Source organism: Cavia porcellus, unplaced genomic scaffold (assembly GCF_034190915.1).
Source record: "Cavia porcellus strain 051 isolate PalLab524CR breed Dunkin Hartley unplaced genomic scaffold, mCavPor4.1 scaffold_31, whole genome shotgun sequence".
Taxonomy (NCBI): Eukaryota; Metazoa; Chordata; class Mammalia; order Rodentia; family Caviidae; genus Cavia; species Cavia porcellus.
The window spans coordinates 21,259,493-21,516,343 of NW_026947514.1; the positions used below are offsets into that span (position 1 = coordinate 21,259,493).

The window sequence follows — 256,851 nt, forward strand, 5'->3', positions numbered from 1 at the left end:
GCACAGACTTGTGGGTTTTGGCCTTGAATTATTGTACTGAGACTTTTGGGCCACAGGGCAGTCTCTGGCAAAATGGCCTGTCTGATCACATTTAAAGCATTTGCCATTATTTGTTTTCCTCCTTGCTTGTGTGAGAGGAAAATTTCTTTTACAGCTGTAGCCATAGCTAAGCCTTGATGGTAAGCGGGGCCTATGTCAGCACACAAGCGAATATAGCCCGAAAGGTCCTCTTTTTTTCTATAGGGTTTGATAGCAGCCTGGCAGGCAGGAAGAGCATTTTCATAAGCCAGTTGCCTAACAAGGCCAGTGTTATCTTCGGTGGTACCGAAGAGACACTCAGTTGCCTGTAAGAGGCGATCAACAAAATCAGAGAAGTGTTCCTCAGGTTTTTGTTTTATTTTTGTCAGGGAAGAAGCAGCTCCACCAGAGGGGAGCCTTTGCCATGCTCTGCTTGCTGCCAGGGTGATCTGAGCAAAAAGACCTGCCTCATATCGCATTTGGGCTTGTTGTATGGCATATCAGCCTGTTCCCATCAGCATGAGAAGGGTGTAATGATTTTTCCTGTTAGTATTGTCTTTAGCTAAAAGTTCACATTGATCTTGGAATTCTACCTTCCAGAGCAGATAGTTGCCCCCTGAAAGTGTAGCTCTGGCTAAATCTCTCCAATCATTAGGCATAATCCAGCCTTGGGTTAAGGAATCTAAGACCGCAAGGGTGAAGGCCGCCATGGGACCATATTGAGATACTGCTTTTTTAAATTCTTTTAGGGCAGATACTGGGAATGGTGCATGGGCCCTATTGGCTCTCAGTGCTAGGGCCGGTTGGTCTGTGTCTGTATCACTGCTATGTGAGTCAGAGTCATTTTCTTCCTCACTATTATCAGTTTCTATATCTTGTTTCTGTAGACGTGGTGGCTTGTCTTTTTTTATTTCCCCTTGTTGTGGTAGTGGCCTGTATTTTATCTCTTTCATGTTCCTGACTTGAGGATTGAGTCCCGCGTCTAGTTCACCTCCTTTGTCTCCCCCTTTCCCTAATTGATTTAATGTCGCCCTCTTGTGGACTGGCACTACCTTGGGTGGGTAGAGTTGTCTCCCCACCATTGTGTAAGTTATCGCCACTCGCGCCAGGTTGGGCAACTTCTGTTACAGGAAACAATAAGGGATGTGTTACTCTCAAGGCCTCTGTTTTGGGAGGGCAGGCAGTCTCTGTAACCGGGAACATCATTGTGGGCAGTCCACCTGGTGACCCTGAGATAGGCGCTATCTTAGGGAGTGGCAGGCCGGTGACGGCCGTCATTCTAGGGGGGTTTGCATGCAATGTTTGGAGCTCTAAGGAAAGCCTTTGTATCCTTAGTCAGTTGAACCTGCTGTTGTAAATCATGAAATTGTTCCTCTAATGAGAGAAGGGCAGAAGACGGGCCGGGCAGTCGCTGAAGACTGGGGAGTAGTTCTGCAGCAGCAGGAGCCATAACCCGGGGGGAATGGTATTGGGCTGCCTCTTCTGCTAATTGTGACCAATCAACTTTCTGGCCATTGGAAAGGTCAGGGTAAATAGGGCGGTATGGAGGAGGGACTGTGGCAGCGCCATTTTGAGGACCCTCGTGGTCTCCAGACAAAGGGAGTGTCGGCACATCACCATCTTGAACAGGCTCTGGTATCTCAAGGACAACAGAGCTGGGAGGGCTGGGTGCCTTAGATAAGACCGGTGGTGGCGGAGTACAATTGTGGGAGGCAGCTAACGCAGCCTCACCCTGGGCAAGCGTCTCTGCGACCTGGGGATCTGCGTGACATTGTGCCAGCAGCTCAGAGATTAAAGTCCAATATGAAAAAGCAGTTACAGGAATCTTTTTTGGACCAAAAACTTCATAATAGTCTTTAAGAGCATCTCCTACTCTATTGCACCTGTTTAAATTAATGGTACCCTCTAGGGGGAACCATGGACACAGTGAATGTATAAACTGAAAGTACTTTATTAGTTCCTTTGTCTTAACCTTAATCCCTCTAGTCTTGAGTGCCTCCCTGAGGCCAGTCACGAACAATTCGTGCGCACTGAGTGCTTGTCCCATGCTAATGCCGTTCACCTACCGTGATTCAGGCGAGACGTAAGGTAGCCGTCTGCACGGATCACAGGAACAAAGTCCTTGAATCAGTCATGCTGGCCAGCGCTTTACTCCTGTGAACGGTCCTGCGTTGTTATCCCTCGTGCCAGGTGGAGTCCCTTCGTGGTCGCCACTTGATCCGGCCCGCGGATCAATCCATGGGTCTCACCTGGAGAGGGGATCGGGGATGGGGGCAGGGCAAGAGAAAAGAGAGACTGAGACTTGGCGGGATTCCATTCAAGTCTTGTTTATTTTTAAAATGGCTACAACTTATATAGGGTGGAGGCGGGCCAAAGGCAGGAAGAAGGTTTAATCTGATAGGTCATCATCACATCCAGTTATATGAAATAAGCAGGAGAGGATTATGGGTAACATAGGCAGGCTGAAACAGGAAGTTTGCTTGTCATGTGCATTGCAGGCAAGGGGAGGATCATGGGAAATGTAGGCTGACACACAAAATGCCCTCAGGCAGGAGGGGCAGGGCAGCAGCAGCTATTCAAAGCTGCTCCCTACATGCCATACCTTCTGTGAACATTTTTGTATGAATCATTTATGATATTTCTTTTCATCTCTCTTAAACAAATATTTAAGAATGAAAATTGTGGTATATAGGGTAAAAATACAACTAAATTTACAAGAAATACTGCCAAACAATTTTACCATATAGATTTAGCTTTGTATTGCCTTACCAGTTGTATATGCAAGTTCTACTTACTTAATCTTTGTCAATATTTGATAGTCAAGGATTTTTAATTTTAGACATTCTAGTGGGAATAAGCAATATTTTAATGTGATTTCAACTTGCTTTTTCCTGATAGCTAATAATGTTAAATATCTATTGATATTTCTATTTGCAAATTTTCTTGAAAGGTATCTGTTCTATAGGTTTCATTTTAAATTTTTTTACTTTTATTATTGAGGGTTTTATACATGTACATGTAATAACCTATGTTTATATTATTTAATTCATCTTTCTTTTGCCTTATTCTACATATTTATATTTCTTGTAGTTTATTAATTTTTCATGTATTTTGGACACAAGTTCTCTCTGAAATATATATAAATATTTTCTCTGCACCTCATTCATTCATTTCCTCAGAGATTTTTTGTTGTTGTTGTTTGTTTGTTTGTTTTGTCTTTTTCATTTTTATCGGTACCAGGGATCAAACTTACGACTGCCTGCTTGCAAGGCAGGTGCTTATGCCGTTGAGCTAAATCCCCAGCCCCTTTCCTCAGAGATTTTAAAATAATTATTTTATACATATCCATCTAATTTCTAGCTAACCAATGAACTTCCTCTGAACAGACATTTAAATAAAACTGTTCTGATTGCACCTAGGATATAGCTCAGTGGTATAAGCACCTACCTGGCAAGCACAAGGTCTTGAGTTCAATCACTGATACCAAAAAAAGAAAAAAGAAAAAAAAAAGCTGTTTTAACTGATCATATTAACACTATATACAAACAGTCAATAAAATAATGCGTTTAATAAATTTCATCATTCCTCAGCAGGAAAAAGATTTCTAGACAAGCCAAATTGCCACTCTCAAAGACATCAAAAGGACCAATCTACTTGTCCCTTAAATTGGCCTAGAGTGCCTAAACTGTCAGTTCCACACACTGCTTCTGATGTCATTGCTGTTCTGACTCTCTGACCTCATCTTGCTAACCCTTCCTTACCTACTTATGCAACTACAGAGTTCCCTGCAGCTCATACAACACAGCTGATATACCCTTGCCTGTATACAAACTGCTCTCTATTCCTGGAAATTTCTTCATCCTTGTTATGGTTTGCATCTAGATGTCCACCTAAAGCCTCATGCAGTAATGGAGGTGGGCCCAAGCCAGCTATGAACTCAAACCTCTATAAACTGTGAGCTAAAAAACCTTTCCTCCTTTAACCTTGGGTGTTGGGTATTTTGTCTCCAGCAATGAGAGAATAATAACTAAGACAATCTTATATCATCATGTCTCATTCTTTGGTTACCTTTGCATAAATCTGAGCTTTACAGGGATGACTAACTGGCCTCCTTATTTTAGATTTTAAGTACTTTCCTCCAATACTCTTTTTCCTCTTCTCTCCTTTATTTCTCTTTCCTCCATAGCACTCTCATCTTCTAATATATTAAATGTATTGTTCACTTTGTTCTTGCTCTCTCCTATTTAACATTTAAGCACCACAGTTTTGTCTATTTTATTTACTGCTGGCTCCCCAGCATCAAAATCTAGGCATATGACACACAAATGCTAAAGAAGAAAAACAAACAGCAATCTCTTAACATTCAGAAGCTGCTCTTAGTCATGAGGCGACTACCTTAGTCTCACATAAAACTTAAAGCTAACAGGACACCAAGCAGAGACAGGTTACTCTGACATGAGAATGTGATGAGACACAGCAGGACCACTGAATAAATTTTTCTAAGCACAAAGAAAAGCAAGGTCCCTGTGCCACCACAAAATGCCGAACATCTCACAGATCAGAATGAATGGTTACTAATTCTTTGTCAATTATATCATTATCCCCATTCTAATTTCCCTTCCTTTAGACTTACTGATTTGTTTCTACCAAATAATAGACAAATAGTAGCACTTCTAATAGCATCCAACCTAGGGCAAACTTACCTTCCTTAGACCCTCTGCAAATCACCCAACCAAATTCTGAATTCTGTTATAGTTTCTTTCTGATGCCCTCTCCCTGATATACCCCAGGGCATGTGTTCTTCCACACAGCATTAAGTAATGAGGCCATTGTGTTCAACTACAGGTATATTCCTAGTGCTCTTTGCTGAAGGGCATTGACAGTCCTTAAAAACTATTTATGGAAGAGAAGAAAGGAGGGAGGGAAGGAAGGATTGCGTACTCTACAAATACTAAGTTCCTAATGTGATGTCCACTAGTTAAATTACTTACTCAAGTGTTAAGTATTGTAAATTTAATGGGAACTCCAAGGTATTTACCTCCATCTTATAAAGTTTGCCTAAGCAAATTACTACGAAAATTTAGTTTTAAGCTAAGTCTTTCTCCAGAACTAAGAGTTAGCAAATCTATAAAAAGATTGTACCCCCAAAATTCCCATCCAGTTACTCATAATATAAAAGTATCCTGGCTCTCCCTTTATCTGCCATGACTCAACACTGTTCAGAAAAAAGAAGTAAATTTCCTTTCAAGATGAAACTTCGTAAACAGGCTGAGGTCCTCTCCTTCCCTCCTCTCACTTTCTTTCCACTTTAGCTGAGTGGAAACTCTCCTCTGAATTCTGTGACCTACACTTTGAACTTTATGACCATTAATTGTAATCATAGCATGTAATATGGCTGTCCAAAGGTTATTTATTTTAATTACTTATTGTATGTTTGCTGTACACTAACCTGAGTGATGTGAATTATGAGAGATACAATGAGATGTAAAGCCATTATCCATTTACTCCAGAAACTCAGACTATAAGTGAATAGACACCCTCATATCTCACTATATAGAATGCAAGGATTTGTATTTTATTTGTGCATTAAAAAGAAATGACTTTAATTCACATTATCTATATCAAACAATACACTCTTTCCTAAACCCTAGGGGGGAAATACCCTGCCTCTCTCACCTTCAACCTGCCCTGGTCCATACCTTGATACAGAAGCTGGCAGCCTGTATGTATTACCAACTCAGACAGATCCCTAAGAACAGCAATGGAAAGAAATAGGTCCCTCCCCACCCTGAATTAGTGACAATCACTGTTCTCAGGAAAAGTCTCTGGGAGTTTTTTCACCAACCTTAAGTGGAAGCCTTAAGCAGGCTGGCTTCATGTGCTCAACTTTCAGGAGGGCTTCAACATTTGTTGCTTGCTTGATTTACCTCAACGAAACCAAGTCACATGAATGTTATCTGCATAAAATGCAGCATTACCTCCCTCCATCAGGGCCTATGCTGTGCTGGAATGGAGAGCTAACAGGTTTTCCACTATTTGCAAATCTTTGAGAATGACCTAAAACACTGCTGTGGACACAGGTAATAGAGCCAATGCAGCTGAGCAAATATTAAAGGCTACGGATTAATAAATAATAACAGTAACATTTTGTACCTGCAGGGTACATAATCTTAACTGGGTGGGTTGGCAAGGAACTTTCAAGAGTATATGCTCAGACTAGCTAAGGCCATGGAGAATTCACAATCTTTCTTTCTAGTTAAACATCACTTGGCGTAGCGGGCTAATCAAATAAACCTGATGTTCTTATACCATATTTTGAACCTGCTTTGGAGATTTGAAGTGTCAGCCAGGAAACAAGGGTCCGGTGAGGATTCTCAGAGGACATCAGTCACTTACTGCTAATTACAAAATCTCTAACAGTTGTAAGCTGTTTCTAACTAAAGAAATAAAACTGATTTCTATCCTTTAAAAGCAATCAATAAAAAATATCTGTAAACACTCCGCAATGCAGAAAGTGCTTTTTCCCCGAATGTCTCTTTTGAAAATTACAATAGGCAATAAGGTAGATCTGTCAGTGAACAATAATTAGCTAGGGCTTAATGGATAGCAATGTCAGTGCTCTATCATAGAATCATATCACTGCTTCCCGCCTTGCTAAATGTACAAACTGTCTAAAAGGCAAGATTGTAAATGTCGCGTAGATACAAAGAAATAAAAATTAATGAGGACAGGAGGAGTTGGAGAAGTCTTAGCCAAAAAGAAATTCAAGTGAACTTGGGAAGAATGCCAGGGCTGTGGCAAAGGAGTAAGAGTGGTTGGGAGAGGGCAGGGGAGACCATGGGCAGCAAGATTGTGCTACTGTGGAAATCTGTAAGCAGCTAAAAAGAAGTGGAATACAGTCTGGGTATCACCCAGCACAGGCCCTTATAGAAGACAAAGTTGAAAGAAGTTAAGCCTTAACTAAGTGGAGTACTTCCAATCTTACTAATCCCATAATTACTGCTTCTTGCCTGAAAGGGAACTGCTAACATGCATTTCTGTTTCGTAAGTAGAGGAAGTTCTAATATTATTTATCCTGTGAATATAAGGTCCCTGAAAACTCTTGGGTAAGCATTATAAAGGAGTGTTCAAGGCCAATTAATATGACCATGGTGTGCAATTTAGGTCAGAGTGAAAGAATGGCATCAGTGAATAGAACTAGTAGAATTCAGGTGCATCATTCAAGGAAGGGAAAAATGAAGGTTACAAAGCAAGAGGGTAAAATGGTAAATAATACAAGAAAAATTTAAGAAATAATTATATGGTTTGAATTCATAGGAACTGATGATTAATTAGCTTAAAAAGAAAGGGAAATAAACAAGATTTTACTTACTGATTTAAATTTAGAGAAACTTTGAGGAAACACTGTTAATGGCACAAATGGAGATAACAGCTAAGGTGGGTATAGTGCCAAAGAGAACTTTTTTAAAGATATTATCTCTGCTGGGGATTTAGCTCAGCAGCATAAGTGCCTGTCTGGCAAGCACAAGGTTGTTAGGTTCGACACGCATACCAAAGATATTATCTTTCTTTCATCTTCTGTGATGTAAATGAAAAACAGCAGTCAGGTGTTTGCCCTATTTTTTAAAAAAAAAAGTCTGTCTCTCAAAGAAAATGAAAGACAAATGCCAAAGGTGTCAAAACATCAAGTCCACAGAGACAAGGTGGGCCTTTCCTGAAGGAAGCTTGGCTGGGATCCAGATGTAACAGCTGATTGTGGGTGTACACTAGGGAAAACAGAATGACACAATTTGATGAAAGAAGTCATTACCTCGTCGCCCTGCGGGTATATGCCAGAACTGGTGCTTATCACAGAAAGCATCTCTGTTTCTCCAGTGCCATGGCTGTCACCTGTACCTCTACAAACACACACTAGCCTTCCAACTCTGGTCAAGGAAGAAGACAATAGTGCAATTGACAAGGCAAGAAGTATGAGGACAAGTGTTTGAAAGGGTTTTCTAAAACCCGTTGCCACATTTTCCAGATAATTACTATCTGATGACTTTAATTAAAAATGAACACCAACAGTGAGATCATTGAGACTGGATGCAATTTTTTTTAATCCTTTTGTTTTTGATGGGGAACAAAGGACAAGTAGTGCCAAAGGACAAGTAGTTGGTTGCACAAGTAGTTGGTTGCACATTACTGTTTCAGAGAAGTTATTTTAAAATATCTAAATATTTTAAGTCTAAGTTAAAATACTGGAAAATTTCAGGCAACCTTGCAGTTTCTTAGTGCTTACATCATTATATTCAATTCAAATTTGCTGAATAAAACAAGTAGGAAAAAATACTGAACATATTACTAGTTCTTAAGCTTACAATATTTGCTCTTTGATACTTATTTTGGCTCAAGAGCAAAACAAAAATGTCCTGTGAGTTCACAGCTTTCACTTGTAGTCCAGGTGTTGATTATATTCTCTTCATCTACACTCTCCTACAACTATAAAGCTTGCTTCACCATGCACTACGATTCCCAAAAGCAAATGCACAGTGAATTATATGAAGTGCATTGCGGGAATTGTAGTTCTTAGTGAGACTCCTTTCGCCCAGCCCTTGAATCGCGGTTCTGATTCAGGCGCTACCAATTATCAGGGGCCATGTCGGTGAGGTCGTGGTCCAACCGGAAAAGCGGGTGTGGGAACCTCGCACAATGATTGGCCCATTGTCAACATCGGGGTGGGACAAGGGAGTGGGCGGGACAACCACGACGATTGGGCGAGGAGCCCACGACGGCGGGCGAGGATTGGCTGCTCTCTGAATCAGGGAGGCCTGGGAAGGGGCGGAGAGAGGAAAGTGGAGCAGGAAGAGCGGCTGTAAGGCGGCGGCGGCGGCTGCGACAGACAGTTCCAGCGGGTGGCAGCTGGCCGCGAGAACAGGATGCAGGTCCGGGTCGGGCTGACGCTATTGCTGTGTGCGGTGCTACTGAGCTCGGGCTCGGCGTCCTCCGGTCAGTATCAGCCCCCACGGGCCGAAGGCCCCGAGCCGTCGCCCCCCGGCCTCCATCTGCCTACGGGGCGACCCGGGCTGGGGCTGTGCTCGCCCTTCACGCCGCGCTCTGGCCTGTCACTTGCCCTTTTCTTGGGCTTCTGCTGTCCTGGATCAGTGGGGCTGTTTGGTGAGCTGGAGGGGGAGGGGGAGAAGGGACAGCCCACCCCCGTCCACACCTCTCTCCCACGTTCCAAACTTTACGCGACTTCTTGGGGACGAGCTATGGACTACGTGGGCTTCACCCCACCAGCTGACTTAGACCTGCCACGACCCTTGACTCCGACTCGTGCTTCCTCGACCCTCGTACAAATTGTGTGCTGCTTCAGTTGTGAAGCTCTGGGTTTGGGGTTTGTAATCAGCACATCTGAAGCTGTCACTGTAGGCAGAGCAGGTCCCATCGAGGCTAAGATAAGTGGCTCCGTGGGTTTGCTTAACACCTGAGCTGCTCCTTGACTTAATTGTCTGTTTAGAAACAAAGACGTCTCCCGTTTTAAAAACTTCTTGAAAGAGAAGTGATCTCTTTCACACAGTTTCTGACTTGCCCGTGTGTGTTGACAGTGGCTTTAAGACTTACGAGAAAGACTACTTGGTTCTTACAAAGTAAATAACAAGCGTTCGCCTTTTTATGTAGATACAAAAAATTATATGCTTTTGAATTCATTTTTTGACTAGCTACTTTTTACTGTTTCTAAAATTTTTTTATGTTTTGGTTTGCTTACATCAGAAAACTTCTGTTCGAAGTGTTAATTTTAAAAATACTTAGTATTGCTAGCAGTGAATAAACAGTACAGTAAAGCTTTGAAATGCTAGCAGTGAATAAACAGTACAGTAAAGCTTTGAAATTTTAATCAGCTTCAGTTAACAAGACAGCTGTTCTGTAGCTTTAAATTTTGGGGAACAAGGCAGAGTATAAATGTCACTTTCTTTCAACAGAAAATTTCCCAGATGGTTATTTCAATTCCCAAATTATCTGTCCTAGTTGTAAATCAATGCCATAACGTCATCCTGCTTCTAAATTAAGAGGCCTAAACCAAATTTCTGTTTGCAATGTGGTTGGAGATAGCATTTGGAAAGCAAGAAGCATGTGCTAATTACTGCCAACATCACGCAGTGAGGTCCATTTCACTCCCTTTGTAGTGATAATTTTGTGTTTATAACCAAATCTTTAGAGACTGTTTAGTATATAACTCTTGAAGCACTTTTGACAATTGATCAGAAGAAGTGTGAAATGAAGCTGCTGACTGTAGTGGGTTAATTCGCTGGTGAATGGGGGAGGGGGAGAGAATGTCCCACCTGCCACAGAATTCTTCTTAAAGAGTTTGTTAAAAACTCAGTTTTAGGTCCAGAGTAGGTCAGGTATCTGTATATGAACAAGGTCTGTAAGTCGTTCTTCACATTAAAGTTTGAAAGCTACAATAACTAAGAACATATTGAACTGCCAACATATTTCATTGGAATTCAGTTGTAGAGTTTAAGTCTACAAATTTTCGTACGTCTTCCTTTGATGATTTCATAAACTTAAAACTCCATGTAAACAGATGATTCTTGAAGATCTACAGTTAGGTTTGTCAGGATGTTATAATACAAAGCTGTTCATGCCTAAGTTAAATCTTGTTGGTGTGTTGTTATAAGAAGAAGACCACGTTCAGGAAATATTTGCTCTGATTTGTATCATGGTGAAAGGTATCCCGAAGCATTTCCCTAGTAAGTGCAAAAACTTAGCCAGAGCTAAAAGAAGATAGATTTGCATGCTGAAAGATAATGAAGGTCAGTTGGTCTTTCTATTTTGTAAGTCATACAAGTGGATTCAACCATCTGACGATAGAAAATACTCAGAGGAAAAAATAGTTTGTGCTGATTATGTTTTTTTCTTGTTATTTCCTAAGCAGTACAAATAACAGCTACTTTCATAGCATTATATTGTATTAGGTATTACAAGTAATTAGGTTATATGTAAACTACTCAATTGTATAGCAGAAACTGGCATCCACCAGGTTTGGCAGCCTGGGGATGGAGGGTAGAGAATCCTAAAACCAGTCCTCTGACAACTATACTAAAGTTACCTGAAGTTCACAAGTGATATAAAGTTCTATAAATTAAATGCTTATGTTTTTCAGTTGAGTTTTTCATTCAGTACAGTTCTTATTTACACAGGATCCCAGTCTCATTTGAAAAATTTAAAGCTTTGCTTCTATGTAAAAATCAAATTTTTGTGGTAATTTTTTGTGTCAATGTTAATGGTTACCCAGGGCAAGTTGCATTTGTAACTGGGTAGAATATGTTTAACCAACAAAGAAGGTACTGATCCTGTTGCTGTGAGTAGCTGTTATCCAATACCCTGTATATCAGCAAGGTCTGTAAGTGGGACAGTTACATTAGAAATGTTTTTATCCTCTGTAAGTTTCAAGGAGATTAAAAAGATATTTCTCTTTTTTTAATAATGAAAAGGCAGTAATTTTTCTCACTTTAAAATATATGCTTTCTTAGGGTTGAGGATATAACTCAGTGGCAGAGCATGCACTACACCTGCAGGAACCCTGGGTCCATTCTCTACACCTAAATGAGACCAGTAAGAGCTTTATTGCTTTGGGCAGAAAGAAGTAAAGAGTTTATTTGTTTTCCTTTGTGCTAAACAGTATTCTGCTATTTAATAAGACCCATTACCAGGCATTTCAGGTAATAGTTACACTAATAATGTAAATTCAGAGAGTAGTTTTTAGCCTGCAGAGGATTGTAACTTCACCGTTTAAGTTGTTCCTTATATCATTGGGAACCAGCAGCACAGATGGCGTTATTCCTTTTTGACAGACTGAGAAAATGAAGGCTGAGCAAGTTTTCAATATTGAACTACAAGTGTTTGAATTAATCTGTGGGGAAGCCAGGTCTCAAACTCCGCTCCCCAGGCCTCAGATTTGAGTAACTTAACTTCAGTACTGCCATAGGGCCTGCATAGATCCTAAACAGAATGGCAGTACACAAGGCAGGATATCTCGTCCCTTTTCATCAAACTATTGACATAGTGTGTTTGAAAGTGAATCAGTCTGTGTAATTTAAATGACAGGTGGTAAAAATGCACTTGTCATAACTCTTTGTCCTTGAAAAAAGGTCCCTAGTGTGTTGTGGTTTTGTCACCTGCTGTAATACAAATAGAAATTGATGTTTTTCAAGGAAACTGTACAGTTAATAAAGTAGTATGGATAATTATATATTAGGTGTGATACCGATGAGTGAGAAGTCTGTAGTGAATCCCTTTGCATTCTTGTTGCTCAATGTCTGTGTTCTGATGAAAGCACTACTGTTTACTTTTTCTTTATGTATAACTTCAGTGTCTCTAATCTTTACCAAAATACTACATGTCTAAACTGCTTTGGTCATAAGCAACCCTTTAAAAAGTATTATGTGAATGTGCATGTCGGTCTGAAAGAGAAAAAAGCTTGTGCTTTAAGACTGCCATCTGGAGTAGGTTTTCCCAGTTTAGTAACTGAAAAAGAATGCTTGTTTTACCAGTAACCTTAGTACATACTCCTAGTTTGTTAAAGAAAAAAAGCATGATGCAATTCACATGAAATAATCCTGATGTCACAAATCACGCTTCCTGGAGTTCAGAAATACATTTGCCTCTCCTGTGCTTTACAGCTTATAGTGTTGCAAATATGATGTCTTTAAATTTATATATTTTCTGTGTTATTTTCCTGTTAGCTACCAGGTGTTGAAATACTAGATTTAGTGATTAGTGACTAGAGGCTCAGCTACTCCAAAGTTCAGTGTTTGGGGATCTGTCACATACAGCTGCACAGTTAAGAGTCTGCTCTTGCTGTATTAGCTAGTGAAAATTATGATTAGTGAGCTATATGTGAACAACTTTGCTGCATAATGAGATGAATTTTTCCTTTGTCCAAAATTTTCTGAAAAAGGAACTTGAACCATCTATTAGAACTTGAGTTTTGGGTAATATTTGTGCAGACATTACTGGACAGGATGAATACTATTGACAACATTACTTATATATTACAGTTACTATGGGGCCAACACATGAACTATTCTTCTCATACCAAAAAAAAAAAAAAAAAAAAACATGCTTTGAAGGTAGTCTAAAAGTATGTGAATATGAGCAGTAGCTTTAACTTAAATTTTCCTTAAATTGACACCTCCTTCATATATGGCAAAACTTCACTGATAGATTTTTCTCAGATATCAAACAATTTTGTGGAATCTGAGCATATTTTGTGCATGAGTTGATTGTATTTCTTGGTTTAATACTGTAATAACAAATTCCAAAACATACTTTTATTGTAAATAGCTCCAAGTTCTAAATAATAGTATATTATTTAGTATATAACCATACCTGTGCAAAGCAAGACAATGCTACCTTTTCCAGTAAAAATGAAAAAGTCTTACAGCATTTTATCTACTGGTTGATAGAGTTGACAGAGCAGGCAGAATTGAAACTTGCTCCTGTGTAAACTCAGGTAATTTTAAGAGCAAGAAGGAAACATGGAGATAATCTCAGTTTGTTTGGCTTTTTTTTTTTTTTTTAAGCTGGCAGTGAATACAAAGATCAAACATTTGTGACTGGATATTGAGTTGGTGGGTATGTTTATATAAAGAGCAGAAAAAATAATAAAAAGTCAGGATAGTAGTAATAGCCAGAAAATATGGAAAGGATAATAAAAGAAAAATTGCATAATGTAACAAAACCAAAGCAAACTGTATGAATTTGGATGAAGGATATAATTAGTAGCTAGCTAGATTCATCATTTAACATGAACTGTTCATCTCTCAATAAATAGCCTTCATATGAGTGAAAACATGATAGTATGATGCTACTCTTTACCTATATCTGGTTATCTCTTTAGTAAAGTAGGATACAAATCCTAAGTATAGTTGCCTGGTAAGTCAGCTGACAAATAGTAATAGTTACTATATTATATTAATTAATAGTAGTATTACATAGTAAAATGCTAATTAGCTATAAGATTAACTAATGTCACTCTAGATCCTGACCAAAAGAACAGAATAGATAGAAGCAGAAATATGAAATTAAAAGTTTATTTTTATGAACTTAGTAACTCATTGTCAGTAATAGACTAAGTGTATACAGAAAAGTTGGCTGAAATCCAAATGTCTTTAGTAGGGAGTAGGGGTAATTGGTCTTCCTATCTGGAGAAATTTTACCACCTGAACTCATTTTTTTCCACATAATCTTTTGTGTAAATAGTTGCTGAATACAACCAATTTTTAAGTTATCCTAGGCTTAGTATCTTATTTGTTGTTGTGCATATCAGATACCTTCTTTTAATAACATTTGTAATTTCCCAATAAAAAGATGACTAAACAATCTTAAAATTTCTTTGCAGATGAAGAAGACAACCAGGAAGAATCTTCAGATTCCAAGGTATGTATTAAAATTTGCAGTGGATGGTATTTGCTACCCAATTTAAAAGCAAAGAATATTAGATTATTAGAATATTAGGAATATTATTTCATAACCTTAGGGTATGAAATCTGCATCTTTTGAGTAACAATTAATTTTTTAAAAAAATGGTTATCAGTATTAGTTCTGATTCTTCTGGGGTAAAATAAAAACAAATCACTGACCTATAAGAGAAAATGGCAAGTATTCCCATTGGGAATGTTGGCTCATTCAGTGAGGGCCTGAGTTCAGTCTCCAACTTTTGAAGACTGCCATTTGTTTCTGTTACATAAATTTTCAAAAAGAATTCTAAGGATAAGTATAATGCACCTACTGGTTGAATGAATAAGGCTGATTGTGCCAGGAGATTGCTTAGTTACAAGCTATAATCTCTAGATTAGCAGGAATATAGATAAAGACAAGACATAATAACAGAGTTATCATATGGCTTGCATCACGTAGAGGGAGAAACTAACCCAGACACTGAGGATTAAGAAAGACTTCTGGTGAAAGTAACATCTGAGTTGAAATTCAAAGAGAGTTCAACAGGTGATAAAGATGTGGGTTACATGAGCTAAATCCTATAGAGATGAGGAAGTACAGCTTTTCAAGGAGCGGAAGGAGACATTTGGCTTAGTAAAAGGAATGGTCAAATTGGATTGGAAGGAATCTTGGTGTTGTTGATAACTAAAAATACATTATATTCTCAGAGTTCTTTGCCACCAGATGAATCAGTAAAGGACCACACCATCACGGGCAAAGTAGTTGCTGGTCAGATATTTGTTGATTCAGAAGAATCAGAACTGGAATCACCCATTCACGAAGAGAAAGACAGCTTCAAGAGCCAGGAAGGGGAAGGTGCCACTGAAGAAATCAGCTTTCTAGAATCTCCAGATTCAGAAAAGGATTATGAAGAACCAAAGAAAGTACGGAAACCAGGTATGTGGACGTTTTCTTTTCTTTTCCCTGATGTAGGAGGAGAATACTAAAATTTGAGAATTAGTGAGTATAAAAGAAGACTCCTGAATGTGTTGAAGAAGACCGACCTTACTGATTATTAACTACATGTATTTGTATAAAATGTAGTTGTATGGGTTTTCCTATATTTTAATATTTACCTCAAATTTGACCCACATTATATGAATGAGATGGATAGATACAAATTAGATAAGATTGTACATAGGTCTCACATTTCTTTTTGGATACCAGTATATCAGTTTTTTTCCAAGAAATTGTTTTAAAAAATTTGTCAGTGTGGCCCCCAAAATAGAAGCACAGAAGGAATTTCCTAACGTGCCTTTGGATGTTTTCAGAATTACATTAGGATTTTTACCACAATAACTTGTTTAATCATCACTGTAATTTGGTTTACTTGTTTTATTCGTTTCCATTTGAAACATGCAAACATACAAACTTCAATCCTTTTGTAACTTTCACCTTCTTGACATTCTCTTAAATTTGGAAGTTGGTCTTTGTCACAATAGTGTACCAAAGGGCTACCCTTTTAGAGACGTGTTAGTGTATCTGTTCTTCCTTTTCCTGCTGCCCTGCTGCCCTTCAGTTTATTACTTCAGAGGTATCACTGTGGCTGCTTTCAGTTTCATTACTGACAACACAGAAATTGATCCAGACTCTAATGTTTACATCTTCAAAGTTTTTACAGCAAGTGTACCATACTTGTGCATAGAAAAACCATCTTTAAAAAAATTAAAAGTAATTTAATCTCATCAACTAAAAATAATAACTATAGCATCATGAAGAATACTCTTACAAGCTTTTTGCTAGATATATGACTAATTTGAAGAAAACTAGTTTTGGTTAGGCACTAGGTGTACACCCATAATCCCAGGACTCCAGGAGACTGATGCAAGAGGATTGTACATTCAAGCTCTGCCAAACCAGTTTAGTGACTTAGCGAAACCCTGTCTCAAATTAAAAATATACACCTGACAGCCAGGTGGGAATGGCACGCACTTGTAATCCCAGCACTCAGGAGGCTGAGGCAGGAAGATTGGCTTATATTTGAGGCAGCCTGAGTCCACAGAGGGAGTTCAGAGCCAGCCTGAACTATATAGCGGGACTTCTCAAAAAACAAAACTGTATGTATGCATAGATGTGTGTGTGTGTATATTTATATGTATATGTACATCTGTCTGGGAATGTAGTTAAGTACAAAGGCCCTAGATCAATCCTTAATACTATATGAAAAGAAAAAAGGGAAGAAAAAAAAAGAAACCTGAATTGGGCCAAAACAGACATATATACTATTTTACCTCCTACGTTTTGCACTTAACAATTTACTATGTTATTTTCCTTTTACAGTTTAGTGGTTAATGGCTGTAAAAAAGTTGTGTCAATTTGCCATAACTTAGTCATGGACTGTTTATAGTGTTTTCCTGGCAAGTATTAAATGTAGCTTCATGTACATCTTTGAAAATTTTCGTAGACTTCCTAAGTTTTCTGGAATGAATGTAAATTTTTGAAAAACATTTGGTACATATTATTGCATCATTCTCCAGAAAAATAATTCTGTTTACTTTCTTTGAGACTGTCGTATACCTTGGCCCACTGTGCATTAACTATTTAAAAATATTTCTAAGTCTTTTAGTTTAATCCATTCATTTTTATTTTTTAATGAGGATTTTTAAACACTCATAGTAGTAGAAGATATCTCAACCACCCAACTTTAGCAGCTGTCAGCATTCTGCTGTTTTTGTTTCATGTTTACTGCTCCACAGAATTTTATCCTTTTTTCCTCTCATTTTAAAGCACATTCTGCATGTTCTTTGACCAGAATTTTTCAACAGAATCATAAAAAATTAGCTTTTATTCTCTTATCACTTAATACCCAAGCTGTCCAGTTTTCCCACCTGTCCCAGGTATTTTTTTAATAATGATTTATTTAATTCAGTATCCAAGCTATGATCTTCAGTTTCTCTTAATCTACAGTAGTTTTCCTGCCCTTTTAAGTGTCATTTTATTTGTGAAGAAAATAGTGATCTTTTGACTGTACATCTTCCCACGTTTTAAGTCTAGCTAATTGTGGTCTTTTTCGTTTACTCCACTATTTGCTGTATCCTCTATAAATGGGAAGTTAGCTCTAAAAGCGTGGGGGAAATTTGGTCCTATCTTTTAATTGAGAATTACTTCCTAGATGTTGTTGTATCCTTCTTGTTGCATATACACTAGGAGGCATATAGTATCTGATTGTCCCACTTTTAGTGACATTAACATTTTTTTCAGTGAAATCAGGTGATGTCAGCGCAATTCAATCATTCCAGAGTTGGTCATTGACCTAGTGCCTAGCAGTTTGGGGAACTGTTGATGTTTATCTTCTAGATCCTTTATGTTTGCAAAGTGGTGACTTTGCAACTCTACCATTTCGCCTGTATTTATTGCCTGAAGCTCTTTTCTAAAGAACTCAAAGGTAACTGAAGAATTTCCTAAACCTGAGAACTTCCCGTTTGGCCTCTCCATTTTTAGTCTTTTTCATTCTTTTCAGCTGCAACAAGGCCTAACTCTTCCTCCCTTCTGCTTAGAAGCCTTCTGTGGCTTCATGAGAATCCAAACGTTTTACCTTTCCTGACAAGGCCTTATGTGATCAGGCCCTGTCTCTCTCCACCCTCACCTTCTGCCACTCTATTTTCATGACTTCATCCATACTTTCCTTCTTTCTTTTTGTTGAATATTTTGTACTTATTCCAAACTGTGTTAGAGATCCCCAACCAGGACCACAGTCTCAGTTTCAGTCATTTGCTGGGAAGACTCAGAGGACTCAGTATGTGGTTGCATTCATAACTATGATTTATTACAGTAAAAGAATACGAAGCAAAATCACTAAAGGAAAGGGTGTCAGGGATGAAGTCTGGAACCAGATATAAGATTCCAAGGGTCCTCTCATGGGGACTCAGAAAGGACATGTTTATTTTCCAAAGCAACAGTTTACAGCAATACACGTCACAGTCTTCTCCAGAAAAGCTTACCAGAGATCCATACTTGGGAATTTTAGTGGTGGCCGGTTAAGTTGGCACCCTCTGCCTGACACTACCCAAATTGCTGTCTCTGAGAAGGAAAGCAGGTGTTCAGCATAAACCAGTTGTTTCGTGAACCACTGTTATCAGGACTGTGGGAAATCAGCAGAAATGTAATTTCACAGATGCCAGCAAAGGGCAGTCTTGCAGGCTGGCCTTTTCCGGGACAGAAATTTAGGCTTGCTGTGTTAACTCTTCACCACACAGTCTCCCCTTTATCATTGACCAAGGCATTATCAACAAGACCCAAGAGTAATGAGGCCAAACCGCCATATTGGTTTCAGTTGGACCCTATAGCAGTCCTGTACTTAGTGCAGTTAAAGCAAATCCTCTTAATCATAATAGATCTATCTTAGAAAGCCACGTGGCTTTCTCCTTAAGTATTCTGCCCAAAGTGTGAATTCAGGTGTAACATCCCTGTGGTCACGAAGTTGAGACTGACTCGCAAACCTTCCAAGACTGAGACAGTGTCATGAGAGTACCATTCCAGAAAGCACACAGTAGTTCTGAAAAGGAAGAGGACTTGCATTAGCTGGGACGTGTGGCCTCCTGCCATGAGCAGCGTTTTCTTTCCTTTCTAGTCCAAATAATTTAGTCTAGTTCTTGGCTTCAGAGGGACTGTTTGCTGTCCGTGCCCTGTACATGTACCTCATGAGTTTTAACCTCCCCAGGTTTCTGCGTGGAAAGTGGAGGGGCTGGGCCACTTCGTGCCCGGGCATAGTTAGCCCTGTCAGGTGATCACACAGTCAGCAATGTGAATTCAGCCATTCTCAGCAGCTTGCAAAGGCTTACTCAGAGGTTTCTTTTAGGAAGCTTCCAAAAACAGTTTTGAAAAACAAAGATCACTGAGGCCCTCTCTGCTTCCTCTTCCCCACATGCAGAAGCTTCAGTTTCTTTTCATGTGTCACAAAAATCAGTGTTTCCATTCCAAACTTACAACTTCACATTTTTTGATCATCCCCTTATCTGATGGGGAGGGGTATCATTGACAAAAGGGGCAGAACATCTTCAAGAAAAGCATTTGTATATAACTCCACCAGAAAGACATCATATTGAGAAATCGATCAAAACAAAACCCTCGATTTTCAGAAGCTTTCAAAATAGCATTTGCATATCCTGCAACCCATTTCACCTTGATCGTTTATCCAGTGAGCAGCCTAGAAGAGACCAGTCCCTTTCTAGGGAAAGCAAGTCGTAACCAGATTTCACTGAGGTTCATGGATCCTAAGAAAAGCCAAGTTGGGTTGTCAGTCCATTATTGCAACAGCAACAAATTGAAGGAGCAAATATAAGGGTCAACTCCAGAGGGAACCAGGTCAGTCTGTCTCAAGTAGGCAGAGGATCACAGCCCCTGAGATGTGCCTTCGGCCAATCTGCAGCGTTTGGCAGTGCATAATCACAAGTTTAGTCACTGTCAGAAATAGTCTGCCAGTCAGCAGCTGGATTTCAGGTGGCCTACCACAGAACAGCATGCAGTCGCTGCTTTCACTGTCGAGGGCTCCAGGCAGAGTTGTCCCACATGTGTGAGACTGCAGAGTAACAGTTCTGTTCTTTGAACTGGGGTGTTCGTTCAGCTCAGCACAGGTCACACTGAGACTGAAAGCTGTACAGTTACGGAAAATGGACTAAGCACAGGAAGAAATATCACCCAAGAGGTGTGGGAGGCACTTTATCACACCATTGGGCTTGACTGGGATCTCTCCCAAAGTGTCGGCCCTGCCTGGCTGGGTTTTGGGTGTTTTATAGGCAGCACAAGCATGCAGTACAAAGGCAGATACAGTACGTTATGATTGGAGGGTTAGGTGACATCACAAATTGCGGAGAGAGTTTAAATAGTTGAAGTTACATTGCAGGGCCATCAGTTAAGCATGGGTTCCATTAAAAAAAAGACTGCTCTGTTAACAAGGTTGTCTGAACATGTCTGTCTGGTCTTGGTGAGCATCCTCAGCAGGCTTTTATTTAATGTTAATGTCCCTTTCAGCAGTATTGCGTTCTAGCTTAGACTCAGATCCAGGAATTATGCTCAGGATTCAAAAAAGCAAAAGGCTTTCTTCAGCAGCAACAGAAATAAAATACGAGGCCAGAAAGTCTAAGTACTGAGAAAGGTCTTTGTAAGTTCTTCTTGTCTTAGAGTCTTTCTTGACCCCCACTCAAAAATGGGCTCAAGTTGGAAAATCATTGTCCTTTAAGGACCTCAACTCTCACAAGAATTCATTAGCAAAACTAAAATCAGTTTTTTAAAACTCCAAAAACATGTCTCCATCTATAGATCACCTGTTTTCCTGATTGTCTCCCTTTTTCCCAAGGCTCCAATACAAGAAAATCTACGTCTTCCGTAGCTAAAGTCATCAACTACAGCGCCCTTCTTGGTTCAAGTTCCACCTGCCTCCTGGTAGTGTCCCACTAGCACATTTCTTTTTTTAGCAGCTTCCCTGAATCATGACAGTTTCTCTAGCATTTATAAAATCAAAAGGACTTAACATTTTGTATTAGTTTTTTCAGATACTCAGATGTAGTAGCCACAAAATACAGAACTCTCCCCCCCCCCCCCCGGCAGTAAGTAAATCACAGCAGTAAATTCAGCACGTGCTCTGTTACCATCAGGGCTGCCAGGGGAGATCGAGACCGGAATGCAGTGCAGGAGGCAAGGAGGCGGCTGGAGCAGCAGCAGAGGCTGCCAGGCTGAGAAAGGCTGTGGACGGTTAACGTCCTCCCACCTTTTTTTTAATAATTCTATAAATTTTTCCTCCAGCCTTGGAACTGATTCAACTTTTCTCCCTAACTTGGAGGAAAGAGCAGTGCAAAAAACATTTTTGGCATCCCCTGGGGAATTTTAGGACCCATTGGAGGAGAAAACAGAAATCAAAGACCTCACATACCACCTGGGCTGCTGTTTCCCTGTCACTTTAGCCAGTGTGCCTGAAGGCAGCCAGGGAACCCAGCAAGCCTGCTCTCCTGGCGCTGGATACTTCATTCTTCAGTTCTGCTTTTACCTCTCATAACAGACAACAGGTCAGCCGATATGGTAACTCCATAACCCTAAAAACATCCCTGCCCTGTCCCTTGTCCTTCCTCTTACAAAATAGTGCTTTTCCTCATGTCAGTGAATGAGAGTCCAAACTTCACTTCTGATGCCGCCTGTATCAGGGATACCTAAGACCATCTAAAGGTGTGATAATTTGCCAGAAGAAATTACAAGACTTGGCTGTGATTTATTGCAGTGAAAGTATACAGTGCAAATTCAGTAGAATGTAAAGATCCTTGGGGCAAAGTCTGGAAGAAGCAAGGCACAAGCTTCCAAACAAGGGTCCTCTACCAGGGCAGTCACACAGGAAATACTCTTCCCCCAGCAGCCAAGAGTGATAACACATGTGAGAAGCTGCCCACCAGGGAAGCTTATTGGAGACAGTGCCTGGTGGCTTAACTGGGGGCCAAATCATGTAACCGTTCTGCTTAGCGTGTACCAAAATTGTACTCCCAGAAGGAAAGCAAGTGTTAAACATGAGTTACATTTTTATATGAGTAGTTTAGGGAAAGCAAGTCACCTTTATAAGTTAGCATGCCGGGAACTCCCAAAAGCTCGTTTCTTAACACTCACCAAGACCCTAGTTTATAAGGCCTTTCAAAGAATAAAAGGCTTGATGAGTTGCCTTTTTTCATACCATCTCAGTTAACACTTGTTGAAAATGAGTGAATGAATGGCCATAGGATGATTTACAATCTTGTGTTCCCTGTTACACAATACTTACAGTCATTTGCAGAGGAGCACATTTGGTTGCAAATAACAAAGTCCATGAAGCAGAGGCAGAAATCAAAGTTTCTTTGGCTGACACAGCTAGGCCTCTGTGCATAGGCAGTTCAGGCCCTGTCTGCAGTAGCTTCAGCTCGCTCTTTCCTGTTTCACCTCCTCAGTAGAGCAGCTTCATACTCAGTGTCTGTCCCACAAACCCAGAGGTGGCTGTCCTAATCAGAAGTACCTACTGAGGAAGAGTAGAAGCTGCCCAGAAGGTGCTACTGGAATGCTGCCATCATGCCCTCTCAGCCTATGTCAGTGATGTGTTAAATGAAAGTGACATTGCAAAATAATTCACGTATACTGTGTTAGAGCTGTCTTGAGAAACAGAAACAAAGGCACTCTGTTTAGCAGAATATCTTCTTGTTCAGGGTGTTTGCTCTGTTTAGGACTTTAAATGATTAGACGAGATCCACCTACCTTATGAAGAGTAATTTGCTTTGCTTAAAGTTCACAAATATAAGTGTTAATCGTATCTAAAAATCACCTTCCAGAAACATGCAGAATGATGACCACTTTGGACACTTTGGCACGGCCAGATTGATACACAGAATTAATCATATAGATCAACTGGGTGATGGGGGTCATGTTTGCAAATGAAAGGAAAAAGGTCCAAACCTTCTTTTCTGCTAACAAGCATTACCTCTGGAGGCAGAATTTGAGGTGTTGGGTTACAGTGACCATGGCTCTTCCTTAATTTTGTATGTTTTCCTATTGTTTGAATTATCTTGTGCAATAAAGACATCCATATTGTTTTAAAAAGAAAAATAAAAATTAAATAGAATAATCAGCATCTTGATCTGTCACAAATAACACAAAAGAAATTAAGTTTAAACTTCCGAAGTCAGGTTCCAAAGGAAGCAGATTGATTAGCAGCCCGGTGTCCCTCTTCTCCCTTACTCCTGTGGGCGGCAGGGAAAGAGGGCCCCCACCTGGTGAGCAGAATAAACAGAAGGTGGAGCAGGAAAGAAAGCCTAGGCAGCAGCTGCAGCTGCTTCTGACTTTAGTGGAAAGCTGGTTTGGGTTTTGGTTTGCCATTGTTGATACTGCTTTTTCTTTGGTTCTACAAGAAATTATTTGTGCAAGAAAACTCTTTCAGGGCCCCATCCCTGTAGAGAAGTACCGTACCCACCCCACCATCCTCTAAAGTGCAAAAGAGCTTCCTTTAAAGCCATCATGTTCAGAAACTTCAGTAGAGAGCAGTTTTCCTCGGTAGGTTGCACTCTTGTGGTAACTCTGTGGTTTTTGACAGTGTCACCTGATTGTCATAAACATTGTCACTTTGTATTGGACCTATAGACCAGTATTTTCTTTTGTTTCTACTTTTAAATGATTAATTACTTCTCAGAGAAAGCTGAACTTTACGTGAACTCTCTTACATTTTGCTCATTCTTCTTGTGATATCTCTTTTTTCCTGATAAAAAGATTTTAATCTGTAAACGAAATGCCTTTAGTCACAGATGTAGTTCCTCAGCTGTATTTATCACTTCTCAACTTTTGGTAAAAGCAGTCCACTTGTAGAAAATTACGTAACATGGTATTTTTCCCAAAAAAAGTTACTGTGGCATGTTCCCGGACAACAATAAATTTCTTTTAACCATTTATATTATTTTCATTTATTTGTTCTTTGTTTCTGAATATGGATTTGCTGACATTGTTTTGAAGGCCGTATTGGAAATCAGGTCCCCAGCCTTGCACAAAAGCTAGGAACAGAGACTCTTAGAATTTAAAATATTGGAAAGACTTTGGTTTTCTCAGTTCTTAAATAATAGGATTAGGACAAGTGATTGCTGAAGCCAAGTTAAGCGTTTTCTCCATCTGTCGCATTCTAACTGCTAGCTACGTGGTCCACTCTTCATTGTCATCTTCGTGAAACCTCACCAGGATTTGTTCCTGTCTCTAAACATGCTTTTGACTCTCAAATGCTGCTTCCTCTGTGTCTTCCGGATAGAATTGCTGCAAATTGGAGGCTAGTCTGGATTACATAGTGAACCCATGGCCAGCCTAAACTACATAGCAAGACTATGACTCAAAAAGAAAAAAAAAATGTTTAAGATTCTAGAATCTTAGAATTAGAATTTTAAATTCTAAGAATTTTTTGCACAAATATTGATATTAAGAATCACTTGTTTTTTGTTATGTACGTTTTGAAATACATAGTGCTAAATGTCTCTTTGAGAAGTCATACTAATTTACACTGCTGCTAGCAATATGAAAATGCACATTTACCTCTACACTTGACAGCTCTATTTTCAGGTGGAGGTTCTTTGTTATTATTTTTTATTTTTTCTAGCTTTCTTAAATAATTTTAATCTACTTTGCAAGAGCACATTTCTACTAAATACACAGAGGTCTATTCATTATTATTGTAAATTTTCATGTACCATAAGGTATACTTTGACATGTAAATAGATTATGATGTCATTATTATAGAACTAAACTGTGATTCCTTATCTAAAAAATGTGAAGTTTTACATGAAGTTGCATACTTAACTTAATGACACATTTTTCCCTTTCATTTTAAGTGTCATGTTTGATTACTGGTTATCATTAATTAAAATTGCATACTCAGTCAACTTTGTTATACCAAAAGAGAAGTTACCTTATTTTTAAAATTGGTACTATCGGGGCTAGGGATTTAGCTCAGCAGCATAAGCACCTGCCTTGCAAGCAGGCAGTTGTGGGTTCGATCCCTGGTACCGATAAAAAGGAAAAAGACAAAAAAAAATAAATAAATAAATAAAATAAAATTGGTACTATCAGGCCAAAGGTTTAGCTCAGTGGTACAAGTGCCTGCCTGACAAGCTTGAGATTGTGAGTTCAATCTCTAGTACCAAAAAAATAAAATAAATGCCATCTTATAGAGATTTTTAAAAGGTACTTCTGAAATTGTTGCAGGTCTCCATGGAAAAAAATTAATAATGAAATTAACACTATTTTGAAGAATTTCTACCTCAGATAAATGACCTGAAGCTAGAAAGTCCCAGTCAGTAACTTTTAAATATTTTAAAGAAGTTTAAAAATGTAGTAACAATTTCCAGATTGTGATTTTACTTGGAGAGGATAATTAAAATTCTTTTTTATTATTATTATTTAAAGAGAAGGAAACAAAAAAGATACATGGAGATAAAAAAAAAAGGGTAGTAATAATACAGAATTACAGAAAAATAAATGGTAAGAAATCACCAGTTGATAAGTTACATATTGTCATCTTAGAAATAGTTTTTCAGGTTACAAAACTAAAGTATGTAAAGTGACATTCAAATAGTGACACTGCCAACAGTTCTGTTCAATGATCTAACAAAAACTTAGTAAATATGTTTATCAGTCCTACACACTTGTTTTTTATCTTGAAGAGGGTAAGATTGAACATATCAAAACAGAACAAAACAGTTCAAAAAGAAACAATTTAAAGAAATACAGATTTCAAACCAAGTCCACTGGAGATCTTCACTGTTTATCTAATTGTCTCTAGTTTCTTCCAAATAGTTGTCCCCATCTTCACACACATTAAATAGATACTGCATATTATAGATACTGCATATTATAATAATCAGATAATAGATACTGCATATTATATTAATCAGCTCATTACAGGATGATGAAGGCTTGGAGAAGATAATTGAGAGATGCAAAATTTCTTTTCTAGTAACTCGCTGATAAAGACATTATTTTGACAGATTTCAGTTTTGACTGAATTGGTGAAGTGGGTGCATCCAGGGATTCTTCCTGCTTAAGTTAGTACTGAATCTGCAGGAGATTAAAACCTTCCATTGCCAAAATCCTTTTGGTTCTGTCCAGGTTTTTTTTCTGGTGTACTATTCTATCATATGAAAAGATAATTATTTTGTATTACAGTGTACTTTTTGATGAACTAGGATTTCAATAATAAGCTACTTGCTTTTGAGACATTTCTTTTATCATCGAAAAATTTAATATTCTCTTAAGCTATCACTGCAAACTTCATGTGTTAATCAGGTTTAGGAGCTGAAATTCTGTACTTTCCAAAGCAAATTTGGATCAAGCAGCAATGCATAGGGCTGCCTTTTTCAAAGTCTTTAATACTCCTCAGAGGTTATTGCTAATAGTTACTTTGTATATTTCATGAAAGATAATTTCTTCAAAACATGGGTATATTAAAGGTGAAGAAGTACCTTACCTCTGTTCATTGATTACTACCGTGATAAATGACATCTACGTGGTGGTAGGCCATTTGAAATTCATTTTTTTTTTCATAATTTACTGAAAACCGTTTTTTTTAACACTGAGAACGAAAAGATACTTTATAGCCTTTCAGAGTACATGTGCCACTAACAATAATACCCACTGTTATCTTTTGAACCCTTATTACCTGATAGACAGGCACTCTAAAAAATTTAAAGTCCCTTGGAGTATGGTTTTAAAAAAAAAAAATCACTTTAGTATTTGTATGGTAAGTACTGTCATAAAATACTGTGGGACCACAGAGGACCTTGTGAGTCCTTAGCTCTGCCTAGGACTAGCATTTTGCCAGAATAACTTCATCTTACTCAAGAAGTTGCTTTACGTACTGGGCGGGGAGCGGGGGGTGTTTACACTGAGCAATGGAATTGATTCCGATGTACAATGTATTTTGCTTTATTTTTTGTTCATTGGTTAAGCAGGAGTTTTAACTTTCTAAAATTGTATCTCTACTTTTTTTTTTTAAAACCGGGGATTGAATTCACTGCCGTGCTTGCAGGGCAGGCACGTAAGCCACTGAGCTAAACCCCTGGCTATCTCTACAATTTCAAATGTCTAAGCCTGATAATAGATCTGAGTAGTCATCCTGTTAGTTTAACCTTAAGTCCTCCCTAATCAAAATGAGGACCAGCCCTTTTATGTCCCCCATGACAGAGCGTATATCATTTTATTTTTGCCTGTGGATTTTTTTTTTTTCTTGTCCCAGGGATCAAACATATGACCATGCACTTGCAAGACAGGCACCTATGCCACTGAGCTAAATCCCCACCCTTTCCTGTAGATTCTAACAGCTGAAATTGACTGCAGTGAATCCCTGGATGCCAGAGGAGTTGTGGTGTTTACATTTTTATTTCTTGTCTTTCCAGTCTTGACTGCCATTGAAGGCACAGCGCATGGGGAGCCCTGCCACTTCCCTTTTCTTTTCCTGGACAAGGAATATGATGAATGTACTTCCGATGGGAGGGAAGACGGCAGACTGTGGTGTGCTACAACCTACGACTACAAAACTGATGAGAAGTGGGGCTTCTGTGAAAGTAAGCCTTGTGCACTAGACGCACGCGCATGTGGCTTGTGTGTGAGGCCTTCCTGTGAAGGCCGTTCTCTGTCCGTGCTTTTCCACCTTGGTCAGACATAGCCACGTTGATGTGCTTATAGCTGTAAAGAATAAACGGGAGGCTGGAAGGAAGTACAGTTACTTTCAGGCTGCCAGACAGCTTAGCACACTCTTGTCTTACTTAAAAGGTTTTGCGCAGGTGATTCGTAAACCCTTCAGGCAAGCTGCTAGAATAGTTAATAAAACATATTTAGCAATACAGAAAACAGACTCTTATGATAAAAGTTAATAGTAATTAAAAGAAAAATACCTTTGTAAAATACTTTGAATGAGATATGCTGTTCTAATGTAACATTTGACAAATGTAGTATAATCAACTATGCTAAGTGTAAATGTCAATATAAATAAAGAGGCACAATTCTACAGGCCAACTGTGTTTCCAGGGAAACTTTGAATGTAAGTAGGCCAGTATGACTGAGAAGTTTAGATTTTTCTATACTACAGGAAGAATTCACTTCTATTTCTACACATACTGGTCTTAATGAAATACATGCATTTTGTTGAGTCTTGTATTTCTATTTAAAATGTCTCATTATAGCAAAATAATTTTGAAAAATCATTAAAAATGTTTATGATTTTCAGAGTTCTAATTAGTGAATGTGAGAAATTAGTATGAGAAAATCAATGAACTTAAATGCTAAGTCTACGTATATTTAGGGGGGAAAAAAACTGTTTTGAGAGAAGGTCTCTTTGTATAGTCCAGGCTGGCCTTGAACTCACTGTGTAGCCCATTCTCTCACTCTCAGGGATCTTCCTGCCTCAGTTTCCCAGGTGCTGGGATTATAAGCATGTACCACCACCTCATCTTTAATTTTTATTATGTAATTACTTTTTCCTTATAAAATACACATTTCAGAGCTAAAATATTTTTTGATTACAACAGTATTTTTCTGAACACTGTTTACTAATATTTTTCTTTTCTTATTTTAACTAACCTGAATGTATAATCCCAAATTTTAGTTGAATTATCTAAAAATATTAGAAAAAGTACCCTCCAAAAGGAGTTGATAGTGTTTTCTTTAAAAGAAAGTAATTTCAGGGCTGGAGATGTAGCTTAGCAGTGGAGTACTAGCCTACTATGTTTAAGGTCCTAGGTTGAGTCCTCAGCACTAAAAGAAAAAAGAAAGTAATTTCAATAAATTTTATATGTTTTGAAAGTCTCAGCTTGTATCAGTAAAGGCCACATTTAAGCTATTTTTAGAGTCATTTGGAAATAATGGTATATCGTTCATAGTGTTTATGTGACTTTCTAAAAAAATAAATCCTGATGTTTGATAAATAATCAGTGTAGACTTACAATCCATTTAAATGTATGCGACGTATTTTTTAGCTGAAGAAGAGGCTGCTAAGAGACGGCAGATGCAGGAAGCAGAAATGCTGTATCAGACTGGAATGAAAATCCTCAACGGAAGCAACAAGAAAAGCCAGATAAGAGAGTAGGTACCGCTGTCAACTCCATTCTGGCCCCTAGACAAGTCTTTTACTAAAATAAATAGCCAAGAACTTCCTTTTTTAAAAACTGCTGCCAGGTACACAGATTTCTTAAGTCCACTTCAGGAAAACGTAGTATAATTAGCAGCATTACTTTTAACTTACTGTAACTTGTTAGCATAAAAAGATGATAGATATTGATCAAAATGATCAGTAAGAAAAGTAAAAGTAATTTACTAAAATTCTCATAGTTATTAAGAACCAAGAATACATATATATTCTTGGTTTTAACAAAAGAAATTATCATTAAGTGTAGTTTTTAGTTTTGCTTTTAAATTTTCAACTGGAATTTAAGAATTTTCACATGGAAAGATTATAAAACAAGTGATCATATTCTAACATTTTGGGCCTGTTTGTTTCAGCCTACTTTTGATACATTCTGTGCAAAGAATTAAAAAGAAATTAGAGTAGTTATCAGATTACGTACTGGAGTTCATCATATTACAGTCCTCTTACTGCAAAGCTTTAGATGTTTTTAGGGTTACCACTAGTGTAATTAGAGTATTCCCCGGTACTGGAATAACCCGGAGAACTGGCACCTTAGATTTCTACATGTGTAACTAAGCTGAATTATATTGTAAAAATAATATCAGCAAGTTTCTTACTTAAAATAAGGACATTATTTAAACAGCATTTTGATAGATCTTGAAAAAACTTGTAAAGGCAGTACCAAAACACTGCTAATTGTTTTTAATTGCTTGCATTTAAAGAGCATATCGATATCTTCAAAAGGCAGCAAGCATGAACCATACCAAGGCTCTGGAGAGAGTGTCCTATGCGCTTCTGTTTGGATATTACCTGCCACAGAATATCCAGGCAGCCAAAGAGATGTTTGAGAAGCTGACTGAGGAAGGCTCCCCCAAAGGGCAGACTGTAAGTGCGCTTTCAGTGAAGAAGTGTGTCTGCGTGCAGCACCTGTTCATTTCAGCAGCAGTGTATTCTTTATGCCCTGAGGTCTTTTAATAACTAAGACTGAAAGATAGCGTATCTTTAAATATTATCTTGGCAGGCCACTTTATCTTTCTCCCTTGATATTCTTTTTCTTTGGTCTGAGAACATTCATAGTTAATGAAGGCAATTTTTTCATTTGCTTCTTGCCACAGTTGTAGTTTTTCTAAATTATGTCTATAAAGAGTGAAATACACAAATAATTGTCTTCTACCTGAAATTACTCACCATTGCATTTTTTCCACGTTCATATGCTGTAGCCCTTGTTAATATTAATGTCTTTTTAAAACTTGTTAAGAAGCAATACATATCCATGATAGGGAACTAGACATACAAACTAGCAATATCATCTGTGTACCATCCATTTCTGAGCAGTGATAACTGTAATGTATTCATACCCTTAGAATTTTCTCTTTATGCGTCTTTACAGGTGAATTTTTACTAAAAGGATGTGCCACTGTTTACTGTTCCATAACTTGTTTTTTTTAGTCAAGGCCTACACCTGTCCATTCCAGCATTTTTTTTTTTTTTCGATCTTTTTCCTTTTTATCGGTACCAGGGATCAAACTCACGACTGCCTGCTTGCAAAGCAGACGCTTATGCTGTTGAGCTAAATCCCCAGCCCCTTCCAGCATATTTTTACGTTGTATTTGTGTTGTGTTAAGCCAAAAATTTTTTTGTTTTGTCCAGTGAAGTACCTAGTCCTGTAGTGCACTGTATATTTGGTTGTAATTTCCAACATAGTCCCATGCCTTTTTTTTTTTTTTTCGTGTGTTAAAAGATATGGCCAGATTTTCTGCAGAATATTCTACCATTATTTATTTGCATCTTCATACTGCTTTTTGTTTTATTTCTCCATCACTTTTATTTCCTGTAAATAGATGTCACAGCTAAAGCTTGATGAACCCAAGTAAAATATTTTTGGCTACCCTACCTTATATGCGGTGTTCTGTATTCACATTTTACTGTGTGTTTTCTTGTGTTTTGCAGTACTTGGGATTGAAACAGTCTTCATACTGCGCTGTATCCCCGGCCCTTCTTTTACTTTTTTATTTAGAGTCAGGTCTCGTTGATACATAGACTGGGCTCAGACTCGCATTCCTCCTTTCTTGTTCATGCCACATTTGCACACGGCTCTCCTGCTTGCAACTCCTTTGAAATGACAACTCCTAATCACAAGCCACTTCCAACATGTAGCTTCACCTTGGAACAGCCTTCCAAGCCATCGTGAAGAGAAAAGAGAGCGCTGAAGAAAGCCCTGGGTTGTATAGAAAGCCCAGGCTTGAAAGTGGCTTACATCAGTCACTTCCATCCACATCGTAGACACATGGGCCTCTTACCTAATTACAGGAACTGGGAAATTTCAGGGAGCTCATGGATTTTGATGAGCTCTAGCATTGCCTGCTTCTCTGGCCTGGCCTTCGTAGCCTTCATCAAGAACCTCGCCAGTGCATTGTTTGTTCCCTGCTGTTTTTTAGAAAACAGTATGTACTCCAGCACAGCAAAGTGGCATTTCACCCTTAACCCCTTGCTGCCTCTTTTTACTCCTAAAATAGTTTGTCATATTAATCTTGTTCTTTTTCAGAGTATATTCCACTCCGCATAGGTAGAAAAGTACGGCAGTGTACAGCATGAGAGTTGTTTTGTCTTCACGATAGCTGTTCATAAAACTGAAGTACAAGTCACGTTTAAGGGTGTTTTGCTTTTGTTTTCTAGTTACTATGTGTCTTAGTCACTTTTTACTCGTTGCTGAGACAAAATACCTGAAGCCCAAAGTTGAGAAGGAAAGGTTTATTTCTTAAAGTTTTTGGAGGTTTGAGTCCACACTCAGTTGGCTCCAAGGCAGGCGAGCATGGCTGGGCCACAGTTCATGGCGGCTGCAAACAGCAACTCGGAACCAGCAAAGAGCAAGACACACCTTCTTCCTGCCATTACATCACATCCTGGCTCCACCCCTTTGTGGGTGGAGCACTGACACCATCAATCCAAGCACTAGACAATGCAAATGCACAAATGCACAATGCAAATTCATGAGGCCTGGGGGACACAGACATAAACCATGACACTATTTCACTACATTTTCTTTAAGGTAAACTTTTCATTTGTTTAAAGTTATGAGGGCTGGGGATTTAGCTCATTGGCACAGAGCCTGCCTACCAAGCACAAAGTCCCGAGTTTGATTACTGGTACAAAAAAAAAAAAGTTGTGCACATTTCTGAGGCTATTGCATTCAAATCTTTTAGCATTTAAAGGATTTTACGTCTTTTCATAGTGCTTAAAACTCTGTCTATCTTGCGTAAACTTTTACCAGAGAAAGAATTCTTACTTTTACCATTTTATTTCAGGCTCTCGGCTTTCTCTATGCCTCTGGACTCGGTGTTAATTCAAGTCAGGCAAAGGTAACACTATTAAAACATTATTGTATGTTATAATTTGAATTGAATAAATAGGTCCCTGTGTTCAAGTAAACATCTTTTGTTGTTTTACAGGCTCTTGTGTATTATACTTTTGGAGCTCTTGGAGGTAATCTAATAGCCCACATGGTTTTGGTAAGTATATATAACCTCAATAGAAGACCAACAATTTTAAGTGCAGAAAAATCAATACTGGCTACAACTTTTCCAATGTTCATGATTGAGATCTGCTTAAGATCAAATATTTTTTACATGTATTGCCATAGGTTTTACTTTTGGGGGGGTAGGGGACGGTCTCACTATGTAATCAAGACTAGCCTCCAACTCAAGGCCATTCTCATGCCACAGCCTCCCAAGTGCTGGGATTACAAGCATGCACCACCAAGCCCAGCTAAATTTTACATTTAAATTGATGGGAGGCTTACTGTATCCTGTAAAGAACATTTAAGGGTATCGCTATATGTTACCTGATAGGGTTGGTCACTTAAATAACTTAACGGTAAATATAGAATCTTTCCACCAAATTGTTTTTGCTGCTAAAACCATTACTGCCTTCTGGTGTATAAACCCACTTTGGGTTGGTCACGTGACCGCTGGTGCATATTGCTGTGCTTCAAGTGAACATTTAGTCCATTAGTAATGTGAAGAGTGAGCTGAGTAGAAATATGACTGAAAGCAGAGAAATGATCTATAGGCTTGCTCATTGACAGAATATGAGACAGTTAAAAAGAAAAATGCATTTTCTGGCTAACTGGATAGATCCTAGATCAGTTTACCGATATGTATTCAAAAATATTTAACTGTGAGTATTTATCATTGAGATTCCAAAGATAAATAGTATACTTATGCTCAACAAGAAAGGGAGACAGATTCTGTTACGGAATTTGGAAAAGGAGCTATGGTTGAGGAAAGAAATAGCAAAGGGGTTTTTTTGAAGGATAAATAGTAGCAAATGAATAGAAGCAGCAGAAAGGTACCCAGACCCCACAGCAGTAACGGCAGAGAGGCAGCGTTAAGAGGGAAAGTAGTGTTCGCAGGAAAATACAAGCACTTTACGGTGGCTGAAGAGTAGAGCTCCCAGCAGGTGATTAGCTGGCTGGAAGTTGAGACTCAAGTAAAAAGGCTGTAAGTGATGCTTATGAGCTTGAAAATTGACCTGGTACATCCTGCACCATGGAAGAAGTTAATGCACATGAAAAATCAAATTTTCCCTCAGACTCTCAGAAACATCCCTCATTAATTTCAATGTTGTTTCCACTTATTTGTCTAATCTGTCATAACAGTTATTCCTCACACAGAAACTGAAATTTTCAGGTGAATTTTCAAGAAATATGAAACTTACTTTTATATGGCAAATGTGACAGTAAATATTTTTGTACAATTGCCTTTCAAATTATGTTTACTAATCTTCTATTAGTGACTCCAGATTTGGAACATTGAATTTTATGCATGTGATCATCCAGTAATGCCCTAAAGATTATTATTAGTCTACAGACATTTGTGCAGCGATTCCAGAGAGTTCTACTGTTTTCTGTACTTTTTATAAATTAATAATCATACTTTTTTATTTATTATTAGTATTTTCAATATATTGTAACCTCTCCTTTTCCTACCCTGTCTTCCTACTTAATTCTGAAATCAGTTATTGCTAGTGTTACTGTGGATGCTTCTAATAGTCTCACTTTTCCTACTTTACTAATTTTTTATTTGCTTGTTTGGAAAATGAATGCATTTGGATGAGGATTGTGTCTAAAGGGCTGGAGATATAGCTCAGGGGCACAGCACCTGCCTGGCCAGCTCAGGATCCTGAGTTTGATTCTTAGTACCCAAAAAGAAAAAAAAAAATTGTGTCTAAAGTAAGATTAAAATTGGCTCTAAGTGTAATTAACTCAGTAATTTTCTCTTGAGTAAAATGCACACACTTAATATATAAAGTTCATGGCACTTCTTTTCATTTCTGTAGAAATTTTATTTCCTAGTTTTTAGCTGTAGGCTGTTGAAGTTGCCAGATTACCTCAGAACTTAAAACTCGGGGTAAATGAGATGTTCATTTACTTGGGTCATAGGACAGCAGAATTACACTTGCGTATGGCTAGCTTGATTTAGTCCAAGAATGCTGCCGCTGGCCTGTGAAACTGCCTTCTTCTCACCCGAAGGTGTCTTTCAGGGGTACCGGTACTGGGCTGGCATCGGAGTCCTCCAGAGCTGTGAATCTGCACTGACCCATTATCGTCTTGTTGCCAATCATGGTAGCTATTTTTTTTTTTTATCCCTTTCACCTTCCAGGAAAAAAATAGAATTACTTTTAAATACATCTGTTTTTGTTATAGTATTGGAGGTTCTAATTACAAAGTATATTTGTTAAAATTTTTGAATTCTGCATCTTAAATATTTTGTGGAAAAAGTCTAATTTTCTCATAGCGTCCTCTTCTATTATCCTTAGACTGCTGTAGAAACCATTTCCTTCAGCATCTTGTCTGAACATTTAGCAGCTGGGCTTGCACCTCTCAGGGAAACAGTCTCCTCACTTTCCTTTGACCGCTTTGTCTCCTGTTTCAGTTGCTAGCGATATCTCGCTAACGGGCGGCTCAGTGGTGCAGAGAATACGACTGCCTGATGAAGTAGAAAACCCAGGAATGAACAGTGGCATGCTAGAAGAAGATTTGATTCAGTATTACCAGTTCCTAGCTGAAAAGGGCGATGTACAAGCACAAGTACGTGTTCAAACATCTCGGAATTTCTTACTGTTTTATGTACTTCGACACAGAGGGAAGAGAAGCATTCCCTTCTGTAGGTAATCTTTTCATGGCTCTGTGCAGCTTTGTGCTACATACTAGGGTCACCTGCAGCGCATTAAAAGAAATACCACGAGTTCCACATGCTCAGATTTCATCTGGGTTACCTCGAGTGAGGACTCGGCCCTGAGAGTTCCTGAATGCTGGTTATGTGACTCTTCCCCAATCCCGCAGCTAAAAGTCACAGCCTGAACGGAGCAGCACTGACCCTGATTGAAGGCTTCCATCAGGGTCAGCAAAAATGAAGCTGTCACTTTCTCTAAACATGATGCTGGGACTTTTGGAATATCAGCTGCTCTTCAGAGCTGTTAACCGTTTGTGTTTCTCATGCTCATCTTAGATCATGATTACATTAATTAAGATCAAGTATAGAAGTAGGTTGGTTCAAATTGTATGATGTTCGTCCATCAAATAATATAAATGTGCGAGTGTGTGTTTCATGATTTATTTTGATATAGTACAATAAAAAGAGCTTCATTTTTTCCCATTGTAATTGTAGTTCTTCTGATTTAGATGTATAGAAAGAAGTAATAGATACTTATGAAAAATTAATTGAAGGCTAGCAGAAGGAAGTTATTTTAAAAAGCCTATAAAGGGGGCTGGGGATTTAGCTCAGCAGCATAAGCACCTACCTTGCAAGTGTGTGGTCGTGAGTTCGAGCCCCAGTACCGATAAAAAAAGAAAAAGACAAAATAAATAAATAAATGAAATGAAAAGTAAAAAAGCCTGTAGTGAAAAGTGAAACCAAATCTTAGCTCTTGGAAACTAATTATGACTAAATTATCTTGTCTCATTAAACATCTTTTATATTAATGGTTATTTTGGTTTAAGTTTTCTGTCCTGCTTTCCACGTACCCTTATCTCTGCTGTGTGCTCCTCCCTCTGTGCTTCTGGCTGCTGCATCTCCTCCCTCTGTCAATATGATCACTGGACAGCCTTTCACGGCTCTCGCAGTGGTTGTGTAGAGATTGCAGCAGGCTTCTTTATGAAAGGCTGGTGTGGAAGAGCACTTTTGCCATTTCCAGGATAATACAACATGTACTACTATATGTTTTCAGGTCACTCGCGCTCTCTCTCTCCCTTCCTCCATCCCTCCCTCTTTCCCTCTCCCTCCCTCCCTGCTCCCCCTCCTTTCCTTCTTTTTTCTCATGGTATTGAGTAATGAACTCACAGCCTTCAAACTGACCTTCATATTCAGCCCTTTTAAATGTCACCTCCGACCCCAGCTCTTACTAAGTTACCCAGACTGGGCTTAAACTTGTGATCCTTTTACCTCAGCCTTCCAGAGTGCTGGAATTACAGCCATGTGCCATTTGAGTTCCCTATATTTTTTGAACCACACAAAAAATTATTTCATACATAGGTATCTGTTTAAATTTACTCACCTATTTATCTTTATATCACTTTTTTTTTCCTTACTGCCTCTTGAAGTCTCTCAGATACTTTTGCCTCTTGCCTGAACAGCACCTTTAAGAATTTCCTTTAGAGCAGGTTCACAGAGGACAAATTCAGTTTTAATTTTGAAAATGCCTGTATTGCACTCCCATTTCAAAAGGACACTTTATAGTTTAAAGCATACTTTTTTAATTCTTAGAAATTTTAGAATAATTAATTTGAGAATTTAAGATTAAATGTCATATTAGCCAGGCATGGTGGTGCACACCTATAATCCCAGCACTTGGGAGGCGGAGGCAGGAGGATCATTGTGAGTTCGAGACCAGAGTGGGCTACAAAGTGAGCTCAAGGCCAGCCTGAACTGCATAGTAAGATCCTGTCTCAAAAAGACAAAAAAAAGTGATTTTCGAGTCATGAACAGAAGCCTTTAATGACTAACTGGTTTCTTGTGGGTCTAGTGTTAATGTATGCGAGACACTTACCTCTTGCTTTTGTCTTGTGTCTGCTGCTTTTCAGGTTGGTCTGGGACAACTGCACCTGCACGGTGGCCGTGGAGTAGAGCAGAATCACCAGGTAACTCCCCGGTGCCTGGGCTTCGACTCTCACGTGGGAATAAGAAACCAGGCCTCACTTGTGTCTTTTGCGAGGTAGTGCCAGTGTCCAGCTGGTGTCCTTTCAGCACTCATCACACAGGAGCTTCCAGGATCTGCCTAACCCTAAGGAAGCTACAGGGCAGAAGCGTGACTGTAGCTCAAAGCAGTTGGGATGGATTCATGCAAAACTAATTCCCCGTGCTGCCCAGAAAATACATGTAGAGGTCTTGATTTTCTGTAACTGTATGCTAGAAACAGGTCTTAAAACTTTGGGAAACGTTTTACGGAACTGAGAAAAAAGTGGATCATTTGTAAAAAAAATTAAGAGTATATAACTGTAATCTAGTAACTGAGTTCTTTTCTCCTACATTAAATATATCTCGTTTCTTCCCTTCTCCCATCATTATACCCAGCTCTTGTGTGAATCATCTGCCGTGTGATCCTTTCCCAAGTCTCTATAAACTGCGTACTTGGGTCTGTGGTTTAAACCTCTTGAGTGCTATGATTTCCAGTGGTTTAAAATCCACGATCTTCATCATGCCCTCCAAGGCTTTGTGCCAGTTTGTTTCTCTTAGCAGCCTTTTATTCTCTGAGTCACAGAGCCAAAGACTCTTTCAAAAATGTTAGATCGTATTACGATCCTCTCTGCCTCACACCTTCCGAGACACAGACACCTCTCTCTGCAATGACTGTTCCCCTGTTTTCTTCATGTAGCTAATCCCTGCCCATCCTCCCGAACTCAGCACCAATCTGTAATATATCTGCCCTGAAGCCCAGCTTCCAACCAGGAATAGGTCATACACCAAAAAGAATATCTGAAAATCTGTAGCCCTCATGGCTCTTGTTCATTTGAAATCAGTTATATAACTTGTGTCCCCACGTAAAACATAAGTCCAAAAGAGCATAAACCTTGTCTAGTTTGCCACCTCATTCCCAGCCCCCAACACAGTCTAGCATATTAAGTTCTCAATAAGTGTTTATCACACTAATAAAACTGTTTTCTACCATGCCAATTAAGCATACTAATTAAGGTTTTCTGTATACTTTTATCCCTTTTAAGAATAAAATGATGGGGCTGGGGATTTAGCTCAGCGGCATAAGCACCTGCCTTGCAAGCAGGCAGTCGTGAGTTCGATCCCCGGTACCGATAAAAAAGGAAAAAGACAAAAAAAAAGAATAAAATGGTAACAAAGTATACTTCTCATTGAAACTGTAATTTTTCAAGTATCTGTAGATTTGCTTCTGTTCATACAGCTTTTGGCAACTTTCAGTGTTTTGGTCACTAGGATGCATTTCTTGAGCCAGTGAAGCATCAAAAGCTAGTTAATAAAAGCATTAGGTAAATGAGTTTGGTGCATAACTTTCACAGAACAATTTTGCCTATATTGCACAATATTCTTGTGTTATATAGTACCTGTGTATAAAGTAACTACAAAATAATTATCACAAAAGAAGTGAGTAACTAGTACCTAGCTGCCTTAGTTCAGCCAATATTTCAGTCTATACTGTGTGTCAATCACTGCTAGATATTCAGGATACAGTACTAAACAGAAAAGCTTTGGTCTCTGCCCTCACAGAGCTTCAGGTTCTGTAGAGTCGGTAGATAGTTTTCAAGTGGTCACACCAAAAAACAAAGAAAAGGATACAGTAATTGGCTGTTAGATGGGAGGAACCATTCATTCATTAGGGAAGCCTTTTCTGAGACAGATGATGTTTCATTTGACAGCAGAAGTAGCATCATCCCAGGCCAAAAAGAGCAGAATATGCGTAGGTCCCAGAACAGGAAGGCACAGGGCTGATACACTGAAGTGCAGAGAGTTTGATTCATGGTGCAGTGCTGAGATAAGCAGTCTTTAATCATATCAGTATATCCTGCAAGCTTCAAGGTATTACAGCTTCAAGGGCTAACAGTCTAAAATTTCAAAACATTGGTTTTGGCTGCTGTGTAGAGAATGAATTGGAAAACAATAGTTCAGAAGTTCATGTGAGAGAAAATGTAGGCAATGGAAAGAAAATGGAAGATACTGGACAGATTGAAGGTGTCTGGTGGTCACCAAGACATAGTGATACACTGAATATGCGCAAAGGAGGCAGGTACCTTGAGCATCCAGTAGGTGCCATATTGCCTAGCTATGCAGAGATCCTGGGGGGGGGGGGGACAAGTTGAGGTCAAAGGGAAATCAGAGATCTGGCCAAGCTTTGGACATTCATGGGTAGTTAAATAGACTAGAGAAAAACTAAAATTTAGAAGTTGCAGTCATCACAATAGAATGTGAAGCCATGGGAGTAGAAATAAGATTACTTATAGAATGTAACCTGAAGTCTTTTAATAATGTAGAATTGAGCAGCAGAATACAAATAAGCAAAGGATGCTGAGATGATACATGTAAAGGACGAACCCAGGAGAGTGACACCTTGTGTGCCAAGCCAAAAGTATTTCAAGAAAGAGAGTGTGATGGACTGTCTGTATGCTGTAGAAAGGTGGAGTGAGACGACAGACAGATTTTACTGGCAATATGAAAGTCATTGGTATGGGGCTGGAGGTTTAGCTCAGCAGCATAAGCACCTGCCTTGCAAGCAGGCAGTCGTGAGTTCAATCCCTGGTACCGATAAAAAGGAAAAAAGACAAAAAAAAAAAAAAGAAAGTCATTGGCGGCTTGATCAGCTTTCTTCCTGAAGCAGTATGGATAGAAACCAGTTTAGATTAATTGTAGGACACACTGAAGTGCCTAGAGACAACTTACTTGAGAAAATTATCTGTGAAGGAAAGCAGCTAACAGGTGACAGTCATCACTGGAGAAAAACTGCAAATCTAAAGCAAAGATGCAGGAATCCATTTTTAGTGGGAAAGGACCAAAAAGGAGAGGAAGTTAACTCCGCCAGGCAAAGAAGTCATTGATGGTACAAGGTCCTCAACAAAGATGGGCAGTGCAGTCGAGGATGGTGGTAATGAATTCTGTGATGCCGGATTGCTCAGTTATATGGTTTTTAAGTAGAATCCAAAATCTGTTCTAAATAAAGCAGAAGTAAGTAGTATTTCTTTACAGAACAATGGAGCGTGTCCCATGGCTTGTAAGGACTTCGTAGTTTTTCCTTTCTCTTGTGTTACTGACAGTAAGGTAGTCAGAAGAGGTTGCATTGCTATTAGATGTCCTTAAGCAGCCTGAATCCTGCTCAGATTGCTTGTAAATAACACAAGTCTTCTTGGCTTACATTTAGGGCATGCAAAAAATTTCTTTGTAGCTATAACTATGAAATGACTTAAAGATACATAGTTCTCTGATGTAGGTAGTGGATAAAATAAAACTTCTAGATGTATAGATTTCTATTTTTAAATCTTGATGACTGGATATTGCTGTAGTATAAAAAGATTTCTTCAGTGTTTCTGAAATAATTACCTCTGCTAACATAGGTTCTTTTAAAAACTAATGATTTTCATAAATTCTTTTCTCACAGAGAGCGTTTGACTACTTCAACTTAGCAGCTAATGCTGGCAATTCACATGCTATGGCCTTCTTAGGAAAGGTATTGTACTTCCTGTGAATCTGTTATGCAAATAATAAAAGACATTTTCATAATGAGCATGTGTTATATTCAGAAGGTACAGTATACCAAAAATAAGTGGGAAATAAAATTTCCATTTCAGGGACTGGGGATTTAGCTCAGCTGCATAAGCGCCTGCCTTACAAGCAGGCAGTCGTGAGTTCCATCCCCAGTACCAATAAAAAGAAAAAGACAAAACAAAACAAAAAAGTTTCCAGTTCAAGGTTGTCATATCTTGTCTTCAGATAAGTGCTATTCTGAAGTTGTTTTTAGGCAACCTAAAAACAACAATTTGTTCCATTGCTATGTTAGTCCTCTGTTATCAGTCTCTGAGTTCTTGCTTTGTATTTTATGCTAATGAAGAGTTTGCACTTTATGCTGTACAGTTTTTTTGGTACGATTGCCACAATTGCATATTTCCTATCATGCTGAATGGAGATGGAGTTCATTGAAATCTGAAGAACTTTTAATTGTTTAAATATGACAATTTAAATATCTACCTCTCGGTGCAGTTCTTTTTTAAGCCAGAAAACATACATCTAAAGACTTAATGAACAGATCCCAGAGGGGAAGCTCAAACTTTTTCATTATTTGAAAACTAATGTCATGTAAACCAATAATTGTTTTTATGTATAGCCAAATGCTGAAATAAAGAAGTTCAGATAGACTGTGTCTCAGAGGTTTTTACAAATAGGAAAGTTTCAGTGTTTTGTGATCACAGCTAGTTAACTGAGGGCTGATTACCACATTTAAACATCCTGGCATCACAGCATGGAAATTGGTATTTCCCCTATCTATTTTTGATAAGTATTTTTTTAAATTTTTTTGGTCCTTGCTCTGAATTATTAATACCTCAGAACAGAACTCTGTTAATTCTTTAATGCGTACATGGGTAGTTAGTGGCACTGGCCATTCTGTTGTCTTCTTTCTTGGTCCCTTGTCATGGTCCATACCTGATTATGTAATATTTTAAACCTTTTAAACAATCTTTAATAATTTTTGTCCTAATTTAAGACCTCCCATTTACCTTACCCTGGGAGAAGCAGGGCAGGGGCTGGGGAGGTGAATTCCACTGATGATCTCCCTGCCCTCCAGTCACCCTCCCAAGGATGCCAGGCAGATTATTAGCCATTGACTTCCCTGAGGCACGCTGTGACAGGTGTATCTGCAGGTGAAAGGTTTCTTATTTTGAGGTGGATCTGTAAGCTGATTTTATATATTTGCATTTATTCATAAATCGTAAGTTTGATGTGACATGAAATATATTTTTGCTTTTAATTCTAAATATTGTGTGGGGAATGCTCAACTTTGGTAAGATGTCATGAAACATAATAAAAATCAAAATGAAATAAGATTTTTTAAAATGTAATTGGAAAGAGTTACTGCACTGAATGAAACTGGGGTCTGTTTTCTAGATGTATTCAGAAGGAAGTGATATTGTACCTCAAAGCAATGAAACAGCGCTACACTACTTTAAAAAAGCTGCTGACATGGTAAGCTTTCCTGACTCAATGTGTCACTAATATTTAGTAAATTTATTGAAAGATTAATCGTGTTATTGAAGGTATGTATGTAAATATGACTCGTGAAAATATTGACTAACCCTAACCCTAAATAAGCAGGAAAATTTTTTTAGGAACTAGATTGTCAAATATTAAGTCTCTGTTTAAATTTCTTTGAGAAGTATCCTAATCTTCGAAACACTGATCTTAGCAGTAGAATTGGGAGTTATATAACTTCCCTTATTTGGACAGCAACTTGAATTTTAAAGGCCTAATAATTGAGTTTTTCTTAATACATAATTTGGACTTTCTTTGACTCAGAGAAAACTGCATGCATGTGGTGACACTGTGTCCCTCTATTGTGTCCACTTCTATACCAACCACATGTCTCCATTCTCCAGATGTTGCTTAAGTGCTCCCCAGGCAGAGGGGTGCTGTGGCCCCTTGGTTAAGATGTCTTCTGTTGTGTCAGCTTTGGCGCACTCTAGATTTCTCTCTTTTGAATCTCAAAACAACTGTTATTATTTGAGTACCCTTGCTCCATGCCACTGTACTACTCTTTAAGTGTATCTTTGCTAGCTGACAGTGGCACTGCTGTTATTATTACGTGACTGTTGGCTCTACACCACAGTCGGGAAGGAAGACATCATGGAATGGAATCAGCAGTTATGTGACATCTTTTTTTATGAAATAAGTTATTCATGTTTTACATCATAAATTCATGGTATACATAACTATTCTGTAAGTTGCTGAAATTTAATTCTAAATGAATTATTGCTTATTCTTTGTAAGCATATCACTGATAGCTCCCCAAATATGTGAAACATAGTGTTCGTTTCACCTGATAAGAAGGGGAAAGTTGTGAATTTAACACTATTAAAACATTTTTGGATGTAGTTGTAAATGATTACTTTTGTAGCCATTTATTCTTGTCCACTCTGTAATGAATTCTTTTCACTCTTGCCTAATTTCTTTGGTTTTCAGGGCAACCCCGTTGGACAGAGTGGGCTAGGAATGGCCTACCTCTACGGGCGAGGAGTTCAAGTTGTAAGTGTTCAGCTTAGCACTCAGGGGAATGCCAGCCAGCTGAGGAGGCTGGGAGGTGCTCTTCAGCTAGCGTCTGGTCAGCCCAGAGCAGTCATTCTGTGGTTTCCCTCTTGTCTCTGAGTCTGCCTCCCTGCTCTCCCACCCTGCACCTCTGTCTTGCTGTCTTCAGTTGACCTTTTGAACTGGGCAGAGCCGTTCAGTGCTGTCTCTGCTCTTTGCCCTGTGCACTCTTCCCATTTCTCTGTGACATGGACACCTCCCTTGTCTGCTGCTCACGCCTCCTGGTTAGAAAGGGAAAGCTTCCCAGCCTGGCCTTGGCCCCTTCCAGCTACACCTCTCTTCCCTCCAGCCCTCAACACAAAGCCAAGTTTCTCCAAATAATGAACTTAGTGTTACGCCACTGTCATTCGCCCTTTAGTTTTTAGCAGCACCGTCCTCTCTGTCCTGATGACCAGTAACCTCTAAAACGTTGGTGCATGGGACTTTTTGGCCCTGCTTCGTTTGGCTTTCTCTTCCTTGGGGCTCTGGCTGCAGGCTTTTGGTTCTCATTGGCTATTGCCTCTTCATGTTAGGTGTCACTAGATTCGTGATATGTTCTGTATGATCTCTCCAAGCAGTATTTTCTTTTAATTTTGGGCCTGAAAGTAAGCTCTAGATATAAGAATGTGATCTATAGTCATTCCCTAACCCAAAACACAGCAGTGGGGCTAACTGGGACTCCTCCTCGTCATTCCAGGATACTAAAGTTCAGAGCCTTCTTTAACTTTTCTCTGTGATAACTGTGCATCCAGTAATCAGAGTATCTGTTAAGGTGCACAAAGCAGGGACAGTTAAGGGGAGAAAATATTTTCTTTATTCAGTATTAGAAACACTGGTTTAAAAGAATTAGTTGGTTGATAGAAAAGTGTCATGATTTCTTAACTTCTGATCTTGGGTTCTAGCATTTATGCTGAGATTTTGCTTTTATAAAGCAAATTGCTTTTATAAAACTTTGTTTTTTTCTCAGTCTTAAATATTTAGCCCTTTACAAATTTAAACCTATTAATATCTATGTAAATAATTATAAGGCAGTTCTTTAACTCTTGAAAATACTTTATTTTGTTCATTCTTTTTATTATATAGATCTTCAAACTTTGAAGTGTGTCAGCTTTTTAAGCTTTTTCATCATTTGATGTCTTTTTTCTATAGAATTATGATCTGGCCCTGAAATATTTCCAGAAAGCTGCTGAGCAAGGCTGGGTGGATGGACAGCTGCAGCTTGGCTCTATGTACTACAGTGAGTGGCATTGGAATTAACCCGTTGATGGCAAAGGCTGCGAGTGTTGTGTGAAATTCATACGTGTCACCTAGAAAAGCTCAAGGAACAAGAGTTTGAAGAAAAAATTTTATTAGGTTCCATTGTTATGTTTCATTGTTTTTTTATTATGTTCCAAAAAATAGAATGCTATACATAAAAGGATTAGCGATGGAGGTAGCAAGCTCTGAACTAAACTTTTCCACTAGGTGGCACTATGATACGGAAATAGGGCTGTCCCATTGTGGCTTTAATGTGGTGTTCTCCAACTTGTTTATTTGTGCATCTTGCTTTTCACTGTAAATTATTTTAATCGATATTAATATGTTAATCTTATTTACTATGAATTCTAACATTCCTAATAGTTTTGTTCTTCAAAGGGAAATCTAATCTGATGCTTAACCATATCTTAAATTAAGACTCATACAGACCTTTTATGTGACTTTATTTTCTTATAGATGGCATTGGAGTCAAGAGAGATTATAAACAGGCCTTGAAGTATTTTAATTTAGCTTCTCAAGGAGGCCATATCCTGGCTTTCTATAACCTGGCACAGATGCACGCCAGCGGCACAGGTGTGATGCGGTCCTGTCACACCGCGGTGGAGGTGAGCCATTTCTCCAGCCTGCACGCGGGAAGTGAACTTGCCCAACAGGAGGCTGGCTTTGCATCATTCTGGCTTTCCTTGCATGATTTCTTCTACTGTAGAGGAAGACTTAGGTTTCTTACCATTATTGGACTGAGGGGAGACCTGAAGGTCTGTGTAAGAAAACAGAGCAGATGTTGGTATGTGCTGAGCCTTGGACAGTATCTGGTACATAGTACTATAGAGAAAGACTTAGCTTTCTTATCATTACTGGACTGAGGGGAGACCCGGGGGTCTGTGTCACTATTGTACTTGTTTAGTCTGTCTCTCTACAGAGCAGATGTTGGTGTGTGCTGAGCCTTGGACAGTATCTGGTACATAGTTAACACCAAAGAAAAGAAATGTGCTGACTGAGTGTTCCAAAGGGAATGCTCATAGCTCCTAAGGGGAAATCTTCTCTTTGGCTCCTTCAGACCTGACAAATTAGAATGACATTGATAAATTGTTGGCAAAGTTTCTAAATCTCTGTGTTTCAGTATTTTCAGTTGTAAAATAGGGCTATTAAAGGACCTCGTAGGAGGGCCCCTCATGAACCTCTTGGGGAGGATTAAGTGTGTTAATATCCATAATATACATAAATCACTGGGATTGTACCTGGCGAGAGTAAATGGTATACAATTGTTTGCAATTTTAGGGTTTTTTTAGAAATGTTGATCTTTTTTCCTTCTGAGATAAGCTTTCACTATGCAGTTCAGGCTGCCCTTGAGTGCACTTTGTAGCCAGGGCTGTTCACGAGCTCACAGCAATCCTGCCTCGACCTCCTGAGTGCTAGGATTACAGAATATGCCTAGCCGTATTGACTTCGAAAGAGTAAATGAAAGTGTCTGGGGACGTAGCTCAGTGGCACAGAACCTGCCTGGCAAGTGTGAGGTCCTGAGTTTGATTCCTGGTACCAAAAAAACAAAACTTAAACAACTTTTAATTTTAAAAAAAAAGAAGAAAATAGTAAATAAAAGCAAGCTCTTAGGGATTCAAAGAGCAACCTTAGCAATCACTTTCAGCCTAGGTTCAAAAGTTAGTTGTGGCACGTCTTTACTTTTTGCCCTCTCTCCGTAGTTATTTAAGAATGTGTGTGAGCGAGGCCGCTGGTCCGAGAGGCTGATGTCTGCCTATAACAGCTACAAAGATGGCGACTACAATGCTGCCGTGATCCAGTACCTCCTGCTGGCAGAGCAGGGCTATGAAGTGGCACAGAGCAACGCAGCCTTCATTCTTGATCAGAGTAAGGCTCATTTGAGTTGAACTTATGTTTAACCACATTCATTAACCATTTCTCAAAATACAGTGGTTATGTGGTACCAGTTTTCCAATCTTGAATCCCTAGAAGTGGCTTAGTGATTAGTCTCATTATGGTACAGTGGACAAAGCCGTTTTCAGGCAGTGGACCATCCAGTGACTCCCTTGAGGTCAGTCTTTCATTCCAATACTTGTTTGATTTTAGTAATTGTTTAATACTCTTTGTGCCACATATCCACACTAGTTTGCCAATGAAGCCAAAATTCCAGTGCCTTTCCTTGAATGCCTGATTTGTGCTGTATTTCTTTTTCTATAGGAGAAGCAACCATTGTTGGTGAGAATGAAACTTACCCCAGAGCTTTGCTACACTGGAACAGGGCCGCCTCTCAAGGTGCGTAGCTAATGCTAGGATAAAAGTTTGATCCAGAGACCTCTGTATCAATTTTTATCTACTGAACATTGTCTTGTCACTCATCACCTTAAAATTAAGCAAAGATACTGTTGCTTAACTCGATTACATCTTAGCATTTATTCTAAAATGATAATTCTGGCACCACAATTTCTAAATTGAATTGCACTGTCTTTGTACTGGATATTTCCATCTTATTGTGGTTCATTTTTGGTGTAGTTGAGGCCAATTTATTATATAAAATGTGACTTTAGTAGAGTGCATAACAGAATATTAACCTAAAAGCCAAAAGGACTCTTCTCTTCTCATTGCTAGAGCAAAATACCCAATACCACCCACGAGTTAATGGAGAAAAGGTTTATTTTAGCTCACAGTTTATAGGGGTTTCAGCCCATAGTTGCCTGGCAGCATGGCAGAGGGACACAGAAGAGGAGAAACAGTCCAGGCATGCCAAACGGGAAGCAATAGACTTCATTTCTCCATCTAGGCTGCAAGGCTATTAGTCGGTGCCATCCATACGCAGGGTGGGTCTTCCCTTCTCAATAAGTCCACCAGACCCTCCTATGCTGAACCAGTCAGTGGACTAACCTAGTATCACACTCGTGATTCAGTGTCATACACTGGTGATCCAGCCACTCCTAAAAGCCCCACCTGTGGGTGCATGAGGCTTTGGGGGGGACATCTGGTACAAACCATGACACACTCTAGCCTTATCCTTGTCTTTTTCTTTTGAATGTTTCTTTGCTCAACATTGTCTTCCTGTCCATTCTCCAAGACTAAGCAGTGGTCAAACTTTTTTAAGATGTGAACGGTGTGATAAAGTAGATCGTGGTTATTTAAGAAGAATATTTAGTACAATAGTGAGTGCTACCACTTTGTTTTATTTTCCCTATTTATGAGGAATTCTGCAAAAGAGGTATTCTTCTAATTTAAATCTTCTCTGACCTTATGGTTGAGACAAGGTTTGTGCTACAAAGTTTGTGTACTGTGCATTAAAGTTCTTTGTTTTATATAACCATGTTAAGGGAGTTGATGAGTTTGGTCTGTTTTAAGCATACTTTATTTATTGGCAGTTTTGCATTTGACTTTTTTAAGGCTATACTGTGGCTAGAATCAAGCTTGGAGACTACCATTTCTATGGATTTGGCACTGATGTAGATTACGAGACTGCCTTCATCCATTATCGTCTTGCTTCTGAGCAGCAGCACAGCGCGCAGGCTATGTTTAACCTGGGGTACATGCATGAGAAGGGGCTAGGCATTAAACAGGTGAGTGTGGCCCACGGCACGCGTTTCAGTACTGGACCGGGGATGGGGGATGCCGGCCTTTGTATGGAAAACAAGCTTGCTTTGGAATTACATCCGATTTTAGGCCACCAACTTAGGAGACTGAGTTCCATTATTTCAGAAGACTGCCCGTGAGTCTTTTGTCTTCCAGCGCGCACACACACTAAAATCCACACCGTTAGAGTGAGGGTATAAATGAAAGACAGACTCAGGAGACGAATGCAGTGTGCATCTGTTGACTGCTCCTTGTTTAAGGAAATATCGCTCCCCCTTCACCAGATTCTGTGTTATTCCTAAATTGTTTTATAATGAATGAAAATTTTTTCTGAACTTATTTCTGATTCTTACACCTCTCTAATAAAGTACATTCTCTAGACCCATGACGTTAGACTTTTGCCCAAATAGCCTCAAACGAATTTTGAATATTTGTGTATTTCTTTCACCTTTTTAAGTTGACATGTAATATTTTCTTACTTTAGAAAAAGATCTAAATTCCAGCTAAGCCAAGCATGGTAGCACATAACTATAATGTCAGCACTTGAGAGGCTAACAGAAGCATCACAAGTTCAAGGCCAGCCTGGACTACATAGTCAGACCCTGTCTCACTAGTCAACAGACTCCAGCCATTTTAAATGTCAACATTTTTAAATGAAATTATTAAATTGCTTTTAAAATATAAACTGAAATCTAAATATCAGAATAATTCAGTCTTTGATTCTGTATACAAAGCAGTTCTTTAATTGAAAATTATATCTTTAACTTTTCTCAAGTTTATATTTTCAACCACTGCTTCCTCATAAAATTATAATCCAGTATTAATATTTTTAATGATTGGGTGTTTAACTGGTCATTCTGTCATACTTACCTGAAACAGTTATATAAATTTATTTTGAGCTTTATTTTCTATGAGCTAGACATAAAAAGATTAATATTAAGAAAAATTCAAGTGACTAGTCAAGGTTGGCCAGTAATTAATGAATTGTTACTCAAATCAAACAATACACTTTTGAGGAAAAAAACTATCTTTTAAAAAATAAGTTTCTGTATACTTTATGGGCTTAGCACTAATTCTGCTGTTTTTATAAATGTCTGACTGAAACCTTGTTCACGTGGATAAGTCGGTAGGAATGGCGGAGTTCATTACCGCAGTCATTCGGCTCTTCCAGCTGCTTTGTCATGTACCGGTGGTCAGTGATGTCATTAAGACGTCGTCTGTAAGTGCGCCATCCCCTGACCTGATCCGTGACATGAAAGCACTGGAAACCAGAGACTGCAGGACGAGCTGTGCCCTGACCCGCGGGCCCCTCATTCACATGCCTCTGTGCAGAGCACAGGAAAAGCTCCCGCGGCTTCCAGTGCGGCTGTTTGCTGTACCCCTCAGGCTGCCAGACCAGCCGGGGTGGAGAGAAATTTGTTGATTTCATTCTGCTAATATACTGTATTTTGGCAAGTTGCATTTTCTAAAAAATTGTTATTTTACTTCAGTATGTAAATTTTTATATTTTATAATATTAATTATTACTCTCAGATACTTCAGTGCAGTTTTATCAAAACTCTGGGGTTGCAGACTCAGTGTGTTCAGTTTCGAGAAAGATGTCTGATGTGTCACATTTTTAATGGAGCCTCTCTCCATTGTCAGCCCAGCAAGACTAATTTATCAGACTTTTAATTTATCAGTTTTTAATTTATTTGTTTTATATCTAAAGATCACATATAAATTATAGCACTTAAGGATATATTTAGGATGTATAACTCTAATAATCTGTTCAAATAATAGATTATAAAACAAGAAAATTAATGTGTACTCATAAATTGCTTTCTAATCTAATCAAATATAAATAGTATACATATTTGTGACTAAAAAAGGTGTGGTAGTATTTTGATGAGCATAGTGGGAAGGAACTTGAGTTCATCTTTTGAGAATAAATATTCCTGGCCAAATACAATAATTCCTTTACTTTTTATAGCACATCATGATTACCTTTTCCCAGTTTTTCCTATTTTTAAATGAAAGAAATATTCATAGTGCTGCATACTAATGTTCTTCATCTAGGGTAGCTAGACAGCTACAAAGTGTTAAGATGAGGACAGCTGGAAACAGGATGGGTTAGTTTTAATCACTATTGAATCATACATAGTTTGTGTTATCACATAGTTTGAACTCATGATTTTGAGAAATAGAGCAGTCCAAAAGAGGTCTCAAGTTTTGTTACTTTTGTTTTGTTTTGTTTTGTTTTGTTTTGTTTTGTTTTGTTTTGTTTTGTTTCTGTGAGGGATGGACCCCAGGGCCTTGGACACTCTAAGGGGGTGCATGAGCTGCATGCCACCCGGATTTTTAAAAATCAGAGACACTATGCTGCTGACGTTATTTGAAGATGCCTTTCTTTTTAACTAATGACATACCAAGGATTGGCTGAAATAACTGTATTTAAATATGTAGGGGAAAAGTCATTTTTAGCTCTTTTTGTTTCTCATGGAATTCTTTCGGGGTAGAACAGGGGGGATTTTTAAGTGAAAATGGTCACAGTTCTCACTGTTCCGTTCATTCTAGCATTATCCAAATTTCCAACACTCCATCCTAAACCAAAATTAATGACTCATTTATTCCTTTATAGAAATGCATCGAAGACCAGATGGCCTATAATAGGTTTTCAATTAGTCAGTACAGGACCCTTCTCCAAAACCAGTGTTGTAGGGTGTTTGTTTATGCGGTGATCCCTGAGGTCCCTGCATGCCCAGGCAGTGGACCTGAGACCGGACTGCTGGCAAGCGCGGTGCCTCTCTGCATGGAGTAGGGTCTCTCTGCACCCAGGCCTGATCTCGGGTGCCGCCTCCTCAGAAGAAGGCCTGTGTGGATGTTGAGGAGATGTGACCCCTTAACACTGGCCAAAATGAGAGCCTCTTGGGAAATCTTGAGGGACCTAAGGATTTAAACTAAACCAAAATGTCTTATACCGAGTGAAATATAGAAAAAATCAGCTTAAAACTTGCAACGTGCCACTGGACTTCAGTTAACAGTAGACAGTTCCTGCATCCAGCATATCTGCATAAGCAAACAGGATGTTACATTGGAGAGAAATGAGCTTGGTGTTCTAATTTTTTATTTAATTTATCAAAATTTTGCAGTTAGATAATTAAATCAGAAAACTTGAGGTTTTGTTTGGTGGTTTTAGGTGAGGGAAATCCATCTTAAAAAGAAAAGTTGAAAGGTAAATCAAATTTTCCAAATATAAAAACTGAAAAGTATTCGTACCTGCTGTGACAAGGAATGAATTTTTGTCTCTTTACTTTTATTACAGGATATTCATCTTGCAAAACGCTTTTATGACATGGCAGCAGAAGCCAGCCCAGATGCACAAGTCCCGGTCTTCCTAGCACTCTGCAAATTGGGCGTTGTGTACTTCTTACAGTACATAAGGGAAACAAATGTAAGTGGTCTGTGCATTTTTTCATTAAATCCAGGTGATTCCCTGTCCCAGGCCTGGGAGTTCGTGTCTTAATAGTTCTTGGGCATAGAGAGGAATACGCTATGAGCGTCAGATCTCACCCTTCCTCTGCCCGCGTGAAGCACCGAAAGACCTCACCAGGTGAGGGTTGAGTGTAGACACAAAACTGTTTGCACAACACAGAGGCAACATTGTGAAGTCCTGTCGCTCCTAGTGCTGAAGCACTTGCATTGGTGCGTATGTTTTCTGGTTTAGGGAAAACCAAGATTAACTCATGACAGTGGAAACAGGAGTTAACACAGCAAACATAAAGTCAGGTGATTACCAGGCAGTCTCTTCAAAAAGGAAGAAGAAGAACCTAAGACACTGCCAAGGCTGTTGGCCTTCATATTCCTCTGTTAATAGAGCTTGGGTTATAATTGCCACCAGAATTTCCTTCTCTAAAAATAGCTGGAGTTGTTTAAATTAAACAAGTTAATAGTAGAACCGACATAGGGTATGGATTACCTGTTCTCTTCAAAACCACTAACTTCATCTAATACTTACAGGTAGGTGCTATCATGTTCTTCCAGTTCTATACTTTCCTCACAGTACCTAGAGTTGACCCTAAAATGTTCAGAGCTCTTGTTTAAAAAAAAAAAAAAAAAAAAAAAGGCCGTGTAACGTTAGTTCATGCAGAACTAGGCAAGGATGGTGGACGGTGTTTCAGCCTCTGTTAAAGTCTTTCAGAACGGGTTGGTGTGCTCTTCAGCGTTAGCCCCAGGTCAGGCCTTCATTTTCAGTGCTACACACATACAAATACAGTCCACGTGCTCCACCATCAGTAAAGAGAACAGGACTTCTCTCTGCCACTCGAGCCCGGGCTCCAGGTCGCTGGACACTGCAGCACGAGCTGCCAGTTGCCACTTGGAACGACAAGTGCTGTCACACTGGGCAGCATGAGCCGTGGTGTGCTGTGCCCTCTGCCACTGAAATAGTCTTACTCCTCTAGTGACAAAGCTAGCAGTGCGCCAGCTCCCTGACCCGCTGTCAGGGCCCCTTCAGACCTTTGTCCCCCACAACTTCACTCACCATCGGTCATCTGGGACAGTGGTGGCCAGGCTGTGATACATGTGTTGTTTTTCTTTGAAGACAAAAGATGTTAATGTTTTGAGTTGTTTTTTCTAAACCAAAACCTCAGTGTCTGGGTTTAATTGCAGTGCTGGCGCCTGGTGATAAATGAGCAGGTTTGGGGTTGCAGTGTGAGCACACGTCTCTAAAAGGTTTGCCTTCACTGGCCTAGCATTTGATGCTGCAAAATACACCATACTGAATAGATTGTAAATTTGCTTTTTTAAAATATGGAAATATAAAAGCAACATAATCTTATGACTCAGATATTCCAACTTTTTAAAAAATGTGAGAGTACTAAGTGTTGATGGTAAGAAAATCAGGCAGTACGAAAAGCACAAAACCTTCCATCTCAGATACCTGCTCCAGAAACTTAGGCAGTAGTTTGCAATGTTTCCAGAAAAACTTAGCCACTAGACTTACAAATATGTGTTATGAGGACCTTTTCAGACGTAATATTATTTAAAGAAATATCCTATATTTACAGTTTTGGGAAAAACAGAAAATGCTGGTCATTTTCAAAAGTGACAATAAATCAGAGTCTCATAGATGATGGGCATAACTTTTAAGTTCAACTTCACATTAATGCAGTTTTAATTAAAACCTAGCAAAAAAGCATTGTTCAGTCATCTGTTCAACATACAATTTTTAATTACGTGAGAGAAGTAGTGGCCCAGGGCAGCTGTCATTAGAAGTGACCCTTGCAGCCATTGTTCCGTCACTTCGGATGGATGACAGGTGTCCCGAGATGCTCTCTGTCTTCCCTCATTCCTTCATTGCCCTGTGTTCCTTTCAAAGATTCGCTGTGAAAAATGGTTGACAGTCGGTACATTATACTACTGATGGAAAGAACCCTATTACACGTTTTTAAGTTCTGTCTTTGTCTGTAATTTGTGACGCAGCTTGCACAGTCCCTTGTCTGACACTGAAGTAGTAACGATTTTTACATTATTTTCATAAAGATTCGAGATCTGTTCACTCAGCTTGACCTGGACCAGCTTCTGGGACCCGAGTGGGACCTTTACCTCATGACCATCATTGCGCTGCTTCTGGGGACAGTCATAGCCTACAGACAGAGACAGCACCAGGAGCTGCCCATGCCCAGGCCTCCGGGGCCACGGCCAGCCCCACCCCAGCCAGAGGGGCCACCTGAGCAGCAGCTGCCCCAGCCCGGCCTCGATCAGTAACAACATGGAACTTGTTTGCTTCGGACTTGCATCTGACTTAATTAAGACTCTGGATTGGTGGCACCTCCTGGAAGAGGCACAAGGAAGCGTTGAATTCCTAAAGCTGCTTAGAATCTGATGCCTTTATTTTCAGGGATAAGTAACTCTTACCTAAACTAAGCTGAATGTTTGTTTCAGTGCCATATGAAATAACAACTCTCAGTGGCTCTCCTTTTTTTGGGGGGGAGGGTGGTGTCTGGAAACAGGTAAGACACTCAGAATAATGTCTGCCGTACCCCGCTATCCCTTTCTTGGGTCCTTTCCATCATTCGCCCAATGTGCTGAAGTTCTCATAGGTCTCGTGCATCAACACTAAGAACTGATTGATGTAAAAGGAAAACCCAGTCAGTTGCAACTTTAACCATAAACATGTTTAAAAGTTTGAAAGTAAAAAACAAAACCAAAAAAAAAATATGTATCTTCAAAGTGTTTGGAACTGATAATGAGAAACGTGTACCATCCACATGCAAGTACTCATATGCAGCATTTTTCTTTTTTTATCTGAAAAGGGAAAATGGGGAGGTTTCTTCTTACAGGCAGTTGTCACGCTTCAGACCATCCTTCCCTTCAAAGACTGAAAGAAAGGCTTTGTTGAAAGAGTTCTGTGGGGACTGCACCTCATTGTCCTGGAATACATGTAGGATCCTGTGCACAGATTTCTTTGCTAACATGAACCTGCCCCGCCTACTCCATGTAATCTGCTTGTTTATTTTGAGTATACAGAGCCTTGATCCAGAAGCCAGAGGATGGACTAAGTGGACGAAGTTAAAAGCATACTAAAGAACTTCGCGTGGGATACCGACATCATAAACACACTTTCCTAAAGGTTGAAGCATTTGCTCCCAGATTTTGTTTTACTTTGCATTTCTTACTACACAGAGAACCAGTCACTCTCCTGAGCCCTTCAGACATGAAATAGCATTTTCAGTGTACGGCCCACAGTATCTGCTGTAGCTGAGAGCATTGAAGGTGGGTTAAACTTGGTGACCGATGAAAAGCCAGGCCTGTTTGTACCGTTGTGTGTGCCTGGGTAGCTTTTCATTTCTGACACTTTGATGTTACAGGAGGAAGTCAGCTGCTTGCTTCTTGATCATGCTCACCATCCTCCCACTGTGTTACTAACTTAGGAAATTCAGGGCTGCTGCACCATAGAATCACCTGGTTAGATAAGCAAAAAACAACCAAAAAGAAAATTGACAGCTTCGCATAATCACTCAAATGAAAGAACTAACACATAAGCTGACTTTGGATTTCTTCATGCCATCAAATGGTGGGGGCTGACCTGAGACTCATTAGTGAATGAGCTATCTGTGGACACATTGTGAACCCCTCTACTGGAAAACTTGAAGAGTTCGTTACTTGTAGAGTTTTAATGCTATGGATTTTGAAGTCAGGGTTGTTTTTAGAACTAGATTTAGTCAGTCTACAGGGAACATGAAGGCTTTAAATGTGAACTTGTATGCTTTTTTGTGTGTGTTTAGAGTCTTATGGGAAACCTGGTAAGCAAACTTTCCTCCCAGATATCTGCTTCCACATTTGAAGAAGTCACAGAGAGGACCATCCGTACAAAAGCGTATCTGTGAGAGAGAGGAAATCTGCCCTCAAAAGTGTGACATTGCTTTGGGCAGCCCTTGTAAATATGGAGACTGTCAGTCTCCTACATTTATAGTGGACTGCGGGTGGTACAGTATGTTGACATTCTCACAGGTGCCTCTGCTCCACCCCTTCAGAGCAGGTGTAACCCAGGGGGGTAGCCACACTTTATTTAGAAAGCACTGTGTTAATTATTCAGAATTGAAGGCCCCAGCCACTTGGAAGGGTGAGGCAAGAGGATCATGTGACCCCATGATTTGAAACCAGCCTGAGCCGCACAGGAAGACCCTGCCTCAAAAAGTGAAAATGCTTGTAAGAGATGACTACAGAATTCCACTTTTCCTTCCCTAGCGTCTACCCACTTTCTCCTTGCGCAGCATTTCTGTATCAAGCTTTGCTCCCTCGCCTGGTACTTGGAGAAAACACTGCTTAAATTGGCGTGCACTACCTAAGGCCAGATGGGCAAGTGTGGTCTGGTTCTTCCCTGCTAACAGGCTTCCCGTCACTGTCCCCTTGTCCTGTCCATTTTTGTTATTAATAATGCTGCAGATAGCCTTTCCTTGGCGTGTCTCTACCTCCTGTTTTCCCCTGGGCCTTTTGCTTCCAAAAGTTTAGATGGTATGTTTAAAATAACTCAGCCCTTACAGCTTCTTTTAAAAGACTGTCTCAAAATACTTGGTTCCCTGTATCTTTTGGTTCATGATACGTGGTACCTAAGCAAATAGGAATTGGGTTTGGTTTTTCTCCTAAAAATAATGCACAGTACTTACTTATCTAATCAAATGGCATCCATTTGAATAAAATAACAATAACTCAAGCTAGTTAATGTCAGTGACATTAAACTAACTCCAGGGCTCAGGAGTCGTAGTGTTAGGGTGTAGACTTGCCAGTGGAGCTGCAGCCCATCTCCTGGCACCTCTGTGTTCTCAGCTGTCAGAGCTGCCCGGACAGTTCAGTTTCAGTTCTCGTGCTTTGCTTTGTTGGCCAGCCAGAAGTTTCAGAATCTTAAAACCACCTGTTTTGCTTCTATCTTATTTTACCAGGGTGACATAGGTGTGTGTGTGTGTGGGTGTGTGTATTTTGGTTTTTTGGGGAGGGTTGTTCATTTGTTGTTGTTTTTCTTTTTGTGCTTAAAATTTTTGTTTCTGTTTTATAGGTGAGACTTGTCTTACTTTTGGTTAATAGTCAGTGGCACAGAAAACGTAAATGAAGGGCTGGGGATTTAGCTCAGCGGCATAAGCACCTGCCTTGCAAGCAGGTGGTCGTGAGTTCGATCCCCGGTACCGATAAAAAAGAAAAAGACCAAAAAAGAAAGAAAAGGTAAATGAAAGGTGGTTTTTTTCCAAAATTGACTGTTTAGAATTTAAATCAGATTATGAACTATTAATGTTGATTCTAGAGGTTTTGCTGCTCTTCTGTGTTTAAGGGTAATTTCTGAGAGTTTTACCACCAAACTGTTTTGTCTCTGTACCACTGGCGAAGCTTAGAGAGCCACCAGCAGTCTGGTAATGATCTGATGATTAAACCTTCTAGAAACACACACACAGACACACGTGTAGCATTTTTTTCTTTTATTTTTTCCTTCACCTTGCTCCTTACGTTGTTCTTCAAACCAGTGTTTTGGAAGTTTGCATGCAGACCTTTAAATGAAAACCATAGTTGTTCTTGTGTGTAGCATGTGTACTAATGTCTGTTTCAAGACAAGGTCTCGCTAAGTTGCCCAGCCTGGGCTCAAACTTGGGATCTTCCTGCCTCGGCCACCTCAGCCTTTCAGAGTGCTGGGATTACTGGTGTGTGCCACCACACCTTACACTAAGTCTGACTGTATCTGCAAAAACTTCCTTGACAGAGGCTTGGGCTAACAGATCACATGCACATTTCAAAACAAGAAGTGTCAGGTTTTTACCTGGCAAAAAGAACAGGGCTATATTTGTTCCAGTGACAGCCAGCATTTGTTTTTAAAGTGAACTTAATATATTATTCAATATTGTGACTAGAAATATGCAAGAAATGATAGAACAAAAAAAAAAAACTTTTTTATGTGTATGTTCTCATCATTCGTTACTCAAATAGTGAAAATGTAAAATTTCTGAATGGTATATTGTCTGAGGGGTTACCTGGTTTTTAAATGTTTTGTCATTGAGAAACTAAATTTTTCCATCCAGCTGGTATTTGAAGAAAATTTAAAATCCCCCAAGTACAGTAATTTGTATCTGAAAGGGACTGCTTACACAAGTAGAAATCTAATATTTGTTAACATGAGAAGGGTCCTGTTTATATGCAGGGTGCCCTCTCACGTGTCCTGTGTTTACTCCTTGGATTGACACACCAGCTAACACTATTTCTCTCTCATTGAACAATGTTGATATGATCAAAGTAACCACTATGAATATTTAGGAGAGGAAGTTTTAAAAGACCCTAAGCTGGCATTGTAAAGGAACACCACGGTAGATTCTTTTTGTAAATTGATTTTGTATTTAATGAAATACAGTATACAGGCTGGCGAAGTGTAATATAATTGTGTAAACAAACCCTGTTAATAGAGAGATGTACAGATTCGTTTTGTACTGTATCTTGAACCTTGTGAAATAAAGATTCCACCTCTGGGTGTCTGTGTTGTGTAGTGTACCACAACCAAGCGCATTCCTGATCACATCTCTTATGCTGAATGACTCACCTTCTTAAGGAACATTTTTGGAAATTCATAAACTTCTGGAAAACACTCATTTGGAGCAGTTTGAATCCACACATGAAATTCAGACTCCTGTAAGTCCAGTATTGCTCCAGGGAAAAGATAAATCTGCTAAGGAATGTTCAGTCCCTGACACATGAGACCCAAGGGGCCTGTGTCACTATAGTACACTCACTCTCCCCGATTTAGAGTCAGTGTGTTAGTGCGGTCTCTTGTTTCAGGAAGTTTTTAGCAATCCTTGCAGAGACACACATGTGCAATAATGCCTGTTAAAGTGAGGCCGGAGAGGAAATGGAAAATACTCAGCCAAGAGCCCTTCAGTGCACGCCAGGGCTAGGGACGTCTCGGGGGTAAAGCCCTTGCCTGGCCCCGGTGAAGCCCCTTCAGTTCCCAGAAGCAGCACCTGACAGCAGTGTGAGGCAGAAGTGGCCTCCAGTCTGGCCCTCCGCATCCTTGCAGCCAACTCAAAGGGGCAACAGAGACAAAAAGCTGAGGCTTAGAAGGATAGGGTGCGTGGGGAAGTCTGGATAGGGAGAGCATGTTGGGGGAGACGTCAGCTCACAGCGCTGCAGGGAGCAGTCGTCACCCCACAAGACCTTGGCTGAAATAATTGTGGGCTCGGTGGGTCTCAGAGCCACATCAGTCATCAGGTCGCCGGCTCAGCCTGGAGCTGGGGTGAGGCCCCTTCCTGACAAGGTGTTAAGACGAAGCCCTCAGCCTTCGGGATGGATTGGAGCTGCTTTCCTTCTTTTATGATCCTGATTCAGATTGGTTTTACCAGTTTTGAAATTTACTTTGACTGGGGCTGGGGATTTAGCTCAGTGGCATAAGCGCCTGCCTTGCAAGCAGGCAGTCGTGAGTTTGATCCCTGGTACCGATAAAAAGGAAAAAGACAAAAAAAAAAAAAAAAAAGAAATTTACTTTGGCTAAGTTGCTGCATATATCTGAATTTCATGTAAGTAAAAATTAGAAATAGCCACGAACGAAGGGGAACACTTACTAAGTTCAAGACCAGCCTGGACTATGGAGTGAGTTCCAGGACGGCCTGAAATCCAAAACAAAGTGTCACAGGAACTGAAAAAAGCAGAAGGAAAGTTTTACCTTCTAGATATTTATCACAGGTAATTAAATGAAAATAAAATTAGCATTCAAAATAAAAGCGAGTACTCTAATGCTTTAAAGCAAGAGAGCTTTAGAACTCAAAAAGAAATATCACTGCATTCTGGACCTTGCACACTTCTGTGTTTCCGCTATTTAGAAGCCATCAGGCTGAACAAGCTTATAACCGGATCCTGACACATTAATAGTATACTGACTATCAGTCTGGTAGAACTTTTAGGCTGATAGTATTTTACTATTAATGTTACGTTTTGGGCAAAGTTGATTTTCCTGAAGATTAAGTTATTTTTTGCTAGATTAAGTTCTTATAAACAAGACCTAGGGTTAATGCTGAATTATATGTGTGAAATCCCATTTCTATACACCTTACATGTTTTTCTCCCATGTAAACTGAGTATTCTGTGGCTGGGTGTGATGGCACAGCCCTGTAATCCCAGCACTAGGGAGGCAGAGTCAGGAGAATGAAAGTTTGAGGTCCACCTCGGATACACAGTGAGTTCAAGGCCAGCCTGAACTGCATAGCGAGACCCTGTTTAAACAAAGGAGGTGGGGGGGGGGGTAGCTCAGTGGTGTAAGTGTCTGCTTGGCAAACTTGAGTTTGATCACGTGAGTTTGATCCCTAGCGCAAAGAAAAGTTAGAGGGGTGGGGTAGATTGTGGTCAGTCAGCTCACTGACGAGCATCCATGTAAGAATTTGCTGTTCAATAAGTATTTGCTCTTCAATCCGGTTTCTTTTGCCTGCTCCTTCCTTCCAAGTGAATTGCATTGACTTTAACCCTCAGGGTTGAAAAGAGTTCCTCTTGTCTTGCACATACTAGGACATTTAAGATGTCATCGGTTTCACATGATGCAGAACTAAAACGGGAACAGAAATCTCCATTCTTGGAGACATTTATTTCAGAGTGTGGCCACACAGCTGTGGGTTTCAGGGTTTGAGCATCTGGGTTCCCCCACTCTCGTAGCCTCACCCCTAGCGTGCTTTTCTTAGAAAAATTTAATTGAGTTGAGTGAAATCTGAAACTCACGGAGATGAGTCACTCTATGTGGCATGAGCAGCAGAAGGGTGTTTCCCTTAGCGCCCTCGTACAAAACTGACTTCTTTTTTTCCAACCTGCACTACGTGGACAGCGTGGACAGCGCTCTTTGGCTGGTAGCGTCCAACGAAATGCTCACACATTTACTTAGTTGCAGACACATTTTCCCTGTGGCCCTATTTTGATTGAAACACGTACCATAAGTGGAACTGTCTGCACCGGAGCTGGAGACAGAAGCCTTTTATTCTTTTTCTTTTTTTTCTTCCCAAGGCAAACACAAAAGGAATTGAAGATTCACAAGTCTATTTCATTGGCATCTGTGTCTCATTGCCCATTTGAGACTTAACAGTAAATACACTTTCACAGCTAAATTGATATTTTGTGGTTTTGGGTTAGTTTAACTGAGGAATAATGTGTTAGGTGTCACCAGACAGCAAGGTAAATTAGGGTAGGACATTTAATCTGTAGAGTAATAAAATAGAAGATTGTGAATAGAGATGAAACCCTAATCTTGTTTTGTTTTGTCTTGCCTTTGGTTTTTACGCAGGCTGTCGCTTTATAACTTAGGCTGGCCTTGAGCTCTCAGTGGCCTTCCTGTCTCAGCTTCCTGAGTGCTGGTATTACACCTGGCTGAACGTAAACCAATCTTAACATTATAAAAACTAAATTGCATCCCATTAGATGTGTTACCACTGTGAAAAGGGACTTTTTAGCTGTGTCCCCACCCCAGGCTAAGTCATCATGACAAATGGGGCAGATGCTTCAGGGTGGGCTGCAGACACGAAGGTCATGGAGTCTCCTGGAGCGGATTCCTTTTTTTGTTTTTGTTTTTGGTACCAGGATCGAAATGGCAACTTCATATTTACCAAGCAGGCACTTATGACATTGGGCTAAATCCCCAGCCCTGCAGATTCCGTGTTTCCAACTGCTCCTTCTGTCATCCTGAGTTTCCTGATCCTTTCATAAAAAGGACTAATGGTCAATGCTAAATGCAAAGAGGGAGGAAATAGGTGCCGTGGAATCCTACCCTGAGCGGCCAGTTGCCCCTGTGAGCCCCTCACCTCCCATGGTGTCCACAGACCAGCTTGCCCTGCGTGCTCATGAGGACCCTGTCCAGCCACTAGGACTAAAATGTGAGAAGTAATTGAAGTAACTTTTTCACCAACACCAGATTCTTACGGGGCTTCGAGGTAGAAATAACACATTCCAGTGGCCTAAAACAATTGGCTCCTAATATACAGGCAATATATGTTTCAAAAGTCAATCTTAAAATTTGTTACCTAACATTTTGTGCTCTGTTCACCAATCTTTACTCTAGGATCTGTGTTCCATGTATTAAATGTAAAATGAATTTTAAGATGAGTATGAACCAGGCATCCTGGTGCACATCTATGATCCCAGTACCCCAGAAGGCTGAGGCAGGATAATCACAAATTCGAGCTCAGCTTGAATAACTTAGCAAGACTCTATGTCAAAAGGAGGAGAGGGTTTTAAAGGGCATGGTGTAAAGGCCCTGAGTTCGATCTCCACTACTGAAAGAGAGTTGCAGGGAGAAAACACAAAAGAATGGATTTAAAGCAGTTTTATCCTCTATGAGCCATCTTTGCAATTGACTGACTGACTGAACAGAACGTGTGACCGTCACTAAGCACACTTAGGCGCTGGAGTTGATCACTCCATGACACTGGGACTCTTTACTCCCACTTAACAGATAAAGATGCAAACTTGGAGAGGCCAAGCAACTTGCTTTCAGACCACTCTGCTAGTGTTGGTCTCGAAATCCCAAGCTCTCCACTGTGAACTCTGCTGTGCAGAATGTTCAGCGCAGCTCGCAAGTTTCATAACAGAGACATAAACCAGGGCCATGGGGAACAGGAAAGAGCAACACCTGTCTCTTTCATACATCAGCCTTGTCCGCACTGGCGCTCGGTCTGTTTTTAGCTTGAGCTACTACAGGGCTTGCAGGCATCAGTGCTGTGCTACAGGGCTAAAACCAAAGCGCATCTGGGGCACTCAGGTAGCTCATTCTGCTCCACCACGTCCAGGCTGGGAGGAGGTGGCACAAATGGCTTCAGGAGCTCTGTGGTTGGGATCTGAACCATGTGACGTCTACTGGGACTGGTATATCCAAAACAGCTCCTACATTGCCATGCCTGGCACCAGGAACTGCCCAGGGCCTCCCTTTACATGCAGAGAGGTTTTGGAGTAGCAGAAATCCCTCCAGCCACCATCCTGAGAGCCCAGGCGATGCTGCAGGGCTCCTTCGGATTGGCTTCAGGGATCTTAAATAGAGCCCAGAGTCAAGGGTGTGCATGTGAGGGAACAGGCTCTGCTTCCCAGGGGAAGACTTCCTGGGAGACAGAAGAGAAGGAATCTTGGAGCCGAGCTTGCTGCAATCACAGATTCCCCGTTCTCTGTGGCACCAGCAACCTTGATAGTGCGTAAATCAGTTACGGAAAACACCAGTGTTTGACTTGCTTCAGGATAACTTTTCTGCATGAAACTCGTGGGAACACAAGAACAATAATAAATCACACAGCTCCAGCCTCAAAATTGTGCTACACTGTGGCCCTTAGGAGCTTTTCAAAGCCAAAACTGTGTCCCCATCTTCAGGGTCCAGGAGCTTCTCAGGTAACTGCTACCAACCCAGATCTAGCACTAGACTTCCCGTGTCCACTTTCCTGAAGTAGTTCGAGCTAGTGGAAAAGCCCAGTGGGGCCAGTGGAGACGTGTGTGTGTGTGTGTGTGTGTGTGTGTGTGTGTGTGTGTGTGTGCAATGTTAATCTCTTTTGTTTTCAATTCTTTGAGCTGCTCCCCCCCCCCCACTTCGTCCTGCCTCTCTGCCCTTCCTCCTGCTGGCCAGATGCACCATTGCCTGTGCTCTCAGGAAATCGGGTCCATCTGTCCCATGCCCCGCTGGGTTTTCCCTTTACAGCCCTTCTTACTGTTGATTACAGCGTGGTTTAATCTCCACCTCCCTGTTAAATCTCCAGAGCACAGGCACCAGCCCATCCTGCTCACCAGTGTGTGTCCACAGCAAGGCACAGTGCCCAATGCAAATTAGTGCAATTACTGTCTGGATTAGCAGACGGGCTTTCTGGTAGAAATACCGTTATAGAGGATGACAAAGATCTCCAGAGAACCCGCAGCGAAAGTGTACTTGAAGGGTTTATGTGTGTGACTTAGCCGCTTTCCTGCCTGATGGTCTCAGTTCCCAAGCAAGCAGGAGAAATCCCTTCTGGGGAGACAGTGCAGCAGACAGAGAGGAAAACAAAAAGGGTGCTGTCAAGTGACTTCAGGGCCCAGGCCTGACGGCTGCCACCCCACTCAGGAAAGGCTGTGCTCCCCAAGTGGGGACAGAGGGCCCTGCACTAAATGTGGCCTTTTGAAGTCATAAGGCCCTTTGCAAAGGGAAAAGCATGAACCCCTGAGTACCTACATCACTGCAGAAAGACGCCCGCTGCGCTCCTAGCCACAGTGTGGGGATCTCACAGCACCCAAACGCTCGCTCTGGGTGCTCTGGGCTGGGAGGGAGGAGACCTAAGCAAAGCTGCAGGCTAAAGGGACAGCGCACAGACGACACAGGGCACAGCCTTGCACGCAGTGTCTTTCTTTACCTCCCAGGTGAAAGACACTGGAAACTTGCAAGGAATAGGAGCAGCTTAGGCACCCTCGAAAGTCTTCTATAATGGCAGTCTAGCGAAAGCACTGATTTGGTTTGGTTTGGTTTTTAGCCCTATTAAAAGCTGAAAACTAAGGCGTGCTTATCATCTATTCTTTATGGGAAGTGCCTCAATCTGTGACTAGAGAAGATGCCCAGCCATTTCATTCTGTTCTCCTTCCTCGACGTGATGTGTTTATGTGACCACAGGCAGCGAGCTAGGTCCTCGAATAGATTCATCATGCACACGGGCTCCTCTCTCCAGCTAGAACTGCTGCTTTCGGGGTGAACAATAAACTGCAGCAGGTTGTCCTATAAACTCTCCCAACTCCGTGTGTGCGTGTGTGTGCGTGTGTGTGTGCCGACTTCCAACCTTGTTATTAATTTAAAACCTGCAAAAAACACATCAGCTCCTCTAAAAAGGGTGACTGTAGTTACCAAAATTTCCACTAGAGGGAACCAAAGGGCTACTTCGGAAAGAAAGTTGGGCAGGGAAAACCTGTCATAACTTTTTCAGAAGTCTTTCCTGAGAATAGATGAAATCTGAGGGGTGTGCGCCCCCAGCTTCCCACAACCAGATCACTAGCTGCTAGAAGCACCGCGTGGGCCTCTCTGCGGTGTCACCGATGCTGCCGCGCTGCACCTCTCTTGATCTTTTGTATGAGACTGCTGAGGTGGTGGAGGACAGATGTTGGCTGACATCGTCTACCCGGTGCTGGGGGGAGCGCCCAGAGAAACAGAGCTCCTGACGCTTTGCCCCACTGCACGTGACCGCCACAGGCGGCTTCCAGCTTCATGCTGAGAGAGGAGCAGAGCCAGCAGGTACCCAGTACTGGACAAGGTGTCGAAGGAGGATTCCAGCTCCAACGAACTCAGAGACAGGCACCCAGGAGACGGTGACCCCCACCCCATCTCCCAGTGAGAATGTGAGGTCGGATTTCTTGGTGCACACATGTAATCCCTGCACTCAGGAGGCTGAGGCAGAAGAATCCCTGGGAGTTTGAGGCCAATCAGGGCTATGTAGTGAGTTCAAAGATAGCCCAAACTACATAATAAGCCCTTGTCTCAAAAATAAAATATACATATATAAATATATTTTTTTTTAAATAAGAATTTGCTAAATGTTCTTGGTGGTTTGCTGTTTGCTTGTTAGTTAGTTAGTTTGTTTGTTTGTTTCAGTACTGGAGACTGAACCCAGGGCCTTTGCATGAACTTCATTTCCTTTTTTAGGTCACTAAGTTGTCTGGGCTGGACAAACTTGCTATTTTCCTGCCTCGGCCTTTCAGATGCTGACCTTACAGGTGGGATCACACCTGGATATTTTGCATTTCTTTTGCTCAAAGCCTGGATGATCTTTCCTGTTCTAGAAAATGATACGCATTTCTTTTCCTGCAAACTGTTAATCGTGTTGCTTGCTTTTCCCATTAGACTATCGATCCTCATTGATTTCTGCGAGCTTTTATGTTCAGGAATTGAACCTCTTGCTGGAAAGTGAACTGCCAGTGATTTCTCCCTTTAAATATGCTTTTGTTCACTTTGATGGTATGTGTTTGACACGCACACTTTTTTGTTACATAAGCAAATGCCTCAAACTTTTTCTTTATGGCTTCAGGATCTGCGTGATCACCAAAGAACATCTATCTTTTTTCAAATGTTCCAACAAGTAGAAAAAGGCATCTTTAAAAATCGGTACACTGATTAGGGCTGGACCTGAGTGGGCCAGTGAAAGACACATTCCAAATTAATGTTCTTTAAATATTACTGAAGCTTATTCAGAATCTAGGGAAGAGGACTGGGGAGATTGCTCAGACAGCAGCTGGCAGCTCTGGGGTTGAGGAGCCCCAGCCTGGCTCCCAATGCCCACCCCGTACAGCCCCTGCCAGGGTCTCCCTAGAGAGCAGCTCATCTCGGAGCTCTCTCCTGGCTGTGCTGGGCACACTGCGGACCTTCTCCCTCCTCTTCTGCCCTGAGCCCGCCAGCTGTTCCGAGTGAGCAGAGATTGCCCTCTCCGGGCAGGTGCAGGAAGCTGGTTCAGCCGCAGAAGGCTGCCCACGGTTCTGGAGGAAGAACCAAACTTGATGGGCTGTGACTGGAAGCAGACGGCTGTGGGGGGACAGGGTTTCCTCATCTCGGTGTGAGAAGTTTCTGAAAGACCTGGACGGGTGTGTGCTCCTGCATAGACAGCCCCAGCAAATGAAGTGCATGTGAGTCACAGCCCTCAACTAGAGAAGGACCTGAAAACTCTCGAACAGCCTTAGTTGCCTTTACCCCTTGGTTTCTCTTTTTGTCCTATCATGCAAATTATGCTCTCTCTCTCTCTCTCTCTCTCTCTCTCTCTCTCTCTCTCTCTTTATCTCTCTCTCTCTCTCTCTCTCTCTCACACACACACACACACACACACACACACACACAGAGGAGGTGAAGAGGCATTCTCAGCTCTTACCAGCACTAAAGGAGAGTGTGGGTGGCCAAAGAGTGTTAAACCATTACTGAGAGGAAACATATATAAGGATATTTTAAAATCTAGAAACACTGAGCTGAGAAAAAAGGATAAGCCTGACTCAACACGTTCTGAGCAAGTCAAGAAAGAAGCAGTGGACTTCTTGGAGAGCTACATTGCCTCACTCATGCCGTGGTCTGCTCCTCACACCTGCAGCAGAGGCCGAAAGCCAATCCCGGGGAGTGCCTGGGCCATGGCCGGGTGTCCCTCCCTAGATGCTGCACTAGACAGTTCCTGGAAGAGCTCCAGCCACCACCCCGATTACTCCTTGCTATCAGCCTCCCAGCTGTCCTCCCACTTCAAGAGTACAGGTCCTGGGGTCAGTAGGCCAGGTCGGACCCAGTGGGGTCAGCAATTCTACACCAGGCCGCTCACTGAGCACTGGACAAGGGGTGTTTCTCAGCTCCCTTGGCTGTCAGCGTCTTGACAAAACATTGCAAGCTTTCCCCTAATTGCTGCTCCTTCCCCAGGAAATTTTCATACCACAAGTGTCCTGCATGACTGCATAACATAACCTGTTATGTAATATATGCACATCTTGTGTGTTATATATAGAAAAATGTCCTTATGCCAGCCAAGAATTCATTGTCACCTTTTGGAGGTCATTATGGCCTCCAATATATCACGCACTGTTGGTAAAAACAAGAGATGAGAAATAAATGCCCATCCAAAGGACTGATTACATACAGCAGGCTACATGCAAGGAATAAGACACTACGTAGCCACAAGAAGGAAGGAGTCTTCTCTGTAGCACTAGGATAAATGCTCCAAAATATACCCAGAGGAGGAAAATACCCCAAACTGGACATTGTTTACAGCACGGTGCCCTTTTGTCAAATGGAAAGAAAGAATAGCTGTGCCTAAACGATCCCCGGAATATACACGCAGGGTATGATCGACACTGGTGTCCTCAGAGGGAGGAAGACTGGGTAGCAATAAGACAGAAATGGGAGAGAAAATTCTGACTGTGTCCTCTTAGCCGTGGGGTTGTGTTAAAAGGTAAAAATCTAATTTACTATTAGCGCTGGTATTTTCTAGTGCATCTCATTCAAACACTAGTATGGCAAAACCAGCAGCCTTCCCTGATATCTGCAGTTGGAGGACTCTACCATTCACTGGATTTTTTTTTTTTAAGAGCAGAATATATTTATTGAGAGAAAAAAAAGCTTCTGTCTGAGAGAGAGAGAGAGAAGGGGTCCTGAGTGGATTTCCAAAGATTCTGTCTTTTCTAGGGACTTTTGTAGAGCACAACCACAAAGTGAGGCAGGTCTAAGGTGGGGAAAACCTCACAAGGTGGGCATGAAGCGGGACAGAACTGTGGCCACCCAGTGAGATTCACGCTCAGGTAAAATAGATTAAATCCGGGACAAATGGGGAAGTGAGCCACATAGAAAGCAGGCATGCATAAAGAGCAGTGAATCCTCCTAAAGGGGGTTGGGATAGCTTCCTCAGGGTGATGGAGACCTACTTAGAATACCAATCCCTGATGCCTAGCCTTAGGAAGCACACAGGTGTATTTATTTTATCTCTTGTCTTGAGGTCTGGCCCACAGCACATCCCTTGGACCTAAGGACAGGACACACAGGTCTTTTTGCCTCTAGTATCCATTTCGACCACCTTCAAGTAAGGTTTTGTCACCTCGGGGTTTTCCACTACACCTCCACAGCTAAACTATTTTGCTGAGCCTGGAAATGGAATTTCCCTGACTCCCCTTCCGCTCACCCACACAGTTAATTAATTCCCATATAGCCACGGATTGATCGTGACATTATAATATACAGTGACTACCCACACCTGCCACAGGAACTTTGTCCTTGGACACAAAGGTCACTGCCTGATTTGGTGAATATTCTGAAGCCAAAATTTTCCACCAAATACTCCTGCCTTTAAGGACTCATGCGAACATGCAAAACCCTAAACTAATGAGGAGCGCTTCATGCGTTCGATTTGCTGGGTCTTTCCCCTTCGTGTTGTTAAGGTTGCTTAGGAGAGGCCCTTGCTGCTGGGTGTCAGGGGCTTGTGGCAGGACAGGAGTGCGGGGCTGTTAAGGAAGGCAGGTCACAGTGGGCAGGGGAACTGAGGTTGAAGGAAAAGGGTTAATTCACCAAGAGCTGTCCTGGGTGGAGGATTCAGTGTGTCTAGTGGATCTGATGTGGTCACTGTAAGTACTCGGTGGCTGTCACTCATTGGCTGTCGCTGTAATAAATAACTCAGGGGCTGTATGTAGGGCAGGAGGCTGGCGTCCGGTCTTCTGGTTTGGACAGGTGCTGTTTAAAGCTGTTTCACTTTCTTCAAAAATCAGCTAGTCACTCTAGCTGATATCTGTACCCTTAGAGGTTAGCAAATTACAATCTAAGATCTTCCAAGTGTTACAGGCAACTGAGTTGGATAAAAAAATATTATAGGTAGTCAGACAGGGCTAGGTCCTCGAAGGAGCCAGTGCAGAAGCCCAGATACCTTGTAACTGTGTGGGAGACAGGCACCTCCTGCTGTGGGCCAGGCCTCAAACAAAAGATCAAACAAATGCATCCACATCCTAAGGATTGACATTCTAAACAGCTCCAGTCACCCTGAGGAAGCCAGGAGTTACCATCCCATCCCGACCCTCTAGGGAAGAGTCACTGCTCTCTAAGCATGCCCGCTTGCTACTACTGGTCGCTTATTTGTCCCTGATTTAATCAATTTTATCTGAGCGTTAATCTGATTGGTTAACCACAGTTCTGTTCCACCTTATGCCACCTGGCAAGTTCTCATGCCCCACCCCACCCCACCCCGCCTCACCTTGTGGTTTTGCTCATTAAAATTCCCCAGAAAAGACAGGTCCTTGCAACCCACTCAGGATCCCTTCTGTTTCTCTCCCAGACAGAAGCTTTCTTTCTCTCAGTAAATATATTCTGCTCTTAACCTCTGCTGTTCCTAAAATTCATGCTTCAATTTTTAAAAACACAAACTCATATGGGACATATAGTTGGTTTAGAGTTTCGTTACCCTCTATCACAAGAACAATTTTTAAAAATCAAACTATAGTCACATGTTACTGAAGATTGGACTCTGTCCCCAGAAAGAGGTCACTGAGCGGTTTTGTAGCTGAGCAAACTCAGAGAGTAAACTGACACAAACCTGACGGCATACATCACTCAGCCCGGCCTTCAGATGTAATCAAAAGTACTCATTCTGTAAGTCCATTGAAAGGATCTGTGTGGTGCTTATATGGTTTGATCAGTTGTTGTATGCCTATATCTGGTAATCTGGAGCCACTATTTTGAAGATAACAATATGCAATACAATGCTCACCACTAATTTCTTCTTATTAGCTTGTTTTGAAATTCTGTATCTTTTTTAAATTTTCTTTTAAAAAAACGTGGAAAAGTGACGCCTGTTTCAAAATAAAAAATAAAGAAGGGCTGGGAATGTAGCCCTCTGTTTAATCCCTAGTACTGCAGAAAAGAAGTGGGGGAGGAAGAATGGAAGGAGAAGAGAAATAAGAAAGAGGTGTACAATGCGCAGGCTATGGTATAATATGGCACGGCGTTTTACAGCAAACATTTTTTCCCACAAGTAGAAAGAATACACTAAAATAATGATAAAAGCACAGTATAGCAGGCTACATATACAACTCAGTCAGTCGTACAGCGTCTGCCCGGCAAGTGCAAGGTCCTGAATTCGATCTCCAGTACCAAAAACAAACAAAAGTGCGGTATGGCAAATACTTAAATCAGCAATACAGTCACTTATGATCAAGTATTACCTGCCCTACATAATCACATTGCTGTGCTGAGCTAAACAGAGAGTGCAGTCGGTCTGTCCACCATAAGATTATACAGAGCAGAAAGACCTCAGGGCTGTGTACCTCAGCACCACCACAAAAGCGAACAATGCTTTATGAGACAGCTACGGCATCACTAAGCAACAGAGATTTTTCTTTTCTGGTAATCAAACTCAGGACCTCACGCTTGCAAGGCAGGCGCTGTGCCGCTGAACTACAACCCAGCCCTGAGCTCTTTCTGCTCGGTGTAATCTTCTGGGACCGAGAGCCACCGTTAGCTGTAACCTTACACAGTGCGGGACTGCAGTTGCTAGCTGCCAGTTTCAACTTCAGAGAAGTAGATAGAGCCTTTTGCACATTTCACAATTGGAAGTCTTCCCTTTCTTTGATGTTTATGGAAAACATGTTTAAATTGCCAAATTGGAGCGGCTTTAAGTAAAAATAAATGTGCGATGCTAACATTTAGATTTACTCTAGACATAGTGAAAACACAATTTATCAGTAAAGTGAGGGTGTAGGTCTCAGGTCACACAAAGGGTCGCCGAGTCAGTCAGCAGACGGCCCTAACGCTCGATGGAGCCAGCATGGTTCGCCCAAAAGGGGGCGCCAAAGCAGCGCTTCTCACCCATGCTTGATGGTCAACTCTCCAGGCCCCGCCCCCAAGCAGGGGAGGGCGGGGCGCAGGATTGACAGCCTATCTAAACCTGCGCGATTGGGGTAGGGGCGAAGAATCTGTGGGCCAAAGTGCAAAGGAAGAGCTGGGAATTCTGAGCAGGCCCAACCCATAGATTCTGCTTCAAACGCCAGGTTTATTTTGAGCTTTTACCATACTGCTCGGAGAAGCAGTAATACTCTTTTCCAAACCTAGAGTGTCCTGAGCGTTCAGTGAGAGGGTTCAAGTCTTTCCCTGGAGGAGGTGATACCCTAACAAACTCGCATGCAAACCTGGAAACTGAGGGACAGCCAAATGTGCCTGAGTACACTTGTCAAACCCATATAGAACTGAAGTTAAACCTGCAACGAAGATCGCTTCGTTGTGATCTTCCGACAGTCTGTTGCTAGGGTTCTCAGTTTTCTCTGACGAGGGTACTTGTTTAATTCCAAAGACTGTCAGAATAATAGTTATAATTTTATAGAGTGACTTTATGAGCTAGGAAGGACCCCAAAGGTATTTGCCCTCCCCTTGCAATAACCGTGATGTCCAGCAGGGGACCTCAGTGCACGCGTTTTTCAGCAGGAGTCTTGCATCCCAGTGCTCCATTTGAAGGTGAGATTTCTAATGATTCTCTTAACCTGTTGCCAAGTCTCCCTGCATCACTAATGTAAAGGGACTTCAAATAACCATCCATGGGCTTGAAGGGAAGCGCAGGCTCTGGGATCTGAATCTGGGTCCAGTCCTTTTCGGTGTGTTGTTGAGTAATCGTGACTCAAGTCATGGACCTCAAATCCCCGTAATGGTCACAGTCATTACCATGCCTGCCTCCCTAACGCTGTCTCTTCAGTCTTCAAAGAAGCTGCTTTACTCTCCCTACCTGGCCCAACTCACCCACTCCTCCTGCAGGTCACACAGGGCTGGAGAACCCAGAGGTTCTGGGGACAGGGACCCCGGGCAGCAGTGCCCAGGGCAGGTGAGGCAGCTCCTTAGCAAGCAGTTTACAATATGAATTATTAATACCTGTTCGGGAACAAGCACATCATAGGTGTCCCACAGTAGTGTGTGCCTTCTCCTGCAAACCCTCCAAGTACAATTCAGATCTTCACAGTCCAGCACAAGCGTCGGTTGGCCCACATGGCCACCGGAGCTACAGGCTGATTCCACGGAGGCAGGAGCCTGGTGTGCCGTTCTTACTACTGAAAAACACATGTTGAGTATTATTTTGGTCCATTCCACCTGCTGTTGCCAACCACCCTACACAGGGTGGCTGAGATGCAGCAAAAATTTATTTCTCACATTCCTGGAAGCTGAGAAGCCCAAGATCACAGCCCTGGAAGATTGTGTGTATGGTCAACAAATGTGTCTTGTCTCTGCCTCCTCATGTGGCAAAGGAGCAAGGTGGCCCTCCTGGGGCTTTTTTTTTATTTCTTTCTTTTTCTTTTTTCTTTTTTTTATTTTTTGGAGACAGGGTCTCTTTATACAGTTCAAGGCTGACCTCAAACTCAGAGCAATCTTCCTGCCTCAGCCTCCCAAATGCTGGGATTACAGGCATGTACCCCCATGCCCTGTTTCTTGGGATATATATATATGTATATATATGAGCACTAATCCCATTCATGAGGGCCACACCCACTGACCCATTCATGTCCCCAAATCCCATCTTCAGTATCGACCATCACCAGTAACACACACACACACACACACACACGCACACGCACACGCACACGCACACGCACACAGAGCATCCATATATGGGATATGTATAATGGTTGAAAAGGTCAAGCATTTCATTGCAAGAATCATCTGAGACACTTAAGGAACACACCAAGATGAAAAGACTTCCTAAGCTGGTCCCTAAGAAATTGTCACTCAGTAGGTCTGGGCTAAGACCTGTCAATCTTTATGCTTCAAAAATGCTCTCAAGAGATTCCGAGCTGGGCACTTGCCAATAATCCTAATACGCAGGAGGCTACGTAGTGAGTTCAAGACCAGCCTAAACTACAGAGCAAGACCCTGTCTCAACCAAGAGAGGGAGAGAGATTCTGATTTCCAAATAAGTTTGAGAGGTATTAAATAATTTATAAATATATGTAACGTCACCAAAATGCTATTGAAAATAGTAATAATTTCCACAATGCACTTTTGTTTATAAAACAAGATTTCATATGTATGGGTCTGCTTACAACTAAATGTATTCATACATAGAAAAAAGTTTGGAAGGATGGACCCAGCTTCGGGAGAGGTGGCTGCCTTTGGAAGCACGGGGGAACAGAAGGGTTTTCCCTTCTTCCCTGCGTACAGGAGTGCTTGTACATCATGTTAAGCAAGGACCTCATAGGTTCTGAGCATTAGGGAAGGATGAGCAGGGCGGAAGTCAGAGTGATGCTATTTGTTCTGCGCCCAGCACTGCAGCGGGGTGGTCCCTCCAGGGTCTCAGGCTGGCCTAGAACTCACAGCGACCCTTCGTCAGACCCTTCCCCTGGAGCCTGGAATGAGATCAACCTGGCCCGCACCCTGCAGGCTCCTCCCCAGCTGAGACGCCTTTCCCTCCTCACCTCTGTGCCAAGGGAGTCCAGACTTGGATGGGAAAAGGGCCTTACAGATCACTGCTTGGCCTGCCGCAGGGCCCAGCAATGAGGTCACCCTGCACAGCTGCAAACTATTTCAAGGAAACAGGTGGCGGCCCAGGCCTCTTCCAGGCTGGGCATTTGCTTGGAGAGGCCTCTTTCAAGGGCGTCTTCGAAGCCCAGCCACAGAGACCTCTGCAGCTGGGGAAGGGGAGAACAGGACAGCAAGGTGCCCTCAGGAACCAGCAGACAGTGCCTCTCTTCACCACCCCAGGTCTCAGCCTGGGCTGCATGTTCATCCAGAGAGCTGGCACCAGAGCTGCTTCCCAGACCGAGAAAATCAAACTCTTTCAGATGGGGCCCAGCATCAGCCTTCTGAGCCGGCCGGGTTACTCTACTGTGCAGATTAGGTTGTGCCCTTGAATCTAACCTTTGCAGCTGAAGTCCCTGGAAGCTTGTTGGAAATGCATACTCTCAGGCCCGGAGATCACAACCCTGAGAAATCAGAATCTGCAGTCTACCAATACCCTCAAAAAAGTAGATGTATTTCAGCATTTGGATGCCCTGCAGCTGTTCTCAGGGGGCTTGGGAAATAGGACACAGGCTCTGAGGACACCCAGAGAGGGGGAAAGCCCAGCTAAGTCCCTGACTTCACTGAGGTACAGTCACCTCACTGGTAAACGGAAATAATAAAACATTCATCCTGGATGGTCCCTGATGGTGAAGCCTGGCAAAGCTCGGAGAACACCTGGTCCCTAGCACTTAGTAAATTTGAGCTCTTGTTTCATTAGGATCATAACTGTTTCCAGTCTCAAACAACCTGCTGGGTTGGCCAGCCTGGTATGAGCAGGATCTGGCCACGATTCTGGTCCAGCTCAGTCCCCATCCTGCCAGAGTCCAGTGTTTTTTTCTCAGACATGAGGACCAGAAAGTCCACGGCTCAGTGCACACACTCTCCAATTCCAACAGAGTTGTTTTCCCTGCTGAAATCATGTGATTGCTCCATCGTTAGGAAAAGCAAAACAATAAAAGGGTGTAGGTTCTTGTAATAGCTGTAGAAGCTGGATTGGGGAGCTTCTGTGCCAGCTGGAGAGGAGAAGGGCTTGGAGGAGGAGTTTGCCAAGTCCAGGCCTCCCAGGAGAGCTGGTTACCATTCAGTTCTGGATCACGGGCTGGAGGACGCGTGTGGAGGCAGCCCGGATAGCAATGAACAGGGGATGCCACTAAGAGATAGAATGTGCTCAAGGGTATCGTAGCTTCTTCCAAGATGGTATTTTTTACTTACATCTTTTTAAATGTTGTTTTAAAATTTTTTATTATTTGTTTGTTTTGAGACAGGGTCTTGCTATGTAGTTCAGGCTGGCTTTGAACTCACTGGGTAGCCCAGGCTGTTCTCAAACTGGAGGTGCTCCTCCTGCCTCTGTGCACCCCTACACCTAGCTTGATAATGGTACTTTTTGGGTGGCACGCACACCTCTTATCCTAGCACTCCTGAGGCAGAAGCAAGAGAATCACCATGTGTTCATTTTACAGGCAAAAAACAACAGATTCAGAGATGTTTAGGTCTAGGGTTAAACCACTATGGAAGGGCAAAACGGGGACTCACACAGAGGGTGTCCTGGGGCCACTCTGGGCCACTGTCCTACAGCCTCTCCTCAGTCCACAGAGTATGGCACTGAGGCTGAGACCTTTCCAAATAAGATTGGACTGCTGGTTAGGTGTTTGTTCCTGTTTGTGTCCAGAGAGGCCCCCGGCTATCACTCTGTCCATTCCTTAATCCCTCCAGAGGGGGCACTGCGGTCCACCGTCAACTACAGTTTGTGTTTGTAAATGACAAGAGTTTAAAATTATTTCCCATTCTCTTTCTCACCTTTCAAAAAAAACACTATTGGAGATGTTAGGAAGTATATAGTTAAGGCAAAAGGAGAGGTGGATCTTTTTTTGAGGAACAGGAGTTCGACAGAATGAATCCTAACTGCTGGGGTGATTGGGAGAGGAAAAATACTTGGTGATTTTGCTGTCAAAAAGAAGACATTTCAGGCAAAATGAATAGCAGAAGTAAAGGCTCAAAGACAGCGAGTGTAGCTCTGTGCTTATTCTGTTTGTTTTCGATCACTGCAATGTAGGTCCCTTGACCTGGAAATGGAACTCAGGACCTCACACTTGCCAGGCAGACGCTATTGCTCTGAGCTATATCCCTGATCTCCCTTGAAATATTTGACTGGGATTTCAAGGGCAAATGATTCTGAATTTTAAACGATTTTTAAGTCATTGTAATAGTGTCTACAAATTCTTATCACAATGCACCATGCATGCTCCCGAACACTTGATATACTCCAGCCTGCAAAGTGCTACCTGTCTCATGGGCCCCACACTGAGCTCTGGGCTGCTGAGGGACTGTCTTTCATTTTTCTTATCCATAGCACCTAGGAACGTTTTAAGGCACATTCTTAAATATTTATGTAACAAACAAATCTTGGCACTGGAAGAACAATTAGTCATCACACTCTATAGACCTGATTTCAAGTTCATTGCATGTTCATAGAAGTTGTCTTTGTTACTTTTCTCTTGTTGAGACAAAATACCTATGCCCAAGGTTAAGGGGGAAAGGTGTAATTTAGCTCACAGTGTGTGGAGGTTTCACTTCATAATCAGCTGGCTCCAGACAGCAAAAGCAACAAGTAGGAGAGACAAATTCCTCATATTGTATGCAGTCTTCTGGGATTACGACAGTGCCAGTCCAATCAGTGGAAGGACCCACCAATCACCCACCATTAACTCCAGCACGCTTAATCCTAGCATCTTACCATGAATCAGTGAGTGTTTGGGGACATAGATAGATACAAACGTAACAGAATAGAAAGATAACCATCAACCAGAGAGGTATCGGAGGACTTAAAGAGGATACAAAGCTTGGCTTGGAAACAAGAAGTCTAAATAAAGATTCTTCAACACCACTTCAGCATTTTAACAGCAAGAGCTCCCACTTACAAGAATGTTGGTTGGGGAGGGTAGTACAGGGAAGGAGAGGAGAAACAAGGTCCTCATATGAGATTTCTTTTGTTCACATTTTCTCAGCCTTAAGGTTGGAATCTGGAAGACAGTGTCTATAACCTTTCCTGTTCCTAGCATGTTCCACAAAGTGACAGGGCCATGCATACTGGTGGAATGGAAATGCTTTATCAAAAAGACAAAACCAAACCTGGGTAATGGACAGACACCAATTAAGAATTCAGAGAGGCTGGGCATGGTGACTCTTGCCTGTAATCCCAACATTCTGTGGAGGCTGAGGCAAGAGGTTCACAAATTTAAACTCAGTCTGGGCAACTTAGCAAGACCTTGCCTCAAAATACAAGATAATAAAAAGGCTGGGGTATAGCTCATTCTGAAAGCCATGGGTTCACCAGCTCATCAGTCCTGGAAAAACAAAGACTTTGTAGAACAGAGCTCTAAAAGCAATGGGGTCTTACTGTAGAATTTTTAATGGCTACAGGTTTAAATGGAGCTGTGGGACAAAAAGGCACAAACTGTCCCACTCCTATGTCCCTTTGCATTCTCCAAAACTGCCCCTTAAAATGGTCCTAGTACGAAACCAGCAAAAGCTACACTACCGTGTTGGTAGCGCTTAGCTATATTCAAATTACAATACAATTTAAAATTCAGTGTTTCTAACTGCAACTAACCACATTCCAAGAGTCTAACGGCTGCATGGACTGGTGGCTGCTTTACTGAACAGCTCAGCTAAAGAACTTCTCTGTCATCATACAATGTTTAATTGGACCGTGCAGAGCTAAGGAGTAAATCCTGCTGGGTTGCAGGAGTGTGAGGGTTAACTGAACTCTTTCACAGGCTTTTCACAGGTTCAAAAGAGTTCCTCCACACTTTGACACTTTTAGCTACTACATCTTAAGATTTAATTAACATTGCCCTTATTAACAGTTTCTGCACTCAGGATATTTGCTGTGTACTTTGATTTTTACAATTCAGTGTTGTTGTTTTTCTTTAGTATGTTCACAAAGTCGTGTAACCATAACCCCTATCTAATTATAGAGCTTTTTCATCTCTCCAAAAGGAAACCTCATTTTCATCAAGCAATCTCTCCCTGATTTCTCCTTCTCCTTAAAAATCACTAATCTACCTCCTGTCTCTACAGATTCCCCTATTCTACATATTTCACAGGGATAAAGTCATACATCATGTGACTTTATTTTAATTTCTTATTTTTTAGTACCGGGAGTTGAACTCATGACCTTGAACTTGTCAGGCAGGTGCTTATACCACTGAGCTAACTCCTCAGTTCATTATGTGACCTTTTCCTTTCCTTTGCATGTTTTGAAGATTCATTCATTGTATTGTGTATTAGTGCTTCATTTGTATAGCTGAATAATATTCTGTCATATGAATAGATTACATTTTGTTTATCTGTCATCTGCTGATGGGTGTTTGGGCTTTTTCTACTTTTCAGCTGTTATGAATAACGATGTACAAATGATTGTGCATGAATATTAATGTACAAATTTGTGTGTGGGCAAATGTTTTCAGTTTTTCTGGATAAATAACAGGTATGAAATTACTGGGTGATATGTTAATGCTAATTTTTGAGGAACTGCCAAACTATTTTCTAAATCAGTTGTACCATCTTGTCTCAAATACATTTTTAAAAAGCCAAACATTTATTTTTCTCTTTCCTAACAGCACTGGGTGTACCGGAACTACCTATTTGAAGCTGACTGAATGGATGGTCACTCTCACTCACTCCAAATGTCCATCCACCCTGGAACTGGAAGATGGCCTTCTGGAGTCCCAGGAGCGAGGTGCGGCTCCAGGCTCCTCAAGGGCTGCATGCCAGCCTGTCAATAATGCTCACCTGTCAATTCAGGCTTATTGAGTAGCTACTATGTTTCACATCCTGAGCCAGACAGAGGGGCCCATAGCTAAGTGATGCACAGTCCTCTAATGGAAAAGATGGTCAACTAAACAGGTCATTAGGACGCTGTTGCTTCATGCCTGGCAGTTAGTGAAGATCTCACAGAGGAACAGATGTTTTATTTGAGACTTGATAGCTCTGAAGAAGTCACTGAAGAAATAAGATGCAAGAAGCAGAATTAAATAAGACATTGTTTTAGTTACTTTTTACTCGTTGCTGAAGCAAAATACCTGAAGCCCAAGTTAGGAAAGGAAAGGTTTATTTTTTATAGTTTTTGGAGGTTTAGTCTACACTTAGTTGGCTTCCAGGCAGGTGGGTATGGCTGGGCCTCAGTTCATGGCACCTGCAAACAGCAAGGCAGAAACCGGCAGAGAGCAAGACACACCTTCTTCCTGCCATTACATCACATCCTGGCTCCACCCCTAGGTGGATGTAGCACTGACACCATCAATCCAAGCACTAAACAATGAACCAATCACAAATGCACAATGCAAACTCTTGAGGCCTGGGGGCCACAGACATAAACCATGACAGACATTTTTCTAGATGAGACAGGAGAAGCTCTTGCCATCAAGAAGATTCTAATGTGCTTGGGTGGGATCCAGATTCTCCTTTCCCTTGTCCCCCTTTCTGTGCATGTCACAATGTCACTTTTCATCCTTGGACTGATCTTCCTTTGATGCAACCAAGATTTACCCATTTTACTCATTGGCTGGGCCAGCTTTGTCCTCTGGCTGACATAACTCTCTAAAGTGAATACATGACAATTCTGACAGAACTTCAGCATTGGCAAAAGCCACAGCTATAGCCAGGCGTGGTGGCTCACACCAGCAATTCCAGCACTCAGGAGGCTGAGGCAGAAGGATCCTTGCAAGTTTGAGACAAGCCTGGGCTACATAGTGAGCTCAAGGCCAGCCTGAACTGCATAGTGAGACCCTGCTTAGAAAGACCAAAAAAAAAAAAAAAGCCACAGCTATAAAAAATGAACTAGAAATACAAGGAACAGCCATGTAAGTGCTGTCCTCCGATGGCTTCCACCTGCTACTACACCTGATGTTTTAATCAGAGGAGGCTCAACCCATGGGCCAGTTCAGCTTTTCAACATGGCAGGAACTTGTTGTTTGTCTATTAATATAAATATAAACTCTGGTGGACTAGAGATAACAGAGCTAATTTCCTTTTAGGGACTTGGTCTCTTTAAGTGCATGACGTTAAACTCATCCTACAATAGGAACAAACTTTTCAAGAGCTGCTTAAGATGGTTTTTCACTTAGATCTTGAAGTATTTGCCTATCAAGCCAGATTTCTCACTCAAGGATTCTGTCAGCAAGGGAAGAATAGAACAGGAAGAAATACCTTGTAGAAAAATGGACACGAATGTCGTATTATTTACTTATACACACTGCCTATCTTGGTGTGCAGAGGGAATGCTTTTAAGAGTGATAAAACAGGAGTCCTGTAGCACCTGGTTTTATAGTAGCTGGTTTATTTTTTTACTTTTAGAAAGACATATTGCAAGCCAATGTGGTGGCACCTGCTTGTAATCCCAGCATTCTGGGAGGCTGAGGTGGGATCATAAATTCGAGCCTAGTCTGGGCAATTTAGTGAGACCCTGTCTCAAAAAAAATTCTTTATTTAAAGTGCAGATGGTTTGAAATGTTGGGCAATTATTATTCAGCCTCATCTCCTTAGCTTGGTATTACATTCCTTGGAAATAATGAATGATCTCTCCTTGGTGCCCTTTTTCTCCGGGTAGCACAGTTGTTGCGCCACTGAGACCCAGGACAAGTCGCTTCACCTTTGTGACCCCCTCAGGGTGTGCAGCCTCCAGCTACAATCCACGTTATTTAGCGCCTACAGCTCATAAGCTACTGCTCTGAGCCCTGTGCTTCTAGTGCAGTGAAAAGTGTAAAAATAAAGTCAGGAGACTGACAGAAGAGAGGCCAGGGCGAGACGGCGCTGGCACCTCGAAGGTCCCCAGCCAGCTCCAAGGGGATCTCCATTCTCCCCCACCCACTCTTGCTTTCCTGGAAGCGACACTTTCTGCTCCGCTCGGTGCTGCACGGGGGTTCTCATTGTTGCAACGGGGACAGGAGACATGGTAAGGGGCCAGGCGACCCCAGCACTGGCGCGGGGGGAAGCTGGCTGCAGTTCGTGAGGGTCTGGACTCAGGTCCCCTGGGCGCCCGGCCCGGCCCCGCCTCGCTCCGCGGCGGCCCAATCAGCGTGCGGCTCCGGCGGAGTCGCGGCCAATCAGGAGCGGCGGGAGCGGCGCCCGGAGCCGGCGGGGCCGAGCGAGCCCGGAGTCCGGAGCCGGGCGCCGGCGGTGGCGCTGCGGATCGGAGATCGCGAATCGAGAGCGGCGCGACCGGACCGGATCTCCGGGCCACGCGACCCACGGCTGGGACCCCGCGGACAGACGGCGTCGCGGTAACGGAGCACTACGCCGGCCGGGTGGGGGTTGGGGCCGCGGGGAGGGGGCCGCGCAGGTGGAGCGGACAGGGGCTGCGCAGCAGGGTCCTAGCGCCGCCTGTGTCGGGGCTCGGCAGAGCCTGGGGCTGCACGTGCGCACCCGCCGCGTCCTGCGCGGGGGACCTCGGCCCGGGGCGGGCTGGAGACATCGACGACCCGCAGCGCTCCTGCCCCCGGCGTCCAGGTCTTCCAGGAGTAGAGAGGCGACAACAGGTGTCGTCGGGAAGGTGCGTCTCCAGCACCCGCCCCAGGAACCCTGGGGTCCAGATGGGACCCCGGATCGGCCTGCAGGCGCCGAGCCCGTTGGACAGCGCCCGGGGGCGCCTGGCGGACGGAGCTGGGCTCAGAGCTTCCTGCGCGCGTTGCCAAGCAATGGACCCCGCCTCTCGCTGGAGAGAGAGGAGTTGAAGATGAGACTCAAGAGTGCATGTGAGTGTGCGTGTGTGTGCATGTGTGAGAGTTGTGTGTGTATGCGTGTGAGTGTGCATGCGTGTGCATGTGCACGCGTGTGTTAAGGAGCAGCCCGCAGGCTGCGAACGCCTCATCAACCCGCCTGCTCCCCCGCAGCTCTCCCTCTCCCTCCTCAGTTCCCTTGCGGTCGGGGAAGCTGCAGTAACCAGGGCCCTGTAGTTTTGAAGATTGGAGGAGCCAATGCCTGAAAGACATCAAACAGCGCTGAGCACTCATGGAGGCTGGTTTTTATTATTACGTGAAGTGCATGGTCGCTGTTAAAGAGTAAGTCAGACGTGTCCAAACTGGCCCAACAAGCATTTGGAGCTCTGTGCAGCTTTCTCCACTTGGAGGAAATTGCTGTTGTTAATGTTACTGAGGGTACCTTTTAAAGGTGATACATGCTTTGGGGGAGGGTACAAAAGCCTGCTCCTTTGGGAAGGTGGGAGAGAAATGGGTGCTAGCTGGTAACCAGTTTTGTAACCCTTGGAAAAATTAGTATGAGTAGTATGTTAAGGGAATGTGGTAGTACTTTGTTGAATGCTTCTTTTTCACTAGTATAGTGAATTGTGGTGGTGAAAAATTTTTAGGTTTTTATACAAACAAGTAAAATTTAAAAGAAAAAGCAAAACAGGAAGGAAGTTGAGGGAACAAACCTATGACATTTAGAGGCAGTTGGCCATCTGTCCCTTCTGCTCTCATGGTATTGACCAAGGTCAATCATTTGGCCAAACCTGATGTCAGAGGTATGGAGAAGTATAACCTACTGGGGTGTCTTTTCTAGGTGTGTTAGAATTAACACATCCAAAACCACATGTTAATATGTACCAGTTCCCCAATATGAATGTAGCTATTATGTATTGTGAACATACACTTATAAAAATGTGAATTAAAGACAGAATAAATACATCCATTTAGAGAAAATATCTTTTCAGAGGGTTAGAAACCCACTTTCAGATGCAAATCTTGCAAGTGTCACAGGAATGTGGCAATCCTTCCAGTGTTGAAGATGAGGAATCTCCAGGCTCCACTGGGGAGATCTTGCTGCTGTGCAGGAAGAGACTTGTAGTGCAGGTTGAAGACTCCGAGAGCCAAACCTCACCTGTGATTGAGGCTGTGACTGAGGCAGGAAAATTGGACCAGCTTCTCTCCTCTCTGAGCCAGTCTCCTGTTCTGTAAGATGGGGACTTAAGTTTATAATTGTTTTAGTGGGATTCTAAGAATTATGTCAAAGAATGGGAAGCCACTAACACCATAGTTCCAGGGACACAGTTATAGATCTGTAGCATTTGGAAGGGGTTATAAAGGTGAGGGCGATCAGACATACCTGGGAAGGATAAAGACCTGAGTAAGCATAACGGTTGAGCTGAGTGTAAAATGCTGAGAGATCTCTTGTGTGGCCAGTAGTAAGGTGGAATTTGAAAGAATAGAGGGGAGAAGATATTCCAGGCAACGAGGAATGGTCAGAAGGGTTTTCATTGTCAGGTTGTACTAACAGTAACTAACCCCCAAACCTGTGATTTATAACAACATGGGTTCCTTTACCGCTGATACTGCATGTTGAGGTGGATCATATATAGTCCAACCTGTTCATCTGTCTTCATTTCCAGTTCCACTGAGTTTAAGAAATAGGGACAGAGCTAATCTCATTTGTGGCAAAGGGAAAGAGAACTTGAGGGAACAAACCTATGACATTTAGAGGCAGTTGGCCATCTGTCCCTTCCGCTCTCATGGTATTGACCAAGGTCAATCATTTGGCCAAACCTGATGTCAGAGTTATGGAGAAGTATAAATTTCCTGCAGATGCTGAAATGTGTCTGGGGAGGTAGGAAGCTACAGAAGGAAACAAGGTCAGAGAAGTGGCCCAGAGGCTGGTAATAGAGGACCTTGGGTTAGATGCCTGCAGCTTAGGACTTTATTCTGTGGTAGGGAGCAACCTACTGGGGTTTGATAGGATCAGAATCTAGTAGCAATGGGGAGAGAAGACTCAAATAGCTGAGCCAAATGAAGACAGTAGCCTTGACTCTCTCGGTGTCTTTCACCTGACTTGAAATTTCACTACTGGAAAATGATTCGTCCGGCACTTGACTGAGTTGTCTGCTTTCTAAGTCCTCTGCTAAAATGCACATGCTCTCACCTCTTAAAGTGCTTGTGTTGAAATATCATGTAAAGCATTGGTTCTTAAACCGTGCACATCAGAGTCACCTGAATACTTGAGAAAAACAGATTGCTGGCCCTACCTTGAGCCCAGAATTTCAAAATCAGTCTGGAGTGAAGCCGAGTATTAGTATTTCTGACCAGTGTTCAAGTGGTGATGCTGCTCCAAAGACTGTACTTTCAAAACAACAGAACCAAAAGGGAAAAATGAAGACGTGTTTGAGAGAAAGACCTGAATACAAAGGCCCTGAAGGAGGAGGAGAAAGACTGGAAGGTTGTAGAATTCTCCCTGTGGCAGTTTTGCTAAAGGCTAACTCTAGCCTTGAGCATTGGGGTCTGTAAAGTGACTGCATCTTTAATTTTGCATTAAATTGTCGTAATTCTTAGAGTGAGGAAATGAAAAAAGTTCAGATTCAGAAAAGAAGTGAACAAGTGCTGCTTTGTGCCCTCCCTTTGTAATTCTGCACAGCCTCCCCATCCTGCCATTGAGCACACACCCTTGAGTCTGGCTGCAGACCTTTCACTAAGGCCTACCCACAGATTCCAATCCTAGCCCCTCAAACTGCTTGTCCTTCCCATCGAAATTTCTTCTGGAACTGAGCTTACCCACTGGGTGGACACTTGGCTGAATTTTAATATAATCAGACTCAAAACATTGCTCATTTCACTTGAGGTCAACTCAGTGAATAAGCAGCTGTTCCCATGTGGTCATGCAGATCACAGTCCATTCTCCCAGCCTCCTGCATAAATAATCCTTTGAGAATCCGAGATCAACCAACCCTAGATGGTTTGGTTTATTCTAATAAGGTGGAGGAAGTCATGACAATTCCCCCAACCGACTCATCACTCTTACAGTGAGAGAGCATTTTAAAAATGCTTGTGAAGGAGGAAATACATTGGGGTGTACATGACACAGGAAATAAAAGTACAACATGTTTTTATTTTTCTTTTTGACTATATAGATTTTTTTTTTTGTCTTTTTCGTTTTTATCTGTACCAGGGATCGAACTCATGACTGCCTGCTTGCAAGGCAGGCGCTTATGCCGCTAAGCTAAATCCCCAGCCCCAGACTATATATTTAAAAAATGTGAATATGAGGAAAGTTTGAACTCTCCCTGTGATGCATATGAGGCAGTGGTGTTCCTGCCCAACAGACAGCACAAGAATGCCTGAAATTCTTCCAGAGTCAATGTTTCCAGTGCTGGCAAGCAGGTTAAAGTAATCTGTTTCAAGGTAATATAAAGTAAATCACCAGGATGTGTATGGAAAATTCTAGAAACTATGCATATTAATTTTGTGTAAAATAAAAAATAGCGGGGCTGGGGGTTTAGCTCAGTGACATAAACGTCTGCCTTGCAAGTGTGTAGTCATGAGTTCGATCCCAGGTACCAACAAAAAGGGAAAAGACACACACAAAAAAGAAATAGCATTAATGAGCCCCAGCTATAAAATGAAGTGAGATTTGAAAAGCCTGTTGTCCTAGCTGAGACTTTCCCAAGATTCTGAGTATGTCCAGTGGCTGAGCAAGCTTAGGAGGTCTGAGGCCCACTGTTTTCCTCTCCAGGTGATTCTGAGAAGCTGAGTTACTCCTCTTCTTCTGCAGGCTTGACCTCAGTATTGCCTAGCCTTAGTGAGCTCTGCAGGGGCCCACAGCAGTGCCCTCAATCTCTACTTTCCAGAAACTAACTTGAAGTTTCAAAGGGTGTAGCAAAATTAAACTCTAGACCCAAGAGTGCAAATCAGAAGAGAAACTAGCCAGGAGGAATTTAAAACAATGAACATATACGTTAGAAAGTGTTACTGTCCCCGTTGAATACCATTTATCCAGCAACTGATATTTTTAACCATTAAGCATAAAATCACTAGATAAATAATATCCTCTGTATATGTATCTATTGAACAAATTCACATATATGTATTTGTATATATGCATACACACATAGAGTTTGCCTAAAAATGTACACACATTATTTCAGGGAAAAAAATAGTATGATTTTTTTCAACAGATGGTATTACCTTCTATGTGAGGGACCGTAGAGGCTGTCCTGTATCACAGAAAACTCACTACACTGCCAGCCCTTAGAGAAGAAATTTAAAATGCATACGCAGCAATCTCCATGCCAAGGTTACCCAAGCAGCAGTTTGCTGTACTAATAAGTGTCTGGAAGCTCATGGCCACAATTTTGGCACTTCTTGTAATTGTGGAGGCCAAAGATAACATGTATTAATCTCATGATGGCTCAGTAAATTTAGTATTAAATAGTTACACAAATTTTTCTTTTCCTGAAGTAGTGTGCATACTTTGCTTTGGAATTTATGAGGTAGGTTTTATTGTGGGTAGGTTTATAGTGTTATTGATGTCTTCCTAAAATGTAGTAACTAAGGTAAAAATAGCTAAGCGAAATTCCATAGATAATAGACAGGATTGAAAACCCACAGTCCTTCTAATTTTTGTTTTCACTGTGTACACCTCTGTTACCTCAGCTGGCCTTGTACTAATTTGGACTTGTTACCTGCAGTGACCTCAGTCCATGCAGTAGGATCGATGTTGCCATGACGGTTAGTCCCAGTGAGAGGTTTTGTAGATTAAGGACCCAGGATATCCTTTGGAAGGTGGCTCATGCTAGTGGCACTGACCAGCCTCTGAGTACAGTACTCTAAGGAAGAAATTAGGAGGAATTCAGAGAAGTTTTTATGTTTAGTCTTCTGACATGGCCTCTATTCTGAGAAAGAAATTATGTAATATTTATACAAAATCATTGACAATAAACATCTAGCCCAAGATTAGGCAGATATGAAAGAGAACAGTAACTGCTATGAGTTCTGGCAGGGAGTCACGGAGGCCGTGTGGAGCTACGCGGTGGAGGGAGAGGCTGTGCCTTAGGCTGTATGTAGTAGTGAGATTCAAAGCACTGGGTTTGTTGAGAATGAACCTAAGTGAACTGTGTCTCTGTGTTGATAACAGTCCTAGTTCAAGTTCACTGGCAGATTGTTGTATCTGTCACCGAAGAGTCAAGTAAGGAAAGGAGGCGAGTTTGAGCTGCGTGACTTCTTAAAGTCTTCCTTTTTGGATTGCATGTGACCAGCTGCTATGAATGTTCTTGCATTTGACAGTTTTCATAACCTTCTCATTAGTAGGCAGTAATCCTGGGTTCTGACGTGCACTTCTTGTTTTTCTTTGCTTTTTGAGGCAGGGTTGATAGGTGGCCCCAACTAGCCTCAAATTTGTGGCAGTCCTACGTCAGCCTCCTGGTTACTGGGATTGCAGGTGTGCACCACCATACCCCACATGAACTTCTGAACAAGTTCATTTTATTAATAGGACAGTACTTTGGAGCTGAGGATGTCAAACCTCTTTATAAATATAATCTAATCCTACCATAAACTGTGCAAACCGGCACTTGTACACTTCCAAAATGACCTGGAAAGGTCAAGAGCCCTTTTGAAAGTCATGCAGGAATGCTTTGGCACTTTCATGTTAACTGAGCTGGCCTCCCCTGACACTTGGCGGTGTTTAGTTTAAATTGCTTCACAGATCTCCGTGAGGATGGTGACACTGGGAATTTAGGGCCCTGTCATCTTGTTAGGATTTCTCCAGCTGGCATTGTACCCCATGGAGGAACTGTAACCCCAAAAGTCCTCCTTGATTTTAAACTGACAGTGAGATAATGATACGCTTCTCTTTGAGGCTTAACCCTGGCTCATTGAAAGGAGGTACCGATTCTAGTGCTGTTGGTCTGCAAAAAGACACAATCAGTATGAACAGGCGTGAAGTATTCTTCATAATGCATGCCTACCAGTATGGCACTTCTGTTCATTGCTTTCAATCTGCTTGGACTTTAAAGTGAGACACCAGACCCTTCTAAACTTGATAGAATTCCTTCACTGACTGCCTTTTGAAGTTAGCCAATTGCTTCAAAATAAATAAATAAAAAGTGAGATGCTTTAAATGAAAACAGATTTTATTTCACTATTTGCTTTGGAAACCAAGTATGTTTATCTGCCTTTTTAGACTTAAGTTTTTAAAGGAGAAGAATTACAATGCCATGATTAAATGGCGAAGACTTGGGTGATCTGTGGAAGAGTGAATTTATTAGCTTATATGTTGTTTAAATGTCATCTATGATGCAAAACCAGAGCTGTCAAACCTACAGCTTGTGTGTTCCTCCACCCTTGCCAAATGTGTTAATTTCTTTTCTATACTACTCTCTGTCTCTACATTTTCTTCCCCTTCAGACTGAACAGTTGAAGGATGTGAAAAACTGGTTATTCAAATTATCAAAATCACTGTATGTATCTGTCATTCATTGAGTTTTCCTAGATTTCAGGTCCCCTGCAACATACGATCTCGCTGTATTTATACCTCAGTGATGCAAGGTGAGGAGGAAGAGAAAAAGACGGGGAGGAGCTGCTTATCTCACCGATGAGAGAGTCTGGGTTTAAGTAATTTGTCAGAGGTTTGAGTGGAGCTGGCTTTGAATCTATCTCCTTTAATCTCTGTCTGGAAGCTATGCTCTTAGTCACTATGATGATGTCTAGAAGCAAGAGGAAAAATGCTCTAATGAGTTAACAAGGGCTGTCTGTTCACTCTCTCCACATCTTTGGATCATGATGGGAAGTAAACCACCCTTATTTTTGCACGTCAATTCACAGTTCATGCTGCCTGCAGACCTGTTGAAGCACACTTACACTTCTGTCTCCCGTTCTTAATATTCTTGTTATAAAGTAATCGCTAAAAAACAGGTTAGCTGCAGAGTGGGATCAATTACAGCGTGTCTCCCAGTCACTCAGGCCTGTGGTACGGTCTGCAGCAGCGGCTAAGCCCTGTGTTTGCTGACCTCTCCAGCTGTGCCGTCCATCACACTCAGGGCCTGGAACTCACATGCGCTGCTCTTGGTTGCTGTCAAGTTCCTGATCCCTGAGAACGTCTTGGGGATGCTGTACTAGGGGGTCAGTCGTCTGCTTCACATCTCAGATTCCAGTCTGGAGGACCTGGCAGCTCTCAGTGCAGTGCTCTTGGGACCAGGGCCTTTGGCCTCTGGTCATCGGGTTACTGTTTTCTAATAAAGAGAGCAGAGAAGGATATCAAGGAGATATTGCAGTTAATTCTGCGCACATCAGTTACAGATGTTTCCTCTGTAATTGAAACATGACATCCAAAGACTGTCTGTCCTGTGTGTGTGTGGCAATTAATACCTAAATGAAAGATGCACTTGCAGCCAGATATCTGAAAGCCGAGACAGAAAAAGAGAGTTATCTTGGGCCTAACCTTTTTAATATTATTCACACTAACTGTATCCTTTCTTTTTACATAATGAACCAGGTACAAAGGTGCTTAGTTTCCTCTAAAATAGTGGCTGATCTTCTTTACTGTTTTATTTTATTGTTTATTTATTTATTGGTATTGGGGATTGAACTCACAACCTTGCACTTGCCAGGCAGGCACCTGTGCCACTGAGCTGTATCCCCATCCCTATTTGTTTTTTTGGAGACAAGGTTTTACTATGCAGTTCAGGCTGGCCTTGAACTCTCTTTGTAACCCAAGCTGGCCTCAAACTTAACAGCCATCCTCTTGTCTTGGCCTCCCAAGTGTTGGCCTTACTGGAATGCACTGCCACACCTGGCTTCCGTACTGTTTTAAATTGAAATTTGATGGTGGGTTGGAAGGTACAACTAAAGCAAATTATTTCATTCAGCAAATGATATTATTCTGAGTCTGTTTTTTAAGATGTCTCACACTTTAGAATAAATAAGAATCCTCAGATAAGGAGAATCACATTCTAAAGTCTTGTCCCTTCATCCTCTAGTATGTTTGCTGTGTTTGCATTTATGGTTTACATGCTTTGAATTTGTGGCTTTTCTGTTTTGCAAGAGTTACTGTCAGTGAGACGTTAACAGAAGAAATACTATTATTAGTGGTGGCTGGACCAAATCTATGTAATGGCATGGTTTGTTTTTATAAATCCCTAGTAGGGTTTTAGAGAAAACTTTTCCAGATGGGTTTGAGTGATGTGAGGACTGAAAGGAAAACATTAGAAACATCAAAGTAGAAAAATTAGTAAGAAAGAGCTTCCAGTGATTAAATTTTTCTTTCTGGTCTTTCAGGTTGAGGAAGTAAAGGGAACAGGCATAAATGGTGGGAAGTTCCCATCAACTTGAGAAAAAACAATAGAAGAAATAATTCTTAGCCACTGGGTACAACGAAGTCACAAGGTCAGAGGATCTTGTCCCATTTGTCTGTGGTGACAGCCTCCCCTCCCCCCAAGGAACATTTTACCCTTAAACAATAGAAGTGTCCCTGGGAAGCTGAAGAACATGTGAATGGAGTGTTTATCAATGACATTCTAGGAGTATACCTGTGGCTATGCTTTCCTACTTTTTCAAAACTTTTACTAAGACTTCCTTTTTATAATAAAAACACAGAAATTAGAAAAATAAATGAAAAGTGTGGGAATGCCTGGGTCTTCACCACTTAAAGGCACCCTATTGCTCACATTTTATAATGTGAGAATTCTTTTGTCCTGTAAGCTGTGACATTTCCTAACATGTGTGCTCTTTAAATGTAGTTTACATAGAAAAGTGGGATGTTAGTAATGCATTTCACATATCAAAACCCTAGTCCCTGCTCTGCAAGGCGGAGCTGGCACTCTGTCCACAGATATTTATTCAGCTCTCAGCTGGTGCCAAGCCCACCCGGTGTGTCCCAGTTCATCCTGTCTGACCCTGGCAGTTGGAAACACCCGTGTGTGCCCCTGCCTTTAGTCAGCAGATGTGAACTTGGGGTGGATCTTGTTTGTGAGAGGCCTGGTTCTCCAGGATAATATAGCAGTCAGCCCCCCGGGCCCCTGTGCAGCTGTAGCCCCCGGGGACCATGGCTGCAAGCGTGAGGTTTAGTGTTTGGCTGAGTTGTTTTGGTCTCATGCCTGTGTGTCTGGTTTTCTGGGGGAGGAGGAAGGGAATGGATTCTCAGAAAAAGGAAGGAGCTATTCACTATATTACTGAGAATGGGAATAAAGAATTATCAGTTCATGGTCAGCAGAATCCATAGCGCCTAGTCTTTTTTGGTGGTGGTGGTGGTGGGGGTTACAGGGAATCAAAGTCAATGACCTTGAGCTTTCCAGTGCCAAGCTTTTATGCTGCTCTCAAGTTGTTTTGTTTTTCAAGGCCAGAAATGACTTGTGCTTTAGATAAGTTCTTCTGGGGCAGGAGCTTTAGGCAGGGAGTCCAGACAACCCTCGAGCATTCATGGATGGACTTTGGAAAGGCTGTCTGTGAAGCCAAACAAATAACGTTGCGTGTGTTTTTTTCCACAGACAAGAGTCTTTGGCTTAAATTGTGACTCAGAGACATGCAGAGAATCATTTTTTTAAAAAAGGTTATGAGCCAGCTCTAGGAAGAGGTTTTCAAGTTTGAGTTGTGCATTTCAGCCTTGGCCCTAACCAGAGAACTCGTCCTGATGATGGACAATGCATACAGCAGAAATATAGGTGCAGCTGTGTGGAACACCTGTCCATCCTGTAGAAAGATGAGGAGGTTCCACTTCTTCCAGTGCAGAAGAAGTAAAAATCCTGAAATCTGTGACTTTTGCAGTTCTTTGCTTATTTATGCTTCCTGCTTGCTCCTCTGCCCTTCTGGAACCCACACAAGCCTCCTTTAACTCTGTATTACCTGAACACTATGCTAGTTGGAGTGAGCATTAGTAATACCTTATTGTAAACCGAAATATCGAGTTCAGTCATCCAAGTATTGTAATCTTTTTTCTAGTTTTCCTCATAATTCAGAAGGTTATATAATCCCATTGAGATGTCATTGGAATCCTAGCAACATAATTCCAATCTACCACCACCAATACAACCCAAGTTAAGGACAGCCAAGGGGTCCTAAATCCAATCCCTGTGAGGACATGCGGACAAAGGCCTTGGTCCTAGACCTCTCCCAGAATTTATTATCTTGTGAAGAAGTGTGTGGTTCAGGGATAGTGGCAGGAATTAGTAACTTGAACTGGTTGGCCAGGTGCAAGATTGGCATCTATGTAAATTGTAGAGATAAAGATCTGCAGAAGGATCAATTTACATAATCCAATTAAGGTAGCAATAGAATTGTTTTGGGGGGACTATTGTTTCAGTTTCTGATATGCAGACTCTTAGTGCCCTGGAGAGTCATAGCCTCTTATCTCCAGGCTCTACCCAGTTGACATTCCTGAGCTGTTTGCTCTAACGTCTCCCGTGGGAGGAAACAGGACTGTCTGATGGCTATAAATTTTGCATATTAGCACCTCCACTAGCCTTATTTGCAATGCTCAGAGCCAGTGGAAGAGAGAAGGGAATACCCTAGCCAGCCTTTCACATATCAGTATAAGGAAATGAGTCTCCAAGAAATCAAAGTCACAGTAATTGTTTTGGATTCAAAGGGAGTCACTGGAGTTGTCTCCCACAATATCTCTTGTATCCGATCTTCCCCTGGGTTGCTTGATTTTCCCTGCAGTGGGAAGTTGAATTTGACCCAGGCCTCCATGGTAGTGACAAGAAATGATAAGCTCCCAAAATGGCTGCTTATTCTGGGCCTAACACATAAATCTTTTCTGAATCTTTTCTAGGGTTCCAGTGTTAGTTCTTGTTTCTCCCCACACTATTCTCGTTGAGTCATCTAATCCAGATCCTCTTCTTCCACTCATCTCTCAGTCTCCTTTAGCAGCCTTCAGGGCTTCTTCTGAGCTCTGGCGCTACCTGTTTAACCGGCCTCACAGAGAACCGCTTCAGTGGTTGTCTCACAGGCCCGTCAAACTCACCGGGTCTATCCTTGAGTTCATTGTATCCCTACCATTCCTCGACTGTTCTTCCTGCTGAAGTCTTTGTCTTGGTGAACAGTACAGAAATTGGCCTAGTCTTCTAAGAGTCTTTTTCATATGTCACGTAACTACTACTTAAATCTAAATGAGTCCCAAAGATTTCTCCCCATGGCTTAAGGATCTTACATTCTCAGTGGTGGCACAAACATCCTTCTCCCTGTCCCTAATCTTGCAGTGTCTGATCACTGTAATTACTGCCTTCTCTTCCCACCTTATTGTCTATCTTTGCATTGCTTCCAGAACAGTCTCTCAATAATTCAAATCAAGTTGTGTTATTTACATCTACTTAAATTGTTGCTTGATCGCCAGTGCCTTCGTGATAAAACCCAGCCTTTTTGGGCTGATCTACAAGGCTGTAACTGACTCCTGGTATTTTAGTGTCCTGTTTTACTACTATCCTGGCTTACTGCTTCATCAAGCTGAATTAATTGTCAGTCAGATAACAATGTGCTTTCATTTATCTCCAAAGCATACTACATTTTAGTGCAGCGATTTTGAGTGGGAATCTAACAAAAAACTGTTACACTTCAAATTTCTAAACCATCTATATAAAACAGACACCTTCAAGCTATCTCTGTGCATCCCCACATCCCACCCAGTGCTCCATTCCTAAATTAACCTGGAGTCTCAGGGCCTTAACCTCATTTCAAACCCCAGCTTCCATGAATACTGTGCCTCACCCTTATTTCCAGGTCCTGCCCTGTCTGTGGTACTCCAGGGGTTAAGGTCAGGGCTAGGTGATGTTTAACTAGGGGGTTAGACACGGTGAGGTCAAGGGTTGAATGTAAAGTTGAGATGTCTGTTTTTGGTTTTGCGTGTTATATGTTCATTTAACATGCCTGAGTAAAAATCATGTCCTCTAATTGACCATATTGTAAGGCTTCATTATAGTCGATGCCATACTATAAGCCTGGGTGCCCTTTCACCAAAGTGCACCAATGTGCACTGCCCCCTCTGCCCAATATCTGTTCATCTTTTAGGTGAGCTTCAGTTTAGAACAATAAAAGGAGATTTCTGGGCATAGTTGGATGTACCTATAAATCCTTTATGTTGATGACTACAATCTTGAAAGAGGGTGAGATTATGTAGACTCAGAGCAAATCCACCTTGCTTTAGACATTACATATATATATATACAGAACTCAGAGGGGTTTCACTCAAAATTTTAAGTAACAAAGGAAACAACGACCAGCCTTTTATTGTCTGTCTGCAGGTCCAAGTGAAGAGTCATTATTATCTTCTTTCTTGCTTTCTTTCTTTCTTTCTTTCTTTTTTCTCCAGTAACAAAAACTACTTTTACAACCCAGACTGCCTTCAAAAACAAAAAAAGAAAACTCCCCATAAATCATGCTTTTAATGAGTAATAGATTGAGGGCATAGGAGTTAGATTGTCCTCTGTTCCAGGAGTGGTCTCTGACAATGTCATTAGGTTATTCCTTTTATCTTCTGTATACTGAGAGAATATTTTTTTCCTTTTTTTTTTTTTTTTTTTTTTTGGTACTGGGAATCGAACTTATGATTGTGCTTGCCAAGCAGGTGCTTGCGCTGTTGAGCTAAATCCCTGGTCCTAGATTTTTAAAACGTAATGGGTATTTAAATTTTTTAAAAAAATTCATTATAGAGTAAAAGACCCTTTGCTATTAATTCTCCTCCAAGTACTCTCCCACACTTCAAACACACTTTGTTTCCCCTATTTTTTGAAGCAGTTCTAAAAGTCCTCTTTCATGAGTGTCTTTTTGTGGCTATCTTGATATCCTAATTTGGTTTTAGTCATTTACACCAGTTTAGTTTTTAGCATGAAATTTTTAAAATATAAGCTGAGAATGATAGTGTCAGTCCCTGTAACTATAGAAAAAAAATTTTAAGAAAGATTTTGTTGTCCTTAGAGGTTTATGGGGATTTCAAGAGGGACTTTGTTGGTCTGGGTTTTCTTCCTTAGGACTGAAAATCATAGGTCCAGTTTGAATCTCGCTGAAACAGGTGGGAAGGCTATCAGGATAAAAGCTTGCAGGGAAACAGTGTTGACCTCCTAGATATTTTGAGTGTATTTTCCTTCTTTTGCAAACAAATCTATAGTACCCTCCAATTAATAATCTGTAGGAAAGTTTTACAGTTTCTCTGTGCTCATTCAGAGAATTTGTAGCTGAAAAGATGCCAGGAAATACCCTCTTGCCCCTATGTCAGGTAGATTTCAGTATGTGCCAGGTACATAGAAAAGTGCTTCCTCTATAGAAGCTTGTAATAAGGGTTAATAATGTGTTCACTGGTGATGTTTGGCTTTCTTTTTACAAAGCTGTTAAACTTTAAATGGTAATCATGGCTTATTATTAACACTTTGCAACTGAGCTTCCAGTGCAGTTGTTCAACTTTATTTTGCAGTGGTTATTGCTTTTCTTCTGTGTGACCAATGCTGAGTACTGTAGGGAGCTGTGAGGAAGAAGGGCACCACCCACCCCTCACCAAGCTACAACTCCAGCAAACCCCTGTAAGAATCATTAGTAACCATCTAAGCCCCTTTATGTCCTTCTGTAGGACTTTCTAGAAAAATCTACTTACTTCTGGAAAATTCTCTCTTGCCCCCTTGACCCCGGAAACCTCTGGTTTTTCTCCATCTTCCTGTCTCACTCTGTCAGTAGAGGCCTTGTCTTCTTTTCCTGCCTCACTCCCTTGTGCAGATGTGTCTCAAAAGTCAGCCGGCATTTTCTCCCTGTGGCTTTACTTCCTGTAATGATAACCTGCTTTCCCCTTGGCTTCCTGTATCATCTTCCTTGAATGACTAAAATAACGATTTACTTCTAATTTTTCTCTATGTGCCTGTTAGGGTTTGAGTCTAGATGTGCCCCCAAGCCTCATGTGGTCATAGGCAGGAATTTTTAAGAGATGGCTGGATCTAGAGTGTGTAATTGATTCATGGTGTAAAGCTAAGATCAAGACGGTGGGATTAAGGATATGAGTGCTACCCGCCCTGAGTTGCCTGGGTAAGATATAAGGGATAGAAAGGGCTGTGGTCATGTCTAGCTTGTTTTGCTGCCTTTTGCTACCATGGACTGTTTCTCCTCTGTGACACTGCTCTGCCATGCCACCCTGCCTTAGAGCTAGCCGATTATGGACTGAAACCTCCACAAATTGTGAGCCGAATAAACCTTTCCTCCTTTAACATTGGGTGTTGGATGTTTTGTCTCAACAAGAAAAGTGAATAAGATAGTGTCAAGTCGACATTTCTCTAGCCATTTTTTTATTTCACAGACCTCAAATCTTAATATGTCCCAGATAAAACTCATTTCTCACCTTCAGCTCTGATGAGTTGCATTCTTTACCAGACAACTGATTTCCTTAGGATATGTCCTGGGACCTTCTCTGACCTCATTCAGCTACTGATGGCACTACCATGTTCCTAATCACCAAAGCCGAGAGGCTGTTTACTTCAGGTTTTCTGCTGAACATTCACCATCATCCTGCTTTTCCTAGTGTGCACCTCTGGTGTGGACAGAGGGCGTGTGCTGTGGGTGGCTGTGAAGTTACACATTCCTGGAGAGTGTTCAGATACGGGGGCATGGTGCATGTCACATCAGTGTGGATGCTGCCTTCTGGAGTTGTGTGTCAAAGGATGGAGTATGGAGCGTTAGCGAGGTCCTGTGATGCTGGAGACTTGGGTGAGAGAGAAATTTCCTTTCTATTAAAAAAGGAAGATTAGGGACTTTTTTCTCTGTCATTTATTTGGAGGAATAAAACTGTTTTTTCTAGACAAGTCTGCAGTCGACTAACTTAATCGTCCAGTCAGCCACCATGTTTGGGAGTTGTGGCTTGGGGCTCTGTTTTTCTCTGATCCCTGTTACTCTTGATATAATGTTGCTGGGAGCTCCTAAAAGGAAGGTCCCACGATAAATCAGGATAATCCTGCACTCCTATGACACGGCGGGACTTCTTCGCATATGGTTTCCACTGCCCCAAAGAAGTTGGTGATCCCGTATCTGGTAACATTGCTGCTTCTGTTGACTGGAATGGGTGATAGGGACATGCCAGCAATGGGATGCCTTGACTGGTGCCTGCTGTTCTGGGATCCTTGCAGCCCCCGTCCAGCCAGGGTGCCCCAGGTCTGCACAGCTGTGAGGCGCACACTCTGTGGGTACTGCTCACATTGGTGACTGTGTGAACAGTGGCTGACCCCAGCCTCCATGTCTTCTCTCACGGATCTTTCGCAGGCCAGCCTGTGCCTCTCAATGGGCTCGCTGGCTGTTTCCTGTCTCCGGATGAATCTTACACCTCTACTTCCTTTTTTCCCCAAATTTCTAAGGTCTCCCCTTCCCTTCGACTTTCACTTCCTGAATGCTATCACCACAGGAATGAAATCTTCAAGTTTTTACCCTCTTTTCTGACCAACACTAACTCCCACGTATGTTTTATTAGCAGAAGTAGCAGTGCTAATAGCATTGATTGAGCACTTTTTATTCATTATGCTAAAAGTCTTCCGTGCAAGGTTACTTTTCAGCTTACAAGAATCTATCTCTGCAGTAGATACTCTCAAATGAAACTTGGGTTAAAGACATTTTCCAATAGTATGAAGATCTTGGCCACTTGATCTTTAGGGAATCTGTATTATTTGTATTATTTATTTATTTATTTTTAATCAGTACCGGGTATCGAACTCATGACTGCCTGCTTTTGCAAGGCAGGTGCTTATGCCGCTGAGCTAAATCCCCAGCCCCATTATTTATTTCTTTATCACTGACATGTATCATAACATCAGAGCTTGGCACATTAGAGGTTTTTAATCTATTGGGTTGAAAGCATGAGTCCATTAATTATCTGGGAATAACTTTAGAAGTCAAAAACATTTTAAGTTACAATCCTAGCAGTATCATTTACTGCACTCAACTTGAGCAAGTTGCTTGACCTCGCTCCCTACCTCCTGTGGTTGCCAGAAATAACAGAGGAGATAGCACAGCTCGTCTGTGGTCTAGCAAAGGGGACCTGCGTGCAAGTAGTGCTTAGGTCTAGGTGGGAGTGGTGGGAGACACGGCGCAGCCCCCCAGTGAGACAGGAGACGCTCTTGTGGGCAACAGTTAACTGCTGCTTTATTTACGCGGGCTCTGGTTTATATATTTGGCCGTGACCAATCACAGGCTGCCACGAGGAAGCAGGGCGGGAATGGGACGCAGGCTCTGGCTACTATATCCAGCTGTGGCCAATCAGGGGTTGCCACAGAGTCGGCACGGGGCGAATACGGAGTGAGCACGAGGTGCGCATGAGTTGGCTAATTTAGAGAGGGACGTAGTCCTTAGTCCCGGGTGGGGTATGGTATGTTGAGCGCCTGCGCCCAACAGGCATGGATGTCATTACCAATAAAGCTTCCCTTCCCTTTGCATTTGCTTCCTGGACAGCCACAGAGGAGGACTGGTGGCCCCAGGCAAGTCTGCAGAGCACCTGATTTGTTCTCAGGGACAAAGCCCCTATCCACAGTCTGCCACTTGATGGACAACAATGGATAGACTTTACTTTTTAAATAATGCACTACCATCTGTCAACCATTCTCATCCACATTACGTCATTTCATAATTGCTCAGAATTTTTAAATTGCCTATAGGTTGAGGAAATGTTATAACATGCCTGGCATCTGCCCCTTTTGTCATGGCAGAGTCATCACCAAGAATATTTTGTCCTGCATTTATTGTGGACTTTAACAGTACTTTCATTTTTCTCAATTCTTGGGTTTGAGAAGTCTCATGGAGAAAAGCCCCTTTTTAATCTCTTCTGTTTCCATGTGGCCAAATGGAGAATGGTCTGAGATCTCGGACTCCTGCATGCCTTTGTATCAAAGAGCGGGGCACAGCACACCCCTCCTGGGGCTTCCTTCTCTTTCCATCCGTTTGGTGTCACAGGGTTCTAGGACTTGGATGAAGCTCCACAGGGCTGCATTCACACTGTTCCCAGCACCGGAAAGCTTTGGCCACTCTCTGTTTTGCTACAGGCTCTCCTTAGATAACCTGATTGATTCTTTAAGGTAAAGACCTCCCAATTTATATCTCTATCTCTGAGCTCCAAACTCACACATCCCTCTCTCCTGCTCCAAGATACTGGTATATTCTTGGTTTCCTCGTATTCAAAGAGAGAGTAACCAAAATTGTTCCATAACGTTTTGTGTTAGAAGTGATCACTTGACTGTCCTTGCTGCGGATCTCTGAAAAGGCAGACTAATTTTCTACAACCTAAATAAATGAGGCAAGAAATAGAAATCTAACTTTTATTAGTTTTTTTGTTTTGTTTTTGGTGCCAAAACTCAAACTTATGACTTTGTGCTTGCTGGGCAGGCGTTGTGCCACCACTGAGCTATATCCCCAGCCCTGAAATCTAACTCCTGAGAGAGAGAATACTCATTTAATATATTCCGATATGTTATGTATAATTTTGTGTTTTCTACATTTTATATTATATTTGGCTTATGCCTCACTATGATAATGGTTGGTTTTAGTTAATATCTAGTTCCTTATTCATATTGGGAAGTTATTTAAAGAAGGCTCTATCTTCCTGATTTTGAACTCTAGAGTAAATATCCCTTCTTTCTTATAAACTCTTTTTCTCACTAATTGCAAATCAGAAATTTCCTGGATGTCATATTTGTTTTCTAATGCTGCATGACAAATGACCATAGGATAGGTATTTAAAGGACACCTGTTTATCACCTCACAAGTTTTTCGGTCCCAGATCTGCACAGCATGGGCGGGTTCTCTATGCACAGTATGGCAGCAGAAATCAAGTGCTGAGGACAGTATTCTTGCTGGAACTCACGGTCTCCTGTTAGGAACAAAATTCAGTTCTTTTGTAGTTGTAGAATTGTACTATTCATTCAAAGGGCACATTAATTAGATTAGGCTCACCTAGGTAATCTCTCCTTCTTAAGGTCAACTAAATACCAACTTTAATTACATCTGTAAAATCCATGTTTTTATCCTGTAATAAGAAGCACCACTAATCACAGGAGTAGCACTAGGGTAGGAAGATCATGGAATCGTCTGAGAACTCTGCCTGTCACAATTTATTTCTCCCATGTTTTGATTAGAGTTGCGTTCGTCACCACATATCAGGACACATAATTGCAATAGCTTAGACAAAAGGATATATGTTTTCACATAGCCAGAAATAGATGAATAATTAAAGATTCTGGGCACAATGGCTCATTGTCATCAGGGCCAGTGACTGTGGTTTTCTTGCGCTGAGCTTCGTAGGATTGTTGTGGCTCCTGCTGTTGTGACTCACATGCAAGACCTGGGAAAAGTGGAAGTGAACGTGATGGTCACATCAGGGACATTTGTCTTCTTCATTGGGCAAGCTAAACAAACAAAGATAAGAAAAATACTTCTTGAGGCTCTGTTCCTTACTGTATCTTCATCTATGTCTAATTAACCAAGTTACCTACTACCAGTAGGTACCAGGAGTGGGGAAGCAGGAAAAGGAGGTGTGACAGACGTGAACTGACAGTGACTCACCCTCAGTGCTGGATGGTGAGGGGAAGTGCGCACTGGGGATGCAGCTAGTGCTGCTCTGTTTCCTGCAGGTAGAATGTGTTGTAGCAGAAAGAGTGCAGAAATAAAAGCCAGAAGATTCATAACCTTGCCACAACTCTGTCCTGGTAGCTCTGTGAGCTTGAACTGGTCACATAACATCTCTAAGTCAGTTCCTGTTATATCAAGCGAGGAAAATGTCTATTTTAGTCTCTCAGGGTTATAGTAAAAGTAAATTGAAATAATCCATGGAATTCTTGGCTTTCTGAAAGTATATACTAATGATTTTTAAACAACTATTTGATACAAAAACAAGACTGTATTTCATCAGTTTTTGAAATATGTATGTATATTTAATGTCTGTGTCACATGTATTTTATAATTATGGCATTTTGACATCCATGAACAGTAGTAGTGATATTTTGTCAAGCTTCTTGGAAAGCCTTACGATTATGCCCAGGAAATATGCCCATCACAGGAGCCCAGAAAACTCCCAGGAACTGAGGGTCCATAGGGTATAGGTTCATAGCCCTAAAACACACGTGAGAGAAATTACCCACACCAACTTTCTAGCTTCATGTGGACAAAATATTAGTATCTTTGCCTCAAAAATATGAAATTGAGATAAACCATGATGAATTTGGCAAGATGCAGTCAGATAATACTTTCTAAGGCTTTAAGGGACAAGAAAGTATTCTTGGACTTTAAAGTTTGACCTGCTATCTGGGTCACTCACTGATATGACATCCTGTTCAGGTACGTGGGATGTCACTCAAGGTCATTGCCTCAGGAATGCACCAAAGACCAGATGCAATGTCTAACTGTTGTTAAAAGCAGGCATGACTTTGATTCTTGATTCTGAATATAGTAGGGTAATGGAATTATTGGATAGTACAACCAGGATTATTTTGAAGAAAAATCACACAGTAGAATATGTTGTAATTATAACCCTGGGATATACGTATATATGCATGCATATATATGTGTGTGTGTGTGTGTGTGTGTGTGTGTGTGTGTGTGTGTGTGTGTGTGTGTATACATGTATATGCTCCCCCACCATACATAAAAATGTTGTGAATTTAGAAAGAAAATAACACCTCCCCATTTTTCCTTCCTAATTTTTTTTTGACCTTTCAATATTTGGACTATCAGGGAAAACAAAACAAAACTGCTTCCTAACTTGTAGGTTTAGAATTGTCACCAGGATCCAGCTTAATGTATCTGCATAAACTCTAAACAGATGACTGAATAGTGTTTACCAATAGACTAAAATCTAACAAGCAGTTATGATTTTTCAAGGAAACCATCTAGTTGAATACATATAAAAAAGAGGCCCAAGGGGAAGATGGCCAAAGATATAAAGATCTTCTCTGGATCACTAAGCAAGCAGGGGAGTAATGTTTTTGTATAATATAGTGTGGCTGACCTAATAAAAAATGTTGTCTCAGCACTGAAGGAACATCATTAATCCATATGACTGTATGAAATTCTGCTTTAATTCTCATGATCTATAAAAGTTCTGTAACATTTCAAATTAATATCCAGGGCACCAGTATAAAAATCACTTTTATTTAGATTATCTAAACCGATCTCTTTTTTAAAAAGTGAACATGCATCAGATGGGAATGTTTCGGGGGAGGACTTACAAGGCTGCCTGTAACTGATAACAGACTGACCTTTCACAGTAAACAACCACAAAGTGACAACATGTATGAGACAACTGTTTTCAGGAGCTGGTCAACAGGCAGCACAAAATATCCAGCTCAAAGGAGGGAAAACTCTCGAGATGAGCTTGGTCAGGCTGGCCTTGGCTCTCTTCCAGCGGAGTTTCCTGATTGCAGTGTAGTCAGCTTGAGTCTGAGCTGAGCACAGCAGTCCTGCTGAGCTGAGGAAGCAGAGATCAAGGTTCAGGGCAGCTGAAGCAGCTGGAATCCATAGGCTGGGGACAACTTTCTCTGTTCCGTGTTGCTATGAGAAAATGCCTCATTCAAGATGAAGTATAATGAAGTTTGTCTCCTACTGCTGCTGGTGGTCAAATAGCATGGTGTTCCTTGGTTCTTGGTAAGGGATACAACCTGGCAGAAAAGCAAAAGGAAGCCAGTAAGGTGCATAGGGTCAAACCATGGGAACCTTGTCTTTGTAACAGCTTGCTCTTGTGAGATTACATTAATCCATTCATGCGCTGTGTTCCACTAGGATCCATTTCTTTCTTTCTTTCTTTTTTTTTTTTTTTTCAACACTGGGGCTTGAACCCAGAGCCTTCTCCCTGAATTCTATCACCATCTGTTTTTTAATCTGTATTTTGAGTCGAGTTCTTGTTTAAGTCACTGGGTTGCCGCGGCTGAGCTTAAATCTGTGATCTCCTGCCTTGGCCTCTGGTATTATAGGCCTGTGCCATCCCACCAGGGTTAGAGTCTACCTCTTGAAAGTTCTACCTTCTCAACATTACTGTTCTGGGGACCAGGCTTCCAGCATATGTTCCTTTAGGGGTCAAACCATATCCAAACAAAAGCAGGGCACCAGAGAAGAGAAAGCTGCGGGGAAGTGTGCGTATATTCAGAGAGTCCTTGCTTAGAGTAGAGTAATCATTTACAGCCTGCAGCTTACTAAAGGCTGTTCCAGGATTGAGATACTCTAAGTCAGGCAGTCCTGAGGGACATTGGTGGTCCAGCTAGGCCACAGCAGAAGGTCCTTGTTAACACCTTATTAACAACCCAAGCAGCCAACCAAGATGTAGAAAGTCTAAGTCTTAGAATTAAGGACCTCAGCAGGGTTTGTAGATTTTTCTCCAAAGAGGCAGTAGTAATTACTGTTATTTTTTTTTAATTTTTTTTTTTGTCTTTTTCTTTTTTATCAGTACCAGGGATCGAACTCATGACTGCCTGTTTGCAAGGCGGGTGCTTATGCCACTGAGCTAAATCCCCAACCCGTAATTACCGTTATTAACCAGTAATTATTTTAGTCACTGGGAGCCATACAGCATCTGTCATAATTGTTCCAACTCTGCTACTGTACAGCAAAAGCAGTATAGACAGTATGTCTATACATATATGTCCATTAGCATAAATTTACTTACAAAAAAGGCAAAGGGCCAGACATACTCTGTGGCTGTAATTTGTCAACCACTGTTGTAGAGTAAGGCTTCACCTTTTCCCCCCGTAACAAATCCTAGAGTCAAATCCTATTGAGAATTGCAGAGGTGATAGTTTGAAGGTTGAGTCTTATAGCAATTAGAGGGGCTTAACACACAGCTTCATCCAAAAACATGAGAGACCAGGTCTATGCAAGCTTAAGGGAGAGCAACCAGTAGTCGAAACTGCCTGCTAGAATAAAAATCAGTACTCTGTAGAGGAGAATCCAGTCCAGCATTCAGCAACACTTACTAGGAATACAACAAAATAAAAGTATATTATTCTGGTTCAGGAGAAGAAGTCAATAGAAGTCAACTAAATGACCCAGATGTTAGATTTAGCAGACTGTTTTAGAAGCAACTGTTTAAAAATATGGTCAAAGTATTGTCATAATGAGTGAATATATAGCAGAATGTCATCTCAGCAGAGAAGTAGAAATTATAAAAATGAAATGAAAATTCTAAAATGGAAAAGGTTGAGTAAGACAAAAACTTTCATAAGATGCCTTAACAGGACAATCGGGATGACAGAGGAGTCGGCAAAATTGACAGATCAAGAGCATAAATGAAAAAGGGCAAAACTCATATCTGAGGAAGTAGTGACTGAATTTTTTCAAATTTATGAAAAAATCTGATACATAGATCAAAGAACCTTAACAAACTTCAAGTAAGATATGTTCTACAAAAAGCATATGTGGGTTCCCCCTGGGCAATTGCTGAGACCTAATGATAAAGAGAAAATCTTGAAAGCAGTTAGAGAAAAAAAAAATATTTCAAATGCATGAGACATTGCAAGCAACTCCTCACTGCAAACATTCAGACCAAAAGATAAAGTACTAGGCCGGGGATTTAGCTCAGCAGTATAAGTGCCTTCCTAGCAAGCCCAAGGTCGTGAGTTTGATCCCCGTACAAAAAAAAAAAAAAAAAAAAGGATGAAGTATTGAGGAAAAAATTCTATGTCTAGTGAAAAAAGCCTTCAAAAATAAGGATGATATGAAGACTACCAGCACATCATGGATTAGTGGTCACTGTGACGGTTGCCATTGAGTACCCCATACAGTTTGTATAGCAGGCTAGAGGGAGAGGTGTTTAAGATGTGCAGATGGGGAGGAAACGGGTAGCTGTCTGCACAAGAGCTGATGAGGGGCTCAGTGAAGGCATTCTCCATGGGTCTAGAGAGGAGAGTTTCAAGAATTCCTCCAACTCATTTTGAAATTCAGGGTTGTCAATGTTCCAGCCCCTCCTTTCCCCGTGCACCGGACATGGCGCCCACCCCTTTCAGATACATGGAGTGTAACTCACTCTGGATAGCATGCCATTCCTGTGCTTTTTCCTAAAATACCTCTGCCTCTACATTTTGGCTCAGTTCTTTCCAGTGCAGCTCAAGGCCTCACTGTCTGAATGCTCTTATTCTCTGTTATTGCAATTTTGGTAGATAAGCCATCAGAATGGTTCGATTCTTTTTTTTTTTTTTTTTTTTTTTGTCTTTTTCCTTTTTTTTAATCGGTACCAGGGATCGAACTCACGACTGCCTGCTTGCAAGGCAGGTGCTTATGCCGCTGAGCTAAATCCCCAGCCCCAAGCCATCAGAATGTTAGAGAATTGAGGTCATTGCTTTATGTCACTACAATACATCCCTGCAGTGGAGTGTAAGCTACTTAAAGGCAGCAATGCTTGCTTCCTTGTCTCCTTAGAATCCAGAAAGGGTCTTGGACCCTTTCTGTGTGTGTGTGTGTGTTCCTGAATGACAATAGTCCCTGACTTTGTGGAGCACATCCTCAGTCCTGTGTGCCTTTTAACTTTGTGTCCCTCCTCAGTTTCTGCTCATCAGTGTCTGAAGTGTGCATTTTTGAGCCACTTTACTCCTAAATCTTTAGTATCGTCTCATTCCCCATTGAATCTTCTTAGCTTTTAAGGTTTGTCAGTCCTGAAACCAAGGGCACCACAGTCCTCACCAAGCTGACCCAGAGACAGACCTTCTTAGGGTCTGAGCATTAATCTTCACTCGTGTTGATCTTCTGCCTCCATCATTATTCATCCCTCCCTGCAGCCCAGAACCAAGAACATCTTTGAAACCCAGGAAACCTGCTTAGCCCTTGGTGATTCCAGCCTCCAAAGGCCTTCCTACTGGCACAGTACTCACAGTGCGTCACTTAGCAGGACCTTTGTTAATTCTGTGCATTCATCTTCCCAGCTAAATTGTGAGCAGCTTGAGGGTCACCACATCTAAGGGTACCTGGTACCTTTCCAGACACACAGCGCTTATGAATACATTAGAGGACTGACAGGACACATCACACTGTGGTTCCCTCTTATTGGACAATTGCATTGCAGTGCCTTCACCCAACTTTAGGGTGGAAGGGATGCTGTGAAAGAGTTATCTGACAAGTGATTCTTGGCCAGCCTTGCTACTGATTCTGAGTCATCACTCATTTGTGGTGACTCTTAAGCCGTCTTTGTGATTCATATTCTAAAAATGGGGTGAGGTTTTTAACTAAGGAACTAATTTCAGGCTGAACTTAGCCTCACAATTACTGGGTTCTTTTGTAGGTTTCAGGCTGCTCCCATGGTACTTCTCAAAGTCTGGTATCTTATGGCTTGCTGGATGTAGTTCTGCCATGACAAATACTTATTAGAGTCCATTTCAGAAGATTGCAAGGCAAAGTTCTGTAATGGATGTTCCACCAGCTTTTCTTGGGGCTACTTATTGTTTGCAACTGCCTGTGTTTGATCTGGGATGGATAAATTAAGGATGATAGATCAGTCTTTAGATAATCTCTCTGTTTCTGTCTCTCTTTTTCACCTTCTTTCGTTTTCTTTCTTCCCTCTTTCCTTCCTTCCTTTCTCCCCAACCTCCTCTTCCTCCAGCATTGAAATTTAAACTTAGAGCCTTTGGAGTGAGCCACACCTTCAGCTTTATTTATTTATTTATTATTTTGAGACAGAATCTTTTTTTTTATTATTATTATCGGTACCGGGGATCGAACTGACGCTCGCCTACTTGCTTGAGGCAAGTGCTTATGCTGCTGAGCTAAATCCCCATCCCCGAGACAGAGTCTTACTAAGTCACTAAACTGCCTAGACAAGGCTCTAATGTGCAATCCATATACCTCTTCAGGAGTACCGGGATTATAGACGTATGCCTAGATTCTTTCATACTTTTCTTTTTTGTTTTTTGAGACAAAGTCTCACTCTGTAATCTGAATTGGCCATGAACTCATTTGTAGCCCAGGCTTGTCTCAAACTTGTACCGATCCTCCTGCCTCAGTCTCTTGAGTGCTGGGTTTACGTGTGTGCACCACTGTGCCCAACTCCTTTCATACTTTTCTGATCCGTCTTGGATCCTCATCTAGAATATGCTTGTATCTGTAAAAAGAGGGGGTATGTTATATCTCATGTCTAAATTTCCCCGCCAAACCTCGTGCAGTCTTAGATGGGGCTTTTACAGAGGTAGCTGAATCTAGACTTTGCTCTGCTAGGATTAGGGTATATGATTAGTAAATCAGTCCAATGATTGGTTTGGCACTGCCCTAATACTAGTAACCTAGATGCAGTTAAATAAAAGGGGCAGAAAGACACTATTAAGGTTCCTTATTGCTTTTGCTGTCTCCTGTTGCTACAAACAGTTGCTTATCTGCCATGTGTCACCCTGCCGTGGAACCAAACAATTACGGACTGAAACATCTACTAACTGCAAGCTAACTAAACCTTCCTCCTTTAACTTCGGTTCTCTGGTATTTTGTCTCAGCAATGAGAAAAGGAACCAACACAGGGTATTTCTAAATTGGCCTTGTAAGTCCTGTAACTGAGCACTACCTAGCTTCTAGGTGACCTTCTTTACCAATGACTGAAAACAAATATGTGTAAACAACATAAATGGGGTGACTCTGTAAAATCTGCATTCTACTTCTAAGCCTTCTACAACCTTAGGTGAACTATTCAGCAAAGCAGCCATGGTGACAGTGGCTACACTTACAAGGAAGTTAGAATGAGACCTGGTGCAGTGAGCTTCATAGCTCATGTGCCATTATTTATCACTGTTATTGTCACAGAGGGTTTATTATACTCAGCCCTGAGCACCTGCCATACATGATCTCATTTAATCTGAAGAATTATAAGGTGACTTATTATTCTTGTTGGGCAGGGGTGAACTGAGGCTTTCAGAGGTTGAATTATGCATCCAAGACCGTACAAGATTCTAGTCTCAACACTATCTTCTAAGTCCATGTTCTTAGGTTCTGTTGCTGTGCTTGATTTCCTCAGACCTCAGATTTATCATTAGCAAAGCTTAAGAGCTGCCCTATTCATCTTTAAAACACTCGCATTCTAAAATTTCTATAGATCTTCCCAACCCCTTTACAGTTCCCTTTTTCCGCCGCTCCCCTCCCCTCCCCCACCACTTACTATGGATTTTGCTGGCTTCATCACGGGAGCAGCAGGATGTTTTCCCACTGAGTTATGACGCTGCATGTGTCAGCACATGGACTTTACTGTGGCTTTCGTTTTGAGAGGTCAAAGTGGGGAGTGTGGGTTTACATGCGTGCACTGCTGTTGAGAGAAGAGGAATCTGACTCTTCAGTTTTTTTGTGTTATCTTGGCCTCCAGCCATAACCACACGGAGTGACACAGAGTGTGACAGGGTTTGGAAAGGCTCTAGAGGCAGAAGCTCCTGGAATCAGCTCTCAGAGTGTGCGGGCCCCGCGTTGTTCTCTGGTAAGATCTGGGTTAGGACACCTGCACTCCGCAGGCTGTTTGAACATGTCCTGTCCTGTGGTTACTAAGGATTGCAGGAGAGAGCCTTGACAGGAGAGCTTTCCTGATGTTTCATCCTCTGTATAAAAAGAGTATCTGGTAGATTTCCACATGGGAGGTTTCCCAGGGCATTTCGTTGAAGTTTCGTTGTGATTGATGTTTATAAAGCATTTGTCTAACTGTCTATCTATCTTCCTATCCTGTAGTACTTTTTCATAGTTGGACCCAAGAGTTAGAATATTCTGGTATCGACAGAACAGGCTTCAGGGATTTAGTCACTTCCTAACTTGTACCTAGCACGCTTGCTTATTGTGGCTTCTATTTGATCAATCTTTATGTGGGATTTTTTATTACGGAAAAAAAGGTCAGTGTGTTGCTGCTCTGAGATGTGTGTGTTCTTCCACTTAGCCTGTGGACAGCATTTTTTTTTTAGCAGTCCGAGGGCACCAAATAATCTTGTGGCATCACTTAATGTCTCTCTGCTCAAATTCTTTTCCACCTAGTAAATAATGATAGTACCACCAGAACTTCTCATCTCAAATGGATATTGAATCAAATGAAAGGTGGTATGAAAATATTTCTGAAAATTATGAATTTTCTATAAATGTTGTTTTTAGGAACTACAGAACAAATGTATTTCCTTTAATCACCAAGAAAGGTAATAGCTGTTATATGCTGATATATGTTTTCTCGGTATGTGCTATGCACTGAAGATAATGTGCTGATGTGCTGTTTTTCTTGTAATTGTGTGCTAAGTGGGAGAGTAAGAGTTAATCATTTTAGAAACTATCTGAATATTGAGTATTCAGCTACTAAGCGCTGGTATTGCCCAAGGCACTTAGTGGCTCTTTTATGAAAGCACATTAAGTTTGCATTAATTCTGATTTTATTAATTTATTACAAGCTCAAGAGCTCAATTCAAGTTGTAAAAAAGACATTAATAACATAAACAAAGTTATAAACCAAATAAGAACTCTTCTGTATGCATAGAACATGATCATAATATAAGTAAAGATTTGACATGCATATACTAATTCTAATTGGCCTAAATTGAAATGTATTTCTTTAATTCACATACTACATTAAAAAAAACCTCCCCTATCCTCTTATTCTAAATGAACGAGATGAATCCATTTCTATTTCTCTTGATTGGTAAACCAAGCTTGGAGACACCATCTGTAGATGGTTGGGATTCTGCCAAAGATTTAAATCAGGCTTACAAAAAGTTACCTGCCTAAGGCAAGAAACTGCACCGATTTAACGGAAAAGACCACACTTCTATTTCACCATCTGGTAAAAGAGAAGGAAAATACTTAGAAAAATTTTAGTTTTTGCTTCACAGTGATAGTACTGTATTATACAGATAACAGTATTTCAAAATATAATTGTTGAGGAAATTAGGTAATGTAATTGCTGGAATTTGGGTGATTAATTACAAGTCTGATAGGAAGGCTTATCCCAACATCTTGGTGCTGGAGGCAAATGTTTCAGGATAAAAAGGAGCCATTAGACGAGAGCAGACAGAAATGTGCCAAGTTGAAAACCAATTCAGCCTTCTTCGTGGGCAGCACTGAAAGCCTTAGACCTGTGTGGACTTGGTATAATGTGATAGTAATCCTTTTTAACTTTTTAAACATATTTTCGCTTGGCAGAGTAATCAAGTGCAAGAAGAACTCATCTGTCTGCATTCTGAGTCCTGCCCTGCGCAAGCCCCTGTAACGCTGACCGCCGCCTCTACCCCAGACATTGTTCTGGGGCCCGTATGAGGTCAGCAGTGTGAAGATGACCAGTGCCTTCTTAGCATGACGACCTTGGACCATGTGATCGCTACCCATCAGTCAGAGTGGGTCTCCTTCAACGAAGAGCCACTCTTTCCTGTCCTTTCTGAGGGTAAGGAGTGCTTTTTTTTCTTAAAGTGACAAGACCTATGAATCTTGACTGTTTGTTATTATGGATTCTGCTTGGTCATTCTTCGAATAGAATCTTAATAAGGAAAAAGGTCCAGTGTGATCATGTTCCTGACATTTATGAATTCTTCCATTTAGAAACCTAGGGGAAGCATCTTAGTAACCTTAGGGCTCTACAAAGGGCCTGGAAACACCAAAGTCTTGGGTCTTTCCCTCCAATATAGCAGTATTCAAGAAGTATTTTAGTGGCAACCTTTCTTATGGTTACATCCTACTAGCAACTTGAACTTTTTGTTTTTAAAATGTATCGTTACAGTGGCAGGCTCTGGAGTCATATTGCTTGAGCTCAAACCCTGACCTTATCACAGATAAAAGGTGTGCTCTTGGAAAAATTACTATTTCCTCTCTCTGCACATCATTGCATTATCTGTACAGTCATCATAGTACCTATTTCAGGAGTCTTTGTGTGGGTTAAATGAATTAACATATATCAAGTACTTAGAACAGTGCCTGACCCATGGAAAGAACTCACAATTGTCCTCCTTGGTCACAGTGAAGGTGCTTAGGGAACAAAGGTTCAGGAAGGATGATGGTAAAGGGAGAGTCTGGGAGATCTGCAGAGCTGTGTGATTTTATTCTGTTCTACCTCAGCTGCCAGCTCCATGTGAAATCAACCCACCTTTACTTGCAGCACTTGGGAAGTATGAGTCTGCAGAAGTGCCATGCAGTACAGTGTCTGTATGACCAGCGATCCCTTGAAATACAGCAAATTTGAATTAAGAACTGCTAAAAGTGAAATGTATTTATGCTGAATTTCTAAGACCTAACTAATTAAGAAGCTTAAATATCTTACCAGTTTTTATTTTTGTTGCATGTTGAAATGATAAATTTATAGCATACTGGTTGGAAACGCATATTATTAGAAATAATTTCTGATCCTGGAGATACAGCTCAGTGGTAAGTATGTATGCTAGGCTCCTGGTTCCATCCTCTCAACCCCTAAAAAAAGTGCCAGATGAGGAAATGCACACCTGTAATCCCAGCTGTTCTGAAGGCTGATACAGGAGGATCACAATTTGGATGCCGTTTTAGGCCACAGAGCAAAATCCTGCCCCCCCAAAAAAGATAAGGGTGAAGCACTTGCCTAGGATGCACCAGGCCCTGGGTTCAGTCTGAAATACCACCACCAAAAAAAATAATAAATAAAGTAAAATAAAATAAACTTTCCAGTCATTTTTACTTTTTCATAGGTGGCTATTAGAAAATTTAAAATTGTATGTATGGGTCACTTTTTATTTCTGTTAGACAGTAGTCTAAAGGTTTTGATTACATACAGGTCTCCAGTTTCTTTGGCTTGAGGTAGGAAAAAAGACTTTCGATTTTAAAAATTTTCGCATAGCAAAATTGACTTTGTGTAGTATATATTTCATGAATTTTAACACATGTATAGGTTTTTTTTTTTTTTTTTTTTTTGTCTTTTTCATTTTTACTGGTACCAGGGATCGAACTCACGACTGCCTGCTTGCAAGGCAGGCACTTATGCTGCTGAGCTAAACCCCCGGCCCCTACATGTATAGATTTTTAACACATGTAAGATATTTAAACTTCTTAATTAGTTAGGTCTTAGAAATTCAGCATAAACACATTTCACTTTTAGCAGTTCTTAATTCAAATTTGCTGTATTTCAAGGGATCGCTGGTCATACAGAATACCACCGTATTCTGTAGATCTTTCACTTTCAAAAATTTTTTCCAAGTATGAAATGTCTCAGGAAAATCCTTTATATCACTGAATTGGTCATTAGTGCAGAGTTTGGTGTTTGCAGACTCCAGTGCAGTCTGGATGGTAGAGTTGGTTTTTTTGTTTGTTTGTACTTTGTTTTGTTTTCTTTGGTACAGGGTATCCAACTAGGACCTTGTACTTGCCAGGCAGGCACATATACTGCTCAGCTCCTCGCCCTGGAGTTTTAAATTTGAATTCTGTGCATTTACAGCCTCTGTAGTCTCTGTTGCCTTTATTTGTCCCACTCAGCAGAGGTTTATCTCTTGTTGGAGCTCTGCACACATTTTTCATTTGTGTTGCCCAAGCACTGGAGTAGATGCTGAGATTCAAAGAGTAACTGAGCTTGGTGTGATGGCACACAACTGTAATCCCAGTACTCTGAGAGACTGAGGCAGGAGAATTGCAAGTTAGAGTCCAGGCTAGGCAATTTAGCAACTTAGCGAGATCTTGTCATAAAGTGAAAAGTGTAGCTCAGTGTGAAAATCCCACATTCAATCCCTAGTACCATTAAAAAAAATTTTTTTTTGGTACCAGGGATCCAACTCAAGACCTTGTGCTTATCAGGCAGGTGCTTATCTTGCTTAGCGAAATCCACAGCCCCATTAAACAAATTTTTAAAAAGTGATCAAGGCTCCTTTCTCAGCCTGCCCAGATACTGACTGGGGCATGTTGGGGTCATAGGTTTCACATGTAATGAGGGGAACAGTCCTTCACCATAGAGATGGATCAGCCATCCAGTCCCGTGATAATAGCAAGTGCTGAAGTCACCTGTTGCTTTTGCCTCTCAGAGATAGTTGGACGAATGCCCTTCTTCATGTGATGGTGGTGTCTGCTGTCTGTTTCAGGGGATGCTGAGGAGCACCTCCCGGGACTGTCATCTTCCTCAGACCAGTCTGAGAGCTCCTCTGTGGGGAACCAGGCAGTGGATGGAGGCACTCGGGACCTTTCCCCCTCTGAGCAGGATGACTCCTCTGAAAAGCTGGGCCTCATCTCTGAAGCGGCCTCTCCTCCTGGGAGCCCTGAGCAGCCCCCTCCTGACCTGGCCTCAGCCATCAGCAACTGGGTTCAGTTTGAAGACGACACACCCTGGGCCAGCACCTCACCACCTCATCAGGAAACAGGTGGGAAGGCAGAGGCTTGCCACCTGCCTCGCAGAGTGCTTTCCATGAGAGCTCTAAGGTGGCCAGGGTTCTGTTTTACCTGCTCCGAGCCTGGAAGCACCTGCCACACAGGAAAGAACAGCTAGAAATATCATCTACTTTCTAATAATTCTGTAACTAGTTTTTGTCAACATAAGCATCCACAAGACTTTACACATTCTTTACACATCCTTTACACATATTTTCATCTTCTGCCTTTGTCTTTGGAAAGATGCCTGCATTTTTATCTTGGAGCTACATTTACTTAGCATCTAAATTGTAAGCGTCTTACACAAGATGTTGCTCAAAGCATGGCTCACTGGGTGTCTCTAACAGAGTTCCCAGTGAGCCTAGTTAAACATGGGCTTTCTCATGCCTTCAACATTCAGAGTCTAGATCTTCAGGGATAGAGATGGTCATAAATGATAAAGCTCTTACTTTATGGCAATGAAATGGCCAGTAGCTGCTCTGGGAACCTCAAAGTAGCCAGGGAGCTATTAGTGTCCACCCTAGTGATCTGGCTACTTAATGTGTTGGGCCCTGAAGTGTGCCAAGGGGATTAGATACCCTTTGGAACTGTGTTAATTTTTTACCTGCTGCTGTCATGAATTGCCAGAAACTTAGTGACTTATGTAAGTTTATCCTCTTACAAGTTTATCCTGTGTTTCTCAGCAATTCACATGGATGTGATTGGACTAAAATCAAGGAGTTACAGGGCTGCAGTCATTTCTGGAGGCTGTAGAAAACCTGTTTTATGGCCTCTTATGGCTTATGCAGGCAGTCCATATTCTTTCAGGTGGACCTTTTTTCTGTCATTAAAGCTAGGAGTGTAGCATATTCTGAAGTGGCATCGTTCTCTAACTTGTGGTTCCCTCTTCCATTTTTAAGGACCCTTGTGATGACATTGGGCCATGAGGATAAGGTCCTCATCTCAAGTTCTTTACATAATCATATAGACAAAGTCCCCTTTGCCATGTGAGGTCCATATCCACAGCTTCTGGGGATTGGAATGTGGATGTCTTGCAGGGTTGGGAGTATATTTTTCTCTCTTCTACAAGATCTATTAGCAAAAAGCAGGGTTGCTATGTTTTTTCTGTTGGTTGTTTAAATGTTTTGCCAGTTATAACTAATTGCAAATAATTCCTTGGTTTTCAAACATGTTTTCCAAAACAATAAAAATCAATTTAAGTAAATATAAAGCATGATGTAAAAACATAATAAACATTTCAGTATTTATGTAATAATTTACATATTTATGTATACTTCTGCATTTAAGCATCAGATTTTCAGTAAATTGTTGGTGAGAGAACCATAACAAAGCAACACGGATGAGTGACAAGTTCAGACAGGCTTCCATTCTGGCAGACGAGGGCAGAAGTGACCTTACTGACCACCTAACACTGGCATGACTTTGTGATAAGTTATACATGGAGGGAGAAGTCACTGAATGCTGGTGTTATGTTTCTCAGAAGTTTGTGTTGAAATCTAATCTTAAATGTGTTGGTAATAAGAAGCGGAGCTTTCGGGAAGGGACCAGGACATGAAAGTAGAGCCTTTGTGAATGGGACCAGTGCCTTTGTAAAAGGGATTGAGTGAAACCCCATTTGATAATACAGCGTTTGTCCCCTTTGTCATGTGAGGGCACAGCTAGAAGATGCCACCCAAGGAATAGCCTAGACCAGAGACCAAATAACGTGTTGGTTCCTTGCTCCTGGACTTCACAGTCTCCAGACTGTACACGAGTTCCTGTTGTTTATAATTTATCATGTCTAAAATATTGTGTTTATTTTTTGTTTTTGCTACTGGGAATCAAACTCATGACCTTATGCTTGTCAGACCGGTGCTGTGCCACTGAGCTGTATCCCTTGCCCCTTAAGATTGTAGCAACAGGGACAGACTAAGCAAATAGCAGTGAATTAATATATTGGTTGTTTTGTTTTGTTTTGTTTTGTTTTGTTTTTGTACTGGGAATTGGACTCAGGACCTTGCAATGCCAGGCAGGTATTTGTGCCACTGAGCTATATCCCCAGACCAATGAGTTGATGTAGCAGTATTTTTAAAATAATTTTTAATAGGATAGGTTTATTGAATACTAACTCAGACACATTCTTCAGTGTTTTCCCTATATTATGTCATGTAGTCTTTAGAATAATTGTACAAAGAAAGTATTAATAGTCTATTTATTTTTCTGTGAGGAAACTGCGGCAGGTATTGGTTTAGGAATTTCCCCAAAGCTGTCGTACGCTAGGAAGTGACAAGAGAGGGCTTCTGCCCTGGCGTGGGAGCTTGGGTGGCCCAGCGTGTGCCATCTTTATGTTTGCATCTCTGTTTTTGCTGCAGTTGCTGCTCCACACTCTCGGCCCATTACACAGGTGGTAAGGGAGGCCGTGCTGGGAGGTAAGGGGCGGGTAGAGTGATGTTTCTCTCCCCATTTGCCCCCAAATGGCCATGCATTCAGCTCAGTTATATTCATGGCCTTCGAATTCTTTCACACCTACACCTGTCCCTTAGCCTGGAAGACATTTCGAGTATTTTAAAACTATTTATTTATTTATTTATTTGTTAGTTAGTTTTTGTTTTGTTTTTAAGGCAGAGTTTCACTATGCAGTTTAGGCTGGCCTTGAACACACTTTGTAGCCCAGGCTGGCTCGAACTCATAGCAAGCCTCCCAAATTCTGGGATTACAGGTATGCACCACCATACCCAGCAGTTCAGAACTGTTTATAAGGCCAGAGATTTAGCTCAGCGGCATAAGCACCTGCCTGACAGGCATGAGGTCGTGAGTTCGATCAAACTGTTTATAAGACAGATGGTTCAGTTTCCTTCACCTCTTCACCACTTATTTTTGTAAAACTAATTTTGGGGTCGGTTCTGATCATGTTTCCTTGGTCTAGCCAAGATGTCTTGTTATTTGCCATGTTTTGATGTACTATTGGAACTTTATTCTTTAAGGCAATGGTTATCTAATTTTGATCCATATGCTCCTGGGTTTCCCCAAAGGATTTGTGGGATAAAAATTATTTTCATAATAATTCTAAGATGTTTTTGCCTTTTTCACTGCAGTGGCATTTGTACCAATGGTGCAGAAGTAATGGAAAGTTAAATTTCTTGCCATTACTTCTACAAGGAGAAAAGGTTATACTGAAAAAATTGAGTTTAAAGTAATTTTAATTAATATAATCGATTTACAAATCAAAATAATCTTTGATGAACAAAAAGTATAAGACATGATCCAACTAACACTACATGACTCTTCCTCATTACAGGGTCCCACTTCTGGCTCTAGTTCCAATAAAATTTTATTTCTAGGGGCCAGGGATTTAGCTTAGCAGCGTAAGCGCCTGCCTTGCCAGTGTGTGGTCTTGAGTTAGATCCCCAGTACCAAAAAAAAAAAAAAAATTATTTGTGAAGTCAAGTGGTCAATCTAATTTTGCTACTTTGATTTGACATTTTCAAAATATTCATTAAAATGTTAATTTGATAACTGAAGTTTTGGACACTGCCTCAATTTTGCAGCCAAGACAAGTGTATCATTTAATTTACCCATATTCTAAGCCTGTGCTGTTCTGAAAATGGAGTCAGTGGTATTACTAGAAAACAGGGCCAGAAATAACTTTCAAATATGCAGAAACATAATGTTGGCTTGAAAACTGTGCAGACATTAGTAATCCCGTCTGTTGCCGTGTTCGAAAATTTCACTCACCCTGTGGCTGGCACTGTTTGCCTTGGGGGGAGCTGGTAGAAAGATTTACCAGCAGACTTGATGCCTGAAGAGTAGGCAGGAAGCAGACAGCCTGCTCTGTCCTCAGGTAGTGTTGGTAATATGGGCACCTGTGAGCCGTGAGGACTCTGTAGAGTATTAGGGTGTTTTAACTTTGTTGGGGGAGAGCTGGAGATTTAGCTCAGTGGCATAAGTGCCTGCCTTGGAAGCAGGCAGTCGTGAGTTCAATCCCCAGTACCGATAAAAAGGAAAAAGGCCAAAAAAAGAAAATTTAAAAAAAACTTTGCTGGGGGGAAGGTTTATCTATGTACTTCATGCTGGCCTTGAACACCCTTATGTTGCCCAGGCTGGCCTCAGACTTGCAGTGATCCTCCTGCCTCATGATCCCAAGTACTGGGATTATAGGCGCACACCTCCATGCCTTGCTTTAAAAAAAAGTATTTTTGAATAACAAGTAAAAAGGCAATAGATCCCAAAACCAAATCCCAAGTCTGCTGATGCCCAACTTGACCCATCAATAAATCTACTGAAGAAAAGGTGGTGCAGTGCATTCTTATTATCCAAAGTAACCTTTCCAACATGGGCTCACCATGTTGGATTTCTTCCCTTGAACTGTGATTAACAATAAGAAAAAGTGATTTGTAAAACTAAACTCAAGTGATTAAAAGAGAAACTAGGCCTTTAGTCCACTCAGCATGGACAGTGTAGACATTCCTCAGTTTTGATCGTTGTTCTATTCTGGTGGCTGTTGGCAACTCAGATTCTAATTTGCATCTAAAATGTTTGAATACAGGTCCTGTGTTACTAGCACCAAATAGGCAATGGCAGGCCTTACACAGAAAAAACAGATATGTGCAACAAGGTTCCTCACAGTGCCTGAGACATTGTGAGACTTGTACTCTCTAGTGTCTACTCAGTTCTTGGTACTTTTTTTTTTTTTTTTTTTATCGTTTTCCTTTTTATCGGTAGGGGGGATCGAACTCACGACTGCCTGCTTGCAAGGTAGGTGCTTATGCCGCTGAGCTAAACCTCCAGCCCCTCGTTCTTGGTAATTCTAAGTATGGTGGTGTAATGGTTGGCACATTGTGTCAATTTGAGAAGTTTATAAGTTTAACTAAGCCACTCAGTAGGGAACCAGGGTCTGTTCTTTGTAAAAGTCCTCAGCCTGTGCAAGAGGGGATCAGAGAGGGTGTGAGTGCTGCGCTCACCCTGGGGGTGGTTGCCTGCTTGCAATATAAGGGTAGAAAAGAAGCTTGTCCTCCTCCCTCCTTTTTTTGCTCTTTCTGCTTTTGCTGTCTTCTGCTGCCTTGAAGTGTTGTCCCTCTGCCATGCCACCCTGCCGTGGAGCCAGCTGATTATGGATAAAACCTCCACAAACTGTGAGCTAAGTAAGCTTTTTCCTTAATTTTGAGTGGAGGGTAGTTTGTCTCAGCAATGAGAGAAAAGTAACTTAGACAAATGGTATAGTAGGCTGCATAATTTGAAACCTGTAAATGTTATCTTTAGAGATGGGGAGATAATCCTGGGTTACCTATGTGGGCTTTAAATGCAGTCTCATGCATTCTGGGTTATCTGTGTGAGTGTGTGGGCTGACATTCAGTTACCTGCCTTGCTAGAGGGTGGCAGGGGGGAAGACAAAGACTTGACAGTGCTGTCTTTAAAGATTAGACAGTTGAAGCCACACCCAAACAAGGCAAGGAGCCACCAAAAACCTGAGAGGCAAGGAACAGATTGAAGCCTCTGTGTGTGTGTGTGTGTGTGTGTGTGTGTGTGTGTGTGTGTGTGTGACAGTGCTGACATCCTGACCTCAGCAAGGGATTTTGATTTCAGACTTCTGACCTCTAGAACCATGAGAGAATAAGTTTCCATTCTTTTAAGCTCCCAAGTTCCTGGTCTTTGATAAAATGTCCACAGGAAACTAATGCACTAAGAGTCTAAATTCTTAACATGGGAGCATTTGCTTAGGGTTGAGGATGAGGTGGCCTGTTGGCTTGATCTGGTGAGCATGTGTTTGAGAAGCACCTGTGCATGCCACCGTGCTTTACCCCCAAAGCTCACTGCTCTTTAGAATGTGCTCACTGTGTAACTGGATAGTTATTAAGCATTTTATCTCCTTAGGTCTGTTAGGTGTGGATATTCAAAGATACCGTAGAGTGATCAGACTTTAATGGAAATCCATTGAGCTTCTCCCGGGGTGCTATAGCGAGAAACCAGAGCCAACGTGTGCCCCTGCTTATAGTTGATGTCAACTGCATGTCTTCCTGGGCATGCTTTTCAACTAATGCCTCTGTGCTGTCATTGTTGTTAATGTTTTCCATTTCATCGTAGCTGAAATTTTGGAACTGGCTCGAAAAAAGCAGTGAGTATGATGGGAAATGTTTGCTTCAGAGGTTTAATTTACAGCCAGGTTGATTTACTGTCTCTTTCTCTGAAGGATTAAGTCAGGATTCAAAATATCCTCCTGGCTAGTTATCAGTTACTTCTGGGGTCTCCCCGGAGGTCTCACATAGTTTCACATTGACCTGGCAATCTGGAAATGATTTGTTCATCAATACTCCCTTCTCCACTCTAAACAAAGGTGTTTGTTTGTTGTTTTTAGTCTCTTAGCATCTACCAGTCAGATCTTGCATCTGTTTTGGGCGCTACCTTCACCCGTGTATATCAAAGAGACTTCTTTAGTATGGATAACACATGAAGAAAATGGAATTGGGACAAAGAGATGACTGACATATATATAGATAGATAGATATAGATATGCAAACATTTGGACTCAGCTGTAAGTCTGATGCATCCACATGCAAGTGAAGTGAATGGAATGCAAGTAAAGTTTAATCAGAACAAGTAATTCTTTACTTTAACCATTTTCCCAGTCACATCAGTATCACCTGAGCAAACGGACTCTTTCCTGTAATATATGGTTGCAGTGTTACATTCTTCCCATTTTATTCCCTTATTTTATTGGCTTCTATTAAATGCCCAGACTTTAAGTTAGATATCTTTGAATCAGGTGAGAGGGAAAAATACTTATGCCGGTCCCTGTACCATTCAGCGTCCCTGGATTTCCTTCTATGAGAAGGTCTTGGCGTAACAGAAATAGGGGAGATAAAGAAAAGAAGTGGGGCGGAGGACATTTTTTCTAGTCTTGATTTCTGGAAGACTAAGTGAAGCGTTGTTTAGCCAGCTGGCCCGTACCTGAACACCCTGATTTACAAAAAAAGTAGAAAACAAAAGATAGCACACATATAACACCAGGAAGAGCCAGGCAGAGAAATCTATGTGGGATACCCCTTTCCCTTCTCAGTTTCCTTTCCTCCACTCTTTGAAGTCTGTCTGACAGATAGCAAAAAGCAAAAAAACCAAACAAAACCAAAAAACCATCTTTTAAGCGGTTCCCCCTAAGAATAAAGCCAAGGGAGCGTTGGATTTCCGCCGGGAATGAGAATGCCCTAATTAAAATGCTAAGAGGCTGTAGGCCCAGTGGAGGGAGGGACAAAGGGACTGTCAGTGGCAGATCTCTTATTTTTATGGCATTTAAATAGCTAGAAGCTGCACTGGGAAGCTTGAACAAGCCAAAGGGTTGTTAGTCCCCACCCTGGTGGCCTGGCTGTTTATTTTATGTGCACTGAAGCATACCAAGAGTGATTGGATAACCAGGAGCAACAGTTGGTGGGGAAAACAACTTTAGAAATGCTCAAGTCCACCAAGGGAACAGCTTTCTTCTGGACTTTAACTAGGGCAAGATTTGAGTGAGTAAGGACCATCATGGTTGCTCTGGGAAGAGAGAAGAAATACGTGATCTCCCTGAGAAAAATATGATTAAAGCAAGAACAACAAAAGCCTTTTTCTAACTCTGTCTATGGGAAAGAGAGTAGGATCTGAGGATACTGGGAATGAGGAACAGATAACGTCATTCCTCTTGAATCTTTCATGAAAACTGTGCTCCATTAAAACTCCCGAAATGGGGTGAAGGCCAATGTGAGATTCTTCTCTGATTTAGTAAGTTTGGACTATGTTGGTAAATGTTAATCCTTGGAAAGATTTTTATTAAAGAACTTTACATATTAAATACTTAAAGTTAAGAGTTGGATTAGCCACAAGAACCCTATTCCCATCTCAGTATGATGGTGCCACAGGATCTAAGGTCACCTGGTTAAGAAGTATAACATATAAGTAATAGGAAACGTGTTTACTGAGCTAAGGACCTAATGTAAGAACAAACAACAGTGAAAGTCTTCAAATTTCTAGCAATTCTATTCAAATCTAAGTCAGATCTTCACATTGTTCTATAAAGAAATACTTCTGATAATGAGCCTCCTCCCTGCTGGAGTTTTATCCACACTTGGTCCAAGAACAATACTGTTCTTATCTTTTCCTCACTGTAAAGTTTGACGAACATACATAAGATCTCATGCTTTCAAATTCTACTGCAAGCCAGGAAAGATATAGCGATCAGCTCACCTGTCACCTCAAATCTTTATGAAGGTTTTTTCCCAGCAAACACTGACTGTAAGCATGTGCATTTTACAAGTGTGCAATTGCTTAGAGTATGTTTGCTAATGCTTGCAAATTGACTGAAAGAGCAAAGTTCATTCAAAAAATTAAAAGAAAAAATTAAGGCACTATTATCAGCATAGGCTTCCTATTCACTTGTGATTTTATGTGCTGACCCTTCCTCTATGGGCATGGCAATTTTCAACAAGGCCAGAGCTGAATTGGACCCATTATGCAGATACTGCAGGATGCGCATAATTACAAACAAAAAAAACTTTCATTTCTGGAACATTTGTCCCACAGCCCAAGTGAAGCACTAATATTCCCTTGTGCTTCAAATGTCTTCCCTAAAATCTTGGGCTAAGGCTTTCCCATTATGTTTGGGGTTGCTAATTATCTGGGCCGAGAGAAAGAAGCACTTGTCTGGGGGAGGATCAGCGATGACGCCAGCCTTGTAAAAGGCTGACAGCTGAGAGATGTCATCCTCAAGACCAGCTCAACAGTCCATTTCTGTTATGCTGTTTATTCTGGCTACAGGGGTGGGGATGTGGAAAAAGATCTCAACTCTCCAGGCCCATTGCATTAGCATGCATATGTATTTCCCTTCTCAACAGAGCCAGTCTTATTTTCTTTTAATACCTTGAATTGTTCTTCTGTGCTTCCAAATGTAATTTATGACCTTCCGGAGCACGTATGCAGGAAAAAATTTCAGCTGAGCCCTTCCTCTCCCCTGGCCTCCTCTCTGGTCTCACTGTTCCAACTCTCCCGGTGCTTCAGAGGTCGTTGCTGCTCTTGATGTTTGTTCTGCTCTGAGGGTTTCTTCCTCCACGTTTTCGCTCAGAATCCTGCTCAAGTGTGGCCGCCTCAGGGAGACTCAGAAAACTCCATGCCCCACCTCTAGTTTTGCCTGCCTTAAATTTCTTCACAGCCTGCATCTCTACCCAAATGAGGTCATATGCTTGTTAGATAGCTTGTTTATTATCTCTCTACCCATAGAAGAAAGCAGTTTTCCTGTCTGATTTACTCTCTACCCCCGAATATGGTGCTTGGAACATAGTAGGTGCTTACTTAGAATCAGTACCTGTTGGGTTTCTGCATGAAAAGCATATATGAAACCTAGTGCAGATATCTTGTTGGGCAGACCGTGAAGGATGGCTTCTTAATGAAGTCAGCTTTTTACAAACAAAACAAGCAAGAAAACTAGGTCGGCCTGTTACTCATCACAACCTTCGCTTATTAACTATTATTACAAGTTTATAATTTCCCTTTGTCATGTACTCCATACATATACACATATATACTCACATACATTTGCATACACACATCACACACATATATACTGGGACATACACATATGTACACGGCATATATGCTTACACATATACATAATCACATGCATAATGTGCACTTAACCTGGCATACAAGGAGTGATCACAGTACTTAGTGAATATTTAAGTTTGAAAAACTTATTACATTGCCATTAATCCCCCTCACAGCATTCCACCTCATTTTGAATATATTTATCCCATCTTTCTAACACTTTCTGAAGCATTTCTGTAAGTCCTCGCTAGTAAGAACATCGCAGTGTTTTCGTGCACCTTCTTCACTGTGGCACTGGGCCACCTCTGATTCTTCTTCCAAGTAAAAATGCCTATGAAAGGACGTGGTTTGCATCGTCTAGACATGGAGACAGCCACAACAGCACAACTAAATACACAAAAGACAACCTCCAGAACTGCTTCAGAAAGTGGTAAGAGTGACGGGTAAATGTGTTTGAAGGGAGGAGGAGTTCACAACGGCAATTAATGACAATGTGTGTTTTACTATAGTGCACTTTTAAAAATTTCATGTTCATCAGATTTTTTAAATTTTTATTTTATGAAAAAATAAAAGAATATTTCATAACAAAATAAGAGTGATGATATTTAATACACTGCCCAGTGTTATTTTCAAAGTAGATCCCTGTAGTACAAAATAAGGACAAAAAAAGATTGTCATATTTTTCATCACACCTCATATACTTCCAAATACATATACAGGCATACATAGCCACAAACATAGATCCCCCCCCGGGGGGGCCTGCCTTTATAAAAGTACACATAAAAGTGTCTGCTATATTTTTGTTGTATTTAAAGGTACTATCATGCCATGTGGGACATGAGTTCCCAAAGGTGAATTTTTCCTGTTCTCTAAGAAGAACCTTAAAATATTAAAACTGTTTTCTTCCTCCTCCGGAGAATATGCTAGCTCATCCAGGGAGGATTTGCAGCCTATCTTCTCCTCATTGTGAAAGCACAAAACACAGTAAGCCACCCAAGCCTGCATCAATTAGTGAGTGCTTTCATGCAAAAAATATTTAGGTGCTGGGAATACAATTAGGAGGAAACTGGAATTAATCCCTGCTCTCCCAGAGTTGAGATTACCTAACAGCTGGGCAATCTACTACTAATGGAACCTTCTAGGAGTAAACAAGCACTCTTCTAAACCAGTCGTCATGACAGTTGCTTCATGTTGCCAGCTGTGAAACAGCGAGAGAGCTACAGATGAAGAGCTGAGCGACATACATTTCGTGTTCATCAGTGGACACCTTCACAACATTGGGAAAAAAATCGTATAGCCCTAGTGATTGGATACCCACGTATCAAAATAAACACTTAGCATTTTAATCTATCCAAGATGCCAGAGGACAAAAAGAGAGAAAAAGATGGTATTCACTGTGTTAGTTGTATTAGCTGCTAATGTAAATCCGCAGTGTTGCTTTGAGCCGGCGCTGTGTGCCCATTGCTGCTCACTCTAAGCTCGGGGGACAGAGCAGATTGTTCTGTCCCCACCGAGCACACATTCTACAGGGAAGCCACACCAGAAACAAGATAAAGAAGCACTTACAGCATGTCAGGAAATGGGGCTAAGTGGAAAGGAGAGAAAAATGGGGCAAAAGAAGAGAATGTGGTGAGGAGGCTGTGAAATCTTTATAAAATCAAGAGATACTTCGAGAAATAGGTAAGCAAAGACAGAGAGAAGTGAGCCTGGTGGGATGCGGGAGGACCTTCAAGTGGAAAGGATGCCGGTGAAATACCCCAGGGCGGCCTGGTTCATGCTGTGTGACAGCAGCACAGTGAATGCGGGAGAAGACACATGAGACAGGAAGGCGATGATGCCTCGAAGGGCGGAGGGCATGTTAAGCATTTGGACTGCTGATGGAGATGAAGTGGAAGCCACGGCAGGGTTTTGAACAGAGCTGCGGTTTTACAGAGTGACTGTGTTCAGCTGTGTGGCTCACCAGCGAGTGGTAGAGAGAGGCGTTGCTGAGAATGGACTGACAGGAAGAAGCCAGTGATGGACTAGGGAGGCCGTGTGGGAGGTGGGAGGCCACTGTGTTGGTCTAGGCAAGAGAAGATGAGGACTTGGTCCAGAGTGGTAGCTTGCAGGGGGCTGGAAGTGAGCGGATTCCAGATGCATTTTGAAAGCACGACTAACAGACCTTGTAATGGACCAGATGTGAGAAAAAACTGAGGATTAAGTAAAATTTGAACTTTTTTTTTTTTTTTTTTTTTTTTTGTCTTTTTTGAGACGGGGTCTCACTATGCAGTTCAGGTTGGCCTTGAGCTCACTTTGCAGCCCAGGCTGGTCTCGAACTAGCAATGATCCTCCCACCTCAGCCTCCCAAGTGCTGGGATTGCTGGGATTACAGGCGTGAGCCACCACGCCCGGCCTAAATTTGAACTCTTAAGTAGAGACTTAGGGCGGATTGAGACATGAGGATGTATCTGGAGGTGATGACTGCCATCACTTAACCAACTCTTTTTCCAAGTGCTTTATAATACCAACCTAATCCCCCAGTGAGGTTTGCATTCTTTTTAGCTCCATTGTACGGGTAAGAAAGTGGAGGGGCTGATGGGTTAAGTCACTGCCCCCAGGCAACAAGGCTCCGCTCCAGCCTGTGCACCAGGCAGTATGGATTTAGGGCCTTTGTCCTTAACCTCAGGGAAAGAAGAGGGGATTTTGATCTTTCTTTCATTTGATCCTTTGCTGGGTGGATGGGGCTGTGAAGCATCCTGATGGCCACGGCCCACTTCTGTCTGGCCCAGGCATCAAAGGTCTGGCTGTACGTCCTCCCTCATCTCAGCTAAGCGTGTGGCCTGAGGACATCCACCCAAGAACTAAACAGAGTAACTCCTAGGATTTGGGAGCTGATAAATAAGTGACGGTGGATGAGACCACAGGGGAACAGTAGAGAAGCTACAAGGACTTTGCATCTCCCAGCTGCCTTCTTCTTCATTTCTCTTTTAAGGGAAATGTTGGTGTATTATCTAACAAATGTAAAAAACGAAAGTGTGAAAACACAATTAAATTGCTGGCTTCCTGAGTCTTTTTGTGATATGTAGTTTTAATAAGTTTGATTCACTATTGAATATATACGAAGGATCATCATTATAATATAAAGGACAATAGTACAACCCATCACTCGGTTTAATGAGTAGAATGTTGTCATCTAGAGCCCTGTGACGCCCTGCTGATCACATCCTCCTCCTTTATCACATCCCTTCCTTCTTCCCTGTACTGTCACCTGCCTGAGCCTCGTGATAATAACTTCTTTGCTTCTCTTAATGCTTTTCTTGACAGCTTTTCTACCTACACATGCTTCGGGAATGATATCTTTTAGCTTAGCCTGGATTGGAACTTTGTATCAGTGGAACAGTTCTGGAGATATTATTTCATTACTTGCTCTTTTTCCATATTATTTGTGAGATTTACACAAATCATTTCCTGTAGTTATAATTCCTTTAGTTCTTATTGATCTATATTCCATGACAGTTAGAGTGATACACCTCAGTTTATTTATCCATTCTGATACTGACACACATTTGGGTTGTTTGTACTTATTTATTTATTGGCATATAAGAATGGGCTTGGATGGATTTTGTTTTGTTTTGTTTTCTGTGAATGTCCTTAACTCCTATCTGTGTGAACCTGTCCAAGTGGTTTTCTCGTGTACTCCTTTTTACAAGGAGGGGAGTGGCTGTACCACAGAGATATGTGCATCCTCAAATCGATGGGGTGACCTCAAGCCATTCTCTAAAGTGGTTCCTATTTGTTCTCTTACTGTTTGGTGGGAAAAGAAGGAGAAGGAGGAAGAGTAACAGTATCTGGTGCTGTTTTAATTGGCAATTCCTGTGGGAAACAACCCCAACCAGGGAGGATGAGCATCGCTCTGTGTGTGTGTGTGCACACACGCACGATGTTTAGAATTTTTCTTTTCATAAAATGCCTATTTGAGTGTATGCCTGTGAGCTGTCTGCATTTCTATGGCAGTTTTCCAGGAGGTCCTGGTGGAGACAGTGTGTGTAGATATTATCTCCTACCCTATGGATCGTTTTCTCACTTTCTTTGTGTTGCTTTTTGATGGACAAGACATTCTGTCCTTTTTTTTTTTTTCATGATCTAAATTTTGGGTTTTTTTTCTTTTATGTGAAGTGCTTTCCCTGTCTTGGTAAAGAAAATCTAACCTTTATTTACTGCAAAATCATAAGGATATTTGCTGTATTATTCTCTGTAGTACTTCTGCAGGGTTTCACAATTTGATACTCCATCGCCCTGTAATTAATCTTTCCCTACAGCATTAAGTACAGGTTTTCCTCACATAAATATCCAGTCTTCCCTATATCTTTTATTTTATTCAATTCAACATATATACTTATATCATTAAAAACTCCACTACATTCCTTTAAGTCGTGTGATTCTTCTTGTTACATGAAGAAAAACATACTAAGTTTTTCATTGAGATTGCAGTTAATCTTTAAACTAATTTGGGGAAACTGATAACTTTACAACATTTATTCTTTCAATCCATATGTATAAATATCCATTTATTTAGACCTTTTTTATGGTCTGCTAATAAACTTTCGGAGTATTTCCTCTGAGGCTTTTTGCACATCTTTTGTTGTGATTATTACTACATGTGCTTTATATTTTTTTGTTACTATTATAAATGCTATCTCACTTTAAATATTTCCTTTCTACATATATCTTGCTGGTTTCAGAAATGCAGTTCATTTTTGTATGCAGATTTTTCTAAATCACAAGTACCTGGCTGAAATTATTAATTTGATAGTCAACTGAGTTTTCCAATTTTATATATACAAAAATATCATCCAAAAATTATGAGAAATTTTTTTTATTTCTTTTTGTTTCCTGCTTTACCATATAGACTTTGATCATAAATATAATGCTGAATATTAGGGGTTAATAAGACATTTTAATACAAACCTCCAAGGGAAAACTTTTGTACTTTGCATGACATCTGCTATGATGTTTGGGGGTTATCTCTACTAGGTTTAGGGGATCTCTTGTCTCTAGTTAGCCAAAAAATTACTACTTGCATAGATGCTAGAATTTGTTAATGCCTTTTCTGTATTATGACAACAATATAATTTTTATACTTTAAAATATTATTGCCCTGAATTACATTAATTGATGGAGGTGCTGGGGATTAATTTCAGGGATACTCTGTCATTGAATCACCTAAATGTTAAATGTTCACCAGTGTAGGGGCTGGGGATTTAGCTCAGCGGCATAAGTGCCTGCCTCGCAAGTAGGCAGTTGTGAGTTCGATTCCCGGTAACGATAAAAAGGAAAAAAGACCAAAAAAAAAAAAAAAATGTTAACCAGTGTATTCACAACAGTGCAGTAGTAGCTCTAGGATGGCTAAAAATAGTTCGTGAGCGACAAACACAAAAAACTTCAATCTTTTTGTGTATGTGCAGCATAGCTGTACATAAAGTATATAAATATACCTGTAGCTTATCTAGCATTAAAGTTTCAAGAGTTGCTAAACTGGATTTCATAAAAATTAAAACCTTCAAGCACAAGGTTCTGAGTCCAATCCCCGGTACAAAAAAAAAAAAAAAAACAAACAAACAAACAAAAAAAAAACATTAAGATCTTCTGCTTTGCAAAAGATCCTCCTAAAAGAATGAAGAGACAAGTCACTAAAGTAAAATATTTGCAAGCTGCATAGTCAACTAGTGCCTAATACCTAGAATATATAAAGACTCTCAAAATTGACAGTAGACAATTAAATTAAAAATAGGTAAAAGACACAAGGCATGGTGGCACATCCCTGCAATCTTGGCACACAGGAGGCTGAGGCAAGGGAATAGCTGCAAGTTCAAGGTCGCCCGCACTACATAGCAAGACCTCGTCAACTTTTTCCCTTAAACAGGCGAAAGACATAGACATGTATCTCAGCAAGGAGGATATGGAGATAGCAAATCAGCACATGAAGATATGTTCAGTATCATTAACCATTAGGGCAATGCAATTTAAAATAATCTATCACTACTTATCTGTAAAGTAAAAATAGTGGTGACATCAAATGGTATTAAGGATGCAAAGAAATTGGATCACTCGTGCATTACTAGTAGAAATCTACAGTGGTACAACCACTTGGGAAAACAGTTTGGCCATTACTTATAAAATACACATGCAATTACCCAGATGGCCCGGCAGTTGCACTCAAACCATTTATCCCGCAGAAGGGGAGACCTATGCTCATACGAAAACCCCAAACACAAATGCTCATAGCAGTTTTGTTTATAAAAGTGCAGGATGGAAAGTAATGGATGCTCTTTGATGGATAGAAGTCCTTTGATGATGGGCAAATGGCTAACAACTGGTGATCCTTCCTAGAGAATTCTGCTCAGCAATAAATAAGTGTGACCTACTAATATTTGCAGTGACTTAGATGAATCTCAAAGAGATTTTGCTCATAATGAAAGCTTACCCTAAACTGTTACTGACTATATGGTTCCATTTACATAGCATTCTTCTTTTTGGTATCAGGGATCGAATTTAGGACCTATAGCTCAGCTGTCTCCCCATCCTTATGTACGTTCTTAAAATGACAAAACTATGAAAATGAGAAATGAAGCCAATGCAGGAGGGAAATTGCCATGGCTATACAAGGGCAACGTGGGAATCTTTCCAGTGATGATGCTCTTTGTTCTGTATTTTGACCATGGTAGTGCATGCATGAATCTCTGCATACTGTTCACATGGACGTGTGTGTGCACACTAGAACTAAATATGCACACACACACGTCCATGTGAACTGGGGCAATCTGAATAAGACGGATTGATTATGTTAATGTCCCTTCCTAGTTATTTATTTATTTTTTAAATCGGTACTGGGGATCGAACTCACCACTGCCTGCTTAAAAGGCAGGTGCTTATGCCGCTGAGCTAAATCCCCAGCTCTCCCTTCCTAGTTATAATAATTATTTTTGCATTAATAATTTTGAGACTATTAAATATATGCAAGTTTAGAATTATTTTTTGTCATTTTGTGGTAAAGTCTGTAGTTGTTAATACAACTATATCAGTTTTATTTTCATTTATTTTGTTTTAGTGTGCCTTTCTCATCCCTCCATCGCTGACGGTTCTTTATAGTTTAGATATGTTATGCACAACATACTGAATTTCATCTTATTCAGCCTGACTTTCCCTTTTAACCAGACCGGTTAGTTCATTTATGTTTATTATTAAATAATGATGCAGTTTTATTTGTATCCTCTTACGTTTTTCTCGTCTTTCTTTCCTACTTTTAGATTGTCATCTTTGTCGGTCTGTCTTTACTTGCCCTCATTCTGTGAAGCTGTTTTCCGTGGGAGACAGTTCTAACTTGATAGCTGTTTTCTGTCCACAGAGTGAAGTCTCCCTGGCTTTTCTCTCTGTTGAGGAGCTGGAAGTCAGTCTACTCATCCTTTTGATAGTAAACTGTATTTTTTCTTTAGTGGCTGTTAAGATTTCTCCTTGGTTTTATGTAATTTTGGTATCTACAGTGTATTTCTTTTTAGTTATTCTGCTTGACGTGCATTGGGAATTTCTAATCTGACAAGTCATATCTTCACAAATTCTAAGAAATTCTCAGCCAGCGTTTTAAAAAGCTGGTGGCATTTTCTCTTCTTTTTAGGAACTCAGATGTAAACAAGACCTTCTTATTATGTCTTCTGTTTGTTTTTACCTGTTTTCACTTTTTGTCTCTGTTGTCCTTTCAGTTTTGTATTTATGATTTTTTCCTTTTCCAGAAATTTACTTTGTCCTTTTTCAGTTCTACCTGTTCATTTCTCATATTGTCAGTTTCTTCTTTCCTGCAATAAGAAATATTTTGTGTTGAATGGTTTTAGAGTCTGAATTCTTTGCAGGTCTGATTGTGTCAGCTCTTCTCAGTGCCGTGCTTGTTCTTGTTGATTGTCATTTGGCTTACGTATCTTGTGATTTTATTATTATCATTGTTGTTGTTATTGTTATAGTTGTTGTTGTTGTTACTGAACACACATCAATACAGTTTGCCTAAGGGCTGGTTTGAAGGTATCTTTCTCCAGAAAGTAATATCCGCCAGTATCGGAGGCCATGACTAACCTGAAAATACTTCAACTAGAATCTTGGGCTGGAGGTTTTTCGGATGGCACAAATGTACATGCAAACCCTTATGTTACACAGTATATCAGGTGGCACATCATTTCCTTCAACCCTGTACCCAAACCGAAGGCATACATCGCTTTGCTATTGCTCTTCAGGGTGGGGGTTATTCCTAATTTACCCATTCAGGGTAAATTGGAATCCTCATTTGTGTATCAGAGTTACGTTAGCTTTCTCATCCTGCGTTGGCCTTAGAGTTTCTTTTTCTTTGTGTTCATGATACAAGGCTTAAATACCCAGTTTCTGTGGTTGGCTCACAGTGCTCAGGGTATGAAAGTCAGGTTGTATGCTTTGCTTATGTTTCTGGATTTCATTCTTGTTTTCATTTTGTTTTTTCAATTTTTTTTTTCTGGATGGAGAGAGGAAGGACAAGTGGCAATATGTATATAGACCAATTCCCAGAGGGGGATGTAATTGTAATGTGTCAAAAACATAGGTCATGGGCTGGGGATTTAGCTCAGCGGCATAAGCGCCTGCCTTGCAAGCAGGCAGTCGTGAGTTCGATCCCTGGTAGTGATAAAACAAAACAAAACAAAAAAAACATAGGTGAGTGAAAATTTTATTTTTCTTCTTTTTTAGTGTTTCACTTTTATCTGTGTTTATGCGAAGGTTGTATAGCTGCCTGTTTAGTTTTAACAATCTATATTTTAACACAGACTATTATAGATTGATTTTTAGTACTTCTGACTAACATAACCAACAAATATTGATTGAGTGCTTGTCATACAGCAGGCAGTATCTTAGGAATGAGGGAGGGAGAAGTGAACAAACCAGGTGAGAATCCCTGTCTCTAAGGAGCTTCAATCTGGTATAGAAGATACAGACATGTAGGTATCAGATAGTGATGCTAAAAAAAGGTAGAGATGGGGAATAACTCAGGAATCATTTACAAATGGATAACGGTTTTTTAAAATTTATTTTTCCAAATCCATTTTACTTCAAGGAGAAAAAGAAAAAACAAGAAGAAAAAAAAGCTAAAACAAAATTTCAAAACATGTTAATTGGGGCAACAGTGCATTGCCTTTCCTAAATCATTCATCCAGAGCACAAGACATATGCATTCAACTGTCCGAATACCGGCACAAATCTTTCTCTTCAGTGAACTCAAAGAAATCAGTAGTATGACTACTTTTTAATATAAATACATACATATACACATTGTTTTTCTGTGCGTCTCACACTAATGAGACAATACAATGTTTATACATGTGTGTCTTATTTATTTCACTGAGTATAGTTTCAAGTTGTATCCATCTACCTATAAAAGTCTCCAATCTTTTTTATCCATTCCTCAGTCAAAAGGCATTTAGGTGGTTTGCAAGATCTGGCTATTGCAAATTCTGCTGCTATAAATATGGGTGCACATACATCGCTGTGGTGTGATGTTTTAGTTCTTTTGTGAAGATACTCAGAAGAGGAATAGCTGGGTTGAATGGGACCTCTAGTTCTAGTTTTTGGGGGAATCTCTACACTGATTTCCACAGTGGCTGCACCAATCTGCATTCCCACCAATAGTGGAGAAAGATTCCTTTCTCCCCACAGCCCCTCCAGCATGTCTTATTGCTTGATTTCTTGATAACAGCCACTCTTTCTGAGGTGGGGTGGAATCTCAGTTTTGTCTTAATTTGCACCACTTGAATGATCAGTGAGGTTGAACATTTTTCCACATATTTATTTGTTGTTTGTATTTCTTCATCTGAGAAGTGTGTATTCATCTCAGATGTCCACTTTTAGATTGGGTCTTTAAATCTGGGAGGACTGATTTTTTTTTTTTTTTAGCTCTTTATATGTTCTCAGTAGTAATCCTTTGTCTGAGATACAGCTGGAAAACATTTTTTCCTACATTGTGGGTTGTCTTTTTACTGTACTGGTGGTTTCTCTTGCTGTGCAAAAGCTTTTCAATAGGGTGAGATCTCAGGTGTTGATTCTTTGTGATAGTTCTTGTGCAATTGGGGTTTTGTTCATAAATCTTTGCCTACACCAATGTCTTCAAGAGCTTTATTACTCTATCTTCCAGCAGAGTTAATGTTTCTATTTTTTCTATTGTTTTCTATTTTTTTCTATTGTTTTTGCCTGTTTTCTATTGTTTTCTATTTTTTTCTATTGTTTTCTATTTTCTAATGTTTCTATTATTTCTAATGTTTACTATTAAGATCTTTGATCCATTCTGATTTTAACAGTATATGGTGAAAGAGATGAGTCTGGTTTTAATCTTTGGCATGTGTAGAGCCAATTTTTCTAGCACCATTTATTAAAAGAGGGTATCATTCTTCCAATGAATGTTGCTTGGCACCTTTGTCAAAGATAAGGTGGTTTAGTGTGTCTGGAGTTGTTTCTGCATCTTCTAATCTGTTCCATTGATCTTTGGGTCTGTTTATTTGCCAGTACCATACTGTTTTTATCAGAGTAGCTTTATAGTATAATTTCAATCAGGGATTGTGATGCTACTGTCTTGTCTTTGTTGCCCAGGACTGCCTTTGCTATTCAAGGTCTCTTCTGGTTCCAGATGAATTTTAGGATTGTTTTCTCTAATTCTGTGAGACATGCTATTGGAATTTTGATTGGTATTGCATTGAATCTGTATAACAGTTTTGGAAGTATGGCCATTTTCACTATATTGGTTTTTCCTACCTAAGAGCATAGGATAGCTCTCTCTTTTCTATTATCCTCTTCAATTTCCTTTTTCAGAGTAGTTTTTCAATGTGGAGGTCTTTTATATCCTTTGTTAGATTGATTCCTAGGTATTTCATTTGGAGGGATGCTATTATAAAAGGTATTGTTTCCCTGATTTCTCTCTCAGTGAGTTTGTTATTTATGTATAGGAAAGCTATTGATTTTTGAGTGTTGATTTTTGTAACCAGCTACATTATCGAATTGACTTATTAAATCTAGTAGTACTTTGGTGGGGTTTTGGCGTCTTCTAAGTAGAATATCATCTGCAAATAATGGTAGTTTAGTATCTTTAATTTCTATCTTTATTTCTTTCTCTTGTCTAATTACTCCAGCTAAAGTTTCCAGGACTAGGTTGAATTAAGAGTGGAGACAGTGGTCCGGTGTGGTGGTGCACACCTGTAACCCCAGCACTCCGGAAGCTGAGGCAGGAGGATTGTTGAGAGCTCAAGAGCAGTCTGGGCTACAAAGTAAGCTCAAGTCCAGCCTGAGCTGCAGAGTGAAACCCTGTCACAAAAAAGACAAAGAAAAAAAAAAAGCGGAGACAGTGGACATCCTTATCGTGTTCCTGATTTTAGAGAGAAAGCTTTCAATTTTTGTCCATTTAGTATGAGGTTGGCTGTGGCTTTGTCATAGATGGCTTTATATCAGATTAAGATAAAGACCATCTATTTCAATTTTCTATAATGTTTTTATCATGAATGGGTGCTAGACTTTGTCAAAAGTTTTTCTATATCTATTGAGATGATATGATCCTTGGCTCTGTTAATATGGTATATTAAATTTGAGATGTATATTAAGTTTTAAATTTATGGATTTATGAACATTAAACCATCCCTGCATCCATGGGATGAGCCCCACTTAATCATGGTGTACAATCTTCTTGATGATTTGTTGCAGTCTGTTTTCCAGTATCTTATTGAGCATTTTTGCATCAATGTTCATTAGGATAATTGGCCTCTAATTCTCTTTCTTAGTTGAGTCCTTCTTTGATTTCGGTATCAGGGTAATGCTTGCTTCCAGGAATGAATTTGGGAGTATTGCTTCCCTTTAAATTTCATTAAAGAGTTTGAGAAGTAGAGGTATTAGGTCTTCTCTGAATTTCTTGTAGAATTCAGCAATGAATCCGTCAGGGCCTAGGCTTTTTTTGTTGTTGTTGTTTTTGATAGGTTTTTTAGTTACATCTTCTATTTCATTGATTGACATTGGGTTGTTTAGGATTTTTTATGTCTTGATTCAGCTTGGGCAATTCATATGCATCTAGGAATCTGTCCATTTCTTCCGTTTTCCATCATATTAGAATAAAACTGTTCAAAGTAGGAATAGATGATTTTCTGGATTTCTGCAAGGTCTGTTTGTGATTTCACCCTTTTCATTCCTAACTGCATGGATTTGAGTTTTTTCTGATAAGGTTGGCTAAGAGTATGTCAGTTTTATTTAATCTTTCAAAAAACCAAGTGTTCAATTCATTGGTTCCATATATATATATATATATATATATATATATATATATATGTATTAGTCTCCAGTATGTTAATTTCTGCTCTGATCTTTATAATTTCCTCCCTTGTATGAGCTTTTGGCTTAGCCTGCTCAACTTTTTCTAGAAGTTTGCGGTTCAACATTAAGTTGTTTATATGTGCTTTCTCTGTCTTCTTGATAGGGGATTTACTGTTATAAATTTCCCTCTTTTTTTGGTACCAGGAATCGAACTCATGACTTCGCACTGGCCAGGCAAGCACTTGTGCCACTGAGCTAAATCCCCAGCCCTTAACTTTCCTCTTAAGCCTGCTTTCATTGTGTCCCACAAGTTCTGGTATGTTGTATTGTCATTATCATTCAAATGTAAAAACTGTCTCATTTCTTCTTTAATTTCATCTGTGACCCATTGGTTGTTCAGAAGAGTGCTATTTGATTTCCACGTGTTTATAAAGTTCTTGTTTCCTTTGGCATGGATTTCCAATTTCATTGCACTGTGGTCTGATAGTATGCATGGAATAATTTTAGTTCCTTTATGTTTACTTGAACATGTTCTGTGAGCCAGTGTATGGTCTGTTTTGGAGAATGTCCCATGTGCAGCTGAAAAGAATGTGTATTCTTATGTTGTGGAGTGGAACACTCTATAGACATCTACTAAGTCCATTTGTTCAGAAGTTTGATTTAGTTCTGATATTTCATTATTGACTTTTTGTATAGTTGATCTGTCTTTTTGTGATGGAGTATTGAGATCTCCCAATAAGAATAGTATTAGGGCTTATTTGATTTTTCATGTCTATTAGTAGGGTACAATGGTATTTGTTGCATATATGTTTATAATTGTTATCTCTTCCTCTTGGATTGTTCCGTTTACAAGAATGTAGTGACTTTATCTCTCTAAATCAGTCTTGGCTTGAAATCACATTGTCTGCAAATAGAATAGCTACCCCTGCTTTTTTCTGAGTTCCTGTCGCATGGAATATTGTTTTCCATCCTTTGACTTTCAGTCTATGAATTTCTTTTTGAATTAAATGTGTTTCTTGTATGCAGCATATTGTTAGATCTTGCTTCTTGATCCATTCTGCCAGTTTGTGTCTTTTGATTGGTGAATATTAACATTGATGGTTATAACTAATATGTATTGACTTATCATTGTCATATTATTTTCCTGTTGTTGGCTCCCCCCACCCTTAATTATTTACCTTCCTTAGTGGATTTCTTCTGTCGGGGTTCGTGGAGCTATATTGTCTCTTTCTAGAAAATGTTCTTCAAAACATTTTAGAGTGCTGGTTTGGTAGTCATGAATTTCCTCAGATGTTCTTTACCATGGAAGTATCTTATTTCTCCATCAATTTTGAGAGATAGTTTTGTGCGGTACCCCAGTCTGGATTGAAAGTTGTTTTCCTTTAGAACTTGGAGTACTTCACTCTAAGCTCTGCTTGACTTCAGAATTTGTGCTGAGAAACAGCTGTTATTCTGATAGGCTTTCCTTTATAGGTGATTTGTTTCTTGTTTGGGAGGGGTTGTTTGTTTGTTTTGTTTTGTTTTTCCTCTAACAGCTTTTAGAATTCTATTCTTGTGTTGAATTTCTGGAGTCTTAACTATAATGTGCCTGGCTACAGATTTTTTTGATCATTGCTAATTGGAGTTCTATATGCCTCATTTATCTGTTTATCAAATTCTTTTTCTCTACCAGGAAGATTTTTTGTCATGATGTCTGCAAACAGTTTTTAATGTTATTTGTGGTATCTCCTGTTTGTTCATTGACTTCAGTTAACCTTAAATTATTCTTCTTTGTCTCATCTAGCAGCTGCTGGATTGATTTCTCATAGTCCCTTGCTAGCTTTGAAAAATCCTTCTTTCCTGATTGCTAACTGCAAGCCTGTCTTCAATATCTGAGATCCTGTCTTCACATTAGCCATCTGCTTCAAACACTTTCAATGGAGTTTTTATTCTCCTGGACACCTGCTTTATGAATTTCTTTCCTATGCTGATCTCCCATAATTTTCTTAAGCTCATCTATTTTTTTTTTCTGTATCTGCTCTAACATCACTAAGCATGGTGTATATTTTAGTAATCACTATAGCTATCTTAGAGATTATTTATGATTTCATTTTTTTCCAGGGCCTCATTCAATTGCTTTGTTGTAACTACTTCAGAGAGACCTGGTGGGGCATTTTGGATTGTCCCATTTCATTTCCCCTGGATGTGCCCTTGGTGAGCTGGATGTCTGGAGTTCATTTTGCTTAGGTGTCTTCTCATTTTATTTTCTCTTGGTTTAATTCCTGGTATGATGCTTGTAAGTTGCCTATGGTGGGTGGCCTTGTTGGTAGTATTTAGAATCTTTAAGTGATGATTACTTTTCTGAGATATCTTCCAGATGTAGCTGGTTTTTGGGTTTTGAGTCTGTTAGAAGATCTTACCTCTTCAGTTTGTTGGAGATGAGAAGTTGTTGATTGTTTGGCACTGTGCCACCGTATTTTCTGTAATCCATAGTTAGTCTTAGTCATGGAATACTGGGACCAACAGGTGTTTAGAATATTATGTCAGTTTTGACTATAGCGGTACCAATAACATCAAACACAGCCTAGAAAATGACAAACTGAGCTAGCCTTAATTTGCAGCTTTTAACCGTATGAACTAGATTTGTGATTATATAAGAAAATGTAAAACAAACCAGATAATTATATGCAATATGTAAGTCTAAAATGTGTCAATTTTGCCCTTGAGAGTTAAAATTTAACATGGATTAAGGAGAAAATAGAAAAGTAGAAGAGAAATTAGAAGTAAGGTTGGAGGACAAAGAAGGATGATGCTAACTTGGGGAAACGGGTGCAGAAGACTGAAGGAAAAGAGAGATGGAAGAGATAAAAGGAAAAACAGAGTAAAACCATTCCCACAAAGAGGTTAGGAACCACTTTCACACTCATAGATAAACAATGAAGGAGAGAGGCTGAGGCAGGACGATTGTTGTGAGTTCAAGACCAGCCTGGGCTACAAAGGTGAACTCAAGGCCAGCCTGATCTGGAGAGTGCAACCCTGTTTCCAAAAAAAAAAAAAAAAAAAAAAAAAAGGAAAAAAAGGTAGACGACAGACAGAAAGAAAGAAAGAAAGCAAAGAAATAATCCACTTCCAGGATTCTCTCTGGTTTCACTGTGGAGACACTTCTGAATCTTGCCAATAGATCCCAGCAAGTCAGCAGTTGCTGTTACGGTGGAGTAGTGGATAATCTCAGCAGGCCTGCCCTGAGACCAGACTCACTGGGCTCGCAATTTCTGTGGGCCTGAGTCCCGCAGGGATCTGTGAGGTGGAGCTGGCAGCAGTGCTAGGTTCTGAACTCAACTGACCCATCTCCAAAATGCCTGGCTAGTCACTCTGCCCCGCGGGAGGACTAAGTCCTCTGCACTCACTGCCGGCCAGTGCAGCCCCTCGGATCTGCTGCTTCCCTCCACGCTGTGTCTCTCTGCAGAGGTCACTAGCCATCACCATGACCGTGTGTCCCCAGGTTCAAACAGTTACACGCAGTGAGTTCCATCCCAGGGTGAAGGTGCCACTGGCTACTGGCTTCTTTGTTGAAGTTTTTCTTTTCACTCTCTCTGTGGGCTTCAGTGTGCACTTCAGATTCTCCCTGGGTCCAGGGGACCCACTTCCTGCCTTCTTGTCTTCCTAACAATGCTGTACTCCAGGGTCTGGACGGTGATTCTCAGAGAGGCTGTTTTCTCTGCTGCTTACCGCTCTGCCATCTTCCCGGAAGTCCCTGGACTAACACTTTCAAAGAAAAGCTATGAGCAGGCTGGGGATTTAGCTCAGTGGCATAAGCGCCTGCCTTGCAAGCAGGTAGTCGTGAGTTCAATCCCTGGTACTGATAAAAACGAAAAAGACAAAAAAAAGCTATTGAGTCCGCCAAAGAAAAGACATGAATGTTTTATAAATGGCTAACAAAAGTAAGAACTGTATTGTGAATATCACCATTTATTCTATCTTTCCTGTTAAATCTCAACTTTCTTTCTTCAAAGATCTAACATGTAGAATATGTATGAATATATATTAGAATACATAAAGGATTTTTAAAAATTAGACCCATCAAATATAAAGAATCATTTAAAAAATGGCCATCTGAAATGAATAGATATGTCTCAGATAAAGAAATGCAAATGATCAATAATACATGCAAAAATGTTCAGCATCCAAAGCGTTATTCTAGATTAGAATGGGCACTGTTGATTGGTGGCCAGAATTAGTCAGTGTGGCTAAAATTGACACATAGGTCACACTTCCATCACAGTAAACATGTATAGTGATAACAACAAGACCTGTAACATTTTGCCTAATAATGAAAAATGTTGACTTTCAATATTATAAATGAATAGTTAAGGAATAATATAGAATCTAGATCATGTGACAAAATATCAGTACTTGTACAATTCAGATTCTGACTCCTACAATATAAATTGCCCAAAGAAATTTGGATAATAATAAGATCCCAGGAGTTTTAAAGTTGTCGTTATCCATAGTTCAAGTGGAGAGAAGAGAATTGTGACAAGTCAGATGGAATAACTGGATTAAACATCAATTCCTTTTTAGAAGGGCTGTCTTAAAGACAACCTCATTAAAGTGACCTTGATGAGTATTAAAGAAATCACATGTGAAATTCCTTAAATAAAAATTTAATTATAAAAAAAAGTTCGGCATTACTGGTCATTCAAGAAATGCATATTAAGGTGATTTAGCTGAGTGGGAGGTAAGTGCCTGCCTGGCAAGCGTGAGGTCATGAGTTTGATCCCCAGTACCAAAAAAACAAAACAAAACAAAAAAGAAATACAAATTAAAACAACACTAAGAGTCCATCTCATTCCAGAAAGAATGGCTGTCATCAAGAAATAAACAACAACAGCAGGTACTGAGGTGGGGGGAAAAAGGAACTCTTCTGCATTGGAGTATAAAATGACATAATCTCTATGGAAATCACTATGGAGACTTCTCAAGAAACTAAGAGTAGGGCTGGGGATTTAGCTCAGCAACGTAAACTCCTACTTGGCAAATGTGAGGTCGTGAATTCGATCCCTGGTACCAAAAAGAACAAAAAACAAAAACAAACAAACTAACTAAAAATAGAAATGCTGTTTGACCCAGCTAGTCCTCTTGAAGGTATCTTCCCAAAAGAGCTAAGACATCATACCACAGTCATAGACATACCCGCATTTATAGCAGTGCAGCTGAAAATAGTCAAATCTTGGCAAGCACCTATGTGTTCATCAATAGATGAGTGGACAAAAAATATATTTATACACAATGGAGTGCTACTCTGCCACAGCAAGGGTAAACTTGAGTCCTTTATATTAAAATTTCTACTTTTAGTTTCTTAAGAAATCTTCATACTAGTTTCTCTTTCTTTCTTCCTTCCTTTCTTTTTTTTTTTTTTTTTTTTTTTTGGTACCAGGAATCGAACTCACTGCCTCACACTTGCCAGGCAGGTGCTATGCCACTGAGCTGTATCCATAATGATTTCTGTAGAGAGTGTGTCCGTTTACAGTTCCACCAACAATGAAGAAGGGTTTCTTTCCTCACACATGCTCACCTTGATCACAGAATGTTAAGCGAAGTAACTCAGACATCCAAGCTTAAATATTGTCTGGTTTGTCTTATATTAAAAACTCACTCTCTCTCTCTCTCTCTCTCTGTCTCTCTCTCTATCTATACACACACACACACACACACACACACACACACACACACAATAAAAGATAGATAATAGGAAGGTATTATAATCCAGCACAGACAGTGTATCTAAAAGTGTACCTTGTGCGGGGTGGGGTGGCACATGCCTATAATCCCAGCACTTGGGAGGCTGAGGCAAGAGGATCACAGGGAGTTTTAGGCCAGCCTGGGCTACGTAGTGAGTTCAAGGCCAGCCTGACCAACATAGTGAGAGAAAGCCTGTCTAAAACAAAGTATACCTTGAGAGTCTTACATGTTTTATGTGTTCTTTGACCCATTAGTCTGGTCTTTAAGCTGTATATATAATTAACTGTATAAGATCTTATAAAATGAATGAGTCTGATGGTGGAAAACTAAAAGAGAAGTAAAGAAAAGGGGAAGAGAAGGGAATTAAAATGGTTATGTACATGTACCCATTCCCTATAGTGAACATAATCATTATATGCTACAAACACGCAGTGTATAATGAAAGTAAAAAAAAAAAAATCTTGATAACAAAGATTCTCAGTTTTCTGTACTTCTTTACCTAAGTACAGTTTTGGATCTTTAGCCAGGAAAACTGACTGTGACCGTGACAAGTTTCTTACCCCATTTTCCCTCTATAAAGTAAGACTACTGCCTGTTTCTCTGAATTGATGGGTAAAACAAAGTAACTTTTGTAATAGTGTTTGACCTTTGAATGGGTATTCAATATAGGGTAGTTTGTTTTTTATTACTTCCCCGTCCATACTCTTCAGCACTTGACCTTAAATGATGATTTTTACACACCACGGTGGCAAAATCCTTAACCCTTAGTTAAGCAACTAAGAACCCTTAGTTAAGCAACTAAGAACAAAAGAAGAGTATTAGAAATTCTGGCATAGGGCTGGGGATGTAGCTCAGCAGCATAAGCACCTGCCTTGCAAGCAGGCAGTCGTGAGTTCGATCCCCAGTACCAATAAAAAAAAAAAAAAAAAAAAAGAAATTCTGGCATACAAAGAAAAGAAAAAACACTTTCTGAAGTGGTTGTAAAAGATAAAGCCAAGGCCTGTGCATTTTCTCCCTAAGGATATTTTTCATCGTGTTGCATGGAGGCCAGCAACCCCAGCAAAACTCCCATTTGTGTATGGAACGTTTTGCAGAGTCTTCAATTCTTGTCAAACTCAACCAAGCAGAGGCGCATCACATGCAGTACCTACAGAGTCATGTGCCTGCCAAACTGGGTCTAATTCCACAGTGTCAGTTGGTGAATTTTCTTGGATTATCAGTGTGCCATTAAAAGCGAAGGAAATAGAAGGGCCAAGGTGCATTTGCAAGATGCATGTAGTTTGGGTTTGGATTAAGCTGAAATGCTAAATTCAGACATCAAATTAGGCCCTAAAGAAAATCCTGTTCCCTTAACAAGATTTCGTTTTACTTGAGGGTCCTGAGATGTCCCTGTGGGGTCTCCATCAGTTTCCCGTGTTTGTATCACAAGCCATTGTTTCTGTATTTCGTTGCTTTTCTATGGCTGTTGCAATTATATAAGATCTGAGTGACATCAAAGTAAGACAAGAACTAAGGATAAACAAAAGACAGTATTTACATTACAGTCTCTTGGATTTCTCTCTGCCCCCAGCGCTCACATTGACCATGCCCTGCTGGACGTGCCCCTCCTTTGGCTCCCTGAGGAGATGCCCTCTGACCTCGGAGAGCAGCTGGACCACCCATTCTGAGGACACCAGCAGTCCTAGCATTGGCCCTTCATACACAGATCTGCAGCTCACCAACGCAGAGGAGCAGACAAGCGGCAGGGCTTCGGGGGCTGACTCAACTGGTAAGCTAAACTCAGGGCCAGCGCCCTTTGCAAAGCACTTGTAAAATTTCCAGATCCTCCTCAATCCCCGTTGTCAGCTTTTTTTGTGGAATGAGTTCAGGTGTAGTTACCCAGTCAAAAAACAAGCATGCAGAGTGGTTTGAAATTGCACTGGGGAAGATGCAGCACACTAGCTGATTGGTTGACTGATTATTCATACTGGGAAACCATTTGACGGTATTCCTTAATGTGTTACTTTCTGACTGTTTGGTACGCGTACCATTCCCTGCCAATTTATTTTCTCCTTGAGTTACTGAATTGTGTGTAATATGCACAGAGCTGGATCTTTCCTCATCCCTCCCACTCGTTTTGCCTCTTCAGCAGGAGGGAGGTGGATTTAAGCAGAGGGAAAGTAAATGTTATGTGTAGCAGAGTGAGAATCAGGATCCAGCCACTGGGTCCAGACTATATATCATTTTGCAGTTCAAGGCTTATTGAGATGTTCCTTGACTGAGTTTCATGCTGGCCTGTGGTGTCCCACTGTGTGCTCTGTTAAACTTTCCAGTAGTCATGGGCTGCAATGCTGTCTTTTCCAGTAAGCACTGTGTTGGGGGAGACTTGGGTGTCACTGGGAAGAAGTATGTCCTTGGTTCTTTGATTCTTCAGCCCAACTTTTCCTCTGAAAATGACAGTGTTAATGCTGGTTTCACTGTGGATGAAATTATCCTGTGTGTCTACATTTAATCTTTTACTCAAAAATATTGTGTAGAATTTGTCTCTAGATCATTTTTCCTGTTTGGATAGCATTCGCCCTCATGCTTTATGCTACTGGATTCTAGTATGAGTACAGATAGGATTTGGTTTGGTGTTTGATAATATTGCAGGGTATCTTTGTTTGTTTGTTTTTAAAGACAAACCAGGGGTCTCACTGCATGATTCAGGCTGCCCTTGGTCACATCAAACTCAGGGCAGTCTTCCTGCCTTAGCCTCCTGCGTGCTGGGATGACAGCTGTGTTCCACCACACCTCGGTTCACAAACCATAGTTCTTGTTTGTTTGTTTTAATAGCATTTTGTTTCACAAACACTCCTTCAGTTTCATTAGTATCTGTGAGATGCTGGCTGGGATGATATATGCCCCCAACCCCCTTCCACATGGGGATCAGCAGGCATGGGATGGCACCCACAGCTGCTGAGGCTTTTAGGAAGAGAGGCTTACTCACCCCCTCACCCCTTCTTACCCTCATTTCCAGGCCTTGCTGGAGGCATGTGGTCTTTGTGCTGGTTGGGAGTGACCTGACGTCAGGGTTAGACCGCTCACATTCGAATCCAAGTTCTGCCGTATGCTAACTGTGTGACATTAGGCAGATCCTTACTTGTTTGTTTTGTTTCTTGGTGCTGGGGATCACTGAGCAACGTCCCTAGCTACATCCCCACTCCAAGGTCCTTTGTATTTTAAACTGCACTGGGGAGTGGACTCAGCCTTCACATTGTACACATTCTCTAGCCGTTTTTGTTTTTTATTTTCAGACAGGGTCTCAGTCACTAAGATGCGCAGTCTCAGTCCAAACTTTTGCTCCTCCTGCCTTAGCCTCTCAGAGTCTTGAGATTACTGATATGCACCACCACGCCCAGCTGACCCTACTATCTGGATGTCTCAGTTTCCTCATCTGACAAATGGGGGTAATAGCATGTATCTCACTAAGTTATCATCAGCTCCAAGTGAGTTGACTTATGTAGAACAATTTCACATGTTGCCTGACACAGAGCAAGTGACATCAGGGACTCATTTCTTCCCTTTCCTGCTTCAGGGTTCTTACTGATTAGGGGAGATAGAAATTGGGTCCTCACTCAAGGAAAAGTGAGACTGTTAATTTAGTGGCCTCCAGACTTCCTAACTAGGTGAAAGTGGTTTTAATTCTCGCAGGTTATAATGAAAATCAGAGTCCTACTCCAAATGAGACATAATCATTGTTATTTTGTTTTGTGCTTTGCACTGCCGGGGAGAGAGCCAAGGGCCTTGCACATGCAGGAGTTACATCCCTGGCCTCTGAGATGGATGTTATTCATCTATCTCCAAAGTTTCTCATTGTCTTTGGTGTCTCCCTTTTCTAAAGGCATTCTAACAATGTCATATTTCATACCACCAAGACCTCCTTCCCCGTTGTTTGGTCAGGATTCTGGCAGAAAGCACATGATGCCCTGGAAGGCTTTCCTTGGACAGAGTTTACCAGAAGGACTGGTAAGAAGGAGCAAAGCTCGAGTCACAGAAGAGCTGAGGTGCTCCCCAACCAGACTGCGAGGACAGGGGCTGGGCGGACGCTCCATGAAGAGAGGGGTTATGGTGCCCTGGGCCTGGGCCATTTCCCTCGGCCCACCACCCAGTGGCGGGCTGCAGCCTCCATGCAGGAGCTCTGCAGGGACCTGAGAGCCCCCCAGGACAGCCTGCTTCCCAGCCTCACTGTGCAGCGGAAGACTGTGATCAGCCCACACTTTCTTCCCATGTTCTCACCAAGGGGGTTGTTAGAGGAGGAAGGCAAAAAAATCCACTCACCTTGGTTGGATTCCAGGGTTTGTGGCAGAGTGTTTGCACCGGGGTTCAACTCTCCAGAGTAAATGGCAGCAAAGTTAGGAATAAGCAAGATTCCAAATAACACTTGCTTTTTTCTTGTCCCTCCGTCTCCACGGGAGCCTCCTTTGCCCAGGCAAGACTCTTACTGTCTTCACAGGCAGAGTGGCTGGGTAGTGTCGCTGACTTTATATGAGTTCATAAACCGTAAGAGAATTTAGGGAGCAAAAACCTGTCTCTGTCTTTGAAGTCCATTCTGCCTAAGAAAGTAGAACACGCGTCAGTGACAGCAATAGCACCAGGGCTGCTGGGTGGTGGCCTTCAGTTTTGGTTTTCTTTTGCATACCAAACAGAGTATAGATTTAAGTGTAGGATTCAATGCACGGATATATGCAAAGTGAGGAATGTCCAGAGGGATGAGGTGTGCGCGAACCATGGAACAGATGCGTAACAGTTAACTGAAAGGATCCTCAGATGAATGGTGTGAGAGGTAGGCAGAAGAATCAGCTGTGTCTCAGACTTTTTGACCTGAGTCCAGTAGCTCTTTTTTTTTTTTTTTTTTTTGTCTTTTTTGTTTTTACCGGTACCGGGGATTGAACTCACGACTGCCTGCTTTCAAGGCAGGCACTTATGACGCTGAGCTAAATCCCCAGCCCCCAGTAGTTCTTAAAGTGTCCCCTGTAGCAGCCTAAGAAAATGAGTCAGTTTACGAACGTCTTCAAGGAGTCCTGCAACTATATGTACCGTGTGTTTCTCTTATGTAGCTATAAATAAATAGTAAATAAATAGTTTTTCCACTAACCTATATGTCTACTTGGGCAGGACTCAGTAAGTTGGCAAATTTTATTTGAAAGTATACACCTTCAGTAAAACGTTGGAAAATCAGAGAACCCAGAAATATTTTGATGAACTTGCTTGGATTAATTACCTTTATAAAGTTAGCTCTGCTTTGTCTCGTTTTCTGTTAAGGTTCTTCACTGACCTTTTAAATTTTCTTTAAAAAAAAATTCTAGGTCCAGAAAGTAAAAATGATTAAGATGTGAAATGTACATGTACCAATATAAAATAAATGGAATTATGTGTATAAATGTAAGTGTATTCTGTATCACATATAAAAATAAATTAATTTAAGAAGAAAAATATTCTAGGTTTAGAAAACCTAATGCTGCATTTTGCCAAAGCTTTGTGTATCAGTCCTCATGGGCTCACAACAAACTTACGCCCAAAGTTCTCCTTCATTTGCATTTAATTGATCGCAGTGAAATTCTGTCACCAAAGTAGGACGTCCCTAGAAATCTGGTGCTAGATTTTTTTTTTTCCTCAAAAATAAGCATTTATGCGAGGTAAAAAGATTGGATTATAGGAAATTTTTATTATTCTTAAGACACGTCTGTATTCTATTTTTTTAGATCATAAATAAATATGTTTTGCTTAGAAAACAAAAATAAGGGCCAGGGATGTAGCTCAGCAACACAGAACCTCCTGGCAAGCACAAGGTTGTGAGTTCGATCCCCAGTACAAAAAAAAAGTTAATTTTTAAAAATTCTTCCTTCTGGCTTTAAACTTCCAGTATATTTATATTTTTTTCCATACAGTAGTTTCTTGGTCACCAAAGTGAATGAACAACAGAGGTGGGGTTTTTTGTTCAGTTGGTTGCTTTTTGAAACAAGGTCTTACTGTGCAATACCAACTGGTCTTGATCTGACTGTGTAGCCCAGGCTGGCCCCGAACTCACAGTGTTCCTTACCTGCCTCAGTCTCCTGAGTGCTGGGCACCCAGCACAACAGAGTATTTTTAGAAATAAATTACATCTTTTTTCTCTTTTATGAATAAATACAGAGTTGATCTTATTTCTATTCCTGTTTCTTCTTGTGTCTGATAGTTGTGCACTTGAGACTTTAATCTTGCTTTAAAAGCAAGAAAACTCTGATCATCGCTTTCTTTGAAAGTCTCTCTAGAGAAAAGTTTCTTAGAACACAAATGTTTATTGAGTTTACTGGTCACTGAGAATGCAAAAAAAGGAGCTATGTAATATTTTCCCATAAAGAGCTGATTATCTATAAACAGATGCCACTAAAAGGATTTTAATAATTGTTTCTGCTTCTAGGACAGCTGCTGTGTGCCAGGAGTATGCTACATTATACATAATTATTTAACCTTCATTTTTTTTTTTTATTTTGAGACAGGGTCTTGCTAAGTGGCCCAGGATGGCCTTGAATTTGAGACCCACCTCACTCAACCTTCTAGGTAGTTGGCATCACAGGTGTGTCCCACCACGCCCAGCTACAGGCTCTTAAAATGTGTATTACTATCCCATTTTATAGATGCAGAAATAACAACTAAAAACATTACATGACTTGACCAGAGTCACACAGCTGAAAAGGGTAGAGTTGGGATTCAAGCTGAGTCCTCTCCTCAGCTCCCCCTGCCCTGTGCCCTGTGGTGGTGTTGACAGCTGGTGTTTATGGACACAGCAGGCTGTGAGAAGCAGTGGTTAGAGAACGTTTCTCAGACCTGTGCCTCCTCAGCATCTCCCAGGGCTGTTGCTATGGATTGTGTCTGGATGTCCCCCCACAGCCTCATGCCATCACACGTGGGGCTTTTTCAGAGTGGTTCGATCTACAGTATGTGACACTGGGATCAATTCATGGTGCAATGCTAGAATCAGGGGTGCTAGGATTAAGAGTGTCAGTGCTGCCTTCCCTGAGTAGCCTGGATAAAATACAAGGGACAGAAAGAGCTGGCTGTCCCTTGCTTGTTTTGCTACCTCCTGTTGCCGTGAACTGTTTCTCCTCTGCAAAACCACCCTTGCCTTAGAGCCTGGTGCTTGTGGAATGAAACCTCTGCAAAACTGTGAGCTAAATAAACTTTTCCCCTTTAACTTCGGATGTTGGGTATTTTGTCTCAGCAACTAGAAAAGTAACTAAGACAGGTGTATACAAACCTTCCTGTGTGCACAAATTTCACTGAAGACCCTTGCTAGTTTAGGAGCCTCCTCTCGCCGCCACTAAGAAACAAGTCCATTTTGCAGCCCCAGCATGCTGCCTGTTAAATAGAGATTACACGGAGGATATTCGTGTGATAAACTGACTTCCTGATAGTCTTCATTCCCTAACCTGTTTTCCAAAGACCTAGGCTTAAGTGTGCCATTGAAATGTAATTTCATGACTGGAAGAATTATCTTTAAAAGATGATTTTATTATATGGGTGCATGTGAGTATAGAGAGAAGAAAGTCTCTAAGTTTGGATATCTTAGAATCTAACTGTCCTGTATATTATTTGACCAAAACAGCCACGTTTTGCAAGTTCCTTTTAGAATTGCGCATGTACTAATCCTGTTGTGTTTGATTGGTTACCTTCTGTGGTGTTCTTTATGCTGCAGTTCTTATTTTATGGATGAAGATGCCAATGTCCAGAGTCTCACGTTAGTTAAGAAACAAAATTAAACCTGTGCACACACCTATAACCCAGCTACTTGGAAGGCTGAGGCAGGAGGATCACAAGTTCTAGCCCAGCCTGGGCAATTTAAGGAGACCCTGTTTCAAAATAAAATTTTAAAAAGGGCTGGGGAGTAACTCAGTGGTAGAATGTTTGCCTTGCACAAGTAAGGTCCTGGGTTTAACCCTCAGCGCTGCAAAACAAAACAAAGTGCCAAGATTAGGATGCATACCCAGACTCAGATGCAGCTCTGCCACCCTATGGTGGGGCTTCCTACTCGGCCGCCACTCTGGGCCAGTTCCACATGGCCAAATTTCAGGTGCTGTGATTTTTCAATTCTAAGCAAGTAGTCAAAACTAATTCTTTGGAACTACTGAAAATGCAGAAGGCCTGTGGACTTGAATGATTGACATCTTCATTGTCTCCACCTCTAGGGAGGTTAGTGAGGTGAGAATTTGATATAGTAATGAGTTATGGATGTGGGCAACAAACCACAGTGTCTCAGCAGAACCTGTCTCTCTTCACCAGCAGGGTACCACAGCTGCTTCCATAGCACATTACAGTAGGACAGTTATCTCAAAATTAGCATTTGTCTTTTTTTTTTTTTTTTTTTTTGGTGCTAGGGATCAAACCGAAATCCAAACCCAGCTATTGGCACATGCTAGGCAAGTGCTAAAACACTGAATTGCATCCCTATCCCTTTAAATTTTTTTTGTTTTGTTTTGTTTGTTTCTTTTTTGAGATAGGTCTCACTAAGTCACCCAGGTTGGTCTTGAACTTGCAATTTTTATTGCCTTAGCATCCTGAGTAAGGAGGATTCAAAATAGCATCTATCTTTTATTTGTCATTGCCACTTGTGCATGATGGTTTTTATAGGCTCTACTAATGGTTGCATTAATGGTACTACTAACAGTGTATTACTAATGTGTTAATAAAGAAGTATGGGTATTACTATATCAAAAATTTAAGAAATTTTTTTAATGCTTAGTAAATATTTCAATATAGACAGTTTCTATGTCCTTGTTCATCACCCTCCTAAGGAGTCCATTGGTTTTATAGATTGACAAAGACTCTGTGTCACAGAATACAGCTAAGAACCCTGTATTTGTGAGATTCTAATGCCTGTACATGAAGCACAGACTGATTTTATACTCACTGACTCATTCATTCCACAAATGAGGAATAATTTATTTTGGCTTATGATTTCAGAGATTTTAGTCCCTGGTTAATTGACTTGGGCCAGACTGAACATTGTGGCAAGGACCACATAGTACAGCAGAGCTGTTTACCTCATACACTCAGAAAGCAGGAGAGAGAGCCTGAGAGAATGGGACAATATATGTGGTTTCCAAGGTCACACTCCCATGACTCACTCTCTTTAAGTAGGCTCCGCCTCCTGAGTTTCCATCACCTCTCAGTAATGCCATGAAATTATTAATCTGTCAATGGATTAAACCCACTGATAAGGTTAGAGTCCTCATGATCCAGTCACCTTCACAAAGCACCATCTCTGAGCATTGCTGCATTGGGGACCAAGCCTTTCAGGTGATTTTTATGGGACATTTGAGATCCAACCCATAACACTCAGGAAGGCTCTTGGGCAAACTGTTCAACAATCAGAAATTCAGTCTTCAAAGAAAATTGTATACTGTGATATTTTCAAGTAATAAAATGTTAAAGTATTTGGCTGGTGCAGAGTATCTCCTCGTGCTTATTAGTGCTTGATTAGCCCGGAAGCCTCACCGGACATGTAGCTGTCTTATTTGGCATTAGGATCATAGCGATTGGTGGCTTCTTTTCCTTCTTCCTCTTTTTCTGATGCTGGAGACTGAATCCAGGGCCTCATGCGTGACAAGTATGTGCTGTACACTGGGAGCTACACTCCCAGCCCCTATTTGGTTTCTTCAAGTATCTCAGACCTTTAAGTAAAGGTAAAAGAAACTTAAAAGAGATTATTAAATTTTTCACACTTTCTGGGTGAGAAAACCGTGGCCCAGGAGCAAAACTTGGCTGTATAATTTCTTGTCCCCATTCATTATATGAAGCACATAAAAGCCTTAAAGAGGGGCTGGGGCTTTAGCTCAGCCGTGTAAGCACCTGCCTGGCATGTACAAGGTCATGAGTTCTATCCCTGATATCAAAAAACAAAACAAAACAAAGAAAGCATAAGAGATTGGCCAGGCACAACTGGTTATTTTTCATTTCATTCCTCTCTAAAAGTTTCCTTTTTAATTTTCCTGAATTAAATAATCAACCATCTTCCTTAAGGGTTTCAGTTCACCCAGACAGAAAATTAAAAGCAAATAATAAAAATGGAAAACTTCAGATACCAGAAAACATCTTTTTTTTTTTTTTAGCATAAGCAAATATGCTACCATATTGACACCATAGTGAGATTTAGCACTAGGAAATTTCATGACTCCTAGGTTAATGACTCAGGTCTTAAAGACAAACAGATTTCCCTTAGATGAGTGTTAGGACACATGCTTGTAATCCCAAGCACTTCAGTTGTCACAGCTAAGGCAGTCCGCACACATGACAGCGCACTCCATGGACACTCATCGCTTATGCTGACAGCGCATGTCTTTGGCTTTCTTGGGCTTCCTGTGGGACATATCTGACATCTCAGTGGTCAGCTGTCTTGTCAGGAGGTTCTTATATTGTACAGTGTGTGGTTAACAGGAACATAAGCTACTGATGAATTATGAAATTCTTAATATGTATTATGCACTTAAAATAGACCTCAGTATTTTCATATTAGCTTTGTATTTGCTTACAAAACCTAAAATACAACATCAAAAATAAAGACCTCTGTGAACTACAGTGTAGACACAAATGAAAGTCTGCCACAAAAACAAACTTTCTTTCAACTGTCACAGCCAAAACAGTCTTCACACATGACAACTGCATGTTCCAGATACCAGTGTCACTTACACTGATAACACCTATGTTTTGTTTTCCTGTACTTTCTTGTAGGGCACAATTGACATCTTTTTGATTTTCCTGTTGTAGCAGGTCTTTGTGATGCTACACCTGCTTGTTTACCTGTGAGCTCACCAGAGTGCTTCACAAGTTTTTGTGTCACTCTCTGGGATTTTTCCTCTGCTGTAAATGACCTCTTTGAGCTCCAGTCCTAATCCTCTAAAAACATTTCTCTGTGATATTTTGTACTTGTTATACTATCTTTGTAAACTATCAAACTGTTTGTGCCACATATGCTTAGGACTGAGTAAAACACAACCACTGGCCAGTGGCTTGTGTTTCAAATGACATCACAGTTGCTACATAACTCATCAACAACGTTTGCTTCACATTCGGTTTTGTTGTTGAAATTTTCCATCTTAGGTTTCCATTTTGTCAAGGTTTCCAGATCAATATTTCCGTCACTGTGAAATGTTGACCTCAGTAGTACCGGTTTATTTCTCTTTGGCATCTGTGAGGCTAATGTTATATCTTTCTGAAATCTGTACTATACAGTTCTCTGTTTTGAAATTGTAACATTTCATTTGGAATTTCTACTTTGTTCCTGTATACAGGTCTTATGCTGATCAATTTGTATTCTGTTGGCAAATGTAACATCAGGGCCCAGGGATGCAGTCGGCAGCACAGCCCCTGCCTGGCAAGCACAAGGCCCTGAGTTCAATTCCTGGTACAAAACAATAAGAAAAGAAAAGAAAGCAAATGTAGCATCAATTGGAAACCAGTAAACTGATTATCAAATGTCACACTTCAATTAGTTTGGGAGATGAGAACAAAGTTGTTTAGTTTATACAAATAAGGACTTGATGGCTGAATTCAAGGATATATGTTTAAATTGAAGCATAATAAGTCTTCGCGTCTACAGGGGCATAAATTTTTATGTCATATTTGACCCATCACTTTTCCATAAGTCTTTTGATATTCCTGCAATCACCAGGAGAAATCTGTTCAAGCAGATTGTACAGCAGACCTATGAGTGCTTTCAGTTCAGCTAGTGAGGTGTCATGATAAACACATTTTTGAGTAGTTATTGGTGCATACAGAACGTTTTACTTGCATTTCAGAATTTGTGTATTTCACAGCACCTTGTAGCATTTCATCTGTTACAGTTTCCAACACTGAATGACAGCGCTGACATTCTAATAGATGTCACCCCTGCCAAGACCCTCACAATATGCTCAGACCTAGTTCTAATATAGGATTGCTACATATTGAAATACTGTTTCACAATATTTCAACTAATCAAATATGTACTCCCAATGCTATTTTCTTTGTCACCTGAGTCAAGGAGGTCTGCACTCCCTGTGCCTGTATCTGTTGGTTCTTGTTCCATTTCAGTGTCACAAAAGCTTTGCTCATGTAGCCAGTATAAAAGTCACCATCATCATCATCACCCACTTACACTACTCTTCTGTTAGGAAACTGTGCATTTTGTCATAATGGATCATCTTCCTCATCCAGGTATGAGTAAACTGATGAGTCCCTTTTGACCTCCTTAAAAATTTACGTATCTGGTTTTTCCTGCGACATTGTAGAGAACTGGGCTACTTCTACTAGAAAAATCAAAAGAACTTTTTTTGTTTTTAAATAAATCCTGAAGTGGTATGGGCCTGTTGGACCCTCTGTGATGCTTGGGTAAATGTATACAAAACCAGTTAGACGGAGCAGCATAAAGGCGGGCACAAATTCCACCGTGCCACTTGTTGTAGAAACTGGATTTGGGATTTGATGTTCCATTTACAGCCTAATTCGTGCAGCTATAGTAAGGAGAAAAAAATTCATTTATGCCTAACAAATCCCTTAGCTGTCCTCTTTAGCTGTTTATCTACAGAATGTCATGGTGATTAACTAAATGGTTATCACCAGACAGAGTCCAAGGCTGTTCCCCAAAACAGAGATGGGAAACCTTGGCTCTCCCACTCACAGGGCAGGTTGTAGATTTGCAGATTTCCACTGCAGAAAAAATTTTGAGGATGCCTCCATAAGAGGCATAAGAGATTGGTTAGGTAGATTTTTAAATTGTTGTTTATTTTGCTTTTTTGAAACAAGGTCTTGCTGTGTAGTCCAGGCTAGCCTTGAAATCACTATGTAACCCAGACTGTCCTTAAATTCCTGGTGATTCTCTTGCCTCAGCCTCCAGATTGCTGGGATTGCAGATGTGTTCTACCATACCCAGCAGTCATTAAGTACATTTCTAAAAAAGCAAACATGTGGGCCCTCAAGAGAAAGACAGGCACATTGTGGCCTCCAGCGAGTGGGCATAGTTGTGTGAGTTTCAAGAGTAGAAATCTATGGAAAGAGAAGGTTTGATTTAGAGGTGAAAGACAGTGCTTTCTACTGGTGAAAGTTGAAGACCCATTCATGGGTGAGGAGCAGTGGCCCATTCTTAAGGGAAAGGCCCATTCAACTGGTGAAAAGCACTATTTACAGTTGAAAAGCACAGCCCTAGGCTTATTGTATCTTTAAGGCCCGTAGGATATTTTTGTGTGTAACTGTAAGTTTCCTGTAATGAAAAATGGATAATGTTTGTGTTCTCACTGTGCAGTTTTTCTTGAAAATACAATTTAAAGGGGCTGGGGATTTAGCTCAGCAGCATAAGCACCTGCCTTGCAAGCGTGTGGTCGTGAGTTTGATCCCTGGTACCAGTAAAAATTAAAAAAAAAAAAAAAAAAGAAAAAGAAAATACAATTAAAGTTATAATTTTCCTTGTCTTCTTCCTACCTATAATTTCTTCCATCCTACCTCAGGATTAGTTTGTCCTTCAGGAACATGCCAATTTAAATATATTAGTTCACCAAAGGAAAAAAAATGCAAAGAAATGACATGAAAAGATGATGATTTGTAATATCCAGTGAGCTGGTTAATAATAATGACCATTTTCTGGATAAAGTTTAAGTGATTGCAAAGATTCATTGTGAGTGGCGAGATGGGAATTTGCATGCAAACATTGTGAGAAGACCTTTCTGGAAGGTGTTGTAGCAATCTGTGTCAATTTAAATTTCATACATTTGAGCTATTAGTTTATCCAAGGAAAGAATTAGACATGTGCCTGTGTGTGCAATGCAGCACTGTTTATAACAATAAAAGCAAACAAAACCACAGATCCGAGCAAATATTAAATAAGGCATGATACATTCCTACAGTGGGCTGCTGTGTAGTCATAGAAACTGTTCCAGTTACATTGTTCTTTACCAGGAAGGTTACCGAGTAGAGTACACAGTCAGTTTGCGATATTCCATCTATATTAGCTTTGTTGTATTGGTGTGTGTGTTTCTAAATATATAGGAAAAGGTCTGATAGGATATGTCTCAAACTGCTAATGGTGACTTTTTTGAAGGTGTAAGATTGAACCTTTACTCTTTATTGATTTTATTTCTATAGGATATTAATTGTTTGTAATAAGCATAGATTAAAACAGGAAACACAAGAACAAAAATACTTCCATATAGAAATAAAATATGAGCTGGGCTTGGGAGGGAGAGGCAGGAGAATCACAAGTTGGATCTCTGCCTGGGCAATTTGGTGATTTAGTGAGACCCCATCTCAAATTAAAAACAAGGCACTAGCTCAGTATGAAGCCGCTGGGTTCAGTCTTCAGTATTAAAAAAGGGAGAGGGGGATAAAAATGTAACCAGGACTGGTTTTACCTTTTTTGTCATTTTGGTACTGTGGGAAAGGGATTGAACTCAGGACCTCACAGTTGCCAGGCAGGCACTTATGACACTGAGCTAAATCCTCATCCCTACATTCCTTTTATAATGACTTGTGTTTGTTGAGGGAGAGGCCTATTTGCTTAGCGCCTGAAGGCTGGATGCCACTTTGGTAGAAATAATTTTTCACATATTTCTGTTTTCTATGGAACAGAGCCATGTGCTTGTTTAACTTTTGATTTGCATAATACTAGTTGCATATCTTTTTGGTAATTAGTTACAATGCAGTGGAAGGCAGTCATCTGCAGAGTTCCACCAACCAGGTTTTAATACCAGCTCTGCCACTTCCATGCTTTGATATTGGGCAAATCATTTCACCTCAGTGACCTTTGTTTTTCATAACTTTAGATTGTGTCAGGGAGAAGCTGGGTTCTGACACAGCAAGGAGCTGGCCTCTTGCTTCTTTGATCCTCCTTGATAGTCTTTGATGAAAGAATTTAGGTAACACACAAAGGCCATGCAGAAGTATAGGTAAGATGTAAAGTAGATACAGAATGAAGGCAGGAAGTGTCAGGAAGGCTTGTGCACCCAGTGCAACTTTGGATACATTTTTATGAAACCAAGAGTTACTCTTGGGGTCTAGGGAACCTGGGTGGTCATGGTATTTATTAACATTTCACTTAGAATTTACTTTGGAATTGCAAAATGTCTTTCTGTTGCTATAGATACAGGGATGCTATAGGATCTGCAAAAGATGAAAGAGAAATATTCTAACTCCTGATCTGCTAGATGTCAGATAGCCCAAGTTCCTATCCCCCCAAATCAAAGAATGAATATCAAAGAAAGAAATAACGGAGATTAAGAGGAGGAAAGATTTATTGAGAGATTGTCGGGAACTCAAAAGTGGATTCCCACTGAGGCCCTTTGTCAGGAGCAATTAGTACAGAAAGGTCACAGCATGGAGACAGTGTGTGTTAAACTGCCATCAACCAATAGGATTACAAGTACAGCTGCTTAGCTAACATTGGTCCAACAGGGAAGCAGGCCATGTGGCAAGGGTACCTGTAAAGAACAAAGGCATTATTAAGACGGGATGGTCTTGAAGGTTCTGGGCACACATCTAGGTAACTGTGATGACTATTGGGACTTTACTGGACCAGTCGGAACCAACTGTAGTATTAATTCCAAGGCACTGCTTATCCCTTAGGAAGGCATGTAGGTCGGGTCACTGCATCTTCATCTTGAGGCCTGGCCACCTTCGGATGCTCCTCCAGACACAATTCTGATGTCTTTTTTTTCTGCTGACTTCTTTAAGAGTCCAGTTCCTCTCTGACTATATATTAAAACCTGTTTAAATGAGCTGCTTATAACTGTTACAGGCAGCTGAGTTAGAAATATCATAGGCAGTTAAACAGGAGTCTATCAGCCCTGGAAAGAGCCAGTATAGAAGATAAGATACTTTGCAATTGCGGAAGAGGCAGACACCTCCATATGGGCCAGACCACAACACAAAAGGTAAAACAAATGCACCCACAAATTTCCTAAGGATAAACATCAGTGACTGATATTCTAAATAGGTCTCTGTCAGCCTGAGGAAGCCAGGAGTCATTAACCCAGCCCCCTACAGGAAGAGTCACTGCTGTTATATGCATGCCTGCCTGCAAGGAGACTTGCTTTCCCGTCTGTTCCTGATTTAATCAGTTTTACCTGAACAATTAATCTTATTGGTTGGCCATAGTTCTGTCCCACCTCATTTCCCACCTTGGACCCTCCTTAACTTGGGATTTTGCTCTATAAAATTCCTAGAAAACAGTTTTTGACAACCCACTCGGGACTTCTTCTGTCCCTCTATCAGACAAAAGCTTTCTTTCTCTCAATAAATATATTCTGTTGTTAATTCACCTTTATTGTTAGTAAAATTCAATTCTTCAATTTTAGAATATACCAAATGGTACGGAACATCTAGTAGGTTGGGAGTTTCCTTCCCCTATATCATAACCACCTCCTAACAAATGGGAAGAGTAACAATAACAATAGTAACAATAATGAGCTTGTAGGTTTGTTTTGAATCTTAAGTGAAATCAGGCACATAGAATTCCGGGGAGCATAGTAAGAAGTGGCTTTTATGGCAATAGCACTATGCTATACTTTTTAGAAATCTCTATATTTTCAAGCCAGATTTTAGTGAGTGGAAAGAAACATTTTGAAAGTTGTAGAAAATTAGTTATATCTATCTTTTAAAAAGTCCTTGACCAGATTTTATAAACTGCCTTTACAGAAGGGCGGTTTCTTTTATTCTTTCAGTTCTCAGGACTGAAGGGAGGCCACCCAACATGCTTGGGAAACAGCTGGTGCCTGTGGCAGTCTGCTGCAGGGCTGCAGTCCCACGGATTTCTGAGAGGAGCTGGGAGGGAACCAAAAATGGGGTGGGCGAGGGAAGCCAAACCAGGCTCACTTGCAGGAGTCCAGAGTCACCCTCTGTCCCCTTTTCCGGATCCTCTCTTTTCCGGATCAGTCTCTGTGTCCAAATTGGTTGCCTCAAGCAACGCAGTGGTTTGAGCCAGCCTGTTACTGCTTTTCTGATTGATTGATTGATTGATTGATTGATTGCTTTTCCTTTTGCCAAGTTATTGCCTCCCACCCCCTGCAGAGATTGCTGGAATTGTTAGGGACATTTTGTTGTTTTTTCAGCTCAGGTCCCATACCTTTAAGTGTCTGCTGGGTGTGGCACCCAGTGATTCCCTGCATTTGGAAAGCAACCAGCAACCAGCATGGCTCCTCATCTTTATTTGCAGCTGTTAGACTTTATCCTACCACCTGATGACTAAGGAACAAGTTTATGTTTCTGGTGAAAACACTCCCTGTCACTCCCTATGACATGGACTCCTTTCAAGCAGGATGTTACTCCATGCAAAATTCTGCTGAAATCCAGCTGGAAGCATCACTTCCTGGACAGATTTCCTTGTGCTTTTACCATGGCCAGTCACTGTTACTGCCCTGCATGCCTGCCAGTATCAGATCCAGGCCTGAACTTGGTTCTGGTGCCCCCACCGTGGTTTCACATGATCTAATGCCTATCTGTGAGACTATGGTTCATGCCCAGCACTGCAGACTCCCCACCAGTGGTCCTCCAGCCTCAGGCCCACTTCCAGGCCTCTTCTGGGATCAGTGTGCTTACTTGTGATCACACTGCTGGTTGTCACCATTAGACTTAGCAGGGGCTGGGAATAGACATGGAGGACCCCCACAATGCAGGATGGAGGGAAGAGCAGGGAGCAGCCATTCTTCTTACACTATCTGTGTGGACTCCTAGGAGTCCAGGAAACCAGGGCTTCATCTTGGCCCTCTGGATTGTTAAGAACATTTAATGATCAAGGGTAGGACACACTTATTTAGCATCTTTTAGCTTGGCTTATGTTTTCACATACTGAGACAAGCTGAATGGGATAGCATACACCTGTTAATCCCAGCGGTTGAGAGACTGAGGCCAGAGGTATCACTGTGAGTTTGAGGTCAGCCTGGGCTACATGGTAGGTTTAAGACCAGTGTGAACTGTGTAGGAAACTGTCAAAAATCTGCCAAAAAATGAAAAATAAAATACATACTGAGACACTTCTCCTGTGAGCCCTCATCTGAACTCAGGCCAGTGCCTGGGAATGCTCAGGACAAGTCTGGTAGTCTAGAAAGGGCTGTTCTCTTAGGGTGAGCCCCAAAATGAGGGTGCAGAGCCAAGCTGCAGCTACCCCTCAGGAGTGTCAAATGTGAAATAAGCCTTTGTGACTATAAACTCCTGAGGGTTGACAACGACCTGTTACTGTGGCATAATGCAAAGCGACTGATTCTAAAATGAAGAGGTGACCTTCGTTGAAAGGTACCTGACTTTGCCCAATTTAAGCATGCTGTTGGCAGGATGTCTTATGATAGTGTGCTGTGCAGAGTCGTATTATCCAGAGAGATCTGGAAGAAATCGTGGGAATGTTTTGGAACTCTGTGCATGAGCAAGTATGTGCTCAGCACTCATCCAACACACCTCCTCGCTTCTCATTTGCTAGCAAGGACTGACAGAATAAAAGAAATTGCCCTTCTGTATAGGCAGTTTATAAAATCTGGTCAGGTACACTCTGAGGCCCCCTTTTTAGTAGAGATGGTTTAGTTTAGCAATGTATCTATTTTTCAGAAGTAAGGACTCAGAGACAGAGGGTTTTTTTGAGGAGGGAAACCTGATAAAATGATGAACATGGCCCTGTGCCATGCAACCCTGCCTTGGAGCCAGCCAATATGGACTGAAATGTGAGCCAAAATAAATCTTTCCTCCTTAAAAAATAAGATAAAGTAGAAGTAAAGCATGGAGAATAGCCTATAGTGTTTTTTTAAATATAGTCCTTATCAATAAATTTACACTTGAATGTAGCCATGTATTTATCTCTCATCTTGTATTAAAAACAATCAGTGAACAGCCTTTAGACCACATCAGATCCTATTAAGTAGGAGGGAGCTGCAGGAACCAAGAGTGAGATCCTTCTGCTGTGAAGCAGAGAAGTGTCTCTTAGTCCTCAAAGGAAGCAGAACCACAAGCTTGACTTTAGAAAGACAAATACAGGGATTTGGAACAGCGGGGATGATCATAATGTAATATGTGAAAATACATTCATTTTCAGAAAGCTTTTGAATGTACATTTTTATCCTTTGTGAAATAAGCAGAAAAATATTTGATTGCTGTTTTATCAGGATTAATATTAGTATTAGGAATATTATTATACCAGTTAATATACTAATATATATCATAAACATAATTATGACTAATATGTAATGTGCTGTACTTTACATATTGATATATATTAATAGTACTTAAATACCTTATTGAATGGCTTGACCAGGAAGCTAACTGCTTTTATAACTCCAAGGTTTCAGGGATTCAACTTGTACTGCACATTTGTAACGGTTGATACATTGTGTCCACTTGAGAAGTTCAGAAGCTTAACTAAGTGACTCAGCATTTCCACATCCTAGAGTGTAGAGGACATGCCCTAGGGTGGCTGCTTACACCCTAGGATGTTGTAATGGTTGATTCATTGTGTAAACTTGAGAAGTTCAGAAGTTAAACTAAGTGATTCAGCAGGGGACAAGGGTCCTCACTTTGTAAACATTCTCAGCAGGTGCAAGAGAAGGACACAGAGATGATGTGAGTGTTACACATGCTCTAGGGTGGGAAACCTGCATACATTATAAGTAGGAAAAGAGGCTTGCTCAGCTCCTCCTTTTGCTCTGCCTACTTTTGTTGTCTTTTTTCTTGTTGAACTATTTACTGCTTACCATGCCACGCTTCCTTGGAGCCAGCTGATTATGAACCAAAAGCTCCACAAACTGTGGTAGTCAGGGTATCCAGCAACTAGAAAAAGGAACCAAGACAGTGTTCATTTTTATGCTTGCTGCTATCAGTAATCAGTATCAGCTCTCTGTGTCGGGTGCTGAGCTCTAGGGTGCGAGGTTTGGAGCTTCTCTGGGTCCTCAGAGTCTCCTTTGAAAGGTTGTAGGGGAGGCAGAAGTGTCCATTCTGTTGGTCACACCTTATTGCTAGAAAGACTGAAAAGTGATGCCCAGCTCTATGCCGTGGGAGAAAAATAAGCATGATAAATCTGTACCATAGAAGTTATTAAAGTGCTTGTCTCCCTGCTTAGCTGACCTTGTTTAAGATCTATGGAGACATTGCTTTTCCAAGGTTTCAAATGCATTTGATGATGTTTGTTTTTAGAAACAGGGCATCACTACGTAGCTCAGACTGGTTTTTAACTCTCCATGTAGTCCAGGGTGGCCTCAAATGCATGGCGATCCTCCTGCCTCATCTTTCTGAAGTATGATTTTTTGACCCTTGTGCACACCCGTGGAGTCTTCTCCATCATCAAGATAATAACTGTTTCCCTTCCGTAGTTCTGGTATCCATTTGTGATCCCTTCCCCTCTCTGTCCCTGGGCATCCACTACCCTGCTTTGTGTCTCTACAGATTAAATTGCATTTTCAAATATTTCATGTAATTGTAATCATAATGTCACTTCTCTAATTTGTCCAGTCACAGGAAAAAGACTAGCTTGTCCAAGTGCTGTGTGCTTTTTGGCTGAGTTTGAAATTACATAGACTATTAATCAAGCACTGACTACTGGATATGAATCTAACATCCTATCCCACGGCCTTGAGGAAAAAAAAGAGACAATTGTTTTCCAATTATTTTGAAACAAGGTCTTGTTAGGTAACTCAGGTTGGCCTTGCACTCACTGTGTAATCCAAACTGGCCTTGAACTCATGGTGATCCTCTTGCCTCAGCCTCATGAGTGGTGGGATTACACGCCCAGCTTTTTTGTTTTGTTTTGTTTTGTTTTTATTTGGTGTTTGGTTTTTGGTTTTTTGAGACAGGATCACATTACGTAGTTCAGGCTGGCCTTGTAAGAATTCTTTGGCTCCCTTACCTACTGTCATATTCCTTTGGTCAGTTTTTAATTGTAAAGTACTGGACACTCACAACCTCCATGCTGCTGAGTGCTACTAAGGACCAAAAAGTCTTGAATGCATTAACCCTGTTGCTGCTCTAAAAACTGTGCTCCTTCCTCCGTGTATAGTGTGTGGATCTCTCTCCCCTCTCCTCACCTAAATTTTCTGTCTCCTCAATGTGCTCCATTAGTAATACTCTTTAACAGAATGGCATTGGGGGAGGTCCTGCTGTCTCTCGTGTTGATGTTTTTAATGACTTTCCTCAGTTAGGTTTCAAGGCCTCTGTAGATGTTGGCAGGGCTGATTCCATAATAAGCTCAAGAGTATTATTTATGAAGTTAATGGGACCCACACCTATAGACTGAAGCCATGATCTTCTGCCACCTTTGGTCTCTTTGTGTCTTGCTCAAGTTTCTCTTTTGTCTTCCTCGTAGATGCAGAATTTCCATGTACACTGTCACTGATGGTCCAACTATGTCCCGAGAGCCAGAGGTGAAGGACACTTCACCCAGCAGCCTCCTCTTGTGTTGTGTGACTCCTGAACAGTATGCTCATTAGATGGAAACCACAGGGAGTCTTTGGGGTGGGAAGGGATGTACTTGGTCAGGTGTTCTGATGTTTGTTTGTTTTTGTAGGGGGTATTGAACCCAGGATCTTTGCACTGAGCTACATCCCTAGTTCTTTGTTATGGTTTTGGTTTTGGTGCCGGGAATCAAACTCATGACCTGGCATTTGCCAAGCAGGCACTTACGCTGCTGAGCTAAACACAGGCCCCTCTCTGTTATGTTTTATTTTAAGGGTCTTGCTAAGTTGCTCAAATGCCCAGGATACATTTGAACTTGTGTTCCTCTTGCTGAGCTCAGCCTCTCATAGTGCAGGGATCACAGGCATGTACCACCACACCTGAGAACTGGTTAGTTTTGAGGTGTCATGATTAAAACTTCTACTGAGCTATATCCCCAGCCCTTTTTTACTTTATTTTTATTTTTATTTTTTTGTTACCAGGGATCGAATTCATGACCTTGCATTTCCCAGACAAGTGCTTGTGTTGCTGAGCTAAACACCTGGCCTGCCCTTTTTTACTTTTTATTGTGAGACAAGGTCTTGAAAATTGGCCCACACCAAGCTTGAACTTGTGGTCAACCTGCCTCGGCCTTCCGGACTATCAGGTCCATGTATGTATGTGATGAGTCCCCATTTGTAGTATTGTAATTAAAATTCACAGGAAGGTTTTGCTTGGAAAAGCAGCCTGGCTACTGCAGTGGCACCCTGACCTCTGAAGGACGTCTCTGCCCACCTCGTCTTGCTCTCTTCCATCTCTGCCCTGTTCCTTACCTGCCAGTGGTTCCTTGCTTGGACTCATTTGCAGAAATAATAACAGCTAAGTATTCAGACCTCTACTAAAGGACAAGTTCCTCTTTTCTGTCTAGTACCCAAAAAACATACTCTAGACACAACTAGCTAAGAGAAATTGGGAGTAGAAAGGATGATATAAAAAGCTTGCTTGAGTCTTAGGGTTCTGGTTGCTCCCCCTACAAAAATGATGTATTAGAAAGGGGTTTTAGTCACTGCTTTACTAGTTCCAGAACTATTTTTTTGAGACAAGATCTTGCTATGTAGTTCAGGCTGGTCTTGAACTCACTATGTAGCCCAAGCTGACATGGAACTCATGGCTATCTTCCTGCCCCGGCCTCCCAAGTGCTGAAATTACAGGCTTGCCCCATCATGCCTGCCTAGTCTGGAAACTTGGTTAAGATTCTCTTCCCTTAATGACTCAGGACAAGAAAAGTAGGTAAGACAAAATGAGCAATCTCTCAACAAATCTGACTTCACTTCTCTTTTATAGATCCGACCGCATCTCAGCGCTTCCAGCAGAAAGGAAGTGGGTATCAGATTTGACCAATTACTAAGGCCCTGGTGGTGGCACGGGGACTGGAGAGAGCTGGTTAGAGGATTCTCTCCTGGTTGCTCAGGGTTGGGCACCTCTGGCCTCGCTGCCACACTTGATTCTTGACACCATTCTAATTGGGGTTTGCTTAAGAATTGTTAGAGCTGCAGGTGCTGTGAAGGAGGTCTAGCTTCTTGGCGTTAAAACAGAAACTTTGGCAAAGACTTTTTTGGACACAAGATCTCACTCTATGTCTTCCAGGCCAGCCTTGAACTTACTATGTAGCCCAAGCCAGTCTTGAACTCATGGCAATCCTCCTGCCTCAGCCTCCTGAGTCCTGGGATTACACCATGCCCAATATGACTTCCCTTCCTAGTAGGTGTTTGATCTAGTGTAAGACACTTTCCTTTTTTGAGTATTGGTTTCCTTATCTACAACACTTGATCTTAGCCAAAAGGCTGAGAAGCAACAGGTTCCTCATCTACAAAACTGGGTCAGTAAGAACAATTTCATGGAGTTATTGTGACGATTTAATGGAAAAATATATTTAAAGCTATTAGAATAATGATAGACTTTTTTCTTTTTTTTCATCTTTTTGAGACAGGGTCTCATTCGTGCTGGCCTTGAGCTTATGTTGTAGCCCAGGCTGGTCTTGAACTCAAAGTGATCTGCCTGCCTCGGCCTCCCAAGCTCTGAGATTACGGGCATGAGCCACTATGCCTGGCTATGTTTGACTTAATAAATGTGCTTAACAGATGTCAATTCTTCCAATATAATAATATTATTGATAATATTAGTTATTATTATAACCATGTGTTGATCTATAAAGAACAAATTTAGTATTTTTTCATATGGCAATTACTTCTTTATTTGAAAATACCTAAATATTTGGTCCGACATTAATTCTAAAAAGAAGATGAAATTTTGTACAAGATGATAAAGTTCAAGGAACTAAAATAAGTTGTAGTATACCCCAGCTACCTTAAAGAACTCAACAGTAAAATATTCTTAATATCTAAGTAATAATGGATTCTTCCTTGGGATTTCCATCTCAAAAGAGAAATTATAAAGCGTATCAATCTAATAAAAATGATTAAGGCTTTTTAAATGTTTAATTTTTTTACATTTTTGCTGTATTTTAAAGATAGTAATTGCTTATGGTGTATATACTAATGTTCCTGGTTTAACTGACCAAGTTTTATTCCTACAACTAGATCTGCAGCTAGATCATGAAATGAATTGGTTGCTAAATGAGGAATTGTATATAATAGTAAATACATTACAATATACAGAATAATAAATAGTCAAAGGAAACTCCAACTCTGATGACTTCATTCGTACAACTTTTTTTTTTTTTTTTTTTTGTCTTTTTCCTTTTTATCGGTACCAGGGATCGAACTCACGACTGCCTGCTTACAAGGCAGGCGCTTATGCCGCTGAGCTAAACCTCCAGCCCCTTGTACAACTTTCAAATGCAGTATGTAATGTGTAACCAAACATAAAATATGGTACTGTACTGTACAGTATAATCACCAAAACTTATAATACTGTATAAACCAGGTGTGCTGTATAAAAAACAACCCTGAGGTTCTGTCAACAAGATACTCAAAAAAGAGAGAAAAAAAGAGAAAACAGGTCTGAAAACCTTGCTTTGGTTTTCAGTCATTAAACAGGTATATGGCACATCTGTGCTATTCTCTTTTAAAATATTTGGGTCCTGAAGGCAAAAACCAGCCTTGCCTTTATAGGCAAGTGCTCTACCATTGAGCTAAATTCCCACACCTACTTACATTTTGAATGTCGTTTATATGATGGAAATGTTGGACATTTAAGAGTGTGAATGTGACTTTTCTCAGAATCATTCCAAACCTGCAAAGCAAGCTGGGTATCCTCATTTGTCCATATGTGATATCAGGAGAATATGCCCATCACTTCCAGAGACCAGGGAGGAGGCCCTGGCCTAAAGAACAGCCATCTGTGGCAGCAACGTGATAAGAACAGTGATCACCACAGAACCTCGCACCCCTCCCCAGCGACACCAAGGACTTCTCAGAAATTTGATTCTGCCAGGCCCAAGGCCTGGGAGAAATCCAACTGCCTGATCCTAGGGAGTTATAACCCCGTAAAGATGTACGTTTATAGCCCATTTTATTGCTGACTTCTGGTCTTGAAGGAAGATCCACTGCTTTGTTAGAGAATAAAAATCAGTCTGTCTCAGACAGCCATGGAATTTGTCTGGGGAAGCTGACAGGACAAATGTTCACTGATCTGTTGAGGAATAGGGGTGGGGCGCATGCACGTCCCGCAATGGTTGACATCAGGTATGCTGGGAGCTGTGGGCTCCTCAGGCCCTTCTGTTTGGTTTCTGGGACTCTAACCCCAATTAAAGATTGCAGCCTGTGATTCTAGCATAGCAATTTCAGTATAGTTTTCTTTCCCCCTTTTCGTTCAAGGTTGGTTTTATGTGTGGAAGCCACCTTTGTGAATGATGTCAGGGTCTCTGGTCAAAATTCACTGCATGGAACAGGGTTGGTGTTATTTTGTACCAAATCAAAGATCACAGTAAAAAAGTAGCACAGGGCCAGCCCATAATACCTCTGTCCACATTTCCAAAGATGTAGGGGGCTGACTGAAGTCTCCTTACGGCAGCCAGCAAGCACCCAAAGCACGTGTGGTGGCCGGGAAGCAACAACTTCCAGGAGTCACTGAGGAAGGCTGGTTTTGAATTGCTTCACAAAACAGAAAAAGTAGTTGTTCTAACTTCAAAGTGTCACACACACAAACACACGCACACCTACATGGGTTCCAGGTGCTTTGGACTCATAGCTGGATCTCTGAATCCCACCGTGTGTTCTGCCCCATGGTTTTGGTGGTGCCATTTCAGGGAGAAAAAAATAGGAAATAACTTAGCAGACCCCAGTGTGAGCCTAACTCTCTTTCATAATCCCTTTCACTTCCTTCCCTGCCCTAACATAATCACACAGCCGCAGAGGGGTCCATTTTCCAGAAGGTGGAGGGAAATGCATTGCAGCCTCCTGCATGTGAGGCCAGCTAATCAAGGGGCATTGCTGAGTTTGGGAGCAGGTATTAAAAGGTCACAGGAAAGGAAGTCGTTTCTGCCCTGGGGGATCTAAACTGGGAAACCACAACTGCACACCTGAAATAATTAGCCGCCAATTAAATGCTAAGTCATGAGTCCTGACTGACCCAGGGTTAGAGTTCACTGTGGATGAGGGTGAATTTAAATGTGGGCACTGTTGTGGGCACTCTTACCCTCAGTGCTGCGCTGTGTTGAATCATTGAGCAATACTGTTAAAAATATATTTCAGGAAAAGCATGTGGCAGCTTTTCCCACATATTAAAAAAATTAAACCAATTTTAATTTTAAATCCTTTAATTATCAAACTTTATAATAAAAGAGAGAGGAGGAGAAAGGGGAGCGAGAGAGAAAAAGAAAGAGAATCGCTAAACTCATAGCCCCAACACATTTCCTTTATCAAAGACTGAAACTCATTCTTAGTCTCTTCAGTGTCCTGCTCGGTGCCTGGCACACAAAGGGTATTCAGGGAAGATGAATGCCCGCACCACTACTTGCTGTGACAAGTATCTGGACTGTGGCTTTGTGAAGGCTGCCACACCAGGAACTCTCCCGTGCCAGGTTTTCTGCTGCATTACCACCCTGGATTTTTCTCACAGTGCTGAGCTGGGCTAGGGCTGGTATGCTGAGGCTCAGCATGGTTAGTAACTAGAGGAGAGGTTGGGTGCATCTTGCTGCAGAGTATGTGGAGGTTTTCCTTAGCCCACAGAACCTTCCTGAGGTAAAGAAGATAGAGCACAGGGTCCTCAGCATAGAGTACTCCTCCCACCATGCCTGGACCCTGTTAACGTTTCCTCTCCCTGCTGTGGAAGAAGATGAAAGCTGTTTAACTCTACAAAGAGCATTATCATCCCCAAGGTTCAATGCCAGCAAGTTCTGCAACTTCTGCCTGCCTGCTTTTCAGGTTAAGCAGGCTGATGTGTTGATACTTGTGCAGTGTGAACAGTCGGCCTTGGGCCCAGTTGAGGTAAGGCAAGCTAAAGCTGATTCAGAGTCTTCTGTCTAGGATTCCCCTCCACCCTTTCTCTCTCTCCCACTAAGCAGTTTAAGCCACAGGCAGCCTGATTGAGCTATGCTTTCAGTCTGAGTTCACTTTATGTTTTCATTTCCTAGAGCTGCTGTAACAAATTGCCCCAAACTATGTAGCTTAAAAGAACAGAAATGTATTAGGTCACAGTCCTGAGGTAGAAGCGCCAAATCAGCTTGTCAGTAGGGTGTCTGGTGACTGCTGGCAATACCTGGCTTTTGGCAACACAGTTCCAATCTCTGCAACCATATTCCCATGGCTTTCTTCTCTTTTATCTGTGTGTCTGTTCTTATAAAGGGCATCAGTGAGTAGATTCAGGGCCCACCCTCATCCTGAATGACCTCATCTTGATTAGATCTGCACAGATCCCTTTTCTAAATAGGGTCACATTTCCAGGTCCTGGAGATGAGAACTTGTTGTGGTTGGGGCCTGAGGAGGTACTTTGGTACATGAGATGTGCAAGGGAAAGAATGCATACAGAGCAGACATCAGTTCAAAAAGTAGGCATCAGCAAGACAGCATCTGTATTGTTTATGGCTTATGTATTATTTTATCACCTATTTGCATTCTTGTATTCCGCCTAACCATGTATGGTTTGCTAAGTCAAAGTTACATAAACATATTCCAGTCTGTGCCTGTGCTAGACAGTGGGGTTGCATGCTCAAAGCTGACCGAGATGTCCTTATATGCCCCCTAAGCTTTGGAGCCTGAAGGAGTCTGTCTGGAGTGGTGTCCCATGGAACTTCAACCTATCTCTTGAAGGACATAGTTCAACCTGCTATGCTCAGTGTGTTAGTCAGCTTTCAGTTATCGTAATGAAATACCTAAGATGATCAGTTTATGAAAAGAAGAGATTTATTTTGGCTCTTATTTCTAGAGGTTCCAGTCTACCATCAATGGATCCTGCTGCTTTGGGCCTGCAGTGAAGCATTACGTCATGGTAGTAAAGCCTGGTAGAACAAAACTGCTCACCTCATGGCCAGGAAGCAAAAAAGAAAAAAAAACAGGAATACAAGACCTTCAAGTGCATGTCCCCAGTGATCTAGACCTCCAAATAGGCCCCACCTGTAGAGGCTGTACTGCCTCCAGGAGCACTACAATGAGGGCCTTAAACACATGGACCTCTAGGGACACCACAGCACTAGGACAGACCTTAATATACTTCAGCCCAAGTGGAAGATCACCGCATTACTGATTACATCTTTCTTGTAGACAAAATTGATGTCTTTTCACATCTCTATCAATATGGTTAAGCTGATCCTGTTACTCTCTCTCTCTTTTGCCCTGACCTTGTGGGTTATCAATAGTACTTGTCTACAGATTAGCCAAATGAAATAACTGAACCTGAGGGCAAATGATGTCTTTTTCCATTCTTGCATCCAATTAAATATAAATTCATGAGTGGAGATTTTGTTTAGTTCATCTCTATGTGCTCAGGATATTATAGTATTAATAGCCATCTTCAGTAGGGGACAAAGCCATTCATATTGAGGTTCATAGCCAATATGATAGGAATGGAGAAGATGGTGGGGAAACCAGTGACTACAATTTATTAATCTGTTCTTTGTCACAGAGTGAAACTTGTTTGTATAATCACTTTCCTATCTCTGGGGGAAAAAAGATACCTGGCACCTGCAATTTAAAGGAGGAGAAGTTTATTTTGGCTCATGGTTTCAGAGGATCCAGTCCATAGCCGATTCAGAAATGGCACAGCAGAAGGGCATAGTGAAGGAAAGCTACTCAATCCACGGCAGCTGGGAAGAACAGAGTGAGAGGAGCTGGGGGACCAGAATGCTCCTTTCTGGCTCGTATGCTCAGGGACTACTCTGAAAACCAAGCCCCATCTCTAAATAGGACATTCAACTGTGAACTCATTACTGGATTAATCCACCAATGATTATACCACCCCTATAATCCAATCACCTTCCAAAAGCCCCACCTCCAAATTCATGGGACTCTTGGAGGACAATGCAGATCTAAAAAATAACAATCCTTTTACATATTTTTCATGAGTTTTCAAAAAACTGTGAGGCAGACATTGTTACCTTCATTTTATAGATGAGAAAACTGAGGTTAAGCAGGTTAAAAGCCTTGACCAAAGTCAAAGAACGCACATATGGTAAAATCAGTGACTTTGAATGATATACTGGAGATAGTCCTTCTGTATTCTTTGAATGGGTCTAAAAGATGTTTTCCGTTTATTTTCCACACAAATTAGTTTTTTTTTTTTAAACCAAGTCATCTCTTTGGTGTAATAGATATTAATGATATAACATTTAATGTTACATGTGGTCAAAAGAAAAGTAAGAAATACTTTTATTCTAAATTTTTAAAAAATTTATTATAGCACATAGTGATTACGTTCATCGAGGGGAAGTGGTACATATACATCCTACAACTTATTTCTTTTTACTGCGCCTTCCATTCCTTTCCTTGCTCCTCATTTTAAATGCCCTTGTATGCCCTTTTCAATTCTAAAGCCGCAAGCAGCAAAAGCTGTTCCTAGTTAAATGTGTTATTGCTTGCTCTAACTGGCATGTTACTTTTAAATTATATCAGTGATATGGTATGAATCTGTATGATAGCATAAACTGTCAGAATTTCTTGTGTAATGGGTTCAAATATAAGTACATTTTAGAATGCTTTGTTAATTTCACAGTGTAGCAAGGTGTGTATACCTTTAGAGAAGACCCACTCAATTTCCCAAATATTATTTCCTTCATCAGTAAACAGGAGGGGTGTATGAGCCACTCTCTCAAAATCTCTGTGATGTAACATCATTTTACTAGTTTAAATGACTGTGAAATTGTTGTGTTTGTGACTGTGAGTTGTTGTGTTATTGATCATATTTGGAATTTATAGAAAGGCAAGTTCAGGCATTAAAATAGAAACAAGTACAAGGTTGTACCTCAGAGAAATGGGGCCCACTTTCTAGTGCTTCTTTGAGGAATACCTTCAAAGATCAGGGTTGCTCATAGCATGTTTATTTAGTTAAGACAGCAGCTTCAAGAATATATTGTGCCCTTGCTGTGAGCCAGGAATATGCCAGGATGGCTGTCTCTTTCTATAATAAGGCCCAGGAATGGAATTAATACATACAAAACATTAAGACAATGCCTGTCATAGTGTACGTGCTCAATAAGTGTTCGCTAAAGTTGTCACATTATTTTGACATAACTGTTAGCTGATCTTTACAGTGATCTGGTGAAGTGCATCCTATGGTCTTACCTCATTCTGTATGAACAAAGAGTATGGAGGCTTCACCACAAGAGCTGCAACAGGAGGCCAGGCATTCCCACACGTCCTGTTGCTTTCTGTGATCCACATAGGGGATTTTTTATTAAGCAATAATCCTATATTTTAGATCTCTCTTTTATTCTTCTGACTGATTTACCAATAGCAATTCAATATGCCAATCTGGAAACTCTCAAATATGTCCTTAAGTTAAAAACTAACAGGTAGTACATCATGAGTAGACTTTGATCCTGCATATGTTATTTTTAAAAGGGTATTTATATGCTTTATATGCATGCAAATATTTGAACCAGATACATAAGAACTGCTAGCAATGGTTTCTTCTGGGGAACAGGACTGATTATTATGGGTAATGGAGAATTTTACTTTTTATTTTATTTATTTATTTATTTATTTATTTATTTATTTATTGAGACAGGGTCTCACAACATAGTTCAAGCTGGCCTTGAACTCATGGCCAACCTTCTGCCTCAACCTGCCAAGTGCTGGGATGGCAGGCGTGCATTACCATGCCTGAAATATAGAAATTTTAGAATAAGTGACCTGGCTTTAGGTGCAGGTGGAAGAAGGGCAGGCTCTGTTTAGGCCTAGTGACAGACACTGCTGGGGTACGATGGTGTGTCTTGAGTTCAGGCAAACCTGGGTTCAGATTTTGGGTCTTCCATTTACTAGGAGACTGAGCACCAGCCACATAGCCTAACCTTTGGGCTTCATAGTGCTTGCATGTGAAGGGAAAAAATAGTACCTCCTCTTGAGAACATTTTAGGGTTCATGAGGCCACATATATGGCCAATTGTGGTCTCTGGTTTAGTTCCCTCCACTTCATCTCCTTTGAGCCACAGCTGCCATAAGTTAGTTTATGAACACCCATTTGAACCTAGACAGACAAATATGAAGGAGCCCTCTGCTTGTAAAAGCTTCATTTCAGGATTTGCCGCCGGGCTATCAGGTAACAAGGTCTTGCACTTGGTAAAGTGAATCCATTTCTGACATCTCCATTGACAGATTCCTATTTCTAGAAAGTGCCTCTTGCACACAGCAGAGTTCACAGGTGGGTAGAGCTGAGAATGATGTTTCTCTAAAATCAAGTCTAAAAGTGAGACTCTAGCAATGCACTCTTTAAGTAACACCCCAGATTGCTTTCTCCAGGTTCCACCAGGCCCTTGCCTCAGGGCAACCCTTCATTCTTTTGGCTCTGGAAGTGTAAATGCTCTGGCACATTGTGACAAACTTTAGGGTTAAATTTAAAGGTGTGTGTGCTAAAGCATCACATTCTCTAAGTAACCTTTGTGTAAGATCCTTGGAATCTAATCACAAACGTTACTTACCCCTTCTGGGTACTCATGCCTCTGCAGACGGAGCTCAAAGTTCAGGAAGTAATAACAAAAGAAATCAAAAGAGAGATCTGAGGCACTGCCTCAGAAGAATCTCCTCATCTGGGCCTGGCCTCGCCCTTCTGGGTGTGTCTGCCTGGAAAGGCCAGTGAGTAACCTGCTCATTTCTTTCCCTCTTGGCCCTTCCCACCCAGACAAGAGTGGCAGACAGGCAGGCAGCCGCGGTGAGTCCTGTCCAAGCATGCAAGGAGCATACCTCCACCCGCACCCACGACCTGGACCCCTGGCCGCCGCCACCCCACAGCAGGAGCAGGCAGAGCCCCAGCCCAGGTTCCCAGGGGGCCTCCGCTCCAAATGGTAAGGGCTGCCAGCTGCAGGACCATTTTATTCACTTTATTTGCTTTTGTTGGCTTTTCTTTTCGACTGAGTTTAGATGTGAGGAGTGCTGAGAATTGAAGGTGCTTGGTTTGGTTGGTTAGCTCCCGAGGGTCTCAAGACAAAGAAATGTCTTTTTCCAGCAAAGTTTATTAGAACTTGTAACCTGATAGTCTGGCCTTGGAACAAAACCTAACATATTAATTACCTCTGATTGGTATAATTCACTCTTTTAGTGGGTGGGTGGGGGCACATTACTTACCAAACAGGGTTTAAGAAAGAAAAACTGCTAACGATGACGGGTATTTTAATACCTGGGTTACTCTGACTAAAGTGTACCCTAATTGTCATCGCAGCTTAAATAAGGCAGCATGGCATTTTATCTCAAAATGAAAAGCAAATAGAGAAACCTATTTAGCAGATTTCAGTGTGGAATACAAGATGCCAGCCACAGGCTTTGAAGAAAAGCCTTACAAGATGAGTTGGCCTAATTAAATACATGTTAACATGGCAGAATTGCATTAAATCTGTGGCGCTCAGGGAAGAGGAAGCTCTGATGTTCATGGTGGGGCTCAGGTGGCGGTTACGGGAGAAAACTGAGATCTATGTATAGCATGTTGACTCTTTCAGGAGAGGGTCAGAAGGCAAATGGAGGAGGCTGGGGAGCAGGTTTTCTTGTGTGGAGCTTGTGCCAAAGACTTCTCCCTCCATTGCCGTGGGTGAGAGAATAATTGAGAGTAATCAAGAGCTACATTGTTAGCAGGCTTCTGTGTTTCAAATATTTAAACACAGGCCCTAGATGGCACTGGCATGTGAAGGGGTAACAGTGCTGCCACTGATTCCTGGCCCAGCACCAACTGGGAAGAAGTCAAGAACAGTGTTAGGGGGAAGATAAGGATGTGTGTAAAGTCAATGTGATAATTCACTGCCAAAGTATGTTGGAGATGTCCCTGCGCTTTTTACAGCCGCGGGGAATCACCTCGTGATCGCATTAGAGTGTGAAGATGCTGTAGGACCTGAGCCCGGGAAACTGGAATGGAATTGGCCACACCAGCGGTGCTCCTGTGACACACACGGGTGTTGGCCTGGGCCCAGGATCTCTGCAAATGCAGTGCAAGTTCATTCTTGGCACCTCTGTACAGGCAACTTAAGGATTCTCTCTGTAAGAAGCAGCTGGTGTGCTTAACTTAGCTGGAGTTGTGGAGCAGCAGCGAACAAGAACTTAAAAAATAGTGCATCAAAAAGGTGCATCTGAACTTCCTGACACAGAAGAGCCTGACGATGGCCGTGTGTGCTGGAGTGGGGAGGGGCCCAGGCCTTCGAGTGCACATCCCTGTTCTGAGCTTAGGAAAAGCAGTGTGCCTTGCTGAAAATAATCAGTGCTTCCTCCTCAATGTCATTATCAGTGCTCCCGTGGGGATAATGTTAGGAGTTTGCTTCCCTTCCAGTTTGATTTCCCCTCAGCTAATTAAAAACAGAGATTGACTGCTGCCCAGTCAGCTGGCTCATTAGAAGATCATCCAAGAATTCGAATTCACTTACTTTGAGGCCAACTGAGCAAGAAGTGGAGGTGGGAACCATTGTGATGGTTTTCCCTAGAGAGTTGTGACTTTACCTGGAAAGGTGTGAGGGCAAAGCAGATGGATCGCAGTACCAGTGGCACTGGTAGCCATCTGGTTCTCATAGGCACGGGTCCATGGGATGCTTACACCTTACTGTGAGAGAACATTGCCACTGCTACCAAACCTGCTTTTCTCCCAGGTCCTGTGCTCTGGAACGAAGTACAGTTTAGAAGGCTGTGGGTAGTTGATGTCTTGTTCATCAGTTTTCATAACTTTCTAGGCGTTCATTATAAATCAAATTGAATGTAATACCTGCTTGAATCTGACTTTTCTGAAGCACCTTTATGATGATTTAGTATTTTTTTGTTTCAATGATTTGCATCCACTCTTGTTGCTTAGTCTTTTAAGCAGTGATACTACCAAGCAGATTAAAAACTGGCCATATAAGGAGGAACCAAACTATGCACCGAAGATTGCTTTGTTGTTGAGCAGGCTATGCTTTCTCCTTCTCACTTGGGAAATTTCCTCTCAAGAACCTTCAGGCACTACCTATAGTCTTGGCCACTCCTCTCCCCTCCTGTGTTTCTGGTTTCTGGAATTCCTTTCTCTTCAGCTCCCTGCTATCCCAGACCTCACAAGTCGGTGTTAAAAGAATTTGAATGGAGCTAACTAAAAGATCATGGAGATTTTTCTAAAGACCAGAAAGCAGCCCCTTAATTGCAGGGATACCATAATAACTGCTGCTGTATTTCAGCCCAGCTCCATACACCTTTGAGCCCAGATCATTTACTGCGTTTCCTAAATGCTTTTCCTAAATAGTTGGTAGGGGTGAGTAAAGTAGGGAGATAGAGTCAGCAGCCTGTGGTTGAATTATAATTAGCGTCAGACTGTAGTCTCCAGTGAGCTACAGTTTTCTGTACCTCTGGGCTCTTTGTTGGTATTATGTTATCTTCTTCGATATTTCTTATGCTTTGGTGCTGCTCCTGTTAATGCTGTGCCTTTCTTCGGGGGATACAGCCCTGGGGAGCAATGTAACTTTTCATCTGTAGACATCCTGCACCAGGAAGAAACATCACAAAGAGTATTGCCCTGAACAAATTCTCGTAAAGTTACCATGTCATCCACATCTTCAGATACAAGAAAGGGCTATGTAAAACAGTGCTAAGAAGATGAGATTGCTTTTGCTTTAGCTGGAGACTGAGGTCTTAAGGATTAAGATGTGTGTGTGCGTGTGCGCATGCGCAAGCACAGCTAGATCTAGAAATGAAGAATATCAAAAGCTTTAAAGTAAATATTCTGTATCTTTCAGAAGTGAGAATAAAAACTGGTTCTTACTTAGAGATAAGGTTTTTCTCCCATTATACTGTAGAAAAGGTTGATGATAGAAATGCTCCTATAGAAAGTACGCTCCTCTTTAAATCTGTTCCCTTGCAACCTGACTTTGTGGCTTCTCTTATCAAGTGGTGGAATCTTTCTCAGGACCTGAATCTAGGCTTGGCTTTATCACTAACTGGGCCAATGGACTGTGCAGAAGTAAAGGCATGTAGTCCCCAGCCTTGGTCCTAGGGGGCCTCACATTATACAGCTCACTTATCATCTAGACACCCCTTTGGTGTGGGTCAAAGACTCTGTCATCTCAGCTGAAAGTGACTGCATTAGATCTGTGACTGAGGTCTTCAAACACATCCATGGGCCCAGCACAGATTAACCAGGCCCATCCAGACATACAGACTCATGAACAATCATCATTGCTTACTGTTTTTAGCTACTTAGGTAGAAGTGGTTTGTTGTGCTAAGGATAAATGATATATTTGATTATCTGGGTTTGGGATCCCTGTGCTCATTTTAAGTTTATTAAGGTCATCACAGACCATTTGACACAACAGAAGAGACTCAGTCAGTGGATGGAGGGGTTCAGTGAGATGGGGAAGGAATCCTCGATCCTTGTGATTGTCAAGCATTACTTTGAGACATTTTTCACAACACATTACTAGGCCTTGTGCCAGAGTATTCAATAAAATATTTGTTTGGGAAGGGATTAGGAAGCTGTAATTTACAAAGCTGTAGTGATTGGGCAGGATTAAACACCAATAATTAAATGGTTTTTGTTAATCCTTTCAATTACTAAAAGACGCAATGGTTTTGATTCACCAGCACTCACCCAAATAATATTCAGCTGGTATAGAGTTCTTTACTGGCTTATTATACTGTCCAGTGTAAAAATAAACTTTTCTGTCATCTGGGAGAAAACCATATTGACCCTGATGTTAGATGGAAAAAAATCACAGGGATGGGTTGGTGGCTGGTGTTGTACATTATTATCATTATGGCCTTGGGGTTTAAAACATGGCTAAATAAATTTCTGGTGCGGGGAATGTAATAGAATCTGACTTTTGAGGATCTTCAGCTAGTGAGAAAACTATCAAAAACCTGTTCCTTACTGTGTATTTAGGAAACAAACAGCATTTTAACCCTTAAACTATAGGTGAAATTTTATTGTGGTGGGTATATCAGTTTTGCTACGATAATGCTCTAATAGGAAGAATTATAAGCTCTCCATAGCATACAATAATGCACATTTCTTAACCCTTATATCTGCAGGTTGAAGGGAAGTCAGCTGATTATAGGCTTATTCTTATTCTCAGCTAGAGGTGGCTTTCCCCAGAAATGTCCCTTGTCCTACCCCTAGTACCTGTGCTAGCTCGAGCATGTTTTTCTCGTGACGATGGCAGGGACAAGAGCACGAGTCACTTACACAAGCTTATTTCAAGCTTCTAATTGGGTCATTAATCTGTTAATATCCTAGTGGCCAAAGCAAGTTCCAGGGCAAGCCCAGTGTCAAAGGGAAGAAGGATAGAGCTACTTTTTTTAGCTTGAGAAGTAACACAAAGGGCATGAGTCAAGGAGGGCTAAAGAATTAGGGCCATCAAAGTAATCTCCCTTTTCCAGGGGAAGGAAATGTGATAGAGCTGTACTTTTTCCTTCTTTGGAAAGATTCTGGAGTCATAGCTGGAGTCCAAAGCATCCAGGAGGCAGAGAAGTATTCATCTTCTGGAGCCAGCCTGTTCCTTCTAACATCAGATTCATTGCTCCTGTGGAATTTCAGAGGGAAAGAACTTGACCGCTGCAGAGATGCCATTTGGACTCCCTCTGGAATGGCTCCATTTCTACCCCATCCTCTAAAATGTGAAGGGAATGGTCACTAGACTTGATTTTCTGCTATCCAGATCCAGCAGAGGTATTATTTTAGTGGACTGATTATTTTAAATCACAGACCATCCTTTTATTAATATTTCCACTTTCTGGGGTTTCCATCTAGTCTGAACTTTACAATAACCTTTTGCCAAACTACAGCCTAGTGTCACAGTGACTAAAGGAGATGGAGTGAATATCTTTCCCTGCTGGCTCATCTTTCCATTTTATTTGGTAGTGGCTTGAGTCTTTTCTTCTTGAGGCAGGAAACCATTGTCCTAAAATGTGATTGAGATTCTCAGACACACTCCAGGGAAGAAATTGTAGTACTGACCAAAAATAGTAATAGAATACTTTATTTCAGGCTGTAGATTTAGATGCTTTGCCTTTGGATCTATGTGATACATCCTACCAACCTCGAAAGAAACTGAGGGATAAAGGATGATGTAACCTTTTGAAATCACATCTAGTGGCCAGCTGAGATTAACAACCTGTTTTTTTGGTTTGCCCCCACCTCACCTTTTGCTTGGCAATTTGATTTGATCCTACCTTTTTCACAAACAGCTTATCCGGATATTCTTACCTGCTGAGCTTATCTTCCTAAGAAAGTCCACCTTCCTAGTGTTTGTGCTTCCTGAGAAACAAGGAAGTCTAGCAAGGTAGTTATTCTACAATATGAGAATTCCACCCCACAATGTGAGAGAAAGCAAGCCAGATTATAAATCATTTTAAAATCCCATCTCCTGGAGTTTCTTCCTCACTGCCTTGACCACAGAAGTAAATTGGAGTCAGGAGTGATTAGAAGTCCTTGTGGTGACTGTACTTTTGTACATTTCTGTTGCCTAGTGACTATAAATGAAGGATTCGTAGGTTTGTGTTCAACTATTATGTGGAGCGGCTTTCTGACAGATTATGCTGTTTTTATTTCATGTTAAAAAATGAGTTTAAATACTCATTTTATCTAATGTTTTATTGGAATCATGATAGGCTGGGAACAGGCCTATCATGGGAGTGGTTTTTGGTCAATTTTATATGCAAGCAATTATATAATTGCAGTGGTCCAGAATACATGAGATCTGCAACAGTTAATGAATCAGCTGATTGTCTCGGATAGGTTGTTTGTTTGTGGTGATATCTTTGCTGCAAACCTTATATATACACTAATGCTACATAATATATTGTTATTTGGGCAATAATCTAATATCCTACTCCTTGCTCAGCGCTAAGAGCCGTATGTGCCTTGCTTACTGATGAAAACCAGGAGCCAGCATAAGAGAAGCTACATAAATAGTTACTAAATGAATGAATGCTAAAATGAGTGCTCCAGGATGTAAGAATTATGGTTCCCCGCAGGTAGTTCTGCCTCTGAGAACGGGAAGTGAAGGGTTAATGTTCTCTGCATGAGCAGGAGGGATTTGGATATGGATCTCAGCAGAGTGGCTTGAATCACATTCTTTCTGCTACTATAGCAACAGGTTGAGAATTCTGCCAGCATTGTTGCCTGCCTACACAGAAATGCCCAACTGCAAGTAACTTCATTGTCTAGGGGACAACTGTTTTCCTCTGTGATGTTTCAATGAGGCGGCTTCATTGCACAGACAAAGAGGTTAATATAAAGCAGGGGCTAAGAATCATGGAAAGGCAGAGAGAGCTGTTGTTTTGATTGGAGGGACATTTCCATTCTTTTGTCCCTTGAAGAGGTGTGAGGTGGGGACAGAATTGGTTTATTCTGTTGTCAGTAGAATCTTATTTCTCCCTTCTTTAAGAGGCCTCTTTTCTGAGAGATAATACCTCCACCATGGTTTTTCCCTTAATATCATTGCTAAGAAAAGTGGTGATAGTTAAAAGTGCTTGGATCATTGCCGGTGTTTGGTGTTTGCATCTAAGTTTGGAGACATCCGAATGGACCAGGCTGTGTAGGCTTTTTCTCTGCATGTATCAGGCCTTCCAACCAACTCCATGCCCACAGTGTTCACTGAGAAGCAAAGCTGAGTAAAAATGAGAAATGGAGGTGGAATTTTCCACTTGCTGTAGCAGGGTTGTAAAGAGAAGGGAAATGGGAAAGTTCCTGAGGAAAGTTGCTTAGACACTGTTAAGTTGGAGCTTCACAAACACTTAAAAAATACCTGGCCTGGTACTCAGAGCTGCTGCTGCTGAGCTCTGCGAGGCGTGAGGAGGAAAGCTGCACTGTAATGATGATCAGAGTTTTAGGGCTAATTATAGCTTTTCCTGGTGCTCACTTTGAGTAAATTGATCCTGTGATCACAAGAATATCATCATTCTTACCACTCCTTTTCACTCTATAAGCAGACAGGGGAGTCTGCCTGGCTCACTCTTTGTTCCTCGTTTACAAACACATTCTGGTCAAAAATAACAGCAGGTTGAGCCTTTATTCAGGGGCAGCACTGGGTTGTTATTAAGTTTGGAAAAGCTTATATGCCTAACCTTCAGTGTCCACTGAAACTGTCAGCTTTCTGACTGTGGGCTGGGAGCCAGAAGCCTGGGGTCTCGTCCTAGCCAGGAGTGGCCCTGGGTAGCTCATCTACAGGTTTCAATTCCATTACATACAGAATGAAAGACTTGAAAAGGAATTCCAGGAGTTTCTCACATTTTTTGCCACACATTAAAAAAAAGTGGCGTCCTTGTAGTTTTAAAAATAGAACAGCTAGATTCAGGAGACCTAGGCAGGAAGATTGCAAGTTCAAGGCCAGCTTCGGTAACTCAGTGAAACCCTGTCTGAAATGTTAAAATAGGAATGGGGATATAGCTCAGTGCTAGGGTACTCCTGAGTTCTATCTCCACTACTGCAAACAAAACAAAACAGACTTGCCTTTGTTAAAATCTTACAGTTTGCAAAGCACTGGAAAGCTCTTTGCTTCTCCTGGGCCCCCAACCTTTAGATCTGTTTCAGCTGTGCCTCCTTAGGGAAGCCTTCCACGATCTCCAGACCAATCCAGGACCACAGGTCTGTATTCCCTGAGAAGTGTGTTCGATTTTTCATCACACCATGGTTTCTAACAATCTACTTAATGTTTTTTAATCACATTTTCTTTCTGCTTGGGACTGAGGACTCACACAAGCACCCATCTGTTTCTTCTCCATTGCATCTGTTTGGAGGACTGCTTAGCAAACACTGGGCACAGGCCGAAGGGTTGCGCCAGGCTTTAGGGAGGGTCCACAGTCTCTGCCCTCAGAAATCCGAAGGTTTGCATTCCTTCCTTTGTTCTTTTGCTTTGCATTCCACGGCTCAGAAGGAAATTAAAACAAAAGACCTGGATTATTGTCACTGATCTGATCATTAAATAGGTTTTCATTTTCCTTGATTGTATTGGATAAGTCTTTTATAATAATCTATGACATGAAGCCAAGCTTTGGAAGGTTATACAAGAGTATACAGAATGCAAGAGGTAGAGAAATGGAGAGAGGAGCAAGAGGAGAAGGGAAAAACATTGGGCTGTGTACTTTTAATTAGTTTGTCCAAAATGTCCCTCTTTTTTCTTTTTTTTTTTCTTTGACCAGTAGACTTTGCAAACAAGGACTTTATTTCTTCCTTCCTTTCTTTCTTTCTCTTTCTTTCTTTCTTTCTTTCTTTCTTTCTTTCTTACTTATACTGGGAATTAAACTCAGGACCTTGCACTTGCCAAACAGGCTCTGTGCTGTTGAACTATATCCCCAGCCCCCAGCGACTTGTTTCTTAAATAAAATTTTTGCTGTCAGTGTTTAATAGTGGAACAAAGGAATTTGCTACTAAGAGGTGATCACACACACACACACACACACACACAGAGCTTAGGCTAGACTAGACTTCAAAAATCATTTTGCTTTTCTAAAAAAGAACAAACAAAAACATTGGCAGGTTCCTGCAATCCAGTATAGTTATGGTCAACATGGACAGTTGCATCTAGAACCTGGAGCCAGCCCTTACAGCCCTCACTTCAACAGTGAGGGTACTTTTAATTCTAAGCAGCCAGTGAAAATCTGGACGCGAGGGAAGTGGAGCAGAATTCCTTAGGTCTGAGGTGTGATGGATCTTCATCATCCGGGAGCAGGATGTTAGGGAGGTAGAGAGGAACTTGATTGAATGAGAAGATGTAGCTCCTTTTGGTCTGAGTTTATGATTTGTAGAGGAAGTTGCTTAGAGAAGTTTACTAAGTAAATGAAGTTTCAGTAGAAAGCATGAACTAGCTTTAGAAAGCCAAAGCAGCCTCCTCCACTGATTTTTTTTTTTTTTTTTTTTGAGACAGCGTCTTACTATGTAGCCCAGGCTGGCCTTGAACTCGCAGCCTTAACCTCTCCCCCTACCCACTGTGCTACAGTTACAACCTATATTTATGTTGCAATCAGGTGTATGTAGCTAAGAGCATTGTGGCCAGGTAGAACAGGTTAAGATTTTTCTTCTGACTCGTCTTCCTATGAGTTCAGTTTTAATGGGAAAGGATAGTTCACTGTTGACAGGCCCCCGACACCTCCTGTCACAGAAGGTGTCCCCGGCCTGCCTTTACGCCTGGTTCCATTGAGATTAGGCAGGTTACATCCCAGCCAAATTCTATTCTTCCTAGAGCCGTTTCAGGAAGAGAAGAATGGCAAAAACAATCATATAATCTCTCTGCTTTATGGAGAGGAAGGAATTTTAGTCAAGAATGTAAGGTGTGCTTTGTATAATTTACCCCTACACTGCAGAAATGGTGCACACACACACACACACACACACACACACACACACACACACATCTACTCTGTTTATTCACTTACTTAGGTGGAGACAGATGCTATGCCATGTTGGCCAAAGACCAGGAAATAATTGTGTTGGGTTGACAACTAGCCAAACCATAAGGCACAGATGTCCCACTGAATAATATGGCTGATCCATCCTTTAGGAAAAAACAAAAAACAAAACAAAGATGGTATGTGGGAATATGGTACTTTCCAATCTGATGTTCCCTGGCTAGTTCCAGGGATCTGCTATGAACACTCCCTTGGTTTCCTAAGGACCTGCCTCTATCTGGACCTGTCTGGGACATGCACATGCATGCACACGGGCGCGCGCACACACACACACACACACACACACACACACACACAATTTTTCTTTACAAAGCAAATCCCTTTCTTTTCTGTTGCAAAGCCTCTTTTAACTCTCAGCTCTGCCAGCTCTGTAATTGTACATCAAACAAGCATGTTACTTACCCTCTCTGTGTACCTCAGCTTTTTTGTTTGTTTGTTTTGGGTGTTGGTTTTTGATTTTTTTTTGTTTTTATGTGGAGTTCATAGTGATAGGTCTGTGTCAGAATTCCTGTGAGAAGCAAATAAGACCACCCAGCATTGTGTTTTTGCATAGAACTGGTATGCAATACGAATTTTTTAGTTGTTTTGTTTTTAATAGATACTAATATCTACTTATGTAATTTTTTCTTTTCTCTTTGGCTCCTGTTCATCCCTCCATTTTTGCTGTTTTTCAGCATGAGACGCTGTGTTGAGAGATGGGGAGAGGTGAGAGGGAGGGGTGAGCAGAGCAGAGCTGGGCAGGAATGGAAGCGACAGAGACCTGTGTCCCCTGTTCTCCTCCTCTTGGGACTTCTCTGGTATGCCACACTGCTCTTTACACAGTGATAGTTGGATTCAGTGCCAGATGGAGAAGAGAGGGCATGTACATTCAGCCCTGTCTTCCAAGTGAATCTTCGTTCCAGGTTTACTGTCCTCTCTGCATCCTTTACATGTTCTTGCTCATCAGCTGAAATCCTAACCCAAATCGAAGTTGTTAGCTAATGCCTAACCCAGATCAAGCCCTCAAGGGATATCCATGGTACCAGCTGACTTCATTATAGAAGCTAGAGAGGAGATCATACCACAGAATCATTTGGCATTTAGAGTAAAGAGCTTTTAAAGTCAAAAAGCAACCAAGTAAAGTGACCCACACCTGTAAACCTAATACTCCAGAGACTGAGGCAAAAGGATAATGACTAATTTGTGGCCAGCTTAGGCTATATAAAGAGACCCTGTTTAAAACAAAACAAAGTCAAAGACAGCCTAAGTATCAAACTTTCTGTGCAATTCAAACTTTCAGGATTTTCAAGCATGCAAGACAGGGATGTACATCACTGGGCCTAGAGAGAGGGCACAAGAGTGAGGAAACAGGGGCTTTCCTGCCCATCTGTGCTATGAAATAGCCATTGGTGCAAGGCTGGCTCCTGGCCGTTAGCTTTGGGAGCTCTAGCTTCCTAATCCACAATGAGGTACAGTAATCCAGAATTAAGTAAGGTAATGCATGTAAAGTATGTGGTTTTAGGGCCTGGCATACAAAAGTACTAGATAAGCATTAGCCTTAATTAGCTCTTGAATAATTCTTGGGTACTCAGCTGTTTGGAGGCTAATTAGACTTCTCAGTTCTAGCTACATAACTTAAACTTTAAAGCTTATACATGAAGTCACCCACTGCTCATATTTTGACCACAGTGGGTGGAGAGGAAGTGGCCCACTGCAGCTCCACTTAGTCTCAGCTTTTCATAGGTTGGACTCTATCATTGGGGTTTGCAGATAGTAGAATCCTTATAGAGAAAAAGTGAGCAGCAAACAGACACCTATGATGATGAACAGGTGGTTATCCTTGTAATGAGGGCAAGATGGCACTGTGTCTTACTTTTCTTGTTACTGAGAAAAAATACCAAAGTTGAAGGACAAAAGGCTTATTTAGCTCACAGTTTGTAGAGGTTTCAGTCCATAGTTAGCTGGCTCCAAGGCAGTGGCATGGCCTAGGGTTGTCACAGAGGAGAAACAGTTCATGGCAGGAAGAAGGCAGCAAAGGCAGCAATCAGTTCTCTTTCTGTCTCTTCATATCTTATCTAGGCTACTCACCCTTAGGTTCTCATACCCAGAACTATGTCAAAACAATCAGTACACTAATTTAGTAATCACATATCCTTAAACCCAGCATCACACACTGTAGATCCAACCACCTCTGAAAAATCCCTACCTGTGACTGCATGAGGCTTTGTGGGGACATCTAGACACAAGCCATAACACACTGTATGTATATATTTTTATCTTTAACATGAATTGATATTTTGTTATCTCTTTCATATGTATCTCACCAAAAGCAGTTGACATTCTAACTTCTTTCTGGCCAATGGAGGGGATGTGTGTTTGTGGTTGTTTTTTATAATAAAAAGAATGGGTGTGCATTTTAGGAATATGAATATGAATTTGTTTTCTCTTTAAACCAGAATCTTCTAATCCAGCCCTCTCACTTGATAACATAGAAACTGAGGCATGAGGGAATTAACCACTTAACACTTTCCTGAGTATCACTTGAGCAGTGTGTTTATGCACTGATTATTCTGAGCATTGCCCAGGCAGATGTTATTTCAACCAGTTCATTCTTATACTGAATAAATTTCATAAAATTCTCATGTTTATACTTCCTGTTATATTGTCTTCTGAAAAACAAATGAAAAATGCAGTGTTTCACCATCCTGTATTTAAATAAGTGGACTGGTAAATAATTAAACGAATCCTGCAAGTAGCAGAAGGATGAGTCTTTCAGCCCTGACTCAGGGTCCTGCATGCATGGCCTTTTGGCCTATTGTTCTTCCAAAGTCACAAGAACATTAAGACAGTTTCAGAGCTATTGTTTTGAAATGTAAAGGTGGTCATCTGTGTGGAGGATTCTCAAATAAGATAACATCGCCTTTGGCTCAGTGCTTCCTGTCTTTGGCACAGTATTCCTGACACTCCATGGAAAACACGTATCTGTCTGTTATTCGAAAGAGATAGTGATGACGAAATGAGCAGTTCCTGTTTTTCCTACCGAGGGATAACTTCCTGCAGCCTCTGCACTCTTAGATAGTCAGCCATGATCAAAACAGAGTTAGACTCATGAGCACCATCAAGGGCCGGGAGATTGACCCCACAGGAATACTTCATAGCAGGGATTTGTGCTGTGCCTCAGCAACTCCAAGGAAGGGTCCAACCTGCAGAGCCCAAGACCTGGATAGTTAAGTGATTATTTTATTCTGTTAACCACATAATGTTCCAAGGTATATGCAACAAATAAGAAGATATAGAGAAAATATATGGAGAAAATACACAGTCAACATGGCAGTCTTTCAAGACAAGATGCAACAAATTCTAGAATTATCTAACTAGACTAAGTTTTTCTCTCAATCTATAGATTATCTTCTTAATAGTGTAGACCCAAAATTTGGCTTATCCTTCTTCATTTAAAATCCAATAATTTTTTTTATTAAACAACAACTATGTGCCAGATAGTATAATACATTCTTTTCATGAGATCTTGTTTAATTTGTACAATACTATAAGGTAGATATGATTTCCCTCATGTCATCAAAAAAGGACCTCCAGGCTCGAGGTCAAAGAAACCTGATTTTGTGGATATTTAACAATTAATAAAGAGGGAGGAGGCAGGAATAGAAGATGCAGTTTTAATAGCATTAGATAAATCATCCCATTTGTCAACCACTCCCAGGAGATGGAGGATGAGTTCCTTTTTGTGCCTTAGGAAACTGAGGCTTAACTGGCTGTCCTGAGTTCAAGAGCTCGCACCAGCAAGAGTCTATCAGATACAGATTGCTCTACCTCTCAAGCCAAAACTCTTAAGAGCTATATTATACTGTCCTTTTCTCTCTCTTTCTTTCTTTCTTTCTCCCCTTCCCCACCATGGGGATTGAAACCAGGGACCTCACACTGAGGTACATCCTCAGCCCTTTTATTTTGGAATCTGAGACAGGGACCTGCTCAGTTGCTCAGGCTGCCCTCAAATGTACAGTTCTCCTGCCTCAGCCTCACATCACAGGTATCTGCTGCCATATCCAACTGTGTTATCCCTATTTATTTATTTATTTATTTTTGGAGGGGAGTACCGGAAATCAAACTCAGCACCTCACTTGCCAGGCAGATGCTGTGCCACTGAGCTACATCTCCAGCCTGTTATCTTTTTATTTATTTTTTTCCACATTAGAGTTTTCCTCATTGGGTTTGATGCTTCACTTTTAACTCTTGATAAATTACACCCAGTCGACTTTGAGGAATGTTGATCTGCTATCACTTTAGGGCTGACAACAGCAGTGCCCATTCTGAAGATGCTTCCAAATGATGCAGTCCAGAAATGCCTGTTGTTATGTTGTGTCAAATCAGTAGATTCAGTATGTACACAACTCATCACCTTTGACCCATTTAGAGCACTACAGTTTCTTTTTGGGTTTTTAGTCTCCCTGGTTAATGTATTTTTTATTATTATTATTTAAAAGGAAAAAGAGAACAAAACAAAACAAAACAAAGTGGTGGAAGGGTACAAGTAATACAGAACTACAAAAAAAAAACAGTAAGAAATCAGCAGTTAATAGATTACATGTTATCATCTTAGAGATAGTTGCTCAAATCACAGTATCAAAGCATAGAAAGTGGACATTCAAACAGTGAGACTGCAAACAGTTGTGTTCAATGATCCAACCAAAAACATTAATATGGTCAGCTATTTAACACCCCTAAACACACTTGCTGTTGTATCCTTTAGAGCTCTTTTTTTCCCTCTCTTTTTTACAACAAAATTTACACATTTTGGGTTTTATTACTCCTTAGTTCTTATTACTTTTCCCTGGTTAATGTTGGCCTGTGCTTGTATTTTGGGGGCTGTGGAGAGTCTGACAGAACAGTTCCTAAGATACCTCCCCGAACACCCTTCCAGTTAGAATGCTTCATAGGAATGTGATCCCATGGCTTGCTCATTAGGATAGATGTGATGTTTAGAGATGTCCATTCTTTAGTATTCTGCCAAAATTATTGTTTGTTCTTCCATTTAAATAATCAGTGTTTGTTATAGGCACAATAAAGAGACAGTAATTGTGCTTGGGCACAGCTGAAGAACTATGTCTGCTGCTACTTTGTTAAATTGCTAATAGTCTGCTGTACTTTTGAAATGATCTGCTTTATTGGAAGATGCCCAGTTTTAGCTAGATTCCCCTTCATTTCCCGATGAGGTAATGAGATGAAAACGCCCTTGTTATTCCTAATGTGTTGAGTGTTGAGTTAGAACATCTCTGGAGATGTCAGAAGCCCATTGTCTTTAAGTCATGCTGCCTTATGTAAAAATACAAACAATACCAATATAAAGAGAATGAGCTAAGGAGTCCATAGATTCTTTAGATACAAGCAATAAAAGTAAACTTTGACTTCTTAGAAATTTTAAGAGTTTGTCAGAAGGCTTTGGTGAGAGGTGCTCCCAGAATTGAAGGTCAAACCAAAAAGTAATCAGGTTCAGAAAAGGCCCCATTTCCGGTGCTATAAACCATGTTTTTTGTTTGGCTTGGTTTGGTTTTTGAGACAGGGTCTTGCTCTGTAGTTCAGGTTAACTTTGAACTCACTGTGTAGACCAGGCTGGCCTTGAACTTGCGGGATTTCTTCCTGCCTCAGCCTCCAAAGTGCTGGTATTACAGGTGTGCATCATCACACCCCATTAGCCAGCATCTTAATGGATAGACAACAAGCATTTTGTTTCATTTTCCCAAACAGTCCATTTGTGCTCAGCTTAGCATGTGGCTGCAGAGGGCAGAGAACCTTGACTGAGCATCCTACCAGTCAGTCACTCTAATGCAGCAAGCCTTCCACCCCTCCAGTAGCTTAAATAAATCCCAGAAAGCACTCATCATAGGAGGACAATTGTTAAATTAGAGCTCATTAAGTTTAAAATGCTTGTTAGCAAAAGCTATAATTAAAAAAATTAAATAGAAGCCACAGCACAGGAAGAAGAGATATTTGCAATTGGTTCATCTGGCAAATAACTCATATCCAAAAAATATACAGAGAACTTAGAATCAAGAATACAGCAATTAGAAAAAAAAAAGCCTTAAAAAGGTACTTTACAAAAAGATATCAGAAGGAACAACACATGTATGAAAAGGCACACAGTTTTGTTAGCCATCAGTGAATGCAAATTAAATCCACAATATGACACCATTAAAATTAAAATGGCAGCCAATAGCAAATGTTGGAAAAAGTATAGAATAACTTATACACTGTGCAGGAGTGTAAATTACTTTGTATACCTAATGACAGTGACAGTCCGGTTCTGCTTTTGGATACCCAAGAAAAAATGCATACATTTATTACCAAAGGGCATATAGACAATATTTACAGAAACACTAGCTTTAATTCCCCCAAATCTGGAGGCTGCCAAGTGTCCGCAAACAGTAAAAGGGTAAATTGTGTCTCATTCATATGAATGAATACAATAAAGAAATATAAATTAGTGTAGCACTTGCAACAAAATGAATGACTCTCACAAACATAAAGTGGATGTATTATATGACTTGAGTTCAAACCGAAGCAAATGACTATGATGTTAGCATTCTGGACAGTGATTACCCTGGGGAAGGGCCATTTCGTGAATGGATTGTGACAAATGGAATCTTCCAGGTCCTGGCTGTGTTCTGCTTCTTGGCTTGTTAATTTCTCAGGGATCATCATTTTGAGAAAGTTCATTAAACTTTTAAAGAAGTACTATGTTCTTTTCTGTGCCCTTTATACAACAAAGGTTACCAAAAGAGTAATCCAGGAAAGGTTAAAATAGCCAGGCCATCCCTACTTAATTGTGCAGCCTTGGGTAAATTACCTGACTTTCTTGTGCCTCAGTTTTTTCCACTGTGAAAGGAACATAGTGATAGTATCTACCCACCTCATTGGGATATTGGGAGGATTAAATTTGATGATTCACATAAAGTATTTAAAGTAGTGTCAGATGCAAAATAAGCAGAAAATAACTCTTAGGAACTGTACATATCCTGTGTAGCAGCTGCTCCCTGTTAGATATACTGGGGGAATATAAGGTCAGGCAGTCAAAGCCTCCATAATCCAAATCTCTGAACTCTAGAGTGCTAGAAAAATCCAAACATTTTTTAGTGCTGACATGATATGATCAGTAGAAAATCGCCCATGTCAAGATTATTAAAAATGTTATGTAAAGTTGGCTCTGTGTAGAAGATATCTAGGAAATAGAAGTGAGTTTAGTGTTTAGACTTGGATCTCATCCTCAAGATATCTCATCCTGTGTATGTAAAAAATCCAAAATCTGAAACATTTCTGGTCTCAAACATTTTGCATAAGGTATATTCAACTTGTATAGAATGGAAAGGGCATGCAAAAGAAGAAATAGTTGACTCTAGAGTGTTGGGAAATTCTAAATGCATGAAACAGATAAGAAAAATGGAGGAATTCAGTGGTAATAGGTTACTATGGGTTAGAGTGTTCTGGGTAAAACTCAGAGTTGTTAGATTAGTGATTTCCCTTGGGGCAAGAGAGACTGGGAAAAAAGCCTCTGGGGCCTTGCTTCTTATCTGGATGCTGTACCTGAGATCTGGATACTTCCCTGTATGCACGTACCACTTCAAGTACACGAAGAGGATGCTGTTTTGAAAACTAGTTGATTTCCTTTTTTTTTTTTGCCATAGACAAGTTATTTGGCTTGTATGAATCTAATTTCTGTATTTCCCACAGAGTTGTCTTGAGGATTGAGAAGTCAATGTACGTAGAACACCTTGTTCAGTGTGGGACAGTGAAACAGTTCATACACACGATCAGCTCACTGGTGTGCATGTGTGAAACTAAGGCAGACCTTTCCTGTGCTCAGGTTTGGAACCTCTGTCTGGGTGCATTGCTTTGTTTGCAGAATGACCTTTTGTCGTCATTGTGAATGGACCTGTCGCAGCATGTCATGCGGTGGTGCAGTGACTCAGCCGCCGGAGCAAAGGGCGCTTCTGTTTATCAGAGCCGTGGCTTGGCCCTTGTCCCCACACCAGCACTGCGAGTTTCCTTTTCCTGTGTTTATGCACAAGGACACAGGCAGGTGCACACAGCGCTGGGTCCAGGTGTGGGCTCAGATGTATTAACTGGGTATGTTCAACTCTGACAAGCAAACAGCAATGACTTAAACCAGGACACAAAGTGATATAAAATGAAGCAATCAAGGCTTTGCCTTCTCATACCTTATTGTCTAGGAACAAGGTATAGATATATCTGCAGAACGTTGCTTCTCTCCTTTCTCCATATCCTCTCTACTCAGTACACATCTCATATCCTCATTTAATTCATAGTTATTCTCTCTCTGTCTGTGTCTCTTTGTTACACACATACATGCACTTACCCCTCATTGAGCTGCATTCCACATAAGCAGGCTAAAAGCCATTTGATATGTTGTCTATCCAACAAAAGCAGTTTATAATAGTTTTTTCACCTTGTTCCCCATGCCTCTGCAAAACTATCAATGGCAGTGTGTTATATAAATAATAATCTTAGAAACAACCATTTATGAGGTGTCCAATCTCTGTAGGGCACTGTGCCAGACACTTGTCCACATCATCTACAACTATCACAACATGCTGTTGTACATCATTATCCCATTCTGTAGGTTAGGGACCAAGGCTTCCAGAGCTGAAATCACTTTCCTAACCTCACTCACAACTTTTCTGTGGCCCTGCATGGGCTCACTGTCTCCCCTTGTGTCATGCATGCTCCTTATAGAGCTGTTCTGAGTGTTTGAATAGTGATGTAAACACTCACCGTAAATATACCCAGCTATGGGTTAGCAAAGGTTGGCAACATGGTCCCTGGTACCCAAGTCACTGTCTTAAACTTTAATGGTTCTGGTTTGACGAGAAATGTCACTACAGAGCCAGTTAAGCTGAAAAACAAATTCTGAGCTGTTGTTTTATAAATACTTTCAGATTGAGCAGCACTAACCTGTGGTACCATCAGAAGGGCTACTGAACCTGTGTCATTATCTATCTGCATTAAAATCTCGAGCCTTCCAGCTCCTATAGGAAGAGGCTGGCAGTATTGAGAGAGTTCTGCTATTTTGGTCCCACCTTACTGAACTGTCCCTCTCCGATTAATTTAATACATTCTGCTGGTCTCTGTTCGAGAAGCTTACAGAAGAACGGGTATCTGATTGCAGTGAGCACTGGTGTGAGCTAGTTAAGACACGCAGTTGAAATTGCACAAGCTTATGAGTGGTTATTTACAAGGCGGCAAAGGCCAGAGTGGCTGCTGCTCTTGTGATTCCTAAGGTTATGTCCTGGCCTCTCTTCTCCTCTTAAACTACTCAGATTTATGTATGTATGTATGTATGTATGTATGTATGTATGTATTTGGAGTTTTTCGTTTTTATCGTTACCAGGGATCGAACTCACAACTGCCTGCTTGCAAGGCAGGCGCTTACGCTGCCGAGCTAAACCCCCAGCCCCAAACTACTCAGATTTAGATGACAACTTCTTTTTTTTTAATTCACAGGATCCTGGTGTATGCTGGGGCTCAAGTCACGTACAAGCGAGAAAAGTCAAAGCCCAGCAAATCGCCATGGAGTCTGAGATCTAGCTTTGTACCTTTCAGCCTCAGAAACAGTATTATTTAAAAGGTGTACCTTTCTGGAGATTGACACAGATTACAAAGGAGCCATTTGTCCACAATGTGACTAACACCAGTTATCTATTCAAAATTTTAAAGTAAAGCAAGAGCCTTTTTCATGGGTTTAGGTCTTCGCAGGCATTTTTTCCCCAGTTCTTACATAACCCTTCAACTAATTGGATAATTACATTATTTGCATTGCAAAATGGAAATTCCGAGGTGGCACCCAACCAGGTGTTATTAGTTGCAAATCTTGAGATCTTTCCACTCTGAGCAGTGCCCACGGGCTTCCTGTCCGCTGTTCCATTACCTAAATGAAACATCAGCTCCTTGGCCAGTTGGCATCAACTATCCCAGGCAGAATTATCAATCATTTTCTTTTTCAGCTTCATGTAACACTTTCTATATAGTCATAAGAACACTACTGTAATTGCTGCAAAATCGTATCGTAACTGGCTATTTCTCCTCCTGTTTCCTCTGTTGGACCTGGACTTCTTAACGACAGTGTCATCACCTTGTTCACTTTTTACATTTGGCCTCTCATGGTACCCAGTGGTGGTGTGTATGGGAAGGACTGAGTTAAATCTTGTGTCTGTTTCTGTAAATTGTATTCTTAGCCTGTGGCACCCTGCTGGGAGCAAATAATATATAGTCAGTAAATATTGAATGAGTAAACATAATCTTGGATATTGTTTTTCCTCAATGAACCTTTTCTTAATTAAAACTGAGGGCTAACCATATCTACTTACAGGATTGGTACGAGATTAAGTGAATGACTCAAATCAGGATACATGATTTTGCATCAGTAACTTTTGAGAATCATATGATTTGGGGATTTATCATTTTGTTCTAGGTATAAATAATTCATTTATTTTTATTCTCATAATAATATAGTATTCTAATACATGAATATGGTACAATTTGCTTATCCCTTCTAGTAATATTTGAAGTATTTGTTTTTTCACTGTTATGAATAAATCTATAGTACAAAACATTTTTTTCAAGATGGAGTTTTACAATATAATTCAGGCTGGCCTCAGACTCACTATGTGGCCCAGGTTGGCCTTAAACTCACAGTGATCCTCCTGCCTCAGCCTCCCAAGTGCCTAAATTACAAGAATGCCCCGATTTGCACCCAGTTTATGTATTCTTGAACAGTTCTATTTATGAACATATCTTCTGTTTCTCTTGTGCATGAACAGCAGCATTGCTGAGTTATAAAGTAGGGGAATGTTTACTAAAGGCTGCCAACCAATCCTTCAAAGAGACTTTATCACTTTAGTCTTCTGCTAAGAATACAAAGAGTTCTGGTTGTTCCGTGTCTTTGTTAACATTTGATACTGTCATGCTTTCTAATTTTAGCCATTCTAGTGAGTGTGTAGGATCTCATCTCCACTTCCCTGGCATCGAATGCGTTTCAGCACTTTTCCATGTGCTATCTGGCCATTCAGAAAGCTTCCTTTATGGTCTATTGGGTTATCTTTTTATTTTTAATTTGTGGGAGTCTTTTTATGCATACTAGATACAAGTCTTATCAGTGTGTTGCCTTTTAACGTTTTAGACAATGTCTTGATAATTTGATGAAGGGAAAGTTAATTTATATGTTTTTTCTTCTACAGTTGGTACTGATTATATCCCAAGAAATTATTGCCCATTCTAAGGTCATGAAGATAATCTTCTGTTTTTTTCTAGAAACTTTATAACTTTGGCTTTCATATAGATCTGTGATCCCTCTAAGAATAATTTTTATGTATGGAGAGAAAAGGTTAGGTCTGCTGTTACCTCTGTGGAGATCCATTTGCTCCAACACATTTTACTGAAAAGGGTTTCCTTTTACTTGGCCCTGTTGTCAAAAATCAAGTGATCACATATGTATAGGTCTATTTCTATGCTCTTCATTCTGCTCTATTAATTTATCTTTCCCATTGTACTGTTTATTACAGCAACCATATAGTAAATCTTGAAGTTTAGCAAAATGAATCTTTCATTTTTTTCAATAGTTTCTTGGCTATTGATACACTTTGATAGGCTGTCAAAAAATAAACAAAAAAAACCTGGAGATTTACACTGAAAATTGTATTGATTCTATAGATCAACTTTAGAAATTTTTTCATCATGTGAGTTTTGAATATTCAAATCTGTGATCATGATCAAGGCCTTCTTTAATTTCTCTTAATAAAGTGTTTCAGATTTTTTTTTTTCAGTGCTGGGGATGGAACCCAGAGCCTTCAGACTATACTACATCCTAATTATTTTTTATTTTGAGACAGAATCTTATTAAATTGCATGAGCTAAGCTCAAACTTACAACCTTTCTCAGTCTCCCAGAGATTGGGATTACAGGTGTGTGCCACCACACCTTGCTTAAAGTATTGTAGTTTTTATTGTAGAGGTATTAAATCTTTTATTAAATTTACTTCCACCTATTTGATTTTTTCTTTTTGGGGACTTGAGATTGATCTAAAGTTTCAGCACTATAATCAGAGATGGTTTTAAAACCTCTTTTTTTGGGGCTGGGGATTTAGCTCAGCGGCATAAGCGCCTGCCTTGCAAGCAGGCAGTCGTGAGTTCAATCCGTGGTACCGGTAAAAATGAAAAAGACAAAAAAAAAAAAAAAAAACAAAAAAACCTCTTTTTTTCTTTTTTGAGACAGGATCTCACCTACTAGTTAACCAGGCTAACTTCCAACTCCATATTTTGATCCTCTTACCTCAGCCTCCCAAGTAGAAATTATCAGTGTCTTTTAGCTTTTTAGACAATGTCTTGCCTTTTATCCAACTCCCAAGTAGCTAGAATTAGAGGCAGTTATAAGTATGTACCATCATATCTACCCTGTGTTTGATATTTTCGTGCTAGCATATACCGTATGTTTAAATTTTTTTACTTCCAACTGTTACTAGTACTTGAGGTTTTTCCTTTGCTTTGTTTTGCTTTTTTTTCCCTAAGGTCTTACTGTGTAGTTCAGGCTGGCCCTGAACTCACTGTGTAGCACAGGCTGGCCTCAAACTTGGTGGTGACCCTCCCGCATCAGCCTCCCATGTACTGGGATTACAAACATGCACTACTATGCCTTGATTGGAGATTTAAATTCTAAATAGAATTTTAAATTTTTTTTAATTTTAAAGAGGATAAAACCAATGAAAACAAGCCAGTGTAAAAGATAACAGGGCTTCAAAACATTACAAAATCAACAATAATTACCCTAATGCCTTTTGATGTTTACAGAATAGCTGCAGATAACTTTGGACAAAGTAAAAATCAAACAGAACAGAATAGAATAGAAACAATAAAAGCAAAACAATGAATGCATTAAAGGACTTCAAAACAAGCCAATAGTAAATGCAAAATGGCTACTGTAATTTATCTTGCTATCTTTGAAATAGCTGTTCCTGCCATTGGATTTGACATAATCAAACAAAACAAAGGAGAATAAAACCCAACCCACCAAAACAATGGGAACATTGTGGGACTTCCAAAACAAGACCATAGGGAATCAACAGTGGCTGCAATCCTCAGAAGCAGATCCCCCCAGATGTCACACTGTACCGATATCCTCTGAACCTATGATCAAACTACTGGCCCTAGACCTGCAGTGTTAGTGAAACAGTGCACCACAGGCATTCAATTGCATGATAGCTGTCATCACAGCCTGTGTTTCTCTAGATAAGCCAGTCACTTATGGGGGGTGGGGCTTGGTATTTATTTGCCCACCCAAGTACTGGGGCTGGGATCTGGCTGTTCTCAGTTCTGCAGCAGCCTGCTAGTTCCCAGACTGGGCTTGCTTCCTGGTGTGGCCTTGTTCTCTCTCCCCCAGTCCATGACTGTCACTGACTCATGTGGACAGGCTTGAGTCTCATTGTTCCAGTCTGGCAGCTCCCTGAGCATGGGCTTTTTAATCTCGAGAGCTTCATGTATTTACTTATAAGTTGTATTATTTTACTCATATTTTTGAGGTTTGGTGACTGTTCAATTGTGTCACCTGTGGATATAGTTTTACCTCTTTATTTGTAAGACTTTTTCCTTGTCTTTTTGCCGTACCTAAAGCCTCCAGTACAAGAGTGAATAGAAATAGTAAGATTGGGGGAATGCATTCAATATTGAACCAATATTTTAGTCGTGGCTTTTGTACATGCCTTTTACTGGACCCAGGAAATTGTCTTTCATTCTTGCCAAGAATTTTTATTAGTAATGATCATTACATTTTATCAGATACTTTTTCTGCATTCATTGAGATGATCTCACAGTGTTTTCTCATACAATACATTCACTTTATGTTTTTGTGGATAATTTCTGTTATATACCCAATAGTATTTTGAAGACACCATTCAGAACTGTACGACACAGTTTGGCCTCACTTGAGCCCTATAGTTAAATATTTTGTTTTCAGTTTCTCCGCCATCAACCATCTTTATAGCACCATCTCATATTTTGGTGGAACCATGGATGTTTTTCATTTCTTTCATTCAACTATACTTTCTAAATTTTCTTCAGTGGATTGGATTAATTGTATTTTTCAACTGAGGTTTTCAAAGTCCTGTATAGTTAATTAGATTACAGATCAATGGACTTCAGACCCTTTCTGTTAATCTAGTACTATATCCAAATGAGCTTGATCCTTCCATCATTTAATGTGAAGAAGCCTCCGTTTTTCTCTGTCCCAGCTTCAGTTTCCTAGATGAATCTCCCTTATGATTATGCCCAACAGGCTGTTCTTTAGAACCTCCCTGGAGAACTTACTGGCCAGAGTGGGAAAATCAATAGCATATTCTATTTCTAAGAAGATGGAGGTGTAGACCAGGAACTTCAACCTGCTAGTGAGTTCATAGTGACTTCCAACAGTAGAGTCCGAGTCCAGAGTGACCCTCCTTGAGGTAACTCTTCCTAACCCTGCCGTTTTCCCACCTGACACGGTTGAGGCTATGGAGGCCTACAGTTAAAGGAAGCCTCCCTCAGACTGGACCGTGGGCGCAGTGTGAAACAGGGACTGAAGATAAGGTATATTTTTAGCTGCCATGCTTCCTTTTTTATTTTTTATTTTTAACAAGAAGTCATTAATTATCTGGAGAGCCACAAATCCTTGATAATTCATTTCCCTTCTCTTGAAGGGAAGTGTTACTTGCCTGCCAGCATGAGAGGAGGCTTTATCAGTGGAGTTACAGAGCACGCCCTCCCCACAGCAGCTATTCCAAGTCACTGTCTTGTCAAAGTAGCCACTGTTTTTCTTCCTTTCTAATTACAGGTTCCTAGAGAGAAGGAATATTTTCTGTTTTTTCTTAATATTCACTGAGTACCTAAAAAATGTCAACTATGTACATTGTCTTGTATTGATTATTAAAGTTAGAAATATATCCTAGGGAGAAAAAATATACCCAAAACACAAAACAAATAGGAACCCTCTTATTTTTCATGATTATAATGAAAATAATTTAAGTGGTATAGCATGCTCTGTTTTACCGATGGCAGTCATGTGCATTTATGTGTCCTATTTGGTCCTCACAACTACCTTTTAATATGTAAACAAAATTATTATTAACCTCTTTAAAATGTGGAATCCGAGACCAGAAATTGAAATTTTTAATCAAGATTGGTGAGTTCTAATGAAGTTGAGCCTCAGTGAGCTCAGATCTCTTTGATTCAGATCTTAGCTCCTCCACTAATCACCTAACCTCTGTGCCTTAGCATCCTCTTTACTAAAATAGGGATAGCGGTAGAACCTACATCTTGTGTGTCTCTCAGAATCAAATGAGGTTAGTTTGGAACAGCTCTACACACAGCACCTAACCGCAGTGCACAGTTGGCTATGCGTCACAGTTGTCTTGGAGGTGGCAAAGGAGGGTTATCGTTTTTCCCTCTTGTTATCAACCTTTCTGCTCTAAAAATCTGAGATCTACTCCAGAAAGTACTAGAGTGCTCCACACACTATTACAAAAGTTACTAGGGGGCCTGAGAAGTTAGAGAATCTAATCCCAAATTTTAAAAAATTCACACCGTAAAGATCTCTTTCTCCAGTCCAATTTTGCCCGGATACTAAATCAGTATGTGCTTATCTCCTCTTACACATCTCTTGACACTCATTTTGATAGCTGTTTTGTTTTGTTTCGGTACCGGGGATTGAACTCACAATCTTGCACTTGCCAAGCAAGCACTTACGCCACTGAGCTAAATCCCCCACCCTCTTGACATTCATTTCAATTAGAAATCTTAAAATGGTTTTAGACAGGATAGTTATGTTCTTTTTCTAAATATTTCATCCTTTATCAAATTCATTCTGACAGCTGCATGCTCTTGAAGAAAGCATAGACAACCCTGTGCTTGAGTGGGGAGCCTAGCCCAGTGGTAGTATATACTTAGCAGGCACAGGACCTGGGTTTAACTCCAACACTAAAAGACAAAATTCCTGATGCCACACAGTACAAGCTCCTGAAAAGCAAACCCTGTGTATTTTGTATTGTGCAACCTACCCCACAGTACAGCGAAGCTTCTTAGTTGTGGGCAGACACTTCCTCCAGTACATCTATGCTTGACTTCTCTTATGTATGCAAAGAGGAAGCAGTGATAATTACACATACAATCGGCTGAGTGTCCAACTGCAAAGGAGATTCAAGCTGAGTCCTAGGAAATGCCAATCACAAAGGCTACTGTTTTTAAAGAGCAGAAGGCCGCATGTTTGTTAACATTTCACAGTGTGTCACAATTGGGCAAGAAGCTTTAGATTTGAAAACAGCAACCCTGATTCTATGACCTCATCTCTATCTATTGAAGTCCCTGACTTCAGATGTCAACAGGAGTCAACTTGACTTCATGAAACAAATCCCAGCATTGATTATCCTTTATCCAATATCACATTCTCATATCCTGTATACTCCCGCTGAGACAGCCAATATTCCACTTACAGCTAGAATTAATATATTTTAATATTCTGCTCTCTGAACTCTTTCAGCATATGTCATAAACAGGCTGAGAGCTCAATCAGACACTTACAATCTTCCCACAGTCTTCTTTGAATGGTGCCTCACGAAAATTCTTATCCTGAAATGTTAAGCAAAAAATGTAGGCTGTAAAACTGTGTATGTAGAAAAATCGGTACAAATGTGTGTTTAGAACTACGTGCGTTCTAGGTACACAGCTTTCAGAAACCCTGATGGTGTCATTGATCAGCAAGTGTGACAGAAGGATTTGGGTGCTTTTAATTGTATGTGCCCCGTCTTGTAGGTATTTTACAACATCTTCTTTGAAAGCCAAGAAATCTTTTTTTATATTTATGGACTTTGAAGCAGATTTGCTTGTGATTGCATTCGATTCAATGTACCTTGAATCGTAAGGCACTTCTACTTGTAAAAAACACTCAACCTGTGTTCCTAGGAATAGGTAGTACCTTAGTCTGTTAGTAACAAAGCAGTTTAGGGTGGCCATAAATTTCAGCAGTGTATTTCTCACAGTTCTGGAAGCCGACAAGTTTAAAGTCAAAAGTGTCTGCATGTTCAGTATCTGATGAAGACCTGGTCTCCACTGCAAAGATGACACCTTAGTGCTTTGGTCCTGACCTTACAGAAGAACAGAGGGCAAAAGGGCCTCGCTAGTTCCCTCAAGCCCTTTGGTAATAGTTCTGTGCATACATGAAGGCCAGCTTTTTAATGATCTAATCACCTCCTAAAGACCCACCTGGTAATGCTATCACTTTAGGTTTTTGGATTCCAACATATGAATTTTAGGGGGACACAGTAACAATCAAACCATTAACAGATGGGGAACAGGTAAATTGAGTGACACCTGTCAGTTCAAGGTGTAGAAAGACACATGGAAGTGCTTTTACCATTCCCACTTTCCCCCATTCTGTCATTACTTGATTTCAGTTCTTTTTTCAGAAACACTTACGACCTCCAGGAAGCTATTGAAAATTATGTAATGTAAATAAGCCTCTCTTGACAGAACCATGGTTGGTGTCGACAAGTTTAGGTTTAATAATCTGCAAATAAATCTTTTTCCAAGAGTTCTATCCACACATCTCTGAAATGTACCAGCCGCCCCCCTGAACGGACCTACTCACATTATGAGGGAGGGAGGACTCACTAGAAGGTACGATGACCTCAGTCTCTGAGTAGTAATTATAGGCCCAGCTGCGGTGGAACGTTGAGTGTAGAGAAGGATGTTTCAAGCGTGCTCTTTTACATTTGCTTCCAAACAATTCTGTGGAATTAAACAGAGATTACAGTTATTCCATGTTACAGTGAGAAAATTGGCACAGTAGCACTTGGTGGAGATGAGGCCCAACATAAAACCTTCTGTTCCATGGGGTTTTTTAAAATTGCCATTGTTCATCAGATCCTGTTAATCAGATCTTACTGGTACATTTTAGGTATATAGCGATCACATTCATCATAGAGAATTTGTCCCTGTATATGATATAACTTCTTTTTTTTTTCCATTTCCCTACCCTCCCTTCAATCTCTCCTCCCCTCCCCACTTAAAAAAGCTTTGTTTCTGTGTTTTTCTTATTTTCTATTTTTTTGTTTTTCCCTTTTCCCTCCCCCCTTCTGTGTTCCCCTCCCCATTTGAATATGTTCTTCCTATTTCACAATATCTAGTATACACCTTGGTCCTTATTTAAACTTTCGGTTTCTCACACCAGAGAAACAATGCAGTACTTACACATGAGTGTCCAATTTATTTCACTGAAGAGTGCGATTTCAAGGTGCATCCTTTTACCTAAAAATCTCTCAAGCTTATCCTCCTTTATGGCAGAGTAGTACTCCACTGCATTAAAAAAAAAAACACACATCGTCTTTATCCATTCAGCAGTTGATAGGCTTGGGTTGTTTCCAAGATTGGGTATTACAGATTACGCTGCTGTAAACACGAGTGCACATATATTGCTGTGGTATAATGCTGTTATTCTTTAGTGACGATACCAAGAAGGGGAATAGCTGGGTCAAATAGAACCTGTAGTCCTAGTTTTTTGAGAAATCTTCACACTGATTTCCACCATGGTTGCATCAGCCCATAATCCCACCAGCAGTGGAAAAGGTTCCTTTTTCCCCACAGTCCCTCCAGCTAGTTAATTTTCAAATGGTAACCATTCTCTCTGGGGTGAGATGAATCTCAATATTGTTTTAATTTACATTTTTTAATGACCAAAGATGTTGAACATTTTTTCATATATTTACTTGCTTTTTGTACTTCTTCATCTGAAAAATATGTATTCATCTCAGATGCCCATTTTTGCTTTAAATTTCAGGAGTCTAATTTTTTTGGAGTTCTTAATATGTTCTAGATAGTAATCGTTTGTCTGAGGAACAGCTGGCAAAAATTTTTTGCCCATACTGGGAGCTGTCTTTTCAGTTATCTTGCTATACAAAAGCTTTTTAATAAAATGAGATTCTAGTTGTTGATTCTAGTTGTAGTTCCTGTGTGATTGCGATTTTGTTCATGAAGTCTTGGCCTATACCAATGTCCCCGAAAGTTCTAACTATTCTATCTTACAGCAGATGTAATGTTTCTATTTTAATATTTAGATCTTTGACCCATTTCGATTTTAGATCAGTGCAAGGTGAAAGATATAGGCTGCAGTGTCTTGAGACTTCTCCCTAGGAATACGCATCCCTTAGAAGGTCACTCATGATGATCTCCCTTTCCAAGTACAGGGAAAAAGGGTAGGCCCTAGTGCACAAGCAGCTCTCATGTTTCTGTTTGTAATGTAAGAATTTCATCTTAACCAAAGCAAATCACATGAACAAACTCAGCATCAATGTGGAAGGGAACTGCCCAAGAAGATGAAGGGAGATGATAGTCATTGTGATATCTCTCACATGTGGTCAGTGTATTGGTCAACTTTCCTGCTGCTGGTGCAAAATACCCAGCACCCGTGATTTAAAGAAGGAGAATTTTAGTTTGGCTCACAGTTTGAGATTTCAGTCCATGGGTGGGTGGTTCTAACATCGGAAAATCATGGGAAAAAAACATTTCTCAGTCCAAGTCTTCAGGGATTGGCAGTCAAGGTACTCCATCCATGACACATATGACTCAAACTAAGTCAGATTATCTTTGGTAATCTTGAATGGAATTTACTGAAGGGCAGGAAAATGTTGGGGGCTCAATTACTGAGATGGAGAAACCCTAATGAGCCTGCACATTAAGTAATACCATCTTGAGTTAAGTCGCCAGGTTTGCAGACTGTGACAGTTAAACAGGATCTCCAAATTGGCCTGAAAGCCCCCCACGGAACTTATTAGTAAAGCACACTTTTGGTGTTTCTGCATGGATCTTGGAGGTGTAACTTGGTGCTATGTCTGGTCCCTGGCCTTTCCCTCCCTGGCATTCTTCCCAGCTGCAACACACGCCACTGTTAAGCTCACTCTTCCATCATAACCCTTGTGTCCACTCACGAGACACCTGTGTGTAATTGCTGACCAGACTGCGTGCTATAGCAGGTCAGGAAAACCACTGAGTAAATGAATCATCTGTAAATAGCGTTTCTGTTTGCGCACAGGTTACTTAGTAAGGTCTTCTGAAAAACATGAGGGGTTCTGAAGTGTACTTAATCCTGCCAGAATAAACATGTTGAAGTGCTAGAAATTAGTTGTTTTCCTATTTTTTTATAATATTATCTTAATGTGTACATTTTACAAATTCCATTTACTATCAGTCTGTAAGAATGCCTCTTACAAATTGACTCTGATCAAACATAACGTGAAGATGCAGTCCCTGTTAGAGTATTCTGGTGCAATAGAGAAGCAAAAGTACAAATGAACAGATTTATTGAGTTGAGGACGTGGAAAGGAGCACACAACCCATGGCGGTTGGACTGTCTCCTTCAACCTGGTACAGAGAGGCAGAGGGTTATATGACCTCTGATCAGAAGTGGCACATGGGGCAGACATTGATGACGTGTGAGGAGCTGATTGGAGTCCTCTGTGCATGCAAACAGGAAGGGGAGTTGCAATTAGGGCTGAAGAAGAAGCAGGAAGTAGTAGGCGTCTCGCTTTGGCCTTCTGCCACATTAGACCATCGCCATAACTGTACAGTAATTTATTCTAGGGTAAAACTCTCTCAGTCCATTTGAGCTGCACTTTAGGGTTGCTGATCTACCCCAGCCCTTTACTAAGGCCCCGGAGCTTCAAGATTCCTCCACTCCTCAGAACCAGAAGTTCCCTGGAGCTCACCAACATCCTGGTTGTTTCTGAAGTGCATCCTTGCACAAGCAAGCAGGACCTCTGTGGCACTAGGGCAGGCCCTCCTGAGGAGATCCCTGGCCTGGTCACAGTACAGCTGGGCACTGTAGTCCTCCTGCAGCCTTTGGGGACTTGCCAGTGATCCAGCAGAGAGTACTTCTTCTGCGACTCGGTGCTGGCACTTCTTGCCATGAGACCTCTGTTCAAATCAGGCAGGATGGAACCTTCTTGCTCCTACACATACATTGTCTCTTACAGTGACTTTTGGATGCTGTTCCTTTTTCTTTTGTACTCATGAACCAAAAGATTTCTTTTTCTTTGTTGTTTTTAAGCCAAGGTCTTGCTGTATACTCAGGCTGGCCTTGAACTCCCTATGTACCCCAGGCTGACCTTGAGCTCATGGTGCAGGTATGGGTAACCACGCCTGACTTCTACTTCTTCTCATACCATAGAAGTGTTTGATGGTCCATCAAGCAGCTTCACAGTCCATTCAAAGACCCAGATACTAAAAGCTTCTCTTTGTTTACCATGCTTTTATTTGCTAATAAGTAGTGGAAAGATGGGAGATAAACAAGTACTTTGTACTATGGCAATAAAAATAAATAAAATGCAGGTTAAAGTCCCAATAGGTCTTTTCAGTAGTGCAGTGTTTTTGAGATAACTTGGTTAAAAAAATTAAAGAGGTTAAGAAATTTAAAAAGTTAAGAAATTAGTTTCCAAACCTGTCTGCTGGCTGTTCAATATTCTATATATGCTAGACTCTGTCTTTGCAGTCCACCTGTGACCTCTGATGTGAAGCAAGTTGGTGCTATTGGATCACAGCAAGGTGTTCAGGTGCTGTTGGACCTCTGCATTGGCCAGAAGTTGAAAAACAGAGAGACCTTACCTAAGACAACATGAGAAAGTGGTATCAGAAGCCGAGGTGCTTGAAGTTGAAGTTGAAGAAGCAGTTGAAGTTTAGTTGTGAGAGGAAGAAGCTAAAAACGTTCACTAGTACAACTCACAATAGCTGAACCATGGAAGCATTCTACATGTCCATCAACAAAAGAATGGATGAAGAAAATGTGGTGTATGAACACAACACAGTACTACTCAGCCATATAGAGTGAAAAATTTGAATCATTTGTAGGAAGATGGCTGAATCCTTTTTCTAATGGCTGACTGTTGAGACCATAATACTAACTAAAAGCCAAGTAAAAGCAATCAGACACAAAAGGTAATATCTAAGAGATCTAAAAATACAAATAAATAATAAGAAAAAAGAGAGATGGTAGAAATGGGGAGATAGACTATGGAAATAGGAAAAGGAGGAAGGAGGAGGGAGAAATACAAATGGTCAAACCGTGATACAAATGTGTACAAGTTCCCTGAGATGAATGTAACTACCATGTAGTGCAAATGTATACTAATAAAAATATTTTAGAAAGAAGCCAAAAGTAAAGATATAGAAATTTAGTACTGGGGAAAGCATAGAAAAGAACAATAGTCAAACAGACAAAAGTTTAGAATCAGAGAGAAAAAGATTGATTCTTGGTCACAGTGTGAGGATACACTCAAGTAACCTGCAAGAAACAGAATATTTATGAACCATTCGACAAACTTCTGAGCCAAAAAAAGGATAAAAAAAAAAAAAAAAAAAGAGGAAATGTGTTGGATCAGCTTGTCTTGATAAATGGAGAGAGAGTTGGCAAGGCAAACTGGATTAATGATCATTTAAAGAAGGTATTCCGAATAGCTGCATAGGTTCTCTGAGTAAATAAAATCTAAAATATGACATCTTGATAGAGATTCTGTTCTGCAGCGCTGAATGGTAGTTTGATACATTGGTTTTTTTACTTTGAAATATCTCTTGACGAGGTCCCTTCACCAGCGTAAAAGCAGTGTCTCTCCTGGACTCATCCTCTGGCTCTCCTTCTGTCAAAGTTAAGTCGGTCCCAACGTATGCCGTGCAAGTTAGAAGCTGTCTTCCTAGTACCTTTACATGTTGGGGAGTAACATCGCCTGAGATTTCACCAAAAACTTTTGTATAGTTAAATGATAAGCCTTGTTCAATTAATGGTTTTTTCCCCCATGAAACAAAACTCCGAAGAAGTTGTGTGCCAAGATAATTCTTGCTGGTCTCAAAGATAATGGGAAAACTATAGCTTAATGAACAGTCATTAAGGAAATAACAGCTAATGTAAACTAACGACAGGAATTGACTTCTACTCTCACTTTGGACAGGTTTCTCAAAGTTACTGATCTTCAGTGTTCTCAGCCAAGGGGTGAAGCTTTGCTAGTTCTAAAATCTTTTCAATTCTGTGCTCCTCTTTCTACTTTAGAGATTACTCCACAGATATGTCAGTGTCCAAAGTGTACCAGGAGCTTCTTATACAGTTTTAATATGCCCTTATATACAGCATGTGCTATTTCATGTCGAGTAACTGCAAAGATGTAATACTTGTTCTTGCCATTCAATAAATTTCCCTGAACATCTTCCAGTAAATACTTTGCATTTGTTAATTGCATTACCAAAATTAGATTAATAAATGGGAGAAACAAAATGGCAGTATCTGCTATGTTCAAAATATAGGGACTGCTAATCCTGCCACCACTACCATAGCTCCAATTTTCCTCCGGCTTTGGTGACTTTGATTACCCCTGGTAATCATTCATTTAATATAATCTTTTGGGAGTTGAAAGTAGACTTTGAACTGACATTAAAACAACCCACCATTTCTCTTTAGCTGGTATCAGTAGACACTAGACACCTTACTGGTACTGGAACTTTTCCGTGTGCAGTGGGATAAAGGCCTCATCTTTACACATGGCTTTGGTTTGGCAACAGCCCAGTTCCTACTAAAAGCAATTTGGAAGGAGCAAGTGGAAGAGATGGTAATTAAAATAATGCTGGGATTTGGGCTATGGTTTTATTTTAATAAGTCAATAAAATGGAATTGTGGATAATACTTAACTTCGTGTTCAAGATAGTTAACTTCTGCTGTTTTTTTTTTTTTTTTTTTTACTGGGGAGACTGCCGGCCTTTTATTCCCTATCATTGTTTCTAGAGCTGATAGCCATAACTGTTGCAGGAAAGATCTAATGGCTGCTTTCTCAACATAAAGTATAGCTAAGCTGTTTGCATCCTTTCTTTAAGATGAATTAATATTTGCTGTCAAGGTACATGTTGAACTTTATTTTGTGAGCAATATAGCATTGTCTTTATAAAGGAAGAATATAGATACTCTTTTGAGGGAGAGGGAGGTACTGGAGATTAAACCCAGGGAATGCTAAGCTACATCTCCAGTCCCATTAAAAAGTTTTTTAATTTGAAACCGAGTCTTGCTAAGTGATACAGGCTGGCCTTCAATTGGAATCCTCATGCTTCAGCCTTGTTAGTACCTGGGATTACAGACATGTACTTCTGGCACAGTTTTAATTTTTTCAGTTTACCCGTTACTGCACATGAGACATTCGTTTTTCAACATGAAAACATAATGAAGTATTACATTCCAGTGTTCACACATGTGTACTAATGAAATATGACATCCTAGTAGTTAGAAGAGCAGCCTACGTCCACTTAACTTTTATTAGTTTCCTTTCAAGTAGGACTTAATATTTTCCTAAATTCATTGATAGGAAAACTGTGACAGAGAAATTAAAAACTTAACCAGAGTTACTTAGCTAGTAAGCTGCCCTGAAACCCAGGCTGTCTGAATGCAGATTATAGGTTCTTGCTTGGTATTACTCACTCAACAGCATATCATGGTCAACTTCCATGTGAATAAACATGCTCAGAAATATTGCCTTGATGGGATTCTATTGTACAACCAGTATCCCATTGTTGAACATTTAGGTTATTTCTAATTTTTCAGTGATGCGAACATTGCCATGATAAACATCCATTGTATACATCGTTACATGCTTATCTTATTGTTTGCTTAGAAAAAAGTCCTGTAAGAACTCTTGAGTCACTTTTTAAAACTTGTGTACAGGTCTGGGGATTTAGCTCAGCAGCATAAACACTGCCTTATGCTCGTCGTGAGTTTGATCCCCAGTACAAAACTTTTTGTGTATAACTTTTCAAATTGGCCTCAGGAAAAAATTTGAACACCTCCAGTAGAATGTAAATTTCCCCACTTGTTATCAACAGTGGCTATTATTTATTCAAAATCTTTGTCCCTCTGTTATGGGGATAATGGCATTTTACTGTTTTATAAAGTTAATCTGTTTCTCTCTGTTATTAGATATTCATTAATTTTTCATTCTCCTTATCCTATTTATTTATGAGGATGTATTCATTTTATTAAGGAAGCACTCATTTATTAAAGAAATAAACTGTTGCATAAAATTCAAATATTTATGCTCAGAAAATTTATTTACAGATGAATTTTATATACACGAAAGTTTGGGGGGGGGGTTAGCTCAGCAGCACAAGTGCCTGCCAAGCAAATGTGAGGTCATGAGTTGAATCCCCAGTACCAAAAACAACAACAACAAAAATCCAAAGTAATCCTCTACTAAAAAGAGACTCAATATACAAGACCCAACCATTATAAAAACAATGGAAGAAGTCTCTGTGTCAGGTGAGAAAAGAAGCAAAATTAAGAGTTCATAATAAGGAAACCAACATCATTAAGGGATTGCGTTTGCAAGTAATATTTCACAGGTGCTAGATTCACCTCAAGAAATGCTTTCTTAGGGGACTGGGGATTTAGCTCAGCAGCATAAGCGCCTGCCTTGTAAGCGTGCAGACATGAGTTCGATCCCTGGCACCGATAAATAAAAAATAAAAAGAAATGCTTTATTTTTGGGAACCCTGGACCACTGTTGGTTTTCTTCTGTAAAAGTATGGCTTTTGTTTGTTTTGTTGGTACTGGGGATAAAACTCACAACTGGGCGTTTGCAAGGCAGGCGCTTATGCTGCTGAGCTAAGTCCCCAGCCCTATGGGGGTTCTTGTGTTAGTGGTTATTCCTTTCTTTTTTCTTTTTAGATTTTTTTCCCAGAGCTAGGGATTGAACACAGGGCCTAGCATGTCCTAGGCAAACATTCTACCACTGAGCCACATCCTCAGTCCTGTTATGTTATTGAAATATTTTTCCTTTATACATGTTTTTGTGGAAAAACAAATTTCAATTTCAAAAACTTAACCTATGTTCCACTAGTAATCAGAGGATAAGCTTTTTTTTTTTTTAAATGTCAGGTTTCTTTTCTTTTCTTTTCTTTTCTTTTTTTTTTATCGGTACCAGGGATTGAACTCACGACTACCTGCTTGCAAGGCGCTTATGCCGCTGAGCTAAATCCCCAGCCTCCAGATGATAGGCTTTGTAGTTATGGAACATGAAACTGCCAGTAGACAGAATTTTGAAACAATCTTTTGATGTTTTTTAATGGCTGACCAAGAGAAAATAGAATTTCTGTGAATTAATGAATTTTTCCTTCAAAATTTAAAGATATTTTTAACGGCAATTCCGCATCTTATGTGCTAAAGCATTAAACAGCAAGAAATGATACAAATAATTTCTCTCAAAATGATCATCTGATTCTTTGTTTTTTTTTTTTGTCTTTTTCCTTTTTATCGGTACCGGGGATCGAACTCACGACTGCCTGCTTGCAGGGCAGGCGCTTATGCCGCTGAGCTAAATCTCCAGCCCCGATCATCTGATTCTTAAAAATGTAAAGATATTTCACCTAAATTGTATTATGAGTTTAATGTTACAAAACTGTCAAGAGTTTGGTGTGATTTTTAAATAAACAAGAAAAAAGTGCTCTTCAGTAGAGACAAAAGCCTTTTTCTGCATTGTTTTATTTTTGGTTTAGAAGATGAGACAAAATGCTAATTTGAAGACAAGATTCCCAACAGAAGGGAATCCCTTGGCAGAAGGCTACTCTCCCAAGGAAGAGTTCAGCTTGCTTTTACACCAGGGTTTGGTAAGCTCCAAGGTTGGAAGGAAGGCTTTGTAGCAGGGGGCCAGCAGGGCACTGTTTGGGTAGAAACATTGCCCTACCAAAGGCCTTAGAGCTACCCCAGCAGGAGCCGGTGAATTCTGAGACGCATCCCTTTTCCAGGTCTCCAGAGAGGATGAATTGTGATTCCAAGGAGATAATTATGTTTTGCTCAGGGTCACAATGTCCCCTTAGGTTCCATTACTAATAGAAACATATGAAGTATAAATACTGTGAACCTGATTTGTTGTCTGATCCTTTCCCCTTCATGTCCCAGAATAGAAATCATACATGTACAAAAGTGAATTTGAAAGCGACTCTTACCTTTAATTTGTAAGTGCCTCGAAGTCCTTTGGTTAGTGCTGCGCGTGTAGAAAGTACTTTTGCTCTTCGTGTGTTTAGGTAAATGTGGATACATGTGTAGATATAGTCATGCATTTAGCCTACCTGCTCAAAACGATGCTCTTAAAGGAATTGCTGTTTGAATCAAGGTGATGGAAGGACAGATGACAAGCCAATCACCCATCCATGCATGATTACATGTGTAACTATGGGTGATATCACTGAGGCAAATACACATTTTTTTCAGTATCCATTTGCGTTTGATTCCGAATACCTGGCAGTAGAAACAGTGGGTAAGATGGTGGTAGAGAACCCCATCCGTATTTCCCCCAGGGACATGGAAATAGGCGAGCTCCTCCAAAGCAAAGTTTCTTTTCTCGATCAACAACCTTTACTCAGTGTCTACTGTATACCTGGGTCAAACCTTCATCAGAATCCTTGCTCCTTGCTAACAGCCGCATTTTCCCCACCCTTCCCAAACCAGTGCAGATACCCAGGGTCCTTACACTACTGAAAAAGTTGGGATTGTTCCCTCACAAAGACTTAAAGGTAGCATTGCCTTTCTTGAAGACACTGGCACAGTAGAGTTTTATTGGTAATAACTTTTTTTTGTATACTAAAATAAACCCCAAGGTGGGAATTTTAGAGAAAAAAAGAAGAGCTTATAGATAGAACATTTTCTCGTGGTAGCGCAAACACAAACATTTTAATGGCTGGGTGTTATTCCATCGTGTGCCTCAAGTTCTTAACATCATCTAACTGTTGGATGTTTGAAAACGCTCACTTAATTTTTCCCTATTATACATAATGCTAGAATGAGCATCTTTATTTTTTCAAACTCTGCTAACAATTTAATTTATTTCTTTTGGGCTGAATGGTTGAATCATTGTTTATGAACATCTGTTAAGACCAATAATCTAAATTACGAGAGCTGTTTTCAGAGCATTTGTAACAGTGTCTTCCCCGGAGGGTCTGTTTAGTGTTCCAGTCGTGTTCCATGGAGCTCTTACCTTTATTGAATATGGAAAACTTTTCAAATCTTCACTGATCTTATTTGGTCTAATTTTTATTTTTCATATTACTACTAAGATTGCATATATTTCACATTTTATTAGACTTTTTTTAGTTTCTCTTTCATAAATTATTTGTTTATGGACTTTGCCCATATTTCTGTTGGAAATTTTGTGTATTTATGATTCACTTGCATGAACTTACACACATATTAAGGGTGTTAGCATTTTGTCTTTATATTTATGGATCATATTTGGGCTAGAATATTTAGGCATATATTATTTGTATAGTATACTTTCATTCTCACTGACAGAATAACTTGTTTAAAGTTTATATTACTTTAGGAGGTAGTTTTCAATGTTTAAAACTCAAGAATACATACTTTAGGAATAAATACAGGAAATCTCTTTTGTATTATTGTTGTATTCAGTGTGATGGTCCTTTTCATGTCTTACTACAAAATTACGAGCTCTGTACATAGACCAAGTTCTTGCGACAGATAATGAGTTACTTTGGAATTACCGAATTCTAGATAAATTTTTCTACTATTCCTCGTTACCCTACTTCAGCTTCCCCCAACTCTGAACGGCAGGCCCTGATGTGTTCTCCTTTTCCTTGCAGACAATTCTTCCTCACTCCAGGAAGATGAAGAGGTAGAGATGGAAGCCATCAGCTGGCACACCAGCAGTCCACCCATGAATGGGCACCCTGCCCCTCCAGGGACAGCCGCTCGTTTCCCCAGCTGGGTCACTTTTGATGACAATGAAGTCAGCTGTCCTTTGCCACCAGTCACCTCTCCTCTGAAGCCGAAAATGCTCCCGATGGCACCTGTGACACCAGTTGTACCTTCTAACTCCACTGGGTCATTCAAGAGGGATCGTCCCAAGAGCTCTTTGATGAGCTTCTCCAAAGTTCAGAAGCTAGACATTTCCGCCTTAAACCATCCACCCCCCACAACTGAAGCACCACCTTGGAGGGCCACCAATCCTTTCCTGAATGAGACACTCCAGGATGTGCAACCCTCCCCTATCAACCCTTTCAGTGCTTTCTTCGAGGAACAGGAAAGGCGCTCCCAGAAAAGTTCCATTTCCAGTACCACAGGCAAAAGCCAAAGAGATTCCCTCATTGTTATCTACCAGGATGCCATCAGTTTTGATGATTCAAGCAAAACCAAGTCCCACTCTGATGCTGTCGAAAAACTCAAACAACTCCAGATCGATGAACCTGATCACGTCAGCAGTGCAGTACTACCTGATGATGACCCGATAGCCTGGATTGAACTAGATGCTCACCTACCTAGCTCAGCACTGACTCAGCCCAGAGATGGCTGGCCAATGATGCTCAGGATCCCGGAGAAGAAAAACATCATGTCCTCCAGGCACTGGGGACCAATCTACATCAAACTGACGGACAGTGGTTACCTGCAGCTCTATTATGAGCAGGGACTAGAAAAACCATTCCGTGAGTTCAAGCTGGAGATCTGCCATGAGGTTTCCGAACCCCGGCTTCAAAACTATGATGAGAATGGTAGGATCCACAGCTTGCGGATAGATCGCGTCATCTACAAAGAGAAGAAGAAATATCAGCCTAAACCTGCTGTAGCCCACACAGCAGAGAGGGAACAAGTGATTAAGCTGGGCACCACCAATTACGACGACTTCCTGAGCTTCATTCGTGCAGTTCAGGACCGGCTCATGGATCTGCCAGTATTGTCAATGGACTTGAGCACAGTTGGCTTGAACTATCTTGAAGAGGAGATTACAGTGGATGTCCGAGATGAATTCTCTGGCATTGTACGCAAAGGAGACAACCAGATTCTCCAGCACCGAGTCTTGACTCGGATCCACATTCTGAGCTTTCTTTCTGGGCTTGCAGAGTGCCGACTGGGACTCAATGACATTCTCATCAAAGGAAATGAAATCGTGTCTCGGCAAGACATCATGCCCACCACTACCACCAAATGGATTAAACTCCACGAGTGTCGTTTTCATGGGTGCGTGGATGAGGATGTGTTCAACAGTTCTCGGGTTATTCTTTTCAACCCTTTGGATGCTTGCCGGTTTGAGCTAATGCGGTTCAGGACAGTGTTTGCTGAGAAGACCTTGCCTTTCACACTCAGGACAGCAGCAAGCATCAATGGGGCAGAAGTGGAGGTGCAGAGCTGGTTGAGGATGTCTACCGGCTTCTCCTCCAACCGTGACCCTCTCACTCAGGTTCCCTGTGAGAACGTAATGGTGTGTTACCCAGTGCCCAGCGAGTGGGTGAAAAACTTCCGCAGGGAAAGTGTCCTAGGGGAAAAGTCTTTGAAAGCCAAAGTGAACCGAGGGGCAAGTTTTGGCTCAACGAGTATCTCTGGCTCTGAGCCCGTCATGAGAGTAACTCTGGGAACGGCCAAGTATGAGCATGCCTTCAATGCCATTGTGTGGAGGATAAACCGGCTGCCTGACAAAAACTCAGGTAGGTAGAGGTTTCTGTCCCCAAACAGCGATGGGGTTGCTAAAGAGCCCGGGTCACTGTTCCGCATCTGTCCCTGTGAGAGCTTGTTTCTCTTGTTGATGGGAATGGCGGCAGAGAGGCAGGGGGACCAGAACAGTAGAAATATTTACACAGAGTACATGACAACGATAGCGACCCACTTCCCTTCCCCTTTTTACACCCTTATTATCATGCATCTCCCGCAGAACAATGTATCATTCTGCTCAGTTGAGCTGCTAAGCAGCTTTCTAGGGCAGCTTCTGATTTCCTGTTCCTTGGGGATTCATTAAAGTACTAGCTGTGGTGCTGGAAGCAACTCATTTCCAGGTCCTGGAAGGCTTCTGGGTTCTGCAAAAGCACTTTTCTGAAAGGCAGGTTCATGGCCGATGGCATACACACAACCTTTGAGAACTGCGATTTCTGACCCAGCCTGTGTTTGTTGTAACATCTCAACTCAGGGTTTGACTTTGGGATGCAGGGCTGGGAAAGGGGCTGGAGATCCTGCAGAATATGAAGGTCCGAAAGCACAAGAAGTAAAAGAAGGAATGTTTGATTTAAATGAACAAACAGAATAGCTTCCCAGCTCTGGCCAGCCTGCTCGCAGCCACAGGGGATGCTGTTGTGCTTGAGTGAGCTGGGAAGGCAATTACCTTCTTTGTGGGTCTGCTGAGATTTAGCGAAAGGAATAAAATGAAGCAGCAATCAAAGCAACTCTAACAGCTTTATTTCTTAGAGTACATCAAGTGACCCCAGCGGCAGGCAACAAGCCTGTGCTTCCATGTGCCCTTAAGCCATTTCTCTTGTGTATAATAAATTTTGCCCATCTGTTAATGAAAGTGGACTCGCTAGCAAAGGAAAAAGAATAAGGTTTGGGAAGATCCTGATTGAAATGTGCAGCCGTGCTTTTTCCCATTGTCACTACTACATCCTAAGCATGTATTCATAGCAGACCTCTCCTGCTCTGCATGTGGAGTGATATGTCACCATGTCCTAAATGTAATACGATGTGATAGCAAGGCCAGTAGGATCCGCTCGGCTCCCTGAGCTGTCCCAGAGTGGTCCACACGAGGCCTTCTGTGTCAGACACTGGGTGCAGCAGTGAAAAGACAGTTGAACTTCTGCGTTGGAGGCTGGGTTTGCTACCTTCTGTTTCTAAGCAGACAGAATTTTAAAGCAGTCTGTTCTCTGTGTTTGCCTGCTCATTTCCCCTGAAGTCAGTACTGGACAGCATTCTCCTGGAGGAGGCGCTGTGGCTTCTGACTCAGCCATGGGACCCACCTGACTTGACAGAGACTGAGAAACCCTCAGAAAGAGAAAGTCATGGAATAGGGGGTTTTCCAGCTCTTTTCTGTAGCTGAGAATGAAGCCCCAGGTGGTGAAGTCATCTAGAGTCTCCTGAAGTCATCAGAAGTCTTTTCTCAGTACTACGTTCCTCTTCATAGATGAAGTCAAGTAGATACACACTTGAAATAATTTCCACTGTAAGAACAGAACTTTGCCGTTTTCCCCAGTGTGTATAAACATATCTTGAAATATTTAATAGTACTGTATATGACAGGGCTTTTGGTTATCAAGCAACAAAGACGAAGCTTAAGTAAGAAAAAAAGGGTTGAATGAGTATCAGTCGCTCAGAGAACCAAAGGAAAGGTTGAAACAACAGACCTCAGGAAGATAACTAGAACAGCCTGGTAACAGAAGGTAATGCAAGTCTCCTCCCAGCGCCACCACAGAGACAAATTATCACTGTCATTTTATGCACTTGTGCTGCTTGGCTGGAGTCATGGGGAGTCTGGAGTAGTCTGACCACTGTGAGCTCCAAAATGACATGCAGAATCCAGGGAGATTATTTCCTAAAGGGAGAGAAAGAAAAAAAAATTGCTACCAGCAAAATGGGAAATGGACACGGGACCTGAAAAAGTAATACATTCAGGAAACATTTTCCTCAGTGCTTTTCTAGTGGAAAGTTTTTCTTAATTTTAGAAGGTGTCTGGCTGCTTCTACAGGTTGCACCTCAAGAAATGAAACATTCTGTCCTGCCTAGGTAGCTTTGTTAATGGAATTCCGGTTCTCATTAGACCAAGGGGAGAGACAGCAATTTCAGTATTAGCTTTTATGGGGAGAAAATCTGAATTTTAATATTAGTTTTCTCAGTTTCACCAAGGAGGGTGATATAATTTGTGGATTTATTTGGCTCACTACCATAACTTGAACTATTCCATATCTCCAAACTATACTAATCTGTCCACCAGCCATATGCATCTAACCGATGGGGTTTTAAGAGTTTGCTGTGAATGTGCTTTGCTGGAATGAGAGGAGAAAGTCACTTCAGCAAATAATGATTTCTCAATACTCCAACAATGTGCAAACGAAGATAATTAGGTAAAAACAATTGCCCAAGGTGCTACTGAATTAAGAGAGTCTGCAATATATATTACAGCAATCTAATCCCATAGCAACATATTGAGAAGAATTTAGGGCATAATTTGGAGTCAGAGTCAGAGATAAGTTGTACCCTGTAATGGTAATGTGACCTCAAGCAATTTACTTAGCCCTCTCAGAGAAACCTAATTTTCCTCATCTATTAAATTGGGCTATTAATACCTAGATTATTCAGAGTGAAATTAGATAATGCTTTTAGGTGCTCAGCACCATATCTGGCCTGTAATGAATACTAATGAATGATACTGTATAATTATATCTGTGACACACAATTAAAAAGATGGATTCATTTTTATGTTGTGTACATTTTGCTATTATATCTTAAATTCCTTTCCTAAAATAATACCAATTTTTCAATTAATTTCCTGAAGTCTTACTCTTTACAAAAAAGTGTTGAATTATATTACATTTGTGAAGCAAGAAAACAAATACTTCACTCTAATGTTTTCCTTGGAGGGTGGGTGTGTCTCTCCTTACTCTCTGAGACTGAAAAGCCCTGCCCAGTCCAGTCAAGAAAACTGGAATTGTTTACTTGGGGAAACTAGGGTTACTAAAGGACCGTTCAGTTACAGAATTATGCCAGAGCAGTTTCATGTTGTTTATCCACAGTTACAAGGGGGCATCCGCAGCTTCACCTGGCTGCCGCCATCCTACCCGCCTGGTCTTGAGGTTTGGGGACCGTGAGGTTATAACTTAGGCAAAGTCCAGCCAGATTGCTGAGTTCACTTCTTAGCTCTGCACTTTCTAGCTGCAGCTTTGCCTACAAAAGCCTCCATTTCCTCATCTGTAAAGGGAGGGTAATGAAGATTCTGTTAGAAAATCTGTGTAAAGCATTTAGCATAGTGCCACAGGCCCATGGCCCTCAACAAATGTTTCTTGCTGTGTCTGATTAACGACAGCGATGCTTCAGTCTTCATATTCACAGAGATAAGCTCTCTTTCTTTGACAAAGAAATCTAGTAACAATTTTCAAACAGAAACCCAAAATTTGCTACCCAAGTACAACAGAATTACCCATAGACTTGCAGAATTAAGGCCAGGAACGGTGCCAGGCTTTGTGCACCCCACCCTCCCATCACCCCACCCTCTGTCCACTTTACAGATGAGGGCTGAGGTGTGGAGAGAGCAGGAGGTGAGGTCAGGTGTTCTGACTGTGGAGCTGGGATTCCGGTGCATCGCCCGCTTCCCAGGACTGTATGTGTGTGCTGCCTACAGTGTGTTTGTCATGAACATTTATCATTCATTCATGGAAACATGCCAGAAGCACTTCTGAAACTAGGAAACGCTATTTTAAAAATTTAATTCATCTGTCAAAGGGAAGCAATGATTTTGCTCCAGGTGGCTCTCACTGATGTGTTATTGGGTGCCAAGTGCTTTCATTTTGTTCTATAGATTGGAATCTATAGGCCCTCTTTCTTAGTAGTTGTCCTGTCCCCATATCACTCTGACTAGAGAACGACCCATTTCTTAGGCTGTGGGCTTATTGCTAGTAAATCAGGCTGTGGTAGTCAATGATACCATATCAAAGGATTTAAGAAACACAGAGCTGACGAAAATCCTCTTCTCGGCACTGGAATTTCTGAAGATTGGCAGGTGGCAAGTGTGTAGGTCTCCTTTGTAACTGAGGTACCTTTTTTATTTCTTGACTTCATCCCCACAGAAACTGATCTCTGGATTCCTTCTCTCTTTCTCAGCTTCTGGCCACCCACACTGTTTCTTTTGCCACCTTGAACTTGGCTCTGACCGGGAAGTGCCTTCCAACTTTGCCAACCATGTGAATGTCGAGTTCAGCATGCCCACGACTTCTGCATCCAAAGCCGCCGTAAGATCCATCTCCGTGGAAGACAAGACTGACGTGAGGAAGTGGGTCAATTATTCCGCACATTACAGCTACAAGGTACCCTTGGGAGGCATCTGGCTGGTATTTCCAAGTCCATTTGTTCACCCACAACTCTCCCTTGCTTATTCCTTTTAGCATTGCTTAACATAGGTACAGCATATTCTCTTATTCTTCTGGAGGAAGTTCACATAGCTAATAGATGAGTTTGCTCTAGTTTTCTGAGTAATCTTTCTTGTGGACAAAAGAAAGGTTGGAAGAAAATAAAAGGGCTGGATACACATAGGAGTATGATATCTCTTGTCATTCTGGACACAACAAAAAGAGCAATGGGGTAAATCTGGATTTTTACTTATTTGTAGTTTATGTTGGTCTTAGATTCAATCACAGTATCCCCCCCAAAAAAGGACTAAAGAAAGATTTTGAAAAATGATTTAAAAATTTTTTATTTACAATGATACCCTTGCATTTATATGATGGTTTATTGTTTAGTTGTGTGAGAGCCAAAACACTTGACTACCAAAAAGAACAAATGCTCCATCTTGTGGCCAGGAAAAAAATATCACTTCTTTCACACAGGACCTTGTTTTGTCTTCCATTGCTACCTCTAAATTGAGCAATATAAATACCTAGATGCTGAGAGGAGCAACCATGATGATAAACGTCTTGTACGCAAAGGATTTCTTTACTGATTTATCAAAGGCTTGACTTGAGGTGTGTTACTTTGCAGGTAGGATTGATTTATGAATTGCTCTCTAAACAGTGACTGTTTTAGAGAAAGATAGTAGAACTATAAACTTGCAAATACCAGTCTGGAAGCTTCTAAAATAGATACAGGTATTTGGATGGGTTTAAATAAACAGTTACAAAAGCACTTACTCATTTGGTAAGCCGCTGTGAATTGCCTTCTATATTTCTACGTTATTGGATAAAATGGTAAAGATTTTGCCCCATCCTATGGAGCCTGGAATAGTGGCTCCAGACCAGCATACAGGTACAGTAGAATAGTGTAATAGGTCATACACAGAGAGACTTTGGAACAACTGTGCAAGGCAAGGAATAAGAGTTTTCCAGATGGACCATGAGGAAGAGGGAATTCCCAGACAGTGAAGAGCAGGTACAAAGTCATGATACACTCACAGCCACTACTCTCATGTGGCTGAAGCCCAGAATTTTAGTGAAATTGCAGAAACTCCGAAAAAAGCCTCCTGAGGCTCTCTTTTGGTCTGTCTGCTGCTTTTTTCTTTCTTCTGATATTTTTTCCCCACTTCTATTTTGGCAGGTGGAAATTGAGCAGAAAAAGAGTTTGAAACCAGACTTCGAAGGAGATGAAACAGAAAATCCTAAGGAGTGTGGGGTACAATGACAAACCCTATACCTGCTAGGGTGTCTTCCTGACTTGCTGAAGTTTAAGTCAATACCTGCTGTGGCCTCTCCATGCTGGGAACAATCTGTCAGAGACCTGCCTGTTTGCAGTTACCTGTCTTTGAAAGGGAACTCGTGAGGAGGTTGCTAAATAGAGGCTTTTTGATCATGACTGAGCCTGAAGCATGTGGTTCATCTGATTTTTGGCGTTTTCTGTATAATTAAGCCTTCTTGTCTCACTTCTGCTTCTATCAGAGTACTAGTATGTGGTTTGTTATGACTGTAAACAAGTCTAGAAAAGTACCTCCAACATCATTGTGGGCATGATTTCTTAATGATATTTATCTGTCACCCATGAGTTTCTGGAAGATGTGGTTTTGCAAAGTTACTTAAGAGTCCATTTCTGTCACTTCCTCTAGAAAAGACTCAGAAAAGAGTCAAGGCAAATTTTTTCTTTGGGTCTACTAGACCTTTTTTAGATGTCTCTATTCTTTAATGCTATGCAACAGAACTTCTCCAGATGTTTCTCTCCTGGATATAGATTATTTAGACCGAAACATTTTTGTTTTCCCTTCTCTTAGGTTTCAGTCACAGGCTTGGTTATCCTGAATCTCACTAGACAATGAGAAAGGGCCCCACTGGGTTTTTAAAATTCTGTGATCAGACCTACATTCTACAGATGGATTGGATTCACATCCTGTTGAGAGGAAAGCAAAATTTGGCTTATTTTTCTTAGTTTTGAGGAAAAGGGACATTAACTGTAAGATTATGTTCAGTTCAAGAGACATCTTCAGTCTCATTGAATTCCCAAATTCATACCGAAAAATATAGGCCACCTTCTGATTCTTGAAACAAATACCTCAGGCATTTGTCAAGGGCATTTGGGAGTTCTTTTTGTACCTCGTAGCTCAAACCGTTACATGTCTCTGTACTGCAAATATTTTAGGAAATTTAAGGTGGAAAGGATATTTTAAAAGCTGTTTTAAGCTTTGGATACGTTCTCTTAAGTGCAGAGCTTGATAATCATAGTATTGTAATAAATCAAAAAGGCAAACTAGGATAATCATAGGGAAAATATTTCCCTATATTGTGAACATTAAATTCTGATTCTAGGATTAGGGACATTCAGTCCTCTTTCTCTTCACTTTATATGTACCTTGGTGTTTTACCATGAACATAATGAGGTGAGAGAAAGTATATTTTACCTGATTTGTAGATGATGCAGATGTAGACACTACATCAGATTTTTCATTGACAGATTCAAGGTTAATTTATTCAATGAACAGTCATTGAATTATAACTGTTACTGACACTAGGTTATAGAAATCATTACAGTTTTTGAAGTCTCTAAGCATAAGACTGACACTAAATGGAGGAACTGGAGAGGCATTAATGAGAAACCCTAAATTCTGAATTTTTAAAAAGCACCGCTCCAAGTACAGATTCTGTGTGTGTGTGTGTGAGTTGATGAGAAGGATTTTGGGACAAACTGGTTTTAAAGCCACTCATAGAATGTTTTCTTAGGGAAATGGGAGTTCAGTTTTGAACTGGAAGTATATTATGGCTGTCAAAGGTCATGTATTCAACCTGTGTTAACACAAGTTTAGAGATCTCTATATGATGTATTGGTCAGTACATATCTAGATGAATTCAATTACAGATACAATATTCTAAAAGAAACCTTAATAAGTTTCTTGAGTTTCTAGGCAGGTAAAAAGGGTCATGAAGAGTCTTACTATATAAGGAACAGGAATAGCAACCTTAAAGAATAACATATTACTGGAAAGGGGGTACAGAGCAGGATGGAGTGATATAATAACTGTCTCAAAATTTCTGTCAAACTATAAAAAAGGAAGAGGAAGTAGATTTAGGAATTCCAAAGAGGAATAGACTCAAGCAGTAAAATTTCCTGTCTTTGTAAATGCCCAAAAGTTAAAATAACTCTCTATCCCACATGCTGTGAGAGGGACTGTCACATTGGATTTTGGCTAGCTGATGACCGAGTTGTTTTTTTGTTTTTTGTTTTTAATGGCATCAACAAGAATAAGACACTCTAGCACCAGCAGTGTTTCTTCTTCATGTTTTCATGCTGCTTGAAATACAATGAAGTCCTTTAAAGATTTGCCAAGGGATTCCAAAGCATGTCCTTTCCCGTGTTGTACTAGAGACGCTGAAGACTTCTCATAGGATGTCCAGATGGGTCAGGGAATCGGCAGTATGAATGAAGGCCATCCCAATGCCTTCCTCACCCAAGTTAGCTCAGTGGCTAGACCCTGCCTCAACTGCTAGCATCGCATGAGTGTTACTTGTTGGTTCTTCTTTTCCCCCCTTAATTCTCGTTGCCTTCTTGTTTTCGCCTGAACTGATTTTTCTATTTGTTTGTTTGTTAACCAAGAAGTAAACAAAATCCCTTTTGTATTATCTGCATTTGGCAAGCAAATTAGTACTAAATTTTAAGAATGTACTACCTTGATAACATCAAGTTTGTTTTGGTTATACTTTTTTTAGGGAACTAATTATGAGGAACATAGGGGTTAGGAAATCTGATACAATATATTTTTAGTGATTTATTAATAACCTACATAAAAATCACAGGACAAATAGCCTTTTTTGATGTGCAGAATCTGCAACTGCCATCCAGGATGTGGGTTTTTACTTTTTGTGGTTACAAAAAGTTCTACTCTGTGATATCAATAATGTGAAAATCTTAAAAGTGAATTCATCTTACCATACATAATAGTACTAGTCGAATACAAGTCAAATGTCATATGATAGTAAGAGCTATACTGTACTTTTAAGTCTAGGACTTGCTCTTCAACTTTACAGTAAAAAAGGAGAATAATTAAATTCATTATGATACGTCAAAGAAGAGAAGTGAGGCGTTTTGTGGGGGAACATTAAACCTCCTCTGCCTGCTCTTATCAAAAGTTAGCACTTTGTTCATATTAAATATTATCTGGAGAGTTTTATTGTGTTTTTTTATTCTCTGCTTTCTATCTTTTTGCATTATTATGGGGCTTATGATCCATGAGAATATTTTTCTACTTCAAATATTTCTTATTTGAAATGAGACTAATTTCTATTCAAACCCAGTGGTTGGATGACTGTATTTCCCTAGAAACCCATGCTCTACAAAATGAGATGCATAAAGACAAGGAATGTATCTTACTCTTGTGTTTCCAATACTCTGCCCAAAGCCTGGAATATAATAGAAGTCAGCCACTGTCGATCATTCCTGGCAGGGCAAACATATTCATGAAATAAAGGAAAATTATTTGGTAGTCAGTATATATGTTTATTGAAAGAATACTGACCCTGAGATTCTGAGACTACTGGACTGTTACATATCAACAAATATTAAAGCAAGCAATTAGCTCTTATTTCCAGGAGGATTTAAATAATTTTGTTTTTTTTTTAATTCCCTCTTCCAATGTCAACACTTAAGCACTTCATGCGGTGCTGAACTTGAACTACAGTGTACCTTATTCATTCTGGGAAACATTTTTTGTGTCCACAGGTAAATTAGCACAGATGCTGCCTATAATCAGCATTGATTCAGTTTTGTTGCTGAGAGTCAAACCGTATCTATGAGCCTGAACCTTGCACATGAGAATGGTTAGTGGGAGAATTGCGTGTGGAATGGAATTTGATAGAATGCTCCCCAGGGTTGGTGGACCAATTCTTTGTCTTTCCCAGTGTTAACCACAGTAGCTAATGTTACTGTACATTTCTTTTTTCACCACATAAATGGAGGTCTAAGGTTAGGAAGGCTGAATCGTGTCAGATTTCACAGCTGACTTAGGTTTTATAAATCAACAGTGAAAAAACAGAACGAGCTGAAAAATTTTCCCTTAAAAGCCTTGCAAATTGTTAAATTTGTGTGAGTAGGAAGCAATGCCATCCAACCTACTTTTACAAATTCTCCCAGTTGGAATGGTAATTTTAACTCTTCTAAGAATTACTATGTTAATCCCAGCATATTTACAGTTTTGCTAAAGAATGCAATCTAACAGGAAATTCAAACAAAACTAACAAAAAATTTTAAAACATCTAGTAAACAAATCTGTAAGACATCATTTCAACTTCTCTCTCTTTTTTTTTTTTTTTTCTTTTCTTTTTTAATTTTTTGTGACACTGGAAAGTGAATCCAGGGCCTTCTGCATGCTAGGTGAACGTTCTATCAATGATCTACTGGATATAATATAAAAAACAGACTAAAAAATAGAAATTGAAGGGCTATGGATATAGCTCAGCAGCACGGTTCCTGCTTGGCAAGCATGAGCCCATGAGTCCAGTTCCTGGTACCCAACCCCAACTTGTAATATTGCAGCATTCTCACCAAGTTCTCTGCATGTTACCAAAGTCCAAGTGCCAATTCTCTACCAATCATCATTTCTTTATTGTACTCTTTGTATGTGAGACAGGCTTTGTCATTCGTATTTGCATTTTTAAGGAATTAAAGTGAAGAAAATATGTAAGACAGCCCTAAATATAGAGAACAAATGTGTATATCAGTATTTCTCATATTAACTAAAGCAAGGATGTGATTTTTTACTTTTTGTCTATTGTGCCTGAGTAAATCTGCTTCAGAAAATCTAGTCCTTTGTTTTGAGAATTGAGAAAGAAAAATGTGTTGCTCAGCTTGTACTTCCAAGCTTGCCTGTAAGGCAAAAGCTTTCCATATTAATGTATTTGGCAGTGCCTGGCAAAAGGCAAGTAATAACTGGATATAATATAAAAAACAGACTAAAAAATAGAAATTGAAGGGCTATGGATATAGCTCAGCAGCACAGTGCCTGCCTGGCAAGCATGAGGTCATGAGTCCAATTCCTGGTACCCAACCCCCCAAAATAAAAATACAGCATTGGCCACCAATCTTCAAAATATTTTTTAAGTGTAAGCCGTTTCTTAAAGCTAAAAGTAAGAAACTATTGGCAAAAAAAATTGCAGAGCAGGGGTAAACAACAGAGTTATTCAGCTTAACAAATGTTTGTGATGTCTACCAAGGTGCTGTGTTAGCCGGCTTCCTAAAAGGATCAAAGGCTAAGCTCAAGGACACTGAGGATTGTTTATGTAAAGTCCCAGTTCAACTTAAGTTTCCAGCGAAAGAGATACTGTTTCCTCGGGTTCTTTCCAACTACAGTTTCATGGGTTATTTTACAAAATACACTTTGATGCCACTTTCAGTGATAGTCCGTGTCGGTATGACTTCATATGTTACTAGGAACCAAGAAATTTAAATTTTGAAGATTGGGAAACCCAGCTGGTTCACCTGTCCCTTTACATGTCAACTGCCCAGGAGATAGAAACAAAGAAAACCCTGTGATCCTTTATTTTGCACTTGCCTTCAAAACACCAGTTAAAAAGGTAGATCAAAAGGGGTGGTGCAGATTGGTTGGAATGCTTCTCTGGATGTTCCATGGCATCACTCAGCAAAACAATGGTGTGGGTAAAGAACAGACAGACTTCCAAGGTGGATGTGAGGATTTAGGTACAGTGGGAAGCAGCAGTAGGTCTAACCCTCCAAGGTGCTGAGGATGTTAGCATGGTCCCTGACCTACAGATACATCCTTTTACACAAATGACTAAAGGAGGGAAAACTACTTAGTAAACATCCTGGGACTATTTATAACAAAAACAAATGAGACAAAGGCACAGTCCCCCAACCCTGACCTCCTTGATGTCCCTTAGCAACACAAAAATATAAATTAAAAAATTTAAAAGCATATATGTACAAGCTACAAAACAGCTTCTCTTAGGTGACACGTATAATTATGATTTTGATTTCTTGTACTTAGATGTAATGGATGGATTCCACCAGGATGGAACACTAATTCTAGCACCTTCCATTTCACTCCCAAGTTCTGCCTTGGATCACACTCTCAGCTCTAGTTGTGGACACCAGGTAGCCACACAGTAACTGAAATCCGGCACCGTGTCATTTGTGGCTATGTGCTGTAGAATGGGCAACCCTGGCAGTATCTTATGGGGGTGACTCAGCTCTCAACAGTGTGTTGGGTGTGAGGGTGTTAAAGTCGTGAGTGAGGGAAGGGACTGATAAGAACTCTCCTGATCCTCAGGCAGCATTCATTTAACCTTTTTGTCCACTTGCCAATGGAATCTGGAGAAAACATTGCCATATTCAAGAGATGAATCAGAATCAGTACTCCTCACCCTGCATTTTTGTAATGGCCATAGTGAATTTCCGTGTGTGAGATCAGGTGAACCCAAGAGCCAGTGAACGATTCAGCTGCTGCAAGGCTTGTGTTTTCCTTCCTTCATCGCTCATCTTCATTTTATGTCATTTCTTGCACTATTGTTAATTTTATGTAAAACAAGTTTACTTACGTTTTAGAAAGTTACAATGTGCCTACGTAATAAAGTCTACACACTGGCTATCTCTATAGAGGTGAGGTTTTGTTTCAGTTGTTCTACTGATTATAATCTGTAATGCCTTTTTTTGAACTATGAAAATGAGCTGTTAATAAAATTTTCAAATAAACTCACTATGTAATGTTTAATGAAGACGGGTATAATGGAGAGTAAATGTTTATTAACCGGGTGTGTCACCCAGTTAATATGGCTAGAGATCATAAACTGACAAGGGACAAGTTTAATTATTCTAGTTAAACTGATCATATATAATTCCTGCTTTGTGCCAATACAGTATGAAAATGGTAAAATCCTTAAGATTTTCTCAGAGAGAAGTACATACGCATAAGTGAAAATATTTATGTTCCGGGCATACTGTCAACGTTCATCAAGTAATTGTTAATCAATTTATAAATTCCAATGGCTTATATCAACATGAACTCATCTGTGAAAAAAATAATCATTGTAGACTAGACTATTTAAGAAGTTTCACAGGAGAAATGCTTTTAGATGAGACCTCGAGGTGAGGGTAAAATTTTGGCTCAGGGGCAAAAGAAAGAAGGGAACTAAGGGTCAAGCAGGGGTAAAACTGGTATGTTGGGTTAGCAGGAAACCAGCCTGACCTGGGACGTCCTCCTGCACATCAAGAGATAAAGTGGGTGATTAGGCTGAGCTATAGCTGAATTTGCATCCAGCCCAACACTGGATGCAATCCAGTAAATGCTGTGATGCAATTTCAGAATCCTACCTACCAATAATGCATTACTCTAGAAAGACTAGTCTGTCAACAAAGTATTTTGTATTAAAGGCAATGGAGATTAAAAGTTTTCCTTAAGCAAAAAAGGAACATTTTATCATAAAATATGAATCTTTATTTGGACAAAACTCAGATCAGTTCAGTGTTTTGCTGTCAAGAGTTTTCTGTCCTAAAGAGAATAGTCTTATAGCCTACTCAGTACAAATTTGGAGCTAGTAACTTGGATTAAGTACACAAAAGAGTTAATAGCCAAATAAGAACACACTATCTTCTATAATTGGAGATTCTGGAGAACTTTCTTCTGCCCGTTACTGTTCCATCCTAAGTTTGGAGAACTCACTGTAGGTTTCACATTGTTATAAAACTGCTTTCTAGGGCCAGGTGTGCTCACCAATGTTCCAGATTTGGGTAGGGAAAATTGAGGAGAAGAATAATGACAGCAGTCTTGGTGTCCTCAGTGTCATTTGTCCAGCCTTTTTCCAAATTATTTTCAGCTCTTTGATCACCTTCAAAAATTGCCTCTCTGTTCTCCCATGCTAGACAGCGTCCTCTATTCTCAACACATAGTGTTAACAAACATTTACACAGTAACTTACGTAATGCTTACAACTGTTGGTGCAAGGATTTTAGATGTATTATTTAATGAAGGGAGCCACCTCTCCATTTTGTGACACACTACACTAATAATTCCAGGCAGGCAGATGTTTACCAAAGGTTAGTAATCAATGGAAGAATCTATAGCACAGAAACAGAGAAGAACAACTGACACTTTGACATTCCTGCTCCTAAAGTTTGTTGACCATAGCCCACTGAGTATCTCTCCTTTTGTCTAACCTGAGTAGTTAGTTGGACTGATTCTTCAAGTTCCCAGATCACTCTGCGACTGCCAAGAGAAGACCAAAAGCCCTTAAAATCTGATCTCTGAGGAGGTGTGGTGGCACATGCCTGAAACCTCATCTACTTGTGAGGCTGAGGTAGGAGAATCACAAGTCTGAGACCAGCATGGGTGTTGTAGTCAGGGCTTACAAGAGAATAAATTTAAAACAGAACACAATTATACGAGTACATTATATTCACCCAAAAAGTCAAATTCAGAGTGCAATAGATCTATCCCTGCACTAGAGACACACAGAGTCCAGCTGAGAGCCTGGATCCCATGGCAATGTCATGCACGAGTCCATCTGAAGACCTAGAGCCCATAACAGTGTCCTCCATGAGTCCAGCTGGAGGCCTAGAGCCCAGGACAATATCTCATGCAAGTCTGTGTCAAGGATCTGCTCTGGAAAGGCCCAAAAGTCAGTGGTGGAAGCTAAAAGACTGCACCAATGGGATGGATGAAGAATCTGTGCCAGCAGGCTGAGGGAGTCTGCTGGAGCCAGAAAGTGACACTCAAGGGTAAGGACCAGGGCTCCCTGAAGACACCTGCAGCCATCCTCAGTGCTGCGAAGATGGCTGCAGGTCAGCGAGGACCTGAGCTCCTCTTAATGATGAAAACCAAAACCAGCGTGACAAGCTTCTCCAGAATAAACGGCGTTCCTTCTTCCCCTTCAGGTCTCCTTTTTATGCTGTTGGCAACAATCCTCAGATGGGCCTTCCACACCCAGAGCCATGCTGATTCAGTTCAGTTGGGTGTTCCAAGTTGACCATTTAGTAAATCCACCACAATGGGCAACTTAGAGTTTGTCTCAAAATTTAAAAAAAATTAAAAATAACGTTAGGATGTTAAATTTAAAAGTTTTAACTCTTCAAAATTCACATAAGTGGCCCATAAAGTAAATAAAGGGATAATTTGTTTCTAAGACCAGTTGCTCTATGAACCACAACTAATTTTTCAACTTCCTCCTTGAAGATTTTGAAAGAGTCATTACCAACCAAGATCCCAGGCCCCTGAAAAATGTGTTCCATTTCATGGTTACTGTGAGGAAGTCAACTGAAGTGAGTTGCACAATTATCCCAAGTTTTCCTGACAGTTTCTAACTTGCCAGATCTTTTATCTGCCTCATAGAGCCACTGAGCAGGATGGCAGAACAAATAACTAGAATGGAGGCAAAGATGAGTCTCCACTTTCCTTCCCATTTACTGTACAAAGCGGTTTTTAGTCCCTTGCCATCCCAGCCTGTCATGGATTCAATGAAGTATCTTTCCAGATCTTTAGTCGTTTCTGTGTAACAAACCACTCTTTCTGTCTCAATCATCATTCACATGTCTGTGAGTCTACCTGGGCTGGCTGATCTAGGTTAGTCTCATTCATGCTTCTTGGCTGAGAATGCTGCTGGAGGCTGGGTTTGGCTCGGATATCTTAATCAAAATAAACGTGATCTGTGTGTCTCTTGTCCTGGAGCTAGAAAGCTTGATGGAATACGTCATGTTTGTAAGGAAGCAGAAACAGAAGGAATGGAACCCCATAAGGCTTCTTGAGTCCTGGACTTAGAATGGCACACATCTGCCACATTTTTCAGACCACATCAAGCCACACAGCCAGACCCAGATTAAAGTGATGAGAAAATATAACCCACCTGTTTAGTGCACTACAAAGTCATAGGCAAAAAGCATTCATATACATAAGGATAAAGAACTGAAGTTTTAAGCTATCACAGCCTTTGTACCAAGTAATCATTATTCCCATTATTTCATTGATGAATAAACTGAACCTCAGAGTCTTTAAACTACAAGTTTACAGAATTCTTGAAGCTTTTGTTGATACTATTCTGAAAGCTTCTTCTCACTGCACACTGCCTAAAAGAAGGGCCTCTCAGCAGATGTTTATGCTCATCTCTTTATCTGCTACCCCCATGACAAACTGAAAGAATGTCAGGGTACCCAGACTTTCTATTTTCAGCTGGTTCCTGATATGCCATTGATCCTCAGGGCTGCTATGCCAATCTGTTCCACGTCTCCATGTGACCCGTGCACCAGAAGACGATGCATCATTTTCAATACACCACACCAATTTATCCATGAAGATGGCTTCCTCTCCCACTCCTCTCCAATTGCATGAATTCTCCCTTATCTCTCTGAGACTCATTATCACTCTTCTGAACTTTTCCTCCACTTAAGGCTCACACTACTTGCCATGACAATCCTCATCTTCTCTTGACTATTGCTCTTGACTTGATGATAAGGGGTAAGATCAGTATTCTCCTTGCTTATTACAGCTGGTAAATTGCTGTCCTGCCCCTTGAAAAACTTGGATCCTTTGTAGCTTATGCTTTTAGATATGACTCCAAATACTGCTAGCCCATTGACCTCCAAGTCTTCCCCCATTCATTGATGATTTTAGCACCTAGCACTTGGCTTTCTATCTTTGTATTTAGCTCTACTCCTGTCAACCATTCTTTTTTTTTTTTTTTCTTTTTGAAACAGGGTTTCACTTTGTAATTCCATCTTAAACTCACTATGTAGCCCAGGCTCTTAAACTCACTATGTAGCCCAGGCTTGAACTCACAATGATCCTCTTGCCTCAGCCTCCCAAGTGCCAGGATTACAGGGGTGCTAGCTAGCATGCCTGTTCTTAATGTACGGTCAAACCAATGACAAAGCCACTTATTTTCTTGTTCAATTCTGAAGATGTTTTTCCTTTTTCTCACGTCAGCTACCCACTCCTATGGACATACATTTGGCTGACAAGTATAGTCCTTGATTCAAGCACCCAGCTCTGACCACCATCCCCATCTCTTAAATGACCTTCTTTGTCTAATACTTTGCTTCTAAATTATTTTTTTAGTTCACTACAACTTACAATTCAAAGCGTCTATTATTTTCCTCATCATCCATCTCCTTGGGAAAATAAAAGCTTTCCAATTATCCCCTAAGTTTCAGTGGTTCATTATCATAGTCTCTCACCAAGGTCAGGGCAAGTAGTTTCTCCTCGGGAAATGACCCCATAATATCTCACACCCCACAGAATCAAGGTGCAAGGGAATTTTAAAAGCAATCTCTTCTTGACATGGTGGCACATGCCTGTAATCCTAGCACTGGGATTTCAGGCTGAGGCAGGAGTATTGCTGCAAGCTCAAGGCCAGCCTGAGCTACATAATGAGTTCAAGGCCGGCCCGGACTAGGTACCAAAACTCTCTCAAAAAAACAAAACCAAAACTAAAGCAATCTTTTTCTAAACAAGACTAATAACTGTGTGAAAATATATCTCTGGAGACTTAATCCCCAATGCAACAGTAGTAGTAAGTGAGAACCTTGGGGAAATGCTGTTTATGAGGGCTCACTCCTCTGGAATAGATTGGTGCCCTTATAAAAAGGCTTACAGGGGCTGGAGATTTAGCTCAGCGGCATAAGCATCTGCCTGGCAAGCACGCAGTTGTGAGTTTGATCCCTGGTGCCAAAAAAAAAAAAAAAAAAAAAGGTTTAATGGAATGAGCTCATCCCTTTCTGTCCCTTTTTTGTCCCTCCCACCCTTTTTTTGTCCCATCTGTCACAGCTGTGCCTTTCTCCCCTCTGGAGAAAGTGGGAACAATGGATCATCTTAGAGGTGGAGACCTGGTTCTCACCAGAGACTGAACTGCTGGTGCCCTGGTCTTGGACTCAGCCTCAGAACTATTAGAAATAAATTCTGTTCTTTATAAGTTATCTAGTCTCACGTATTTTTTAAAGCAGCACAAAGGGACTAAGCCATCTAGCTAAAATGTGGGAATATTCTACTATTAAAGAAAAAGGAAAAAATAGATATTTTAGGACGTCCGGTGAGAGGATTCATGTCAATTAAGCTCAAATACCAATGTATTTTGTATCTTCTCACAAATAGCTGGTTGAGATCAGAGAAAAGCCTATAGCCGTGGTATTTTCACTCTAAATCTCAAATGAGTGATGAATTCTACGTAACAACCTTACATACTTCCTTTAAAAATTTCATCTTTTACTTTCAAAAAACATCTAGTTTGTACCTTCTCTACTTTTCTCAAGGTTCCAACAATTTTGTACTACTCCTTACACAGAGTTCTTAGATGATAACTATCTTTTATTTGCATAATAAAAAATGGAAGTAATCACAGGAACTTCCTTTTCCTCCGACAACCAAATCTCCCAACCCAGCAATATATTCCCAACAATGATTTAAACTCTTTTTTCTTACTCTTCTCTCTTTAAAAGATTTCTCCTTGGGGACTGGGGATTTAGCTCAGCGGCATAAGCACCTGCCTTGCAAGCAGGCAGTCGTGAGTTCGATCCCCGGTACCGATAAAAACAAAAAAGCCCAAAAAAAAAAAAAGAAAAGATTTCTCCTTTTATTTTACTTTAATTCAATTGTTGAATTCATCTATACAAATTTAAATTGTTCAAATTTACACAGTATTTCTTCATAATAAAGGTGATCCTGCCAATGGTTTTTATTTATGAGTTGTCATACAAATAGATATAATCATAAATACATATGCACCAAAAACTGGTGCACCCAACTACACAAAACAAATATTGAAAGCCATGAAAAATCAAATAAGCACACACAATTGTAACGAGGGATCTTAGTACCCCAACGTCACCAATAGATCAACTAGACCAAAAAAATTGATAAAGAAATAGATCTAAACCAAACCTGTCAACAAATGGACTTCACAGGGGCAAATACTTCCTCTTGTGTTCAAGCTATCATTAAGTCTTTCTCAAAGACAAATCCAAAATAAGTAGCTTATCTTGTACTATTATGTCTTTTCTGTTGGATCAGTGCTCACCAATTTGAAAACAGTCTCTGAAAATCTCACTTCAAAAAAAGTGTTTGTAGAGAGGATTCTAGGAAGACAAAGGAATAGGAAGCACTAACGAATCTGTCTTAGATAATTATTTTGGAATTTTGCTATCAATTGAAGGCTTGCAGCTTCTAGGGAAAGGCTGAGATGTAAACTGCAGATAATTGTGGTCATTTTCAACTCTTAGCACAGTAACCGCTACCCATTCTCCACTGCTGAGCCTTTTGGCAGGCAGCCAGACACTCATTCTAGCAGCTACTTTCATGCATATTTTTGGGAACTGGGGCAGGCAAAAAAAAAAAAAAAAAAAAAAAAAAAAAGACACCCTACTCCAAATATCAGGGATCTGTGCTTCAATCACTGATTGCTTTTCTGAATGCAAATTTTCAAAGAGGCAGATGGCCTTGCTATTAGCTCCTGCCCATCCAGCTGAGGGATTAAAAGGACTGGTACCTTCCTCTTCCGTCTTCATCTTCATCATTCTCCTCTTTTGGGAAACACTGAAAATTAGAACATTATAAAGTAATTGCATATATGGAAGAAGTTAGAAAGTCAATATGCATGTTCAGTCAATATGCATGCTCAAAAAGTACTGAGAAAACCTTACATTTATACCTCAGATGGGTCTCTGACACACAGGTATCCCACAAAAGCAAAAACAGGGGCTGGAGATTTAGCTCAGGGAGCAGGGAGCCTAGCCCGGTGGTAGTATATACTTAGCAGGCACAGGACCTGGGTTTAACTCCAGCACTAAAAAACAAAATTCCTGATGCCACACAGTACAAGCTCCTGAAAAGCAAACCCTGGTACAGCGAAGCCTCTTAGTTGTGGGCAGACACTTCCTCCTGTACATCTATGCTTGACTTCTCTTATGTGTGCAAAGAGGAAGCAGTGATAACCACACATACAATCGGCTGAGTGTCCAACTGCAAAGGAGATTCAAGCTGAGGCCTAGGAAATGCCAATCACAAAGGCTACTGTTTTTAAAGAGCAGAAGGCAGCATGTTTGTCAACATTTCATGATGTGTTACAGTTGGGCAAGAAGCTTTAGATTTGAAAAATAGCAACCCTGATCCCATGACCTCATCTCTGTCAATTGAAGTCCCTGACTTCAGATGTCAACAGGAGTCAACTTGACTTCATGAAACAAATCATCAGCATTGATTATCCTTTATCCAATATCACACTCTCATATCCTGTTTACTCCCGCTGAGACAGTCAATATTCCATTTACAGCTAGAATTAATATATTTTAATACTCTGCTCTCTGAACTCTTTCAGCATATGTCATACACAGGCTGAGAGCTCAATCAGACACTTACTATCTTCCCACAGTCTTCTTTGTATGGTGCCTCACGAAAATTCTTATCCTGAAATGTTAAGCAAAAAATGTAGGCTGTAAAACTGTGTATGTAGAAAAATCTGTACAGGGCCAGGGATTTAGCTCAGTGGCATAAGCACCTGCCTGGCAAGTGTGAGGTCGTGAGTTCAATCCCCAGTACAAAAAAAAAAAAAAGCAAAAACAAGAACAAAATAGAAAGCCTTAGGGAGGAGCATGTGATTTACAGAGTACCTCATTATTAGATTCAAATGTCCAGTAATCAACAAGAGAAATTGAAGGGCATACAAAGAAATAGGAAAGTATAACACATTCATTCAAAGAGTAACAATCAACAAAATTGGTCCCTAGAAAAGCCCAGATGGTAAATCTGCTAAATAAATACTTTAAAACAATTGTCTTACAAGTGCTCAAAGAAGATATATGTATGGCAGATGCTCTGCATCCTATGTGTTTAGGAAAACACAAATTGTAGATGATGAGGTCTACAAACCTATAAGAATGGCCAAAATCCAGAGCCCTGATATACCTAGTACTAACAAGGATATTGAACAGCAGCAATTCTGCATTGCTGATGAGAATACCAAATGTTACAGCAGTTTTGGAAGAGTTTGGCAGTTGTGTTTGTTCATTTGCTTGTTTTATAAAACTAAATACAACTTTACCATATAATCCAGTGTTCATACTTTTTGGTATTTACCCAAAGGTGTTGAAAATCTATCTCCACACACAGACACACACAAAAACCCCTACATCATACTTGGGTATTTATAGCAGCTTGATTTCTAATTGTTAACACTTGAAAGCAATTAACGTGTCCTTCAGTAGATGAATGTATACATAGATTGCATTATGTGCAGACAATGGAGTATATTACTGAGCATTACAAAGAAATGAGTCATCAAGCCATGAAAAGGCGACATACTATGTCATTCCATCTGCATGACAGCTGGAAAAAGCAAAACTGGAGACATTTAAAACATCAGTTTTAAATGATGAACAGCTGGAGCACAAAGAATTTTTAGGGTGGTAAAACTACTTTGTATGATATTACAAAGGTAGACACCATGTTTCCTTGGAAAAAAAAGGTCTTATATTAATTTTTGCTCCAAAACTGGCAGTGGGGCTTATTTTCAGGGTACTTCTGATTTTTTCATGTACAAAACTTATCTTTATTCATGTATAAAAATTTATATTTATTTAAATACAGTCACATCATCTTATTCTGCACCATCATCATAACTATCCAAACCTTGAATTCTAGTCTTACTTTCTTGCAATTCAATTTCCTGTAGAACTACTGCTCCTCCCCCCCCCCACATGCAGCAATGGAGCTCTCTTTAAATGAGCATTTCTTATCCATGTCACCTTCTTATGGTCCACTGGCAACACAACTGCCAATGCTTGTATCTCACAGATTCTTCATCCAACTCATGACCTGTTGTAGGTTACAGTTCAGTTTCCATTAAATCAAATGCTATTTGAAGACTTATAAGACAGGATTGAGATAAAAAATGATGACAGTTAAGAATGATGATCCGCACAAAACCCACAAAAAGTTAAGGTCACCAAAATTTGAAAAATATGTTTTTATTTTACACAAGTGCATTAAGTATATCTATTACAACACATGACATACTGAATTATGAAGATTCATATTAGACACCACCACATCCACTTGTTACCAACTATGCATATTATTTATGAGTTGTATCTGTACTTCAGCTGATAACACAGCAGTAGGTCTTAGTGTATCTTTTTTTTTTTTTTAATCTTTTTATCGGTACCAGGGATAGAACTCACAACCGCCTGCTTCAAGACAGGTGCTTATGCCACTGAGCTAAATCCCCTACCCCCAGCAGTAAGTCTTGAGGCTATCTGTTTACATAGGTATTTACCTCTCATTCAAAGACATCTGCTTGGGCATTTATCAATACTTAACTATAATTTATATTATCATTTGTTTAATTCCAATAATATTTATTTATATTTAATTATATATTAATACTCTTATTTTACAGTTCGGCATGTCTGTTGTGTATTGCAACAGATTTACTAAATTCATCCATCTGACTGCTAACCTTTTTTTAAAAATGTTTTAAAATTTTATTTTAAAGAGAATAAAACCAAGAAAAATAAAACAGAATAAGGCCAATCAAAACAAAACAGGAAACTGATACAGGACTTCAAAACAGGCTAATAAGAAAGCAACAAAGACTATCATAATGCCTCTTATTATCTTCAAAATTGTTGCACATACTATCAGACATAATAGAATAAAACAGAATAGAATAAAACCAATGAAAACAGAACACTGAATAAAACAAGACAATAAAATGGAACAAAACAGTGAGAATGATACTGGATTTTAAAAATAAGACAGAAGGAAATCCCCCCATAGTTGCTATATTGCATATTGTTTATCCTCTAAATAGATGCTCAGACTATCAGCTTTAGGCTTGCAAAATCAATCAAACAATACAAACATTCAGTTGTTTTTGTACGTCAGTTGCTATCAGCTCAGCCTGTGTCCCTCTGATTCAGCTTACGGGGTTGGTGGATCCTTGTCTCCCAGCCCCTGGCCCACAGGAAGGGTGAATTGCTTCCTGTTTCTCCTCCTGGGCCCCGCGTGGCTGATAATCTTTTTTAAAATTAATTTTACTGGTATACTTTAGACATACATAATGATCATTCTCATTATAGGGAATTTGTATCTCTACATAATACATCTTGATTCTTCTTTTTTCCCCAATTCCATCCTCTCCCTTCAACTTCTCTTCCCTTCCTTACTTAAAAAAGCTTTGCTTTCATTTTTTTCCTTCCATTTTTTTCCCCCTCTTTTCCCTTCCTTCCTTTTCCTATCTGGCTGACAATCTTAACTGAAGCTTACTTTTGGGATAGAGTTTATATTATAAGCATTCTTAAAAACCATGCTAGGTCTTATTTTCTGGTTATATCTTACTTTTGGAAAAATATAGCACATATCATTATATAATTGTTCAAATTCATAGAATGTGCAACATCAAAAGTGACCCTTAATAATGTAAGCTATGGACTTGGGATGACAGTATTATGCCAAAGCAGAAGACAGGTTCATCGATTGTAACTAATGTACCACTTTTGTGGGGAGATAGTGATGATGGAAAGTTGACGAATGTGTGGAGATTAGAATATATGAGAAATCTAGTACCTTCTACTCAATTTTGCTGTGAACCTAAAATTGTTCTAACAATAAATTCTATTTTTAAAAAATTAATTATTGCTTTATTTTGGGGACCCATAATGTATAAAATATAACTTTGTATCATCAACAACTGAAAGAGGCCTGAATGGAGTTTTAACCACTAAGATTAAAAGACACTCCAGGGCAAGATCCTTCTTAGCATAAGTTCATTTTATGAGTCATCTGATAATCCCCTCCTCAAAATCTCCTCAATCAATAAATGCTGAGCTTCTGGCTGCTCTGGGGCCTTTTGTTCCTTGAGAATAACTAGTCATCCCAGATCCCCACTGTATTGCTATTTTGTCTCTTGTTTTTTCTTTCTGCTTTACACTGCCATAATCCCTGGCAGGAGACTGGAGATTCCCTGCAGGGGTCCTTATATTACAGCAGCCTCTGAGTGCCTGCATGAATAAACTTTGGGAACCTACTTTTCTTTTTTTTTTTAATCTTTATTTTTATTTTTATTTATTTTTTGGGGGGGAACCTACTTTTCAGGCTCTTTTTTTCTAGTCCAGCTTTGTATCATTGAGGTCTACTTTTTACTCCTGATTCTCACTATAGATCTAGCAGAAAGTAGCCAGCAGTATTCATGCCACCTGTTAGGCTGAATGTTAGGCTGCCTTGAAATTATTCCACCAGACAGCCAGATCCCAGCCTTTCTTGTGAGTCAGCACCATTCATGGACTTCAGGCAAAAAGAACAAGGATTCACCAAGAAGCAAGCTCTCACTGCAAATCAGCACCATGTGTGGACTCACGCCACCAGGGAACAACCAGACCTCAGCCCCTTCCAGCACAGGCTGGGAAGCAAAAAGAGCTGAACTCCACTCCACTCCACCCCACTCATAAGTGACCAGCTCACCTAGAGAAAACGTAGGCTGCAATGATAGCTATTGAGGTGATATGCAATTTGATGCTTGTGGTGTTTTGGTGTTCCACTGACTTTGCAGGTCTAGGGCTGGTGATCTGATCATCTATTTAGAGGATGACAGCACCCAGTGTGGCATCTATGGGGGATCTCCTGAGGGTGGTAGCTATTGTTGATTCACTATTGTCTTGTTTTGAAGTCATGTGTCATTTTCATTATTTTGTTGAGATGGGCTTTATTCTGTTCTGTTTGATTTTGTTGCAACTGATGTGATGGGCAATTATTTCAAAGATAACAAAAAATATTATGGTAGCCATTTTTAATTTATTATTGTCTTGTTTTGAAGTTCTTTATTGCATTCATTTTTTGTTTTTATTGGTTCTAGTCTGTTCTGTTTTATTTGATTTTTGCTATGCCTGAAGGTATCTACAGCTATTTTAAAGACAAGAGGCATTATGGTAACTATTGTTAATTTTGTATTGTTTTGAAGTCCTGTGTCACTTACACTGTTTTTTTTAAATTGGCTTTATTCTGCTGTTTTCTTTGGTTTTATCCTCTTTAAAAATAAAACAAAAAAGAATATATATATATATATATATATATATATATAAGAAATTACCTCCAACCAGATTGATTAGTCTACCACTTTTAATCAGCCTCCCACAAAGTCTCAAGACAGGGGCAAAATGTAAACAAATTTTCTTCCAGAGAATTACACACATGGCCAAGTGCCAATGAAATCTGTTCTCAAATGAAACTTTCTAAACTTGCTCTTTACTGTCTATATTCCTGTTAGTATTCTGATACTCTGAGCTCTGACCAATGTAAATAATCAAGTACTGTTTACAATGTTCTAGGGCTTCATCAGTCCATATCTTCAAATTTTTTCAAGCCCCTCCCACAAGCCAGTTGCACAGGCATCTAAACCACAAAATCATGTACAGTCACTGTAGGAGCCCCACCCCTAGTACCACAATTTGTATTAGGTTTCTCTAGAGAGAATCAATAGAAAATAAATGTGTGTTAGTTAGTTTTCTATTTGCTGGGACAAAATACTTGATGCCCACAATTTTTTTTTCATTTTAAAGAGGGTAAAATTAAACACAACAAAACAGAACATAAGAAAGCAATATAAGAAACATAAATTTCAAAGCAAGATAATCAGAGATCTTCACAATCTATCATATTGTCTCTTGTTTTCTTCCAAATGGTCATCCATATCTTCACATACAGTGAATTCATACAAAACAACATAGCATAAAACTGATCTGAACAGGATGATGAAGGCATTTTAGGTCTTCAAGACTAGACAATAGGGAAATCAATAATGGCTGTCATAGTGTCTCTCATTCTCTTCAAAATAGTTGTCCATACCTTCGTGTATGTTGAAATTAAACAACACAAAACGACTAAAATAACTCTGAACAAAGAATAATAATATTGCTGGATTTCACATCATGATGCTACAGCATCAGCACTGAGTACTGTAATGTCTCTTTTTCTTCAAAGTAGTTGTTAAAAAAAAAAAACAAAGTAGTTGTTCATTTCATCATGCGTTATGTAATCAGATGTTATAGACTGTTTGTAAGTTCTACACATGCATGAGTCTCTACACGTATATCTAGCCTTTCTGTATTAGAGGGAAAAACAAAACAAAGCAAGACAAAACAAAATAAATTCCTAGAAAAACATGAAAAAAAGTCATATAAAACCGCAATACCAGGTGATCTACAATGGTTACTATGATGTCCCTTGTTATCTTCAATAGAATTGTCTATATCACCAAGCATAATATAATTGAATATAGCAGTACATAAAATATTAATAAAAGCAAAACATTGGAGACATTATAATACTTCAAAAGCAGGTAATAATCAAACCAGAGTGGGTATCCTAGTGAATCTTGTCATTTTCAGTGTAGTTGCCTACACTCTCAGATTTGATATTATCAATCACAACAGATTCAAATAAAATCAGTCAATACAAAATAGCAATCTAACAAACCAGATTCAAATAAGATTAGTCATAATAAGACAGTGTAAGTTATATAGGGCTTCAAATTAAGTTAATAAGAGATTAAGGATGATTACTGTACTATGTCCTGCTATTTTTGGGATAGCTCTCTGTGTCCTCAAATCTAGTACAAGCAGACAAATTGGAACAGAATGTAATCCATCTATATAGAGCGGTGAGAATAACGTGGATTTTAAATCCTGATACACTATTAACAATATCTTCTGCCTTCCTTTTTCAGACAGTTCCTCTGCTTTCACTCCCACAGGGTGCACTGCACACTTTGGGTCTCACCAATTCCCTCAGCTTTTAGTTTGGGGTGGGGGGAATCTGCTATTTACCTAAGTAGCTTTGAACCTTCTCACTCCTGGACTTGATCTCAAGTTGTATTCCTTTACCTACACAAGGTTTTCCTTCCTTGTAGCTGAGTAGTTCTCTATTGCACAAAAGTATCATGTCTTTCCAACCTATCCGCAGGTGCTGATGGAGCTGTCCCTATTTTTCTCTGGCTCCCTGTCATATAGAGCATTGTTTTCTCATATTTGATTTTTGGTCCATAAACCCTCTTTCAGGTTAATTATATTTCCTATACAGAGCACTTCGATGGACCGTACCTCCTGATCTACTCTGTCCGTGTTTCTTTTTGTTAGTGTATCAAGGCCATCTATGTTATTATAGTCAACCATCTCTGCCTCATTTCTGCTATACTATTTTTCTGCCATTGGTTGTCTACTTTTTTCCTTTATTCCACTGTCTGCCCTGTTCATTGAGGCCTCTCTGCACTGTTTCTGAAATCCTGGTATTTTTTTCTCTCTCTGTTTCTAGAATGTCCTTTAGTATTTTTTGTAGGGTTCAATTGGTTGTCATGAATTTCCCCAGTTCCTCTTTGTCATGGAAGCATCTTGTTTCTCCATTAATTTCTAGAGACAGTTTTTCAGGGTACATCAATCTGGGTTGGAGGTTATTTTCTTTCAGGGCTTGGAGTATTTTGCTCCAAACTCTTTTTGATTTGATGGTTTGTGTTGAGAAGTCTGCCGTGATTTTGATGTGTTGTCCTTTATAGATGATCTGTTTCTTTTCTCTGATGCCTTTTAATATTCTGTTCTTATGATGAATTTCTGGGATTTTGATTATTATATGTCTGGGGGAGCTCTGTTTTAGTTGTAGGGGTTGAAGTTCTGTATGCCTCATACATCTGAATATCATTTCCTTTTCCTACGCTCGGGACGTTTTCCTCAATTATTTCTGTGACTAGCCTTTTTATTTTCTTTGTATTTACACCTGATTCTTCACTCACATTTTTTATTCTTAAGTTATAGATCTTCTTGTCATCTTCTAGCCTTTGTATTGTTTCTTTGTTATTTTTTTAATCATTTTTTTTTATCGGTACCAGGGATCGAACATGACCACCTGCTTGCAAGGCAGGTTCTTATGCCACTGAGCTAAATCCCCAGCCCTGTTCCTTGTTATTTTTAAGAGATCTTTCCTTTTGCAATCAGACATTGCAAACCTATCTTCAGGTTTTGTTAATATATCTCTAGTTTCTGTTAGTCAGTTTTTCCAGTTTTTGATGGAGTTTTTAATTTCCTGGTAATCTCTTTGAATCCGTTTCATGTATTCTAGGTTTTCTTTATATTATTCATCGAACATTTCTCTCCTTTTTTTATGTTCCTCAAATAGTCCATATGTGTCTTCTTGAAAGATGCTTAGCATTTCTTCTATTAGTCATCTTATATCTTGCTTAATATTTCAGTTTTGAGCTCGCCTATGAGTGATAAAGATATCTCTTTATCTGCATGTTTGCTGCCCTCAGTCTCTTTTACATTTACCTCTCCTGGATTAATATTCTCAGGGTTGGGGGCTAGGGGCTGGAGGTTTTTTCTTATTTCTTTCTCTTGTCATATGTCTGTTTTCTTCCATACAGGTGTATAGTGGAAGTCCCAGCCCCTTTCCTTGTTGGCTATGGCTCTTCTGAAGCACCCTGGCTAGGGAATTCTTCCCTCTCCAGTTTGCTGTTGGTCACTGACCTCAATGATCAACAAGCAGGGGTGGCATATGCTGGCCCCTCCCTCCAAGCCAGTCAACCCATGGGGGTCTTCACCATGTTAAGGCCTATGTGTACAAAATCAGTTTGAGACAACTCACTGGGCCCCATCCAGGAGCATGACCCAGGCCAAACAGATCCCACCGAACTTCTCTGGGCAGGGAGCAACCAACTGAAGTCACTGCCATTCCTAGTTCAGCTCCATCCTGCCCAATTCCAACATGTTGTACAGTTGGTTGACCCTTTCCCGTGGGAGGGTCTTATTCCAAGCACTCACTGCAGGTTAGTGCAGGTCTCCACGTTGGCTCTGTTCTCTGTCAGTCTCACCAACCCCTGACCTCAGCACTACAGTGGCTCCTGCAGCAAGCACACTGTGATTGCAAGTTTGGTTAGCTCAGCAAGAGCAGCATGCATGAATCTGCACTGCTGCCCCATGACTGCACGTTTGACCAGCTCTTTTCCCTTTAGTTTCATGTGTCAAGAGAGTCCATCTCTCTCTGTCTGGCCCTCTCCAGAATTTTTTATTCTAGTATCTGAGTTGTTTCTCTCAGGGAAGCTCCGAATTTTGCTGCTTACCGATCCACCATCTCTAGCTCTGCTGATACCCACAATTTAATGGAGGAAAAGTTCACTTAGCTCACAGTTTGTAGAAGTTTCAGTCCATAGTTCGCTGGATCAAAGCCAGGGAAGCATGAGACATGCAGGCAGGAAGCAGTATGAGGAATCAAGAGAGCAGGATGGCAGATCAAAGGAGGTCATACCTACAGTGATCCACTTTTTTCCACCAGGCTTAACCACTCAACATTGCAACCGTTTCAGCAATGTGTATGGACTGAAGAATTGACATCCAAATTCTTCTCTGAGATTTAAGGCAAACTCCTAGCTGTAAATTCTCATAAAAATCAAAAGAAAGTTAAACACTTCCAACACAAAATGGCACGAGATAAACATCCCCATTCCAAAAGATACAAATAGGGGAGTGAAATGAATGAGACCAAAGTAACGCTAAAATTCACCAGAACAATCATTAAATGCTATAGTTCTATGTCCAGCTGCACAGGCTATCTGTGGCATGAGTGAATTCCGAAGCATTGCCTCTCTGACACAGGTGGTGTTTATAGCCCTCATGGCCTCTCATGTAGGCCAGCTTTATTCCCTCCTTGCAGCTTTCCTCAGGCAATTTTCTGGCTTCTCCAGCCTTCTGGCAATTTCAGCTTCCCATTCACAGCTTTACATACTGCTCTCTTAGGGGCACACTGCCTGGCCCTGGGAGCTTCAAACTCTTTCTGGGAGCTTCTTCACCCCAAACTCTTGCACTCTGCTTGTGCCTAAAACCAGCACAATGTGGATAATGCAGAATTCAGCTATCTAGAGCAGTAGCCAGGTCTTCTCTTTTGGTTTTAGGGGTTGAGTGCCTGGACTGCTGAGTGCTATGAACCCAATCCTGAGGAACAAATTCCCTAGGCCACTGCCATTCTGGAAAATAGTTCTCTGGAAATCTCTTTTCAAAGCAGTCTTTCACCTTTGCAATTTTGAGGCTGCAAAGGGTCAAGTCCTACTGATTTTTGCGTTGTTCTCAGGCCATCTTTTCTATGGTTCAATTTCAAAGCACTTGGTTTTTCAATGCCAATCATTTCAACAAACAAGTTCTTTTCTACTCCATCTACCAGATTCCTTTATGGCCAAACTGAAAACTTGAAATCATTCTGCTGGGCCCTTTGCTCTTGATTCTTAAAGTAAAGCTTGCTAAAGTCCCCAACAGTAGCCATTCCACTGCCTCAACATCAGACAGCCCTGAAATTTCTTCCACCAGAATAATGTCTACTGTCTTTAACCTCTGTTTCTCACATCTGCAGACCTGAGCAAAATGCAGACAGTTTTTGCCAAAGTGTAACACACATGGCCTGACTTCCAACTGTGAAAGCAGCACATATTCCCTCCTGAGCTTCATCTTTAGCAGCTGCATTTCTATGAATATTCTGGTGTCTTCTGAGATGAAATCAGAATCTTCCATTTAACCCAGTTTACAGCATTCCAGGACTGCTTCTCCAACTGGCATCTCTAAATCTTTCCAGACTCTTCCTATACCCCTTACAAAGGCTTCTGAACCTCATGGTCAAGTAGTGTAACAGAAACAGGCCCACTTCTCTGGTACCAAAATCTATCTTAGTTATTTTTCTCATTGTTGGAACAAAATATCTGCTACTCACAATTAAAGGGGACAAATTTATCTCATAGTTTGTAAAAATTTCAGCCCAGAATTGGATAGATCCAAAGCAGGGGAGCTTAACAGAGACAGCAGCAGCATTGGGATCAAGGGAGCATGAGGGATATCTACCCTCTAGGCAAGCCTACCTCTTCCCACCAGGCTTATCCTTTCAACATCAATCCAGCTATAAACCCACCAGTGGACTAATCTAGTACAAAACACACTCATGGTTCAGTTACCTTCCCCAAACTCCAACTATGAATACATGAGGCTTTGGTGGGGGACAGCTAGGTAAAAACCATAACAGTATGTATGCAAGGCTATTTCCAGGGTAGGCATACAGGATCAGAGTTAGCAGAATCCACACTGGCCAAGTACAAGATCAGAAGTCGCAAAGTCCACAGTGTCCATCTGCATGCTAGAGAGCCAGAGCTTCCAAACGTTGCTCAACCAAAGAAAATGAAAGCCACAAAACAAGAAGAATCAAGGACATAGCACCAGTTCAAGGTCAAAGGCCTGGAAATTTGTTGGAGAGTCACTAGTACTAGATTGTATTACTGAAGAAACTGGGGACCTGGTGAATGATGTCTAAAGATTATGATAACAAAAGATGTCCCCATTTAATACTGGAGCTCTTCAAAACAGAGATACTTCCTCCTTTCCATTTTATTCTGTCCAGTGTGCAAATCTATTGGTGGTACCATCCACATCTGGTGTGGATCTTTCCTCAGTTTGTTGGCCTACATGTCAATTATCCACAGACATGCCCAAAACTGTGTTTTACTAATCTGCTAGGCATTTCTAATCCATTGAAGTTAACATAGGATTAATGGTCACAACTGAGGGTAGAATTAAGTGAAATAAACATAGACACTAAGAATACTGAGATTTTGCAAGAGGACTGTATTGGATCATCATTATTCAAACACATTTTTAAGTCAGCAGAAGGGCTGGAAGTGTAGCTCAGTAGTGGAGTACTTGTCTAGCATGCAAGACATCCCCAGTTGGATGCCGTTAGCCATCAAAAACAAAACAAAGAAAATTCTGATGTTATTTTTAAGCCAATATTGGAAAAATACATTGTTGTTGCTGGGCATGGTGGCACATGTGTATAATCATAGCACCATGGAAAGGTGGGGCAGGAGGAGTGCATATTTGAGCCAACCCTGGATAACTTAGTGACTTAGCAAGACCAAGGTTCAATTCCCAGTTCCAGAAAAAGAAAGAAAAGAAAGACAGAGACAGAGACAGACAGACACACACAGACAGACAGACAGACAGGAAGAAGAATGCTCATTGAAAAGAGGCTATGCTTGGTATTCTACATCTACTGCATTAAGAAAAACTAAAGGCAAGAAATTAAAAAAAATGAAGGAGAGAAAAAAAGGAGAAGAGGAAAGTGAGTATACAAAAAGGAGAGAGTTTACAAGAAGGGATTTAGTGTTCACACAATCAGACTACAGAAGCGGACATGTAGTGAACTCTATACTTTGAAAAATAAAAATTATTAATGATAAATTTCACTAAGGAAAATATAAAATATGTTGTTTCATAGGCATGTATTTTTTCCTAGGTTCAGATATATTTTGCCCTCCTGTGGCCAAATAACAGGATTAATTGTCTTTTATCTCACACACAGCAATATGATATATGTGGAGGCTGAAAATCTGTCATTTTAATTTAAAATTATTGAGGAATGGTAATGTATTTTACATTTGAAAAATGAGCAATTGTATATCTTCCCTAAAGGTTTATATAAAGATTCTAGTTTTAGAAAATCTGAGTCATTCCAGAAAATCAAGTCATAACTTTTCAACTGTTACAGAAACAGAGAAATTGGATACTCAAATGATTTAGCTTCAGAAAAGCTGATGGAAAATGTACAAATTTAGAGTACATTATGTGTTTCAGCTAGAATTTGGAATTTCTTCTTTGATTCTAATTTTGCAGATGGAAAAAACTTACACGAAGAAAAGATAGGTATGTTTGCATAATTGGTGGACATGGTTCAGAATTGTGTTTTAAACTCTTAAATTTTTGCTCTATTCCACCGCTCAGCAAGATCCAGACAAAGACAAAATAGAACTCATGAATTCTCTGCATTATTAATACATTTATTGAGGACCTACTTTGTGCCAAGCACTATGTTAACGGATTTATATGAATTCTCCCTCAATTCTCACACAACTGTCTAATACTTTTAAATGCCATTTTACAAATGAGGTGAAGTAACTGGCCCCTGATAGGAATAAGGACAGCATCTGAATCTATTGATTACAGAGCTCATGCTTTTAGGTACTTCACATACTATCACCTTATCTAACATATACTGTCTCTCCTAATCACTACACAACAACACTGATATGGGGATAATTTATCTATCAGCATATTGTGATTTATACTGCTGTTCCATTAAATGAGATAGAAATAGCACACTTTTCCACCACTAATGATCATCCTTCATTTTTTTTGTTTTATGGAAGTATTTGAAAAATAATACTAAACAGAAATGTTTTCATTTTAGAGTGTCTCACTAGAAAATGACTTCTTTTGCCAAATTCAATAATTGAGTAACTGCTGTCTGAAATAGGAAGTTGATTTTCAACTGAAATAGAAACAGAAAATCAGTTATTCAAATGATTTTAACAAAAAAATGCTTTTTGGTGATGTAGACAATTATAGTTAATTGTGGTGAAGTCTCGGTTTCAAGTTTCAATTTTGTGTAATCTGTAGAGCTTTCTCCTCCTACATGAAATTTAACACATTATGTTGTGTTAAACATTATTTGTCAAACACTATTAAAATTTAGGGCACATAATCTCATTGAAAACTTTGACAGAATCCTGGACTGACAGCTTCTTAATTTTAAAATAAGTCAAAACAGCCTTGAACTTTGACCTCTAAAATTTCAGATGAAAATAGTGATATGACCTTAGAGAGATTACTGCTTAATATGGATATCAGCTTCCTATCCACAATACAAGGATAATGTTACTCATCTCATTGGACTGGTACAGGCTCTAAAGGACATATTATGTGATTAAAGCTTTTGAAACACAACGCTACCAGATGAACTCATTATTACTATTATTGCACAACAATTGTATGTTCAAGGGAACATAAAATACCTTTTTTTTTTAAATCTTTTTTTCTATTTAAACATCCATTCATTTTACTTACCAGTAAAGACCTGGTGAAATCATTTTATATTAATCCCAATTCTTGGTTCTCAAGGAAGCAATTAAATTGTACTCTGCTTTTTTTCTCTTGTACCTTTGTTAAAAGACTGGTCCTTGGGACTGGGGATTTAGCTCAGCGGCATATGCGCCTGCCTTGCAAGCACGTGGTTGTGAGTTCGATTCCTGGTACCGGTAAAAATACAAAAAAAAAAAAAAAAAAAAAAGAAAAGACTGGTCCTTAGAATTACATAATTGCATAGCTTTCTTACTTCTATTCTGAGCAGGGATCTATAATAATCTTTCTGCCATCTCTTCTTTTATAACATCCACTTCCTCTAGTTATAACAATTTTTACCACAGGAAGGTAAATTCAGGAGAATAATTGCCTCTGCTTCCAGTTTCAGTACAAGTTGAGCATTGAAAATTTGAATATTGGGAGGCTCCATAATTCTAAAGGTTTGAGTGCTAAAATGATGCCACAAGTGGAAAATTCTACTGCTGATCTCATTTGATGGATCTTGGTTAAAACACACTAGGAATAATCCATAAGGTTGCCTTTAACCTACGTCTATATGGTGATTGTTATACTTCAGCTTGAAAACATCCTCCCTATAAGTCTCATATGTTTGGAAGATGATTGGAACCTGGGGATGATGTAAGCATCAGCTGATTTGTCTACTGATGAATTTAGTAACTGCATATGCCATTAAGGTCTGGAGCCAATTAAGAAGAGACAGGTCTTTAGGGAGCATTACCTGGAGTGGTTCCTGTCCTTGGCTCTTCCGTTTTCTCTGTTTTTAGGCTACCATAGTTTGAGGACCATTTTCCCCAATGTTTCCCTGCCATTCTCCTTCTATTTGGGGGCCAGTCAACTATGGACTAAAACTGTGAGCCAAAATGAACCTTTCTTCCTTTAAACTGTGAGTATTATCCCTGCACAGAACAAAGTAAGTAAGACAATGATTAGGAAACATAATTGAATTTCCTGTTTAGATTTGGGTCCCATCCCCCAGATGTCTCAGTATAAATAAGTAAATATTCCAAAATTCTAAAAAATTTAAAACACTGGCTCAAAACATCTTAGATAAAGGATACTCAACATGTAATAATTCCCTAAGATATAGTTTGCTGACTAACTACACATTTCATTTCCCTGCTGTGATATATTTCATTGTAAAGTTATATCTGTATAATTCTCTGTCATAAAAGATTCCTCAAGGTACTAAGATATTATAAAGTAGCCACAGCTACTAAGGAGCCTGAGGCAGGAGAACATTTGAGGAGAGGAGTTTAAGGTACGCCTGGGTGACACAGCAACATCATACCTCTATCAGTTGAAGGTACATATATGAATGAGTATAAATTTAGTAGGTAAATCAAAGGTCCTTTGGCCATTAAAACAATATTTTTACAAAAAAAAATGCATAAGCACCCAAATTTTTACTAAATTTAATTGTCTCAGATTGCAGCTATTCAACTTATGATTCAAGATAAGAAATCTAAGAATCTGATATCAAAGAAATCCACATAATTAAACACAGTGTTCAATAGTGATTATAAACTGGGAATGCTGGTGCATGTTTGTAATCCTAGCACTCTGGAAAGTAGAGGTAGAAGAATAGCAAGTTTAAACCCAACCTGGGCAATTTAGCAACTTAGTGAGACCCTATCTCAAAATAAATAAATACATAAATAAATGACGAAGGCTATTGCTAGCTCTAATCCCTACTGTGGCCTCTCTCCCCAAAACTGCATTTATAGCATAATACTAGATCTTCTCGAAAATTCCTACTAACTCTTCATTGGGCTCATCTTACAAATTTTTTAAATGAAAATTTTCAAATATATAAAAATATATAGACTAGTAGGATGACTCTCATCTTTAACTATTATTGACTCATAGCCAAATTATGTATATCCCATCAATAAACCTGCTTCTGTGTTATTTTTAAAGCAAATCTCCAAGCTCATATCTCTTGATTTGTAAAATTTTCAGCAGCATTTTTGAGAGACAAGGATTTTTCAACATAAAACCATAACATACCTAATGGCCAGGTGTGGTGGCACACACTTGTAATCCCAACACTTAGGAGGCTGAGGCAGGATGATTGCTATGGGTTCAAAGCCAACCTGAGTTACATAGTCGGTTCCAGGCCAGTCTCAACTACACAGCAAGACCCTGTCTAAACAAACAAACAAACCCACTCACTATTGGATTTAGAATCCATTTAGGTAATCTGATAATCCAGGGTGTGATATCATCACAACAATTTAAACTAAATTATACCAGGAAAGGTGCTTCTTCTATATAAAGTGACATTCACATGTTCCAGAAGTAGGGCATGGTCATAGCTTTTCTGAAGCAATCATTCAACCTGTTCTACTAACTGATACTTTGTAGTACAGCATGTAGGAAAAGCTGGATAAATGTTTGCCTGTTTTTATTAGCCAGTCATGAAAATAATGGGTTTATAAGCTACGCACGGTGTCACACTCCTATAATCCTAGCACGTGGTGGGCTGAGACGGAAGGATTATGAGTTCAAGGTCATCCTGGGCTACATAGCAAGACCCTGTCTCAAAAAACCAAAATAATCACAAACAAACAAAACAAAAAACTGGGCGTGGTGATATTAGCACTGTACTAGGTTGAGGCAGAAGGACTGTAAGCTCAAGACCAACCTGCTCAATTTAGCAAGAGCCCATCTCAAAATAAAGGGGAAAAAAATTAATGTGGGCAGGCTGTAGTTCAAGGTGAAGGCCATGGATTCATTTTTCCTGTACTGGGGGATAAGGGGAAGGAAGGGGGATGGGGATTGTTTCCATAGCATTATTCAATGAAAAATTTCAAGTTCCTTTTTTTTTTTTTTTTACTAAAAAAATTTTTTTTAAAGTTTCATTCTTTTGGCAGTAACATAAAGTAATAGATTTAAAGATCTGATGCAAAAAAAAAAAAAAAAATCTGATGCAGTTCAATTTACTTCCTACTGATTCTCAAGGTGTCTCAATTTTGCCAGTCCATAGGAACCTATCTCTTCATATTGGTTTCTGAATTCTTTTGAGAGGATGCTATAAATTGGTTTTGTTTGTTTGTTTGTCTTTTTGAGACTGGGTCTTGCAATGCAGTTCAGGATGGTTTTGAGCTCACTTTGTAGTGCAGGCTGGTCTCAAATTTGCAATAATCCTCCTGCCTGGGGGCTGGGGATTTAGTTCAGTGGCATAAGCGCCTGCCTTGCAAGCAGGCAGTCATGAGTTCGATCCCCGGTACCAATAAAAAGGAAAAAGACAAAAAACAAAACAAAACAAAAAATAATCCTCCTGCCTCAGTCTCCCAAGTACTGGGATTACAGGCATGTATCACCACACCTAGCTGACACTATAAATTTTTTTATATTTTCTATTATTGCTTGAATTGAGTCTCAGTAAAGCAACATGCTTAAATAGCACCCCCTCAATAAAAGGCAATTAAGTTAAAATGAGTCATTAGTGTGGGTCCTAAACCAATATGACTTGTCTGCTTATAAAAAGGAAAATTTAGATACAAGGACATACATGCTGGGAAAAAAAATGATGCAAAGATACAGGGTGAATGTCATGTGAAGATGAAGGTCAAGAATGGATTGGTGCAGTTATAAGCCAAGAAACACCAAGGATTGCTGGCCACCAGGCAATAGGTAAGGAAGGTAAACTTACTTGTTGGGGCTCTCCAGAGAAACCAAAACCAGGAAACCTAATAATAACCGGTTCATATCATTACAGACACTGAGAAATGCAATGATCAGTTACCTGCAAGCTGCAGAAGCAGAGGCCAGTGGTTCAATCAGTCTAAGTCCAAGCCCAATTCTAAAGACCTGAAAACCTGGGGGGGGGGTCTATGGTATAAGACCTCGCCCAGGTTGCAAATGGGAGTGAAGGTCAAGAGCACAAAGACATCATGTAAATCCGAGAAAGAACCGGGAGCATTGATGTCTGAGGGCAGAAGATGGGTGTTCCAGGTCAGAGAGTAAATTCGCTCTTTGCCATTTTATTCTTTTCAGCCTCCGAGTGTATTGGTCCGCACTGGTGAGCATAACCTGCTTTATTTAAGTCTCCTGATTCAACTACTCACTTCTGGAAACACCCTCCCTGGAATCAAACATGCCAGAAATAATGTTTTACCAGCTATCAACGCATTCCTTAGCCCAATCTACTCAACATACAAATTTAAGCGTTACAGAAGTATTCTAGTGAGTGTCAGTGAGATCATGGATTTGCCAGCACCTTGGGTTCAGATGTCAGGACTACGAAACAGCAAATTGCAGTTGTTTAACACAATCTAGATTGTGGTACTTTGTTACCAAAGCCCTGGTAATGAATATATTTTCTTTGTTCGCTGTATGAGAAGATATGCTATACTTGGTTTGCATTCGGTTAAGCAATCATTGGCAATTTTATTTGGTTTAAACTTCTATTTTCCTTGTCTCATTCCTATAGTCCTATCCCCAATATAGTCCTTTTAGTAAAAAATATTTGGAGATCGTGCTAGCTTTGCCAGCACATATACTAAAATTGGAATGATACAGAGATTAGCATGGTCCCTGCACAAGGATGACACGCAAATTCATGAAGCGTTCCATATTTTTAAAGCAATGACAACCTGAATAAAAACTATTTGGAGATCATAATCCAGGAGCAAGAGGTACTTGTGGAAGCAGATTAGTCAGTGTTTCAAAGCTTTTTCAGAAATACGTACTTTTTTCTAAGATAAGACATTAGTATTGGGGTTTTTGCTATTGTTTTAAGAAAAAGACATTTCTTGCCTTTGACTTGGAATCACATTTCTCAACAAAGCACTGGTCTTGAAATACCATAATCTAGTTATCAGGTATTCTTAGGCTACTGAGTTAGTCATTTTTTTCTAGGCCTTCTCAGAATCTAAGGAAAAAATTTATGATAAAAATTACACTTTCTAATTCAGAATTGTTACTTATCCTCTGTATCTTATCTGCATTTCCTTTCTCCCATACTGACAAGAAATTAGTGTTTAATCCAGTAGACTACACAAAGCTCACTCTCACCAGTGTGGACAGGCATCGTCCAAGTCAACAGCATCACTGAAGTCATCGAAGTCATTGAAGCCCTGTTGTCAAGAATAATTTATAACTAGAATAGAATCTAATCACTAATATTCTTTAACCCACATTTCACATAAGAACATGGTAAAATAGGCTCGGGATTTAGGTCAGTAGTACAAGCGCCTGCCTGGCAAGTACTGTTGTACTCTAAGAAAATAGCTTCGTTATATGTGTATTATAGCAAACCTGTGAAGTGGCTTACTAAATTTTTTTTTATCCTTTTTCCCTAACTGATATGTTAAGTGACCTAATTGATATGTTGAGCAATACTCTCCTCTGTAAAGAATTGCAAGAATCTCACCTAATTGATATGTTAACCATTGTTGCCCTCTACAAACTACAGAAGTTGTGCTAAAACAAGCTAACAAGGGTTGTTAATCACTGTTAAGCGCCTCTATTCTCCGCTAAAGAGCTAAGGAAAACTAGAATGGCCCATTAATTTATACTTGTTTAAAGTAACCTGCTTGTATGCAGAGAGATTTGCGTATGAGTTTAACCCTTTACCCTGACCTTGACATATAACCACCGTTTTCTGTTCTGTATGGCGCCTTATTGCCTCCCTCTCCCCTCACCTATCTATCTAGGCCATAAAGAATTTGGGTTTCTGGTGACCTCTCCCCAACCGGGTGATGATCTGTCATAAAATGAGCCTGCCCCAATTTTAAGAACTGCTTAGCTTAAAAGAAATTACCGGGTAATACTATGGCCCAAACCCCGATCGGTGCTTTCCTTCTGTTCTGTATGTATCAAATGAGTTAGATATCAGGTCTTTGTAAAACTTAAGTTCCAGCGTCTCATAACTCGTGACCCCTTTGCACTCACTAGCGAAGATGAGCTGTCCTGGGATAATTAACTCTCTACTTTCTTCTCCAAATATTGCTGCAGACATGCCACTCTGAGATAATGTCAGTCTGTAGGATGGGAGTAATTTGAGAAACACCAGGAACTCCCAAGATTGTCAGAGCTAAGTGGACAGCAATACAGTTTCCAGACTCGGGTCAACAAGTTTGATGGCTCTGCAGGTTTCTTTGTCTCCCCCCACCCTTTTCCTCCAGCCTCTTTTTAAAGTCCTCCCTTCAGTCTCTGGGACACAGTCTCCAAATTGGCTCCCGGAGACTGGTCGCCAGGCCTGGAAATAAAGCCTTTGCCACCTAAATTTTCGGTCTCTTGCCTCCTTGGATTTTATACCGGGGCCCAAGTTATAACAGTACGAGGTCATGAGTTTGATTCCTGGTGCCACCAAAAAAAAAAAAAAAGCATCGAAAACATGGTAAATCAGCTGGCTGTGTGCATATCTGTAATCTTACCACTTGGCACTCTGAGGCAGGGGGATGCTGAGTTTGAGGCCTGCTTGGGCTATGAAGTACTGTAAAACTTTATCTCAAAAAAAAGCAATCTCACACACATAAAATAAAACTATAGTACTTCTACAAATACCACCACCACCAAAGCAAATACATTTTTTGACATTTTGTTTTACCCTTGAGGCTATCACAATACAGACACATAGTCAAACTACTGTGTGTTTAGTCTATTGGAGAAGTTCTTTCTGCATAGAATAGCTTGTTAGATTGAGTTGCTTCATTTTATTTTCAGTTTAGGAAATATTTTTACAAAAGGTAATTTTTTTATAAGTAAAATATTTGTTTCCAGAGTCAGTCACTAATATATATATATGTAGCTCAGTAACACAGCACCTGCCTGGCAAGCATGAGGCCCTGAGTTTGATTCCCTGTTAAAAATAAAACCAGAAGTAAGCCTAGTTTCTTCTTCTGTTTCTGCATACTACTGTTTCTCTACCCTTACAGGTAACTATTTTATTTTAAAATTATGACATATATTTTTTAATGTAAGCAAGTCTACTGTGCATATTTGTGTATTTCCTCTTTTCTTAAATGGTAGCCTACAAAGAGCACTTTTTCTATCTTGCTTTTTTCATTTAATGCTGAATGTAAGAATAACTACATAGCAGGTCTTGAGATATATCTTATTCCTTGTTATGGTTGTCTAATACTCTTTACTCTCTTATGTGTATACACTGTAATTTACTCAACCAGTTTCATTATATGAACATGGACATATAATTGCTTCATATGCAATGTCTCAGTTTTTGTTTTTTGGTGTTATAAGCAGTCCTATAATGAACATGGAGCAGAGTCCCAGAATTGGTATTACTAAATCAAATGGGCAAAGGCAGTTAAAATTTTGGAGTTGTCTTAGTTATTTTCTTGTTGTTGGGATAAAATACTTGGTAAGCACAAAGGAGGAAAGGTTTATTTTAGCTCACAGTAGGTAGAAGTTGCAGTCCATAGTTGGCTAGCTCCAAGATAGGGCAGCATAGCAGAGGAGTCTGGAGAAGAAACGGTCCATGGTGTGGCAGGCAGGAAATAGCAATAGCAACAAACCTTCCTTTCCCTTTTGTCTCATCTAGACTACAAGCCATTGGGTGGTGTCACGTATACCCAGGGTGAGCCTTCCCATCATCTACTGTCCTAACTACACTAAACCAGTCAGTGGACTAATCTAGTTATTACACAGCCATGACCAGTATCACACACACTAGATGCAGACATTACCAAAAACCCCACCTGGGAGCACATGAAGCTTTGGGAGACATTCTAGATATAAGATATGAGTCATATTTCATAGTAGCATATAATTATTATATTTACATACAATGATTATCCTGTGTGCTCATAATGAGGTATTAAAACAGGTAAACTTCCTATGATCAATTGCTTACTATTGGCATTATCAAATTGTAGTATTCTGTAAGGTGAATTAAAAGGATCTTGGCTTAGATACTAGTGTACCTGTTACACACCACTGCTAATAAAAACACTCACCAGACACTTGTCAAAGCACTTTCTAGTAACTTTGATCGTCTCAACAGTCACAAGTAATAGTTGTAATTCTCTGAACACAGAGAGGATTAGTTACAGGAGGTCACCTAGTAAATTAGTGGCAGAATCAAACCTTATTCCAACAAACCTCTACACTGTTATTTTTCTAAGACTGTAAAAACTGGCTCATATTTTGGTTACAGAAAAGTAATTACAAATTGATTGCTGGTTTTATATACAAAACCAGAAGAAGATTATTCAGAAAAGATTTTAAATCCTTTGTCCTCTCATACATATTGTTTCCTATTATAACAAAATACTTGAAGCTAAGTAACGTGTAAAGAAAAGAGGTTTTTTTTTTTAGCTCAGCTTCACTAGGAGAAAGTCCACAATCAGGTGGCCTCATTTATTCTGCCCCTGGTGAGGTCTTCATGGCAAATGGCATAATGGCAGGTATTCACACCAGAGGGGATCATATGGCAAGACAAAAAGCCAGAGACTGACCAGTCTTGATCTCTTGTAACAATTCACTCTCAGCAGATCAACTAACTCACCCTGCCAGGCCAGAAGCAAATCTTTCTGAGGACAGAACCCCAATGACCTACATACTTTGCTTTAAACTGGAAATATTAACGATTCCATCCTTTTTCAACATTGCCACTCTGAAGGCCACGCCTCCTTTCTACACATGAAACGCAGAGCTAAACCACATCAAACCATAGCACATCTATAGAAGTAATTTGTGTGGTCAAAAATTCTGTGGTATACCCATTAAGCCTAAATATAGTACACTCAGAAATGTTTAGTTTTTCTGTAAAGGCCTAAAAAATAGGCAATCTGATTACTGTATAATTGTTTTGTACTTCTGTGTTTTTAATTACTTAAATGAATACTGCAATTATGCACTACATTTTACAATAGAGATTTTCATTAGGATTGGCAGTTAAGTGAAAAGGAAAGTAAGATCTTGACTTTTATACTCTCCCAAAGGGTCCTTGCTGCTGACCATACAAAGACTGTGATGCCTGAATACTTCCCAAATTACCTTACTTTCTTTATTAGTTCAGAAAAATGAAGAATGAATGTCATGATACTTTAGCTTCAGTAAATTTCCATGATCATTCTTTTTGACTTTTATCTTTCTTGGCACTGTTGCTAAAATAGTCATTTAGACAGTAAACCATGTAACTTCCTGGGCATCAAGTTATGGTGTTACTTTATTTTATGGCACATTAACATTTATGCATGGTTTTTTCCTTTCTTTTTGCAGTTATCCAGTGTTTAGACAGTATATGAAAAATATTTTTAAAAAGTGTTAACTTTTTTATTTTTCTAAATAACACTTTCAAGTTACAAAAAAAAAGATACATCACAAAGGAAAGCAACTACTACTATGTATCTGTCTATAGTTGGCTGCAACAAAACACAAATTCATAAATTTAAAATCTAATATAAACATTTCATACAAAGACTGGTTAAAATTAGAAAAGTTACTCAAGTTTCAGGGCACACAGAATGAAGTTAAAGATTGATAGGATTATTTCCAAAAGATGAAAAATATTTCCAAAAGATGAGAAGTATAAAATAAGAAGCAGCCTTTATTCTGAAAACCTGGAGAGAGATGACCAGCACTCCCCACCGCTGGAGTCCAGCGATCTCTCCCGCGGACACGTGGCGTGGGGGGTATGTAAGTAGCCTCGGTTTGGGGTGGCACCTAAGGGGGCATCAGGGATACATCGGTAGCCCATTGGTCCTAGGTTTGACGCCATAGGCAAATTCCCAGTGGCGGGAAGATGGCGCCACAGATAAATTCCTAGGGGTGGGGGAGATAGGGGCTTCCTGGTTCCAGTTACAGTGTCCAGCCTGGGCCAAAAGCCTTTCAAAGATAAGTATGATGCTAAATCTAGGCTTATGCAGGAATTTTCCACTTACAAATTTTTAATTTTGTAATTCAAAGGGCTGTAGCTTTCAAATACTCAGGCTCATGATTTTGATGCAAGATTAGAAAATACCTCTTTTCTAAAACTAAACTGGCTAGCAACCATATATTGTGATTGAAGGCATATTTTAGCTAGTTTGGCCAACTCGAAGCACTCCTCCTATTTCAGCTGCCTGAGTGCTAGGATTTCACTTACGTACTACTATGCCTGGCTAAAACCATGACCATTTAGTTATGAATATCAAGTGATAAGGAAGCAAAAGTAAATCGGAAGGTGAAGAAGTTCATATAAAAGCTGCAATTGTATATGAGGTAACAAAAAATCCTCTCAATACAGGGGATTGAAACTCCCAACATACTATGTGTCTGGAATGAGCTCATGTTCTCTAAAGTTAAAGAATGAATTTTAGGAATAACAGAGGTTAAGAGCAGAAATACTTGAGAGAAAGAAAGCTTCTGTCCAACCAAGAGACAGAAGAGGTCCCAAGTGGGTTGCCAGGGACTCTGTCCTTTGTAGGGATTTTTATAGAGTAAAACCATGAGGTCAGGCAGGTTTAAAATTGAGGAAAACTGGGAACTCACACGCAGTAGACGGAGATGAGGTGGGACACAGTAATGGTCAACCAATAAGTTTAATTGTTTAGGTAAAATTGACCAAATCAGGGGCAAATAGGGAAGCTACTCACATAGTAAATCAGCATTCTTATGGGCTAGTAGCTCTTCCTATAGGGGGTCGGGATGGTGACTCCTGGCTTCTTAAAGTGATCCAGATGTAATCCCTAAGGATTATACTTAAGGGTGTGGTTGCATTGTTTTTATCTTTTGTCCCAAAATATGGCCCACAGCAAGAGGTCATCAGACCTCCACCAAAGTCATCAGACATCTGGTCATCTGTGCTGGTTTGAGGTGCTACCCCTGTCTGACTGCTGTAATATTTCTAACTAGCTCAGCTGCCTATAACACTCTCAAAATAACATGCAGTGAGATTTACCAGGAATGGTAAGGTTTACTACAACATTTTTGGCTAATTCTCACCTGCATATTAAAGGTACTGTTGTGTTGATGGAATAATTTTTCCTGTTACTTTTATTCTTTAAGTGCTTTAGAACAGGCAACTCTGCAGAGAACTGCCAAGTAACTGTTAAGTAGAGAATGGAGCGGATGTCTGACATGTGGAAGTTAACCATTCTCTACATCCATTCGCAACCCTATTTACCATTTCCTATTTTGTGAATACTAATAGCCTCTACTTTCTCTAATCCTTTCCTTGAGGCCTGTAATGGCTGCGTTTCCTTCTCTGGTAAGATGCTCTTTATAGTACTCAAATCTAGTTTTGCAGACATAACTCCGAACTTTGTTTCCAGTAAGAACTCCCTCAGGCGTCCAGATTACATTCCCCGTGTCAAAATTCTCAGAAACAGGAAAATGAGGCACTCTTGAGTTCTGCTTTCTAACCAAGATTCT

At 40.5% G+C, this 256,851-nt stretch overlaps 2 protein-coding genes and 2 non-coding genes across 9 annotated transcripts; all 4 read left to right on the forward strand.

Annotated features, from left to right (window-relative positions):
* Window positions 1-8,834: 8,834 nt before the first annotated feature.
* Sel1l (SEL1L adaptor subunit of SYVN1 ubiquitin ligase) lies at window positions 8,835-58,201 on the forward strand. The gene is made up of 21 exons (XM_003472335.5): window positions 8,835-9,006; window positions 14,405-14,442; window positions 15,171-15,399; window positions 27,372-27,539; window positions 28,950-29,055; window positions 29,821-29,983; window positions 32,404-32,457; window positions 32,548-32,607; window positions 34,640-34,721; window positions 35,032-35,186; window positions 37,179-37,235; window positions 40,712-40,780; window positions 42,214-42,291; window positions 43,285-43,347; window positions 44,536-44,623; window positions 45,100-45,248; window positions 46,344-46,509; window positions 46,840-46,914; window positions 48,028-48,200; window positions 51,518-51,646; window positions 53,737-58,201. The coding sequence occupies exons 1-21, from the start codon at window positions 8,937-8,939 to the stop codon at window positions 53,959-53,961; spliced, it is 2,397 nt and encodes a 798-aa protein (XP_003472383.1). The 5' UTR covers window positions 8,835-8,936; the 3' UTR covers window positions 53,962-58,201.
* A 22,587-nt stretch (window positions 58,202-80,788) lies between these two features.
* On the forward strand, window positions 80,789-224,298 carry Ston2 (stonin 2). 6 transcript variants are annotated; one of them, XM_003472461.5, is made up of 7 exons: window positions 80,789-80,943; window positions 109,474-109,711; window positions 112,356-112,631; window positions 141,803-142,000; window positions 210,303-212,138; window positions 216,289-216,491; window positions 217,714-224,298. In XM_003472461.5, the coding sequence occupies exons 2-7, from the start codon at window positions 109,624-109,626 to the stop codon at window positions 217,795-217,797; spliced, it is 2,685 nt and encodes an 894-aa protein (XP_003472509.1). In that variant the 5' UTR covers window positions 80,789-80,943; window positions 109,474-109,623; the 3' UTR covers window positions 217,798-224,298. The 6 variants fall into 6 exon arrangements, with proteins under 6 accessions (XP_003472509.1, XP_013010739.1, XP_063097233.1 ...); XM_013155285.3 differs by lacking the exon at window positions 80,789-80,943 and adding an exon at window positions 80,996-81,414; XM_063241163.1 differs by lacking the exon at window positions 80,789-80,943 and adding an exon at window positions 81,435-81,720.
* On the forward strand, window positions 138,679-138,811 carry LOC111757618 (small nucleolar RNA SNORA1). Its single transcript, XR_002791920.1, has one exon. It is a non-coding gene; the product is annotated as a small nucleolar RNA SNORA1 (small nucleolar RNA).
* Window positions 224,299-250,009: 25,711 nt separating the features above from the next.
* LOC111757596 (U6 spliceosomal RNA) lies at window positions 250,010-250,113 on the forward strand. Its single transcript, XR_002791903.1, has one exon. It is a non-coding gene; the product is annotated as a U6 spliceosomal RNA (small nuclear RNA).
* The last annotated feature ends 6,738 nt before the right edge of the window (window positions 250,114-256,851 follow it).

Coding starts and splice junctions, on each gene's coding strand:
- Sel1l (XM_003472335.5), top strand. CDS start 8,937: ATGCAGGTCCGGGTCGGGCTGACGCTATTGCTGTGTGCGGTGCTACTG. Junction 46,915..48,027: donor GAACAGGGCCGCCTCTCAAG/GTGCGTAGCTAA, acceptor GACTTTTTTAAG/GCTATACTGTGGCTAGAATC. Junction 48,201..51,517: donor AGGGGCTAGGCATTAAACAG/GTGAGTGTGGCC, acceptor CTTTTATTACAG/GATATTCATCTTGCAAAACG.
- Ston2 (XM_003472461.5), top strand. CDS start 109,624: ATGACGACCTTGGACCATGTGATCGCTACCCATCAGTCAGAGTGGGTC. Junction 109,712..112,355: donor CTTTCCTGTCCTTTCTGAGG/GTAAGGAGTGCT, acceptor TGTCTGTTTCAG/GGGATGCTGAGGAGCACCTC. Junction 216,492..217,713: donor CCGCACATTACAGCTACAAG/GTACCCTTGGGA, acceptor CTATTTTGGCAG/GTGGAAATTGAGCAGAAAAA.